Source organism: Saccopteryx leptura, chromosome 3 (assembly GCF_036850995.1).
Source record: "Saccopteryx leptura isolate mSacLep1 chromosome 3, mSacLep1_pri_phased_curated, whole genome shotgun sequence".
Lineage (NCBI taxonomy): Eukaryota > Metazoa > Chordata > Mammalia > Chiroptera > Emballonuridae > Saccopteryx > Saccopteryx leptura.
In genome coordinates, this window is record NC_089505.1 from 177,516,750 (window position 1) to 177,781,776 (window position 265,027).

The following is a 265,027-nucleotide window of genomic DNA, read 5'->3' on the forward strand; positions in this document are numbered from 1 at the left end:
CCGCGACCAGAGCCACTCTAGCGCCTGGGGCAGAGGCCAAGGAGCCATCCCCAGTGCCCGGGCCATCTTTGCTCCAATGGAGCCTTGGCTGCAGGAGGGGAAGAGAGAGACAGAGAGGAAGGGATGGGGGGGTGGAGAAGCAAATGGGCGCTTCTCCTATGTGCCCTGGCCAGGAATCGAACCCTGGTTCCCCGCACGCCAGGCCGACGCTCTACCGCTGAGCCAACCGGCCAGGGCCTCAAGGCTATTTCTTGAGATAAAGAGAGGAATGTTGTGGGTACCATAGAAGCAATAGCAGTTAATGCCTTTTGATATTGTATTGTTATTAAGCTATCATGCAGATGTATTCCATGTATCTTTAAGTAAAGGTTATGCTTGATGCAATGCCAATTTCTAAGTAAACAAGCTTTTTGTAATCTTGTGAATAAAAATAGGACACAGCACGAACTTGGCGCCATTTGCCTGAGCTAGCGGTGGTCCTTTGCCAGTCCATGATGATTTCATCTGCTGATTTCTCTCTCTGCACCCCCGACTCACAACAACAGTCAAGTAAGAGTGGTGAAAGGGGGGCATCCCTGCCTTGTTCTTGATCTTAAGGGGATGGCTTTTAATTTTTGCCATTGAGTATGATGTTGACTGTGGGTTTGTCATAGATGGCCTTTATTGTGTTGAGGTATGTTCCCTGTATTCCCACTTTGCTGACAGTTTTGATCATAAATGAGTGCTGGATTTTATCAAATGCTTTTTCTGCATCTACTGATATAATCATGTGATTTTTTTCCTTCCTTTTGTTTATGTGATGAATCAAATTGATTAATTTGCAAATATTGTACAATTCTTGCCTCCCCAGAATAAATCCCACTTGATCATGATGTATGATTTTTTTCATTGATAGTTGGATCCAGTTTGCTAATATTTTATTGAGAATTTTAGCATCTAAATTCACCAGGAATATTGGCCTATAGTTTTCTTTCTTTGTAGTGTCTTTGCCTGGTTTTGGAATCAGAATAATGCTCGCCTCATAAAAGGTGCTTGGAAGTTTTCCCTCCTCTTAAATTTTTTTAAATAGTTTGATAAGGATAGGAGTTAGTTCTTTGAGTATTTGGTAGAATTCGCCTGTGAAGCCATCTGGCCCAGAGCTTTTGTTTGTTGGGAATTTTTTGATAACTTCTTTGATCTCATTTGTTTTAATTGGTTTGTTTAGGTTTTCTGATTCTTCAAGATTGGTTTTTGAAAGATTATATGTTTCAAAAATTTTGTCCATTTCACCTAGATTTTCTAATATTTTGACATACAATTCTTCATAGTATTTTCTTAAAATCCTTTGTATTTCTGCCGGGTTGGTTGTTACTTCTTTGCTCTCATTTTTAATTTTATTTATTTGAGTCCTCTCTTTTTTTTTGGTGAGTCTGATTAATGGTTTATTGATCTTGTTTACCTTTTCAAAGGACTAGCTCTTGGTTTCATTGATCCTCTGTATTGTTTGGGTTTTTTTTAGACTCTATGTCATTTATTTCCTCTCTGATCTTTATTATTTCCTTCCTTCTACTTCCTTTGAGCTTTACTTGATATTCTTTTATTGGTTCTTTTGATGCAGAGTTAAATTGTTTATTGAGATTTTTCTAGCATCTTAAGGTATGCCTGTAATGCTATGAACTTTCCTCTCAGGACTGCTTTTGCTGTGTCCCATAAATTTTGAGTTGTTGTATGTTCATTTTCATTTGTTTCAAGGAAATTTTTTATATCTTCCTTGATCTCATTGTTAACCCATTCATTCTTTAATAACATATTATTTAGTTTCCAAGTGTTTGAGTGTTTTTCAGTTTCTTTATTGTAGTTGATTTCTAGTTTCATGCCACTGTGATCCGAGGAAATGCTTGATATGATTTCAATCTTCTTAAATTTGTTGAGACTGCTTTTGTGCCCTAACATGTAATCTATTCTAGAGAATGTACTGTGAGCACTTGAAAAGAATGTATATTCTGCTGCTTTAGGGTGAAAAGTTCTGAAGATATCTATTAAATTGAATTGATCTAGTGTGTCCTTTAAGTCTGCTCTCTCTTTGTTAATTTTCTTCTGGAGGACCTATTCAGTGCTGTTAGTGGGGTATTGAAATCCCCTAGTATTATAATATTGCTATTGATCTCATCCTTTACGTCCATCAAAATCTGCTTTATATATTTAGGTGCTCATATATTAGGTGCATATATATTTATAATGGTTATACCTTCCTGTTGGATTGCTCCTTTTAGCGTTATGTAGTGACCTTCCTTATCCTTTACTACAGCCTTTGTTTTAAAGTCTATTTTGTCAAATATAAGTATTGCTACCCCAACTTTTTTTTCATTTCCATTTGCATGAAATATTTTTTTTCATCTTTTTACTTTCAGTCTATGTGTATCTTTTATTTTGAAGTGGGTTTCTTGTAGATAGCATATGTATGGGTTCTGTTTTCTTATTTATGCAGCTATGCTATGTCTTTTGATTAGAGCATTTAATCCATTTCCACTTAAGGTTATTATTGATATGTAGTTGTTTATTGCCATTTTATTCTTTAAACCTACATTACTCTTTTACTAGACTTTCCCACCTTTGTTCTGTTTACAACAGGCCCCTTAACATTTCTTGCAGCATTGCTTTGGTTGTAATGAATTTCTTGAGTTTTGTTTTTTGTTTTTGTTTATTTTTGTGTTGTTGTGTGTTTTTTTTTTTTGTCTGGGAAGCTTTTTATTTCTCCTTCAATTTTAAATGATAGCCTTGCTGAATAAAAAAGTCTTCGTTGTAGGTTCTTGATCTGCATTACTTATAATATTTATTAGCATTTCCTTCTGGCCTCAAGTGTTTCTGTTGAGAAACCAGATTATCTTTATGGGGGCTCCTTTGTAGGTGATTGACTGCTTTTATCTTGCAGCTTTTAGTTTTTTTCTTTATCTCTTAGCCTTGGTATTTTAATTATGATGTGTCTTGGTGTATGTCTCTTTGGGTTCCATTTTAAGGGGATTTTCTGTACTTCTTGAACTCGTGTGACTTTACCCTGCATCAATTTAGGGAAGATTTCAGCTATGATTTCTTCAATTAGGTTTTCTATTTTGTTTTTTCTCTTCTCCTTCATGCATCCATGTTATGCAGATGTTGTTTCTCTTCATGTTTCCTCAGATTTTTGATCCTCTTTTCTTTTTGCTGTTCTGTTTCCATGCTTTCACTTATCTTGTCCTCTAAATCACTGATACTATCATTTGCTTTGTCCAGCCTGCTTTTAATTCCTTCTTGTGTAGTCTTCATTTCTGATATTGTGTTTGTCATTTCTGTCTGATTCCTTTTTATGATTTCAGTGTCCTTTTTTATGCCAGCTATCTCTTTATTTAGGGGCTCATTTTGTCCATCTATTGTTGCTCCAAGATCCTTGAGCATCCTAACAATCATTATTCTAAACTCTGCATCCAGTATCTTATTTCCATTTCATTGAGTTCTTTTTCTGGGGATTTCTCTTGTTGATTTATTTGAATTGCACTTCTCTATCTTTCCATTTTGTCTCTGTATAGACTAGATACCACTCTATTTATGGTTGTTAGGTCCTGAGCTGATGCTTTCTGTATCTGGCGTCTGGATATACCAGCCCTGGACATCCCTGGCTGGAACCTTGTGCAAACCATTGGGAGTCACTACTTTTGACTGGCCCTTAGCAACCTTCTTGGAGCTACAGGAGATCCAGAATTTGTGGCTGCCTCTGCTGGGCCCTGATGCCATTGTAACTATCTGCTGCACTCCTAGGATGGCCTTTATCTACTCTTGGCCAGTGTTTGTGGCCTCTCTATTCCTGATGTGAGGTCTTTTCACTGGCCCTCCTTTACCTCTGCCTCCTTAGACACTCAGGCATGAGCATGCACTCACAGGCCACAGCTTGGGCTGCTCCGCAGGCATGGGGGACTCCTTGCCTCACTGGCCTCCGCCCCTTGTGGGCACATGAGCTGCCTCTCCAGGCTTCTCCCCTGCTGTTGTGTGGATGCCTCCTTGGGCTCTACCCCTCTCCTCCTTGGGCTCTATCCTTTTGTGGGTGCATGGGCTGCTTCTCCGGGCACTGCCTCCCACAGGCACACAGGAAGTCTTTCCGGGCTCGGACCCTCGCTGTCTCCACATGAGCCATCTGGCTTCGCCCCTGTGGGTACACAGCACTTCTTGCTGGACTCCACCTCCTGCAGGTGAGCAGGATGCCTCACCCCACTGGAGTCTGCCCTGCGCTGGTGCAGGGGACGCCTTGCTTCACAGGGTTCTGCCCTCATGGGTGCGTGGGAGGCCTCTCTGCGTTCCGCCCCCCACCGCCGCCACGTAGACTTCCTCAGTAGGCTCTGCCCCAGACTGCCACATGGGCCAACTGCTACAGCCTCCACTGCAGCCAGGCCCTCCTGCCCTTCAGAGGGTACTCAGCAAGTTGGGGGGCCATGTAACCCAAACCTCAGCACTCAAATCCTGTGTCCCTGATGCACCCCCTGCTTCTATGTGTCTCTCTACTGACTTGACCAGAAGAGCCTCTGTTGGGTGGGGTAATTGCTTCCCTTTGCTGGCTTGGTTCTCCCAGGAAGAATGGCCACTTTAAGTTTGGGGAATGACCCAGTACAGGGGTCAGGGTGGCTATCTCCCACAGTCTCTCCCTATGCCCCCAAAACTACACTCTTCTCTCACAAGTCTAGTCCTCTTGGTGCTTCCCACTCCCAGAGCCCCAGGTAAGTGGCTGTGAGTGAGGTTTTCTGCATAGTCCCTTTAAGATGGAGCCTGGGTCTGAGAGTTCTGTCTCCCTCTTACAAACAGTAACCCAGCTCTTCTTTCAGGTAACTACTGTACATACACCTCCTCTAGTCTCTAGGGCTTCAAGCTGGTGCACCAGTCTTAGGGCTGAGGGTCCACAACAGTCCCAGAAACCCACTTTGCTGTGAGATACCCTCCTGGAAGTGGGGCAGCCCTTTCTGCATCTCCTCCTTTCCTACCAGCTCAGTGTGGTTTCTTCGGTGATGCTTGATTATAAATTCCTCTTAGTTTAGTCCAAAGTTGTTTTTTCAAGATGATTGTTCCTAAGTTAAGTTGTAATCCACTTTTTTCTGGGAGGTGGGAGTTGTAATGTCCACCTACTCCATTGCCATTTTTCCCTTTGAAATTCTTTATATATATAAAACTTGTAAACTAAGCAAGTGGGAACTAGCTTATTTGATCACTTTTAGAAAAGTCATTTCATTTAACTTCTCTCCTTATCCTAAGTTAAACATTTTGTAGCGACAGGGATGGGAATGTCTTTGCCAGGTATGTAAAACATTTATCACTATTGTGTTATCTTGTGGGGTTTTTGTTTGTTTGTTTGTTTGTTTGTTTGTATTTTTCTGAAGCTGGAAACAGGGAGAGACAGTCAGACAGACTCCCGCATGCGCCCAACTGGGATCCACCTGGCACACCCACCAAGGGGCAACGTTCTTCCCACCAGGGGGCGATGCTCTGCCCCTCTGGGGCGTCGCTCTGTTGTGACCAGAGCCACTCTAGCGCCTGGGGCAGAGGCCAAGGAGCCATCCCCAGCGCCTGGGCCATCTTTTGCTCCAATGGAGCCTCACTGCGGGAGGGGAAGAGAGAGACAGAGAGGAAGGAAAGGGGAAGGGGTGAAGAAGCAGATGGGCGCTTCTCCTGTGTGCCCTGACCAGGAATTGAACCCGGGACTTCTGCACGCCAGGCCAATGCTCTACCACTGAGCCAACCGGCCAGGGCCTATCTTTTGGTCTTGATTGTGGGAATGCTTTTTCCTTTTAATAGATCCTATAGATAAATGTTGTAAGCTTGTTAGTAATTGACTATTGTACCATGCTCCACCTCTTTACCACCCCAACCAGTACTTGATTTTGTATAAAAGAAGGCTCAGAACTGTATGAGAGCCTACATGATTTGGGACCATGCCCCATGTAGCTAGACGGATAATTAATAAACTCCTCAAAATTTCTTCTGTAACCTGCCTTAGTGTCTCTGTGTAACCCGTGGCTTGCAGTACTTTATAACAATCCTGCCATGTTTGGGGCTTATAACAACACAGACTGTAAAGAAGGCAGATATTTGACTTTGACACATTCCTAACTCTGTTGCATGCCTTTAAAAACATTTTAAAGCTCAAATCCTCTGCTTTTCCATCCAACAAGAGTCATCTTTTTTATTCTCCTCTCCCTCACATTTAAGTGACTCTGTGTTCTAGTCCACAGGGGTGCAATCATGCTGTAGAAAGATCATTGAATGAGGAATTTCTTTATTCATTGATTTACTCAACAAATATTTAAATACCTGTTGGGTGCTGGGCTCAAAGCTAGGCATTGTGGATGCAGTGTTAACCAAAACCGACATAACATCTGCTCCTATGTTGTAAAGAGACTGACATTAATCAAATAATTATAATAGGTTTGTGATTAAAACCACAATAATCATTGTACTATGAAGTAGAGGTGTTATCAAAGCATAGAATGGAGGTGTTAACCCTATTCAGGTGAGAAAAATGGGAAAAGTCAGGGAAAACTTCTCTTGTTCTGATGACACTTGAACTGAGGTAAGACAAAGAATAACTAAATAAATTGAAAGAGAAAAAAAAATAGTTCCACATAAGTAGGATTTGCCTGTGTCTTAGGGTATTACCAAAATATAGTATTTTTGGTGCTAAACTGAAGCAATTCCTTGTGAGCCTACATATAAGGACAAAGCTTGTACAAAGACCCCACTGCACATGAGATGGAGCATGCGGCATTTAAGGAATGGAAAGAAGGCTAGGGTTACTAGAAAAGATTGGCAGTATTTCACCTGAGATAAGATCCAATGAGAGAGACAGACAGGGGCCAAACCAATTAGACCTTAAAGATCATGTTAAAGTCTCTATCCTAAGAGCAATGAAACGTGATTTAAGCCAGTAAATAAAAGACAGCCCAAGCGGAGCTAACGCTAGCAACAGACCCTGGCAGAGGTGGGTGGGCAGTTGCCTACAGAGACTGATACCACAGCAGCTTTGAGCTTTGTTTACTGCCAGTCTCCCGGTCAGTGAGCGTGAGCAGTGTGTGAGTGGTTCCACCTGTGCTGCGGGAGTGGGTGCCCATGTTCCCAGATGGAGGAGAGGATTGGAGACTGTCAGCAGTGGCCTTCTGCGTGAGCTGTAGCCAGAGTATCTGTATAATCCCTGCTCCCTGACCAACAGCATGCAGAAAGTGTGCGAAAGCCAGCTTCCCTAAGCCTAGGCCTGTCTGGGTGTGGCACCTCGCCAACCATACAGGTTAGCAAAGCACATTCCCGTGGAAGAGAGCTGAGGAAGGGCTGAAGGGAAGGGCACTCAGGCAGCTTGCTCAAGCAGGCAGCCTCTAGAAAGCAGACCCACAGAACACTGAAAGGAGTTAACTCGCAGTTTGCTCACTGAACTGCAGGCTTACGCTGGTGGGTCTGGCTGACAAAGCCTTCTTTCCCAGGGCTGTGATTTAAATGGACCTGGAGGAGGGACCTGATAGTTCTTAGGGCCTCTTGTTCTGCAGGTAGTGGCTGGCGCAACTTCCTGCCAGCCAATATAGGTTAAAAAGCACAGTCCCATGGAACAGACATTGAAGAACACGGCAGAAGTTGGGCGGGAAGGGCTGTGGGCTTCCCAACAAGGGAGAAGCATGAGGAGAGCAGATCCGAGGAACACTGAGACAAATTTAACTACACATATTCAGGGAACCATAGAAAGGAGCACGTCCAGAAGTGAGCTCACTTCTCTGCCTGCTTAAGCAGGTGGCTCTGGTTGGCAAAGCTTTCATACCCAGGGCTGTGCTTTGAACAGACCTGGAGGAGGAACTTGTTGGCTTTTAGGAGCTCTTGCTCTGAAGGCAGTGACTGGGCATCTTCCTGCCAGCCGATACAGGTTATAAAATGCAAAAAACCTGGGGAGAGTAGACCCATGAAGCACTGAGGCATACTAGACATGCCCAGAGGTTCATAGAGACAAGTGAAGAGAAAATGGCTGCCAGCCATGCCTGATTACACTGGCGGCTCTGGCTGACAAAGCCTTACCCAGAACCCTGCTTTGAGCAGGGATAGAGGGAGGATTTGGCAGCTCTTAGAGCCTCTTGCTTTCCAGGCAGTGGCTGGGACAACTTCACAGCTGGGTCCCCAGGCTGCTGGTTCAGGAAGAAGAGATTTGGGGAGAGGCTCAGGAAAAATGGACTCTCCCATTGTCAGAGCCTGCAAATGCTAACAAGACCCACCTACCAACAAGACAAAGGCCTCGTTCATCTCATCACCGTAATGACACATCAACTGCAAATCTCTGCCTAAGAGTGCCACAGGGGCAGAACCTGAGGTATAGCACCACTTGCCAAAAAGAGAGAGAAGAAAAAAAGGAAGAAGATAACCTCTCAAAACCAAAAACCCATGAACTTTATAACTTTTTCAACTTTTTTGTTTCATTTTTTATCTTTTGATTCTTCTACCTTGGACATTTTATCCTCTTTCCATTTTATTCTCTTTTCATCTTTAACTTTAGTATCCATAGGTGTTACATTTTTTATTCTTTTTTTCTATGAGACTTACATTCAAAAAACCTTAACACTCTTTTTTTTCCTCTTTCTCTTTTTGTTTCTTCATTTCTCTCTCACTTTTCCTCTCATTCGATCCTTACTCACAAATTATTTTATTCTGGATTCAAATTTTTTCTTGGTGGCATTTTGCATGCTTTTCACTTTGCCTTTTACCTCATTAGCATTTCTGCCAACTCCAGCTCTACATTCTATGCAGTTTTTGTTCAACTTAATACAATAGAATTTATTTTTCACCATATTTTTTCTTTTTTATTCTTTTTCTTTTTTTCTTTTCTTTTACTATTTCTCTCATTTGACCATCATTTACAAATTATTTTATTTTTGATAGAAATTTTTTCCTTGTAGCATTTTGTGAGTTCTTACCTCGATTTTGGCCTCTTTGTCACTTCCCCCCAACTCAGGCCCTCTGTTCTATGCAGTTTTTGTCCCACTTAGCAGCATAATAGAATTTTCAAATTTTCACTGTATTTTCTCAAAAAATATTAAAAAAATTTTTTTCTAACAACTCTTATTAGTATTATTTAAAATACCACTCTCAAATGCCCTTAAGAAAAAAGAAACAAAATATCATGGATACAAAAAAACAGTTAAGTAGCACAGAAAGATGAGGTAAAATTTATAGAAAAAAAGTTCAAAGGCTTGGAAACCTTGAAGTTAAATGACAGAGAATTTAAAATTGAAGTCCTAAAAATACTCAAAAATATACAAGAAAGCACAGAAAGGCAATTTAGGGAGCTCAAAAAAACAATTCAAAGAACAGAAAAAATACATCACTAAGAAAATTAAAACTATGAAAACAAATCAAACAGAGATAAAAAACTCAATACATGAACTGAAAAGTGAGGTAACAAGCTTAGCTAATAGAACTGTCCAGATAGAGGAGAGAATTAGTGACATAGAAGACAGGCAACTAGAGGCACTACAGAAAGAAGAGGAGAGACTCACAAATTAAAAAAAATGAGAAAACCCTACAGGAATTGTCAGACTCCATCAGAAAGAGCAACATAAGAATAATGGGTATATCAGAAGGTAAAAGAGAAAATGAAATGGAGAACATATTCAAACAAATAATAGATGAGAATTTCCCAAGCTTGTGAAAAGAACTGAAGCCCAAATTCAAGAAGCAAATAGAATACTGAGTCATCTTAATCCTAACAAACCTACTCTAAGGCACATCATAATGAAATTAACACAAAGAAATGACAAAGAAAAAATTCTCAAGGCAGCCAGGGAAATGAAGAATACAACATATAAAGGAAGGCCCATTAGATTATGATCAGATTTTTCAGCAGAAACTCTACAAGCTAGAAGAGAGTGGACCCCAATATTTAAAGTTCTGAAAGAGAGGAATTTCCAGCCAAGAATACTATACCCATCAGAGCTATTCTTCAAATACAAAGGAGAAATAAAAACATTCACAGATACAGAAAAGATGAGGAAATTTATCTCCAGAAAAACCCCATTTCAGGAAATACTAAAGGGGATTTTCTGACCAGATACAAAGAACAAAACAAAACAAAACTACAATAAAAGCTCCATCAAGATCACAATAAAAACAAGACTAATCTGTGACAACAAAAACAAAAAAGGGGAGAGGACAAAGATTAACAGTAGCAAAGGAGGATGGAGTGCAGAAGCACTCATGAGACAATGTACTACAATGAACATGATATGTATCCTTTCCATTACTTAATGGTAACCAACCCTGAAAAAACCACCACAGAAGCACATGGCTTAAAAAAAGAAGTAACAGAGGAAAGAAGTACAAATTACAACCAAATAAAAACAAATGATAGAAAAACAAAAGGGAAGAACCAAACAAGGTACAAAACTATCAGAAAGCAATATATAAAATGGCAATAGGAAACCCTCAAGTGTCAATAATTATACTAAATGTAAATGGATTGAACTCACCAATAAAAAAAACACAGAGTAGCAGAATGGATTAAAAAAGAAAATCCAACTGTATGCTGCCTACAAAAAACACATCTAAGCTACACGAAAAAAAAACAAATTCAAAGTGAAAGGTTGAAAATTGATTCTCCAAGCAAATAACATCCAAAACAAAGCAGATGTAGCAATACTCATATCTAACAATGCTGACTACAAGACAGCTAAGGTAATCAGAAACAAAAATGGTCATTTCATAATGATAAAGAAGACATTGAAAAAAGAAGACATAACACTTCTTAATATATATGCGCCAAACCAAGGAGCACCAAAATATATAAGACAGCTATTGACTGACCTAAAAACAAAAATCGACAAAAATACAATCATACTTGGAGACCTCAATACACCGCTGAAGGATTTAGATCACTTATCCAAACAGAAAATCAATAAAGAAATATTGGCCTTAAATAAAACACTAGAACAATTGGATATGATAGATATTTACAGGACATTTTATCCCAAAGTGCCAGAATATACATTTTTCTCTAGTGTACCAAGAATTGACCATATGTTGGCCACAAAAATAACATCAACAAATTCAGAAATAGTAAAATTATACCAAGCATATTCTCTGATCATAAAGCCTTGAAACTAGAATTAAACTGCAAAAAATGAGGTAAACAAACCCACAAAATTGTGGAAACTAAATATCATACTTATAAAAAAAAAAGTGTGTCAAAGAAGAAGTAAAAGCAGAGATCAAACGAAACATACAGACAAATGAAATAACAATACAATATATGAAAATCACTAGATGCAGCAAAAAGCAGTAATAAGAAACCCAAACGCCCTAGGCAGCAGTGGCAGAGGGGGTGGCAGGCCTGCAAACAGACAACACCTAGGGAACTCAGACGCCACACCCATTGGACTCCAGTGGCCAAAACCTTCTAATACATAGACAAAATGGGAAGGCAGAGAAATACAACACAAATGAATCAAGAGAAATCCCCAGAAAAGGACCAGAATGAGTCATATATAACCAAATTACCAGATGCATAGTTTAAAATAACGATTGTTAAGATGCTGAAAGATCTTAGAACAATAGATGGCCATTATGAACACCTAAATAAAGACATAGAAAATATAAAAAAGGACATTGAAATAATAAAAAAGAATTAGTCAGAAATGGCGAAAGCTGAGGTCGCCAGTTCGAAACCCTGGGCTTGCCTGGTCAAGGCACATATGGGAGTTGATGCTTCCAGCTCTTCCCCCCTTCTCTCTCTCTGTCTCTCTCTCCTCTGTCTCTCTCCTTTTTAAAAAAAAGAAATGGCGAATACAATATCAAAAATTAAGGCCACAATGGAAGGAATTAAAAGCAGAATGGATGAAGCTGAGGATCGAATCAGCAAGTTAGAAGACAAGATAAATGAAGGCATTTAAGTAGAGCAGAAAAGAGAAGAGACTCAAAAAGTCTGAGAAAACTCTAAGAGAGCTCTGTGACAACATGAAGAGAAATAACATTCGCATCATAGGGGTTTCTGAAGAAGAAGAGAAAAACAAGAGATAGAAACTTTGTTCAAACATATCATAGCTGAAAACTTCCTTAGTTTAATTAAAAAAAACTCTCACAAGTTCAAGAAGCACAGAGAACTTCATTAAAGATATAAACACCCAAAGGTATATACACCAAGACACATCGTAATTAAAATAACAAAGCTAAGTAATAAAGAGAAAATATTAAAACTTGCTAGAGAAAAAAAGTCTATAGCCTACAAAGGAGCCCTCATAAGGATGACATCTGACTTCTCAACAGAAACACTTGAGGCCAGAAGGGAATGGCAAGAAATATTCAAAGTAATGCAGAACAAGAGCCTACAATCAAGACTACTTTATCCAGCAAGGTTATCATTTAAAATTGAAGGAGAAATAAAAAGCTTTCCAGACCAAAAAAACCCTCAAGAAATTCACAACAACAAAACCAATGCTAAGGGGTCTGTTGTAAACAGATCAAAGGTGAAAAAGAATATAGCAAAAGAGGAATACAGCTTTAAAGAATAAAATGGCAATAAACAACTACATATCAATAATAACCTTAAATGTAAATAGATTAAATGATTCAATCAAAAGACATAGGGTAGCTGTGTGAATAAGAAAACAGGACCCATACATATGCTGTCTACAAGAGACATACCTTAAAACAAAAGATGTACATAGACTGAAGGTAAAAAGGATGAAAAAAATATTTTATGCAAATGGAAATGAAAAAAAAAAAGCTGGGTTAGCAATACTTATATCAGACAAAATGGACTTTAAAACAAAGGCTATAGTAAGAGATAAAGAAAGTCACTACATAATGATAAAGGGAGCAATCCAACAGGAAAATATAACCATTATAAATATCTATGCACCTAATATAGAAGCACCTCAATATATAAGCAGACTTTGATGGATATAAAAGGCAAGATCAATAGCAATACTATAGTAGTAGAAGATTTTAATACTCCACTAACATAACTAGATATATCCTCAAGAGAAAAAATTAACAGCAGACATAAAGGACACACTAGATCAACTGGATTTAATAAAAATCTTCAGAACCTTTCACCCTAAAGCAGCAGAATATACATTCTTTTCAAGTACTCGTGGTACATTCTCTAAAATAGACTACATGTTAGGGCAAAAAAGCCATCTCAACAACTTTAAGAAGTTTGAAATCATATAAAGAATTTTCTCTGATAACAATGGCATGAAACTAGAAATCAACCACAACAAAAAAACTGAAAAATACTCGAACACTTGGAAACAAAATAGCATGTTATTAAATAACAAATGGGTTAACAATGAGATCAAAGAAGAAATTTTAAAATCCTAGAAACGACTGATAATGAGCATATATCAACTCAAAATTTATGAGACACAGCAAAAGCAGTCCTGAGAGGGAAGTTCATAGCATTACAGGCATACCTTAAGAAGCTAGAAAAAGCTCAAATAAACAACTTGATCCTGCATTTAAAAGAACTAGAAAAAGAATGGCAAGTAAAGCCTAGAGGTAGTAGAAGGAAGGAAATAATAAAGATCAGAGAGAAAATAACTGACATAGAGACTAAAGAAACAATACAGAGGATCAATTAAACCAGGAACTGGTTCTTTGAAAAGGTAAGCAAGATTGATGAACCTTTAAGCACACTTGACCAAGAATGAAAGAGAGAACACTCAAATAAATAAAATTTAAAAAGAGAGTGGAGAAATAGCAACTGAAACAACAGAAATACAAAATATTGTAACAAAATACTATGTAGAACTGTATGCCAAAAAACAAGACAACCTAGATGAAATGGACATATTCCTTGAAACATAATCTTCCAAAAATCAATCTGGAAGAATCAGAAAACCTAAACAGACCGATTATAACTTGATATCCGGAAGTGATACCTCCCTCTTTATTCTTCCATTTCAAGATTGCTGAGGCTATTCGTGTTCTTTTTTGGGTCCATATAAATTTTTGGAATATGTGTTGTATATCTTTGAAGTAAGTCATTGATATTTTAATTGGTATTGCATTGAATTTATAAATTGCTTTGGGTAATATAGACATTTTATGATGTTTATTCTTCCTAACCATGAGCATGGTATATGTTTCCACTTGTTTGTATCTTCCCTGATTTCTTTTATCAATGTTTTATAATTTTCCGAGTACAAGTCTTTAATCTCCCTGGTTAAATTTATTCCTAGGTACTTTATTTTTTTGGTTGCAATGTAAAGAGGATTGCTTTCTTAATTTCTCTTTCTGAGAGTTCATTGTTAGTGTATAAAAATGCCTCTGATTTCTGAGTATTGATTTTATATCCTGCCACCTTGCTGAATTCATTTATCAGGTCTAGTAGGTTTTTGACTGAGACTTTACGGTTTTCTATATACAATATCATATTATTTGCAAATAATGATAGTTTTACTTCTTCTTTTCCAATTTGGATGCCTTTTATTTCTTTTTCTTGTCTGATTGTTGTGGCTCGGACTTCCAGAACTATGTTGAATAAGAGTGGTGAAAGGGGACACCCCTGCCTTGTTCCTGATCTTAAGGGGATTGCTTTTTATTTTTGCCCATTGAGTATGATGTTGGTTGTGTGTTTGTCATAGATGGCCTTTATCATGTTGAGGTATGTTCCCTATATTCCCACTTTGCTGACAGTTTTGATCATGAAAGGGTGTTGGATTTTATCAAATGCTTTTTCTACATTTATTGAAATTATCATGTGGTTTTTCTCCTTTCTTTTGTTTATGTGATGAATCACATTGATTGATGTGCAAATATTGTACCAGCCTTGACTCCCAAGAATAAATCCCACTTGATCATGGTGTATGATTTCTTTCATATATTGCTGGATCTGGTTTGCTAATATTTTATTGAGGATTTTAGCATCTAAATTCATCAGCAATATTGGCCTATAATATTCTTTCTTTGTGTTGTCTTTGCCTGGTTTTGGAATCAGAATTATACTCACCTCATAAAAGGAGCTTGGAAGTCTTCCTTCCTCTTGAATTTTTTGAAATAGCTTGAGAAGGATAGGAGTTAGTTCTTTGAATAGTTGGTAGAATTCACTTGTGAAGCCATCAGGCCCAGGACTTTTCTTTTTTGGGAGTTTTTTGATAGTTGTTTCAATCTCATTTGTTGTAATTGATCTGTTTAGGTTTTCTGATTTTTCTAGATTGATTTTTGTAAGATTAAGTGTTTCAAGGAATTTGTCCATTTCATCTAGGTTGTCTTGTTTTTTTGGCATACAGTTTTTCATAGTATTTTCTTACAATATTTTGTATTTCTGTTGTGTCAGTTGTTATTTCTGCACTCTCATTTCTAATTTTATTTATTTAAGTCCACTCTCTTTTTTTCTTGGTCAGTCTGGTTAAAGGTTTATCTATCTTGTTTACCTTTTTAAAGAACCAGCTCCTGGTTTCATTGATCTTCTGTATTGTTTTTTTAGCCTCTATGTTATTTTTTTCAGCTTTGATCTTATTATTTCCTTCCTTCTACTACCTCTGGGTTTTACTTGCTGTTCTTTTTCTAGTTCTTTTAGATGCAGGGTCGAGTTGTTTATTTGAGTTTTTTCTAGCTTTTTAAGGTATTCCTGTAATGTTATGAACTTCCCTCTCAGGACTGCTTTTGTTGTGTCCCATAAATTTTGAGTTGATGTATGCTTGTTATCGTTTTTTTCTAGGAATTTTTAATTTCTTCTTTGAACTTATTGTTAACCCATTCATTATTTAATAACATGCTATTTAGTTTCCAAGTGTTTGAGTATTTTTGAGCTTTTCTGTTGTGATTGATTTCTAGTTTCATGCTATTGTGATCAGAGAAAGTGCTCGATATGATTTCAATCTTCTTAAATTTGTTGATACCGCTTTTGTGCCCTAACATGTGGTCTATCCTAGAGAATGTACCATGAGCACTTGAAAAGAATGTATATTTTGCTGCTTTAGGGTGAAAGGTTCTAAAGATATTTCTTAAATCGAGTTGATCTAGTGTATCCTTTAAGTCTGCTCTTTCTTTGTTAATTTTCTTTCTTGAGGATCTATCTAGTGATGTCAGTGGAGTACTGAAATCCCCTACTATTATAGTATTGCTGTTGATCTCGCTCTTTAAATCCATCAAAGTCTGCTTTATATATTTAGGTGCTCCTATATTAGGTGCGTAGATATTTATAATGGTTATATCTTCCTATTGGATGCTCCCTTTATCATTATGTAGTGACTTTCTTTATCTCTTACTATAGCCTTTGTTTTAAGGTCCATTTTGTCTAATATAAGTAAATATTGCTACCCCAGCTTTTTTTCATTCCATTTGCGTGAAATATTTTTTTCCATCCTTTTATCTTCAGTCTGTGTGCATCTTTTGATTTAAGGTATGTCTCTTGTAGACAGCATATGTATGGGTCCTGTTTTCTTATCCACGCAGCTACCCTATGCCTTTTGATCGGATCATTTAACCCATTTACATTTAAGGTTATTATTGATATGTAGTTGTTTATTGCCATTTTATTCTTTAAAGCTGTATTCCTCTTTTGCTATATTCTTTTTCCCCTTTGATCTGTTTACAACAGGCCCCTTAGCATTTCTTGCAGCATTGGTTTGGTTGTAGTAAATTCCTTGAGTTTTTTTGTCTTGAAAGCTTTTTATTTCTCTTTCAATTTTAAACAATAGCCTTGCTGGATAAAGTAGTCTTGGTTGTCATCCTTATGAGGGCTCCTTTGTAGGTGATAGCCTTTTTTTTTCTATCAGCTTTTAATATTTTCTTTTTATCACTTAGCTTTGGTATTTTAATTATAATACATGAGTTATTTTTATTAAAAGTATAGTGTTCAATTTTCAAGTATTTGGGGGTTTTCCATTTATTTTTCTTTTCCTGACTTTTAATTTATTTTCACTGTGAAGAAGCATATTTTGTTTATGTCTATTGTCTAATATTTGTTAAAGAGTACTTCAGGGCCCAGTATGGGGTCTATCTTGATGATTATTGCTTTTTAAAAAATTTTGTAATGTAACTAGTAACAAGTTCTATTGGTTTATATTTCATATGAAATACAAAAGAATGTGTATTCTGTTATTGTTGGGTGGATTCTCTATTATGTTAATTAATTCAAGGTGATTGATAATACTGTTTATTTCATCTATTTTTTACTAGTTTTTTGCCTATTTGATCAATTGTTGACAGAAGACTGTTAAAATCTTCAACTATAATAATTGCTTTTTCTCTTTCTTTCTATAAGCTCTGCCATTTGCCTCATGTATTTTGATATACTGTTGTTAGGTGCATGAATATTTAGGATTGTTATATCTTCTTGGAGAATTGACCCTTTTATCATTATGTAGTGCTCCTCCTTTTTTGTGATAACATTTCTTGTTCTGAAGTCTCCTTTGTATGAAATTAATATAGTTTTTTTTCAATTAGTGTTAGCATGATATTTTTTCTCCCTTTCTCTACTTTTTACCTACTTTATATTTAAAGTGGGTTCTTATAAACAACATATATTGGGTCTTATTTTTTTAGCCATCTGACAATTTTCATTTTAAATTGTTGTATTTAGATCATTCATATTTAAAAGTGATTATTGATATAATCAAAGCAATATCTGGCACGCTTGTAACTATACTTATTACATTTGTATTATGGTTTTTCCCCCAGAAGGAGACAGGAACATTGGAGGACTTTTGAAGGAGAAGCAAGGCTTTGGCATATCATTTCTCTTGGAAATTAAGCTTTTGTTCTGGAGAAGACTCTGGGCACACTTGTACAGGATAGCTTCTGCCCCTCCCCACGCCAGAGCAGTGAGCAGATCTTCGGGGATCTTCATCTTGAAAAACTGGTGGGATTCTTAGAGATAAAGTACATGAAAGTGTGGTAGCCAACCTAAGACTGTGACCTCCCAGGAGATTCTCACTTTTATGCTAGTTAATACTCAGTCTCAGTAATTCATTACTGCTTAAGTGTTTCTGCTAGTTGATGGCTCCTGCAGTTGTTGCTCTGGTCAGCAGAGCTTGGCTGTGTCTCTCCAGATGTGCTTATCTCTCCAGTATTTGGGGTCTCCAAACTTTGCCTGTCTCTCCAGGTTTGGGGTGGTATTTTATCCAAACCTCAGTTCTCTGATGGATCTGAGGAACGTGGCTGATCTTCTGTCTGTTCAGCTTTTTTCTTGATGTAATTGTGGGAATTTTATCTTCTAAGGTTTTTACGTGTTAGAGCTGAAACTGAAAATTCTAACTCTTTTTATTTGTTTAATCAAACTTTTTATTTTGGGATTTGTACACAGTTGTAAGAAATAATACAGATATCCCATACACCTTTTGCTTAGTTTCCTCCAATGGTAACATCTTGCAAAACTATGCAGTGTGATATTGCAACCAGAATATTGACACTGATAATATTGAACACAGAACATTTCCATCTCTACAATGCACTTTCTTGTTATTCTGTCAGAGCCACACCCACTTCTTTTGTTTTACCCAGATTGACTTGACAAATAGCAATCTATCTGTTCAACACTTCTATTTCCTTGTTATGGCAAGAATCTTATATGATACAATTCTATATATTATGTAACATTTTGAGGTTAGATTTTTATTACTCACTGTAATTCTCTGGAGCTTTAACCAGTTATTGCATGTATCAATAATTGTTTGGGGGATTTTTAAATTTTTATTTATTTTATTTATTTATTTATTTGCATTTTTCCGAAGCTGGAAACGGGGAGGCAGTCAGACAGACTCCCGCATGCACCCGATCGGGATCCACCCGGCATGCCCACCAGGGGGCGATGCTCTGCCCCTCTGGGGCGTCGCTCTGTTGCATCCAGAGCCATCCTAGTGCCTGAGGCAGAGGCCACAGAGCCATCCTCAGCACCTGGGCCATTTTTGCTCCAATGGAGCCTTGGCTGCAGGAGGGGAAGAGAGAGACAGAGAGGAAGGAGAGGGGGAGGGGTGGAGAAGCAGATGGGCACTTCTCCTGTGTGCCCTGACCAGGAATCGAACCCGGGACTCCTGCACGCCAGGCCGATGCTCTACCACTGAGCCAACCGGCCAGGGCCTGGGGGATTTTTTTAAATTGTTGAGTAATATTCCATGGCATGGATGTACAACAGTTTATTTAACAAATCACCCTTTAAGGACATCTGGGTTGTTTCCAGTTTGAAATTATTATAAATAAAGCCATAATGAACATTTATGTATAAGTTTTTATGCAAATGTGAGGTTTCATTTCTCTTAGATAAATTCTCAGGATTGCAATTGCTATGTTAGATGGTAGTTGCATGTATGGTTTAAGAAACTACCAAACTTTACCAGATTGTTCGTATAATTTTGTATTATCACCAGCAATGAATGAGTAACTCAGCTTCTCAGCATTCTCACAGGATTTGGTGTTGTCACTGTTTTTTACATTAGCCATTCTGCTAGATATGTGGTGATGTCTCTTGGTTTTAATTTTCATTTCTTTAATGACTAATGATGTTGCCTATCTTTTCCATGAGCATATTTGCCTCTTCGGTGAAATGTCTGTTTACTGCTTTTGTCCATTTGTTCCTTGGATGGTTTATTTATTTTTTTAACGGTTGAGATTTGAGAGTGCTACAGATGCCAGCTCTTTGTCAGATATGCAGCTTTCAAATAGAGTCTCCCTGTCTGTAGCCTGTCTTCTCCTTCTCTAAAGAGGGCTTTCATAGGCAGAAACGTTTAGTTCTGATGAAGTCCACTTTACCATATCTGCTTTTATGGATTACGCTTTCAGCATCACATCTAAGAGCTCTTGGCCTCGCCCTAGCTATTAAATAATTTTCTTAGTTTTTCTAAAAGTGTATAGCTTTATATATACATTTTAAGATTTTATTTACTCATTTTAGAAAGAAGAAAGAGAGAGAGAAGGGGAGAAGAACAGGAAGCATCAACTTCCAGATGTGCCTTGACCAGGCAAACCCAAGGTTTCAAACCAGTGACTTCAGCATTCTAGGTCTATGCTTTATTCATTTTGTCATTGAATAGTTCTTTCACCTTTCTTGAAAAATCAGTTGGAAACCTATATAATTTTATTAACCAATGTCATCCAAAAAATTTTAATAAAAAATAACAAAAAGTAAAAGATAAAAATAGTGTACTGAGAATGAAAATTATCCTAAATGGGCTCACGCTCATTCTTTCAAGATTCTGGTGCCTTTTTTAATTTAGGTAGGTGGGGTTGTCCTTTTTAAACATTACTTTTATTAGAAAAAGCAAAATTGAAAACTTAAGTTGCCAATAGGTTTATAGTGGACGTGTTTTAGTTGTAAATTGGTCAATTAGGGACTTTGTGAAATAATAGCTATTCAGAAATTCTATTGCAAATATGGTAAACATGTGTTGTAAATTTCAGCAATGTAGAATATGATTCATGATCAAGCCAAAGACTAAAAGGGCATTAAGCAAATAAGTTGCAGAATGCATATTGATAGTGATGATGACAAATATGTTTAATTTAAAATTTTAATTTTTAATTTATTGTGTTGATGTGGTTTCACATATCCCACTCAATATAACACCCTCAACACACCACATCGTGCCCCCATGCCCCATGCAAAGTCTCTTTCAACCCCTGTTTCACTTCCTTTGCTCCCCTTCCCCCTACCTCCTCCCTCTTTTCCCTCTGGCTATTGCTTTTCTGTTCTCTATATTTATGTGTTATGTATATGTAATTTGACTAGTCCCTTCACCTTCTTTGATCCCATCTCCTCTTTCCTCTTCCCTCTCACAGCCATCTGTTCCCTGTGACCCTGCCTCTGTTTCCACTTTGTTCCTCAGTTTACTGTGCTCATTAGATTCCACATATAAGTGAAATCATGTAGTATTTGTCTTTCTCTGACTGGCTTATTTCACTTAGCATAATCATCTCCAGGTCTATCCACATCATCGCAAAAGATAAGATTTCCTTCTTTTTCATGGCCATGTAGTATTTCATTGTGTATGTGTACCACACCTTGTTAATACACTCATCCACTAATGGACACCTGGGCTATTTCCAAATATTGGCTATTGCAAACAATGCTGCCATGAACATGGGGGTGCATTTCTTCTTTTAAATTAGTGTTTTGGGATTTTTAGGATATTTTCCTAGAAGTGGGATAGCTGGGTCACAAGGCCTTCTCATTTTTAATTTTTTAAAGAAACACCATACTGTTTTCCACAGTGGCTGCACAAGTCTGCACTCCCACCAGCAGTGCAAGAGGGTTCCATTTTCTCCACACCCTCACCAGCACTTATTGTGTGTTGATTTGTAAATGACAGCCATTCTGGCAGGTGTGAGGGGATGTATCATTTTGGTTTTAATTTGCATTTTTCTAATGATTAGTGACATTGAGCATTTTTTCTTATGTGTATTGGCCATCAGTATGTCCTCTTTGGAGAAGTGTCTACTCAGGTCCTTTTCCTTTTTTTAGTTGTATTGTTTATCTTCCTGGTGTTGAGTTTTAAATGTTCTTTATAAATTTTGGTTATTAACCCCTTATCAGATATTTTAGTGAATTATGTTATGAGACTCTGAGTCTTATTTAAACCTTCTACTTTACCAAACTTTCTGCGACACTGCTATGACAGGGAAAAGGAGAGGGACACTACCTCATTTTATTACTGATGGTGGAACTAGAAGTCCAGTTTCTCCATTGAATGTCTACAGACATTGTGGGAGGTTAAGATGAGGGTTCCTTACCCTCCAGCACGGGTGGAAGTTCCAGCTATCCACTCAGGCTTCTCTGACACTACCTTGTAGGGGTTTGGGCTCATTACAGCATGGCAGGGTGAAAGACTGTGCTCTCCATTAGGCCTTTGCTTGGACTGGTGAGGTCAAAGTTTTTCTGTAGTTGGAGTAGAGTTATTGGCTTTTAGGCAATAACCACTTTCTGTTTGGTTAAGCTGCCCTTTTCCTGGTCCTTTGGCATGGAAGGCAGACTTGTGTTGGGGTGTTGTTTTTTTTTCTGTACCTGTTGATTTTTCTGAGTTGTTGTCCTCTGTAGAGCAAGTCTGGGATAGATGAGGCAAAAAGAAAATCAAGAAACTCACTGTTATGTTACCCCTTTGTCTGCGTGCCCACAACTGGCCTAACTTCTCTCCATCTTTCAAAGTACTTTTGTGTTTGTTTTATATATAACATCCAAGATTTTTAGCTGGACTTTTCAAATAGAATAAGAAAAAAAGTATGTTACTCCCATTTTCCAAAGCAGAAGTTCTACTTAGTTTTCTTTTATTATTTTTTTTCTGAGTGTAAAAGATGTGCATGTTCATTGGAGAAAATTCAGAAATTGTGGATATTAAAAAAAAATCACCTGTGATTTCTGATATGTTAATGAATATTTTCTTTTATTTTCAGGTTTTTTTAAGTTCACATATAAATTATAGATCCCTTTTTCTAAAAACAAGCACTACTGTAAATTCCTTTTTATATCTTATATTTAATACAACATACTATGAGTACTTCATTTTCCTTATATTCTCTGAAAATATAGTTGTTAGTAACTGCATAATATTACTAATATGGCTGGATTTAACCACTACCTTATTTCAGACATTTACTTGTTTCTAATTCTCTGCTTCTCTAAATAAAGATATGATAAATATAATCAAAATAATTAACCAATATTATTAATAATTATACCTAAAGTTAAAGTAAGTGTACTTATATCTTGTCTCCTTTTAGATTATTTTCCTGGGATTAAGTCTTAGAAGGTATAAAGATATGTGCCATTTTAAAATTTCTTTATACACATGGCCAAGCTGATCTAGAAAGGTCATATGCATGTGCAGTCTGTGAGGGCCACTGCCACCATTGCCAGCTTTGAGTGTTCTCACACTTAATGTCTGCCATGAGTGACTTCCACAAGGAGACTGAGGCCCACGTGGCTTTCCTGTAGTAATACTGGGTGAAAGTTGAGGAGAACAGTAGAGCTCAGCCAGTGGATGACAGTCCTTTTACAGATGAGAAAATGGTAACCAGAGAGGTGCATGTGGAGGAAGGCTTCTTCCCACCTGGAACCACATCTGCTTTTTGAGCTGCAGCCCATGCCTACAGGCCTAGGAGTGTTGTCTGCAACCTGGTTTCACACAGGTTTAGAAATCTGCTAGCTATTCAGTGTCTGCTCATAACCTGGCAGGGAGGAGTCACAACACTGAGAAATCTGAAGTTCTGTTTCCATGATGCAACTGTAACATCTGACAACTTGTCAACTTCCCTTACTGATCCTTTTAAGAAACAAGTTGAGAGAGACAAGATGGCACTGGAGTAGGCGGACATACCAACATCTACCTCCCAAAACCAAAGTGGATTACAAACTAATTTTAAGAACTATCATCTGGAAAAACCAACTTTGGACTAAACTAAGAGGACTCTTCAAACAAGGAACACTGAAGAAGCCACACCGAGACTGGTAGGAAAAGAGGAAACACGGAGAGGGCTGCCCAGCTCCCCAGAGCGAACGGCAGCAGGGAGAGACTCGTGTGGCGGGAAGTGAGTTTAGCAGAGGGGGAAGGGTCCTGAGCCCCAGGAACAAAGCCCCAGCCTGCAGCCCCAGAGCCCAGAAGAGGCGTAAGGAGAGTATTTAGCTGGAAACAAGTCAGGATACTGTTTGTGAGAAAGTCCGATTTCTCAGACCCAGGATCCTTCTTAAAGGAACCGCGCAGAACATCTCTCTCACAACCACTCAACTGGGGCTCCTGGGGATGGGGAGAGAGGAGAGGACCAGAGTAACAGGAAGAGAGTGTAATCTAGGAGGCATAGGGAGAAACATTTTGGGAGATAACCACCCTAACCCCTGGGACGAGTCACTCCCCAAAGCTGAAGTGAATATTTCCCCCGGAAACAGCAATACCAGCAAAGGGAAGCAGGAGAGCAGCCAAACAAGATCCCTCACAGCACTCAGAGCAGAGTCACATAGAAGGAGGGAACTTTTGAGTCTACAGTAGTGAGTCTTAGGGTCTGAGCTGCAACGCCCCCACCCAAGTGGCTGAAGGCTCACTGGAGGGCGGGTGGCAGCAGGAGACAAAAGCGCGGTTCTGCTGGTAGGGGCGGAAGCCAGCTGGCCACCACTGGGCTCAGGTGTGAGCTCAATCTTGCACAGCTGGGGAGAAGGGGGCGTGCAAAAGCAGTCAAGCTCAGCTGCCGCCAGCCTGTAATCCAGCCTGCAGGAGAAGGACAGAAAACCCGGAAAGGGTGGAGACCAGCCCCTGAGCAAGGGCACAGGAGCACAGCCTTGCCCCGTCCATACAATCCAGGCTTTCTGTCTGACTTGGTAGCTGGCTCCTCCTGCGGGGGTGGAGCCAAAAGCCCAGAAGAGGCGGAGTTCCGTTACTGAGCTGAACTTGGGCATGCAGTCCTGCCCGGCGGTAGAGCCAAGGTTAGCAGCCGTTCCTCGAGTGGGATCCTCCTGCAAGGGCAGGGCAAAAGCCCGGAAACAGGCAGAGACCCGCAGCTGAGCAAAGGTGCTCGTCAGTGCCCTCAGGACTGAGCATAATGTCACACATGGGGGTGGGGCAAAGGCCAAGGCCACCAATGCTTGTGCACCTGAGTGCGTGATCACAGCCACTCCCATGAAGAGAAAATGTGGAGGCAGAGAAATACAACACAAATAAACCAAGAGAAATCCCCAGAAAAGGACCTAAGTGAATCAGATATAACCAAATTCCAGATGCAGAGTTTAAAATAATGATTGTTAGGATGCTCAAAGATATTAGAACAACCATAGATGGCCATTATAAAAACCTAAATAAAGAGATAACAAATATAAAAAAGGACATTGAAATAATAAAAAAGAATCAGTCAGAAATGACAAATACAATATCTGAAATAAAGAATACAATGGAAGGAATTTAAAGCAGGATGGATGAAGCAGAGAATCGAATCAGCGAGTTAGAGGACATGGTAAATAAAGGCACGGAAGTAGAGCAGAAAAAAGAAAAGAGACTCAAAAAGTCTGAGGAAACTCTAAGAGAGCTCTGTGTCAACATGAAGAGAAATAACATCCTCATCATATGGGTTCCGGAAGAAGAAGAGAAAGAACAAGGGATAGAGACTTTGTTCAAACATATCATAGTGGAAAACTTCCCCCAATTAAGGCAGGAAAACATTTCACATGTTCAGGAAGCACAGAGAACTTCATTAAGGAGAAACCCAAAGAAACCAACAACAAGACACATCATAATTAAACAATCAAACAACACCAAGACACATCATAATTAAAATACCAAAGCTAAATGATAAAGAGAAAATATTAAAAGCTGCTAGAGAAAAAAAGACTATCACCTACAAAGGAGCCCCCAGAAGGATGACTTCTGACTTCTCAACAGAAACACTTAAGGCCAGAAGGGAATGGCAAGAAATATTCAAAGTAATGCAGAACAAGAACCTACAACCAAGACTACTTTATCCAGCAAGGCTATCATTTAAAATTGAGGGAGAAATAAAAAGCTTTACAGACAAAAAAACCTCAAGGAATTCACTGCAACCAAACCAAGGCTGCAAGAAATGCTAAGGGACCTGTTGTAAACAGATCAACGGAAAAAAAAGAATATAGCAAAAGAGGAATACAGTTTTAAGAAAAAAATGGCAATAAACAATTACATATCAGTAATAAAAATATTTCATGCAAATGGAAATGAAAAAAAAGCTGGGGTAGCAATACTTATATCAGACAAAATGGACTTTAAAACAAAGAACATAGTTAGAGATAAAGAAAGTCACTACATAATGATAAAGGGAGCATCCAATAGGAAGATATAACCATTATAAATATCTACGCACCTAATATAGGAGCACCTAAATATATGAAACAGACTTTGATGGACTTAAAGGGCGAGATCAACAGCAATACTATAATAGTTGGGGATTTCAATACCCCATTAACATCATTAGATAGATCCTCAAGAAAGAAAATTAACAAAGAAACAGCAGACTTAAAGGATATATTAGATCAACTCGATTTAATAGATATCTTCAGAACCTTTCACCCTAAAACAGCAGAATATACATTCTTTTCAAGTGCTCATGGTACATTCTCTAGGATAGACCACATGTTAGGGCACAAAAGCAGTCTCAACAAATTTAAGAAGATTGAAATCATATCAAGCACTTTCTCTGATCACAATGGCATTAAATTAGAAATCAACCACAATAGAAAAATTGAGGTGAGTGACGTGACGGAAATGGCGCCGTGAGCAGCGTGTCCGACAGATCTCCCCAAAATCACAACAAATTTATCAACTAGAAACAGGAAAATTTATCTTCGGAGCATTACGGAGTTCCACACAAACTGAAAGCAAAAGGACTGTTATCACTTGAATCTGAGAGACGAGGGTGTGGAGGAAGCTACCGCAGGGACGTTCATTCAAGCCACGAGGAAGTGCGCCTGTGGTAAGTCATCCCGCACTCGGGAGCCACGAGCAGCAGCCTCGAGCCGCCGCCGCCAGCCGCCGCTGCGAGCCGCCGCCGCGAGCCGCCGTGAGCAGCGCCCGGGTCGGTTGCAGAGCGAGCACCGCCCACACTCTGGAGCGGCGAGCAGCCCCTGGCGCGCGCCCGGTCTGGTTGCAGACCGAGCATTGCAGACCGAGCACCGCTAACGTTCCCAGCGGCCCGCGCACGGGGAGCGGGAGAGGCCCCAGGGCGGTATTCCCTACTTGGGAGATTCTCTCCGCGGGCGGGGCACCTCACCCAGCCATTCAAGCTAACAATCAAGCGTTGGGGGAGGGGCGCGCGCAGGCAACCTGAAATACCTTCGGGAGCACAGCTGCGACCCAATTACTAAAATTAACTTAACCCGTGAAATCTGCGCACCCTCGGTTCTAATTGATAAGATCTCTCTCAGTTCACCGACCCAAGACAAGAGGCGTGATATTTTTTAGTGCCTCTCGCTAAAGGGGCGGGGGCAACTTCTGATTGATAGAGCCTCCATATTCAGGGATAAACGCTAACAAGAAGGACTTGGCAGATAATAAGATCTATACCACACTAGTCGCAAGCAGAGACTAGTGCCTCTTCTTACCAGCCAAAACAGGCTACAAAGTGGGGAAAGCCTGGGTTGAGAGGTCCAACTGAATGCTAGGCGCTGAACAGTCACCTTGACAACAATTGACTCCCACCCCCGCCTGATTACACTGGAGGCCCTGACTGCCAGAGCCCTTCCCAAAGTCTTGCACTGAGTGGGGATAGAGTGGGGATTTCCCAGCTCTTTGAGCCTCTTACTCCCCAGGCAGAAGCAGTGGCAGCCTTATAGCTGGATCACCAGGCTGCTAATTCAAGAAGGGGGGACTAGGAGAGAGAATCCACGAAAGCAAACTCTCTCATCGTTGGACCCTGCAAACGCCAACAAGCCTTGACTACCAGCAAGACTAAAGCCAATTATATGACATTGCCATAGAATCCCATCAACTGCAAATCCCTACCTAAATGTGACACAGGGGCAGAGCCTGGGGTACAGAGTCACCGACCAGGAAGAGGGAGAGAAAAGAAAAAGGAAGAAGTTAACATCTCAAAATCAAGAAAAATCCACAGACTTTACAACTTGTTCCACTAATTTTTTGTTGTTGTTGTTGTTGTTTGTTTCTTCTATCTTATTGCCTTTATTTCCTCCACCTCGGTCCTTCTATTCTCTGCCCATCTTATGCTTCCCTTTTCTTGAACTACACTACCCATAAGTGTTACATTTTATTTCTCTTCTTCATCCTCACCCTCCTTTGGGGTTATACTCCAGGACACTTAACTCTCACTCTCTCCTCTTTTGTTTTTTTTTTGTTGTTTTTTTTTTGCTTTATTTTGTTTTTTTCTCTTCCTTTTTTATTTCTTCCTTCGTTTTTCTCTTTTTCTTATTCTTTCCTTTCTATTCGTTTTTTCTTTTCTCGTTTTACTTTCCTCCCATTTAATCCTCAATCACGAACAAATTAGTTAATTTGGGACTCAAGGTTTTTTTTTGGCTTTATTTTTCTTTTTCGCTTTTGTTTTTGTTTTTTTCTTGTAAGTTTATTTTTGTGGCATTTTGGGTCCTCCCAACCCAAGGTCTCCATTGTATTTGGTCTTCGCTCCACTTAATACAACAGATTTTTACTTATTATTTTTAATATTTCTTCTTTATTATTCCTTTTTTTGTCCTTTTTTCTGGTTCCCTCTTATTCCTCTCATTATATCTCTTAGTTGACCATCACCCGCAGGCAGATCAACTTATGCTTGTCTAAGATTTTCTTCCTTTTTTTTTTTTTTTTTTTTTTTGCATTTAGTAGGTCCCTACTCCCCTTTTTTTTTGCCCCTTGAACTCTTCACCGCAAACCAGGCCCTCCATTATAGGCACGATATTTCCCTGAGGAGGGGAGAGGAGGGAAGGAGAAGAAAGAAAAAAAAAGGGGGAAATAATAAATTATTACTCCTTTTTTTTGTGGGGTGTTTTACCCTTTGGTTTTTTTTTTTTTTTTTTTTTTTTTTACTTTTTACTCTTTATTAATTCTAATTAGTGCTATCAACAAGACCACCCTCAGATGCCAATAAGAAAGAGGAAATCGAATATTATGGATACAAAAGAAAGAGAGGTAACACAAATAGATGTGGAAAAAGCTATGGAGAAAAGACTTAACATATTGGAAGCCTTGGAGCTAAATGACAGAGAATTTAAAATAGAAATCTTAAAAATACTCAGAGATATACAAGAAAACAGAGAAAGGCAATATAGGGAGATCAGAAAACAACTCAATGAACACAAAGAATATATTACCAAGGAAATTGAAACTATAAAAACAAATCAAACAGAAATGAAAAACTCAATTCACGAGCTGAAAAATGAGGTAACAAGCTTAGCTAGCAGAACAACCCAGATTGAAGATAGGATTAGTGAAATAGAAGACAAACAACTTGAGGCACAACAGAGAGAAGAAGAAAGAGACTCAAAAATAATAAAAAACAAGAAAGCAATACAGGAATTATCTGACTCCATCAGAAAGAATAACATAAGAATAATAGGTATATCAGAGGGAGAAGAGAAAGAAAATGGAATGGAGAATATACTCAAACAAATAATAGACGAGAACTTCCCAAGCCTGTGGAAAGAACTAAAGCATCAAATTCAAGAAGCAAACAGAACACCGAGTTTTCTTAACCCCAACAAACCCACTCCAAGGCACATCATAATAAAGATGACACAAACCAATGACAAAGAAAAAATTCTCAAGGCAGCCAGGGAAAAGAAGAGTACAACATATAAAGGAAGGCCTATTAGATTATCATCAGATTTCTCAGCAGAAACTCTACAAGCTAGAAGAGAGTGGACCCCAATATTTAAAGCCCTGAAAGAGAGGAACTTTCAGCCAAGAATACTATACCCATCAAAGCTATCCTTCAAGTATGAAGGAGATATAAAAACATTCACAAATACAGAAAAGATGAGAGAATTTATCACGAGAAAACCCCCACTCCAGGAAATACTAAAGGGGGTTTTCCAACCAGATTCAAAGAACAAAAGAAAACAACACCACAAGTAACAGCTCCACCAAGAACACAATAAAACCAAACTTAAACTGTGACAACAAAGGAAAAAAAGGGGGGGAGAGAATGGAGATTAACAGTAGCAAAGGACGATGAAGTGCAGAAATACTCATAAGATAGGGTACTACAATGAATATGGTAGGTACCCTTTTCATTACTTAATGGTAACCACCCTAGAAAAAACCACCACAAAAACACATGACTTAAAAAAGGTAGCAACAGAGGAAAGAAGTATGGAACACAAACAAACAGAAACAAATGATAGAAAAACAAAAGAGAAGAATCAAACTAGATACAAAACTAACAGAAAGCAATTTATAAAATGGCAGTAGGGAACCCACAAGTGTCAATAATTACACTAAATGTAAATGGATTAAACTTACCAATAAAAAGACACAGAGTAGCAGAATGGATTAAAAAAGAAAATCCAACTATATGCTGCCTACAAGAAACACACCTAAGCAACAAGGATAAAAACAAATTCAAAGTGAAAGGCTGGAAAACAATACTCCAAGCAAACAACACCCAAAAAAAAAAGCAGGTGTAGCAATACTCATATCTGATAATGCTGACTACAAGACAGAAAAAGTACTCAGAGACAAAAGTGGTCACTTCATAATGATTAAGGAGACACTGAATCAAGAAGACATAACAATCCTTAATATATATGCACCAAACCAAGGAGCACCAAAATATATAAGACAGCTACTTATTGACCTTAACACAAAAACTAACAAAAATACAATCATACTTGGAGACCTCAATACTCCGCTGACGACTCTAGATCGGTCATCCAAACAGAGAATCAATAAAGATATAGTGGCCATAAATGAAATACTAGAACACCTGGATATGATAGACATCTACAGGACACTTCATCCCAAAGCGACAGAGTATACATTTTTCTCTAGTGTACATGGAACATTCTCAAGAATTGACCATATGTTGGGCCACAAAGACAATATCAGCAAATTTAGAAAAATTGAAATTGTACCAAGCATATTTTCTGATCATAAAGCCTTGAAACTAGAATTCAACTGCAAAAAAGAGGGGGAAAAACCCACAAAAATGTGGAAACTAAACAACATACTTCTAAAGAATGAATGGGTCAAAGAAGAAATAAGCGCAGAGATCAAAAGATACATACAGACAAATGAAAATGAAAATACGACATATCAGAATCTCTGGGATGCAGCAAAAGCAGTAGTAAGAGGAAAGTTCATATCACTTCAGGCCTATATGAACAAACAAGAGAGAGCCGAAGTAAACCACTTAACTTCACACCTTAAGGAACTAGAAAAAGAAGAACAAAGACAACCCAAAACCAGCCGAAGAAAGGAGATAATAAAAATCAGAGCAGAAATAAATGAAATAGAGAACAGAAAAACTATAGAAAAAATCAATAAAACAAGGAGCTGGTTCTTTGAAAAGATCAACAAAATTGACAAACCCTTGGCAAGACTCACCAAGGAAAAAAGGCACAGGACTCAAATAAATAAAATCCAAAATGAAAGAGGAGAGATCACCACAGACATCATAGATATACAAAGAATTATGGTAGAATACTATGAAAAATTATATGCCACCAAATACAACAATCTAGAAGAAATGGATAAATTCCTAGAACAATACAACCTTCCTAGACTGAGTCATGAAGAAGCAGAAAGCCTAAACAGACCAATCAGCAGGGAGGAAATAGAAAAAACTATTAAAAACCTCCCCAAAAATAAAAGTCCAGGCCCAGACGGTTATACTAGTGAATTCTATCAAACATTCAAAGAAGACTTGGTTCCTATTCTACTCAAAGTCTTCCAAAAAATTGAAGAAGAAGCAATACTTCCAAACACATTTTATGAGGCCAACATAACCCTCATACCAAAACCTGGCAAGGATGGCACAAAGAAAGAAAACTACAGACCAATATCTCTAATGAATACAGATGCTAAAATACTAAACAAAATATTGGCAAACTGAATACAACAACATATTAAAAAAATAATACATCATGATCAAGTGGGATTCATCCCAGAATCTCAAGGATGGTTCAACATACGCAAAACGGTTAACGTAATACACCATATCAACAAAACAAAAAACAAAAACCACATGATCTTATCAATAGATGCAGAAAAGGCTTTTGATAAAATACAACACAATTTTATGTTTAAGACTCTCAACAAAATGGGTATAGAAGGAAAATATCTCAACATGATAAAGGCCATATATGATAAACCATCAGCCAACATCATTTTAAACGGCATAAAACTGAGGACTTTCTACCTTAAATCAGGAACAAGACAGGGTTGTCCACTCTCTCCACTCTTATTTAACGTGGTGCTAGAAGTTCTGGCCAGAGCAATCAGACAAGACAAAGAAATAAAAGGCATCCATATTGGAAAAGAAGAAGTAAAGGTATCACTTTTTGCTGATGATATGATCCTATACATCGAAAACCCGAAGGACTCCACAAAAAGATTATTAGAAACAATAAACCAATACAGTAAGGTCGCAGGATACAAAATTAACATACAGAAGTCCATAGCCTTTCTCTATGCCAACAATGAAATATTAGAAAACGAACTCAAAAAAATAATCCCCTTCACGATTGCAACAAAAAAAATAAAATACCTAGGAATAAACATAACAAAGAATGTAAAGGACCTATATAATGAAAATTACAAAGCATTGTTAAGGGAAATCGAAAAAGATACAATGAGATGGAAAAATATTCCTTGTTCTTGGATAGGAAGAATAAATATAATTAAAATGGCCATATTACCCAAAGCAATATACAAATTTAGTGCAATTCCCATCAAAATCCCTATGAGATTTTTTAAAGAAATGGAACAAAAAATCATCAGATTTATATGGAACTATAAAAAACCCCGAATAGCCAAAACAATCCTAAGGAAAAAGAATGAAGCTGGGGGCATTACAATACCTGACTTTAAACTATATTATATGGCCACAATAATCAAAACAGCATGGTATTGGCAGAAAAATAGACACTCAGACCAATGGAACAGAATAGAAAGCCCAGAAATAAAACCACATATATATGGTCAAATAATCTTTGATAAAGGGGCCAACAACACACAATGGAGAAAAGAAAGCCTCTTCAACAAATGGTGTTGGGAAAACTGGAAAGCCACATGCAAAAGAATGAAACTCGACTACAGCCTGTCCCCGTGTACTAAAATTAATTCAAAATGGATCAAAGACCTAAATATAAGACCTGAAACAATAAAGTACATAGAAGAAGACATAGGTACTAAACTCATGGACCTGGGTTTTAAAGAACATTTTATGAACTTGACTCCAATGGCAAGAGAAGTGAAGGCAAAGATAAATGAATGGGACTACATCAGAATAAAAAGTTTTTGCTCAGCAAGAGAAACTGATATAAAAATAAACAGACAGCCAACTAAATGGGAAATGATATTTTCAAACAACAGCTCAGATAAGGGCCTAATTTCCAAAATTTACAAAGAACTCATAAAACTCAACAACAAACAAACAAACAATCCAATAAAAAAATGGGAAGAAGACATGAATAGACACTTCTCCCAGGAAGAGATACAAATGGCCAACAGATATATGAAAAGATGCTCAGCTTCATTAGTTATTAGGGAAATGCAAATCAAAACTACAATGAGATACCACCTCACCCCTGTTAGATTAGCTATTATCAACAAGACGGGTAATAGCAAATGTTGGAGAGGCTGTGGAGAAAAAGGAACCCTCATTCACTGTTGGTGGGACTGTAAAGTAGTACAACCATTATGGAGGAAAGTATGGTGGTTCCTCAAAAAACTGCAAATAGAACTACCTTATGACCCAGCAATCCCTCTACTGGGTATATACCCCAAAACCTCAGAAACATTGATACGTGAAGACACATGTAGCCCCATGTTCATTGCAGCACTGTTCACAGTGGCCAAGACATGGAAACAACCAAAAAGCCCTTCAATAGAAGACTGGATAAAGAAGATGTGGCACATATACACTATGGAATACTACTCAGCCATAAGAAATGATGACATCAGATCATTTACAGCAAAATGGTGGGATCTTGATAACATTATAAGGAGTGAAATAAGTAAATCAGAAAAAAACAAGAACTACATGATTCCATACATTGGTGGAACATAAAAATGAGACTAAGAGACATGGACAAGTGTGTGGTGGTTACCAGGGGTGGGGGGAGGGAGGACAGGGGGAGAGTTAGGGGAGGGGGAGGGGCACAGAGAACTAGATAGAGGGTGGCAAAGGACAATCTGACTTTGGGCGAGGGGTATGCAACATAATTTAATGACAAGGTAACCTAGACATGTTTTCTTTGAATATATGTACCCTGATTTATTAATGTCATCCCATTACCATTAATAAAAATTTATTTAAAAAAAAAAAAGAAAAATTGAAAAACATTTAAACACTTGGAAACTATTAATAAATAGCATGTTATTAAATAATGAATGGGTTAACATTGAGATCAAAGAAGAAATTTAAAAATTCCTAGAAACAAATGATAATGAGCATTCATCAACTCAAAATTTATGGGACACAGCAAAAGCAGTCCTGAGAGGGAAATTTATAGCATTACAAGCATACCTCAAGAAGCTAGAAAAGGCTCAAATAAACAACTGAACCCTGCATCTAAAAGAACTAGAAAAAGAACAGCAAGTAAAGCCCAGAGCTAGTAGAAGGAAGGAAATAATAAAGATCAGAGCAGAAGTAAATGATATAGAGGCTAAAGAAACAATACTGAGGATCTATGAAACCAGGAGCTGGTTCTTTGAAAAGGTAAACAATATCGAGGAACCTTTAATGAGACTCACCAAGAAAAAAAGAGAGAGGACTCAAATAAATAAAATTAGAAACGAGAGTGGAGAAATAACAACTGACACAACAGAAATACAAAATATTGTAAGAAAATACTATGAAGAACTGTACGCCAAAAAACTAGACAACCTAGATGAAATGGACAAATTCCTTGAATCATATAATCTTCCAAAAATCAATCTGGAAGAATCAGAAAACCTAAACCAGGGGTCTCAAACTCGCGGCCCATGGGCCGCATGCGGCCCGCCCACCAATTTTGTGCGGCCCGCAGACTAATCAAACTTCGTGGATTAGTCTGCGGGCCAGTCTGCGGGCTGCACAAAATTGGTGGGCGGGCCGCATGAGGCCTCTGGGCCCAAGTTTGAGACCCCTGACCTAAACAGACCAATTACAACAAATGAGATTGAAACAGCTATCAAAAAACTCCCAAAAAAGAAAAGTCCTGGGCCTGATGGCTTCACAAGTGAATTCTACCAAATATTCAAAGAAGAACTAACTCCTATCCTTCTCAAGCTATTTTTAAAAATTCAAGAGGAAGGAAGACTTCCAAACTCCTTTTATGAGGCGAGCATAATTCTGATTCCAAAACCAGGCAAAGACAACACAAAGAAAGAAAATTATAGGCCAATATCCCTGATGAACTTAGATGCAAAAATCCTCAACAAAATATTAGCAAACCGGATCCAGCAATATATGAAAAAAATCATACACCATGATCAAGTGGGATTTATTCTTTGGAGGCAAGGTTGGTACAATATTCGCAAATCAATCGATGTGATTCATCACATAAACAAAAGAAAGGAGAAAAACCACATGATAATTTCAATAAATGTAGAAAAAGCATTTGATAAAATCCATCACCCGTTCATGACCAGAACTCTCAGCAAAGTGGGAATACAGGGAACATACCTCAACATGATAAAGGCCATCTATGACAAACCCACAGCCAACATCATACTCAATGGGCAAAAATTAAAAGCAATCCCCTTAAGATCAGGAACAAGGCAGGGGTGCCCCCTTTCACCACTCTTATTCATCATAGTTCTGGAAGTCCTAGCCACAGAAATCAGACAAGAAAAAGAAATAAAAGGCATCCAAATTGGAAAAGAAGAAGTAAAACTATCATTATTTGCAGATGATATGATATTGTATATAGAAAACCCTAAAGTCTCAGTCAAAAAACTACTAGACCTGATAAATGAATTTGGCAAGGTGGCAGGATATAAAATCAATACTCAGAAATCAGAAGCATTTTTATACACTAATAATGCACTGTCAGAAAGAGAAATCAAGGAATCAATCCCCTTTACCATTGCAACCAAAAGAAACAAGTTGAAAAGATGGTTGGGGTAGTATAAATAATTTCAGAAACTTTAGTCAGAGTTCTCACTTCTACTTCTCCTTGGCGAATTTTCAAAACTGCTCTGGGCTATAAGTTTTACCTTTTGAACCAAGAAGACGGTCTAAAAACACTGCCTCCACTGTCAGTGTTTTTCTGTCCCTGTGCTTAGAAGCCAGCAGCTGGCATACCGACCACTGTGCTCCAAGCAGCCCACTCTGCCTTGGTGTGCAAGGCATCACCCACAGAGTCCTCACTTACCTTCCTTTCAACACCCACTCACCCCATAAAAACCACCATGCTTCCTAATCATTCTCAGAGGAGACTTCCAGGCCTTGCTCAGCCAGAGAGGACAAAAGCGACCGTGGTGCACAGGGTACAGTTATTCATGGAGCTCAGATTCTGAGCACAGGGTAAAGTGCAGAGGAGGGCTGTGGCCTTTCAGAGCCCTTCCAGCTTTGACGGGCTTGTAGAATGGATGAAGTGTGTGTCACAGAACCCACATTCCCGTCAGCATGCTCACAGTTCCCCCTGCCTCAGGGACTGGCCCGGCCGCCAGCCAGCGTGGGCCTGGAGCAGAACATTGCTGTCGTGTTTTGGGAGTGAGTTCAGTGGGCCTGACAGGACCCATGTTTCCAGGTAGCAGTCGGCCATGCACAAAGTTACCTGCGAGTGGGAACTGTCACCATCTATTTCTGCTCAGTTTTGGCAGCTGCCCCACAGGACGGTGCCTTGGGCAGACCTACATCTAAGGTCAGGTTTCCTCTGTGCACATGGCAGTGTTGGGACAGGCCGTCTGTGGAGAGCCACTTCTCCAAAGCAAAAAGGCAGTCTGTAGCTACCAGGAGGGACTTTGGCAAGGCCTCAGCAGCATGTCCCTGTGGGTGGGCGACAGTTTCCCCAGCTTGTGGTGGAGACAAGGCTGCGTCCACAGGGCGAGAAGTGTGATAGGACTGGAAGTGCCTGAATGGCTCTGAAATAATATGGCAGCCATACTTAACAAGAAAAACAAATAAACAAACAAGATGTGGGTGTGGCAGTATAGAACTTCTTGGAAATGAAGGGAAAGGAAATGTCCAGTATCCTCAGCATTGACCTGTGTCCTGGCTGCCAACTGGATAGCTTCAGTAGCTTTTCTGATGTTACCTCAAATTCAAATGATCCAAAACTGAAGTCATCCTTCCCCACACTGGCTCCTCTTTCTAATTCTGTCAGTAAAATCACACTCTAGACAGCCAGAGGAGGGCCTCTGGGAGCTTTTGATTTTCATTTTCTTCATATTGAATCTGTTCTCAACCCTGCTGGTGATCATCTGTCTCCGGATGTCTCCTTCTGACCTCTCTGAGTTTATGATTTCAAAGTTATTGCTCACAAAAGTGAGCAAATGTACAGTTATCATAGAAGAAAAGAAATTTCAGAAATCTAAACCAAAAAAAATGGAATATACCAGAGGATTTCCCATTGCTTCATTTTGTAGGCACCCGCCATGCCCAGAATGACACCACGTGGCTCCCGTGGCCTCCTGAGCCTGTCCTTGTCACATGGAGCCAATGTCTTAAACATCCTTCTGTACCCATACCTGGCCTGACCTTTCTTTATATTTTCTATTCCTGTTAAAAAACATGCTCACCCACCCTCCTTTCTACCTCCTGAAATGCCCTTTCTTTGCCCTCTGCACTCTCAGTATCTTTCAAAGCCCAGCTCACCTAGGCAATCTTTGCCTTGTATGGGTTCTTTTGATTTTTACTTGCTCTGCAATTCTATTGTGCCTCCAACAAGGACATGGGAGTGGTTTGAAGCTTAAATCCCAGGACCACACATCACTGAGAGGTAGTAGCTGTGCCAACTGGGCCAAGTTACTTAATAGTTAGAGTCTTTATTGTCTTACCTGTAAAATGAGAATAAGGATAATACCTAATGTCTAAGGTTGCAGAGACAATTAGATACGATATCAGAAACAATGTGCTTATTATAGTGTCTGGCAATTTATTAATCACTCAACAAGTTCTTGTTGTCATTACTCAGATTCTTTGTATTCTTCCATTGTACTGTTTCCTTGTGTGTTTGTTTTCATGTGGCCATCTTGTCTACCCCATTAAATTGTAAGTTTTTGAAAGACAAGACAATATCTTTCTATTATATTTTTCTCTGGCTGTCACCTGGGCACAACCAAGACGCGCGCGCACACACACACACACACACACACACACACTGGATGCTGATGGACTATCATGGATTGACAGACCTGTGCACTGGCAGGTGAGGGTACTGGAGCCCTCATTATCTATAGTGATGAAACATAAGCCTTCAGGGAAAAAGGAAGGGCTGCCACCAGGAGACTAGTGAGGGAGTTTTCCTCAGAAGTACAGTTATTTAATCAAATGTTACCTCAAGGAAGAATAGAATAATGTGGTTTGATTTTAAGGAATTTATAAAATAGTACAAAGGACAACTGATAGGGAAATGACAGCTCTTAGATTTAATATTTTAGACAACATCTGAGATGGAACTACAAGAAACAAGAATAAAAGAGAGTAGCAGAAAACATTCCCACTATAGCACTTGGCAATAGCCCTTTGATGACCTTATTTGATGCAGAAACAAAATACTCCAAGGACACGTTTATCGCAGAATCATAATTCTAAAACCATATGTCATAAAATAAAACTGAACTAAAGGTAGAGTTAAAGGAGAAACCAACAAGTTGAATTGAAGACCAAAAAAATGAACCCAAATGCTGACTCTTTTATCATGTCATGTCTTAAAATGAAAGAAAGACAAGCCACAATACCCTGAGAGCCCTCACTGATTTGTCAGTCTGGGGCTTTCCCAAAAGTTAGAGTTCCTGCTTGTCCTGTTGTTGTTAATCAAGACCTGGGGCACTGATATTATCTCCCAGATTTATTCATTTGTTCCTTATTTGTTTTCCTGTATCTAATATACACCATTGTGTAGAATCTGGGCATGGCTACAAAGATTACCCCACGATTCTCAGCATGTCAGCACTATTCACTAACCCAGAGCTCCCTCTCCCCTACTCTCCAACTCAGGTCCTCCTCACCAGTCACCATTGCCAGCCCCTTCCATAGTGTAGTAAAAAGCAATTAGAAAGGCATATTTGGGGTATAAAGACCAATGATTTTGGCTTCCATCAAGGAAGCAGAAGGAAAGGATCCTTCAGGGAAAAATTCTCTCTACTAAAATGCAAAGAAAAATTAAACAAAATAAACAAAAGTGATAGAATAATTATTCACTCAATAGTATAGAAGTTTGTTTTTTAGCTAAACTCAAGTTTTGTAAAAGAAGGAGGTAGGAGTGCTTGCATTTTGGCCCATGATATCTGTACCTATTTCTAGTCAGACTGAGCCTATTAACAGTGAAAAGAAATATGAATGTCCCAGGGTAAACCTCTCAGTCATACTTACCTTTAAAAAGGTCAGTTTTCAAAATCATGTTTGGTGCCACTGTAATGCGAACTTGGTGATGGGTAGGGGCCACTGCCTCATACCATTGTGCAGAAAGAAAGAAAGAAAGAAAGAAAGAAAGAAAGAAAGAAAGAAAGAAAGAAAGAAAGAAAGAAAGAAAGAAAGAAGAAAAAGAAGAAAGAAAGAAAGAAGAAAAAGAAGAAAAGGAAGAAAAGAAAGAAAAGAAAAAAGAACCATAGGGAGAAATTTACTGTAGCCCAGTGTTTTTTCAACCACCAGTCTGCAGACCCATCTGCCAGAAATTTCATGCCTATTTGTGAAAGAGTTAACCATCCTGATGTTGTATGAAGATTATAGACCCAGTGATCTTAGTTGAATTTGCTTTTGCTCAGGATGGTTTCTGCCTTGGTGGTCCCTGAAATAATTCTCCTATTTTCACTGGTCCCCAAGTGTAAAAGTGTTGAAAACCACTGCTGGAGCCTATCCCAGGGGGAAATGGTGTCATTGTCAACTCTTTATGTAATCCTAGACTACACCCCAATTTTAAAAGTTTTAAAAGATTTACTATTTGGCACACCTGAAAAACATATTTGTTAAGTTTGAGACCTGGGCACATCTGTGGACTTAAAATAAAATAATCTTTTCTTTGTCCCAAAGAACTAAGCCCCAAAATTAAACAGACAAGTCTTAGTTTATCAGGACAGTTATTTGCTCTTTCTCTAACATTAGTTTTGGGCTAGCTTTGGGCCATTCACTCCATCTTCAGCCAGAGACCACCAGAGAACAAGTCCAACTCTATAATTCATCTAAGCAAAATATAACTGACATGGCAAATCTGTTAAAACACAAAAATTCAAACAGCTCAAAACAGGAATCTATTGCTCTACACACACACACACACACACACACACACACACGCGCGCGCGCACACACACACACACTGCCTTGTAGAGCCAAACAGCAATGCCTTTTAAATAATGTGCTTTATTCCCACACATGCTAAGTCCTGTCAATATACTGTGTCAAAATTAGTCTCCAGGTCATTGCCAATGACTGTAAATTTCTGCCTTTCCCTGGATGTGAGGAAAACATGTGCTTGGTATCTTGCCAGACATTCATTGTGCTGCCAACGCTAAAGCCAACAAGGGTGTCTAAAACTGTGCAAAAGTGTGTTCTTACCGACTGCTGGGTACAGACTTTGCTTAAGGTGAGGGATCTAGAAATTTTCCAAAATCCAATCACCAAGTTAATAGAAACTGAAAGAATAGTTTCTGATTTTTTTTTTTTGACTCTGCCAAGGTTAAATGGAGTCATGGTCCCTCTACCTCCAACTCAAGCACATCCTTGATCCTAAGATTTTGAAGAGGTCTGCTTCTAAATAATGAACCAATGTAATGTAACATGTTAGATATATATTACAATAATATAAGAATATTGTACATTAACATAGGAATATAACTATCAATTATATATTACCAATTAGTAATGTACTTATATTAATTGTGTATTATTATAAGAGTAATATATAAGTATAATATACAGATATCATATTTTATGAATACTCTAGTACACTCATAAAAGTCGATACAAGCAGCAGTAGATGCTGTGTGTAGCCATCCAGATAGTACTGGCTGATGGCACTACTAACTGCTGGAGCTTGACTGTAAACCCTTTCCAGAAATGGTTCTTGGCAGAAGACAGTGACATTACTCAAGGTTCCTATTCTCTTTGTGTGGACAGCCTGCATCCAAAAGACTGATGTGATAATATTAAGGCTTTATCCCTTTATCCCAAATTGGGACTACTCTGCAGGACAAAGCGTTTCCTGTGTGGAAGGCTGATACCTCTTCCTCTTCCCAGTCCTGCATTCTTCTCTCCTTCACAGTTGTTATGCCTGAGAGCACTTCTTAATAATATTCCAGCATACTAATTTTCACTTCTGAGTCTGCTCCCTGAGGAAGCCAATTTGCAGCTATTTGTTCCAGGAGTTGTCTGAGCCAGCAGGTGTTCAATGAATGGGTTTCTAGGGCTGTATCCCCCTAGATGCTGGCAGTGAGAAACCCGTCACCAGTGGTGGGTGGAACTCTGATGGCCTCTGAAGCAAGGTGACAGGGGTAAAACTTATATTGGGGGTGTCTGGGATGCCATAGCAGTAGAAAGAAGTGTACTAGAGGATTCAAGTATAGAAAGAAGTGTACTAGAGGGTTCAAGTGTTTGATAAATATGGAGGAAATAGCAGTATAGTGGCAATGCAATTGAAGGCTGTTTCTAGAGGGAGCAGATTCTTTGGAAATGAAAAATAGTATATTCTTTGGAAAGACTAAAAGGAATCCTTAAGCAATTAAAGACTGGGTATGAGAGCAAGAAGGCCTCTTTGGAAAAATATAAAGAGACTCTTAGGTCCTGTAGCTGAGCAGAAGTAGTGAATACCAGGTTCAGGATTAAATGTAAGAATAACTACAGATAACAGTATGGTGGTTACCAGAAGGAAGGGGATTAGTATAAAGTAAAAGTAGCCAAATATATTGTGACAGTAAATGTTATGACTTTGAGTTGTGGGCACATAGTATAATATATAGATTATAAATCATAGAATTGTACACTTAAAAACTATATAATCTTATTAACCAATGTCACCCCAATAAATTTAATAAAAAATAAATAAAATTAAGTTAGTCAGTATTGCTATTAGTCTTTAATTTTATCTAAAAGAAGGTATTGGACTAGATCAAACTGATTTTAATATACTTCCATAGTCCCAGACTAAAGAATGTCATTAGTGAAATCATAGCAATGACAACAACAAAAATTACAAGAGAAACTGTATAGTTTATATCACATATTTTATTATACTTATACAATTTATATTGATATATAAATTTACATATATACAGTTATTAATTTTATAACAATTATAAAATATTTACATAAAAAGAATAACCAAAGAAAGTTGAATTCTCAACTAAGGCTGGTCTGCTAAGCCACAAACTATGTAGCTTGAAACGATAGATATATAGAAAGATCCAAGATGGCAGTAGATTAGGTAAAAGCTACACTCACCTCCTCCCAGGACCAAACTGGGATTACAACTAAAATATAAAATAATTAACGTGAATAATCAACTGTAGACTAGCTGAACAGAAGTCTTACAGACAAGGATTCACAGAAGAAGCCACATTGAGACTGGTAAGATGGGTGGAGACACCAAAAGGACTGGCCCTGCTCAGACAGAGGGTGGATGAAATCCAGGAGGGTTATCTCAGCTGCAAATATCCCCCCTGATGAGTATGAGGTCTCAACCCCATACTGGGTTCACTAGCCCAGAGCTCCAGAGACAGCTGGCTGTGAAAATCAGCAGAAATTCTATTTACCAGAGATAGACCAGAGTCTGTCAGAGACACAGGAATCCTCTTAAAGGGCCAACACACAAAAGAGTTTGCAGTTATTCACACTGGGCTCTGGCAGAAGGAGGGCAGAGCACACTAAAGTTATGTGAAGAGAGACTGGTGTTTGTGGCTTTGGGGAACAAACTGAAGGAACAGCTGCCAGGATCTCTACAATGAGTCCCTCTCTCACACCATAGAAGCCCCTGGGTAGAGCATATTCTTCTTAGGGCATCAGCTTTGAGGAATGCAATAGCCTCACCCTCTGGACTTTCTTGTTATCCCACCTTGTGGAGCTTGTGTCCTGCTGAGGAGTTAGCTGCCTAGGCAGGGGTCTAGTGGTCTGAGCAAGCTCATGAGGTGTCAGTAGCTAAGTTGTGTGGCTCTGGGGTAGGGACAGCTATTTCTTCCTTCCCCCAAGCCTGACCGGTGTTCCCTATCATAAGAGATCTACTAGCCCCACTCTCCAGACAACAGGCAGCCTCACCCAGTTGACCTCAGGCTCCCAGCAAGATCTGGGACAGATTGAATTGTATAGCTATAGAAGAGGGGTTATTTTTTCCTTGCATGCCTAAGCAGTGCAGAGCTCTTTCCTTGTGGCCAGATCTTGGTCTGTTTGGGCCTGATGGACTCTGCTGGCATCACCACTACAAACTCCTGAGATCTCACCCCAACAAGAAGATCTGCATATACCCGACAGAGGGCAGCCAGACTTGGTATATCCTGGTCCTTTGCTGAGTGGCTTCAAAGTCAACACTGACACCAAGATTAAAACTGTATTAATCTGATGAAAACCAAACATCCCTACCTGGAGACTCACTGAGAACGTTCCTCATATCATCAGAGGTTATTTCAGTGACTGAGCCTAACAAACAGCCAGCAGGCAGAGGCAAGCAGATGTAAATCTTAGGAGTGCCTTGGGCCATTTGCTGACCTGCCTGCAAGCTCAGTGCTAGTTGAAACTGACCTTGGTCTATAGTTTGGTCCTTCCCACATCACACACCCAGGCCCAGTAGAGGCAGCCACAAAATGTAGATCATTTGTAGCCACAAACAAGTTGCCAGGGCAAATCACAGGCAGTGTCTGACATTGACCTTCACTGGAGTACCTCTCAAAAGGCTCCAGAACAAACAGACCTAGAGACCAGCTTTAGACAATAACAGAGCAGGACTCATTAGCTTCACAAATGGCATAACCAAAGGAAGATTTGACAGGCACCAGAACTTGCTGAAGTGATTTCTACTAAGTGTGGTTAGTATCTACAAAGCATCTTGTACATACACTGTGCAAGGTCAATCCTCATAGTCAGCCAATATGAGGGTTGATCCCATGCACAAATGGACCAATAGCAATCAAGACTCAGTTACAACAAGAGAGCCACATAACCCACAAAAGGGACATTCCTGGAACACCCAGCACAGGTGATCAAAGAGACTCCGCCACTGGATCCCACAAGACACCTACTACATAAGGCCAGCCTACTAAAAGTAGGAGACATAGCAGATCTACCAAATAGATAAAAATAAACAAAAAAAAATCAGCCAAAATGAGGAGACCAAGAAACATGTCCCAAATTAAATTACAGGAGAAATCTTCAGAAAAAAAAGAGCTAAGTAAAATAGAGTCAAGCAATTTATTTGATATATAGTTTTAAAAAATGGTTATAAGTATGCTCAACGAAATCAGTAAGAAGTACAACAACCTGAAAAAGGACATAGAAACCATAAAGAAAACCAGTCAGAAATGAAGAATACAATGTATGAAATGAAAAATACACTAGAAATAATAAACAGTTGGTTTGATAAAGCAGAGGAGGATCGAATCCACAATTTGGAAGACAGCATGTCAAAAAATACCCAATCACAGCAGCAAAAAGAAAGTGAATTTTTAAAAAATGAAGATAGTGTAAGGGACCTTTGGGACAACATGAAGCATAACAACCACAAGATAGGGAGGGGTACAAGAAAGAGAAGAGAGACAGAGCAAGAGATTGAGAACACATTTGAAGAAATAATGACCAAAAAGTTCCCAAACCTGGTAAGGAAAGAGACACACAAATCCAGAAAGTGCAAAGAGCCCCAAACAAGATGACCTAAAAGATAAGATACTGTTACAGAGAACCCTAAAGATTTCACCTAAACACTACTAGAACTGGTTAATGAATTCCATAAAGTAGCAGGATACAAAATAAATACCCATAAATAAGTTGCATATTTATACATCAATAATAAACTATCAGAAAGGGTAACCAAGAAAACAATTGCATGAAAAAATACCTCTGAATAACTTTAACCAAGGATGTGAAAGACTTGAACTCAGAAAAAGACACTAGCCTGAATGGTGTGGTTTAGTGGATTGATCATCGGCTCAGGATGCTAAGGGCTCTAGTTTGAAACCCCAAGGTTGCCAGCTGGAGCCTGGGCTCTTCAACTTGAGCGTGAGATTATCAACACAATTCTGAGGTCACTGGTTTGAGCCCAAAGGTTACAGGCTTGAAGCCTAGGGTCACTGGCTTGAGACAAAGATGCTGGCTTGAGTAAGGGGTCACTGTCTTGGATTGAACCCCTTCTGGTCAAGGCACGTATGAGAAGCAATCAATGAACAACTAAAGTGATGCAAGTGTGAGTGGATCGTATAAAATTTAATTAACCAATGTCACCCCAGTAGGTTCAGTTTAAAAAGGAAACAACAGGTATGTATTCTCTCGCAGTTCTGGAGGTCAAAATTTCAACTCAAGATGTCCATAGGACATGCTCTCTCTGAAAGCCTCAGGAGAGAGTTCTTTCTTCCAGCTTCTGGGGGCTGCAGGCATTCCCTGCCTTATGACAGCATCACTCCAATCTCTGTCCTCACATGACCATCTTCCAGTATAGCTATCTCTTTGAGTCTCAAATCTCCCTCTCCCTTCTTTGAGAAGAACACTAGTCATTGGGTTTAGGGCCTACCCTAAATCAAGGAAGAACTTGTGCATAGATCCTTAATTTAATTACAGATATAAAGACCCCTTTTCCAAGTGAGCCAACATTCATAGTTACCATGGGGGTAGAAGTTAAGCCATATTTTGGGGGACCACAATTCAATCTGCCACACTAATGGCTGTCAGCTTTGAGGGGAGTGTAGAGCAGGATGTAGTGCAAGGACTGGCACTGCCACGTGGCCATGCAGCCTTGCTTACTCTCATAGGAGAGGTGCTTGTGTGAGAAAAGGTGCTGTGTAGAGGGTATAGCAGGTTCCAATAAGAGAATTACAACATAGTCCCTAATGATTTCAGATCAGGTCTATGCCATCCAAAGAGGAGAGTTATTCACTTTGTAGACAATAGATCCTGTGAGCTATTTGACTCTAAGCCATGCCAGAGTGCCCGAATTGTGTCACCAAGGGAACATAAAGCCAGAACTGCCCATCACAAGCTGTGTTCCATCAAGTCCACCAAATCATAAAGTTTGATGGGCCCAGCCAAGATGCCAACCATCATAGAATGAAAGTGGGATCAGGCATGAGGAAGGCTAGCAGGCACAGGGGAGCTGCATGAGCAGGTGGCCCAGGACCCACCTCAGCCCCAGTGTCACAGCCATGCCTTTCCTTCCACCACCACACCTGTAGCCTTCTTGGAGAGTCCCTCATGGGCAGTTGATGAAGGAGGGGAAATGCTAAGGTTTGTTCACAGAGGGTGGGCTCATTTTGTGGGAGTGAGCTGCACTGCAGCCCCCTCAGGGCTGGTGTTGAGAGACAGTGCCTCTAGAATAGCAACCAAGACCAGCAGAGGCACACTGACTGTTCGGGAAGTCTAGAATGGAAAGCATCCATTCTCACCTCCAGAGCTATAGTTTGTCCCACTACCTTCTTCTCTTGAGTGTCCCACTGGGCTCATGGAAGGGAAAGTGAGCCCCAGACATGCAAGGCTGCTTCCCCAGAGGCCCCGCCCAGACTGCAGGGCACACTCTCCAGCTATGAGAGTACTGCCAGCACACAGCCCAGCCGCCAGCTTCTCTAAGACTTGCATTAGGCCAGGGTTACTCAGCCTGACAACCCCAAATGTCCTCTGAGGGGGAAACATCACCCTGACTGAGAACCATGGCACCAGGCTAAAGACAGCCACCTTGCTTAGATCTTGTCTCCTGCCTAGGCTAGCCTTCATCTAATAATAAAACTAGCAGCTGGCCCTAACTTGGGACAACCATGAAGAATTATTCCAGCCTCAGAGCACCCCATGGTTTGGCCAAGGCACTTCTCTAATGACTGCTACTTAGCCCAACCTTTCCCTCAGCCACGCTTGCCTCCTTCTCCAGATTCTAATCCTGGAGGGTCCCTAATGATTCCACACAAAAATCCACACCTCAGAGTCTCCAGAATCTTCCCAGAGACTCTGGCCAGAAGCAGCAGTAACCTACCATTTCTCCAGAATACACCTTCATTAAAATAATAAATCATGCAATTTGTCTTTGCTATACCACTTTCTTGATGAAAACATCAATGTGTCCCAACTCATCTTCATGAGTTTATTCAATAACAACATTCAACAATTACAGTGTAGTGACACTACCAGTGTTGAACTTGGCATTCCTCAAAGGACATAAATTAGGTCCAGGGATGGCTACATATCTTACAGAGTACCTTGTTCAGAAATTGTTAAGAATTGCAAGATAATAAGAGCAGAGCATTAATCAAATACAGTTTCTTCTCTACGCAGGACCCCATGTGGCTGCGTGGGTGGCTCACCCTGGAAGCCAGCCCTGCAGAGGTCGGGTTTTCATGAGACTACTGCCTGATCAGGGAGATGAGAATTAAACATTGCACAATCAATTATTTCATTGCTATTTGAGAAGCATTATGTTAGAGAAGAACAGGGCTTTCTATACAACCTTATAATAAGGAAATAATCAGACCCTTCTGGGTGGGGGAAGTTGCAGGAAACAGAAAGATTAGGGAAGACCCTGTGAGAACCATAGTTTTCGCCCTGATTCCTCCGTGCACTGTGAGCTACTCGCCTGACAATTGGCAGCAATAGTTTCTTATTTCAGATCACCCTCATAGTCAAAGAAAATGCGCCACAGATATATGGCTTCCTCCAAATGCCACACTACACTTCCTTCACATAGAAATAGCTTCAGGGAAAAAAAATCATTAAAATAAAAAAACTGTTATTAAAATAAAATGAATGGAAACATAAGGAGGTTCTTCACTGGCTTAAGAAAATAAACCAAAATCCAAAATATTCTGAGACACACATTAGGGAATTAAAAGGGATCAAAAAGTCCACAATAGGGCCAGTTATGTGTCAGGTTTGAAAACTGATTTAATTCTATGCTAACAGCAAGAAGACCTCAGTTCTATTCCCAGCACTCTATAATTCTGAGAAAATCACTTCAATTTTCTGTTCTTTGTCTGAATAATGAAAAAAAGTTGGTCTGTCATTTTGGATTTCATGATGTCATTTTGGATTTCATGAGTATTATTAGGATGATGATTTTAGGATACTTTGAGCTAGCTCTTCTAGAAACACAAACACCATACTTACTCAAAGGCAAAGCAACTTAAGGTTATAGTGTACACCACCAGGCTACACACAACTGTGGTGGATTCAGACTCTCCCCAACTCCCACTGTGACCTTCATAAGTATCCATGCCCCCCCATTTGACAGGCCCTGTAGAATGTCTTATCTTCTCCCTTGAACTTGCTTCTATAAAGTCAACCATGTCCTCTATGAACAAAGACACAGATGTAAGTTTCCACATTTTGAAAACAGGCACAAGGGTATGTAATTATTTAGTATATGATAAATGTAGTAGTTCATATGAGTAGTGAAAAGATAAGTTATTAAATGTACTGGGAAAACTACTTACCTATCTGGAAAAAATTAGTAAGCTTTTTTACCTTACTCCAAATATCAAAATAAATTCCAGCTGGATTAAAGAGACAAAATGTTAAAAATGAAAACTTATTAGTAGTAGAAAAAATTATATAAATATTTATATATAATTTGGGTGTTTGAAAGGCCCTTTTTAAGAATAACACCAAAAATAGAGATTGTAAAATAATAAATCATCAGTAGCTCCAACTATATGTAATAAATTCCATAAATCTCATGAGCAAAATTAAATGTCATTCAACAAAGCAGGAAAGTGTTTCCCATATATATTGCAGATAAAGGACCAATATTCTTTATATATAAAGAGTTCTAATAAGTCAGTATGTAAAAGACAAATTCTTTGGCTACCAGTTCTACTCCCTGAAATTCATCATTAGAAAATAAGCCTGTAAGTGATTTTCACAGAGTGGGCCTTTTAAACTCCCCATGGAGTCAGTTGGTCAGGGATCCACTACTTAGAAGAAAGTGAAGAAGCTCTATACAACTCTAGCAGCCTGGCCAGTGGTCAACTGGGTGTGATGATGTGAGGACAACACTACATGAATTACTGATTCCTGGAGAAAGGAGGTTCTAGGGAACTGAAAGAGGGCATTAAAGACATCAGTGCCACATCAGGAGGGGTGTCCAGACCTAAAATCAAAGAACTCCCTCTTTGGGGACTCAATAAGAAATCATAATACTCAGTTGAGTAGAAATCATCCTCTAAGACCCTAGTCAGGGTTAGATTTACCTCTTTTTATTTTTCAGGAGAATAAAGCTGAGAAAGGTTCAGTTACCCAAGCTTTCATTCTCAGAAAGAGGAAACGGATTGACTCTTTTGTGTTCAAGTTCTTTGCTCTTTAAGTCCGCATTGGTTTTTTTTTTATTACATTTATCGGAGTGACAGTGGTTAATAGGATAATACAGGTTTCAAGTGTACATTTCTATAATATATCATCTGTATAGTGCATTGTGTGCTTACCACCCAAAGTCAAACCATCTTCTGTCACCATATATTTGCCCCCCTTGACCCCACACTAACCCCACACCACCTTTTCTCTGTTAACCACCATATCAGTCTGTACTGTTTCTTATACCTTAACAAATATTGTTGTTTTGTGATTTTTTTTTTATAGGACAATAGTAGAAGAGGGTTTTTTTGTGGGAAACATTGGTGTGATAACCAGCAAACCAAACTTGGTAAGGACAGAGTTTCATTTTGTGTGTCTGTGACAGAGACAGAGAGAGGGACAGATAGGGACAGACAGGAAGAGAGAAAGATGAGAAGCATCAGTTCTTCATTGCGGCATCTTAGTTGTTTGTTGATTGTTTGTTCATTGATTGCTTTCTCATATGTGCCTTGACCAAGGAGCTACAGCAGAGTGAGTGACCCCTTGCTCGAGCCAGTGACCCTGGGCTCAAGCGAGTGACCCTGGGCTCAAGCCAGTGACCTTGGGCTTCAAGCCAGTGACCTCTAGCCACCATGGGGTTATGCCTATGATCCCACGCTCAAACCAGCAACCCCATGCTCAAGCTAGATGAGTCTGAGCTCAAGCCTGCAACTTCAGGGTTTTGAACCGGGGCGCTCCAGCTTCCCAGTTCGATGCTCGATCCACTGCACCACCACCCGGTCAGACAAGGGCAGAGTTTCTTATGGAAGCATTTCCCAGTTTTATGGGCCTCTGGACTGTGTCCACTATTTCCTGTTTCCAGAAGCATACCTGAGAGGTCTGGAAAGTCTGAAAGGGGAATTCTGTGTGTTCAAGATCGGATTTCACGTCTCAGTTGTGTAGCTTCATGCACAGTTTGGTTTTCCTTTAATAAATTACAGGTTCTGCAACTAAGCTGCAAAGGGAGACCAGCAGCAGGTGATTTAGAGGAGTACAGAGGCCTCCCCAATACTTGAAAAATCTGTTTCTTTTTGTTTGTTCGTTTTTATGGGTAGGTGGCAAATAGGGCTTTGAGAACCTTGAGTGTCTCAGCAGAGGTTGTCACAGACCCATGGTGATAGGGATTGAGTTATCCGAACTGAGATTACAAAGGTGAAGGTAGAGTTTGCTTCTTCAGTCCCTGATTTTCTCTGATTGTTCCATTTGACAGTTTGGATAGATCACTATTCAATCACAGCAAACACATTTTGTGCCCCTCCTTCCCAGCCAATAATCAAAAGAAATTTTTCTGTAAAGGGCTAGATAATAAATACCCTAGGCTTATCTCTGTCACAACTCTTCAACCCTGCCATCTGAAAGTGACCACAGACAATCCTTAAACACATGGGTGTGGCTGTACTCCAATAAAACTTTATTTAGAGCCCTGGCCGGTTGGCTCAGTGGTAGAGCGCCGTCCTGGCGTGCAGAATTCCCGGGTTCGATTCCCGGCCAGGGCACACAGGAGAGGCGCCCATCTGCTTCTCCACCCCTCCCCCTCTCCTTCCTCTCTGTCTCTCTCTTCCCCTCCCGCAGCCGAGGCTTCATTGGAGCAAAGATGGCCCGGGCGCTGGGGATGGCTCCTTGGCCTCTGGCTCGGGCGCTAGAGTGGCTCTGGTCATGGCAGAGCGAAGCCCCGGAGGGGCAGAGCATCGCCCCCTGGTGCACGTGCGGGGTGGATCCCGGTCGAGCGCATGCGGGAGTCTGTCTCTCCCCGTTTCTAGCTTCGGAAAAATACCAAAAAAAAAACCAAAAAACTTTATTTACAAAAACAGCTTTTGGCCCACAAGCCATGGTTATTTGACCCTTGTTCTCGTCAAAACTGCTGAACTTCACATTCTGTTTTTTTCACTTATTCCATCTATTTTTATTGTTTCTTTCAAGTTTTATGTAACTCTATAATGTTACCAGCACACCGACAAAAAAAAAATGCAAAAATTAGTACTCTGCGAATTTGAAAATGCAGCTTCCTCTGGGCTGCTTTTCCCAAGGCAGGTACTAGAGTGGTTTCTTTAAACCTCCACGCTGCATTTCTCAGTCTGGTATGAAATGACCAGTGGCAGCTGGGACAGGGCCAGCTACCCGTGGTATTAATTTTGCAAGCCATCATAGCTTGAGTGGAATTTTCTTTGCAATCAATTATTAAGAGCATTTACATTCACAGCTTTTAGCTACAATTTGCAATAAGTACAATTGCATATAGTGCAAGTACTAGGAGAAAACAATTCTAATTCTGTGATCCCCTGAATGTCTATAAACATTGCTGCTCACAAATATTGCTATAACCCTAATATAACGCAGCACTTACAGTATCGGATTGAATAATAGTTCCTTTTATTGAAATCCTTTTATTGAATTCTACTAAGTGTGGAGTACCCCTCAAGCTACTCTGATTTTTTATCATGTTGTATAATCATACCAAGAACTCTGGTAACCCACTTACCAAAGAAGAAAACAGACTCTGAGAGGCTGACTTCATTGCCCAGTGTACTGCAAAGATGGCACCTGGGTGTGTCTGGCTCCCAGAACAGGACCTTAATTGTCATACAATCATAATTATTCATTTGCCCATTTATTCTTTCTTTATGTTTTTAATTTGTGTTTATATAGATTTAAGTGTCCTACTGAATATATCTCCCCCGCACCCCCTTATTCCCCCTCAGCCCCGCATGCCCCCTCCCACGCAATGCTGTCCCTCCATCCCTCCAGGATTTGCTGTCCTGTTCTCTATAATGCTGTGTTATGTATATATAATTTCACTAATCTCTTTCCCTTCTCTGATTCCGTCCTCTCCTCCCCTTTCCGTCTGACTGCTTTCCCTCTGGTCCCTTTGTCCCACCTCTGCCTCTGTTCCATTTCTAAGTTCACATTGTTCATTGGATTTCTCAAATGAGTGAGGTCATATGGTATTTTTCTTTCTCTGCCTGGCTTATTTAACTTAGCATAATAGTTTACAGGTTCATCCGTGTTGTTGCGAAAGGTAAGATTTTCTTCTTTTTCATGACCCCATAGTATTCCATTATGTATATGTACCACCGCTTTTTAATCCACTCGTCCACTGATGGACACTTGGGCTGTTTCCAGATCTTGGCTATTGTGAACAATGCTGCCATAAACATGGGAGTGCATTTCTTCTTTTGAATTAGTGATTTGGTGTTCTTGGGATATATTCCAAAAAGTGGTATAGCTGGGTCAAAAGGCAGTTCAATTTTTAATTTTTTGAGGAATCTCCATACTGTTTTCCACAGTGGCTGCACCAGTCTGCATTCCCACCAGCAGTGCAGGAGGGTTCCCCTTTCTCCACATCCTTGCCAGCACTTATTCTGTGTTGTTTTGTTAATGAGCGCCATTCTGACTGGTGTGAGGTGATATCTCATTGTGGTTTTAATTTGCATTTCTCCAATGATTAGTGATGTTGAGCACTTTTTCATCTGCCTATTGGCCATCTGTATGTCCTCTTTGGAGAAGTGTCTATTCATTTCTTTAGCCCATTTTTGATTGGATTGTTTATCTTCCTGGTGTTGAGTTTTATAAGTTCTTTATAAATTTTGGTTATTAACCCCTTATCAGACATTGGCAAATATATTCTCCCATTGTGTGGGTTGTCTTTTTATTTTGTTAATGGTGTCTTTTGCTGTGCAAAAGCTTTTTAGTTTCATATAGTCCCATTTGTTCATCCTGTCCCGTGGAGATAAATCAGCAAACATATTGGTACGAGAGATATCGGAGAGTTTACTGCCTGTGTTTTCTTCCAAGATGTTTATGGTTTCACAACTTACATTTAAGTTTTTTATCCATTTTGAGTTTACTTTTGTGAATAGTGTAAGTTGGTGATCCAGTTTCATTTTTTTGCAAGTACCTGTCCAATTTTCCCAACACCATTTGTTAAAGAGGCTGTCTTTACTCCATTGTGTGCTCTTACCTCCTTTGTCAAATATCAATTGTCCATATAGGTATGGGTTTATTTCTGGGTTCTTTGTTCTGTTCCATTGATCTGTATGCCTGTTCTTATGCCAGTACCAAGCTGTTTTGAGTATGATGGACTTGTAGTATAACTTGATATCAGGAAGTATGATAACCCTCACTTTATTCTTTTTTTTTTCATACCCATTTATTCTTACAGTCATCTGCCAAATTCTTTTTAGCTTTTCCTGAGTCAGGCACTGGGGATACAGCAACGAACAAGTAGACATGGTCCAGTCTGATAGCGGTTCTCAGATACTTACTCATATTTTCCCAAACCACACAGTCACAATTTTGGCATGGGTTGCAAAGGAAAACTCAGAGAGTCACGTGGGTATGTGAGAGAGTGACCTAATCACATTAACTCACCTCCTATCATGGTTGTAAATTTATTCAAGGGCAGAAATTGTCCTTATATTATCTGTTACTTTACCTAACTGCCCCATTGAGACAAATAGTTCTGATTTCACCATCTTCTCTATCCAAGTATGCACACGTGAGTAATGGTGAAGACTGGTGTGGTCCATGTACTCTTCTGTAAAGCAACCAGAAATAAAGAGATGGACACACAGCATGGTGTTCAGTGGAGAAAGTAATAAAAAGAATGCAATTCATTTCATGATACCATTTATGGAAGTTAGAGCACACACATGCACAAACTAACCCAATTTATTTTATATAAAGAACACATGATTATTTTAGGATATATATATCCTAAATACCTTACACTTGGCAGGGTTGGAGTGGAGAAATAGTTGAGAAATTGGGGATAAAGGGAAAAAATAAACAAGAAAGGAGCCCTGTACAGACTCTACTGAGAAATATGATTGAATCTCTGCCTGTGAGGTCCCCAGAAAAAACAACAAAAGCAAACAACAACAACCGAAAAATCATTTCACAAAACAAGTAGCATCAATGTTTGATTAGACAGAGGATGACAATCTTTCAATGCTGGAACTTAGCCTCAGGTGGAGAGGTTTCATGATGGGAAATGGGGTAGAACAGGGAGAGACAAAAAGAATTCTGTTTTAAGGGAAGAAAGCAAAAAAGAATAGCTCTCTTGGAACAGTGGCGAATGTGCCTGTGTTTACATTAACATTTTTACTTGAGGTGACTGATCCCCTTACAGACAAGGCCATATTCTCAGTTCTTAATATAAAATCTCTCTGCACTAACAGAGATGCAATAGCCAGCAGAGTATAAAGAATTTGGTGTTCCCGAATTATTGACAGAATGACAGCAGTCATGTCAATGTGGACTACTCATACTGGATTATCCTTTATGAAGTGCATTTGGCTTATGAAGCAGTAGCTAAAAGCCAGTGTTGGTAGTCTCAGTAAGTTATGGGGTCATGGGCAAAACCTGAGGGAAAGAGAGGTGACTGTGACCTCACAGAGCATTTGAAAGCATCTGGTCTCTGCCCCCTGAGCAGACTGTTCCAAACAGAGCGCTGTCATTTCGGTTATTTGCAGCTAACAAAACCACAGCATTTGTTTGCAGACACCATCTATATCTTCCCACATTCCCCACCTCCCACCCTATCCAAGGTAATGAATATCAAACTTGGAAAGGAAAGGAATGAAGGCTGCCTCCTCCCAGCAGTTTAAGGGCCAAAAAAATTAGATCAAGTCCTTTCTTATGCCTCCAAATAAAATCTTGAACAAGACAGCAATTGCATTTAGAGGGGACACTGGAGCAGTTTTTAGTTGCCAGTGCTCCGTTTGGGGAGCTGATTTTAGGTTAAAATATGCAATGTATGAAAGAAGGAGTCATTTGTTTCTTGACTGACCTAGGGCCTTGATTTATCTCAAAACCAAGAGAATTTTCCTCTAGGTAAAAGAGCTAATTTTTACAGTAAGTCCTTGAAAGCTCCTGCCATCCAAAACAATCCGTATGCTGAAAGCACAGAAAAGCTCTGATTTTAGTAAGAAGGGGAAGAACTGTGAGAAGAAAAGAAAGCCTGGAAAATCTGGTTTGGTGGGGGGTGATGGTTAGCCAATCATGCACATTTCAGGATAGAAAAGAAAGCAAAGCATTTGAGGAAGACTAATGTCACCCTTGCCACCATGGCATGTGAGCTTATTTCTCTTTCACTGACCACTGTCAGGCAGTCTCAGTGTGGTGGTAGCCTCAACTGGCTGGCTGACTTTCTCCTGACTCCACAGGGGAAGAAATAGTAAGGCTCTGTGTCTATCTTGCCAGGCTTTCCTGTGACCCGCCAGAGACCTCTCCCCCTTTCCCACAGCCCTCCCCCAAAGCTTGCTGGAGCTTTTGGTTTATTTGTTCAGGTGAGTAAACTCTGTATCAAATACTGGTTTCACAGTTGCTTTTAATTAGGCTTCTGGGCTCCACTCTTTCATCTTGGTGAAATCTGCGTCACTTTTTTCCACCTATTTTTGGTTCTAAAGCTACGGTTTGCTTTCATTAGGTTAATTTAAGACAAACAGGAAGGGAGAAAGCGAATAATCCCAATCATTCAACATTTCTTAGGGTTCTGATAAACCACACTTTTTTTTGTGGCAGAAAAATTGTTTTCAAAATGTTAACTCTGCAACCTCTTCCCCCAGGGGATGGAGCACCTCCTCATGAAGGCTCCAAGGTTAACGTGATGTGGGCTTTTCTGTCTCTGAATTCCAAGTGAGAGGTGGGAGAACAGCTGAAGTGTCATGATGTGACCAAATAGCCCATTCATAATTGTCCCTTTCTTGTGGAGCTCAAGCTCTTCAGCTCTGACTGAGACTGCCACTTGGAGCATTGCTGTGAATGATAGGTTCACACAACTCTGGAGGAGGGCTCAGCCAGACACCTTCTGTTAACGTCAGAAAATGGAGTTGATGGTGATGTGTTCTAAAATGTCCCATGAAATGATAAGCCAGCAGTCTGGTGTTTGTTTAATCCCAGAAAAGGCAGTGTGTGTGTGTGTGTGTGTGTGTGTGTGTGTGTGTGTATTTCAGTAAAATTTTATTAAGTCTTAATATAAGATCCTGTTTTTGTATTTTGAACCAAAAGATGCTATAAAAACTATATTCATGAGGTTATCTGTAATTTGTTGTTTTTACCAGGGTTACCTAATAAGTAAACATTAGATATTACTAGAGAAAAAAAAAAAGGTTTTACATAGAGTAAAATATTTAAATTTATCACTGTTATTCTATTTTTGTAATTGGTATATAGAATTACAGGTGTTCCATAAAGCTTCAAAATGGGGGTGGAGGGGACATACTTACTCATTAATGAAAGAGTTAAAACCATATTTACATTTCTATCTCAATATATTATTGTCCTCCAAGTTCATTCCAGGAAACAAAATAGCACAAATTACCAACTAATTCTAATTTTAAAAGTAAAGTACTTTAAATGGATCCAAAGCAGAGTCAATTGATAGCAAGTCCAAATTCCATGTTAAAGTAGTCTTCATAAGACAACAACTGGGAAAAAAATTGTAATTCATAGGTCAAAGAGATGATATGCCTGATACCTAAATATCTCATGAAAGCCAATAAGAAAAAGACCAACTACCCGGGACAAAGCGGTAAAAAGGACATTTTACAGACAACATCACAGAAATTTATGTATGAGCAGATGCTCAATACACTCATAATAAGCAAAATGCAAATTAAACTGCACTGAGATTTCATTTTTTCAACTCCCAGTTTGTTTTAAAATATAAGGATAACACGCTATAGTTGTAAGGGTGTAGGGGAAACGTCCCTGATGAGCTGAGGGGAATATATATTGCATTCAAGTCATCTGGGGGATTTGGCAATATCTGTTAAAATTATAAACGCATATGCTTTTTGACCCTGTTATTTTTTCTAAGAATTCATTCTATGAATGTATTCACGTAGGGAAAAATAAACTATGCACAAGGTTATTCTCTGTGGCATTGGCTGCAAAAGCAAAAGATTAGTAAGAAAAAAAACCCCAAAATTCCATCAATAAGGGGTGGGTTAAATAATGTTATAACCCTATAATGGACTACTACACAGCTACAATAAACAAAGACTCTATATATTAATATTAAATAATCTTTATTACATATTACTATGTGAAAAACCTGTTTATAATACATTATCATAGTATATAATATAACATATCATTAATAACAGGAAAGATATAGATGGATGGATAGATGGATGGATAAATAGAGAGATAGGTAGATAGTGGTAGTGACAAGGACCAAAAGCAGAGATAGACAGTGTCCAGCACCCATTGGATTTTGCTTGTTTGTAATAATATAGAATATCTCTGGAAGTATATACAGTGTGTCCGTAAAGTCATGGTGCACTTTTGACCAGTCACAGGAAAGCAACAAAAGATGATAGAAATGTGAAATCTGCACCAAATAAAAAAAAAACCCTCCCAGTTTCTGTAGGATGAGTGGCAGCATGTGCGCATGCCCAGATGATGACGTAACACCGTGTATATAGCAGAGCAGCCCACAACCATGCCAGTCGAGATGTGGACGGTACAGAGGAAAGTTCAGTGTGTTCTGTGGCTCGCTAAATTCGAATCCATGACCAAAGTGCAACGTGAATATCGGCATGTTTATAACGAATTGCCATGACATTAATCACTTAAAACAGAGAATCACAGATGTTATTCACTCTGTTATACCAGATGTCCTTACCTGTGTGTGGCAAGAACTTCACTATCATTTGGATGTGTGTAGGGCAACAAATGGAGCCCACATCGAACTGTATTGAATAGGTATGAAACTGAGAGAGTTTTCCTTTTATTTGGTGCAGATTTCACATTTCTGTCGTCTTTTCTTACTTTCCTGTGACCGGTCAAAAATGCACCATGACTTTATGGACACACTATATAAAAAAATGTAGGTGCCTGTCACAGAATTAGGTGTGCTAGATTAGAAGAATTTTCATCACACATGCTGTTATAGGTTGAATTGTGTCCTAACCCTTGGTACCTGTGAATATAATTTTATTTGGAAATAGAATCATTGCAGATGTAATCAAGTTAAGTTGAAGGTGAGGTCCTAATTCAATATAACTGTTTTCCTCATTAAAAGAAAAAGAAAAGACCCAAACAGGCCGGACAGCCATGTAAAGATGAAGGCAGATATTGGAGTGATGCATCAACAAGCTAAGGAACACCAAAGATGGCCAGCAGACCACCGGAATCAAGAACAGATTCTCTCTCACAGCCCTCAGAAGGAACCAATTCAAATATCACTTTGATTTTGACTATGGGCCTCCAGAACTGTTAGAGACTAAATATTGGCCCTGGCTGGTTGGCTCAGTGGTAGAACATTGCCCTGGCATGTGGATGTTTCAGGTTCTATTCCCAGTCAGGGCACACAGGAGAAGTGACCATTTGCTTCTCCAACCATTCCCCTTCCCATACTCTCTCTCTCTCTCTCTCTCTCTCTCTTCCCTTCCTACAGCCATGGCTTGATTGGTTAAAGTGCATTGGTCTGGACACTGAGGATGGTTCCACGGAACCTCCACCTCAAGCACTAAAAATAGCTTGGTTGCAAGCATGGCCCCAAATTGGCAAAGCATTGGCTCCGGATGGGGGTTGCCACGTGGATCCCAGTCAGGGTGCATGCAGGAGTCTGTCTCACTATCTCCCCTCCTCTCACTTAGAAAAGAAAAAAAAACAAGAGAGAGAGAGAGAGACTAAATATCTACTGTTTTAGACCACCCAGTTTGAGATCCTTGATCACAGCTGCCCTAGGAAATTAATGCAAACCATTTTATAATTTTTGAATTTTGAACCCTGTGAATATAATATCTAATCAAAAACATAAGTAGATTGAAAAAAATTTTTGAAACTAAGAGACATTGATAAGAGTGTGGTGGTTATGGGGGGGAGGGGGGAGAGGGAGAGGGAAAGGGGGAGGGGGAGGGGCACAAAGAAAACTAGATAGAAGGTGACAGAGGACAATCTGACTTTGGGTGATGAGTATGCAACATAATTGAACGACAAGATAACCTGGACTTGTTATCTTTGAATATATTTATCCTGATCTATTGATGTTGCCCCATTAAAAAAATAAAATTATTAAAAAAAAAAAAATTGAAAAAACTTTTAGCCAAAAGTAAGAAGAAATAAAGTAGATCTTATTATAACATGGCTCTGATAAACTTTCTAAAACCATAAGCAATTTCATGAGATACATAGGTAATTTTTTTCAGAAGAGCCAACCATACTTAGGCTAATAGTTTGGAAATAGAAGAAATAAACATAAAAACCCAGTGGAAACTGGAGTCCAGCTCTCTTGACTTCTGTTCCTGAACACGTACTTGGCGGCCTAAGGCTGAGACTCAGCTATGGGTGGAATTACTCCTTTCTCATCTTTTTTTTTTTTTTTTTTTTCGTTTTTTCTGATTTACTTAGTTCACTCCATATAATGTTATCAAGATCCCACCATTTTGTTGTAAATGATCCGATGTCATCATTTCTTATGGCTGAGTAGCATACCCTAGTGTATATGTGCCATAAAGGATATCTTCTTTATCCAATCTTCTATTTTTTTTTTACAGTGATTAAAGCCTTTAAGCAAACTCTTGGCCAATACAACAACAATCCATAAAAGAGTAGTGTCCTTAACATGTTCACCAAGTCCAAGTTGGCACCAACACCATTCCAGATCCCTGCAAATGCAACCCAACCCCAGTTCAGTCCGTTAGGAGCTGTCACAAGGAGCAGGAGTCCAGGAAAAGTCCACATCCAGGAAAAGTCCGCATGGCACTGGAATTGTTGTCACAATTCTATACTTTGCAGCTCACGTCCAAGTCCCAATGACCTCTGCTTCTAGCTGGTAATGATTCAGGTAGACTGGAAAAGCCATCTGCAGCATGTGTGGAGATGGAGCTTCTGTTCTCCTCTGCCTGGAGAGATGAGACCAGGGTGCTTTTCCCTGGAGCTCTGCGACCGTGGCGTGGTAAAGAGTACCTTGGGATACACTAAGCTGAGTGGCAAAGGTAAATTCATAATAGAAGTTGGCAAAATTGCCCTCTTATTTGATAAGCATGAAATATGCCTGAGCCAACTGAAATGAGCCACTTAGAGCTTTTACAAGACTCCAGTCTTGAGGGCTTTTGGCCACTGTCTGTATTCACAATCAATATTGGAGAGTAAGAAAGTTAACAAGCTGGCCCTGCAAATGCAGCAGTGTTAACTCCATTGACTTGGGGGGTTCTTTCTCTACTTACAAAGTGAGACTGTGACTTCTTGCAAACTGGGAAGGCTTAGTTCTGAAACTGAAAAAGTTGTTGTGATCATAGTGCTGCAACCAAAGACATTAAATATCCGATCACTCAGTACATTCAAACAAAACCAGATTTTGATATTAGATGCTCAGCTGAGGTTTTCTTTAAAAGAAAGTTATTTTTAATAGAACAGTTTTAGCTTTACCAAAAAATTCTTATTATCAACTTACATTGTCATAACCAATGAACCAATATTGATACATTTTTATCATTTGAATTTCACAGTTCACTCAGATCTTCTTAGTGTTTGCCTAATGTCCTCCTTCTGTTCCAGGATATCCTCCAGGATGACTCACCACATTTGTCTTAACTCAGACTCCTCTTGGCTGTGATAATCTCTCAAGCTTTCTTGTATTCGATGACTTTGAAAGTTTTGAGGAGTGCTGGTCATGCATTTTGTAAAATGTCCTTCAATTGGGATTGGTAAGATATATTTTTTCCCCATGATTAGACTTGGATTATGGCTTTTGGGAGGATAACCACAGAGGCAAAGTGACATTCTCATTATTACATCATATCAAGGGTATACACCATCAGCAGGGCACTTCAATCAACATTGATCTCATTGCCTGGCGGAGATAGTGTCGGTCAGGCTTCTCCACGTGCAGTTGCTCTGTCTCCCCTCCTTCCCCCCACTGTTCTCTTAGGAAGTAAATCACCAGGCGTATCACACAGTTGAAGGGTCAGGGATTTGGCTCCATCTCCTAAAGGACAGAATACCTACATAAACTATCTGGAGTTTTCTGCATAGAAAATTTGTCTTCTTCCATTTATTTATTTATTTAGTCATATCAGAATCGGCTCATGAATATTTATTTCACACTTTAGGTTACAACTTGATGCTACTTTATTTACTTAGGTGACTTTTTTTTTATTAGATAGAATGATTGTGTTAGCATCATGTACATATGATCTTAGGACCCAAAGCCCACCACAAGGTGACCATATTTCTATCAAATCATTTATACAAGTATGTACTATGTGCACTCACTGAGCTATGTGCTGGGTGCACAGTAGTGAGTGAAATAGAGCACATACCTGCCCACATGAGTTGTCACTCTACTGTTTGCCTTATTTATTTGTACATAGCACAGCATTAGAAGATGTGGGACAACAACTGAGGCATAAGTAATTCCTGTCCTGAAGGAGCTCTAGCAGTCATTTGGGCACGATGTGTACCCAAACTCACAGAAGACTAGAGAGGAATGTAAGGACAGAATAATCGTAGACCAAAATATGTCTGCTTTGCTATAGGATGAAGTTAATTAAGGATGGTTTTCTCGAGATGGCACAGGAATAGATTATGTTGGAAAAGTTTTGTTTAAATAAAAAGGAACTGCGGATATGAGACAATTGTTGGAAGGGACAGTGGTGTCAAATGTAGATTTTTCTGAGCTAGGATTTTTGAAGATGGAAAGATGGACTAAACACAGGGAAGGAGACTGTGCTGAGGCTCATGACTGTGGAAGAGGGGTCGCCTGCCAGAACAGAAGCTTCAAAGCACAAAACAGGTGGAGGGTTTGTTTTAGAGAAAGGATGGTGATGGGTAGATGTTATACCCCCTGAGAATGTGGTAAAGAATAAAACACTTGCATTCATTTTCAACCTATTTAACACTTGGGGACCAATGACCTGGACAGCTGGAAATGTAAATGAATAAAGTTTTATCTCTCCATGCATAACAGAGCAACAAGGCACAAGCTAGTACTTGGTTTCCAAATTCCACATATACGATGCACTAACTACTACGTAAGTTTGTCCGAATACTTTTTGTCTATTGCACGTTATTTGTAAATGCTCTGCATGCTGCAAAAAGTTGTTGGAACAAGCATACACATTCCAAAGATATCTAAGACATCCTTGATAGTATTTTCATCAATGATGCAAGCAGATAAGTAGCAATCACCCTGAGCATAAACGAATTTGATTAAGATTATTGGGTCTCTAATCTTCATACAACATTAGGGTGGTAAACTCTTTTGCTAACCAGCATGAAATTTCTGGCAGAGCAGCAGTTGAAAAACACCAATCTATATTATTAGGCTCCATAAAGTGGTGATGCAAAGGGTAGAAGGTGTACCTTCTCTGGGAAGTGAAACAGTTTGTGAATTCTTCTTTTCCCCAGCTTTACTGAAGTATGATTGACAGATAAAATTGCAAGATATTTAAAATTTTTGAAAAGAAAAAAATTCTGAGATATTTAAAATGTACAATGTGATGATGGCATAGGATTACCCCACTGAGTTAATTTACACATCCATCGCCTCACATGATGTGATGGTTGTTGTATTGAGAAAAAAAATGCCTTTGACCATATATTACTAACCATCCTCTTGCCATTGCCCCCAAGAGACCTGATATGTTTAACTCTTTTTTTTTTTTTCCTGGAGTGAGAAGCGGGGAGGCAGAGACAGACTCCCGCATGCGCCCGACCAGGATCCACCCGGCAAGCTCACTAGGGGGCAGTGCTCTACCCATCTGGGGTGTTGCTCCATTGCAACCAGAGCCATTTTAGGGCCTGAAGTGAAAGCCATGAAGCCATCCTCAGTGCCTGGGCCAACTTTGCTTCAGTGGAGCTCTGGCTGCAGGAGACGAAAAGAGTGATAAACAGAAAGGAGAGAGGGAAGGGTGGAGAAGTAGATGGGTGCTTCTCCTGTGTGCCCTGGTCAGGAATTGAACCCAGGACCTCCACAGGCCAGGCCAATGCTCTACCACTGAGCCAACTGGCCAGGGCCTGTTTAACACTTAATATGATTAAAACATGTCTGAGTATTGAAAGGAAAACACTGACATTAAAAATATCAAAATAATGGTAGTGTGGTGTAAGTGTTCTTCGTGCACTGTAGCTCCTAACAGCGGTTTCTTACATGCCAAACCTGTACAGCACTCTGCACAAGCAAATACACTAACTAGGGTGTGCTTTTAAAAAAACTTGAAGAGATGGATGATTTCGTTTTAGTCCGATACTTTAAATGAATTTAGTACTTGACTGTTTTATTATTTTTTAAAATATGGTATCTATCTCTCTTCACCCAAGTCTAAGTCCTTGGTTTCTTTCCATTTTCCCTACGACCATTTTTCTCATGCTTCTCTTCCCATAGATTTTACCAAACAGATGCTGGATAGAAGATTACAAAGAAATAGACATGTCACTTAAAGTTTTGCAAATATTTGTAAATTATCATCATAGAGCTTCTGAACAAACCACTCCAGCAATCTCCTGTCAGAAAGTTTTATGTGGCAACAGGTCCAGTCATAAAAATATCCCAGCATCCTTGCTGCAGACTCTGGCCGCCAAGTGAATGATCACTGTTGTGTTTTCATAGTTTCCCTTCCTCCTGAGGAGTGTCTGAAATCTGCTGATATCCTGTAAATTGTCCCATGTTACCCCTGTTCTCAATCTAGCTGACCTCTCATGTGGACCAGTCAAGGGACATTGGAGAACAGAGGATGCTGGGCTCCATTCCTGTTGTCATTTTGTTTTTGAGGTGTTGGAAGTCAATAGAAGTCTATTTAAAAAATATCCTCCTAAAAAAGTTTATCGATTATCTTGAGATTTGCTTCCTCCTGTTTGTTAGGCGGCACCAGTACATTTATTAGATTCAGTACGTGGAATATAAATTTGTATTTTTTCAATGACGATGGACAAGCTCTTATACCAGTAACTAATGTGCAATGGCAATAATGACTGATTAAGAGGAATAATAGTAACAATTAAACATTTCTGTCACTCTTTAGAACATACTCCATACTTTCACATAAGTCTTTTCATCTTGTGTTTGTAACACTTTCTTTATAAACTTTATCATTGGTGTCAGATTGCCTGTAATGATCATAGATAACATTTATAGAGCTCCTGTTGTGTTTCAAATTCTGTTCTATGACTTGTATGTGTACTAACTTATTTCACTCTTACAGAGAGTATCATCTCTTTTTAGATGAGACAATTATAGCACGACACCTTACCATAACTGAGCAGACCTGGGTGATCTGGTTCCCCAGCCTGCAGTCTTACCTGCTCTGCTGCTGTGTCTGGATTCAGGTTCCAACCTTGTGATTACATTATTCTCACTCAGATAATCCAAGAGAATCTGCCCCATCTCAAGAACCTGAACTAAAGTATGCCTGCAAAGTCCCTTGTGCCATGGAAGGTAAAATCTTCCCAGGTTTCAAGAGTTTAAACATGAATATCTTTGGGGGCTATTCTTCTACCTACAACAAATGGTAAACCAGACACAGCCCCTGATGTAATGAGGTTCACTTATGATCCCATTTCCAGCTGAGGAAGGTTAAAAACCGAAGATGAGGCCCTGGCTAGTTGGCTCAGCGGTAGAGCGTCGGCCTGGCATGCTGGGGACCTGGGTTCAATTCCTGGCCAGGGCACATAGGAGAAGCGCCCATTTGCTTCTCCACCCCCCCCCCTTCCTCTCTGTCTCTCTCTTCCCTTCCCGCAGCCGAGGCTCCATTGGAGCAAAGATGGCCCGGGCGCTGGGGATGGCTCCTTGGCCTCTGTCCCAGGCGCTAGAGTGGCTCTGGTCACAGCAGAGCGACGCCCCGGAGGGGCAGAGCATCACCCCCTGATGGGCAGAGCATCGCCCCTGGTGGGCGTGCTGGGTGGATCCCAGTTGGGCGCATGCAGGAGTCTGACTGTCTCTCCCCGTTTCCAGCTTCAGAAAAATACAAAAACAAAAAAAAAAACAAAAAAACAAAAAAACGAAGATGAAATGGTTTACAGAGGCCATGGGAAAGGTCATGGTGCTGAGCCTTATCCAACCATTTTATGATTTGGGAAAACTGAGATTTTTTCAAAACTCTTATGGTTCATCTCTTAAAAAAAACAACCCACACAATAATATATCAGATTAAAAAGAAAGAAATCAATGCTGTTAACAATGTCTATTGTGATGTTATAATTACTTAATTTTTTTGTCTCCATAATACTTAAGATGTAGAATTAATATGTTACTGATACATAAATGCTTCTAATGTATTTTAGTGTTATTTAAAAATATAACAAAAATTCTAAATGTGAAGAAATTTTTGTAGCTATTTTGTTTTGTTGCTATAATTAATCAGATTTAGTCTCACAATATACATATATATTCTACTTCGGAATAGTCAAAGCCAACTACAAACCTTTGGTTGTGCCATTGTTAGAGACTCCAAATAAATGCAGATTCACCCCCACTAGAACCAGTGGTTTTCATATCACACAGCACCTGCAGAAAAACCTTTCTTGTCATAGAAGTCTTTCTTTAGTGTGTGATATCAGAGCCTGGGCACCAGAACTTTGAAATATGAGAGTGCCTATAAAAAATAATATTTTATAGGCTGATGATTAATAACTCTTAGAGCCTAATGGGGTTTTAAAAAGTAAATAAATTTTCAAAAGTGAGAGTCCACCAACAGCATTGTACTTTGTAATTACTATTGTAGCCCTTCCACTGTTATTGAAAATCTTCTCTGAAAAGCAAGAATCATTTAGCACTGCTTGTATATGCTCCATATAACTCCCTGTTTGTCTATTAATGTTTTTTTAAAAAGCGTTCTTGGCCTTGGCTGGGTAGTTTAATTGGCTAGCTCATTGTCCCGACACACTGTGGTTGCAGGTTTGATCCTTGCAGGGCACATAGAAGAATCCACCAATAATGGCATGAATAAATGGTGCAACAAATCTCTCTCTCTCTCTCTCTCTCCCCCTCCCTTCCTACCTCTCAAAAAATTAATAAATAAAAATTTCACATAAATAAATAAAAGCATCCTTGCTAAAAAAAAATGGATCACACAATACACAGTTCACAGTACACTCAAGGCATGTTTAATGGATGCATAAATACATAAAAGTCTTTCAATTTATCTTGAGGCAAGAAAAAAATTATCTTAGTTGAACAAGTAGTCCTTTCAAAGGACACGACTACCGAAGGTGGAGTGGCCTTTAACAGCATCATGCTGGGCTTACCCTGTGGAGTAGGAGCCTTCAGGAAGCCTAGTTCAGGCCCCGAGCATTTCTAAATGAAGAAGAAGATCTGTGTGTAGACTTTCCGGTGTCTTATTCTTTTTAGCCCTTACACCTCATTGTGTGCACATGCCACAGAAACACACTAGAATGGGAAAGTTTGGAGCATGTCAACCTATCAAGGGGCGGAAACATGTTAGAACTCCATAGCAAGACAAAAGATAGAATTTCTAGAGAAATTACACATACTGAAGACCTACCCAAGTTCAGGAATTTCTTCACTTCTGCTCATGGATATGCAACACAATATTTTCTGTACACAGTCAATAAGAAACTACAGAGTTAAGTGCATAGACTCTGGAGGCAGACCAACCTGGGTTCAAATCCCACAATACCATCTCCTGAATATGTGACCTTTGATATGCAACTTCTCTAAACCTCTATTTTTTTCCCTCTTTGAGACATGTGGTTGTTGTGAATATTGAGTATTGAGAAAATATAGGCAAGACATTAAGCATGGTTCCTGGCATATTGGAAGTGATTCAAATGTTAAAAGCAGTAATAGACATCAAGTTCAATTTTTCTACTTCCAGTAACTTGTTGGCTTAAAACATCTTCCAAATCACTGTTCCATGCAGACCATGACCTGTGCATAACCAATACTGCTGCAATGTCAAGAAAATCATTCTCTTCTTCTAGGTTATGATTAATTTGCCTCAGTTCACAGATTTGTGTGTGTAGAATCCATTTTATCAGCCAAGTAACTAGCATGCTAGTTTTTCTGATATGTCAAGTGTTTGGGTTATCTGTTGCTACATAAAAATACTGCCCTCAAACCTCAAATGCATTTTCCTAAGTGAGAGAAGCTATCTTGAAAAAGCTGCAAACTGTATAATCCCACCTATGTGACCTTCTGAAAAGGGCAAAACCACAGAGATAGCAAAAAGATGAGTGGTTGCCAGGCCTGGGGGTAGAGGGAGGCAGGGGTGATGAGTGGGTGAAGTACTGAGGATTTTTAAGTCAGTACAACTATTCTGTATGAGACTGTGATGATGCATCCATGCATGACATTACACATTTATCCAAGTCCACAGAATGTACACCACCAAGGATTAAGCTTAATGTACACTAGAGACCTTAGTTAGTAATGTAGGATATTGCTCCATCAAATGTAACAAATGTTGCACACTAGCGTAAGATGTAAATAATAGAAGAAACTTATGCAGGGGATAATGGGTGCTTGAGATCTCTCTCCCCATCAATATTTTTTTGGAAAGCTAAAACTGGACCCTTCAAATAAAGTATATTAATGTTAAAAACTGGCTCTGACCTGATTGGGAGTCCAAATTCTACAAGATAGCAAATAGCTTCCTCTTCTCAATATAAGGGGTTGCAGGGAGTGCATGGCCATCTTTAATTGACTACAGCAGGTTGGTTAGGTTGGTTCATGTCTTTAGCAAGTAAAATGACTCTATTTGAGAAGAAGGTGAAAAGATAGAGTTGCTATTCTCAAGTGTGAATGAACCAGCTCTCCAAGGATGCTTTAGTAAAAGTCTAAAGTAACTTTTAAGAATCCCAGCTATAGAGATGACATAAGAGTAATGGCGCGGTAGGAAGCGATACCAATAAATCTCCCCCAAAACTCAACAAGATTTTCAACCAGAAACAGAAAAACCTATCCTTGGAGCCTCCAGATGTTTTGCAATACACCTGAAGGTATGGTCGAGCGAAAAATTGGCTAAATATATAATCAAACCCCGAATGAAATAGGAAGTAAGAAATGCTCTGTCTTCCTCACTAACCTAAACAGGGTGGCTTTCACTGGGAACTGAGAATATAGAAACTGAGGCGGGCAAAGGGGGTGAATAGATCCAGGCCGTGGCACAAACGGCTGAACCAGGCTGTGGCACAGAGATCCAGGCCGAGGAAAAACTGTTCCTGTGGCAACCCGGGCAATACAAGCTAACACTCGCACCAAACCCAGACAAAGAAAGACAAGTGGGGCAGCCATTTTCCCCAATCTCCTGGTCAGCACGTGCAGATAGTGGGCGAGAGATTCCTTCCAAAGCCCCGAGAGTGTGCGCCCGTGTTGTCCCACAGAGAGGCAGAGTCAGAGGCCTTTGTGTGGGCCGAAAGCAGAATCTCTGGGCTGCCCCAGCACCCTGGGAAAGCCGTGCATGGAGAGGGAGTGAGAACTAATTCCAACGCTGGAACTTTTCTGTGCGGGAGGGGGATTCACTCAGAGGGTGAGGCGGCTGGCCTGATATCCTGGTCAGCGCGCACGGAGAGTGAGCGAGAGATTCCGCCCAGCACCTCAGGAGTGGGCACCCGTGTTACCCCACAGAGGGGCAGAGTCAGAGGCCTCTGTGTGGGCTGAAAGAGGAATCTCCGGGCCACCCCAGTGCCCTGGGAAAGCCGTGCACGGGGACGGAGCAAGAGCCAATTCCAATGCTGGAACTTTTCCGTGCGGGGGGGGGGGGGTTCACTCAGGTGAGACTGCTGGCCTGATATCCTGGTCTGCACACACAGATAGTGAGCGAGAGATTCCTCCGAGTGCCTCAGCAGTGCCCTCCCGTGTTATCCCACAGAGGGGCAGAGTCAGGGGCCTTTGTGTGGGCCAAAAAGTGGAATCTTGGGCCGCCCCAGCGCCTTGAAAAAGCCACGCCCGGGGACGGAATGAGAGCCAATTCCAACACTGGAACTTTTCTGTGCAGGTGGGGGTTTCACTCAGAGTGTGAGACTGCTGGTCCGATACCCTGATCTGTGCGCGCAGATAGTGGGTGAGAGATTCCTCCAAGTACCTCAGCAGTGCACGCCCGTGTTATCCCACAGAGTGGCAGAGCAAGAGGTCTTCGAGTGGGCAGAAGCCCCGCCTGATTATGCTAGCAGCTCTGACTGACTGAGCCTTACCCAGAGCCCTGTGCTGAGGGGGAATAGAATGGGGAGTTGCCAGCTCTTTGAGCCTCTTACTATCCAGGCAGAGGCAGCAGCAACCCCATAGCTGGATTATCAGGCTACTAATTGAGGAAGGAAAGACTAGGAGAAAGGCTCCAAGAACACAGACTCTCTCACTGGCGGAGCCTATAAATGCTAATGAGCCTTGACTGCCAACGAGACTGAAGCACAATACACGACATCGCCATAGAGACTTATCAACTGCAAACCTCTACCTGAGTGTGCCAAAGGGGCAGAACCCGAGGTACAGAGTCACCGACCAGGAAGAAGGAGAGAAAAGAAAAAGCAAGAAGATAACCTCTCAAAATCAAGAATAATACGCAGACTTTATAGCTTATCCCATTTTATTATATTTGTTTGTTTGTTTCTCTTATCTTCATTCTAGATATTTTTTATTCCTCCTCCAATTTGGTCATTTCACTCTCTGCTGGTCTTACTCTTTCCTCTCCTTGAACTACACTACCCATGAGTGTTACATCTCCCATTATCTTTTCTTTCCTCTTCCTTTCTCTCTAGTAAGATTTTATTTATTTATTTATTTATTTATTTTACAGAGACAGAGAGTGAGTCAGAGAGAGGGATAGACAGGGACAGACAGACAGAAATGGAGAGAGATGAGAAGCATCAATCATTAGTTTTTCATTGCGCATTGAAACACCTTAGTTGTTCATTGATTGCTTTCTCATATGTGCCTTGACCGCGGGCCTTCAGCAGACCGAGTAACCCCTTGCTTGAGCCAGTGACCTTGGGTCCAAGCTGGTGAGCTTTGCTCAAACCAGATGAGTCTGCACTGAGGCTGGCGACCTCAGGGTCTTGAACCTGGGTCCTTCCGCATCCCAGTCCAACGCTCTATCCACTGCGCCACCTCCTGGTCAGGCTCTTCCTTACTCTCTATGAGGGTTGCACTCCAAAATCCTTAACTCTCTCTCTCTCTCTCTCTCTCTCCTCTTTTTTCTTTTTTCTTCTTTTAGTGGTTCCCTCTTTTTTTTCTCTCTCTCTCTTTCTTTTCTACCTCTATATTAGTTTCTTCCTTTCTCCTTTACGTCTCCTCTCATTCAAACCTCAATAACGAACAATATCTTATCTGGGACTCAAACTTATGTTTGTGGCATTTTGGGGGTTTTTTACTTCACCTTTTTAACACACTAGCAGTGCTTCCATCCCTGGCTCTCCATTTTATCTAGTTCTTGTTCCACTAAATACAATAGTAATTTTTTAATTTGTCCCCCCATTTTCCTGTTTCCCTCTTATTCCTCTCATCATAACTCTTAGTCAACCAACACCTAAAAGAAAATCATTTTATTCTTGACCCAATTTTTTTTCTTATTTGCTTTTTGTGGGTCCATACCCCCTTCTTTTTTCTTTCTTTTTTTTTTTTTTTTTTGCCCCTTTATTACTTCTCCCCAATTCAGGCCCTCCATTATATGTATTGTTTGTTCTATTTAGTACAATATAATTCACAGTTCACCACAAGATTTTCTCAAGAAAGAGGGGAGAAGAGAGGAGAGGAAAAAAGAAGGGGGGGGAATAATTTCCTTTTTTTAAAATTTTTATTTTATTTTATTTTTCTTTATTTCATTATTAATTTTTTTTAAAAAAAAACAACTCTTTTCGATTTTTTATTTTTTTAACTTTTTATTCTTTATTAAATCTCATTAATACTATCAACAAAACCACTCTCATATGCCATTAAGGAAGAGAAAATCGAATATCATGGATACAAAAGAAAAAGAGGTAACACAACTAGATGAGGAAAAATCTATGGAGAAAAAATTTAATATATTGGAAACCTTGGAGCTAAATGACAGAATTTAAGATAGAAATCCTAAAAATACTCAGAGATATACAAGAAAACACAGAAAGGCAATTTAGGGAGCTCAGAAAACAACTCAACGAACACAAAGAATATATTTCCAAGGAAATTGAAACTATAAAAACAAATCAAACAGAGATGAAAAACTCAATTTACGAGCTGAAAAATGAGGTAACAAGCTTAGCTAATAGAACAGGCCAGATAGAAGGTAGTATTAGTGAAATAGAAGACAAGCAACTTGAGGCACAACACAGAGAAGAAGAAAGAGACTCAAAAATTAAAAAAATGAGATAGCCCTACAAGAATTATCTGACTCCATCAAAAATAATAACATAAGAATAATAGGTATATCAGAGGGAGAAGAGAGAAAAAATGGAATGGAGAACATACTCAAAAAATTATAGATGAGAACTTCCCAAGCCTGTGGAAAGAACTAAAGCCTCAAATTCAAGAAGCAAACAGAACTCCGAGTTTTCTTAACCCCAACAAACCTACTCCAAGGCATATCATAATGAAATTGGCACAAACCAACAGCAAAGAAAAAATTCTCAAGGCAGCCAGGGAAAAGAAGAACACAACATATAAAGGAAGGCCCATTAGATTATCATCAGATTTCTCAGCAGAAACTCTACAAGCTAGAAGACAGTGTACCCCAATATTTAAAGTCCTGAAAAAGAGGAACTTCCAGATACGAATACTATACCCATCAAAGCTATCCTTCAAATATGAAGGAGAAATAAAAACATTCACAGATACAGAAAAGATGAGGGAATATATCATCAAAAAAACCCCACTCCAGGAATTACTAAAGGGGGTTCTCCAATCAGATACAAAGAACAAAAAAAAAAAAAAAAACAAAGCCACAAGTAAAAGCTCCAAGAAGAACCAAATTTAAACTATGACAACAACAAAAAGAAAGGGGGGGAGAAGATGGAGATTAACAGCAGCAAAAGACGATGAAGTACAAAAGTACTCACAAAATAGTTCGCTACAATGAACAGGGTAGGGACCCTTTTCATTACTCAAAGGTAACCACCATTGAAAAAACCACCACAGAAGCACATGAGATAAAAAAGATAGCAACAGAGGAAAGATGTATGGAATACAACCAAATAAAAACAAAAGATAGAAAAACGAAAGAGAAGGATCAAACAAGACACAAAACTAACGGAAAGCAAGATATAAAATGGCAATAGGGAACTCACAAGTGTCAATAATTACACTAAATGTAAAAGGATTAAACTCACCAATAAAAAGGCACAGAGTAGCAGAATGGATTAAAAAAGAAAATCCAACTGTATGCTGCCTACAGGAAACTCATCTAAGTAACAAGGATAAAAACAAATTCAAAGTGAAAGGCTGGAAAACAATACTCCAAGCAAATAACATCCAAAAAAAAGCAGGCGTAGCAATACTCATATCTGATAATGCTGACTACAGATAGCAAAAGTACTCAGAGACAAAAATGGCCGTTTCATAATGGCTAAGGGGACACTGAATCAAGAAGACATAACACTTCTTAATATATATGCACCAAACCGAGGAGCACCAAAATATATAAGACAGCTACTTATTGACCTTAAAACAAAAACTGACAAAAATACAATCATACTTGGAGACCTCAATACACCGCTGATGGCTCTAGATCGGTCATCCAAACAGAGAATCAACAAAGATATAGTGGCCTTAAACAAAACACTAGAGCACCTGGATATGATAGACATTTACAGGACATTTCATCCCAAAGTGACTGAATATACATTTTTTTCCAGTGTACATGGATCATTCTCAAGAATTGACCATATGTTGGGCCACAAAAACAACATCAGCAAATTCAGAAAAATTGAAGTTGTACCAAGCATATTTTCTGATCATAAAGCCTTGAAACTAGAATTCAACTGCAAAAAAGAGGGAAAAAATCCCACAAAAATGTGGAAACTAAACAACATACTTTTAAAAAATGAATGGGTCAAAGAAGAAATAAGTGCAGAGATCAAAAGATAAATAAAGACTAATGAAAATGACAATACGACATATCAGAATCTATGGGATGCAGCAAAAGCAGTGATAAGAGGGAAGTTTATATCACTTCAGGCATATATGAACAAACAAGAGAGAGCCCAACTGAACCACTTAACTTCACACCTTAAGGAACTAGAAAAAGAAGAACAAAGACAACCCAAAACCAGCTGAAGAAAGGAGATAATAAAAATCAGAGCAGAAATAAATGAATTAGAGAACAGAAAAACTATAGAAAAAATCAATAAAACAAGGAGCTGGTTCTTTGAAAAGATCAACAAAGTTGACAAACCCTTGGCAAGACTTACCAAGGAAAAAAGAGAAAGAACTCATATAAACAAAATCCAAAATGAAAGAGGAGAAATCACCACAGACACCGTAGATATACAAAGAATTATTGTAGAATACTATGAAAAACTTTATGCCACTAAATTCAAACAACCTAGAAGAAATGGATAAATTCCTAGAATAATACAACCTTCCTAGACTGAGTCAAGAAGAAGCAGAAAGCCTAAACAGGCCTATTAGTAGAGAAGAAATAGAAAAAAACATTAAAAACCTCCCCAAAAATAAAAGTGCAGGCCCTGATATCTATACCAGCGAATTTTATCAAACATTCAAAGAAGACTTGGTTCCTATTCTACTGAAAGTCTTCCAAAAAATGGAAGAAGAAGCAATACTTCCAAACACATTTTAAGAGGCCAACATAACCCTCATACCAAAACCAGGCAAGGACTGCACAAAAAAAGAAAACTGCAGACCAATATCTCTAATGAATACAGATGCTAAAATACTAAACAAAATACTAGCAAATCAAATACAACAACATATTAAAAAGATAATACATCATGATCAAGTGGGATTCATCCCAGAATCTCAAGGATGGTTCAACATACGTAAAACAGTTAACGTAATACACCATATCAACAAAACAAAGAACAAAAACCACATGATCTTATCAATAGACGCAGAAAAGGCTTTCGATAAAATACAACACAATTTTATGTTTAAGACTCTCAACAAAATGGGTATATTATTATTTTTTATTATTATTATTATTTTTTGTATTTTTCTGAAGCTGGAAACGGGGAGAGACAGTCAGACAGACTCCCACATGTGCCCGACGGGGATCCACCCGGCACGCCCACCAGGGGCGACGCTCTGCCCACCATGGGGCGATGCTCTGCCCCTCCGGGGCGTCGCTCTGCCGCGACCAGAGCCACTCTAGCGCCTGGGGCAGAGGCCAAGGAGCGATCCCCAGCACCCGGCCATCTTTGCTCCAATGGAGCCTTGGCTGCGGGAGGGGAAGAGAGAGACAGAGAGGAAGGAGGGGGGGTGGAGGAGCAAATGGGCACTTCTCCTATGTGCCCTGGCCAAAATCGAACCCCGGGTCCCCCCGCATACCAGGCCGATGCTCTACCGCTGAGCCAACCGGCCAGGGCTCAACAAAATGGGTATAGAAGGAAAATATCTCAACATGATAAAGGCCATATATGATAAACCATCAGCTAACATCATATTAAATGGCACTAAACTGAAGTTTTTCCCCCTTAAATCAGGAACAAGACAGGGTTGTCCATTCTCTCCACTCTTATTTAATGTGGTACTAGAGGTTCTAGCCAGACCAATCAGACAAGACAAAGAAATAAAAGGTATCCATATTGGAAAAGAAGAAGTAAAGGTATCACTTTTTGCAGATGATATGATCCTATACATCGAAAATCCCAAAGAATCCACAAAAAGACTACTAGAAACAATAAGCTAATACAGTAAGGTCGCAGGATACAAAATTAACATACAGAAGTCAATAGCCTTTCTATATGCCAACAATGAAACATTTGAGAACGAACTCAAAAGAACAATCCCCTTCACGATTGCAACAAAAAAATAAAATACTTAGGAATAAACATAACAAAGAATGTAAAGGACTTATATAATGAAAACTATAAACCATTGTTAAGGGAAATCGAAAAAGATATAATGAGATGGAAGAATATACCTTGTTCTTGGTTAGGAAGAATAAATATAATCAAGATGGCCATATTACCCAAAGGAATATACAAATTTAATGCAATTCCCATAAAAATTCCAATGACATTTTTTAAAGAAATGGAGCAAAAAATCATCAGATTTATATGGAACTATAAAAAACCCTGAATAGCCAAAGCAATCCTAAAGAAAAAGAATGAAGCTGGGGGCATTACAATACCTGACTTCAAACTATATTATAGGGCCACGACAATCAAAACAGCATGGTATTGGCAGAAAAATAGACACTCAGACCAATGGAATAGAATAGAAAACCCAGAAATAATACCACATATATATATTCAAGTAATTTTTGATAAAGGGGCCAAGATCACACAATGGAGAAAAGAAAACCTCTTCAATAAATGGTGCTGGGAAAACTGGAAAGCTACATGCAAAAGAATGAAACTGGACTACAGTCTGTCCCACTCTATTAAAATTAACTCAAAATGGATCAAAGATCTAAACATAAGACCTGAAACAATTAAGTACATAGAAGAAGACATAGGTACTCAACTCATGGACCTGGGTTTTAAAGAGCATTTTATGAATTTGACTCCAATGGCAAGAGAAGTGAAGGCAAAAATTAATGAATGGGACTACATCAGACTAAGAAGTTTTTGCTCAGCAAGAGAAACTGATAACAAAATAAACAGAAAGCCAACTAAATGGGAAATGATATTTTCAAACAACAGCTCAGATAAGGGCCTAATGTCCAAAATATACAAAGAACTCATAAAACTCTACAACAAACAAACAAACAATCCAATAAAAAAATGGGAAGAGGACATGAACAGACACTTCTCCCAGGAAGAAATACAAATGACCAACACATATATGAAAAGATGCTCATCTTCTTTAGTTATTGGAGAAATGCAAATCAAAACTGCAATGAGATACCACCTCACACCTGTTAGATTAGCTATTATTAACAAGACAGGAAATAACAAATGTTGGAGAGGCTGTGGAGAAAAAGGAACCCTCATACACTGTTGGTGGGAATGTAAAGTAGTACAACCATTATGGAAGAAAGTATGGTGGTTCCTCAAAAAACTGAAAATAGAATTACCTTATGACCCAGCAATCCCTCTATTGGGTATATACCCCAATAACTCAGAAACATTGATACGTAAAGACACATGCAGCCTCATGTTCATTGCAGCATTATTCACAGTGGCCAGGACATGGAAACAACCAAAAAGCCCGTCAATAGATGACTGGATAAAGAAGATGTGGCACATATACACTATGGAATACTACTCAGCCATAAGAAATGATGACATCAGATCATTTACAGCAAAATGGTGGGATCTTGATAACATTATACGAAGTGAAATAAGTAAATCAGAAAAAAACGAGGAACTGCATTATTCTATATGTAGGTGGGACATAAAAGTGAAACTAAGAGACATTGATAAGAGTGTGATGGTTACGGGGGATGGGGGAAGAAGGAAAGGGAAAGGGGGAGGGGGAGGGGCACAAAGAAAACTAGATAGAAGGTGACAGAGGACAATCTGACTTTGAGTGATGGGTATGCAACATAAGTGAACGACAAGATAACCTGGAGTTGTTTTCTTTGAATATATGTATCCTGATTTATTGATGTCACCCCATTAAAAATAAAATTATTAAATAAATAAATAAATAAATAAATAAATAAAGAATCCCAGCTATAACACTCATACACAATGTGCAAAAGGAAGGTTGATCAATGTGCTCAGAAAATTCTGTCACCAGAAAACTAGATGAAATTGGCATTGTTTCCAAATAGTTAATAGTAAAGATGACTTAAATTAATTAAAATTTTGAATTATAGTCTCATAAAAATGCAATATTTTTACTTTCAAATAAAAGCAGACATTAGACACAGGTTAATAGTATTTCTGAGTCTTTATGTATACAACAAACATTTGTTCCATAAAAACTACTGAGAAGGGATTGAGGGTCCCTCTCATGGCCTGCAGGACTGGTGAGTGATTACAGTTCTTCTTATTGAGATACTGATGGCTTCAAGACCCAAGTGTCTCATTCTACTCTGGAGTCTTACCATCTCTCTGGTGGGTATCCTGGAAAGACTGTTTACTGCCCTCCCTCCACAGAGAGTCTCTCCTCCAGTCTTACCCTCCTGCTCATGGCCAGCACATTTGCCAGTCTCCTAAATCTGTTCTTCTCTAATGATTTACACTTTTGGTGTACAAAAAGCCAGCAGTGTTCCTGGATCACTGTCCTTTCTCATCGGGCATTGCCTCCTCCAAGGCAATGAAAAAACCCAGACGGGTATCTGTCAGAGTTAAAGGCAAACAGAAAGGCCAGAGGGGAGAAACCTGCCTATAGGTCAAGGGTGTCATGCAGGTCTGTAGGGAGGAAGCCACCGTGAGCCAGGACTCTGCCATGGCCATATCGAAGCCCTTACTTCAAATTCTAGGACTATTCTGTTAGGGAGGTTTGATGGAGTGGCCAAATTAGAAAGGATGGCTATGCTACAGCTCTTTTCCTAACTGTATACCAACAGAGTGATAAAGACCTGGAGTGGAGTTTTAGAGAAACTTGAAATGTCTAGTAAAATTCAATGTCGTAAAAGGAAGATAAGCAGGATGAACTGGGGCCAAGAAAAATCCATGGACTAAAGAAATGAAGGCCTTGGCCGGTTTGCTCAGTGCTAGAGCATCAGCCTGGCATGTGGAAGTCCCGGGTTTGATTCCTGGCCAGGACACACAGGAGAAGCGCCCACCTTCTTCTCCACCCTTCTTCCTCTCCTTTCTCTCTGTCTCTGTCTCTTCCCTCCCACAGCCAAGGCTCCATTGGAGCAAAGTTGGCCCAGGCGCTGAGAATGGCTCCGTGGCCTCTGCCTCAGGCACTAGAATGACTCTGGTTGCAACCAGAGCAACGCCCCAGATGGGCAGAGCATTGCCCCTTGGTGGGCATACCGGTGGATCCTGGTCAGGCGCATGAAGGGGTCTGTCTCTCTGCCTCCCCACTTCGAAAGAAAGGAAGGAAGGAAGGAAGGAAGGGAGGAAGGGAGGGAGGGAGGGAGGGAGGGAGGGAGGGAGGGAGGGAGGGAGGGAGGGAAGAAAGAAAGAAATGAAATGAAATGAAATGAAATGAAATCACAGGGCTAGGGGAGAGCGAGACTGTTTTATAATAAAGCAGGGCTTATTTTATAATAAAGCAGGGCTTATTTTAGCAGTGACAAGTGTGCTGAGGGACTATCAAGGGGTGGATGGGGCAAAGGGGATGTCGCAGGACAGAGGAGATGAAAACAGAAGAGAAGAGAAAGGAGGACAAGGAGGCAAGGAGAAGGAAGAAGAAGACAGCAAGATAGCTAAATTTTATGGGTAGAAGTTGGTGGAATTTGGGCAAATATTTTGACTCAAGAATAAGCAGTTTGAAAAAAGGCTCAGTCCAAAAAAAAAAAAAAAAAAGCCTCTTATTTTTGGATTATAAGGGCCAGGAGTCCATAGGGAACCATGATGAAAAGGCCAAAACTTTAGTGGCTTGTTCACAGCAAGAGTTAACTGGAAGGTAAGTGGCAGGACTGAGCTCAGCTGTGTTTGCTAAGTTACATAAGAGCAAGTTTCGTGCACATCAAGTACTTGAGATTTGCACCTGCTGTGGCTCCCTGCCTGTGTAACAACAGACTCAGTACAGTAAGAGTCACTGACATTGCGGACAGGAGAGGCAGGACTGCAAATCCAGCCCTAGCCCCTGCTCTGGACAGGAAGCCTTTCCTAATCCTTTTCCTGGATGGCAGCAGCCAATTTTATCCAAAATAAATCATCCAGGAGTCAAGTACGATGAGTTAGTTCCCTTTCTTGGTACCTAAGTAAGTTAGGGAACCATAAGACCAGGGGTCCCCAAACTACCTCCCGCGGGCTGCATGCGGCCCCCTGAGGCCATTTATCCGGCCCCCGCCACACTTCTGGAAGGGGCACCTCTTTCATTGGTGGTCAGTGAGAGGAGCATAGTTCCCATTGAAATACTGGTCAGTTTGTTGATTTAAATTTTCTTGTTCTTTATTTTAAATATTGTATTTATTTCAGTTTTGTCTTTTTACTTTAAAATAAGATATGTGCAGTGTGCATAGGGATTTGTTCATAGTTTTTTTTATAGTCCGGCCCTCCAATGGTCTGAGGCACAGTGAACTGGCCCCCTGTGAAAAAAGTTTGGGGACCCCTGCATAAGACCTTACCTAATAAGTAAAAAATTTATACATAGTACATGAATCGCCTAGAAATACCTTTTGTGTGTTTTATTGCTATAAGTAGACAAAATATTCTACTACAGTCATACTATTAACATAGCCTTTTTTCTTAGAGAAAACAAAACTAAAGTCTAGTTAATGCTCTGAACCCAAATTTGGTAACCTACATGCTTTTCTTTCTCTTTGTAGTATTTCTATTAGGATTATATGGCCCTATGACCTGCATCGCATACCAATAATCACTAAAGTCACCAAGATGTACTATCTGCTTCGAGGAGATGGGGTATTGATGCCCAATGGTATTTGCAAACAGCTAGTACGGGTTTTGCCTCTAGAGCACAGTAACTCAAGTTCTGAAAATCATTTTTATCTGAGGAAGGTTTGGGGCCTAATTTGACAGGAAGGGATAGGGTCAGCCAGTACTCTGATCTCCAGAAAAATTGCCACAGTTATCACCCATGCTGGTGGTCTTGACCCAGGTGCAGAGAAAGAGTTCACTTCTCTTGTTCTTGCTCTTGGAGGCCTGGTTATGGCCACCCCAGGCTCCCCAATGTTGGCAGAGCATGAAAGGCATGCTATCTTCATGTGCAGGGGGAGCACAGGACTTAAAGATTCAAAAGTCATTCATTCACCTCATTACAGCTAAATACGTGGTACAACTTTTGGCTGGTAAAACCACTAATCTACCTGATCAAGTTAAAAAGTAATGAATATTGAAGATTCTGCTGGAAGAAAAGTTGTATGTATCATGACTTTTTTTTTTAAAGGGAGAACAGCATTGCACAAATTATATACTGCCTAACTTCACCTCAACCTCTGGGAATGTTTGAGAGAAAATTACTAAAGGATTGCTAGTAAGCTTATAGAAGAACAGAAGGTAATTGTCATAACCCATGATAGAGTCAATAAAAATCAGTATGACTTCTTTTTTTTTTTAATGTGTATTTTTATTTATTTATTTATTTATTTTTAACAGAGAGAGGGATATATAGAGACAGACAGACAGGAATGGAGAGAGAGATGAGAAGCATCAATCATCAGTTTTTCGTGGCCACACCTTACTTGTTCATTGATTGCTTTCTCATATGTACCTTGACCACAGGCCTTCAGCAGACTGAGTAACCCCTTGCTCAAACCAGCAACCTTGGGCACAAGCTGGTGAGCTTTGCTCAAACCAGATGAGCCCACGCTCAAGCTGGCAACCTTGGGGTCTTGAACCTGGGTCCTTCCACATCCCAGTCCGACGCTCTATCCACTGCACCACTGCCTGGTCAGGCCAGTATGACTTCTTAAAGATATTTTCTGATTGTTATTCTCATCTTAGATCTGTGATTAAATTATTTCAGCACATAGTCTCCCTAGTACAATATTATATAAATGAATCTTTTTTTTTTAAGCCATTCACCTAAAAGCCCTAATACATTTAAAAGGCTACTATAGTAGGCAATATTCTCGGATGGCCCAAGATTTTTATCCCCCAGGATTAAAAACACATCTTCCCAGTCATTCCATTAAAGACTAACCAAGGTACTGCTGGCAAGTTTTACAAATGTCATGAAGGTCCCAAATCAGCTGACTTTAGAATAGAGATCCAGTAGGCCTGACCTATTAACACAAGCCCTTTAAATCTACATGCTTTTCTTTCTCTTTGTAGTATTTCTACTAAAAAGATACGCCCCTATGGCCTGCATCACTCACTAATCATCACTAATGTCACTAAGACGTACCATCTGCTTTGAAGAGGTGAGGGAATTGGTGCCAAATGGTATGTACAACCAGCTAGCACGGTTCTGCCTCAAGAGGAGGAATTGATGCACCCTTGCTGACCTGAAGATGAAGGAGACACGTGACAAGGGATGCAGGTGACCTATAATAGTTGAGAGCTGCCTCCAGCTGACTGCTAGCAGGGAAACTGGGACCTCAGTCCTCCAACCCCAAAAAGCTGAATTCTGCTAACAGTGAGAATTAGTTGGAAACAGATTTTTTTTGGTCTACAGAATTTCCAAGCACTGAGGTGGGCCAACATCTTGATGTAAGCCTTTAGCTGACCAGGGAACCCAGCAGCCATGCTGAATTTATGATCTGCAGAAACTGTGAGATAATAAATGTGTGTCACTTTAAGCCACTCAGATTGCATAAATTTGTTATCCTGCAATGAAAACACAGAGCCACCTTTGCATCTTTCTGTGTTTATCTTTCTCCTTCTGTTTCACTTGCTCTCACTCTCTCTGATAAACATTTTAAAAAAGAAAAATAGGTAAGCCAGACAAGTGAGAATAATTTTATATGTCTAGGTCTAAAAGTGAATATTTCCAAAACAAGATTTTGGCATTTAAGATTGTGCATCTTCAAGAAAAAACAAAACAAACAGTTGTTTACTGCCTGAACTGTGGAGAAGTCTTTCCTAGTGATGTATACAGTTGTCCACCAAGACTCCTGGCTGCCTTCAGCTTCTCAGTCAGGAAAGCCCGAGGGGATGGGGTGAGATGGGGAGGCACTCCTCTCAGGCATAGGACTTAAGGGGTGTGAAATAACCATTAAGATAAATCATACGTTTAATTGTGGTGAAGCACACATAACATAAAATCATTTTAACCATTGTTAAGTGTGCAGCAAAGCACACTCAGTGTAATGCAGTCAAACCACCTTCCCCTTTTCATCTTGTGAAACTGCAACTGTACCCATTAAACAATAACTTCTCAGATAAATAACCTTCAATGTAATATTTTTATTAGACTTTATTTCCTTAACAAAAATGCCCTATTATATTTATTAGACTCTAAAATAGCCGTTTTAAGTTCACCGCAAAATTGAGAAGCTGGTACAGAGACTTTTCACGTGTGGCCCGCCCCCCGCCCCATGCGTGGGCACAGCCTTTAACGTTATCAACACCCCTGCCAATGGTGGAGTTGTAATCAGTGAGCCTACATTGACACATCACCACCCCAAGTTCATAGTTTACATTACGGTCCACTCAGTGTTGCACAGCCTATGGGTTTGGACAAACACGTGACGACATGTACCCAGCACAGTGGTAGGGTACCGAGTAGTCTCACTGCCCTAAAAGGCCTCTGTGCTCTGCCTGTCCATCCCTCCCTCCCCTCTAACCTCTGGCAACTGCCTATGTTTTCACCGTCTCCATAGTCCTGCCTTTTTTAGGATGCCATGCAGTTGGAATCATACAGTAATATTCATTAAGTAGTCTAATGTAATATTTTTCAAAGATCAAAATTAATGCAAAAAAAATCCAGGATAAACAAAATGTCAGAATTTAAAGACCAGATCAGTATTTTAGTAGCCACACCAACCATCCTGACTCTTTAACTCACTTGTCTGCATTCTGGTCAGGTAACAGAGTTTGTCCTCAGATAAAATTAGAACATTTTCCTTTGACCGTTTGCTGCCAGAATTGTTGCTTCTTGTAAAGCAGATTGTGCAGGTGAGTTATCAGCTCAGCCACTGGCAGACCAGATAGAGAGCCTGGGGCTGCGCAGGCTGCCCAGAGTCCTGGTGTCCTCCCTTGCAGGACCTCTCTGAGAAGTGGGTGGTGTAGATCACAGCTGAAAAATTAGTTCAGATCAGGCCAATGAATAAGAGGAATGGAATTCTACTTGGCTATAAAAATGAAAATCTTACCTTTTGTGGCAGCACAGATGGACCTGGAGATTATTATGCTAAGAGAAATAAGGCAGTCAGAGAAAGACAAGTACCATATGATTTCACTGATATGTAAAATCTAATGAACAAAATAAACTAATAAACAAGATAGAAACAGACCCATAAATACAGAGAGCAGACTGGCAGGTGTCAGAGGGGATGGGGGTTAGGAGGCTGCATGAAAAAGATGAGGGAATTAAGCAAAGAAAAAAAATTATAGACAGACAACAGTGTGGGGATTCCAGGAGAGAAAGGATTGTGGGGGATGGTGGATTGAGGGTGGATGGTATGGAAGGAGACTTAATTTGGAGTGGTGAACACAATGCAAGATACAGATGATATATGGTAAAATTGTGTGCCTGAAACCTGTATAATTTTATTAACCAATGTCACCACAATAAATTCAATAAAAATTTTTAGAAAGGAAGAGTAATGGTCAGCACAGCATGTATGTCCTCAGCTTCCAGCACCAGCTGCCATCGCTGTTTCCCCGAGCTTGTACTGGCATGACTTCAAAATTACTTCTTCCTGAATTTCAGCAATGACAGAGTTACTTTGTGATTGGGGGAAAGCAAGCTCCTGTTCTTTCATAAGCTCATTCCTCTTCCCAGCCCTCTCCCCACCCAGAGGGTGCTGTGAGCTTGGGCTGGAGTGGCTGCAGGCCAGCAAGGTGCTCATCCCTTTTTTAATGAGGGGTCTGGGTGATCCTCCCCACCCTCTCCAGGGGAGGCAGTCATAAGCCCAGGATGCTGAGGGGTGTGTGAGTCACTGAAACAACAACACAGTGGTAAGAAAAGACAAAATTCCTTTTGAGCCTGGTTCAGAGGGAGATCAGAATGTGCCATTTCTGGTGTCCCTCAAGTGGGAAATGCCTCTAGGTTTCTCAGATGCCAGGGGGTGACTTCACCACTGTTGCTTTCTGAGGGTGTGGGATCTGGGGGTGAAGGAGAAAGTGCCCCAGGCCTGACAGCAATTGCAGTGGAGACGGAGAAGGAGCTTAGGGTGGGGTAGGTCAGCAAGGGAAAGGGGACCAGCTACCTGAACACTCTTCTGGACATAGCTCCCTTCCCAGGGCTGCCAGGTTTTTCCCTCCTCAAGAGACAGAAATGCTCCCCATCCTGCTCCCAGGAAAGAAGGGGAGGTTCCAGAATAGGTCAGGGAAAAGCGAGGGGCTCCTAGGAAAGAGTCTATTAGGAATGTGCCAGTTTGAAAAGGAATATAGAGACTTTTCATTGTTACTCTCCTGGAAATAGGTCTTAGCTTCTAGAGCAGAATTGATTTTAAATTTCAAGGATCTATAAACATAACCACTAAAAACCTTGCTTCCCTTCCCAACTGTTGTAAGCCTTGCTGCTAGGAGCACAAACGCCATATCCTTCAGAAGAGCTGTAACTACCTCAGTGGCAACTTCCTGTGGAAAAGCAGAGAAGACTGAGGGCCTAATCCCTGTGCCCAGCATTACCACATGGGGGCTTGACATCGCCCACACACCTGCTGAGCGGAAAAGATTCCTCTGGAGTTTTTCTGCTGAGGAAATAAGCTGTCAGACTTTCCAAGTCAAACCCCTGCCCTGGCCCTGGCCGGTTGGCTCAGGGGTAGAGCGTCCGCCTAGCGTGCGGAGGACCCGGGTTCGATTCCCGGCCAGGGCACACAGGAGAAGCGCCCATTTGCTTCTCCACCCCTCCGCCGCGCTTTCCTCTCTGTCTCTCTCTTCCCCTCCCACAGCCAAGGCTCCATTGGAGCAAAGATGGCCCGGGCGCTGGGGATGGCTCTGTGGCCACTGCCTCAGGCGCTAGAGTGGCTCTGGTCGCAACATGGCGACGCCCAGGATGGGCAGAGCATCGCCCCCTGGTGGGCAGAGCGTCGCCCCATGGTGGGTGTGCCGGGTGGATCCCGGTCGGGCGCATGCGGGAGTCTGTCTGACTGTCTCTCCCTGTTTCCAGCTTCAGAAAAATGAAAAAAAAACAAACAAACAAACAAAAAAAAACCTGCCCTGCTCTCTGTGCCCACTGCCCCAGAGGCCTGCATTCCCAAGAACTGAGGGTGGCATGTACAGGGGGGATTTTAGGGCAGAAAGAGTGAGGAAATCAGGCAGACAGCACTCCTCCTCAGGAGTCTAAGACTTTTTTTTAAGAAATTGAATATCTTGTTATGCATTTTTGCTAGCCTATATGGGATAAAGTTAAAAGTGAAAACTGGGCTTTCTTGTTATTTTCTCAGGTGTGGCCATCCTGTGATTCTCAGGACACACCCAACAGCCCCTTCCTTGAAAGAGAGTGAAGGCCTCAGGGGCCCATGGTGGCTGATGCGGCCACCCCCCACCATGAAGCTCCAGGTGGCTCCCAGGGCACCACAGGTGTAGCCCACATCCCTGCCTGCTCACTGAGCTTCCTCTATGCTGTCAGAGCTTCGAGACAGGGGACAATGCATCCCCTTTGATGTATGTGCAAAGTGATATTCAGAGAGGTTCTGAGAGGGCTCCTTGTAGTGGGACTTTAGCCCATAGCCCCTACTAGCAGGTTTCCACGCCAGGGAATGGTGCAGTAAGAACGGTCAACCTGTCATCTCCTGTGACCATGAGGGGCTTGTTGAGTGAGGGACCTGGGACGCCATGGCCTCTGTCCAGTGCCTGGAATAGGCAGAGTCTTCTTTTCTGCTCCTCTGATTTCTGCCAGATGGCTTAGGGCTGGGACAGAGGTCCAAAGGAGCTGGAAGTGAGGCCACTCTGACAACGTGGATATGTCATATTCACAATTTCTCAAGCTGAAAGCACACTCTGGAGCCTCCCGGAGGGAAGCTAGGATGGTCTTCCTCCTGCAAATCCTTCCCATATCTAAGCACATCACGCACTGGATATGATTCTGCACTGCCTTTTTTGTTTAAAACAAAAAGAGCAAAAAACAAATTTCAGCTCATAACCATCTGTTTCATTAACAGAGAACTTCTCTGCAACAATCTCCAAACAGCATACCACTCCTCACTGCCAAGACTATCCCTGTTCCTGACTGAGTTACAAAGAAAAGGAGCAAATAAAAGAAGAAAAGGGGAAACATTTCAGACTGCACAGGTGTGCTTTCCGTTCATCCAGTTTAATAGGGAAGTTCATATGAAAATAAACCAAACAAAGTGCAAATAAAAATGCAGGCTCCAGTGTTGCATAGTCACCCTACATTTATCATGATTTGCCTTCACGTTTGATATGTCTGTGCTACATCCTGAGCCTTAATTGTGATTTCTTTTCTCCTGTTAGATTATCTGTTCTTTTGGAAGTTAAAAAATAACAGTGGTTTCTTTCAAACATTTTTGGGTGAGACATTTTTTTTTTTAATAAGAGTCATAGCAGGAAGAGGCCATCAGTTTATCTTGTTCACTTCCTGAAACAAGTTCTCAGAAGACCAGTCACACCTTATTTATTCAGAGAGTGTCTCTGCGAGTGGACAGGAGATTTCAGAACCATTTTGGCTTTATTGAAAACTTTTAAAACTGATTTGAAAAGCCTCCAAATATTTTGAGAAATAACTCAGAAAGTCTGAGACTAAAAGTCGTGTGGTTATTTCCCTTTAAGGAAATGATTCAGAGAAACCCTTTCTTTCTTTCCTCAGAAAATTCCATCCCCATTGGCCTCCCATAGCTCCAAATTCTTAAACTCTTGTCCTGATTCTGTTGACCTATTGAGTGGAGGATGTCTGCCTAGTCTTGTAGCTTCTTAGTCCTGACTGAAAAACAGATTCCGAGATTTGCATGTGATGAAAATGAGTGTTGAATGAATACACTTGCCCTCATCAAATAATAGCTATTAAAAGACTTTTATAGAACACTAAGGTTCTCACTATGCGAAAACAAAAATTCCAATGCAAACTTCTCATCTCATTTTTCCAAAAATGGTTTGAAGCTTTTTCTGCCTTAAAAGAAAGTTAGTTACAGGGACAGCCAGAGATCAGTACAAATCAACTAAGTTTCCAAACACAGCACCATCTTTTGGTAAACAGTCTATTCCCCTCTTTTCAAGATTCCTCCCATTTTAATGTGGAAAAGCAGAAACATCAAGTAAAATGTACTGCTAAAGACCAGCCAGCAGAAAACAGGCAATGGCCGACCTTCTCGCTTGACATGACAAGGCTCCTTACAATGTACGTGGCGTGGTCTCGGGAATACAATAGATGGTGTGGTTTGTGTGGGTGAGCTCCTTCTGGCACTACCATTAAAGCTACAGTTAACTCTAAATGGTCATGTCCAAATGAAAATCTCTGTTACTCCCAGAGGCCTGCAAGGGTTGCAAGCATTCAATGCTTGCCACCAGGAATCTGTTCGTTGTTATCAATGCAGACAGAAAGTGCATTCACCCATCAGCCCTGGCTGCACAAGTGGAAGCCTCATGCCAACACTCATTGAGGAGTCAGGCTGGGCTCAGGCAGGGGAGTGAGAACCCAGCCTGAGAAGGTGGGGTGTTTTATTTATTTATTTATTTATTTATTTATTTATTTATTTATTTATTTATTTTTAAGTTTCATTATCTCACTGCAAGATTTGTAGTCATATTTAATTGTCAGAGTTAAAAACGAAAGCCAAGCCCTGGCCTGTTGGCTCAGTGGTAGAGCATCGGCCTGGCGTGCAGAGGTCCCGGGTTCGATTCCCGGCCAGGGCACACAGGAGAGGCGCCCATCTGCTTCTCCACCCCTCCCCCTCTCCTTCCTCTCTGTCTCTCTCTTCCCTTCCCGCAGCCAAGGCTCCATTGGAGCAGGGATGGCTCCTTGGCCTCTGCCCCAGGCACTAGAGTGGCTCTGGTCGTGACAGAGCGATGCCCCGGAGGGGCAGAGCGTCACCCCCTGGTGGGCGTGCTGGGTGGATCCCGGTCGGGCGCATGCGGAAGTCTGTCTGACTGTCTCTCCCCGTTTCCAGCTTCAGAAAAATACAAAAAAAAAAAAATGAAAGCCAGTCCTCGAAAATTCCAGCATCCAATTCTTCCCATTAGAATGTGATGACTTGCTATTTTTGAGCTAATTCTGGTGACATCATAGCGGAGCAAACTTCTTTGGTAAAGGAGAGACTACTCATGAGCAAATCATCAAGAGAGCTATTGCTTATTCTTTTAAGCAGAGCATTTTCATCTTTAATCTTAACCGTTTTGGTTACAATTTTTTTCCAGAAATATATTACAACCTTCCCAGCCCTCTTAATAACTGACTTTTTTAAATTGTGGTAAAATATACACATCATAAAATTTACCATACAAATCATTTTTAACTGTCAGTATTCAAATGGCATTAGATATATTCATATTACTGTGCAACCATCATACCAGAACCAATTGATTTTCACATTCTGAAAATGGCTCAGTGTCATTATTATAAACATATCAACGAAGTGTTTACGGCTGTTCACTCTACGTATTAGACAGCATCAGACTGCTGAGGCTTCGAGGTCTTGAGTTAGCGATTTTATTGTTCTTGTTTTGTTGTTGTTTGTCTTCTCCCATCAGAGTGTAAACAATCTTCTTTCTCAGCTGTCAGTATACTTGCCGGTGACATTCCTCTTTCTTCATCTGCAGGGAAAACCAGTAATCAAACTTATTAACATGTGCTAAACTACAAGTCCAGACACTGAGAAAGATTTTCTGTAAGTAAGAGTAGAAAATATTCTCTGAGTGGACCTCATGATATGCATTTTCTGTGCTTTGGAAAACACTTGTATCTTTTAGGTCCTTAACTTTGGCTTGGGTGGTAGTGATTGGCATATATCTATCTGCCTAGTACACAGGGGTAGACTCTAGCTCTTTTGAATCTTGGTTGCCTGAAGCTCTCCTTAACATCAAAAGGCAAAATGCAATATCTGGTAACCTAGTCCGGACTGTGAAAGCAAAAGAGGAAATTCAATTAAGAAGACAGAAAATTTAAGCAAAAATCTTTTTTTAGGTTACTCTTATTTCCTGCCATAGAAATAAAAGACAGATTCTATATTTGCTCTCAATTTGTCTTGAGTAAAATTATTCCTTCTAAATATAGCAGGAAGAGGGCCTGACCTGTGGTGGCGCAGTGGATAAAGCATCGACCTGGAAATGCTGAGGTCACTGGTTCAAAACCCTGGGCTTGCCTGGTCAAGGCACATATGGGAGTTGATGCTTCCAGCTCCTCCCCCCTTCTCTCTGTCTCTCTCTCTCCTCTCTAAAAATGAATAAATAAAATTAAATATAGCAGGAAGATAAACCCTGGCCAGAATCTAAAAATATAGAGCAACTAGAAAAAAAGGCAATGTCAGTATGGTTAAGTGAGATGATGATGAGATGGTGTTTCTAAACACCTATCTCCTTTCTGCTTCAGTGCTTGCTGGGTGAATGAGTAAGTCTTTACTCTGAGAATATCTGCAACTGGTATTTTATTCTGATGTTTTAAGTCAGTGGTTCTCAACTTGGAATGATTTTACCTGCATGGAACATTTGGCAAAGTATGAAGGTCATTTTTATTTTCACAACAGAGGAGGGGATGTTAAGTGGCATCTAATAGGTAGAGGCCAAGGATGCTGCTAAACATCTTTTAATGCACAGGAAGCTCCTATCCCCAGTGTAGATTATACAGCCTCAACATCAATAATGTTGAGGTTGAGCAAGCCTGAATTATCCAGTCCGATGGATAACAGAAAAGAGATGGGTGCTATAGAGAGGGGCAGAGAGAAACGTGGTAATCATAAGTAGGTCAATAAATGCTGCATGTTTTTTGAAATATTTGTGATTGAGTTTGATCCTACAAAATGTGGATGATCCTGTTAAGGCACTGAGGGTGCAAGGATAAACTGACCTCAGCACTCTGAAAATTGGTATAAATGTGTCTGCTCCTAAGGGGGAGGGGACAGAAGTTGTCTTGGGTCTAGGAAAAGAGCCTAACTCTAGCTGAATCTATGTGATTTTTAAAAGAAACCCAATTGGTCAATAGTAATTGAAGAAAGGCTCAAGTTTCTCACAATCAGGGAAAAGCAAGTTAAGAAAATATAGTGCCCCTTTTCACCGTACAAATTTTAAAAGTATGGCAATATCAACTCTTTCTACTTGCACTTCTGTATTGCTTTGAATATTTCACAAAGAGTGTGTACTTATTTATTTTTGTATATCAAAAACCATCATAATTATAATTTAAAAATCAAATTGATTTTCCAAATATACAATGCCAGTCAGGCCTGACCAGGCAGTGGCACAGTGGATGGAGCGTCAAACTGGGTCATGGAGGACCCAGGTCTGAGACTCCAAGGTCACTGGCTTGAGCGTGGGCACACCAGCTTGAGCATGGGGTCGCTGGCTTGAGCTTAGGATCACAGACATGACCTCATGGTCTCCAGCTTGAGCCCAAGGTCACTGGCTTGAGTAAGGGGTCACTCGCTCTACTGTAGCTCCTGGTCAACTCACATATGAGAAAGCAAACAGTGAACAACTAAGATGGAGCAATGAAGAATTGATGCTTCTCATCTCTCTCCCTTCCAGTCTGTCCCTATCTGTCTCTCTCTGTGTGTGTGTGTCTCTCTCTCTCTGTCAAAAAAAAAAAAAAAGCCAATCAGGACCCATTTTGTGATCCCTTAATGTCCCTGACCATTGGTCTGAAAACCACTCTCCTAGAGGAAGTTACACAAGGAAACTCGTATGAGAATGTGATTCAAAAATCAGTTTGTGTGATTGTTAATATTATGTGTCAACTTGGCTAGGCCACAGTATACAGATATTTTATCAAACACTACACTAGATGTTTCTGGAAAGGTAATTTTTGGATGGTAGACTTTGAGTAAAGCAGATTACCCTCCATAATGTGGGTGGGCCTTATCTAATCAGCTGAAGGCCTTATGAAAAATACTGACCTCCTCTGAGAAATAGGGAACCCTGCCATCCTTTGGACTCAAACTACAATTTTTTCTGGGTCTCCAGACTACTAGCCTACCTGCCAATTTTGGACTTGCCAGCCTCCATAATCATGTAAGTCAATTCCTTATAATTTTTTCTAGATAAATAGATAGATGATAGAGAGATAGATGATAGACATTACTCTATATATTTATACATATCTATATCTATATTTAGATATAAATAGAAAGATATAGAATTACTTTATATATACACACACACATACACATCCTATTGGTTCTGTTTCTCTGGAGAACCCTGACACTAACTAGTTCATAAGAAAAAAAAAGACATTTTTATTTGCCAACATTACTGGAGCCAATAAATAAAAAGAACATATTCATAGAATAAAAATATTTGTTAAGATGTATAATTGAGTTTATGTCTTTCCAGTTGAACAGCTCTGAAAAACAAAATGTTGAATATAAAAAATAGTCTTAAACAATGGATCAATAAGATGCCACTTTAAACACAACATTTATTTAAAACAATGCTATAATTTCATTATGAAAAATATAAGTGTAGTAAAGATATAAAAACACAAAGTGAAGGATACACATCAAATTAATCAGTGTAGGCTTTTAGGAGGTAGAGGATGAATAAAAGCACAGAGTATGGAGAAGAAATGAGACCAAGAAAAGGGGAGAAGACTTCCATTTTTTAGTAATATCTGTTAATTTTTTTAAAGATTTTATTTATTGATTTTACAGAGAGAGGAAAAAGGGGTGAGGAGCGAGAAGTATCAACTCACAGCTTCACTTTAGTTGTTTATTGTTTGCTTGTTGCTTCCTGTATGTGCCTTGACCAGGCAAGCCCAGGGTTTCAAACCGGCGACCTCAGCATTCCAGGTTGATGCTCCATCCACTGTGAAAAAGTGTTAACATCTGTTCCTCCTAGATTGTGGTTATAATGGGTTGAATTGTGACTCTCCCCAAATATATCCACAAAGAACCCAAGAATGTGGCATTATTTGGAAAGATAGTCTTTGCAGATATAATTGAGTTAAGGATCTCAAGGTGAGATCATCCTGGATTAGGGTAAGCTCTACCCTATACCCATTTACAAGTCTTTGTTATCACAGACTTGAATTCTGCTTCAAAAATTCTAGAGCTATTTAATTATCTCAAAATATCTTGATATATCTGAGAGAGAATGAAGATATCATGCAAAAAAATGCAAAGATGAGCTCTGACTTGCACCATGGCACTAACTAGTTGTCCTACCTGGAGTGGTATGGAAACAAAACCTCTAATTTTGGCATTAGAATATGTTCTTGAAAGCTTCTCACCTGCTTTCTGGAAATTCTCGTTCTCCCCTTGGCAGTAGTAGAAGCCATGTGCTCCAGATGGCAGAGCCACAGGACAGAAGTGGCCTGGGTCCCTGCTCACCTCTGAGAAGATAGCTGCCCTGACTGCTGGCTGACCTGGGTTTTGATAAGTAAGAACTTATATTGAGTTACTGAGACCTTGGGATTTCTTTGTTTCTGCAGCACAACCCACTTTTACTGACTAATACAAGCCCCAGAAGCAGCTGTTTCATTATTTAATCACCTGAACTCCTTGAACATCAGCATTTACAGAGCATGCCATGAAAATTCTTCATTAATTATTATGGCCCAGTCAGTTCTCCTTAGGATTATTAAACCATTAGTAAACATGCATTAAAATCAACTTACAGTTCCTTCCACTGAGATTTCACAAGTACCATTTCATAGCCAAATAGTTTACCTCTCTCATCTGACTCAGAAAAGCATATTGAAATTAGAACTTTTTTTTTGGCACAATAATAAAAACAAAATAGTTTTTCACAGATTGTTCTGGAGACCAAATGTGGTTAAGCTGCTCAACTTTGAGTTCTGAGCAGCACAGGTTCATGTGCACACACTTCAGAATGCAGGGTGTTAGTCCCATGCTGCTACAGGGTGTGCACGTGTGCCTGTGTTTGTACTAAGTAAGCCTTGCTGAGTCTTAATTCTTCCTGTCCAAACATGGGAATCTTTCTATAGACATCTCTCCCAGAAACCATCTCACATGTTATGGAGATGTGACTTAAGAAAGGAGAGAAGAGCTGTAATGCAGAACAAACACAGGCTTTGAAGTTTGGGAGACCTGGATTCAGATCCTGATACCGACTGTGTATGCTTGAACAACTTACTGAACTTTTTTATTTCCTCTTAGAAAAAATGGGCTAATAAGATTGGCTCAAAGCATTTGTCATCAGTATTGAACATCCTTAACGGAAAGCTTGGCTAGTCTTAAGCCCAGGTTGAGTGGTAGCTTTTACTTGTAGTCAGCTAGCCAGAGGGAGATTCTCAAAGTTCTGTTTCCCCACAAATCAAGGAAGCATGAAGATGAATATGGTTACCATCTCCTCAACCACATCCTTGGAATCTTGCCCTCTAGAGACAGAAAGTGTAATATTTCTCATTTTTGCTACTAATGGGAATGAGATATTGTAGAGAAGGGATAATAAAAATAAGGCTCTTCCTGGATGTAAAGAAATTAGAAACAAGCCTTATCCAAAGTGGAAAGGTAGACAGTAGGGGCGGGCTGAGGAAACTGCAGCCAGGAAGGCACTCACCTTCACAGAAACGCAAGGGCCACCCTGTAAGGTAAATCTAAAGACCAAACTATGAAATGCTTCAGCTCAATTAAATGTGTTATTGACTGTAAAGCCAGTAGGCATGGCCACCATCACAGCCGCCCAGCCCATGCAGGTTCACATTGGATTCAGACAGATGGTAATGAAACAATGGAGCCACAAACTGGTGGGCCATTAGCTTTAATCCTAGCTTGCACCCGGTGGGCAAGTAAAACACACACTAGGCTCCAAGACCCACTCATTCAGTGCTCACAAAGCTACTGACTTATCTGAGTTTCCTAGAATCAGAGGTTTCTAGCTCACCAGATTTATTCACCTCTGTTCCCCATCTCCTTCTTTCTGCACAAACTCTGCACAAACTGGTTTCTCACTCAACACTCCGCCATCTTGGCTGCTTCTCCTGGCCTCCTTCACGTGACCTTTCTCTGCTCTCCTCTCTGATGTCTCCTCTAATGTTAATCTCAGGAACCGAGAGAGCAAGCTCCCATTCTGCCCCCATTTTATAGTGTAGAAATCAAAACCTTTAATCCAATATACAAAATATGAAAATCTCTAATACAAAGTCACTTATCTGAGGCATGATGGGATTGTACCACCCCACATCAAAAAGGGTGGGAAAGGCTTAGTCCTACAACCAAGCCCCAGACTACAAGGATCCTGCCTGCCCACAGCCCACCCCCAACACATATTTATATCACCTGGGGGACGGGCTTCCATGTGGGCAGCACCATATTTAACAAAGTGAGCATAATATATTTTATCTGCCCAACAATCCACCCCTATGCTCACTTTACTACCCACAATCTATACCCCCGGCATCCCTGTGCAAGGAAATTAGGCACATTACACAAATTACAACAGCACAAATCATACAGTTTCAACAATCACAAAGGTACACTTAACCAGTCTCTGAGCACTTTGCCCAAAGCGCAAAATGTTCTCGGCCTTCTTTCTAGCCATGGGAAAAGCTTCCTGGGGCAGGGGAGTGCTTCCAGCAAAGCCGCCCCTCATCAGGGTATTTCACACTGTCCAAAATCCGTAAGTCCATCCAACAAAGGAGCCAGTGCCCACTTCAGTTGTAGTCCAGGAAATCAGTCCATGCACATGGGGCGTCAGCCACCCCCCTCATTCCTGCCATCCTGGCAGGACTTACACTGTCCCAAAGAGGGGCACATGGCAATGGCAGTCAGCATTTCCATTTCTGTTCCAGGGAGCATGATGGCGTTCACCCTTATGTCCCCAAATCGCAGACCTACCAGGGCCGTAGTAGGTGCTCCTTCCAGCTGGGCTCTCATCTTTTGGAGACTGCGGATCGCAACTCCAGCCTGATTCTCCTCATCCTCCAAAGAGGAACTGAAAACACCAGCTCCCGCTGCCGGGCTCGAGTCCCGGGCTGCTGCCTCCTTCTGCTCCGCAGACCTTGCAGTTCCAGCTTCGGTCTCAGCCCCGGCCTCCCGCCGCTGCTGGCTCTCCACAATGTCCAGGGCAAACTGCAACTCACAAACCTGTGATTCCTCCTCCAGCAGCTGCTGTATTTCCAATTGAATCTCACAAACCTGGTTGGCCTCCTTCTCAGTGCTTCCTCCAGCTCCAGGGTCGGCTACTCTTTCTCCCACGTTTGCTCCAGCTCCTTCCACTGCTCGGCCTGCTAGTCCTGGGCAGCCTCTTCCACAGAGCTCTCAGTTTCCTCACACATGGCTGTAAAAGTCAGCCAGCTTATGGCCCCCAAAAGGACAGCCATGGGGACCATAACAGTAGCCAGTCCTCTCTCCACCGCTCAAAGGTGGTGGTGGCTCCTTGCCGACCTGTATCAAATCCTGCCACAGACTACGCCAAATGTAAAGCAAGTAGCCACGGCCACCATCACAGCCGCCTGGCCCATGCAGGTTCACACTGGATTCGGACAGAAGGTAATGAAACAACAGAGCCACAAACTGGTGGGCCATTAGCTTTCATCCTTGCTTGTACCTGGTGGGCAAGTAAAACACACACTAGGCTCCAAGACCCACTCATTCAATGCTCACAAAGCTACTGACTTATCTGTGTTTCCTAGAATCAAAGGTTTCTAGCTCACCAGACTTACTCACCTCTGTTCCCCATCTCCTTCCTTCTCCCTGCACAAACTCTGCACAAACTGGCTTCTCACTCAGCACTCCACCATCTTGGCTGCTTCTCCTGGCCTCCATGTAGCCCCTCTCTGCTCTCTGCTCTAATGTTAATCTCAGGAACTGAGGGAGAGCAAGCTCTGGTCTGCCCCACTTTATAGTGCAGAAATCAAAACCTTTAATCCAATATACAAAATAGGGAAGTCTCTAATACAAAGTCACTTATCTGAGGCATGATGGGATTGCACCACCCCATATCAAAAAGGGTGGGAAAGGCTTAGTCCTAAAACCAAGCCCCAGGCTACAAGGATCCTGCCTGCCCACAGCCTGCCCCCAACACACATTAATATCACCTGGGCGACAGGGCTTCCACATGGACAACGCCGTCTTTAACAAAGTGAGCATAATATATTTTATCTGCCCAACAGGCTGTAATCCGTTCTGGGCTCATTCACAACTTCATCAGCAAGTCTTTCTAGATCCCCCTCCCAGCCTTCCTTCCTCTACTCCTAGCTGAGAACCCCACCTTGCTACTCTGGGGAATAAGGGGATCCTGCCCACCTCCATTTTCCCATCACCCTTCTCCTGAGGTACAATCTTTCTCTCCTTGTTTTGATAGTATTGTCCACATAAGAAGCCTCCAAACCTGAAAAGAATTTTTATGAGAGTTTGAGTCAAACTGAAGACCTATGTCAGGGGACAAGATCTCAGATGCTCCCGAGAATAACAGTTTGCAGTTTCCTTTATGCATTTGCAGTTAAGGAGGGAACATAGGAACATTAAATGGAGGTGGGAGAAGGCAAGGTAGGGATTAATTACAAGATAGTTAAGATTATTTGCTGTCTTGAGGGCTATTAGTTTTTAGAAAGAAGAGTCTGAAAAGAGGCATGTCAAAGGTGTGTTAACCTAGACCCACAGAAACAATGGACAGAGCTTGCTTAAGTCAAAGATAAGCCTTTTTACTTAGTAAAACGTTATATGCCTGGAGTGTGACTACTCATCTTGACCTCTCCAGTTAGGAACTTATGACCAGATCATTCTGTAAGTTACTTTCCATGGAACCTCTTTTTCTATCCACACTCCGGTCACCATTTCACAACTACATGAACATGTAGTTGTTTTACTGTAACATAAACCATTCTTGGAGACTTTTCCCAGGGCTTGCAATTTTGTAGCAGACAGAGATTTTTCTATCTAAATCAGAATGATAGTCTTGCTTTTAAAAATAAAATAACTAAAGAATAAAAGGACTCTAAAAGGTTCCAAGCCAGTTGTGTCCAGTGCAGTGTTTTTCTCATGTATAGTTTGCCTTGATTCTTTCACCACATGTGCATGCTGCTGTGGTTTTGGCGACAATGGTTGTGGCCTTCCTCCAGGCCCTGTGCCAAAAGGCTCCTGAAGGTGCTCTCCAGCAAGGTCTCTCCCTGCCCCTCTGGGCTGCGGCTTCTCAGCCCTCCCTTGCCTTTTTCAGACAAACAGGAGCTTCTTGGTCCAATCTCTTCACAGCGACCTGGGGACACCGACTGGGAACACTACACACTCCAGTCCAGACAGAGTGCAGACAGGCCACCCCGTTCTGGACTCGTCTCCTCCCAGCGGACAGAACACAGCCGGGGTAAAGGCGTGCATCCTCCTGGGCCTCCATGCAGAGGTGCACGCGCACATCTCTCTCTGGGTGCTTATCCATCCACATTGCCTTGGGAAGCCAGCACAGTACAGCAAAGGGGCCTCTTGTCTTAGAGCCACAGGGCTTTGCTTCAGTTCTTGTATTCATCTCATCAGCCATGGAATCCTGAACATCGGACCTTCAGTCTCTTCATCTGTAAAATGCTGAAGACAATGCCTACTTTGCTAGATGGTCGGGAAACTTGCTGAACATCAACTAGGAGCTATGGCAGCATGTTTGATAAAACAGGAGACTTAGAACAAAGTGAGCAGGCGCACAGGCTGTGCTGGAGGTGGGCACAGCGCCAGTTGTCCGGTAGGAACCTGCCAATTCCCAGCTTCCCTTGGACTCCAAGGGCTGTCATTTTTATCAAGCTTCTTGACTTTTATTATTCTGCCATCAACATACTCCCCTCTGATCTGCCCCCATTAATGACTTAACCCTCTTTCCATGTTGTAGCATATCGTGTTTATAATTTCTTTCAGCTGTCCATAAAAAGGCTCCATCTGTAACCTCCGCCCTGTTCCCAGCGCCATCCCGGGGCTGAGTAGTTCCCAGCATCCATCCCCACCTCTGCTCAGGGCTGCCGGGTTTGCACCGGTTCCCTAAACAGTGAGGGGCCTGTCCTGCTCCCTGCGGGCTGAGCAGGCCTTTCCGGGGCCAGTCCCAGGGCTGGACTGAAACAATGATTGAGCTGGGCCCAGCAGGTCTCAGATGGGAATGTTTAGACTGCTAACGTCAGAGCTGGTCTTTCTTGTGTCTTTCGCGGGAGCGCATTCCCGTCTGCGCCCCAGGGGCCGAGGTGGCTGTCCTGCTGGTTGCAGACACGTATACTCCTGCGGCGGACCCGCCCCAGCTCGGGGATCCCTCTGTCCGCAGGTTTCAGTACAGATGTCTGCCTGCATTCTCCCATCAGACCCCCTTACACTTTGTTGGGCTGCTCGCCTTGCTTGCGAGTGCTTCTGCTCGCTTTCTCTGAAACAAACAGCTGAGGGGTGGGGAGCCCTAAGGAGGAATGACGCTTTATAAATCAAAAAATAATAATCAGAATGTAGTGTACTCTTACAGTCTGTCATCTCCACAGGCTAGTGAATGACAACACTACCCTCTGGTGGCCAACCTGGGCTAGAACCGGAACAGTGGAGAACTGCGCCAGCAGCTTTGGGTTTCCCCACTAATTACATAGAAACCATAACCAAGCGATGAAAATCTTTCCCCAGAAGGCATTTGGGCCAAGAAGAAGTATAATAGAAAAATCTCATGTTTTTAGCGTTTGAAATTTTTTTTTTGCCCCCAGACTGTGAACGGAATTTTTCAGTAGTTTAGAGCTTACTCAAGAAGTGCAGACCTTTAAGAACACTTTATAATGTTGCTTTTTATAAGCAGAATGTTTAAGCCATTGCTACCTTTGTTAGTGAGTTGACTGAAAATGCCTGTGAGATTCTCTAAAAGGAATGAAAGTTTGTGCTTATTTTGCATTAAGTTAAAAAAAAATGCCAGTTTTTATGTTTACTTGTTCAGACTGTGAAAAATACATATATAGTCAGAACTTAAGTTTTCTGTGAACCAGAAACCTGGCTTCTGCACTCATCCACTTATTCCATGAGAACAATGTGCCTGGAGTTGAAAATGTAATCCAACTTGGGTTAAGTATGTCTTTAACGGGGCATTTCATTAAAGTTTCAACCACTCGTTGTAAATATCTCCAGTCTCTAGACTAAGGAAAAAGTTGTAGCATACTTGGAAGAGGGGGTGGAGTGTTGCGGTCCAAGAAGACATATTCCTTCTGGTATTTTCCACTCCCTGACTGCATAATCTCTCTATTTATTCATAATTTGAAGAATCCTAGTGTTTCCCATCCTACTCCATGACCGTGTGAGAAAATTAATAAGATAGATTTTTATAGTGCACTTTAAGCTTCATTCAAGGGAACAGCTTTACAAAAGTTACCTTTAGACATATGTGTACATATGATACTCCAAAGTAAGAAGTGCTCTGAACATTACAGATTAAGCATAGCCCAAATAAACTGATACAAGCCTCCAGGAAGCATGGTGGCCTTGGACATTCACTTCATGATGCTGAAGCGCCCGACGGAGAGAAACTCTGGTTCTGGTGGAGTTAGAGTGTCATGGTTTGGAAAAGCACTGCCAACCCTTCAGCAACATGGGCTTGCATTGAGTCTGTCTGCTTGTATGCAGAGTCTTTTCAATTACTGCTGTAAATGTATTTTCTCTTCTTTATGATTTTCTTAATAAGATTTTCTTTTCTCTAGCTTACTTTGTTGTAAGAAGACAGTATAGGTGTATAACATAAACTATGTGTAAATGAATTGTTTATGTTATCAGTGAAGCTTCCAGTCAGTAATAGGCTATTAGTAAGTCAGCTTTTGAAATGTCAAAAATTATACACAGGTTTTGACCTGAGTAAGGGGTCAGTACCCCAACCCCTATATTGTTCACAAGCCAATTGTAAAAACCTGAATAAATAAATGCAAGAAGAAATATGCAAAGGTCCAGACTGTGCTGCGCAAACTGAATGCTATTCCCACCTTAGATCCTGCAGAATGCTGACGACAGGACCCACTACGTGAAGAGAAAGACAACTTGTGATGAAAGGTTGGAGTGACCCATGAAATGTGTGCACTTAATAACAGGGGCCCCCCACCCAGAGTGAAGAGAGAAATGATTCCTCCACAATGAGAGCTCATATTTCACTGATATGAGAGCTGCCTTCCTTTTTTGAAAATTGTGGAAAAATATATCAGCCTAAAATTTAACGTCTTAACCATTTGTAAGTGTGCAGTTTGAGAGTCCATGTCATTAAGTACCTTCACATTGTTATGCAACCATCATCATCTCCCTCCACAAATGCTCTTCGTCTTGCAAAGCTGAAACCCTGTCCCCATTAAATACTAACTCCTCATTCTCCCCTTTGTTCCCCCTAACCCCTGGCAGTCACCATTCTTTCTGTCTCTATGAATTTGACTACTCTAAGTACCTCATATAAGCAGAAGTACACAGTATTTGTCGCTTTGTGACTGGCTTATCTCACTGAGCATAACATCCTCAAGACTCCCCCGTGTGGTAGCAGGTGTCAGAGTTCCCTTCCTCATTAAGGCTGGATCATATTCCATTGTATGTGTGTACTGTGTTTTGTTTATCTATTCTTCTGCTGGTGGAAACTTGGGCTGCTTCCACCTCTTGGCTATGAATATAGGTGTATAATTCTGCTATGAATATAGGTGTATAAATATCTCTGAGTTCTTGCTTTCAAATCTTTGGGATCACATGGTAATTCTGCATTTCTTTTTTTTTTTAGAACTGTCACACTGTGTTCCATAAAAACTGCACCATTTTACATTCCCTCCAACAGTGCACAAGGGTTCCAATTTTTCCACATTCTAGCCAACACTTGTCATTTGTTGTTTCTTTTATAGACTTTTTTATTTTTTAAAAGGTAATGTTTTCCATGGCATCTCAGAAAAGAAAGTAACTTAGGGGATATAGTTAGTCAAAGTCTACTCAGTGTGGACTTGTGGTGGGGCCCACCTTCCCCAGGGTATTGCCATTTCTCCTGCCTACTCCTCCTCCACCTCCTCAGACCTCCCAACCTAAAAGTGCATTGGAATTGGTAGAGGAATGACACCCAAGACTTTTGGGAACCTTGAAGTCCATGTGACCCAATGCATGTAACATCCAGAAGGAAACAGCAGCCAGCCTAGACCACAATCACCTTAACATCTCTGATACCCTAAACTCATCAGTCTTGAGGTCCAGGCTGCAGTGGCTGCCTGGTTATGTGGGGCCATGGGCTGATATGCATCCACACAGTGGTTTTCGAAGGAGCCTGGGAAAAGGGAGTCACCTCAGATTATAAAGAAACAAGTCCTTGATAGCCAAAACTGACCAAATAGAAAGCCACTGCGGCCCTGACCAGGTCTGGAAATGAGTTGGGATGGGAAGTCATCCATAGCCTGTTTATAGCCAATAATGTGACTTTCTCAGGTACTGTTTGTATAAAAGTTTTTGAGTACAGCACAATGGTGCAAAACCAATCATTTTCATCCTGGCTTTTAATTTTCAATTGAAATTATTTTATTATAGGTAGCAGAGAGTTATAACTTTTGCTGTGGTTAGTAGATATGCACAGCTTCCCATGAAAACTTTATCTACCAGTTTTGATGTTTGAATATTTAAAACAAGATAAAAATGATCTGAAGGAATCACCTCTTTTTTCACATCTCAACACTCATTTCCCTGAAAAGTCTGTACTCATGCAAAGAGTTGCAAACATAAACCTCAGTTATGAGGCCTGTTTTGAAGTGCTGTAAAGGGGAATGCTGGGAGGTCCATCCCTTGTCACGGGAATTACCTTCTTAGGGACAGTGTGGAATTCCAACTGTGGTTAGGGCTTCGCATTTGAACACTAGAAGAGTGAGCTAAGCAAAAAATACACCTGAGTAATTAACCAAGTAATGCTACTCAAGGAAAAATAAACCCCAAATTGCCATCTTTCTCATCATTCGAGTCATTTCCTTGGGTTCTGTGATCCTGCGACTGCTGTTTTTATACCCATTTCTTCTCCCAATGAGTGTCCCCAACCTTGCTGTATATGTGAATCACCTGAGACGATTTCTAAGAGCCCAGGACCCAGGCTGCTTCCCAGAGGAGTGTCAGGGGCAGACCTGTGACACAGTTGTGAAAGCTCCCTCAATGACTCTCAGCGGCTGCCACAGCCTGGCAGACAGATGGCATGTGGAACTGCAGGCTAACCTGATGGTGCAAGTGGGAAGGACAGCAACAAGTTATAGACATTTTATAGGAATAATGTATCAAAGATTCTTTGATTTGGGGCAATGAGCCATGGACTTTTGAGAGAGACTGTGACTTTATCTGCAGTTTGAAAGGAAAGCAAAGCACAATGCACATTAACAAAGATGTGAAACCAGAGTTTTGTGAACCCCCTTTTTACCCAAAACTCTTTCTTGTCCTCACTAAACATGGTTTCAATGTATGAATTAATTAATTCACTCCAAGGAGTAAATGACCACAGAGAACCAAAGTGATGCCCTTCCTTGGAGAACTCGAACTTGAACCCTCCCTCCCTCAATTCCCAACACATATCTGTTCACACATACAAACATACAGCATGCACACATACACATGTTTACACACACGCACACAGTTGCACACACGTGACCAGTCACCATTGTATGAATCTCCATCTTCCCTCAAGTTGTAGATTAGTTTTCTTTTTGCCTTACAGGCCTTTTCCTCTTTACCTAAGATTATCCATTTCCCAGGGCCCTTCTCCTACAGTTTTAAAATTAAATGTGTTTGTTTGATTTTAGAGATTTTCACTTTTAAAAAAATATGAAAAATAGACAAAAGTCATAAAAAATAACAAGCACAGGAGGTAACAGAGAATCAAGCAATATAGAAAATTCTGAAACCGTGGCTCCAACAGTCTTTTTTTATTTTATTTTTTGTATTTTTCTGAAGTGAGAAGCAGGGAGGCAGAGAGATAGATTCCCACATGCACTCAACCGGGATCCACCAGCCATACCACCAGGGGGCGATGCTCTACCCATCTGAGGCATTGCTCCATTGCAACCAGAGCCATCCTAGCGCCTAAGGTGGAGGCCATGGAGCCATCCTCAGTGCCCAGGCCAACTTTGCTCCAATGGAGCCTCGGCTGCGGGAGGGGAAGAGAGAGACAGAGAGAAAGGAGAGGGGGAAGGGTGGAGAAGCAGATGGGCGCTTCTCCTGTGTGCCCTGACTGGGAATCGAACCCAGGACATCCACATGCCAGGCCAATGCTCTACCATTGAGCCAACCAGCCAGGGTCTCCAACAGTCTTAATTGCTTTTTTTGATAGTTTGGAACATTATTCTATCTCTGGCTGCCTTTGTGTTTCCCAGCGGCTGGCCCAGGAAGCCTGAAATGTTCGGCTTTTTGCTCTTACTCTTGAGAGTAAAAACCACACTTCACCTGACTCTGTCTTCCCCCAACACTCATCCCTAAGTCCTACAGGACTCTGATGTCACTGGGCTCCTTTTTAGTATCTCTGTATACTAGGCATTTACTTCCACAACATGCTAAGCCTTAAGATCGAAGTCAAGCACTGACTCTACTAAGGCAGAAAGCATTTTGTGCATCACTGAACAGGGGAGGGAGTAGTGAGTGACACGAGGTCTTTCCACCTGCTCCCCAGGATGTGAACGATAAGTGCTAGGCTTCCTCCCTGCAAACCCCAAGTGGGCCAACATGTGGAAGGTATACTGCACAGTACAATAACTTCCAGTACTTATTAATGAAACATGTGACAATGCCATTTATTAAATCTGGTAGAAATGGTTAGAGGTTCAATGGCTTAAAAGAACAAAATACTTGGCCATGTTGAATGACTGACTAATTTTGACATTACTATCAAAATATGTCAAGCGTGCCACCAGCCTGTCACAGTATCAATTCACTAATATATATCCGCAAAGCCCTTGAAAAGCAGTTGTTCCAAGCACTTGAGAGCATGTGGCCCTAGTGAAAAACACACTGTTGTAGAATGCCTCAATCTTCTCCATTCTGCCCTAGTAACTGAGGTCAGTCATTTAGCCACTACTGGCCTTCGATCTTCATCTGTAAATGAATAGTAAGAACATCTACCTTAGGTTCAGGGCATTCTCTGAGAATATTTTAGCATATTGTTTAGGAGCAATTGTATCTGAACAGTGAGCACATAAAAAGGTGCTCGGCATTATTAGTCATCACAGAAATGCAAACATAAACCGCACTGAAAAATACTGCGCTCCCTCTAGAATGGGTGAAGTCAGCAAGTAATGGGTGAACTATACCCGAACTACACCCCAGGTCAGTGAGGGTGGGGAGGAGTTAGAACTCTTACATAGGACCAGGGGGAATGCAGGGTGGTCTAACCATGTGGCGGAATGGTACCACATGAACTCACACAGGGCCCAGCAACCCCACAGCGAGGCATTTACCCAAGGGAGAAGAATCACATGTCCATGGAAACACTCAAACACCAACGTTTTAGGGCAGTATTATTCAGATAACCCAGAACTGGGACAACTCAAGTGCCCCTCAGATATGAAATGAATAAACGAAGTCTGGAGTACCCTGTGGATAAAAACCACAGAGCACTAGAAAGGAGCAAAATGTTAACACAGCAGCAACGTGGATGGAGCTGAGGAATTACACACTGCTTAATTCTATTTTGTAGAAGTCCAGAAGAGACAACACTATAGGGACATAAAGGTAACCCATAGTTGTTATGGGTCAGAGGGCAAGAGGCGATCAATTACAAAGGGACACAATGACATTGTTAGGGTGCTGAAAGTGTTCCATGTCTTGATGAGTGGGGATGACTGCTATATAAAATCACCAACATTCATTACACAGTGTGTATACAGTGTACAGGGTGTACACTTAAAATGCCTTAATTTTATATGGAAATAATGCCTCAGTAAAGCTAAGAATCATTTAAAGCCCCCATGTAACATCCATTTTAACACCATTATTATGACATCCTCTCTGGGGAAGGCAGTATTTGCTGAGTCCCACTCATGGCCAGCATGGCCCAATTATGTGGCACTTGACCAAGTTCATGGCTCAGCCTCCACTTAGCTCCATCACCTCCATGCCTTCTACAGAGGGTGGCTCTTTCTCTCACTGGCCAGATGAACAACAACAATGGTTCCAGCAGGAGAACCAAACAGCTGTAGGAGCAATGGGCTCCCCAAATTGCTCTTTGGGACAGAACCCAAGGAACAGAGGCTAGTGACAGAGAGGCTTTCCAGTGGCCTTTGCTATTCTCAGGGATCCCTGACCACTAGCTGGGGGATGGAGCCTCCTAGAGAGAGGTGGTATAGGCTGAGCAGAAGAGGCAGGTCTTGAGTAAGAAAGAGTCCTGGGTGAGGTTTGAACCCCAGTGTGGTAACACACAACATTTGCAGGAAGCAGCATTCGTACTCCCATGGCATTGGAAAGAAATACAGGGCCATCCATTCATTCATATAGGCAGGTAAGTTGTGTAATCAAATAAATTGACCTGCCTCTCCCTTTATCAAATGAGGGAGAATTAGTTGACATGACCTAGCAATGGTCATTGCGTTTGCTTCAGATCCAACCTCAAGGACATTGGGATGTTGTCTTAGTTTGAGGTATTTTGAAAGCAACACCTGAGATACAAGTTTAGATGCAGATAGTTTTGAGGAGAGGACTCTCAGGAGGCAGAGTGAGGGACAAAGAGAGGGAGACCAAAAGGGAAGAAAGACCCAGCAAGTCTTATTGGTCCGGCTCCCCCAGTGGGCAGCTGGGCTCAACTCCTCCAGGACCTCCTGTGGGACTGGGAAGGACATGACTCGCCATCCTCAACCCAGTGGACAGAAAGCTGACATTCCTCACTGAGTACCAACTCCCCTGAGTTGAGGGTCCCCAAGGGTGTTTGCTCCAGAGCTGTGCACCTGAACAAAGCTGTCCTCTGGGTCTTGGGAAGAAGTCCTGCAGATGAAAGGCAGGGAGCTGCTGGGCACACATTTGCACGGGCTTGAAACTGCCCATTGCAGCTGCACTGCACTCAGGTGGATTGCAAGGTGTGGCACCAGCTGCAAGTCTGGGCCCAAGGAGGGCAGCTGACAGTGACAATCCTTCTGGCCAAAAAAAGAACACAAACTCACGATCCCTTAAGAGGCTAATGGGTGGAGCAGACCTTTCCCTTCTGCGAGATGGTAGTGGTGCCCCCTCAGTGTTGCTCAGAGGCAGGCGGTAAACTTGGAGGGCTTCCCAAGTTGCCATTGGCCCTCTGATCACATGAGTTTCTGATGGTGTAGATCTCCCTGGCTCTGGAAAAAGTGGAGGGAAAAGACTGTTACCACGTGTCACTCATCCTAAGAATTAGACTAAGCCATTGCACAAGCAAACATGTGGAGGAGATTTCATGGTTTCTCTTTAATGGTATTTCAATTCCTTCAAGGCAAGCTGGGGGCACACTTCCTGCCCCATGCCTTACACCTGCAACCAAGGCCACATATCTAATTGGAAGACAAGGTGCTTTGGGGATAACATGATACCCAGCCTTTTATCTGGGGTCAGTGGATTGAATATGCATGTATGTAATTAGAGCTCCAGGGGTGACTAGACACTTGCTAAATGGCCTGAGGGATTATCTATGCTTTTTGAAGTGTTCTTTGGAGACAGGGGATGATCAGCAGGCTTCTGCCATTTTTGAAATATCAGCTGACTGTGCCCGGCCTGTTCTATGAAGGTCATTCCACCCTAGCACTTTAAGGAAATGGCTCTAATTCTCCAAGAAGCTCACATTCTGGAACAAAACTCTTACCCTCCCAAAGGAGAAGAACCAAACCCTCAAGCAGCTCATAGAGGGAAGTCAGAAGGCAAGAGGAGGGATTTCAGATAAGCTCTTAATAACAAAAACTTTTTATTAACAATAGTGTTTCTCTGTATCACAAATTTCCAAAACCTGGCCGAGTACTTTGGGTAACTGTGAGGCCAGTCTATCCCCAGAGTGTATTTGACACTCAATAAAAAAAGCCTACACTAATTTAAACAACTCCACAATTGCAGACAAATTTGAACAAAGGTTTAGACTAGACGTAAAAGAAATAAGTAATGGAGTGCTTTCATTTCAAGTGAACATAGCGATTTTAAGACAGAAATGGTAGATAACAGCCTCTAATAAGTCACTGTATGCAGACATGTTTACAATGAGTAATTATCTGGTAAACACGGACCTCGCCTAGGAAAGACTGGATATCGTATTACTCCAATTGTGCTGCCTTGTCTTTCACTGAGATCTGTGGCCTCCCAGGGCAGGTGCTGCAAGGCAGTGTACCAGGAACCTTACCTGCAAGGTGTGTATGTGAATTCATAGGTAATAGAAAACAGTAGCAGTGAACACAGGTACCAGGAGAGCTTCTTTAAGATGTAATCATAAGTGCCACATAGGTGCTGGCTACCTCTGTGACCACAGCTGCTGTCGCTGCAATCATATGTGCCAAAACAACATCTCCTCAGCAACTCTGAAGTCAAAGATGCATTTTTGCAAAATGGAGAGAATTTTGAGACTTCTCAGATGGACTCTCTCACATTGTTTCTCCGCTCCCTAGTGATTTGAAGCCATCTTCATCATACCAGCTCCCAAATAGCCAAGACATGCCTGCGAACCGATACTGGAGGCAGTGTGGAAGTGTATTTCATTGTGGCTTTTTGGTTAGGAAGACCTGAGAGTAAACTCCAACTTGGCCACATTGTACCTGAAGACCTTCAACACATTACCTGGCTTGTAGAAGACTCAGTTTATTTACAGGGAAAAATTATATTAGAGCAGGGCAAACCATTTCACAGATGACTGTGCAGATTAAATTAAATAATAACTCTCTTAATGCACAGCCAGGGTCAAAGTATTTGCTTAACTAATGGTGAGAACTGTGATCATTGTATCCCAGGTGACTATTCATGCACATAAGCACCAGTGCTTGAGTACCTATTCAATTTGTCTCCATCTTGGGGCTAGTCTTCTTTTTGGGCAACACACTGGAACCTTATTTCAATATGGTACTCGAAAGCATAAAAGTCAGTAACACTAACCTTCAATGGATTATATCCAGGGAGTATTGCCAGAAAAGAGCTAGTGCAGTTTTTCTTGGAAGGAGATCCAATGGAGTGGATGTCATATGCAGTGCTATTGGGAAACTGCTGGGTATATTGTTTTATGATGCAAGCTGGGTAGCTTCTCACTTGTATTACAGACATCCTTGGCTTTACAGCTAAAGCTGCACTTTGGGAAATTTTTAGCACTAAATGCCTACATTAGAAAAGAAATATTTCAAACCAATGACCAAAGCTTTTTCCTTAAGCAGTGAGAGGGGAAAACAGCAAACTAAAACCAGAGTAAAAGGAGATATAGATGGCTCGAGCAAGGGGTTGCTCGGTCTGCTGAAGGCCCACTAGTCAAGGCACATATGAGAAAGCAATCAATGAACAACTAAGGTGTCGCAACGAAAAACTGATGATTGATGCTTCTTATCTCTCTTTGTTCCTGTCTGTCTGTCCCTATCTATCCTTCTCTCTGACTCTGTCTCTGAAAAAAAAAGAGAGATAGAGGAAATAGTAAAGATAAAAACAGAAATTAATAAAATATAAAACAGAAAAATTAATTGAAAAAAGGGTGTTTTTTAGAGGATTAACAAAATTGATAAACTTCAAGTCAGATTGATTAGGAAAAAAAGAGACAAGATACAAATCAGGAATAAGAGAAGGGGCATCATCATAGATTCTACAGATAGTTAAAAGATCATAGGGAATATTATCAATAACTTTATACCAATAAACTTACATGAAATAGACAAATTTTTTAAAAGATACTATCTACCAACATTAACTACTTTATGTTCCCATTGTTTCAAAATAACACTTGTAAAACATAGGATAAGAGGTGATCTTATAACCAGGTGGTTATCCTATCCTCCTCTATTGTAATGACAATCACTGAGAATGGTGAGCAAGCAAGGACTGGCCTAAGAGTTTGGTTCTTTAGATCAAGTTTATGTTGCTTAGATGAGTTCCTATTTGATCTTAATTTATTTTTTCATTATTTTGACATAGACCACCTGCAGATGCAAAACAGGATAAATTGTTTTTAAAGTACCATATAGGCCTGTCTAAACCTAATATATTTTGTCTCCCTGTCACCTCTATAGTGTTTCCATAGAATAACCACCAATAACTTACAAAAATGCCTAAGTCACTATGCAGCAGAAGCTACTATATGAAAGCTAACGTGTTTTAAACATGGCTTACTGCTGACTGTGAGAAAAATGGAAATCTCATTTTGCCAACATGAACAAGATCTCCTCTTATACTGTTTTACAAAGGTTATTTTGAACATTACAAATCCCAATAGATTGTCACAACAGAATCAATTATTATCTGATTTGTTCTTTTTTATGTCCTAATGTTGTAAAGTGCCTTAAACATTTGGTGTTTTAATAGGCATTTGGATGTTAGTAAATAGCACAACCTACAGCAAAAGGAGTGCTGAGTCAGACAGAAGGGAAGTGGGGAACAGTGGCCAGAACTATGGGACCTGATTGAGGGGAAGTTAGCAGAAGGTGGGCTGGGCAGACAAACAAACCCAGGTTTTACCTTGGAAGGCTGTAAACTGCTACACGTGAGAAAAGCCGCTAATCATAGAATGATAAGATTTTAAACAAACAGGAAGATTTTCAATGAACAAATTTTTAAAAACTATTTTTGGAGCATTTATAGAAGCAGACCATATGTTGTCTTTTGAAACCTTAGGAAAATTTCATAATTTTTTGAAATTTAAACTTCAATTGTATTAAACATATGGGTAAGTTTGCAATTATTCAAAATATTTAAATTAATTTGAAAATAATTAAAATTTCAGAAAAACCTCATATGTGTGTCCAAGTTCTGGGCAATGTTAATATGGTATAAAATTGCTAAGGAAATTTACAGTGAACAGGTGTGTGATGTAATTGAAGGGGGAAAAGTTTGACATTAATTAGCAAGAATTATGAATATACTTGGATTGTTTCCTCTTAAGTTGACATCTTTTAAGCATATGGATAAGGGAAGTATTTTTAAAAGTATTAATACAAATGGAAAATAAAATCTCATTTATAATAGTCTTCACTTTTGCAATTAATCACTTAATGAGACATGGAAGGAAAACAAACAACAAAAAGGATCTCAACCAAAAAAAAAAAAGTATAATTGTAGTTTTGGAGGAAAGTTTATTGAAAAAGTATTGCTAATAGTGTTAAAATGTTTTCATTCCAAATCTAGAAAAATAACTATATATTTTTTTTTATTTTTTTTATTTTTTTTACAGAGACAGAGAAAGAGTCAGAGAGAGGGATAGATAGGGACAGACAGACAGGAATGAAGAGAGATGAGAAGCATCAATCATTAGGTTTTTTGTTTTGTTTTGTTTTTTTGTTTTTTTGTATTTTTCTGAAGCTGGAAACGGGGAGAGACAGTCAGACAGACTCCCGCATGCGCCCAACCGGGATCCACCTGGCACGCCCACCAGGGGTGACGCTCTGCCCACCAGGGGGAGATGCTCTGCCCCTCCGGGGTGTCGCTCTGCCGCAACCAGAGCCACTCTAGTGCCTGGAGCAGAGGCCAAGGAGCCATCCCCAGCGCCCGGGCCATCTTTGCTCCAATGGAGCCTTGGCTGCGGGAGGGGAAGAGAGAGACAGAGAGGAGGGGGGGTGGAGAAGCAAATGGGCGCTTCTCCTATGTGCCCTGGCCAGGAATCGAACCCGGGTCCCCCACACGCCAGGCCAACGCTCTACCGCTGAGCCAACTGGCCAGGGCCAATCATTAGTTTTTTGTTGCGACACCTTAGTTTTTTATTGATTGCTTTCTCATATGTGCCTTGACCGTGGGCCTTCAGCAGACGGAGTAAACCCTTGCTCGAGCCAGCGACCTTGGGTCCAAGCTGGTGAGCCTTGCTCAAACCAGATGAGCCCGCTTTCAAGCTGGTGACCTCAGGGTCTTGAACCTGGGTCCTCCGCATCCCAGTCCGACGCTCTATCCACTGCGCCTGGTCAGGCAAAATAAGTATATTTTCATGTCAAGGAGTATTTGTTTAACCTTAGAGAAAGAAGGATAATTATACCAAAAATAAGTCCCCAAGTCTCAAGTAACTTATAAGAGTAGAGAAGCCAGACACATACACACACACACACACACACACACACACACACACACACACACACACTAAGTTTAGAAAATAGAGTGACATCAGAGAAATGGTGCCGTGAGGGGTGCTCCCAAAACCTCTCCCTGAAATTTAAACAAATTCAACAACTATAGACATAAAAACAATCTCAGGAGTATCTGAAATATACACACACCAGCCAAAGGTACAATTGGGCGAAAAGGTGAATGAATATATTATATAATCCACTCTGAAGGAAATAAGATGGAGAACGGAGTATTCCACTTTCCTCATTGATCTGAGGAAGGGCTGCCTTCACCTGGAACTGAGAGAAAGGGAGGGCTGGGGGCACGGAAAGAGCTGAACTAGGGCAGAGATGTTCAAGCCGAGGAGAGAGTGTGCCCACAGCTCAGCCCATGCAGAGATAAGGCCAGCAGCAGACCCCAGCAGAGGTGGGCGGGCAGTTGCTTTGTTTGCTCTTGGTCTCCCAATCAGTGAGCGTGGGCAGTGTGCGAGTGGATTCACCTGGTGCCTCGGGCGTGGACACCTGTGTTCCCAGATGGAGGGGCTGGGTCAACGACTGTCAGTGGTAGCCCTCTATGTGGGCTGTGACCAGAGTTTCTGTGTGGTCCCAGTGCCCTGAGCGGCAGCATGAGGGAGGTGCACGGAGGGCCGACTTCCCTATGGGTGCAGTGCTTCCGCCAGCCATACAGGCGAACAAAGTACATTCCCAGGAAAGAGAACTTTGAAAGTGGGGGGGGGGGGGGGAGGAGGGCACGCAGACAGCCTCTGGAGAGCAGATCTGCTGAGTGCTGAATGGAGCCTAATCCACAATCTGCTCACTGCCTGGTGGGTTTACACTGGTGGCTCTGGCTGACAAGGCCTTCTTTCCCAGGCCTGCAATTTAAGGAGAACTGGAAGAGGGACTTGATAGTTCTCAGGCCTCTTGCTCTGCACACAGTGGCTGGGGCAACTTCCTGCCAGCCAATACAGGTTAAAAAGTACAGTCCCATGGAACAGACCTCAGAGAACACTGCAGAAGTTGGGCAGGCTGGGCTTTAGGCTTCCCAACAAGGGAGAAGCCTGTGGAGAGCAGACCCGTGGAGCGCTGAGGCAAATTTAACTAGAACCAGAAATCAGCTCATTCCCCTGCCTGCTTGAGCTGGTGGTTCTGGTCGACAAAGCTTTCATACACAGAGCTGTGTTTTGAACAAACCTGGAGGAGGGTCTTGGCAGCTTTTAGGACCTCTTGTGCTGCAGGCAGTGACTGGGGCAACTTCCTGACAGCTGATACAGATTACAAAGTACAAAAAGCCTGGGGAAAGTAGACCCACAAAGCGCTGAGGCATACTAGACATGCCGGAGGCTCATAGAAAGACACCTGAAAAGCAATCGGCTCCCAGCCCTGCTTGATTACACTGGCAGCTCTGGCTGGCAAAGCCTTACCCAGAACCCTGCTTCGAGCAGGGTTAGAGGGGGGATTTGGCAGCTCTTAGAGGCTCTCACTCTCCAGGCAGTGGCTGGGGAAACTTCACAGCTGGATCCCCAGGCTGCTAATTCAGGAAGGAGAGATTTAGGAAGAGGCTTAGGGGAAACAGATTCTCCCATTGTCGGAGCCTGCAAACTCTGACAAGCCCCGCCTACTAACGGGACAGAGGCCTAGTTTATGTCATCACCATAGCGACACATCAACTACAAATCTCTACCTAAGAGTGCCACAGGGGCAGAACCTGGGGTACAGCGCCACCAGCCAAACAGACAGAAAAGAAATAAAAGGGAAGAAGATAACCTCTCAAAACCAGAAAAAATCTACAGTCTTTATAACTTTGTCCATTTTTTTTCTTGTATTTTTTATCTTTTTTTTTTTCTTCCACCTTGGTCATTTTATTCTTCTTTTCATTTTAAACTTTACTACCCATAGGAGTTATATTTTTCTGTTCTTTTTTTTTTTAGTGTTACACTCCAAAAAACTCAATTTTTTTCTTTTCTCTCTCTCTCTCTCTCTCTCTTTGTCTCTTCTTTTCTCTTTCACTTTTTCTCTCCTTTGAATCTCACCCACAAAACAAATTATTTTATTCTGGATTCAAATTTTTTCTTTGTGGCATTTTGTGTGCTTTTTTTTTTTTTTTCTGAAGCTGGAAACGGGGAGAGACAGTCAGAAAGACTCCCGCATGCGCCCGACCGGGATCCACCCGGTACGCCCACCAGGGGCGATGCTCTGCCCACCAGGGGGCGATGCTCTGCCCCTCTGGGGCATCGCTCTGCTGTGACCAGAGCCACTCTAGTGCCTGGGGCAGAGGCCAAGGAGCCATCCCCAGCGCCCGGGCCATCTTTGCTCCAATGGAGCCTTGGCTGCGGGAGGGGAAGAGAGAGACAGAGAGGAAGGAGGGGGTGGGGGTGGAGAAGCAAATGGGCGCTTCTCCTATGTGCCCTGGCCGGGAATCGAACCCAGGTCCCCTGCACGCCAGGCCGACACTCTACCGCTGAGCCAACCGGCCAGGGCCTTGTGTGCTTTTTACTTCACTTTTTATCTCTTTAGCATTTCCCTCACTCTGGCTCTCCATTCTATGTAGTTTTCTTCCACTCAATACAATAGAATTTTCATTTTTCACTGTATTTTTTATTTTTCCTCTTTTTCTCTTCTCTTCTCTTACACTATTTCTCTCATTCAACTATCATTTACAAACAAATTATTTTATTCTTGATCCAAATTTTTCCTTGTGGCATTTTGTGGGTTCTGGCCTCGTTTCTTTCCTCTTTTCACCTCCCACCAATTCAGGCCCTCCATTCTATGTATTTTTGTTCCACTTAGCACAATTGAATTTTTAGTTTTTCACTGCATTTTTCTCAAATATTTTTTCTTTTTTTCTATCAACTCTTACTAGTGTTATTAGCAATACCACTCTCAAATGCCACTAAGGAAAAAGAAATCAAATATCATGGACACAAAAGACAGAGATGTACCTCAGATAGATGAGAAAAAATCTACAGAAAAAAGTTTCAATAGCTTGGAAACCTTGGAGTTAAATGACAGAGAATTTAAAATTGAAGTCCTAAAAATACTCAGGGATATACAAGAAAGCACAGAAAGGCAACTTAGGGAGCTCAAAAAACAACTCAATGAACAGAAAGAATACATCATCAAGGAAACTGAAACTATGAAAACAAATCAAACAGAGAAGAAAAACTCAATACATAAACTGAAAAACGAGGTAACAAGCTTAGCCAATAGAATAGGCCAGATAAGGAGAGAATTAGTGACATAGAAGATGGGCAACTAGAGGCACTACAGAGAGAAGAGGAGAGAGACTCATGAATTTAAAAAAAATGAGAAAGCCCTACAGGAATTGTCTGACTCCATCAGAAAGAGTAACATAAGAATAATGGGTATAACAGAAGGAGAAGAGAGAGAAAATGAAATAGAGAACATATTCAAACAAATAATAGATGAGAACTTCCCAAGCCTGTGGAAAGAACTAAAGCCTCAAATTCAGAACACCGAGTTATCTTAACCCGAAACCTAATCCAAGGCACATCATAATGAAATTGGCACAAACCAATGACAAAGAAAAAATTCTCAAGGCAGCCAGGGAAAAGAAGAATACAACATATAAAGGAAGGCCCATTAGATTATCAACAGATTTCTCAGCAGAAACTCTACAAGCTAGAAGAGAGTAGACTTCAATATTTAAAGTTCTGAAAGAGAAGAACTTACAGCCAAGAATACTATACTCATCAAAGCTATCCTTCAAATATGAAGGAGAAATAAAAACATTTACAGATACAGAAAAGATGAGGGAATTTATCACCAGGTAACCCCCACTTCAGGAAATACTAATGGGGGTTTTCCAACCAGATACAAAGAACAAAACAAAACAAAACTACAAGTAAAAGCTCCATCAAGATCACAATAAAAACAAGACTAATCTGTGACAACAAAAACAAAAAAGGGGAGATGACAAAGATTAACAGTAGCAAAGGAGGATGGAGTGCAGAAGCACTCATGAGATAATGTGCTACAATGAACATGATATGTATCCTTTCCATTATTTAATAGTAACCAACCCTGAAAAAACCACCACAGAAGCACATGGCTTGAAAAAAGAAGTAACAGAGGAAAGAAGTATGTATTACAACCAAACAAAAACAAATGATAGAAAAACAAAAGAGAAGAACCAAACAAGATACAAAACTATCAGAAAGCAATATATAAAATGGCAATAGGAAACCCTCAAGTGTCAATAATAACACTAAATGTAAATGAATTGAACTCACCAATAAAAAGACACAGAGTAGCAGAATGGACTAAAAAAGAAAATCCAACTGTATGCTGCCTACAAGAAACACATCTAAGCTACAAGGATAAAAACAAATTCAAAGTGAAAGGTTGAAAAACAATACTCCAAGAAAATAACATCCAAAAAAAAGCAGGTGTAGCAATACTCATACCTAAGAATGCTGACTACAAGATGGCTAAAGTAATCAGCGACAAAAATGGTCATTTCATAATGATAAAGGGGACATTGAATCAAGAAGACATAATACTTCTTAATATATATGCATCAAACCAAGGAGCACCAAAATATATAAGACAGCTACTGACTGACCTAAAAACAAAAACCTACAAAAATACAATCATACTTGGAGACCTAATTCACCGCTGACAGATTTAGATCATTCATCCAAACAGAAAATCAATAAAGAAATATTGGCCTTAAATAAAACACTAGAACAATTGGATATGATAGACATTTACAGGACATTTCCTCCCAAAGTGCCAGAGTATACATTTTTCTCTAGTGTACCAAGACTTGACCATATGTTGGCCACAAAAATAACATCAACAAATTCAGAAATACTGAAATTATATCAAGCATATTCTCTGATCATAAAGCCTTGAAACTAGAATTCAACTGCAAAAAAGAGGTAAACCCACAAAAATGTGGAAACTAAATATCATACTTTAAAAAAAATAGTGGGTCAAAAAAGAAATAAAAGCAGAGATCAAAAGACACATACAGACAAATAAAAATTACAATACGATATATCAGAATCTGTGGGATGCAGCAAAGACAGTAATAAGAGGGAAGTTCATATCACTACAGGCCTATATGAACAAACAAGAGAGACCCCAAGTAAACCACTTAATTTCACATCTTAAAGAACTAGAAAAAGAACAAAGACAACCCAAAACCAGCCAAAGAAAGGAAATAATAAAAGTCAGAGCAGAAATAAATGGAGAACAGAAAAACTATAGAAAAAATTAATAAAACAAGGAGCTGCTTCTTTGAAAACATCAACAAAATTGACAAACCCTTGGCAAGACTCACTAAGAAAAGAAAGGACTCATATAAACAAAATCCAAAATGATAGAGGAGAAATCACCACAAATAGTATAGATATATAAAGAATTATTATAGAATTCTATGAGAAACTATATGCCACCAAATTTAACAATCTAGAAGAAATGGATAAATTCTTAGAACAATGCAATCTTCCTAGACTGAGTCAGAAAGAAGCAGAAAGCCTAACCAGACCCATAAGCAGGGAGGAAATAGAAACAACTATCTAAAACCTCCCCAAAAATAAAAGTCCAGGGCCATACGGTTATACTAGTGAATTCTATGAAACATTCAAAGAAGACTTGGTTCCTATTCTACTCAGTCTTCCAAAAAACTGAGGAAGAAGCAATACTGCCAAACACATTTTATGAGGCCAACATAACCCTCATACCAAAACCTGGCAAGGACAACACAGAAAAAGAAAACTACAGACCAATATCTCTAATGAATACAGATGCTAAAATACTAAACAAAATACTATCAAATCGAATACAACATATTAAAAAAATAATTCATCATGATCAAGTGGGATTCATCCCAGAATCACAAGGATGGTTCAACATACGTAAAATGGTTAACGTAATAAACGATATCAATAAAATAAAGAACAAAAACCATATGATCCTATTAATAGATGCAGAAAAGGCATTCTATAAAATACAATGTCATTTTATGTTTAAAACACTCAACAAAATGGGTATAGAAGGAAAATATCTCAACATAATAAAGGCCATTTATGATAAACCATCAGCTAACATCATATTAAATGGCATAAAACTGAAGACTTATCCCCTAAAATCAGTAACAAGACAAGGTTGTCCACTCTCTCCACTCTTATTCAATGTAGTGCTGGAAGTTCTAGCCAAAGCAATCAGAAAAGAGAAAGAAATAAAAGGCATTCATATTGGGAAAGAAGAAGTAAAGGTTTCACTTTTTGCAGATGAGATGATTCTATACATCGAAAACCCCAAAGACTCCACAAAAAGACTACTAGAAACAATAAACCAATACAGTAAGGTCACAGGATACAAAATTAATATACAAAAGTCCGTTGCCTTCCTATATGCCAACAATGAAACATCAGAAAACGAGCTAAAAAAAAATAATGCCCTATATCAGGGGTCCCCAAACTACGGCCCGTGGGCCGCATGCGGCTCCCTGAGGCCATTTATCCAGCCCCCACCGCACTTCCGGAAGAAGCACCTCTTTCATTGGTGGTCATTGAGAGGAGCACATTGACCATCTCATTAGCCAAAAGCAAACCCATAGTTCCCATTGAAATACTGGTCAGTTTGTTGATTTAAATTTACTTGTTCTTTATTTTAAATATTGTATTTGTTCCCGTTTTGTTTTTTTACTTTAAAATAAGATATGTGCAGTGTGCATAGGGATTTGTTCATAGTTTTTTTTTTATAGTCCGGCCCTCCAATGGTCTGAGGGACAGTGAACTGGCCCCCTGTGTAAAAAGTTTGGGGACCCCTGCCCTATATGGTTGCAACAAATAAAATAAAATACCTAGGAATAAACATAACAAAGAATGTAAAGGACCTATATAATGAAAACTACAAAGTATTGTTAAGGGAAATAAAAAAAGATACAATGAAATGGAAAAATATTCCTTGTTCTTGGATAGGAAGGATAAATTTAGTCAAAATTACCATATTACCCAAAGCAATATACAAATGTAATGCAATTCCCATCAAAATTCCAATGTCATTTTTTAAAGAAATGGAACAAAAAATCATCAGGTTTATATGGAACTATAAAAAAACCATGAATAGCCAAAGCAATCCTAAGGAAAAAGAATGAAGCTGGGGGCATTACAATACCTGACTTCAAATTATATTCTAGAGTCATGATAATCAAAACAGCATGGTATTGGCAGAAAAATAGACACTCAGATCAATGGAACAGAATAGAAAGTCCAGAAATAAAACCACATGTATATGGTCAAATAATTTTTGATAAAGAGGCCAACAACACACAATGGAGAAAAGAAAGCCTCTTCAACAAATGGTGTTGGGAAAACTGGAAAGCCACATGCAAAAGAATGAAACTCAACTACAGTTTGTCCCCTTGTACTAAAATTAATTCAAAATGGATCAAAGACCTAAATATAAGACGCAAAACAATAAATTACATAGAAGAAAACAGGTACTAGACTCATGGACCTTGGTTATAAAGAACATTTTATGAATATGACCCCAAAGGCAAGGGAAGTGAAGGCAAAGATAAATGAATGGGACCACATCAGACTAAGAAGCTTTTGCACAGCAAGAGAAACTGACAACAAAATAAACAGACAGCCAACTGCCTGACCAGGTGGTGGCGCAGTGGATAGAGCGTCGGACTGGGATGCGGAAGGACCCAGGTTCGAGACCCCGAGGTCGCCAGCTTGAGCGCCAGCTCATCTGGCTTGAGCAAAGAGCTCACCAGCTTAGACCCAAGGTCGCTGGCTCCAGCAGGGGGTTACTTGGTCTGCTGAAGGCCCACGGTTAAGGCACATGTGAGAAAGCAATCAATGAACAACTAAGAAGTCGCAATGCGCAATGAGAAACTGATGATTGATGCTTCTCATCTCTCTCTGTTCCTGTCTGTCCCTGTCTATCTCTGCCTCTGTAAAAAAAAACAAACAAAAAAACCAAACAAACAAACAAACAAAAAAAACAGACAGCCAACTAAATGGGAGTTGATATTTTCAAACAACAGCACAGATAAGGACCTAATATCCAAAATATAAAAGAACTCATAAAACTCAACAACAAACAAGCAAACAATCCAATAAAAAAATGGGAAGAGGACATGAACAGACACTTCTCCCAGGAAGAAATACAAATGGCCAACAGATATATGAAAAGATGCTCATCTTCATTAGTTATTAGAGAAATGCAAATCAAAACTGCAATGAGATACCACCTCACACCTGTTAGATTAGCTATTATCAACAAGACAGGTAATAACAAGTGCTGGAGAGGCTGTAGAGAAAAAGGAATCCTCATCCACTGTTGGTGGGACTGTAAAGTAGTACAACCATTATGGAAGAAAGTATGGTGGTTCCTCAAAAAACTAAAAATAGAACTACCATATGACCCAGAAATCCCTCTACTGGGTATATACCCCCAAAACTCAAAAACATTAGTACGTAAAGACACATGCAGCCCCATGTTCATTGCAGCATTGTTCATAGTGGCCAAGACATGGAAACAACCAAAAAGTCCTTCAATAGATGATTGGATAAAGAAGTTATAGTACATATATACTATGGAATACTACTCAGCCATAAGAAATGATGACATCGGATCATTTACAACAACATGGATGGACCTTGATAACATTATACTGAGTGAAATAAGTAAATCAGAAAAAACTAAGTACTATATGATTCCATACATAGGTGGGACATAAAAATGAGACTCAGGGACATGGACAAGAGTGTGGTGGTGCCAGGTGCACCACAAACTTGCACCTAAATGGGTAGAGAGAGCACAGAGGGAGAGGGCTTCATGTTTTCAGACGTCTACTGTCAGAAAGTAGGCTGAGAAACCTGCACAGCTGCTTCCACGGAAAAGGAAGAATGACCCTGAAGCCAAAACCAAGAGCCTGGAGGTTGGAGCCAAGAGTCATGATGTATCAATCCTGAGAAGTAAGACTGAGTCCTTAACAGGAAACTTTTAACTTTTACCCTGCTGAATTTTATCATTGCTATGGACCAGTGACTGGTGCATGCTGTTCCTTTCCCCTCATTTTGAATAAGAATATTTTTAGTGGGTGTCTTATGCCTGTCCATCATCATATCTTTGGTGTGAATGTGTTAGGGGAAGGATAAAGTTTCTTTTCAGTTTACATGTCTTTGACCAAGAGGAATTGTACTTAAGGAGCTATACTTAAGGCATGTCAGTCAATGAGACTCAACCACAAATGGCCTTTATTTAGAAAATGAGATTTTTTACTTTGAGCTGATGTTGTAATAGGGGACTTTGATGGGCAGTTGAAATGGGTGAGCGTGTTGTTTGTGTGTAAGGGATATGTACCATTGGGGAGTCTTAGGATGGACAAGAATCGATCATCTTCAAAATAGTCCCTAATGATTCTTACCTCTTGTTATTCTTGCCTTGTGTAGTCTCTTCACACACTTTATAGGGCATCGTGGAAATTACGAAGTGTGACTGCTGCTGAGAATAAGTCATGAAAGTGATTGAGACTTCTATCTTACACTTTCTGCGACAACTTGCTCTGACAAGCCAGTTGTCACAGGAGCAGCCCTCAGGAGAGGTTCATCTGGCAAGAAACTGAGGTCTTTTGCCAAAAGTCAGCATCATTTTGCCAGTTAGGCAACCTAGCCATCTAGGAAGCGAGTGCTGCAGCCCCAGCCATGGTCTTTTCCAGCATTAGGCATCTATGTTAAAGAGAAATAATAGCACAAACAGCCTTAATCTGCTTAAATGCATTAAATGAAACATTTTAGCACCAGTGTTCAGAAAGATCCACATCTACAGGCCTGATTTGGTCAGAGATTCCATGTTATGACCTGCTGAGGCCTAGGAAATAATTCCTATGCCTTTAGAGTAGAGGGGATGGGGAAAATGTGGTGAATGATATTGAAAAATAAGGAAAACCATGCTCATATATAAGGATATTAAACATGCACTAAGGAGTTTCATTGTTTTGTTTTTTTAGGTTAAAAGTCTAAACTTTTAAACTTTTAAAGTGATGTAATTAGATTTGTGTTTTAAAAATTAAATTATCATCAACATGAAGGGTTAGAGGAGAGACTGGAGTCTGAGAGATCAATCAGGAACTCCAGGGAAGTCTATGAAGCATGAGGTGTGTAACAGCTAGCACTCACCAACACAAAATTGGGGGTGAGGGATGGAGAAGTGCAAGGCAGGTGGCTTTTTAGAAGGATATCCCCTCATCATGAGTTCAAGTCTCCACAGAAAATGACAGGATCTTAGTCTTAAGAAAGAATGTGAACACAGAAGGGCCACTGCGCTAGAAGGAATAAGTATGGCCCTAGAGTTCCCAAAAGCAGCAAGGGTCCTCTTAGCTGTTCCGTATCTGCTTTAGGGAGTTGCTTCCTTAGACTAGAAAGAGGGACAGAAAACACTCTTATTAATTTGCCTGTGATGATTCATAAGTGTTAGCTAACTCTCTAAGGCAGAGTCACTAAAGAGAGCAGGCAGAAATTCAGGAATTCAGACAGGCCTGATGGCTTTATGAAATGTGTAGTTTGGAGCACACAATTCTCACGGTAGAGAGGGAAGAGGAAGAGGATCTGTAGCCTACCCCCCTTCCCAGAAATCACCACACTGTTAATTGTTTGTGAGTTTTTTCTCTTTCTTCTCTTTTATTCAACCTCTCCACCCCACACAGCAATGCCCACTGACAGCTGTCCACCTGCTCTCTATGTATGAGTCTGTCTGTGTGCTTGTTAGTTTATTTTGTTCATTAGATTCCACACGTGAGTGAGTTCATATGCACTTGTCTTTCTCTGACTGGCTTATTTCACTTAGCATAATGCTTTCCAGGTCTATTGGTGCTGTCACAAAGATTAAGATATCTTTTCTTTTTATGGCCAAGTATATTCCACTGTATAAATGTACCATAAATTTTTTTAACCACTCATCAACTGGTGGACACTTGGACCACTTCCAAATCTTGACAACTGCAAATAACACTTTAATGAACATAGGAGTGCTTATATTCTTTCAAATTATTGTTTTAGGTTTCTTCAGATAAATTCCCATAAGTGAAATCACTAGATCATAAGGCAGTTCCATTTTTAATTTTTTGAGGAAACTCCATACTGTTTTCCACAATAGCTGCACTAATCTGCATTCCCACCAGCAGTGCAGGAGGGTTCGCTTTTCTCCACATCCTTGCCAACACTGGTTAATTTATTGACAGGTGTGAGGTGATATCTCATTGTGGTTTTAATTTGCATTTCTCTGATGATTATTGAGCATCTTTTCATATGTCTATTGTATCTGTATGTCCTCTTTGGAGAAGTGTCTATTTAGGTTCTTGGCCCATTATTAAATTGGATTGTGTATATTTTTGGTGGTGAGTTATATAAGTTCTTTAAATTTGGGATATTAACCCCCTACCAGTTGTATAGGTGAATATGTTCTCCCATTCAGTGGGCCATCTTTTTTAATTTTGTTTGATGGTTTCTTTCGCTATGCAAAAATCTTTTTTTATTAATATTAAGTGAAAGGTAGGGAGGCAGAGAGACAGACTGCTGCATGCGCCTCAATGGGGATCTACCTGACAAGCCCCCTATGGGCCAATGGATGGGGCTGTTGCTCCGTTGCTCAGCAACAGAGCTATTTTGGCGCCTGAGGTGAGGCCATGGTGCCATCCTCAGTGCCTGAGACCAACTTGCTCGAATGAGCCATGGCTGCAGGAGAGACAGAGAGAGAGAGAGAGATGAGGGAGGGACAAAGAAGCAGATGGTTGCTTCTCCTGTGTGCCCTGACCAGGAATTGAATCTGGGACTTCCACATACTGGTTCGATAGCCAACTGGCCCAGGCCACAAAAACATTTTAGTTTGATGTAGTCCCATTTGTTTATTTTTTTCTTTTGTTTCCCTTGCCTAAAGAGATATATAATAGAAAACTGGGGAAAACCCTGAGATTTCTACTGCCTATGTTTTCTTCTGGGATTTTTATAGTTTCAAGTCTAACATTCAAATTTTTAATCCATTTTGAGTTTATTCTTGTATATGGTGTAATAGGCGATCTGGTTTCTTTTTTTTTCTTTTTGCATGTGTCTGTCCATTTTTCCCATCACCATTTATTGAATAGACTGTTCTTACTCCATTGTATGTTTTTGACTCCTTTGTCAAATATTAATTGAACATTAGATATTAATATAATCAAGAATATATAATGCATGGTTTGGTAGGTAGCATCTAAAATTAGCAAAAGAAAGCTGGTTTGTTCAATCTCTTCTTCAATCTTTATGTCTATTTAACATCAGAATTTGGAATTGGCATAACAGATATTAGAAAATGATTTTTTAAACTGGTGAAATAAGTAAGTAGTGTGCAAAGTATATGGATTGGCTAGAAATGCTGTACAGACATTTCCACTTTTAAATCAAGAATGAGAATATAATATAACAATGGAATGATAATAATAATAGCGCAACAATTCTTACATAGTAGTATAAAAATCCAGCTAGCTCAGGAGCCTACACCTCTACACCTGAGAACTCCACTGGGTTTCTGTGTTCAGCCACTTATAGAGGATGCTGTAATCTCATCTAAATACACAGTTACCTGCATCTTGTAATCAGAATATCACCATATCTGCCTTGAGAAACACTTTTATGTAGAGGGCTTAAAAGGCCATACAGCTGGGGCTTCACTGGTCTCACTCAACAGTTGTTTGTGTCTTTACCTGCTGCTTGTCATTTAGCCAGAGCCTGGATTTCTTTGTACCATATTCTACCTAGTAGTCAGGTTATGGGGAGGAGACTATTGCTTTACTTATCTCTACCTACTGGAAACTGGTATTAGCTCACAAGAAGATCTTAATAGTTGAAATGACCCAGTTTTCTTCGTTCTGAGCATGAAAATGAGGTTGGCAAATGAGTGAGCTTCTCTGCACTTCTGTGCACATAGCCTTAGTGTGACAGGGATTCCAGGAGATACCACATCCCTGGTACAAGGGCTGGCCTCTTGAAGGAAGTCAGGAGGCGTGCCCTGAGCTGGGCCAGTTGTTGTTGGGGTACAATAGAGCAGCAGCAGTTGCTGCCCTGCCAAAAGAGGTCACTCTCCCTGCCACACTGGTTCCTAAACTTGTGTAAGATGATTTTAGAAGTCTCTAAAAATAGCCAGGTGAACTTTGAAGGGGTTGACTGAGAGAGCCAATCACTGCCGGGCTAAAATGTGAATGTTATCATGAACCTAGAGGTCATCTTCAGATACATAGGCAGGCCTTGGAGCTGAATGGTCACGGCAGCATTTCCAACCAAGACGCTGACTTCAGAAAGCAGTGCAGCAGCCGATGACTGGGCAGTCATTTCACATGAAGTGTTTTAGTAGGAGATTTTCTGAAGCAAATAGGGTCTGAGGAATATTCACTCAGGGATTAAATTGCTGCTAACTGCCTTAATAATTTATTAAATGCTGTTCTGACACTATACACTTTGCATATATCTCAATAAACCCTTTTGTAACAATAGTGGGGGGGAAAAAACCCTAAACTTGTGCTGGTACATCGTGTTCAAATAGAAATGTTGTTTACCCCCATGAGACTAGCCCATATTCCTGCAGATGGTTCTGGAGCTCTTATAAGTGTGACATTGCTCTTTTAAAGTATCTTAGGTTCTTAATGTCACAGGCTTTAACATGTCAGAATTTGTTGTAAAGGAGAGAGTTGTTTGTATTGCATTTGCCAACACCACTTCTTTGAATAAATAGCTCATTAACAAAAGGATAACTAAGGTCCATGTTTATTCTTCCACATAAGACATATATACGACTGTTCTACATCTTTATAAGACAATGAAATACAGCAGAATGAAATGATATTCAGAAATAAAGAAAATAGGTATGATATACACAGTCCCATTATAAATCTATTTTTATTTATTATCTATAGATATACCTCATCCAAAGGACTTACTGACATCTACCAGCTGAGACAACTACAAAACACATGTAAGTCAACATATGAACACTCAGGTATCCAATTTTTTGTGAATAAGTAGTAACTGAGTTATAAGCCTTTATGGAAGATGAAACTGCTTATATAAAGACCACTTATAAAAAACAACATCCAACTAAAATGGAACTAGGAGACATATATACAGAAGTTCTTGTATGAGTAACAGTAGACTTGCGCTATGCAAGGAAGTAATCGTTTTGTTTTTGTTTTTAGTGAGAGGAGGGGAGGCAGAGACAGACTCCTGTATGTGCCCTGACCAGGATCCACCCAGCAAGCCCAGTAGGGGGCTCTTGCTCCATTGCAACCAGGGCCATTTTTTAGCTCCTGAGGTGAGGCAGAAACCATGGAGCCATCCTCAGAACCAGGGCCAACTCAATCCAAATGAGCCATTGCTGCAGGAAGGAAAGAGAAGAAAGAGAGAGAGGAGAGAGAGAAGCAGGAGGGGGAGGGGTGGGGGAGCAGATGGGCACTTCTCCCGTGTGCCCTGACCAGAAATCAAACCTGGGACATCTACACGCCAAGCCGACACTCTACTACTGAGCCAACTGGCCAGGGCTAAAGGAAGTAATCTTAATCTAGGAATTGAACATCTACAGTGGTCGGCAAACTCAGTCAACAGAGCCAAATATCAACAGTACAATGATTGGAATTCCTTTTGAGAGCCAAATTTTTTAAACTTAAACTATATAGGTAGGTACATTGTTATTAACTTAATTAGGGTACTCCTAAACTGGCCTTTGCTAAAAACGTCCTCAATGTGATTGAGGTACGTTCGCTGAGGTTGACCCCTTCCAACTCTCCCATCCACACTTGTCTTGTGTACTTGTTTCATCTGTCTCCTTTTGTTCATCCTCTCTATATGTCCAAACCATCTCAACATACTTTTCTCAGTCTTCAACACTACATCTTCTTTCACTCCACAATGCTCCCTAAAATTAACTTAGTAAACTTTACTTAAAGTTTTAAGTCTTAGTTAAACTATAAGTACATTGAATAAAACTTGATATTATACTTAATAACGATATTATTTATTGATAAAATTAAATTGTAAGGTATCCATAAAATTAAATCATGACAATGACTGACAAACACTAATGTGAACAATGGCCTTGCATCTCCTTGGAAAGTTTGGGTAAGTCAGGTTTGTATGTTGTTTTTAATTTTAGGCACGATTCCAGGTTCTCATCAATAAGACAGTGGTTCTTCTCAATTTACTCTTGATAAGGTTCATGCTTGAAAATGAGTGTTCGCATGAATATGTAGACCTGAATAAGGAAAGAACAGCAAATGCTAGTTTTTTCAGCTGATTATTTGAGTTAGGAATACTATTCCAGGTGTTAAAAATCAACATATCTTCCTTCTCCAGGTCTTTCAAAGCAGACCACTTGTGCTGTGCACTAAGTTCACATTTGTTTTTCTCCTATATCTCTATATCAGCACAGAGACGTTCAAATTTCAAGCTCTATAATTCTTTGTTTTTAAATCCAGAAATTGCATTTCAAAGTTGCTAATGTCAATATTAAAGGGAGAAAAATTTAATTCTGTTACAGTAGCATTAAGAGGTTTTTTAACAAAGGCTAATGTCACTTGGCTGTTTCTGAATTTCTGAAACCTGGTGAGAAAAGCTTCCCTCATATTTAAAAGTGTTTGTTTGAAATAGCAAATGTCAATATCAGAATTATTTTCTTGGCCATGTTTCAACAGGCTTGGAAAGTGAGTCAAAATTCTCTTTCAAAATCTTGAGCAAAAAAAGATAATTTGTTTTCGAATAAAATAACTTTTTTAATATCGAAAAAATTGTGTTTCCTTTCCCCTGTAGTTTATGATTAAGCTGATTTAGATGAGATGTAACATCTACCATGAAATAAATTTTTTGGATCCACTGATCATTTGTGAGTTCTGGATAATGAACATCCTTCTCAAGGAGAAATGCTTTAATTTCTGTTTAATAAGGAAGCAAAACGTTTCAAAACGTTTCCTCTTGATAACCAACGTACCTTGTTATGCAGCAGAAGATCTGCATACTCACTCTCCATTTCAACTAAAAATTCTTTAAATTGGTGATGATTAAGAGCTTTAGATATAACGGAGTTGATCATCTTAATCACCAATTCCATAACTTTGCAAATTTTTTCTGGAAATGTCTGCACACAAAGCGCTTCTTGATGAATGATGCAATGGTATGTAAGTATCTCATGATTAATTTTTTCTTTCAAAATAGCAACAAACCCTTTTCTTACACTGGTCATACTTTTTGCCCCATCTGTTGAAATTAAGACAATTTTATTGAGTGGAATATGATGTTTTTCTATTCACTCAATTACAGCATTTGTTATATCCTTTCCACGTGTTTGACCTTTGAGTGGCAATAATCCTAAAAGTTCTTCTTTAGGACCTGTAGATGAAATAAATCGTACAAAAAGTGAAACTTGCACTGTATCATTTATGTCACAAGACTGGTCAACTGCTATCGATAAAGTTGGAACCAATTTAAGATCTTCGACTTGCTGGTTGGTTACATTCGAACATATTTTGACTGTTCTTTCACTGTTTTAGCAAACAATGGTAACTCTAATTTTTTTAGAATATCTGCTTCGTTCTTAAAATCCCGAAATAGCTCTTCGGATGCATTTATAAAACAACTTTTTATGTATTCACCGTCTGTATATGGTTTTCCTCTCTTAGCAATCTCTTGACTAACCACAAAACTTGCAATATTAACATTGTTGGAAGATTGCATTCAGTAATTAAATACTGTACAGAACTTGATTTTTCTTGAAGTTCCTCAACTGCTTTCTTCCTTGCATCACTGATAGGATATTTAGTACTAAATGAAACGTGTTTAGTTGTAAAGTGTCTCTCCAAATTTGATTTCTTGTTATGCGCCAATTTTTCCTGACAAATAAGACAGGTAGGAAGGCCATTTAAGTTTTAAATAAATGCAAAAGTCTCGGTCCATTCAACTTTAAATTCATGGTTTTCGTCTTCCGTTTTTCTTTACTTCTTCTTTGTAGCCATGTCAGACAGGGCACCTAAAAATGTTTTATTTTATAATAATAAAGCCACCAACACAAAATAATTACAATTCTTAAATTAATGACAAAAATACCTGTAGGATTTGCAGCTGGTTGGAAAAATACAGGTAACTTTATGATTCAATTAGGTACTTTTGTCACCTGCCCGCAATTTGCGAAGCCGATTAGTACTAACCACTGCACAGTGAGACTGCTGACTGGCTCACTCAACTCCTGCATGAATCATGTGCGCCTCCCCTGCGCTGCATATTCCACCGCCCACCTGTGCCGCGTCTCCAGTCCTCACCTACCAACACCCCACGCGTACCTGAGTGCCCACATGTGGTATTTTGTGGAAGAGCCACACTTAAGGGGCCAAAGAGCTGCACGTGGCTTATGAGCCTTGGTTTGCTAACCACTGATCTAATATGTCCAGCATCGAGTTTTCTTTAGGACACAAAGCAATTTGCCTGTTGGAAATATGGTTTTTATCCTAATAAATCTTTTAGGGAAGTATCATTTTGACTCTAACTTAAGAAAAAGAGAAAGAAATAAAATAAAATAGAGCAAAGCAAAGCTGGAGCATTGTGGCCGGGGGACTTGAGACACAGCAGAGATGCACCTTGACCAGATGGCCAGGGCACAGAAAATTGAACTGAGTGTATCGACCACAACCAGGGAGGTGCCCTTGGTCCCCCAGTCATGACACTTTCACAAATGAGTTTTCCAGATGAGGCTTCCTCAACTGACCTATTGGCAACTGAACAAGCACATGTGTGTCCACTGGTCCTCCTGCTTTAGGGCTGCGGTCAGGTAGTGGGACAGGACGAACAAAGAAGGGCTGAAATAAATAACAAGAGCCTCATTTCCCTAATATCAAATCCATATTTTGATTCTAAAACAAGAAAAAAATTTGTGTTATATTAACTTTCACAAACATGGTGAAAATATCACATATCTTTCAAAGCACATTCACATCAAAGTATGCCATGACAATGGCAGGATTCCAACTTACATTTTTTGAAGAAAGAAAACAAAATAATATTAAGTCCAACAAAAAAACAACTAAAAAGAAACCTATAGTACTCCACAAACATGAGAATCACCCCGTTTTAACCTAGAAACCTATGCCCCTCGGTAGTTTAGGTGAGAACCCAGGGCAGAGGTTCTTGTGCTACAAATTGGGGCCCAAACACTTTCTCCCTGATTTTTAAATAGCAACAGAGTCTGGGTAAGTGTTCCTATCTTATAAATTACAAATATGGGCATGCTTTTTCCTTAATAGTTTGTGAGGGTTATTTCTCTCTAGGCAGTGGGAAGTGCCACATCAGTGCTTCATTTCCTCCATTTACTAAAGGAATGGCAACTGCCTAATTCAAGTGAGCAAAGCCAGAGAACATCATTAAGAGGGTGGAGGAGAAATGGAGGCTCTCACATCCTAATGATTACTTGGAAAAATCGATTGCAATAAACCGAGTCTAGCCAGACCCAACTTCTACAGGCCCAAGCCGGTTGACTCCTCCACTGTGCGAAGCCTCCTTTCCTGTCAGAGTGGCCATCTACCAAGTTAGGGCCCTGGTTAGAGCATCCACCTATGGGCACAAAGGAAGGCAACAGGATGAACAGGAGACTGAAGTTCTCCCCTTCTACCTAACCCCGATGGTCATAATCAGCTCTGCAATGCAGACTACTCCTGAGCTCTCCTCCTCATCCAAATGTGGAAAGTTAACTACACATTCAAAGAAGATCCTATTTCAAAGTAGAGTCTCCTTTCTAAACCTTTTCTGAAAAAAGAAAAAAAATCACACCCACTAAATGCAGGGTCATCAGTGGATTAATTTGGCAAAGAAATAATTCCTTAATGTGGCCCAAGCTCTCCCACGCACAGTGAGGTGTGGGGAAGGTTTATTTGTCACCATGAGGTAAAATGGGAGATGGATGCAAACTGCACATCATGAGAAAGATGTCTGCTCTATCCAGGAGAGAAGGCACACCACAGGACAGGAAAACCTTCCACGCAGGCTTTCCAATCAAGCCCTTGTGTCTTATTTAGCAGTTGAGTAAATGCCAGCTCTCTGTGGTCTGAGTATTAATGCGTGTTACTGGCTTGTATTTTTCCAGACTCTATGAATACCATCAGCTAAAGATAGCACAGCAATATAACACTTCAGTCACAGGAACTTTTTTTCTTTAAGAAAACGAAATTAAACATTTTAAGAATAGTCACATTATAGAAACAGGAGAAACCAACCCTGGGTAAATGTATAGGCCAAGGAAAAAAAGAAATGCATCATAATGTGAGCACCAAAACTAGAAGAGTCAGTTTTATAGCTAGCATGACCACTAAATTGGCATGTAGCCTCAACTAAATTAAGCATTTTCTGCTTCCTCTATTTTCTCTTTACCTTACACGTGAAAATAAGGATACTGTTGAGATGGTTGCTCACAGGCATGCTACAAGGACACACTAGGCGGACAGGAGAAATAACAGAAAAGCGCCAATACAAGTTAAAACTAATACGGCCACCAAGGTCTTCTTATTCCTGCCATTGCTTTAGTGACAAGCAAGAGCCTAGAACAATTTACATTAAAAATAAAGACATTCTGTTTGCTGGCCTCAACAGAGCAGTTACTTGGAAATGGAAAGTGTGAGGGAAGTGTAAGCGGCTGCACAGCCCGCGTGGTGCTGGCTGCATAACCGGAGGCAAGGGTGGCTTTGCGTTGCTCTTACTCATACTGAAACCACACCATGCTCCATTCCTGATAGTCCCTGGGCCTTTCTGTGCCCCATACATGCAGGAGGATTCGTTTCCCTCATCAAATATCTGTAATGAAATGGTGCAGGGGCTCAGAAACAAGAAGAGCTTCCAACCAGACATCATTCTGTGCCCAAAAAGTGAGCAGAGGAATGCCCCTCAACTCTGGCTTCAGAACACTCTTTCTTCATGACCACTGAGCCCCGTGAGACTCAGCACAGGTGAGATCCTGAGGCTTCAAAACTGTGTGAGTGCTCAGGGACCATTTCCCACATCACTTCAGCATTGCAAGCCCAGCACTGTCCTGCAAAATGCATGGGGCATATCTTTTCTCGTTGACAAATGCAGCTTGAGCAAAGCTCTCGTCACTGCACAGGTTTTTAAAAACCAATCATAAACAGATGTCTCTTGCACCACCTCTCAAAACCAGTGTGTTTCACATGGGTAAATGTTCAGTCAGAAAAAAAGTGGGGAATGCATTATGAAAATGTATAAATGGAAGATAGAATTTGCTTTCATTGATGGAACTCAAAGAAAGCAAATTATTTATCAATTGGATTTGCCTGATTTCAAACCAAATCCAAATAATAAAGTCTGAAAACTATGTGTCAAGAGTACAGCAGACTTCAAATGTTTTTCTGGAGATTTGATCACCCCTTTGAAAGGCATGGTTTAATGGCTGGAAGCAGTTTTATCCCTCTGAATGCATCCTCCAGGTTTTAAATAAATCTCCAGTATGATTGTGCTAGTAAACCAAGAAATAACTGAAATAATGCACCCCTTGTCCTGTGACTAAAATCAAGAAATAAAAATTAAAAATTAAAAACTCAAGATGGCAGGAAAATATTTTTCCTTCCACTACTGTGGAGTGTGAGGAAGTGAGGAGGGGTGTGAGGAGGGCCTGTGCCCCCGGGACCAAAGCACAAAGTCCCCCTGGGATGGGGTGCTCAGAGTTCAAGTGTGGCAACCCGGTTTCCCCAAGGTCACAGTCATCATCGGGGTCATGGCACCAGAACTGCTGATTTTTACAAAAAAATCTGAAAGCAGCAGCAACCCCAGCAGTTTTCCTGTAAAGCAAACAAAATATGACTCTTGTTAATTCAACAGGGCTTTTAAAATTGTAATTAGTTGGTTGTGCCCTTAGGAAAACCACACATGATTTTTTTATAATGTATGTGTGTGTGTGAGTGAGAAAAAGAAACCCCTTGAAGGATTCTAAATGCTTACCAAAGTAGAATTGGGGTATTTTTCTTCTTTTTTCAGTTTATGCAAGATATTTTAGTACTGTTTGCCATTTTGAAGGACAAGGCCTCTTTGTTCCCTCTGAAACACAGCCCGCTCCCAGAGCTGTGGCCACCCGTCCACGCTGTCAGCTTGCCCCGGCATCGAAGGGAAACTGCAGGCCAGGAGTGGGGACACTCCCGTCGGCTTTAGGATCACATCAGACCCAGGGACCACACACCATTTCTGCCTGACATCATTCCTGGGTTCCAAGGAGATGCCCTAAATGTGTGTCTCACAGGTTACATGAAGCAAAATGTCACTGTGTTTACAGAGATTTTTAGACTATTTCCTCAATGCATCAGAAAACTTCTAACAAATTGCAGGAGATCTATATCCACAATTTACATTGTGGATTATGCCTTATTCACAGGGCCTAGAAGTCATGCTTTTTCCACAGAAATAATTTTCAACCACCAGATTTCTAAAATCAATATTATCTCAAAGTTAGTTTTTACTCATAATATATCTTGCCAAAAACCTCATCTTAGCCTGGCAGGAAATATTATGAAGAATGATCTATTAAAAAAAAATGAGGTTCCCCTCAGAGTTAATATCTCAAGTTTATGTTTTAATTTGGAAAATAAAGTAAGAATTAAACTAGGATGCATCCACATTGCGTGGACCTGAACAGTTCTCCCACCTGCGTGTGGTGGGACCAAGGTGAAGTTCGGTGGCCAGCTGGACCTGAGGGACCCAGGGGAGGAAGGCAGCCAGCCCCAGTGACTGTCAGGAGGCAGGCATGACCAAGGTCTGAAAGCGGTCTCACCAAGCTGCTCCTACAAAGATGGCACTGCCTAACGCTGCCAGCATGAGCAGCTCAAACACTTCGTGTTTCTTATAACTTTCACTGCTTGGGCTGCTGCTGTCTTCCACGGCATTGGATTCAAAGTGCCAACTCAGGCAAAGGACTTGACCACCTCTCGCCTGCCATTTCCTCCCATCTTCCCCAGTCAGACCTTGGTCACAGGCTTGCCTTGCAATGCAACCTCCTGTCACCCAGTGAATTCATTCCCACCAGGCCTCAAAAGTGACTTTGGCGGGAAGGTAGTTTGTGCCAAACCCTCAGGTCTGTGGCAGTTGGGGACAAAACTATAGTAGTTCTGAGGAAGGTGTGGAGGAGGAGGCAGAAGGAACAACACAGGTACACTGCCAGTGGTCTCTGGTGCTCACACCTCCTAGTGAGGGTCCAGGGCCAATGGCACCAATGTAAGTACTGCAACCGGGCCTAGCAGCACGGAGAGGCCTTTGTGACAACACACAAACTACCTCCTACTCTTCCCACAACTTTAATGTCCTTGCTATTTGTGAAAAGCAAGAATGGTCTTTGTGAGTTAAAAGCACAAACCTTCCTGCTGACCTTTCATAGATTTCTAGATAAATGATTGACTCATAAGTAAGTGACCCTTACACCAAAGGCCAAACGTGATTTTTATTATGACTTATTGATTTATTTCTACCCAATCTTATTCTATGAAAGATTCAAGGCAGCTTACAAGAATATACACAATCAAATAGACAAACAAAAACCTCAAGACCAAAAAAAAAAAATACAAACCAGAATAAAAGATTAAGTCTCAATAGGTCTCTTTGGACTGGAGCAGTTGCTGAGGCCCCAGAGGAGCTGGGCAGACCCTCGGCCACTTCGGAGCTCATGGAGATGCTGGGTCCCAAAACTCTAGAGACACCTGTGAGTCTGGTCATGGCCCCCGAGTTCCCACCCCCAGGCCACATCTGAGCCAGTGTCCAGTCCAGTGGCCAAGCCCAGGCCGCCTTCTGCACACTCCTGTGATTTGTTAATTGCTGTAAACCCCAAGGGTGGCCTCATTCAATTACAGAATAAAAGATTAAAATCGAAGGGCAGCAACAATGCAGGTTCACACATTTTAAGTCCTACATAGTTGTTAAAATTGAGTTGCAGAAAGGCAATGGACCTACTGCCTAAGATTAGGAAGCTGACTTGCTAGAGGGTAAATGGCCCCGCAGAAAGGACATAAATATTGGGATTTTAAAAGTCTTCTGTAATAAGTACATTTTCCTTGACTTCTCCTTTAGGTGATAAATTGGGCTAGCTTACTGATGTGATAGAAGATATTCATGTCTCTTAAGAATTCCAACAAAATTCTAAGCAGGGTAGAGTACTTGGTGTTGACACTTGAACCAAGACCAGGAGGCAGCTCAGGAGAGAAACAAAATGTGGGTTTTTAGATTCAGAGACCACTGGGAAGAGGATTATACTCTCTCATTGACTAGCAGGATGCCTTTGGTGAATTATTTAGTCTTTGAGTCTTTGAAGCTTGCTTTACCTATCTATGCAAAGAAAGAGATTACTTCCTCTGATCTAATGCAGTTGTTACAAGGACTGCCAGATTCAGTTTCTGTTCAGTTAATGGTATCTACTGAGCACCAACTATGCACCAGGCCCTGGTCTCAGGGCTCCATTTGTATTATCTCACCAGAACCACGCAAAAGCTTTGGAAGACTACCCTCAACCCCCAACCAGGAGACGGAGGTTTATCTGCTAGAAAAGGCAGCCAGGTTACAAACTCTGCAGTCTGACTTGGCCCCCACCCCACCTCAGCCAAAACACCGTCCTGCCCCCCAGGTAGCACAGCAAGCATTAATTTCTCTTTAGTTTCTCATAAACACCCCTTCAGGAAAAGACCCGAGACCAACCTTTCAGGCAGGCACCTTCTGTAGCCAACTCAGTCACAGGTCCTGAGCATCAGAACAGCAGTTCTTCTAGGAAAACCAGGAGACATTTTGGGAAGGATTAGAACTTTCTTCATCAGTTTCTGACTTAGGAAAGCACCAAAGTCAATAACTTGCTACTGAGTAGAAAATTCTCTTCAAGATAATTTATTGAAGCCTAATTGCTAATGATCCTCTGACAGACATGATGACTCGCATTAGGAGTCCAGCTCACATACATCCCCCAACTCTCCTCCAGTGCTCCTGTAGTCACTACCCTGCCCTCAAAGTCAGGGACAAAGAGCTCAGTACCTAACGACACTTAAAGTTCACACTGTAAGGTCGGTGGATAATGGGGGATGGTCATGTGGGGAACCCAGGCCCGTGAACTTTGGCTAGGACCACCCACAACCAAGCGCACCAAAAGAAGCTTCACAGGAACCCTTTGGAAAAAAGCGACCGTCTGCCAGCCAGTGAGATTTCACCACATCATATTAGCTCGACTTCCCTAGAGGGACCCTTTAAATATCTCCCACGCGGTTTAATCCTCGCAACTTCCCTGGCCTCCATCTTTCTTTCTTCGGGGCCAGGGAACATTGCCGGGCTGGATGCGCTCTGTACTCAATAAAGCCTTTTGTTATTCCACACTTTATGGCTCCGAGCCCCCTTCCTTCCTTCTCAGCAGGGAAAAATACCTTACATTTTGGTGCCAAAAACCCGGGAGGAGTTGAAGTCCACAAGGACCGCTCCTCTTCCTCATCCCCTCCGAGAAAGAACCAGGATCTCCAACCTTCCACCCACTTTGGCGCACAGTGCGGTAAGTCTCCTGCCTCCAGCCACCTTTGAGTTCTTTCGTCCGAGACTCCCTGTCCGAAACCATAGCTATGTCAGGGAAGTCTTTTTCATTCCAAGTGAGTGTGTGCTTGTTGCTTGTGGAGACGTCCGGAGCACATCCACTTTACCTTTACCATCTGTGGCTGGACCTTGAGTTTTAGGACACTAATACTCAAATCTGACCACTCCGAGGACTGAGGGTGGCTGTTGGGGCACAGGAATTTCCCTCCCTAAAGAAGAAGAAACTGTTCTTCTCTGCTGTGGCCAGGCCACAGAACCCACTAAATTAGCCACCTGAAGGGACTTTCAGTTTTAACCCCCTCACCAATTTAACTATCACCAAAAAAGCTGGGAACTGATTGGAGATCTCTTACATTCACAGCTTCTAATTATTTGTGCACCCATCCTTAATCTCTGTGCCGCCTGTTCCACCACGCAGGCCTTTTTCTGGCCAGAGAAACCTCACCTAAAACCTCCACTCTTAATCTTTCCTTCTCCATGGACTCCCAACCCTCTCTCCTTCCTGTCTGACCCCCAGGGGCACCCTTTTCTCGGGACTTTTCTCTGGTCCCTCTGCGGACCTCTTTTGTGCTTGGGTCTCTTCCCTCTGAGAGCCCCCTCCCCTCCCTTCACAAAATCCTGTTTCTTATTCATCACTACCATCTCTTTTTCCTCCCCTGCTGGCCAGGGGCCCCTCCCTTCACTGTGTTCTTAAACCCCTCCTCTGTCAGGCCATTCTCAGCCTGGCATTGACTCTTACACCGGTTTTCAGGATGTCCAACCCCAATTTTCTTGCAGGAAGTTCTGGCCCTGTCCTGCCTTTGGCTCCAGCATTTCCTGAAGGATCTGGGTGCCGGGCTCCACACGAGCCCCCCTCCTCCTTTTATTCTCAACCCCCAAACCCCTATCCGGGACCTGTAAACACGACATTTAAAGTTTTTAACAGTCCCAACTAGTAGAAACAGGCCAAGGCTGTTCGCCAGGCCTGCATGCAGCAGAAGGTAACACTCTAAACCCTGACTCTTGTGGCAGCCCTGAGACCAGCAGAACCACCAGCAGCTTGCCTTAAGTGTGGCAAGCAGGACGACTGGTCCCAGCAGGGCCCCTGCCCGAGGCTGCCCACTAAGCCCTGCCCTGACTGCAAGCAGCCCAGTCACTGGCGGAGTGATTACTCCTTTGGGCAACAGGCTTTTCCTCAGCGCCTCTACGTGGAGGACAAGCCTCCCAAATGGGAAGGCCAATCCAGCCAGGTGAGTGCATTGTTCGAACTCCTAGGACACGGCCTGGACTTGGAGAACCCAGGGTATGCTGCCACAAGTGGGTAAGTCCATCTCATTTCTTGTGGACACGGGGGCTGCCTTCTCTGTTTTGCCATCACACTCTGGACCTCTAGTTCCCTCACAGGTCTCGGTTATGGGAATGGATAGGACTCCTTCTCTTCCCCTTTATACGGCACTCCTGACATGCAGTTTTGCCTCAAGCTTGCCTCCTTACAGGACCACTGGCAGTTGGAACCACTGGACTCCATCCATCTCCAGCTCACCAAAAAGCTGGACCTGCAAATTCCCCTATTACTCCTCTTTTTTTTTAATCCTTACAGGACCACATCCTCAAAGTTTCTCAACTCACAGCCACACAGATGTTCCTCCTGACACCCCTCCAAGCCACCACCTTCCAATCTTTCCCTCCCTACGATGCCCCTATTCAGCAGGAAGTAGCCAAACGAATAAATGGTGCCCCTTTTTCTATTTAACACAAAAGGTCAGAATGTAAGGTCGGTGGATAATGGGGGATGGTCATGTGGGGAACCCAGGCCCGTGAACTTTGGCTAGGACCACCCACAACCAAGCGCGCCAAAAGAAGCTTCGCAGGAACCCTTTGGAAAAAAGCGACCGTCTGCCAGCCAGTGAGATTTCACCACATCATATTAGCTCGACTTCCCTAGAGGGACCCTTTAAATATCTCCCACGCGGTTTAATCCTCGCAACTTCCCTGGCCTCCATCTTTCCTCGGGGCCAGGGAACATTGCCGGGCTGGATGCGCTCTGTACTCAATAAAGCCTTTTGTTATTCCACACTTTGTGGCTCCGAGCCCCCTTCCTTCCTTCTCGGTGGGGAAAAGTACTTTACACACACGTGAGTGTTTTGTCAAAACTTCCTTCAATATACATTCACTTAGACAAGGCAGAAGTGTCCAGACTGAAGCTGGGCTGCCATGACTACAAAGACAAGTCAGACACAGAAACAGTTTCTTCCAAAAGTTTTCAAATCTTACAAAGTGCCACAAGAGAGGTTTAAAGAAGACAGAGAAAGCACCTCCCGTTTGAAGATTGAGAAGAACCATCTTAAAGGAGGTGGCATTTGAAAGAGGCTTTAGACAGTCATCATGATTTGGTCTGATCTGGAAGAAGTCATGGGGACAAGACTAAAACCCCGAGATCATGACGTATTGGTAGCCCAGGCTGGACTGCGGGCTGTGTCTGGTGTGGACAGTGGGCAACATTTGTAATATGATCAGAATTTGTAATTAAAAGAAATTTTGATTGGTCAACTAGAGAAATGACTCAATGGAAGCTGAACATTAGCTCATGAGTTATTAGTTCTCAATAAACTGAAAGAAGGTCATAAGCCAAGGGAGTAGCACTGGAAATGGAAATGGAAGGCAGAAGGCTTATTAGCTAGGGGAGAAAAGAAACCAGGTCTTATTTGTTCAGTTTTCCTTCCTTCGGCATTGTCTGTGGTAGGTGCTCACTGGGTTCTAACAGATGGGGATGCTTTATTCCAGCCCAACTAAAATCTGTTTCTGTTGGAGGGGTTATATATGGACAGTTGGGGTCACAAGAAAAGTTGAGAACCATTGCATGCCATCTTGGGCCTCGTACAGAAGGCAAAAACCTTCATGACCTTAACTTTAAAATATATATATATTTTTTAATTTAGTGACTGAATAGAAACATGCTGAGTGGTAAGTGCTTTTAAGCATGAAACAATTTAAACAGATAAATAAAAGTTTATAATTGGGTTTTAAAAATAGAATTAAGATTTAAATAGCACCCTGACCTGGCAGAGGTGCAGTTGATAGAGCATTGGCCTGGGTGCTGAAGACTCAAGTTCAAAACCCCAAGGTCGCTGGCTTGAGCATCGGCTCACCAGCTTGAGCACAGGGTTGCCTGCTTGGGTGTGGGATCATAGACATGACCCCATGGTCGCTGGCTTGAACCCAAGGTCACTGGGCTTAAGCAAGGGGTCATTGGCTCAGCTGGAGTCCCCCAGTCAAGGCACATATGAGAAAGCAATCAATGAACAACTAAGGTACCACAGCTATTAATTGATGCTTCCCATCTCTCTCTTCTGGAAAAACTTAGTCTCAGTATTTTATTGGAAAATAAAAGACATTAAGCTTGAATATTGGCTTTTAATAATACCAAAACTTTACAGTACCTGAATCGCTCTGGAAACATCATGAGGCCCCCTCACCCAATAGCCCATTACCCAGCAGAATAGCAGAGTGGGGACTCTGCCTGGACCCCAGGGCGCCCGCCTGCACTGGGGCTCTGGTTCTGTCACCCGCTCCTTGTAGGATCCCGTCCAAGCATTTAATCCCTGTCCTCAGTTTCCTCATCTACACACTGAGGATAATAACAGTGACTATTTCAGAGGACTGCTATGAGGATTAAATAAATTAACATTTGTATAGAAGTTAGAACAGTACCCACAACAATGCCATATAATTCTAATTTTCATAACTAACTAGATTTATACAATGGATTTTTTTTTTAAATCCTCGCCTTTCTTGAAATATTTACTTTAAGTACCAGCAGTTAGATCGAATAACAAAAAGGTGATTTTTGTTGTTGTTGTTGTTGTTACATGGTTTTAAAAATATTTTCGAACACTTTCTAAGCTGTATAATGTCATTAATTATCTGCTGTGGTTTCCATATTTTCCTGCTATGTCACAATATATTTAGATAAAAATAGATTGGTGGAAAATTGGCCTAAAATACATTGGTAACCCTAATAAGCAGTTTATGTCATCTGGATAAGGTACTGACTAGGTTATAAGTCTATTTTTACTTGACATCAGTACCAATTATCAAAGAAAGATATATTCAGACACAAATAAAATTTAGTCCTGATGCTGAATTTAGAAGCAAAGTTAATTTCAATAAAAAACTCAATGTGGAAGAAATGAGTCCTGAAACATAGTCATTCCAAGGTTGGCTGGTCAGTGGTAGAGCTCCACGTCACAGCCCCAGGGGATGGGGCGGAGGAGGAGCAGGAATGGACGAAATGACAGTGAGTCAAACGCTTGTCACTCTGGGGCGTGGTGGAGGGTCCTAACCAACGCTCCTGTCAGACATGCCCTCAGTGAACATGAAGGCATGGATTGCTATTGCCTTTGAATGTGTTCTTGCCCAGCTGAACATTCTAAATGTTTAGGAAAGTTACTTAAATGTTACACATCTGCTTCTGTGCCGTTTGTATAAACCACAGTGATTTGGATGGAGATGGTCTAGAGGAGGCTGTTGTGGTCATTTCAGGTGAGGGGTATCCTGAACCAGGATCACCATGGCAATAGAGAGGACAGACAGAATCCAGAAGTGCTCAGGGGAAATGATGTACAAAACTTAAACATGAGATGAGGGGATTGAGAGAGAAAGGGGGGGGAGATGTCCTGGGGTCTGATTTGGACCACTGAGTAGGGGTCATTCTGAAAGGATGGCTGAGGATGAGGTGAGGTGGGGAGATGAGTTCTGTTTAGAAGACACTCCAAGTGGAAATGTTCAGTACATGTACACAGGTGAATATATATACCTGAGGTTTAGGAAAGAAATCTGTGCTGAAGGGACAGATGGGGGAATTGGTATAAAAATGGTAATTAAGGCAATGAGAACAGGTAGAGAATTTATTATGAGAAGTCATTGCAGAATGTGGGTTTAACCATCCTCAACAAATTCTTTGGGCATCTTTATTTAGTCTCTGGTAATCATATCCTTCACATATACTTATATGAATATCTGCATCAAGCTGAGTATCATAGTTTCTGATGGCTAGAGCAGACTAAAACAGGTAAGCATCAAAATTAGAATTCTGAGTCCTGTTTTAAGGAGGTATAATGTACATTAGCATATAGTTTCCTAAACTTTATATGTTTATATAACCTAAGCTATATGTATGTTTGTTTGTTTAAGTATGAATGAATAGTATAGTTTATAATGGATACAGTGGTTTGATAATAAACAATAACATAATTAACATCTATATTTTAAAACACAAACTGTTCAACAAAAACATTTTAAGCAAATTAACACTAGCATGAGACTTGAAGACTGTGAGAAAAGGAGTTGGAAAGAACCTTTCTTAAGGTTAAAATGCTTTTAGCATCTGATCATCAAAAGGCTGAGCCCAACTAGAAGAAGAAATACAAAAAGCCCTGGTTACCTGTGTTCTGAGTCTGGCATGGAGCTTGTGGTCTGACAACCAAGGGTGCTTGAGAGCTTCACTTGCACTTATTCGCCAACTAAAGAAAATTTCAGAAGGTTATTAGTGTGAACACACTGAAGGAGGCCTGCATCTGCCACTCATCCTCAGCTCTGGACACTGCCTTGGTTTGTTTGATTGTAAGTCCTGCCATTTACTCAGGAGACCAGATGCCCAGTATTCAATTCACAGTCAAATTTTGACTCCTCTGGGATTGTTATCAGTGTTGTGAAGGTTACCACCTAATTCAACCAGGGTAACAACATGAGTAAGACAAAGCAGGACAAAGAATTCAAAATTCTGGTCAGTAATGGAACATCTACTTTCAAATATACCATAAGTACAAACTCTTGATGTAATGTCTAAGCTTCATGAATTGAACTTCTATTAGTCAAAGATAAATGCATGTTTACTACTGTAAGAACAAAATGCTACTATGGTTCTTGATGATTGCAAAAGCCATTTATGTATTAAAACTGTTGAATAATATGTATGACTAACTTTCTCATCAAGCAGCACTGCAGAGTTAAATAGAGACATAGGTAGAAAGTTTATGTAAGTACTGATAAAGAGTATTTTATATTCTGTAATAGTGATATTTGACAGTTGCTTTAGTTTCACCTAGTGTTAACTTGAACACTTAGCCAGTTGTCACTCCATCCAAATGCGTGTCTGTTACTCCATAGGCATTAATGAAGCTTTCAGACTAAGGGCGTGGGCAGGATGTGGAGCGGATGTTCAGCAGGCCTGGATCTGATGCCACCAAAGACCTGTGAGGCTGCTTCACTGCTCTCAGCCTGTGAAGCAGCGGTGATAACGTCCACACACCTCAGGGTACTCAGGTGACTAAATCAAGTAACACATAAAAATATACTGCAGGTCCTTGAATAATGTCACCTTGTTTGGTGTCATTTCCTTATAACACTGATGAGAAAACCATTTCTTTCAGCCAGGGCCATGGTCTATGAAGTATATTCACTCTCTCCCGACATCTCCCCCAGAGGTGTCCTCTGGGGACTTGGTCCCCTCCCACATCCCAGAGCTGTGCATGTGCATGAATTGGTGTGTCTGTGCTGTCCCAGCCTCAGTGTGTGTTGCGGGGCTGTGATACACACCGCAACGCAAGGCTGTCCTGTTCGGAGTGGGTCCTGCCTGTGCCCTGAGCTGCTGGATAGGCTCCAGCCACTTACGATCCTGAACTAGAATAAGTGGGGTGAAAAATCACTACTTTGTTTTTAATTCACTTTTCTTAATGTATGTATATATTACTTTTATTTTTGCTGTGTTCAGTCATTCCTTAGAAGTGTGTTGATGCTTTTGTGACCAACAATATGCCATAGGAACTTAACTCTTGTTTATATCCATTTACATATTGTAAAACTGGTTTAATTATATGTCGTTTCACTTAAAGGCAAGTTTCCAAGAACCTAAGGATGACATTAAGTGACTACTGACTGTATCTCTAAATAAGTTCTCAGTAAATGTATATTTCTTAACTACTAAAAATTTGATAGAGTTAGTATCTTAAAAACAACCTACTATAATATGTTTAAGGTACAAAAACCATTGAAAACAGTGCATCTTCCAGGTTAACAGCCATATCCTCCCCTGTCCGTACTTCTGAAATGCAAGCCCACTCTTCTTTAGCCATCAAATTTTAAATACATGTTGTATTAGCATGACAGGAAATAGAAGGTCATGTGACATGTAATAGTTAAGTGCATGGCCTTGGGGGAAGGTAGGCTTGTGTTTGATTGTAAGTCCTGCCATTTACTAGGCATATAATCTTGGGCAAACTACTGAGACTCATATCCATAAAATAATAACAATAATTTCCACCTTATGCAGTTGGGTGGGGGTTGAAAGAGATAATATCTATAAAGCACCTGGCATAGTCTGGCCCCTTGTGGTTCCCAAATGAAACATTCAGCTACACAGAGCTGTACACATGCTTTGTAGATGTGAAAAGTATCATGAAAATAAGTAATCACAAACCCTTCATGTTGAGGATGATTCTACTGAGGCCCAGCAAGCATTCCAAATTGCTAGAGCCTCACTGCAAAAGGCAAAAAGGGAAAGCATTTGCAGTTCCATTCAAGCCTCCTGACTAAAGCAGTCCCATAGGTCAGTAAACTGGGTCAAGAGCATCACACTCTTCCTATTTTACAGCTTTGCGCAGGCAGCAGAGATTTTACTCAGGGGTTCAGTAGTAGTCATCTGCTGCGAACTCTAATAAAACCCTGGTGGTGTACTGCTCCTCTATTATCCCAGCTTCTTCCAGAGCCCAGAATGAACTTGGGTTACCTCTTCTCCTTAATTAGAAGCTTGGAGATGAACTCCTTGGCCTCCTCCGAGATATTTTGAAATTCTTCCTCCTCCAAGTCCCACCTGCAGGCCAGGATGTTGTTCAGTGTCTCAGCATCGTTGTCTCCCAGGAAGGGGGACAAACCACTAAGCCTACAAGACACAGGATGCAGAGTGACTATTTTTTAAAACAGCTTCAAACCCTTTACAGAAAGGCTGCTTTTTTTATTTTTGGTTCTGTCATTTAAAACTCAAAAAACTTTTATAATATATTTTGCAATGAAAAGGAGGCTTGCCTCCCCCATCCCCATGCCTATTAAAGAAGTACAGCAATCCCAGCGGCAGCTGTACCTAAATGTGCATCTCACAGGTCAGCACGACTTCCTCCTAAAGCATTTACAGCTGAGAAAGCCTGTCATACATGCATATGGCAAACACCAGGACTGTGGCCTCTTGAAAGGAAGGCCAGCATTCATCATTTAGAAGATTAGGACACAAGGGTTGTTTTGTTTTGTTTTGTTTTCTTAATTATTTTTAAGGCATTGGGTGGTGTCCTAGGAGTTAAAGTGTTCAATGAAGAAGACACACATCGACTTTCTCAGATGATGTACAGGGAAAGAATTTACCCCTTTTACCCACAGGATTCAACAGAGCCTAGAAGGTAACTGGATATGGTTCAGTGTTACTTATTTTTAAAGACCTAATGATGTGGAGTTGTTTGTCCAAAATCTATGTACTCTTGTTGACCAATGTCACCCTGTTAAATTTAATTTTCTAAAAAAAATCTGAATTAGAACTTTTATTCAAAATAGCAAAACCTCACAGAATATGCATGGCGATTGAGAATAAGTGTCAGACGGATTAGAGACCTGCTTACAGCATATAGGCAATGACCCCCACGCTCCACATGTCAGTGGGAAAGGAAACAAAATCATAGTTCACAACTTCAGGGGCCAGAAATTCTGGGGTTCCAAAGTTCACCTTCAGCTTTTCTCTGGGTTTGTATCTGAAATTGAGGAGGTAAATGGAGGGATGGAGAGTGTCAGTCAAAGATCATGGAAATTGAAAAGATGCAGTCTCTAAAATAAAATAGTTTCAGCCATGCAGAAAATTTAGAATAAATAGACTTTAAAGGAAATCACGTAGTGTCAAAAACTTGTGAACTGGTTCTGAGAGGTTTAAGTCACAATTCGCACAGTGAAACCTTAATAACCTGAAATGGTTATAAGAAAAGCCACTCAGAGTAATTAGAGCTCTTGAGTTATAGAATATGACAAAAGAAAAACTTATATGACTCTTGACATGTAGATGAATAAATCTATTGGTGAATAAATGAAATGCAATAATTTACATCTATTTTATATTTGATGTTAATGTGATGAAATCCATGTAAATTCTTTGTTCCCTTAAGAATCTTAAGTGCACCAGAACTCTTTGTAATCCTGTTTACCATATTAATTTTTTAAAGTAAATCTCCTTACCAATAGAACAAATATAAAAGACTAAGACAAACTCTTACAAATTCTAAAATTAATGTTTTCAAATTTAATAACTTTATTGTATTAAGTTTTAATTTTTTCTTATTTTTCTTGCATGCACTGTAGAAATTTCTACACAGGCAAATTCCCAAATTAGTGAGGTCAAGCTGAAACATTCTATTAACTTAAATGTAAATGAGAGTATGAAACCAAGGGGCATGTCTATTAGATGTATGCTCCCTAACTCCATTCAGACACCTATATATATTCAAAGAGACATACCTTCTGGCCAATCCAAAATCAATAATTTTTATTTGCTTAGTATCCCGGTTCACACACAGGATATTCTCAGGCTGCCAGGAGAAAGAGACACATTAGCAATGAAAACAACCATCATTCACGCAAATTGTCCCTTGAACCACAACTAAAAATACAGCGATGCTCAGGAAAAACATATCAGGCCTTTCACTTTGGAGCTGGCTTGTCTGTGTGGGTATTTTCTCCTTTAATTATGTGGTAGACGAGGTTTTGGGTACCATGCCAAACTTGCATTACCCTGCTTATTTCTCTCCCAGTTCTGCAGTTTACCACGAGGTGTGGGTTCAGACAGAGGCCTCCCCAAGGAAAGACAGACAAGGAGGCTGCTCGAGTATTTCTAAATGCACCGGTGGGGACTGTCTCAGATTTGACATCTGCCCCCATAAAATTATTAAGTATGATTTCCCCTTCTTAGAGGAATATTTTACCCAAGGATTTATAGGTTCTAAGAGAAATGGCCTGATTCACTGAAACACCACACTGAATATGCAATATATTGTGGACACTCCTGTCCCCCGGACTCTCCTTTAAGCTGAGTCTAAAGTTCTGCTGAGTTGTTTGGTCTCAACACTGAAAACCTTGACTGAGTGTTCCCATGGAGTTTAGCTCAGTAGAGACTTTTCCCTGCCAATATGACAGTCTTGGGGTGGAGAGGGAGAAACATAGACAGTAGCACTGTCACTGAGCGTTTATAGAATGTCTTGCAAATGTACTTGTATTTGTTAGGACAGAAAAATCGAGTATGGGAAATAGAAGAGATTTGATTTAAAGTTAAGATTATCCATAAAAGAGAAAACTTTCAACAAAGTTCCTGGAATTCTCTAGCTCATAGCCATCCTGACTCTTCCCTCATTGCTGGGGTGGGTGGGGGCACTCACTGAGTCATTGAACCCCAGGACCCTATGTCCTACCCTTTAGGTAGAATCCTGGCTGCCCTCCCACCTGTCTGGGTGGAGAGGAGGTCCAAATGAGATCAGAAATTCAGAAAACACATTATGAAATAACATATTCCGTTCGGTTAGGTATAATGTCTTTGGAAGCTCTTTTCCAAAATATCTCTAAAACAGATGTCTATGAGTAAAAACTATTTATAGAGAAGTGGTTGCAATATAAGAGCATTTGGAATTATGCTTAAATAACTGATCAATCATGTATAAGCATTCCGGTTGTCAAAGACAATTATGACATTAAAAAAAATTTGCTTGTAGAATGTTAAAAAAAAAACAGCTTTGAGGCATACTTCAAAGAGTTAATTTTTTCTAATAATAAAAACATATTCATTGAATAAGATTTGTAAAATAGGGGAAAATAAAAGGAGACTATTTTTTAAGTCAGCTATAATCTCCTCTACATATGACAAGTACTCTTAATATTTTTGGCCCTTTCCTTCCAAAGATCTTTCTGAAAGGGAAGGCTGGTCCTCAATGAGCTGTCCAACTGTCATCTTTACTATTATCTTTACACACAAGCCATAACTAAAATGACTCATTGCAAGTCCTCAATAAACATTAAGAAGCCACATATGAAGTAGTTTGACTTAGGATAGGTCAGGTCCTAGTTGCAGTTGCCAATCAAATCCCTTTCGGGATATCTACTGAACATCCACTCTCAAATAAACTTAATGAAAACACACATTATCAAACTCAGTTCACAGCCAAAGGCTTTGCTAATGATTTTTAACCTCTGACTTCACCATTTTATACCTGCTCTGTGACTGAGACAGGCAATACACATAAATCAAGACAGTGAGGGAAGTTACGTTATAGGAAGAAAGGCCCATAGGAAACTATTTAAGGAAGTTAAACATACAATCCCTGAGGACTTGCCACAGAGGTCAGGTTGTGTAGAATACGCTGTATCTCGCTGCCATGCTGAGCAAACAGGGAAGTGAGAGCATGACTGAGCCACACAGAAGATACACATTGTGATGCTCAGCCCCAACATCAGAGCCAATGAGAGTTGCTGGCCCTGGGTCTTTCATCAGTTCTGACTAGGTACAGTTCAGTTTTAGGGACTTGGTAATGAAACAAAGAATATTACGTAAGAGAACTGAGGAAGGCATCTTGGTTGACCACTGCTCATGAAAGCTTTCCACCACTTCCAGTGTGGTGTCCTACTCCATTGCCACCAACCTGTTCTGCTTCTTACCATTTTATTGCTACTCTTCTGGCTGTCCTGTATCCCATTCTGCCTGAGGTTTTTCCACAGTGCTCCAGCATGCCCAGAGAAAAACAGATTCCTAAAGTCCAGAGCTTCCTGAATGAGTTCAGGAGTTGCTGGGGACTCTTGGAGAGTAGGACAGCTTGGCTACTACTAGGGTATTTTGAGTTAGTGAAATTTTCCCACCTACTTAACATGTAATGACAGGGACACAGCAAGGGAACCATGTTAGTGGTGGTGATGGTGTTTTTCCACTCTAAACTCTTAGGGAAATGGTATCCCCCATGGAATCCTTTAACACAGGGAAGTTACAAAGATCTGAATAGTGGTCTCTAAAGAAGGAGACATGCAGATATTAGAGGGTGACAGAAGTTGAAAATGAGGAGGTGAGGTTAAAAACATGGGTTTTTAGTCATTCCTGAGCATGTACCTAGCGACAGCATCAGTGTCTCGAGCTGGTGTCTAGTGTCTAACAGGGCTTCAGACCAGGAGGGGCCGGGGTAGGAAACACACCCCACCTTCAGTCCAGGAGGGGCCAGGGTACAAAATATACCCCACCTTCAGTCCAGGAGGGGCCGGAGTAGGAAACACGCCCCACCTTCAGTCCAGGAGGGGCCGGGGTAGGAAACACGCCCCACCTTCAGTCCAGGAGGGGCCGGGGTAGGAAACACGCCCCACCTTCAGGTCCAGGTGGAGAATGTACATCTGATGCATGTGTTGGATGCCCTCACAGATCTGCCTGACGAACAGGACAGTATCCAGCTCAGTCAGATTGTAGTTGTCGTCTATGATCCGATCAAAGAGCTCACCTCCATCCACACTGCAGAGGAAAGAGGAGTGAAGGCTTGAGTTCTGAGTCCTCCGTGGACACGTTTCCCTTGTAGCAGCCTGGTGTCCAAGCTTCTCTAACTCTTCCAACAGAGATAGACCCGTGGTTATTTCCCTACCTTCTTTTCTATCTCAGTTACATAGATGACTCTTAAGGTGGAGGCCCTTGTTTTACCTACAGTCAGTTTCACAGTCTCAAACTCCCTTTCATCCAGTGGCTACAGCTCCAGGCTGAGTCCCTGCAGGCCACCCTCTCACATGTACGGAAGGTAAAGAGGACTCTGAGAGGCGAGGAGGGAAATCCCAAACACCAACTGAGGCTTAGGGTCTCTTCAACCTAATTTCAGTGATAAAGTGTCTCTATGTGGCTGATGTTAAATACATAGTTAATATTCAAATTTCCTTATTAAACAATGATAAGAAAAACTCAAAATGAGGAAAAAATGAACTGAATTACAACACTGATTCACTGTTAGTTAGAAGCACTCACTAACTAAACACTTACTAAGTGTTTATAAAACTGATTTTAAATGGAAGTTTCTTGGTGCTAACTGTTAAGGGTTTGAGATAAATTTTGTATTGGTGATTAGGTTGAAAGTGAAATGTAATTCAAAAATCATTTCTCCCCAGATTCACCAGAAGAATATTTAAGCTGGATTTTTGACAGTATAGCTTCCATATAAAGTTAGATCTATGTTGTCATCCTACTTCTTAATAATAAAAGCATATATGAAGATACTTATCTCTTTAATAACTTCCTTTCTGAAACTAGCAAGATTATCTCATACACACAAGTCAGAATCAGTGGTGCTCCAAGCATGGATCTAGTAGCACCTGGGATAAGCCAGAGCTGGACCCCGCAATCATGGGTCTACAGGATTCTTGGGACCCATGTGCACAGCTTTTCAGGGGTGTGGGAGAGGGAGCAGGAGGGCGCACATACTATTCCATGACCAGGACAATGTCATTCTTAGACTCAAAGGCATCATAGAGCTGGATGAGGTTCACGTGGTCCAGCTGGTTCATGACAGCGATCTCGTTCTTCACTTCATCCTGAGAAGAGGAACGGGTGCTCAGTGAGGTGAAAACAACAGCGAGGGGGGTAACCCTCATCACATGGCTTTTACCTTGTCCTTCATGCCTCTGGTCTTGATGATCTTGGCGGCTAGCTTCAGACCTGTTGCTTTTTCTTCACACTTGTGAACCTGGCCAAAGCGTCCCCTGACAAAGAGGATTGGGTGCAGCGTGAGGCTCTGTCCCCAGTGAGATCTGGCTTTAGTCACTGACAAGCAGATGGGGCAGGAGGTGCCTCAGACATTTCTCTTTTTGAGTCAGAATGAGCAAACTTATTCGTGCATCTGCTATAGCCACAAACCCCCACAACAGGTCAGAGGTGTCATCTGTGGGCACAGAGACCAGTCTTCTGGGGGTAGGGATACATGTTTCTCAGCTCTACCCCAGACCTACTGAGACAGGAGTCTCAACCAGGTGGGGGGAGTGGGGAGGTCTGCATGTCACAATGTTTCTTAGGTATTCATATGCACAAAAAATTTGAGAACCTTTGTTATCAAAAAATTAGAATGGTCTGAATACATATGAATATAATAAGCTGGGTTTTGTGTAAAGATGGGAATAATGCAGGTTATGAACAAGTACATCAAATTATTTTTGGAAACTGCATATAAATAAGTAATAAATAATAATGTTATAGATAGATATTTTAGGCACATATATCAAAGATACATGTTGCATAATCATCTATGAGATTTATTGACACTTTAACTTGGATATAAATTGACAAATGCTTTGTAAGGCAGCTTCTTACCAATGTGATCCCAAAGAGGAAAGCATCCTCGTAAACAGTGTTTAAGTCTGCCTTGCCTGCTTTGATTCCTGATTTAGTGAAATAGGTCGAGTACAGGCACCCGCCTGTGCAGTGGGGCTGGCACAGATGGAACAGTGGGAGCTTCCCCAACCACATCATGACCCTAAGGCCACCGCACCCTCAGAGGGTGCACAGGTAAGGGCAACAACCAGCAGAGACCGAGTGATGACTACCGCCACAGCCCATTCAGCTCAGCTACACACCCTGGGCAGAAGCAGCTGGACCCAGAAACAGCCAGGTGAGGACACTGCGTCTTCACTGGCACACAGGAACACAGCCCAGGAGCCTCCAAGGTGGCTGCTAATTAAGAAAATGTTTTGTTTTGATTTTCCTTTGCTCTAGATTAGCGAAATCCCCCAGAACTGCGTGGCCCAGCAGAGCTGCCACATCACTGTCTAATCTCAGGACTGCCTCAATAGTTTCCTGTAATTTATTCTGCAAGTACCTGCAATAGTTAGGCCAGTATTCTTGCTGGCCCTTCATACTGATAAACTCACGCTAACTGAATATACTGCACTGGGATATCAATACCCTAGAGGCCACAGGTTGGGAGATGAACCCCAGGAAAAGTCAGGGGCCTGCTGCTGCAAGTAAGTGTTTTGAAATCCAGTGATCTGCCAAATGTGAAAAATAATCTGCATCTGGAACCTCTTGATACCGAAAAGAAGATACAGTAGGTGATGATATCTTTGCACTATAAGGCAACAATATGCATGTGATTGTGCTCCTCTAACTTATCAGCTGAGCGTGTTATGGCTGCCAGTTGTGAGGGGACCCAGAGTGGAGAGGACTACAGCGGGTCCAGACTGCAGTGAGACCAGGAAGACCCAATGCTGCCCGACGGGTAGAAAGGAACTTCCTAAGGAGCCACTGACAGCCTCCACCAGAAACACAGCACAAGCCCTGAGGATTGTCTCAAAGCCTCTTCTGCCAAATAATGACTCTCTTTTAGAAAAAACAGTTGGGCACAACCTGCAGTGGTGCAGTGGAGAGAATGTTGACCTGGAATGCTAAGGTAATGGGTTCAAAACCCTGGGCTGGCCCAGGTAAGGCACATACAAGAAGCAACTACTCTGAGTTGATGCTTCCCACTCCTCGCCACTTTCTCTCCCCCACCCTTGGTCCCAGCTCCCTAAAAACTAATAATAACAAAATAAAAAACAATTGCTAGCTTGCCACTAAAGTCCCTGGACACTCAAATAAGCTGCTACAGGCAGGAATACTTCAGCTTCCACCTATTCGTGTTTCAGAATTCCACTTCTCCTGCAGCCTGTCCTCTCAGTCTGAGGGGCGGGGGAGGAAGCCAGCTGAGGAGGAAGAGCATCAGGTGCTTCTGTGTGGCAGTAGGCCAAAGAAATATAGAATGGAGAGGGAAAGAAGGGACTTTACAAGTATCAACCATGCCCCATATGACCAGCCGCAGAAACATGCATTATAGTCTCTATGGATCTTTTCCAACGTGTTAAGTAAATTTTGTATATTTTTGTATAAATTTTCTCCTTTCATTTTTCTATTTTATAGAGATATGCTAATGGTAGTCAACTTTATAACAGGCTTTAAATGACAAGATATCATAGGAAGGTTGTGACTGAAGTAGGAGAGGAAAAACATTCCCAGTAAGGATGTCAACCTTTGGTGGACTTGACCGTTCCTTCAGTGGAGAGAACAGGATTCATTGAAATGGATACTGGTAATTAATACAATGATAACCTAAATGGAAAATCAACAACAATAATAAAAAAAGATTTAACACATACTGCAAGAAAGACAGTGTTCACTCATTTATGCATTTTGTTTCTCAGTTTTCAATCTATGGACAGCTTCTAAAAACCCCTGGTGACTGACAGTGGGTTTCTCCCACTTTCAGACATTGGAACATGGGACGTAAAGCAGATGGTAATGAAGCATTTAGTCCTGTCACCCATCAACCTTTCTGGCATCAGTGATGATTTTCAGAAATGGTTCAAGTCTCTTAACATGTTTGTTTATGATGTTTTCTGATTCTCAGGTAGTAATGGGCAAATATTTATGAAACCCTCAGGACTTGTCTCTTTGAAAGTTCTCTGCTTTTGTTGAAAGTGTATTAAAAAAATCAAGCATGGCTTACCCGCCTAAGATTTCTGTTCTGCTTACAGTATAGAAACTGTTGACTGCAGTTTGTTTAGCGATTACAATCCTGTGATGAAAGGGTGCAGGAGGAGCCGGGCTGTCATCTGGGAGGGGAGAAGAAAAGACGGGCCATCTGTTAAGCAGTCAGAACTCTTTATGGCACCGAACATTGGGCCTCAGAGTGAAACTTTGCTCATTTAATAATAAAATACAACAGGCCATCTGTTTTATTCCTAATGCTTCAGGGAGTATAAATTTTCATTTCATATTATGATCTGTGATTCATGAAGGTGACACCTGACATCTTTGAGAAAGAATGTCAGGGCTGCTAACCTATGGTTCATACCACTTCAGGACAACTTTTAGAAATGTCAAAATACTTGAAAATCTCCAACCCCAATACAGTCCATATAGGTTATACTTACAAGCCTGAGCCCATTTACATCCAAACATGAAATATTGTCTGTTCCAATTTTAAGCACCACAAATATAGTCCATTATTTTAATTAAAGCAGAGAGAGAAAAAAGTGTAAAGTGCCTCAATGTTATTGAAATGTTTGATATTATTACATATAACTTTCCAAAAATATTTTAGCCTTTATTTAAGACACATTTAAAGCACAAAAAAAATGAATTTCTTCTGGCTGGAAATAAAATGCCCAGTAAAACTTGCTAAGTATATATATTCCACAGCTCTCAAATTTCTCCCACTATCCTAAACTGTAGTTCACTTCAGGATCAGTGCTAAAATACAGAATTCTATTCTTCCAGTATTCTTTTTTACTTTTCCATGATGGCTGCTGTTAAAACTTGCTTGCCATGCCTGTACATTTCCCCACTCATTTATAATTAGCGTCGACTGCATGCACCTTTTTATGTGCATGCAAAAGTGGCAAAGGGAGGGAGACAGCTCATAACTTTGCTTTTAAAAACTTTCTTTTATTCCACAGCTAATTCTTGAACATTTATCTTGTGTTGGGCACTCTGCCAGGTGTTCTTGTTTTTTTAATTGAGATAATATAAACCCCTGGAAATCTGACTTGGTGCGGACATTCACCTTTCACACCATAAATGTGCAGAAAAATAAAGAAATCATGAGGGAACTCTCTTGGAGGCATTCACTCTTCGGACCAAAACAAGTGATGGAGCTCACAAATGGCATCAGTAAGGCATGAAGCCTCCTTCAGGCTGTTGGGCTAAGTGAAATTAGTTGGGAATGCTTGCTGAAAAGGTTAAGAAGCTTTAAAAGACTGAAACAAGAGCCATTTCCTACCCAATGGAGTCACCAGCTTGTGCTGCCTGGAGGTCTTAATTCCAGTGGACTCCAGGGGTTGGCCTGTGAGCGCCCCTGGCCTTGTCTGGCTTCCTGTGTCCATCTCAGTGTGAGGCCGCCTGCCCCCACTACATCTACTCTGCTCTTTCTGCAGTCCTTTTGGAGGAGGCGCTCCCTCCCACACACACACTCCCTGCTCACTATTGCCAGCATGCTTTTGTCCAGCATCCTGGAAAACGGATCCTCTTGCAGAATTTCCCAGGACTTGTGATGCGGAAGTGGCTTTTACATTGCTGACACCTGGAAAATAAAACTCAGCTGCAGTTCCCAAAGTTTTGGGGAGAAAACTGTTAGGTGGTCAAATTTCTTACAACTAAAGCATCCTCAAAATGGTGTTTTGGTATTGGAATCTAAGCTTCATGACAGACAGTTGGCTATGTCAGTGTCTAGGGATATAAAACAGAGCAGTGTGCTTCCCCACCAGATCTAAACAGCACAGTGGTGGGTGGCGGCAACTAGGATTCCAGAGAATGTCCCCAGTGACTTCACTGGGAAACCACGTTTTCTACTGACCCTTGACAAAAGCAGTCATTTCATGAGTACCTAACTAACTTGATCTTCATGTCTTTCCCTTTCTTCCATTATAAAAGAGGGAAATGACTAAATTAAAACATAGTAAAAAAAAATCTCTGAATATTAACAACAGTAAAAAAATTGACCCCACTTCAGTTTTGCAACAACTCCAGACCTTATAAAGCACATCTCTGCAGATGGACTTTCCTAGTAAGCATAAGTGATTATGTTTAATTCTTGGAAAATTAGACTTCTCCATGATTAAGTTTCAAATAATGTTAAAAATGAAATAAGAATTATATCTTAAATTCCTTTGAAAAAAAAAAGACCACAGATGTTTGGATACTTTCTGTTCCAAATAGTCTGTGGCTCATCATAGCATATAATAATTAATTAAAAGAATTAATTTTAATTGGCTACATAGTTACCGACATTTATATGTGAAACTTTACAGTTGAGGAGCAGTCATTCAATAATTCAGTTCTTGCTCAATCCTCACAATATTTGTGGGAAAATAGTCAGTTTATCATGTATAAAGAGGTAGCTAAGCCCTGGCCGGTTGGCTCAGTGGTAGAGCGTCGGCCTGGCGTGCGGGAGTCCCGGGTTCGATTCCTGGCCAGGGCACACAGGAGAAGCGCCCATCTGCTTCTCCACCCTGCCCCCTCCTTCCTCTCTGTCTCTCTCTTCCCCTCCCGCAGCCGAGGCTCCATTGGAGTAAAGATGGCCCGGGCACTGGGGATGGCTCCTTGGCCTCTGCCCCAGGCGCTAGAGTGGCTCTGGTCGCAACAGAGCGATGCCTCAGAGGGGCATAGCATCGCCCCCTGGTGGGCTGAGCGTCGCCCCCTGGTGGGCGTGCTGGGTGGATCCCGGTGGGTGCATGCAGGAGTCTGTCTCTCCCCGTTTCAAGCTTCAGAAAAATACAAAAAAAAAAGAGGTAGCTAAACTTTTTAAGAGTTACATTTTGACTTACAGATAAATCTGATCATTATTCAATTCTTGATCTTTGGAAGTATATGCTCTATATCACTAAAAATTAAAATTTTTTACTTGATCTTTAAATATGATAATTGATTGACGTAGGTACAAATAACCATTATCTTTCTCTTTCAGTTGGTGGGGGGCTTAGAAAACAATACAATGCATGAAAATGTCACAGTCATGAAGAAAAAATAATGGCAAGAAAACATGGCCAAAAAAATAATCTACACAGGTAAAAAGTGGTCTCTAAAACACAACTTTAAAAACTTGCTTTAGTTATCCTTTTAATATGGCCTTAAATTGCAATGGCACATAGCTCTACAAAAAATATCAGCTGTAGAAATCGAATGCTTTTACCCTTTCTTTTCACAGAACTGATCACCATTAGTTTTAATAACATTTTGCCTTTTATTTGAACACTTGTTCATCCTTGTTTCATTTGCAATTGATGACCCCCTTTATTCTCAGGCTCTCTTTCACTAGTATATTCCTTAGAATGAAGCTCATTTTACTTTCCTTTAAACACTGGACATTCATTTTTACCTACAGTGGCCTGCTGATCATTTCCAGCACTATTATTTTCTTGTCTATTCATTCTCTCTATGCATAAAATGTCTCTTCCATTTGTAGTTTCCCTTGGCCATATGGACTTTCTTAGAGCAAAATCTTCTACCTCATCTTGTGGTCTTTTTGTATGAAATGTGACAAAATTTCTCTGAACAAGAGAGGCATTGGTCTTCTCAACATTTTTCTTGTTGAGATTATTAACATTTTCTTGGTCAGAGGAAGGCTGGTTCTTTCGGGAAGATCTCTCTAAAAGCTACCATAAGACACAAAATATTTTAATGGAGGATGTCTATAATCAGTATGATTTTGTCTTCACAGAATGGCATCTCTATTAGCAGGTCTATCTTTATCAGCAGATACAAGCTTTTGAAAAGCAAAGTAGAAATGAGCTTGACCAATTGACAGATAATTGGGTTCCCAAAGGTTTTCTAGTTTTTAACTAGTAGGACCCAAAGCCAATCAAATACAGGTATTATGGGGCTTTATGAATGTGTAACATCCTCTAAATAAGAATAGCAACAGGACTTTTATAACAGAGCTTTCTTTATCTATAAATAGCTTGTCTTCCAAAGATGTTACCTGTGAGGGCTGATGTCCTTTTGCCATTGACAGGTGCGATCTCCTTCGGGTCTAGGCATGACCACACCTTCTCCTTAGCCTGTGGATACACAATTGAGCAATTAAGGTTATGTATCACATCAGGGTTACGCAACCCCAGCAGCACTGACACTTGGGGCTGGATAATTCTTTGTTGTGGGGAAGGTCATGGGCACTATAGGATGGTTAGCAGCATCTCGAGCTCTTACCCACCAGATGCCAATAGTACCTTCCCTCCCAGTTGTAACATTCAAAATGTCTTTAGAAATTGCTAAGTGTCCCCTGACGGTGAAATAACCCCAGATTGAGAACCATACATTATATGATTCAAACACAGAAAAAAATTAATAGCATTTAGCTGGCAGAACAGTCTGAGTTAATGAAACTACTTATAGATCACAGTATTAGAAGATGAAGGAACTCACTATTTTAAAAGAAATCCTGTAAAACCCTGGCATTGTTTATAGAAGAAAGCCAGTCTTTACAAATAGATTAGAAGATATTGATAATATTCAAGTCATCCTTGACCTCTGTTTATATTGTCTTGATGTGATTCATGTATAAATCAAATAAAAATGAAAGGACATATGTGATTGGATTTTATAAACCAGAAAGTAGAAGACATAAGTAGGCTTTTCTAAATGGAGTCTTTAAGTTGCTTAAAACAGATGGCCCTTTTCCTAAGCAGATAAACATCCTCCTCACAGTCTTGGCTTCTCTGAATTAGCTTAGCAAAGCTTTTTTAAACACAATATAAAGGTAAACCAATCCACCCAAATTATCATAAATTCTAAATCATGAAATCATACAGCCATACAAAGAATAAGGTTTTTTTTTTCTCCTTTGGAAAGATAGTGATATTTGTGACCTAAAAGCAAGAAATGCCATGTAAGTGCAGCTCATGTTAAGACAACTTGCAAATGTACTTTTAAACAATGCAAGGGGCAGTTCCACAGGCTTGGAGCATTCCCATTTTTCAGACAGGAACCTTGAAGCACAGAGGCATGTTAAAAAACAAAATTAGAGCCTGACTAGGCTGTGGCGCAGTGGATAGAGCGTCGAACTGGGATGCTGAGGACCCAGGTTCGAGACCCCAAGGTCACCAGTTTGAGCGCAGGCTCATCTGCTTTGAGCAAAAAGCTCACCAGCTTGGACCCGAGGTCTCTGGCTTGAGCAAGGGGTTACTTGGTCTGCTGAAGGCCCATGGTCAAGGCACATATAAGAAAGCAATCAATGAACAACTAAGGTGTCACACTGAAAAATTGATGCTTCTCATCTCTCTCCGTGCCTGTCTGTCCCTATCTATCTGACTCTGTCTCTGTAAAAAAAAAAAAAAAAAAAAAAATTAGAGATTACTGCTTCTCAGAGATTTTTTCTTTAAGGAAAATGCATGGATGCCATCTGCATATGCTTCCCTTTGTGAGGAGACATCCTCCAGCCTCCCGTCAAGTCCCCTGCTTCTCACCTGTGCCTGCATATCACTCAGCACATGCTCCCAAACCTAGTCTCTCCTGCAACATCTTATTAAATGTTTTTCACCTTTTTGCCTCAAATGGTCAAAAGGACTAGTTTATCTTTGAATTCCTGGTGTTTACCTCAGAGACTGAGACAGGGTGATAATGACGGTGGTGGTGACGAGGATGGTGGTGGAGGTGACTAGTACATACAAAGCACTGGCTACGGACCAGGCACTTTTCTACATTTATTATGTTATTAACTCAGTTGCTCCTCATAGTGACCCTTTGAAATAGATAGTACTTGAATTTGGGTAATTTCCCAGGTTACACAGTTCAGAAATGGTATCACCAGGATTCTAACTCCATTATTTACCTCAGTCTGTAACTACTACACTGTACCATCACTCTGAAAAATAAAAATTAAAGATTATAGCCAAGGAAGACATTGTTAATATTTATCAAATATTTACTACATATCCAGCATGGCTGGAGATTTTTTAAAATAAGGTTAGGAGAGAAGGGTGTAAAATGAAAACAAATTAGTAAAGTAAAGAAATAAATATTAATTGATCAAAAGATTTGAAATAACATGGAAGAGAGGCAAGAGAGAATTTTAGTCTAATTTTGAAAGCCTATGTCCAAATTACTGAAAGGAAAAAAAAGATTGTTTAACAAGTTACTTTTAAGCTACTTTACAACTTTGTCCCCCAGGGCTTCTCTTTTGAAATGAAAACTCCTGCCAGGTAAGGCATTGTGCTTCTGGGCTTATTCAGGATGGCATGACACAATGGTAAAAGCAAAAGTGGACTTCAGAATGAAAACTGGTGTGTTTCCACCCATTTCAACCCATTAATGTGTAAAACTAAGAATTTGATTGTGAGACTCTGGAGTGATGATTGATTCTTTTTGGCCTCTAAGGCCATCTGGAGTGCCAGTGGCAAATGTCCACAAGCTGGGCCAGCATTCTTTGGGTAAGGCTGTCTGACGTAAGCAACAGGAGAAGCTGTCGTCTGATCCTGAGGGATAGAAGAATGCAGCTTCCAAATGAAGCTGTTTTTTACTTCTTCGCTAATTATGTATCACATCTGTTTTACTACTTAAACAATGTAAGATCTTTCTTCATTGTCACAGGCTACTACTATATTTTCATTTCTCTGTGTAACACTGACATCTAGAGGAACTTTGAACTAACGAAGTTCCAAGAAACAGAAGTTGTATTTCTCCTTTCCTGATTCCTGACAGCAACTTCAACATGAAGAGTTTTCACTTTGTGTTTCCACGTTATATGTGGAAGTCGCTAAAATAAGAAGCACAAGTCCATGGATCTATTCTGTTAACTGTCAAAAACTGAACTTATTATCTATTGATTAAAGAGGACTGGACAGTGCTGTTAAGTATGATGCTCCTGTAAGGATTGCTATCACCTTCTGTTAATTGATAAAAATCATGTCAGACATTGTTTTCTCTGCTGAGTTTACACTGAAGACCCAGATCAGCAGGAAGGCCTCAGTTAACTAAATTCCCTCACTCCTCATTCACTTAGTAATTACAGATATGCTTACATATGGATTCCTTTTGTAAACACGCATTCCTTTTATAATACTATTATCAGTGCATTTGGAATGACATAGAAAGAGGACTTGGCCCAAATGCCCAAGTATTCAAAACACAGTTCTGTTCCTTGCCCTCTGTCCAGTTTTCTAGATTGGAGTCCTCAGTGGGGTGTGTGTTCCCACAGAGCATTCAGGGTCATCTCCGGGAGTGGGAAGGAAATGTGAGAACCCTCTCTTCACCTTTGCTCCCCCAGCACCAACAGTGGGGCAGGGTTCTGAAATGCTTGCTGGACCTACCTACAGAGAAGAGAAGAAGTGCTCTCAGGCCCGGTGCTCCCACTATGAGGGCATCTTTTCAACAACCACACAAGAAAGCAAGACTGCCCTGGGCACCACTGAAAATACAGCCCCTTCACTGACACTCAGATTCTTTGTATAACTTAACTGATGATAAGTGACATCCACATCTCTTCATTTTGGGATTATAGTTGCTATAGAAAATTGTTTTCTTAACTTCACAATGGGACGTGATTAGAATAACCACATACTCTGAGCCGAGGGCTTTTCATAATACTGCTTATGAAAATGCTAAGGTGAACATTGCGTGGTAATTTTAAAAACCGAATGATAACATTTTATAATGACCTTGTTAAACTTTGATTATGCTCTTCATGGAGGAGAGGAAACAGTAAAGCTTAAAACAATACAAAGAAATAAATTTTTATAAGTATTTCTTATTTTATAAATTTATATTTATAAAAGTACATTTCCTTTACCTGAGCATAGAAAATAATTTTGGAGGTCACCTATAAAATAAACCTATTCCTCTTCATCTTCAGGACACACTTAAATTCTATGTAAGTGAAAAAAACTCCCTAAAGTCCCCTGCTGATTAAAGCAATTCTCACAAAGTATAACCTGTTGCATGGCCTGTGGGGACTGCGTGGAAAATAAGAGGATGGGATTCAGCTGCCTGAATCCCAAAAAAGAGTGGAGAGTGTTAACCTTGACCCCTGAACTCAGTAAGTGAACCATCCCCAGGCTGCTGAAAACATCAAAAGCAACCAGTCACCTAGGTAGATAACGCTGTCAGGAAAATGAAAGTCCCTGATGCATCCACTATGACATGGACAGTACTTCTTGTAAGGTATTTTTCCCCACCGAGAAGGAAGGAAGGGGCCAGTGCCACAAAGGGTGGAATAATAAAAGACTTTATTGAGTACAGAGCGTGCATCCCGCCTGATGAGGTTCCCTGGCCCCGAGGAAAGATGGAGGCCAAGGAAGTCGCAAGTGGTGACCTGCGTGAGAGATATTGAAAGGGTCCCTAGGGTGGGCGAGCTAATATGACGTGGTGGCTGGCAGACAGTTGCTGTTTTCCAAAGGGTTCCTGTGAAGTTTCTTTTGGCACACTTGGTTGTGGGTGGTCCTAGCCAGAGTTTGCAGGTCTGGGTTCCCCACGTGACCATCCCCCATTATCCACCGACCTTACACTTCTTCATTCATAAATCAGATGAACAGGACTCCTCAAGATACATGCATATTAAGCCTGAAATTAAAGGTGCTAGCTCAGAAAAGCCTAGTTGGACCATCTGCCAAGTGAAGGTACATGGGTAATTTACTTTTATTCAATTATAAGATCTATTAAGCAGTAACATAGACCAAAAAAAAAAGTGTGCTACCACATTTAATAGCCTCCCTAGCTAAAACACAAAACAACAACTGATTAAATGGACTCTACAAGGTTATTTCTAATTGACTGCAGACTTTTCTTAAGTTAAATACATTTTCAGATCATCTTGTCCCGATAACCCCCTTGTCACAACCCAGACCGTGGGGGCCATATGCTTGGTCCTGAGGAGGTGTGTGAAGATCAAGGGCTAAGGGAGTGGCCAACTCCTAACATCTGCCCTGCCACCATCAGGGGACAGGCTATGGATCAGAAGTACAAATTATTTAAAATATTTGTTCTTCTCCATTCTTCTATCCAGCCTGTCTTTGTTGATTTTAAAATAGCAAATTAGAAGTAACTTGGAACAAATGAAGAATCTTCACCTAAACCTTTGTCACATTAGGTACGTTGATCCTATAGGTTTTATTTTATTTTTCTTATTTTTATGCCCATTGGATGAGCTTACTTCAAACATTTATTAATGGATTCATATATTTCTTATTTCCCTCTTGGCACCACTTTTCCTGTCCTCCCCAAATAGAAAATGTGGAGCCCTCTGACTGGTAACGTCTCAGTGTTTCCCCACAAACTGCCCACATGACTTTGCTTGGCCTGCCGGCCTGGGTGCCACCCCCCACCTTTTTGGCCCAGACTCTCCTTTGCTCTAACACAGGGTCCTCAACCACCTGGGAGGCAACTGAGAACTAGCAATGTCTGAGTCCTGCCCCTAAAGATAGGGTGGGACAGGACACTGGTATTTTTACTCCCTCCCCTCAACCTCCAGCCCCAACCCCCACACATCCAGTGACTCTAATGTACTGCAAGGTTTGGGAGCCACTGCCTCTGTCAACTCCAACTCCTGTCACTATTCTTTCTTGTCTTGAGTCTTTACCACCCAGGTTGCTCTGCTGGCCACAGTTCTGAGTGATAGTACTAATACTAGAGACGCGGTGTTTCTCTTCACCCCTGGTTCCTTCCCCCCATCAGCAACAGTCTTTCATCCTCTCCCAGACAGATCACCTAGCAAACCATTGCCTCTTCCTCTCCCTACCCAAGGACACATATGTAGAATCAGTGTAAGACGTACTTCCCCAAGACCACATACCTACCCTCCAAAAGTGACCTCCAGGGCATTCAGATAGAGTAGGCCATATGCAAGCCAAGGGTCCCAGCCAGACCTCTGGTCCTTAGCCTAAAATCCTCTGCCTTGCTTCCTGGTCAAAATCTAGTCATTCAAAGTGATTTTAATTCCTCTACCACAATGGAGGCAAGCAGATGAGGAGGGTAATACTCAGGCTGGAGTAAGAAGTGTCACCTCAGAAGGCACAGAGTTATTTACAGCACTTTACCCAAAAGTGTATCTGAAAATCATGAGATGTAGCAAGTGTTTATCACCAGAATATCACCTGAGGACTTCAAAAACTGTGCATCAAGGTTACTAAGAAAGTGCAATGGTGTGTGTATGAGAGTGTGCCACGTGCGCACACACACTCCTTAATAACCAATCTCATATGCAGGTATAAATAAGGTTAGAGCTGCTCCTTGATGTTCATTTGATTAACATAAGTCTTACTTAGTAAGTTCCTCTTTTATGCTGCACAAGACCAAACCTTGGAATGTTTTCACATGAACTTTACAGTGGTTTTCTTCACTTAATAAAACTGATTTCTTCCCGCCACAGGCAGGGTCATAAGCATTCATTTCACATGGTGTTCTCAGTGTGCTTTTTTTTTTTTTTTTTTTTTTTTTTGTATTTTTCTGAAGCTGGAAACGGGGAGAGACAGTCAGACAGACTCCCGCATGCGCCCGACCGGGATCCACCCGGCACGCCCACCAGGGGCGACACTCTGCCCACCAGGGGGCGATGCTCTGCCCCTCCGGGACGTCACTCTGCCGAGACCAGAGCCACTCTAGCGCCTGGGGCAGAGGCCAAGGAGCCATCCCCAGCGCCCGGGCCATCTTTGCTCCAATGGAGACTTGGCTGCGGGAGGGGAAGAGAGAGACAGAGAGGAAGGAGGGGGGGTGGAGAAGCAAATGGGCACTTCTTCTATGTGCCCTGGCCGGGAATCGAACCTGGGTCCCCCGCACGCCAGGCCGACGCTCTACCGCTGAGCCAACCAGCCAGGGCCTCAGTGTACTTTTTAATGTTTAGACCAGGTCCCCTTTACCCCTCCACCCCCTTTCTCCTGCTCCCAGTAACCAGTCAGCTCCCAGCTCAGCCACCCCCCCCCCCAACATGCAGGCTGGCTCACAAGGTGGCATGAGCTGGCTGAGGTTCACAGAGCGCCATGTTTCCCAAGGCGTGTTGCTGTATGATCTAGTGGGTTGTAAGGCAAGCTCAGAGATCTGAATTTAGACCCACTGAGCAATATACTTAACCTCCTAATGGTGTACATCTTACCTTATGCAACATATTTTGCAAGCACACTACCACATGGCTTTAAAAAGCTATCTCTAGAAAGCAATGAAAAGCTGCAAAACTCTTAAAAAGTCTCTGAATTTGGAGTGCATCATACAAACTTTTGTAGTTATAAAATAATCAGTTATGACTATCACCACATATAGCTGTCTCGTCCCTTCTACTCAGAGTAGGTCCTTGGTTAGAAACAGCACTTTTAGTCCCTCCACCACCCCACCACTTAACTACAATCTGAATCTGAGCTCTAACTAACCCATGGGGGTTCCCAAGCACATTAAATTTTGGAAAGCATTGGCTTTGATAACATAGTTAATGACTGGGTATGAAGAACTATTTCACAAGATATCTGTCACAGACTAGTATATTTATTTAAATCGTGCCTGCATCAACAAAGAGCTAATGTCATACTTGGGTGAGCTCAGAAGGAGAACAGTGTAGAAAGAAGGAAGGAGCCAAGACAATGAATGCACAACTGGTCTGGATGTTGGCTGGCTTTGAGAAGAGTAGCCAGTGCAAGTCTAGCATCATGATATCAGTGAGCTTCGAAGAATGTTTAGAGCCTTGTCAATGACCCAGGAGTCTTGGCAGGAACTCAGAAGAGAATGCAAGGCATGTTATCACATGCCAGAACTTCCTGCTAACCTCAGGTCTACAGAATGCCCAAACTGAGGCCTCAGAAAAGAGCAACATTAAGGTGTAAAGATTCTGTTCTGAACAAGAAGCAATCAATGAGTACACAACTTAATGGAACTAAGTGGAACAGCGAGTTGATGCTTCTCTGTCTCTCTCTCTCTCCTTCCTTTCCTCCCTTCTTCCTTCCCCCCTCAATCACTGAAAAAAAAATTGTTTAACGTTTCTGTTGTGAACTGAATGTTCATGTCCTTCCAGAATTTATATACTGAAATATATTTTTATATTGAAACCCTAACTCAGAGGCAGCACCAGTGATCCGGAGAAGGGCTGCATGCACCTCCAGATTCTTTTTCAGTTCCTGGTCTCAGGCAGCCATGGCAATGAACCCACCTCCCCGTTTAAGCAGGGAGCTTCATTTGCCAATTCAAATAAAAATCACAATCTCCAACATTATTCTCCAAGATAAGAGACTGCCATTCAATAGACAGAACCAAAAGGTAGTATTTTGGTGGTTGTTGATGTGGAAATCAGACATTAATCAATATCATCCATGCTGGCTGAAGACAGAATAAAAAAATACTTTAAAAATCAGCTTAGGTTTACCATAACAAATTAAAATAGATTTTAGAAAGAAGTTAATTATAAAAGAAGCTTGCTTTACAATCCAGTGGGTTAGATACATAAATTTTTTGTATTTCCAATTTCACAATTTACAACAAAAGAACGCAATATTCTGAAGGAAATAAGACAAAGAAATAGAATTCTTTCTAAATCATAAAATCTACTTTGAATTTGAAGAGACCTTAAAGAGCATGTAACCCAAAACAAATGAAGATCAGAAATGAAATTCTACTCAGTTTCACTTAATTACAGGAGATTTTTATAGTTTCTAAAATGTTTCTGCTAAAAGGGATGGCTCCCCCAAGTACTGGTTATTTTTTCCACAACACCTTCATCCTTGAAAATGTAATAAGACATTGTGATAGACAGTCTTGGTCTTTATTTTCTCTCATTAGACATCTACCCACCACAAGACATCTTTCAAATGTACACATAGTTCTCAACATGCCATTTCTTATTATACCTCAGTTCTCTATGATGTTTAGAAGTAGGTAAGTATAGATGAAGTTGTGTTGGGTATTGATGTAAACATTAGATCGCTACAGTAAAGACTACATAGCTAGGTCAAGTAAACTTTAAAGTGACAATATTTGTTAGGAGGGAAAAACCCTTCTCAAATCAGACACAATACTAGACAGGAATTAAGAAAGCCATTAGCACCTGCAGTAAGTATCTAAGTGGATCTGTAGACTTGGGATAGACAGGCTTGAGAACTTGGAGGGGCTGGCATACTTTCCTTGGCTTGTGGAGAGCCCCACTCGGAATTCTCTGCAGGAGGGGTAGAGGCGATACCATGCATGGCGTGTATTGATTTCCATAGGAAGCCAAAAATAGTGCATTCTGGCCCTTTTACCTTTCTGGAAACTGTTTGTTAGCTGACACCCTGAATAGCAGTAAGTAAAATGCTACAATGTCGGTATTCCAGGAACAGAACTAAAAATCTGTTTTCAGTTAAGAACCTCACATAAAACCATGCTCCACCTATGTTTACTGCATGTAGCTGCACCTCTCCCAAAGTACTTAACAAACTTTTGTGTGTGTGTGTACTCTGACTTGCTTGCAAATGTAGCAACCCTAAGTAAATATGTGAGCAAATTATTTGCATAAAACAACATGGACCAATATATGTTTGTTTTTTTCCCATTAACTGAAAGGTACTATGTACTTCATACTCACGGGCTAAGCTATTTCATCAAATTCCAAAAAATACATCTAAACTGTGAAATGAGAAACCGCTAAAATGAGGGAAAGAAATGGAGTAACATTTTCCAACTATTCTGGTCATATCTGATTATTTTCACGTGATAAGCTAAATATACTTGAATTTCATATTTAATGAGATCAGTTCAATTTGGCATTTAACAATCACTGTAAAAAATTTAATTTTGATTTAATTCAGTTATAAGCAATGTATTTTTCAAACTGACCTCATTATTAGCAAAGTACATTTACACAAGTATATAAATTACTGTAGCAACATCAGTCAAATCTGAACATGAAAATTTCTTTGGGCACTATTTCTTTGCAGTTCATTTTTATTGACTCCCACAAAATTACTCATATTGGCAACAACTTTTTCCATCTAATAGAGAAATAGTGTTATTTAAAAATTAGATAGAGTTTTCAGGTAGATGTTATAAAAAGTGTTAAGCACATTCTATGAATTCTACTTTTAGTTAGAATTACCTCAAAAATATTCTCTACTAAAGGTTGTTACAATAAATATCAAAGTCAAATACAGTTTTTCTTTTTAATTTTTAAAGAAAACTAACCAGACGAGGATTACTACAACTTCTATGAAAATCCATATTCTATAAAATGGGGCTCCAGATGCAAAAATAAAAAATTCCTCAACTAAAAATTCTAAAATCTGTATATTTCTTCAAGTGATTAAATAACCAAGACTAGTTTATTATATAATATAGATATATATTTTTGATGAAATAGCATGCCATTCATATACACTTTATAATCATCCAAATTTTTATTAAATATTGCTTCCATCAATACTGATTTAACCAATACATGTATGCAGAGTGTATATATTCTTTATCCCAGATGATCTAATATATTTATTAAAATTTAAAACTATGAATTTTTAGAATTCATCCCAACCTTATATCTAAACATACTTTTTCTAAACAATCTTTTATTTTTAATAATTAACTTATTGAAATATATTTCCTCACTAAATTCAAGTTCTAATCAAAAACACCAGCTCAGGGATTAAGAAATACAAATCACCAGTCTTAAAAATAGTCGCTGGGAGGTCCTGGCCAGTTAGCTCAGTCAGTTAATAGCATCGTCCCAAAACAACAAGGTTGCGGGTTCAATTCCTGGTCAGGGCACACTCGGGAAGCAACTAAAGAATGCATGACTGAGTGGAACAGCAAACGCTTCCCTTCCCCTTCTGCTCTCTCCCCCTTCTTCTCTCTGTCTTTCTAAAAATCAGTAAAATGGCCAGATAGCTTGGTTGGTTACAGCATCCTCCTGGAGTGCTGAGGCCCCATCAAGGTATATACAAGAGCAATTTGATGTTACTATCTCTCTCTCTCCCTGCGTCTCCCAAAAATTAATTAAATAAATAAATAAAACCAGTTATGGGGATGTAAAGTACAGCATGGGGAATATAGTCAATAATATTATAATAACTATGTATGGTGTCAAGTGGGTACTAGACTTATCAGAACGATCACTTCAAAAGGTATAGAAATGTCTAATCACTATGTTGTACACCTGAAACTAGTATAATGTGTGTAAATCAACTTAATTTTTAAAGCAAACTACTAGCTTAAAAATAAAAGTTGAACAATTGACAGTGAATCTATTAACATATCTGTGCTTAAAAATAATAAAAATGTGTGCTTGTATTCTTTGATGGAAACTCCATTTTTTAAAAAAGTTGCTTTAAGCATTATATTATGTTATGGTTTTGTGACTCATTTTTTGGAGGATATCAAAGAATGATCTTTACCTAATCAAGTTTAACTTCACAAATTTGCCATATAATGCAGTCATCATTGTCATGAATTTTGGCTATGGAAAAATAATATCATGGTTCACTTTCCTTTTTCTTCTGCTAACAAAAAAGAAGGAGTTGTCCAATCTAAAAATATATATATTTTGTTAATACTCAGGACTATATGTTCCAGTCCACTTAATCCTTTGGCTTATTACTTTATATTTCAACTCATAACTAAAAGTTATGTTCTCCTCCTGACATGGTTCCCTCAGTATAGAAGTCTTAAATTATAAGAAGGTCGGGGTTCATCTTCCGGCTTCTACACCTCAGTATATTTCCCAACACAGCTCATATCCTTAAAAACACTATCTGGTTGCTTTCTAAATGAGCAACTTAGATTTGGCCTCCTTTCATAAATCACATACCTATCAGATTTCATATGGTCCCTATTCTCTTAGAAGATCCTCTGATTCCTTCAACTTAGACCTTATCCCAATAGTGGTAATCATTATTTATCATAATCAGAAACTGATTACTGTTGACATTTCTTTCTACTTTGGCCATAATAACATTCTACCAGCTTTAGTGTGTTTATTAATGTGTTTGACATCTATGAACACTGAGCCAAGATTCATTCCTCTTGGAGAATTTACCGACCCTTTCAACTAAATTCTGTACTAAGGAACTAAAATTTCTGTCTTTATTCCCATAATTCCAATCATGACTAGATCTTAACATTCGGGCATGCTGTAAGAATTTTGAGCTTTACATATCTAAAATAGAACTTAACATCTTACTCCCCACATTGGCTTGCCTCTTTATTGTTCCAATTTTTGTCAATAGTACTGTGACACTTATCTTCCAGAAGCATAGGATTGCACTCAAAGCAAGAAAAGACCTGACCCGGGCCTTGCACTAGAGCTCCCCACCTTCCCACTGGGCACAGTTTACAAATGAAGCTCATCCACTTTAAGCCATGGCAAGTGACAGTGTTTATTTTAGACTGGTGTATGGCACCAGGAATCCATCGAATGTGTACAGCAGAACAAATGGAAATCCAGAGAAACACTGTTCTGAATTCCAATCAGGAAGACTACATTTTAAAAGGTCTGCCCATGGTTATTAAGGTCCTGCATACTGTGCTCGGGTCCAGGAATGTTGCTCCAGTCTCTAAGAGACAGTTACAACAAGTTTTAGGACTAGATTTAGTTCTCACACATGCAACCAAAGCTTGAAATGAGGACTAGCAGAGCCTCATTGTAATACCGGGACATCCCTGGGAGATGGGGTACTCTGGTGGGGGACTTAACCAGGAGACCCATTATGAGAATTCACAGCACCTTCAGAGATGAGCTACACATTTGTGAACTATGTTGATGTCTGGAGAAACTTGAGTTTCACACAATAGCTTGACATACCAAAAGGAAACCAGTATCTGTGCAGAGACACGTTATTTCCCCAAAGTTCTAATAGGTAAAAATTCCTAAAATAAAAGCTCCCCTTGTCTAAGAAAATACAGAGAGGTCACAGCTGCCTAGAAGTTCCTACTTTACACCAACCTGCAGGTCTACAACTCACTGAGGTTGGCCTGTGAAGAGCTAAAGCACAAGATGCCTTGGGAAGCAGATGAAGCATACACTTGGAAGTTATGAGAACAAGATTCAAAGTCAAAACACATATCATGAGACAGTAACGCTCAACCTTAGCTGTGTAATAGACTCACCTGGGGAATCACCCATTCCAGACTAATTACATCCAGATTTCTAGAGTGCAGCCCGTACTTGGTTAGTTCATAAAGTCATAGAGTTGTCATATTATCAAATGAAAACATAAGATGCCCAATTAAAGTTTTGAATAAACAACAAATAATTTTTAAGTATAAGTGACAGGCCCATATACAAAAAAGTCACTTATTATTTATCTCAAATTCCATTTTAATTGGTGCCTGTATATTTTCTCTGGCAATCTATGGGACTCTAATGTGTATGTAGACAAGGGTTGGGAACAGTTGCCCTAGGGTTAGCTGGCTAAGGTACTGTCCTTCTAATTTGCAGTTTGTCTTAAGCAGAAAGTGAATTCCATTGCCCCAGTCAAGATTCCTCTTTAAAAAAAATCAGTTAACTAAGGTTTAATCCACTGAACTTTAATAGTATGTGTTGAAGACACAATAGGATTTGACCACAGAGAAATAAATGAGATATTGTTCTTGCCCTCAAGAAACTAACAATCCAAAGGTAAAATAAAATAAAATCTTTAATATCTGAACATATATTTTATTAAAATAAGAAATAATTTATTTAAACTATTTATATAAATAGTAATTAATCATGTTGACATTTCTTTTTTTTAATTTTAATTTATTGTGTTTACATAGATTGAAGTGTCCCACTGAATACAACCCCCCTACCCCCGTGTTCCCCTCAACATCCCCCTTGCCCCTCTCCCCCAACATTCTCCCCCTTCCCTCCAGGATTTACTTTCCTGCTCTCTATAACACTGTGTTATATATATATAGTTTCACCAATCTCTTTCCCTTCTCTGATCCCATCCTCTCATCCCCTTTTCATGTTGACATTTCTGGTTTTAAAAAGGCCATTTGGAGCAAGACTTACAGAAATAAGATCCCTTTAAATTAAAATATCAAAAGTACATTCTTAAAAATTAACAACTTGTAAATGCTGATTTAACGCTTCCCTCATCTGCAGGTTTTCTAGCATGGGAAGGCACTCCAGTTTTGAATGGAGCCTTGCCCCTGCAAGCTGCTTCCAGCTCTGGTGTTAAATGTTCTTAAGTCATGTGGTTTCTTGGAAATTTTGAAGCACAGAGTTTAGTATTCCTTAAAGTTGGTATTTAAAATGTTGAACAGGATGAGACTGAAGAACAAAAAGCTGAATCACAGAATTATCTTATAGTATCACAAAATATTTGTTACTAACAATACCCAAAGTACAGAAATCTACAAGACTTTCATTTTCCAAATCAGAGTGGCAAGTCTATTTTCATAACGTTTCCTGCGCTAACTCATCTCCAGGAGTGGAGAGATGGAGCAGACTTGTGGCCAGGCTGTTGGACTGTGCAGAAGCCTGCATACAACCATACATACGAGTCTAGGATTAAAACACTCATTCTCCACGCATGCCACACAGAAAATAAGTTGAAACCTATGGCTCCACATTTATATAAATCCATTGATTAACACATATGGCTCTCTCATTAACCACAATTTGAATCCAGTTTACATGGCTCCAAAGTTCCCACAAAATATGGTAAGAAACTAATTATAGTAATTACTCTAAATCATAGCATCCCACATCAGCTAGTTTAGTAAGTAACCCAGGAGAAAAGGAAGCATGAGCGTAGCATGACATTTTCCTGACGAATGCAAGTTACAAATTTTTGTTAGTGTTTTCTATGTTTTAGCAGCCCCTTAACTTTACCCCAAGATGGTTCCATATACTAAAAATTCTTACCAGTTACTTCCATATTTTCTCATTAAATTTTCTTGCCTATGGCTTAGTAAAGATGAAATAAAATGAGGGGAAGATTCTCTTTTTATTTTTGAACTTTGTTTTAGTACAAAAGGAGAAGAGAACATTCTGGTTCTCCTGCATAGCTTTCCTGTGGGGCATCAGCCCCATGGAGTGAACATGACTTGAGGTGAACAGTTTTAACAGGGCAGGTTATCTGAGAAGCTATGATGTACAAAGATGGTTTGGAAGGGCAGCTGTGATGAGCATTGAATATGTAACACTATCCACTTTAGTAATGATAAAGTTGGAAATCTTTGGTTAGAAAAATAAGGCAAACTTTAAGACATATAATTTTAAACTAACTTTGAGGATTTCATTCCAAAGAGCGAATGATCATTGTTTTTCACAGTAACTAAAGCTCTTCTTTCCAATCATGGTATCCCTTAACAAAACGTGCTTCTGTAAAGATATAAATAATAAAAATAAAAGTTATACATGATACAGGTAAACATATACCAGAATACATATCAGAGTTGGCCATTCGAAGTAAGTTTTTCTTATCTTTTGTTTTAAAATAGAAGAGAGACTGCTGTTAACTGGTTTATTTACCGAAATCATTACCATGTTCCCTATAATACTCATTATAATCTAAAACCCTGAAGCATTGATACTGCTTTCCCTGTAACAACAGCTTCATCCCATTCTGGGGCTTACATTCAGCAGAGGCCATCTGAGCCACTGAATGATTTCTGTGGAGAGAAGCCATAATCTCAGCTGGTTCCTTTTTGTCTTTCAGTAGTGCTCACCTGCTGTATTCATGAATACCCATGTGCCCTCTCTGACATGCAGGCCTCAAATCAGCAAATTCCAGAAGATGGACCATTTATGCATAGCCTTGCATATTTGCAAATAGCCTGATAAGCTCTGCCTAGACCAGTGTGTCTACTTAGGCCATTTAAAATCTGGTTAAAAGCCATCAGTTATTCAAAGAACATCATCAGTGATATAAATTTTCAAGTGAACTCTGACTTGAGCTGAGGAGAGCAACATAAAACCACAGAAATATTTTTGGTCTTTGTCATTCATGTTTTGAGAAGTTGATTTAATTATCATAGAAATAACAAGCAGTGGTGTTTAAACTTAAGGTAAACAGAATGAACCAAATTAAATATCTAGGATTTTGAGGAGTACTCAGTAGTATCCACTGAGGTTAAGAAGGCCCAGCTGAGATTTGCCTGTCTTCACACAGCTGAGTTCCTACATGGGGCTTTGACCCCAAGACATTATAGAGAAAAAGACAAACATAAGTGAGCTACTCTCTGACACTGCTCAACAAAGTACCTTGCTTCAAGCCATGAAAAGTTCTGAAGAAAGCAGGCTATTGAAATCTATAAAATGTTAACTCCCAGAAGGAATCATCTCCATCAAAACCAATGATTGGTCTACATTTAGGATACTGGGTCTAGTCCCACTTCTGCTCACCAGTGTGCCCTTGGGAGGCATTTAATATCTCAAAGACTATGTTTCTCTCTGTTAAATGGGCTTACTTTCCACTAGTTCCAAAGACTGTAATAAGCTAAGATATGGTGACAAAGGAGAAAGTGTTTTGAAAAAATAAAAGCAACAAAACACTAACACAATTTAGTCTTCCTCAAACAAGCATTTTTAAGTGTCTGCATAATGTCTACTCTAAATCCTCTTCCTACTGACAGGAAAAAAGTTTTTCCGTGTCCTTTGTCAAGTCTATCACCACTGCTAAAATAGGACTGTATGACCCTGACACTTGCTAGAACACTCTCCCTTTTACTAAGAGTTGGCACAAAGCTGCCAGTGATATTATGTTAAATGGGGGCATTCCTCACCCTGGGAGTCAGGACAAGATTTACCATATTTCCCCATGTATAAGATATACCTTAATTTGGGGGCCTGAAATTTGAAAAAATGTATTATATAAAGTTATTGAACTCAAGTCTTATTCATCATAAAATTCATACAACTCCTCATCACTGTCAAAACTCCCATCCATTATCTTGCTCTCATCTGTGTCTGAAGATGAATCACTGTCTTCATATATTGTCTCATCCTCAGTTCCATCTATGGCATTTGAAATGCCACACTTCTTAAATGACTTGACAATGGTCTCAATCTTGATATTATCCCAGGATTTTTTCACCCAGGTAAAAGTTTTTCCTACAGTTGGTTTCTTCACTCTCCCTGCTGGTGTCAAATTGTCCCCAGAAGACTTCATCCATTGATTCCATTCGTCTCTCATGGCAGCTTTGAAGGGTTTGTTAATGCTGACATCAAGTGGTTGGAGCTGGGATGTCAAGCCTCCAAGTATGATGGCAAGTTTGTTTCTTTCACTGCAGTACTCTTCTTTGTGTTTTTTATTATGTGTGCCCTGACTGATCAAACACCAATAGGGCAGGTTTGTGTAAGAGCCCACCTGGTATCCTTCTCCAAACTTTCTCAAACCAGATCTTCATCCTATCCTGATCCATCCAACCCTTGTCATGAACATGAACAATCACTCCTCAAGAAATGTCTTCTTTTGGCATTGTTTTGCATTTGAAAATCAGCATAGGAGGCAGCTTGGTTCTGTCAGCACAAGCTAAAACAACTGTATAATGGCTCTTTTTATGTCCACTTGTCATCACAGTTATAGTTTCCACCCCCTTCTTATCAACAGTTCTGTTACTTGGGACATAAAATTGAAGGGAGTTTTGTCCATATTTGCAATCTGTCCCAACTGAAACTGATGTGTCTGCTGACAGTGAATGACAAAATGATGAAATTCAAGGACCTTCTGCTCATAGCTTTCAAGCATCTTTTGGGCAAGTCTGGTGCGTGTATGCATGCTTAGTCCATTCCGTTTCAAGAACCTGAGGCACCAATTGTGTCCTCCTTTGAAATCAGTAACTTTTTTTCATCAGCAATTCTTCTTGCCTCATGCTGAACCATCTTTGTGGACACAGAAATTCCAATTACTATTTGCTTCTCAATCCATATCTTCAGTTCCCTCTCTAAATCAGGCCACTTTGCTGACTTGCCTCTCATAGCCTTCCTCTGCCATGGCATTTTCAGATTGATTTCTTAGTGGGAGGAGGACCAAACTTATGTTCAGCAGCACGATTTCCATTCACTTTTGCAAACTGGATCATTTTTAACTTGAATTCAGCACTGTATGAAAATCTTTCCTGAGAAATTTCTGGGCAGAATGTGGCTAAATGTAACCTACCATAATATACTGGTAACAAGTATGAAACAATGGGCACAAATACAACAAGCGTGAAAAAGCAGGAAATGCAAGTAAAAAAAACCCTACAACCACTGTATAAGATGCACATAGCTTTTAGACCTCAAATTTTTCGAAAATGGGTAGGTCTTATATATGGGGAAATATGGTAATTGTCAGGAATCCCTTGGGGAGGTCACTAGGGATCAGCATGGTCAGGTGATGCACAATTTTCGGGCAGCACCTTTTAAAGGTTGTATCCCTTATTAGGCCCAACCCTAGGCTGGCAAATGAGCTCTAAGCAGAGAACTTTGCTTTTAATATATTCTCCTTTGAAGCACAAATAAGTCATGGCCACACTCAATCCCAGGATGAAGAATAAATTTTTTTTAGTGAAAAGTAATAAAAGCCAAAACCGCAATGAAATATCACATTACTCATCAGATGGCTACTATCAAAAAAATTAAAAAATAAAAAATAACAAGTGTTGGTAAGAATGTGGACTTTTGTGCTGTTGGTAGGATTGTAAAATGGTCCAGCCACTGTGGAAAGCAGTGTGGCAGTTCTCAAAAAATTAAACATAGAATTAACATATATGAATCCAGAAATTCAAAAGAAGTAAAAGCAAGACTTCCAGTCAAAACGGCAGCTTAGGTAAACATGGTACTCAGCTACTCCTACAACTACACTAAAATTACAGCTAAACTACAGAACAATCATCTGAAATCAAGCTGAATGGAATTCGATACCAACAAATAGGGGATAAAAATCAGGAGGGATATCTTGACTGCAAGGGCTCCTTAGGGTAGGGAGGCATCCCAGCCCCACACCAGGCCCCCAGTCCAGGGTTTTAGAACCAGGAAGAGAAGTCCCTATAACTTCTGGCTGTAAAAACCCACAGAAATTGAGGCTGAGAGAGACAGAGGAACTGCGGGGGTCCCAGACAGCTCCTCTTAAAGGACCTACACATGGACCAACTTGGATTCACTCCCTGTGAGCTCCAGTGCTGAGTCTATAGCTTGAAAGGCATCAGAGACATACAGAAAGGAACCGATTGTCCAGTATCAGGATGAAAGCTGGGTGGCAGCTTTCTCTTAAAGAGAAGTGCTGGCAGAGGTCACTGTTCCTTTGATGAGCCCTCCCACTACAGAGCTGGCAGGTGGGTGCTATAGTTGAGGCTCTGTCAACCTGGCTCACATTGTTTACTCCACCCTGGTGATTCCCTAAGCCCCCACCCCACCCAGCTTATGAGTTTATCCATGCTGCTGCCAGTGGCTTTTCCATAGGCATAACCTGTCCTGTCTCATGCTTAAGATTTTCCTAAAATCTCTCAAACAAGCAGTAGCATCTGACCTCAATGATCCCTGTATCTCTCACTAAATGGCCTAAAGCTTGACACTAGCAGCAACCAGCCTTGGTTCACAGCTTGGCCTCTCCTGGGCACCTACAAGTCCAGTAAAAGTAGCAGCTATCTGCATATCACTTTGTACCTCATGCCACGTAGCCCCAGATAGAACACAAGTGGTGGCTGACCTTGGCCTGCACCTCCCAGGAGGCCCCAGAGCCAGCACACCCAGTGGACAGCTTCAAAATACATTGAAGCCACACCATCTAAACACATCCACAAGTGATACATTCAAGGGGTCGACTCAGAGGACAGCAGATTTCTACTGAAGTAAGTTCTGCTCTATGGGGTTGGCCCCTGCACAGCTGATCCTCCACAGTGGTTAGAGGGCAGTGGTCAGTGGTCTCAACCAGTCCTTGCAGCTGATTGGCCTGGAGTAAATATCTCCCATTGATGTGCCAAAAGCAAGGCTTACCTACAAGAGGAGGATATACATAGCCCACATTGGGGGTACAGCTTGAGTGCCTAGCATGGGTGATCAGGGGAGTTCTGCCACTGAACCCTACAGAACACATACTATATTAAGCTACTCAACCAAGCCTGGGAGACTTACCAGCTCTACCTAATACAAAGAAACAAACACAGGGAAGGTACCAAAATGAGATAAAGAAACAAATCCTAAATGAAAGAACAGAACAAAACTCCAGAAAAATAACTTTGCAGTCCTGGCTGGTTGACTCAGCTATAGATCACTGGCCTGGTGTTGGCCTGGCGTGTGGAAGTCCTGGGTTCAATTCCCAGTCAGGGAACACAAGAGAAGTGACCATCTCCTTCTCCACCCTCTCTCTTCCTCTCTCCCCCCCTTTCTCTCTCTCTCTTCCCTTCCCACACCCATGGCTCGAATGAGCAAGTTGGCCCCGAGCTCTGAGAATGGCTCCATGGCCTCACCTCAGGCATTAAAATAGTTCAGTTGCTGAGCAACAAAGTAGTGGCCCCAGACAGGCAGAGCATCAGCCCCAGATGGGGGTTGCTGGGTGGATTCTGGTTGGGGCACATGTGGGAGTCTGTCTCTCTGCCTCCCTGCCTCTCACTTGATAAGAAAATGAAAAAAGAACTAAGCAATCTGGAGATGAGCAATCTACTAGATGCAGAATCCAAAACACACAAGGATGCTCAATGAACTTAGTGAGAACCTCAAGAGCATAAAAAAGGATCAGTCAGAAATGAAGGATACACTAACTGAAATGAGGAATAATTTATGGGGAATCAAGAGTAGAGTAAATGAAGCTGAGAATCAAAATAATTTGGAATATATGGAAGCAAAAACAGTCGATCAGAACAGCAAAAAGAAAAAAGAATCCAAACTAATGAGGCTAGTGTAAGGAGCCTCTGGGATAACTTCAAATGTACTAACATTTACATCATGAGGGTGCCAGAAGGAAAAGCGAGAGAGCAAGACATTGGAAACTTATTTGAAAAAATAACGACAGAAAACTTCCCTAACTTGGTAAAGAAAATAGACATACAAGTCCAGGAAGCACAGAGAGTCCCAAATAAGATAAATCCAAAGAAGCCCACAACAAGACATATTATAATTAAAATGCCAAAGTTTAAAGACAGAGACAATCTTAAAAGCAGCAAGAGAAAAGCTGTTGGTTACCTACAAAGGAGCTCCCATTAAAGTATCAGCTGACTTCTCAACAGAAACTTTGCAGACTAGAAAGGAGTGACAAGAAATATTCAAAGTGATAAAAAGCAAGGACTTACAACCAATATTACTCCACCTAGCAAAGCTATCATTTAGAATTAAAGGACAGATAAAGAGCTTCCCAGATAAGGAAAAGCTAAAAGATTTTACTACCACCAAACCAGTATAATATGAAATGTTAAAGAGTCTTCTTTAAGAGGAAGAAGAAGAAAGGAAAGATCAGAAATATGAACAATAAAATGGCAATATATACATGTCTATATATTGAATCTAAAAATAAATAAATGAACAAGCAAAACAGCAACAGACTCATAGATACAGAAAACATTTTGATGGTTGCCAGATGGGATGGAGTTAGGGGGTATAGGTGGAAATGGTGTAGGGATTAAGAAATACAAATTGATTATTACAGAATAGTCATGGCGATGTATATACAGCAAAGGGAGTATAGTCAATAATATCCCAGGAACTATCTATGGTGTCAGATAGGTGTGAGATTTATCGGGATGATCACCTAGTAAACTATGTAATGTCTAATCACTGGGAAATACACTTGAAACTAATAAAATAATGCATATCAACTGTAACTAAAATAAAAAAAAATGTTTAAAAAAATTAAAAGCAAGAACTCAAAGAGATATTTGTACACCCATGTCCACAGTAGCATTATTCACATAAGAAAAAGTGGGAGCAACCTAGATGTCCAGTGACAGTTGAACAGAAAAGCATACTCTGATGTATGCATACAATGAAATTATTCAGTGTTTAAAAGGAAGGAAAGTCTGACACATGCTACAATGTTGATGAACCTTGAGGACATTATTCTAAGTGAAAGAAGCCAGTCACAAAAGGACAAATATTATGATTTCAGTTATAGAAGGATAATAATAGTCAAATTCATGGAGGCACAAAGTAGAAGAATGGTTATCATGGGCTTGGGATAAGGGATGGGAGTTAGCGATTAACAGGCACAGAGTTTCAATTTGGGAAGATGAAAAAGTTCTATGGATAGATGGTAGTGATGTTCACACAACAATGTGAGTGTACTTAATACCAAAGAACTGTACACTTAAAATTTGTTGAGAAGCTAAATGTTATTTATGTATGTTTTAGCACAATTTTTTTAAAGTAATAAAAGCTAATTTCATATGTTTTGCTTTTTGGAAAGTTTCTGATGAAAAGGTATGCCGATCCAGACAATGGTGAGCAGAGGAAAGGGCTGTGCCAAGGTTCCCCTGCTGCCTTAAAGCCTAAGCACAGAGATTTTATTTACCAAGGGGAAAGGAGTATATGCCTAAAGAGCATGTGAATCAAAGCTTTCTGCTGACTTCAAAGAGAGCTAATCATGCTTCAAGTGTTTGGTTTGTGGGTGAAAATCAAAATCATGAACAAAGGTGTTCTTCTCAGGCTTGCTTTCGCAGAATTTCTCACTGTCTCTCTATTTCTGAGAGAAGTACGTATTTGTACCCCATGGAAAATGAAGGTGTTTTTATTTTCTGCCAGAAAAGGAGATGAAATATTTGCATAGTAGAAGAACTCAGCATATGTATGAAACTGAAGTCCCTTGGAAAATCCAAGACTTATGGAACCTTTTTCTGAACTAGCCAGGCGTCCCTGGTTTGTTACACACACCTACCACACAGGCGCCAAAGACTCTCACCACAATGGGTTTCAGAGCCTTCCGCTCTGCTCAAAGCTCTCTGCTCCCCAGCTCCTTTAAAAAAAAACAAAAACTTCAGTGAGAGTTTCTCTGTAAATGCAGAAGAGTAAGAGAAATAAAATGATTCTGAGCAATGCTAACACCTTGGTTAAGATAATTATCTTTTTTTTTTACTTCATTCTCTCTTCCACAAATAATTGAAGTTACTACCATATTGTTAGAACATTTTAAAAATTGGATTTAGGGGCTATTATCAGTAATTTTAAATGATTAACAATGTTAATGGACATAAAGTTAATGGAATTTTCAAAGTATCACAGTTAATCAAAATGAATCATTTTTCATTTTTTTATAAGTTGAAAACAGACTCACATGTACTAACAAGGAACAGAGTGTGTTTAAGTGTGATCTTGTTCGGACAAATCCTCTGAAGCATATACATATATGTGCATAAAACCTCCTAGAATAAACCACAAAAAAATGACCACTCTTTATGGTAGAGAGAGAAATATGAATTAGGACCATAGAGTCCTAATTTTCTTCATTTTAGAGTTTTCTGTAGTTTAAATTTGTTTCCTTATGCCAGTATATGTGTATAATCATTCATTCATTCATTCACTCATTCATTCAAGATAAAATTCTAGGTATACTCAGAGAAATAAGACCAAGCTGAGCCTGTGAAAGAAATTTTCTTATAATCTAGTAGAGGAAACTGATAAGTGCATTAATAAGATAATAATCCTGTATTTTCTGTAACTGTTTAAGAACTTGAGTTCAAATACTGATTTGGCCATTTTCTAGCTGTGTGATCTTGAGCTACCTGCTTAAAGTTTTTTTTTTTGCCTCAATTTTCATCTGTAAAATTAGGATGATAATAATAATTCTTACCTTATAGTGTTTTATGATCATTAAATCAATGAGTGTATTTAAAGCACTTAGAACAATGCCCAGAACATAGTAAGCTCTCAATAAACACTTGATGTTATTATAGTAAAGATATGAGAGGTATTATGCCAGGATAGGAAAAAGAGGGATTTGTTCTTCTGCCTGGGTCCTGAATTATCAAGGTTTTGAACGCGTGATGCTGCCTGAGCCAGGTCTTCAAAGATAGATAGGCTTTTGCCAGATGAATAGGAGGCAAAGGACATTACGGGGGAAAGGGAGCAGTGTGAGAAAAGGCAGGGGACGTGACTGCCTGGACCGCAGCCTGAAACAGGCACCATGAACTCCTGAACCTTCCTTCCAGGAGTGTCTCAAAAGGGAAAAAGAAAGAGCAACTCTGTACATTTTTAAAGTCCAGTATGTAATTTATGTAAAGTCTGACCCTTTGTACGGCATTTCAGTCTCACCTGTTAAATTGCCTTTTTACAGTCTTCTTTGTAGAAGTTCCCACCTGCTAAAACATCTGTAAATGAGCTAGCATAAGAAATGAAAATCCTGAAATATGAAGCAGATTGCCTACGCAGACCTCCAGAGCACAGACATGCAGTGTGGAGCAGGCCTTACACCTTTTGCAATCTGATTTACACATGCTTCTAGGGTCGAATTATGTACAATGCATCGTTTGGTTTTAGGAAATGACCTTATGACAGACCCATCAGCACCCACATGTCCCTGACTGTTCCCAAATTCGAGGTTAGACTGTGACCTTCAGTTCCTCAACTTAACATAATGGAGGAAGCACCTGTCTGAGACCTTGTACCAAGAGGCTTTTGCCAACCTCATCTCATCCAATTCTCACAAAAAAAACTATGGGTAAACATTATTTCTTTCTTGTAGGGGAAATTGAGATTCTGAGAAGTTAAGCAATTTGCCCAAGTTCAGGATTTGTACCATGTCTTCCAACTACACATGATACTCTCCTGGCGGCTGCATGCAGCCTCCTCTGAGAAATGTCTGAAACTCAGCACCCACGACATCAACATTGTAAAATCATACTGTGTTAGACATGTAAGAAATCCTGAACAGCTAGCCCTGGGGTCTCCAGACCACACACTGAGAACCCCCTCCTTGACCATGATTCCAAACAAACTCTCAGCCTTGTCTATGGACTGACCATGTCATAGACTGTCTATCCAGTATCCCTCTCCCACCTTCTCTTCTAACAGACACCTGGGTAATGCACTCTGCTGAAAAAACACATTCTTCAGCCTCCTTCACAGATGAGGTGGTAACTGAGACATAAATAAAAGAATAAAAAGCTTTCAAGGAAAATTCCTTGCCCTTCTGCTGCCTTTCCCTCTTCAAGCTGCAGGAAAAGCAGGTGTTGTGGCAGGAACTCCAGCAACCAAACTGGGACCATGGAGAAAATGTTGGAAAATCTCAGAGACCTTGGCTATGAATCACAAATCTGGATTTCTTTGTCTTAAATCTTTATGTATTTAATCCACCAGAGCTAGAGCTCTGTTTCATAAACAATTCCTAATTGATACACTGACTCACTGACTAAATATTAGCATTGACTACATTATGAGTATTATGTAAATGACTATTTATACTGGTATGGTTAGTAAAATTTAAACTTCCTTGAAAGAGTTGATGAGTAAAAATAGTTTTTAGTCACATTTTTCTCAACAGGAAATAACAGCAGCATAGTTGCTAATATGAGAGAATCTAAATTATTTTTACATTAATAAGGCTGAAAGTCACTAGTCTCATTTGTTCCTTAAAGTGACTTCTTTTTATTATTATTTATTCACTTTAGAGAGGGGAAAGAGAGAGGGCAAGGGGGAGGAGTAGGAAGCATCCACTCCCACATGTGCCTTGACCAGGCAAGCCCAGGGTTTTGAACTGGTGACCTCAGTGTTCCAGGTCAATGCTTTATCCACTGCACCACCACAGGTCAGGCCTAAAGTGACTTCTTAAGGTCAATTCCCTGGACTCATAGTGTAGTTCTCTTGCCACCATCACATTGACATCACTTTGGACTGCTATTGCAGACTGTACTGGCCAGGAGTGAGCAAAACTGGGAACTCTTCATAAGGAAAGTCAGCACTCTTCACACACACACACAAAATTCTTCCAAGCACAGGCTGTACAGCTAAATCTTGGAATACATCCTTGAGTCACAGCCAACCACACATTAGAGAAAACACTCCAGTCACCGTCATGTATAAAGTCCAGCGAGTGTTTATCCATCAGAAGAAAGGAAAAGACAGAAGGAAGGGAAAAAAAAGGAAGGAAGAAAGGAAGGAAAGAAGGAAAGAAGGAAGGAAGGAGGGAGGGAGGGAGGAAAAAAGGACAAGAACAATGGGTAGTAGTAAAAAGAAACAAACCGGAGATGACGTCAGAGTAATGGCGGGGTAGGAAGCGATACCGATAAATCTCCCCCAAAACTCAACAAGATCTTCAACCAGAAACAGAAAAACCTATCCTTGGAGCCTCCAGATGTTTCAGAATACACCCGAAGGTATGGTCGAGCGAAAAACTGGCTAAATATATAACCAAACCCCAAAGGAATTAGGGAGTAAGAAATGCTCTGCCGTCCTCACTAACCTAAACAGGGCGGCTTTCTCTGGGATCTGTGAATATAGAAACTGAGGCGGGCAAAGGGGGTGAATAGATCCAGGCCGCGGCACAAACAGCCGAACCAGGCTGTGGCACGGAGATCCAAGCCGAGGAAAAACTGTTCCTGTGGCAACCCGGGCAATACAAGCTAACACTCGCGCCAAACCCAGACAAAGAAAGACAAGCGGGGCAGCCATTTTACCCGATCTCCTGGTCGGCGCACGCAGATAGTGGGCGAGAGATTTCTTCCAAAGCCCCGGGAGTGGGTGCCCGTGTTACCCCACAGAGAGGCAGAGTCAGAGGCCTTTGAGTGGGCTGAAAGTGGAATCTCTGGGCAGCCCCAGCACCTTGGGAAAGCCGCGCATGGGAGGGAGCGAGAACTAATTCCAATGGTGGAACTTTTCCGTGCTGGTGGGGGTTTCACTCAGAGGGAAACGCGGCCAGTCTGATATCCTGGTCTGTGCACGCAGATAGTGAGAGATTCCTCCGAGTGCCTCAGCAGTGCGCACCCATGTTATCGCACAGAGGGGCAGAGTCAGGGGCCTTTGTGTGGGCCAAAGTGGAATCTCAGGCCGCCCCAGCGCCTTGCAAAAGCCGCACACAGGGACGGAGCGAGAGCCAATTCCAATGCTGGAACTTTTCCATGCGGCTGGGGGTTTCACTCAGAGCGTGAGACTGCCGGCCGGATATCCTGGTCTGCGCGCGCAGATAGTGAGCGAGAGTTTCCTCCAAGTGCCCCGGGAGTGGGTGCCCACCTGTGTTACCGGACAGAGTGGCAGAGACAGAGGTCTTTGAGTGGGCGGAAAGCCCGCCTGATTATGCTAGCAGCTCTGACTGACTGAGCCTTACCCAGAGCCCTGTGCTGAGTGGAAATAGAGTGAGGAATTGCCAGCTCTTTGAGCCTCTTACTATCTAGGCAGAGGCAGCAGCAACCCCATAGCTGGATTATCAGGCTACTAATTGAGGAAGGAAAGACTAGGAGAAAGGCTCCAGGAACACGGACTCTCTCACTGTTGGAGCCTATAAATGCTAATGAGCCTCGACTGCCAACGAGACTAAAGCACAATACATGACATCACCATAGAGACTTTTCAACTGCAAACCTCTACCTGAGTGTGCCAAAGGGGCAGAACCCGGGGTACAGAGTCACCGACCAGGAAGAGGGAGAGAAAAGAAAAAGCAAGAAGATAACCTCTCAAAATCAAGAATAATCTGCAGACTTTATAACCTATCCCATTTTATTATATTTTTTTGTTTGTTTCTCTTATCTTCATTCTTGATTTTTTTTTTCCTCCTCCAATTTGGCTGATTAACTCTCTGCCGGTCTTACTCTCTCCTCTCCTTGAACTACACTACCCATAAGTGTTACATCTCCCATTATCTTTTCTTTCCTCTTCCTTTCTCTCTATGAGGGTTGCACTCCAAAACCCTTAACTCTCTCTCTCTCTCTCTCTCTCTCTCTCTTCTTTTTTCTTTTTTCTTCTTTTAGTGGTTCCCTCTTTTTTTTCTCTCTCTCTCTTTCTATTCTCCCTCTATATTAGTTTCTTTCTTTCTCCTTTACATCTCCTCTCATTCAAACCTCAATAACAAACAAATTATCTTATCTGGGACTCAAACTTATGTTTGTGGCATTTTGGGGGGTTTTTACTTCACCTTTTTAACTCACTAGCAGTGCTCCCATCCCTGGCTCTCCATTTTATCTAGTTCTTGTTCCACTAAATACAATAGTAATTTTTTAATTTCTCCCCCCATTTTTCTGTTACCCTCTTATTCCTCTCATCATAACTCTTAGTCAACCAACACCTAAAAGCAAATCATTTTATTCTTGACCTAAATTTTTTCCTTATTTGCTTTTTGTGGGTCCATACCCCCTTCTTTTTTCTTTCTTTTTTTTTTTTTTTTTTTGCCCCTTTATTACTTTTCCCCAATTCAGGCCCTCCATTACAGGCATTGTTTGTTATAATTCACAGTTCACCACAAGATTTTCTCAAGAAAGAGGGGAGAGGGGAGTACATAGAAGAAGACATAGGTACTCAACTCATGGACCTGGGTTTTAAAGAGCATTTTATGAATTTGACTCCACAGGCAAGAGAAGTGAAGGCAAAAATTAATGAATGGGACTACATCAGACTAAGAAGTTTTTGCTCAGCAAGAGAAACTCATAACAAAATAAACAGAAAGCCAACTAAATGGGAAATGATATTTTCAAACAACAGCTCAGATAAGAGCCTAATATCCAAAATATACAAAGAACTCATAAAACTCAACAACAAACAAACAAACAATCCAATAAAAAAATGGCAAGAGGATATGAACAGACACTTCTCCCAGGAAGAAATACAAATGGCCAACACATATATGAAAAGATGCTCATCTTCTTTAGCTATTAGAGAAATGCAAATCAAAACTGCAATGAGATACCACCTCACACCTGTTCGATTAGCTATTATTAGCAAGACAGGTAATAGCAAATGTTGGAGAGGCTGTGGAGAAAAAGGAACCCTCATACACTGTTGGTGGGAATGTAAAGTAGTACAACCATTATGGAAGAAAGTATGGTGGTTCCTCAAAAAACTGAAAATAGAACTACCTTATGACCCAGCAATCCCTCTACTGGGTATATACCCCAAAAACTCAGAAACATTGATACGTAAAGACACATGCAGCCCCATGTTTATTGCAGCATTGTTCACAGTGGCCAGGACATGGAAACAACCAAAAATCCCGTCAATAGATGACTGGATAAAGAAGATGTGGCACATATACACTATGGAATACTACTCAGCCATAAGAAATGATGACATCGGATCATTTACAGCAAAATGGTGGGATCTTGATAACATGATACGAAGTCAAATAAGTAAATCAGAAAAAACCAGGAACTGCATTATTCCATACGTAGGTGGGACATAAAAGTGAAACTAAGAGACATTGATAAGAGTGTGGTGGTTACGGGGGGAGGAAGGAAAGGGAGAGGAAAAGGGGGAGGGGGAGGGGGACAAAGAAAACTAGATAGAAGGTGACAGAGGACAATCTGACTTTGGGTGATGGGTATGCAACATAATTGAACGACAAGATAACCTGGACTTGTTATCTTTGAATATATGTATACTGATTTATTGATGTTGCCCCATTAAAAAAATAAAATTATAAAAAAATAAAAAATAAATTAAAAAAAAAAAACCAACAACACTTCCATGAACTAGAAGGCTAAGCACGCCTTCCCCATGTTTATAATAGTCCCTGAGACTGAAAAGAGGACCATCATTTCACAGGTAAAATTATGAATTTGAAAGCAATTAAATACAGTAATTTCTCAACTACCTACAGAATTGAATGTGCCAAATAATTTAGTATTAACTGGCTTTGAAAACGCATGGCATTTTTAGGCCTTGAATTTCTTGGCTGTGTTTAATGATTAATTGTAAATGACATGTTATATTTCAGAGTTTGTCTTTTAATTGTATTATATTAAGCCCTCAACAATTCCAAGTTCAGGTAGATGAAAAGTCTGTAAAAAAAAAATATATGGAATTTTCTAAAAGAAGCACAAATTTTATTCCAGTTCTATTAATTCATTAACACAAATTAATAGCTAATAAAGTGTGGTTCGAGTGTGTATCATATCAGATTCACATAAACAAGCAGTGTTTGTAATCTGAAGTACTACTTCTAATAAAGGCTTGAATATTTTTCTCTCTTATCCAAGTTACCAATCTACAATCTTGTTTTTACTAATATTTCTAACTGACCTTCTCCCTGCCAAATAAAACAATGGTAAACCTTAGCTAGGTCCATTATCACTAACTACAATTTAGTAAACTAATTTTAAATTAATGAAGCTTAATTACATGAAGTTTTACTGTTTAACTGACTAGGTTGCTAGTGTTCTCATATTTAAACAAAATTTGAATTGTTTTTAAGCTATTAACTTTTTTAAAAAATAAATAGAATGTAGTCAAAATTATTTCTGGTATTTGTATCAATGTATAGGTCAATAGAATCATTCAAGTTCAAAATTCACCTCCTCGGAAGACAAGATGGCGATGGGGTAGGCGGACATACCAACTTCCACCTCCCAGGACCAAAGTGGATTACAAACTAATTTTAAGAACCATCATCTGGGCCCTGGCCGGTTGGCTCAGTGGTAGAGCGTCGGCCTGGCATGTAGAGGTCCCGGGTTTGATTCCCGGCCAGGGAAAACAGGAGAAGCGCCCACCTGCTTCTCCACCCCTCCCCCTCTCCTTCCTCTCTGTCTTTCTCTTCCCCTCCCACAACCGAGGCTCCATTGGAGCAAAGATGGCCCGGGCGCTGGGGATGGCTCCTTGGCCTCTGCCCCAGGCACTAGAGTGGCTCTGGTCATGGCAGAGTGACACCTCGGAGGGGCCGAGCGTCGCCCCGTGGTGGGCGTGCCGGGTGGATCCCGGTCGGGCGCATGCGGGAGTCTGTCTGACTGTCTCTCCCCTTTCCTAGCTTCAGAAAAATAAAAAAAAAAAAAAAAAAAAAAAAGAACCATCATCTGGAAAAACAAACTTTGGACTAAACTAAGAGGACTCTTCAACCAAGGAACACTAAGGAAGGCACACTGAGACTGGTAGAAAAAGCGGAAAGGCAAAGAAGGCTGCCCAGCTCCCCGGAGCAAATGGCAGCCGGGAGAGACTCGCATGGTGGGAAGTGAAGGGAGGGTCCTGAGTCCCAGAAACAAAGCCCCAGCCTGCAGTCCCAGAGCCTAGAAGAGGCATATGGACAGTATTTAGCTGGAAACAAGACAGGATACTGTTTGTGAGAAAGAGACTAATTTCTCAGACCCAGGATTCTTCTTAAAGGGACCGTGCAGAAAATCTCTCTCACAACCACTCACCTGGGGTTCCAGGGGACAGGGAGGGAAGAGATGACCAGAGTAGCAAGAAGAGAGTGTAATCTAGGCGGCACAGGGAGAAACATTTTGAGAGACAGCCACCCTAACCTCTGGGATGAGTCACTCCCCAAATCTGAAGTGAATATTTCCCCTGGAAACAGCAATGCCAGCAAAGGGAAGCAGGACACCAGCCAAACAAGCTCTCCTGTGGGACTCAGAGCAGAGTCACGTAGAAGGAGGGAGCTTTTGGAACTACAGTAGTGAGTGTTAGGGTCTGAGCTGCAGCGCCACCACCCACACAGCTGAGGGTGGTGGCGGGACATGGAAGCGTGGTTCTGTCAGCAAGGGTGGGAGCTGGCTGGCCACCACCGAGGCCCAGGTGTGAGCTCAGTCATGCCCAGCTGAAGAGGAGGGGACGTGCAAAAGTGGTCAAGCACAGCTACAGACCACCTGTAATCCAGCCTGCAGGGGAAGGGCAGGAGCCCTAGAAGGGGCAGAGACCCACTCTTGAGCAAGGGCACAGGAGCACAGCCTTCCCCATTCACGGAACTGAGGCTTGTAGCCTGACTTGGGAGCCAGCTCCTCCTGCGGGGGTGGAGCCAAAAGCCCAGAACTGGCAGAGCCCAGCTATTGAGCATGGGCATGCAGTCCTGCCAGACCTGTGGAGCCAAGGCTTGCAGCCGTCCCACGAGCGGGCTCCTCCTGCAAGGGCGGGGTGAAAGCCCGGAATCAGACGGAGGTACTCACCCCTGCCCTCAGGGCCGAGCATAACGCCACCCGTAGTGCCAGGCCAAGGCCAAGGCCACCAAGGCTGGTACACCTGAGAATGTATTCACAGCCACTCCCGTGAAGGAGAGGCGGAAACCACAGCAATAGCACCAGTGGGCAGGCACCAGCAACGTCCATACCTAAACGCCCTAGGCAGCAACAGCAGAGGGGGTGGCAGGCCTGCAGATAGACCATGCCTAGGGAACACAGAGGCCACAACCAGTGGACTCCAGTGGCCAAAACCTTCCTTTACACAGACAAATGAGAAGGCAGAGAAATGCAACAAAAATGAATCAAGAGAAATCCCCAGAAAAGGACCTGAATGAGTCAGATATAACCAAAATACCAGATGAGGAGTTTAAAATAGGATTTTTAGGATGCTCAAAGATATTAGAACAACCATAGATGGTCATTACGGACATCTAAATAAAGAGATAGCAAATATAAAAAAGGACATTGAAATAATAAAAAAGAATCAGTCAGAAATGACAAATACAATATCAGAAATGAAGAACACAATGAAAGGAATTAAAAGCAGGATGGATGAAGCTAAGAATCAAATCAGAGAGTTAGAGGACAAGAAAAATAAAGGCATGGAAGCAGAGTAGAAAAAAGAAAAAAGACTCAAAAAGTCTGAGGAAACTCTAAGAGAGCTCTGTGACAACATGAAGAGAAATAACATCTGCATCATAGGGGTTCCTGAAGAAGAAAAGATCAAGGGATAGAGACTTTGTTCAAACATATCATAGCTAAAAACTTCCCTCAATTAAGGCAGGAAAACATCTCACAAGTTCAAGAAGCACAGAGAACTCCATTAAAGAGAAGCCCAAAGAAATCTACACCAAGACACATCATAATTAAAATACCAAAGCTAAGTGATAAAGAGAAAATATTAAAAGCTGCTAGAGAAAAAAAGACTATCACCTACAAAGGAGCCCCCATAAGGTTGACTTCCGACTTCTCAACAGAAACACTTGAGGCCAGAAAGAAATGGCAAGAAATATTCAGAGTAATGCAGAACAAGAGCCTACAACCAAAACTCCTTTATCCAGCAAGGCTATCATTTAAAATTGAAGGAGAAATAAAAAGCTTTCCAGATAAAAAAAAAAAAAACTCATGGAATTCACTACAACCAAACCAAGGCTGCAAGAAATGCTAAGGGGCCTTTTGTAAACAGATCAAAGGAGAAAAAGAATACAGCAAAAGAGGAATATAGTTTTAAAGAATAAAATGGCAATAAACAATTACATATTAATAATAACCTTAAATGTAAATGGATTAAATGATCTGATCAAAAAACATAGGGTAGCTGCATGGATTAGAAAATAGGACCCATACATATGCTGTCTACAAGAGACACACCTTAAAACAAAAGATGCACATAGACGGAAGATAAAAGGATGGAAAAAAATAATTCACGCAAATAGAAATGAAAAAAAAGCTGGGGTAGCAACACTTTATATCAGACAAAATGGACTTTAAAACAAAGGCTACAGTAAGAGATAAAGAAAGTCACTACATAATGATAAAGGGAGCAATCCAACAGGAAGATATAACCATTATAAATATCTACGCACCTAATATAGGAGCACTTAAATATATAAAGCAGACTTTGATGAATTTAAAGGGCGAGATCAACAGCAATACTATAATAGTAGGGGATTTCAATACCCCACTAACATCACTACATAGATCCTCAAGAAAGAAAATTAACAAAGAAACAGCAGACTTAAAAGACATACTAGATTAACTCAAGTTAATAGATATCTTCAGAACCTTTCACCCTAAAGCAGCAAAATATACATTCTTTTCAAGTGCTCATGGTATATTCTCTAGGATAGACCACATGTTAGGGCACAAAAGCAGTCTCAACAAATTTAAGAAGATTGAAATCATATCGAGCACTTTCTCTGATCACAATGGCACGAAACTAGAAATCAACCACAACAGAAAAACTGAAAAATACTCAAACACTTGGAAACTAAATAGCATGTTATTAAATAACAAATGGGTTAACAATGAGATCAAAGAAGAAATTTAAAAATTCCTAGAAACAAACGATAACGAATATACATCAACCCAAAACTTATGGGACACAGCAAAAGCAGTCCTGAGAGGGAAGTTCATAGCATTACAAGCATACCTCAAGAAGCTAAAAAAAAGCTCAAATAAACAACTTGACCCTATATCTAAAATAACTAGAAAAAGAACAGCAAGTAAATCCCAGAGCTAGTAGAAGGAAGGAAATAATAAAGATCAGAGCAGAAATAAATGACATAGAGGCTAAAGAAACAATACAGAGGATCAATGAAATCAGGAGCCGGTTCTTTGAAAAGGTAAACAAGACCTATGAACCTTTAAAAAGATTCAAGAAGAAAAAAAGAGAGAGGACTCAAGTAAATAAAATTAAAAATGAGAGTGGAGAAATAACAACTGACACAACAGAAATACAAAATATTGTAAAAAAAATACTATGAAGAACTGTACACCAAAAATCTAGACAACCTAGATGAAGTGGACAAATTCCTTGAGACATATAATCTTCCAAAAATTAATCTGAAAGAATCAGAAAACCTAAACAGACCGATTACAACAAATGAGATTGAAACAGTTATCAAAAAACTCCCAAAAAAGAAAAGTCTGGGCCTGATGGCTTCACAAGTGAATTCTACCAAATATTTAAAGAAAAACTAACTTCTATCCTTTTCAAGCTATTTCAAAAAATTCAAGAGGAAGGAAGACTTCCAAGCTCCTTTTATGAGGCGAGCATAATTCTGATCCCAAAACCAGGCAAAGACAACACAAAGAAAAAAAAGTTATAGGCCAATATCCCTGATGAATTTAGATGCTAAAATCCTCAACAAAATATTAGCAAACCAGATCCAGCAATATATGGAAAAAATCATACACCATGATCAAGTGGGATTTATTCTTTGCAGGCAAGGCTGGTACAATATTCACAAATCAATCAATGTGATTCATCACATAAACAAAAGAAAGGAGAAAAACAACATGATAATTTCAATAAATGTAGAAAAAGCATTTGATAAAATCCAGCACCCATTCATGATCAAAACTGTCAGCAAAGTGGGAATATAGGGAACATACCTCAACGTGATAAAGGCCATCTATGATAAACACACAGCCAACATCATACTCAATGGGCAAAAATTAAAAGCAATCCCCTTAAGATCAGGAACAAGGCAGGGGTGTCCCCTTTCACCACTCTTATTCAACATAGTTCTGGAAGTCCAAGCCACAGCAATCAGACAAGAAAAAGAAATAAAAGGCATCCAAATTTGGAAAAGAAGAAGTAAAACTATCATTATTTGCAGATGATATGATATTGTATATAGAAAACCCTAAAGTCTCAGTCAAAAAACTACTTGACCTGATAAATGAATTCAGCAAGGTGGCAGGATATAAAATTAATAATCAGAAATCAGAGGCATTTTTATACACTAACAATGAACTGTCAGAAAGAGAAATTAAGAAAGCAATCCTCTTTACCATTGCAACCAAAAAAATAAAGTACCTAGGAATAAATTTAACCAGGGAAATTAAAGACTTGTACTAGGAAAATTATAAAACATTGATAAAAGAAATCAGGGAAGATACAAATAAGTGGAAGCATATAGCGTGCTTATGGTTAGGAAGAATAAACATCATTAAAATGTCTATATTACCCAAAGCAATTTATAAATTCAATGCAATACCGATTAAAATACCAATGACTTACTTCAAAGATATACAACACATATTCCAAAAATTTATATGGAACCAAAAGAGAACACGAATAGCCTCAGCAATCTTAAAAAGGAATAATAAAGTGGGAGGTATCACACTTCCAGATATCAAGTTATACTACAAGGCCATTGTACTAAAAACAGCCTGGTACTGGCATAAGAACAGCATATAGATCAATGGAACAGAACTGAGAACCCAGAAATAAACCCACACTTTTATGGACAACTGATATTTGACAAAGGAGGTAAGAGCATACATTGGAGTAAAGACAGCCTCTTCAACAAATGGTGTTGAAAAAATTGGACAGCTATCTGCAAAAAAATGAAACTAGACCACCAACTTACACCATTCACAAAAACCAACTCAAAATGGATAAAAGACTTAAATATAAGCCATAAAACCATAAGCATCTTAGAAGAAAACATAGGCAGTAAGCTCTCTGATATCTGTCGCAGCAATATATTTGCTGATTTATCTCCACGGGCAAGTGAAATAGAAGACATGATAAACAACTGGAACTATATCAAACTAAAAAGCTTCTGCACAGGTAAAAACAATAAGAACAGAATAAAAAGACAAACTACACAATGGGAGAATATATTTGACAATACATCTGATAAGGGGTTAATAACTAAAATTTATAAAGAACTTCTAAAACTCAATACCAAGGAGACAAACAATCCAATCAAAAAATGGGCAAAAGAAATGAATAGACACTTCTCCAAAGAGGACATACAGATGGCCAATACGCATATGAAAAAATGCTCAACATCACTAATCATTAGAGAAATGCAAATTAAAAACACAATGAGATATCACCTCACACCAGTCAGAATGGTGATCATCAACAAAACAACACAGAGTAAGTGCTGGCGAGGATGTGGAGAAAAGGGAACCCTCCTGCACTGCTGGTGGGAATACAGACTGGTGCAGCCACTGTGGAAAACAGTATGGAGATTTCTCAAGAAATTAAAAATCGTACTGCCTTTTGACCCAGCTATACCACTTTTAGGAATATACCCCAAGAACACCAGAGCACTGTTTGAAAAGAAGAAATGCACCCCCATGTTTATGGCAGCATTGTTCACAATAGCAAAGATCTGGAAACAGCCCAAGTGTCCATCAGTGGACGAGTGGATTAAAAAGCTTTGGTACATATATACTATGGAATACTACTCAGCCATAAGAAATGATGACATCGGATCATTTACAACAACATGGATGGACCTTGATAACACTATACTGAGCGAAAAAAGTAAATCAGACAAAACTAAGAACTATATGATTCCATACATAGGTGGGACATAAAAATGAGACTCAGAGACATGGACAAGAGTATGGGGGTTACGGGATGGGGGGGAGGAGAGGGAGGGTGTTGGGGAGGGGAGCGGCCCAAAGAAAACCAGTTAGAAGCTGATGGAAGACAATTGGACTTTGGGTGATGGGAATGCAGCATAATCAAATGTCAAAATAACCTAGAGATGTTTACTCTGAACATATGTACCCTGATTTATCAATGTCACCCCATTAAAATTAATTTAAAAAAAAAATTAAAATGATCTTCCCCAAGAAAAAAAAAGATTCACCTCCTCAAAGTATCCTTTCTAACCTACTCCACGTTATGCTTCTTTAAACCTCATTAAAATAACAGCAAAGGGACTTGTGAAACAACCAATACACACACAGAGAGTCAAAAAAGTCAAGAGAAGAGACAATAGTAACAGATTTTGGGGAGTTGGAGGCAGATTGGTAATCAATTAGAGAGAGCCAGAAAGGGTGACTGTTAAGACAACAGAGAATAACTCTGAGAAGCAATTTGAATTGTTCCACAAAACCCTCATAACTTCACCTGGAAAGCCTTTAAAAAAGAATACTGACCCCTATGTCCTACTCCCAGAGATTATGATTTAATTGGCTTGACATGTGGTGTGAACTTTAGAATTTTTAGATTTTCTAAGTGATTTTAATATGCAGGCAAGTTTTGGGACCCTTGCTGTAACATGAAAAACAGAGACTAGAACTAATGAAAGCAAGTTGGAGAAAATAGAGAAAAGGAAAATTTTTCTAACGCATTGATATTTTCAGAGAAATAGAAAATATATTAAACCTATGTATGTAACAGGAACAGGATTTATATAAAAGAAACTCTCAGAGAATAAAAATGATTTTGGAAATTAAGGTTATGATAGTAGACAAGAAAACTTAAAGAAAGCTTCTATAATAAAAATACAGAAGTCTCCCTAAAAACAGAGCAATCAGAAGTAGAAAAGAAAAACAGAAGCAAACAGATAAGAAATTTAGAAAATGAGACTGGGAGTTACAACATTCAAATAACAGGAGTTCCAGAACAAGAACAAGAGAAAATAAAATTGTCCAAGAGTTTCCCACACTAAAGGATATGAGAGCCCAGCATGTGTCCTGCACAATGGATGAAACATCCACACGAGGTCTATCACTGTGAAATTTCAGAATATCAAGGACAAATTGAGGGTCTCACAAGCTGCCAGAGAGAAAAATATATGCCACAAACAAAGGGTCAGGATTCTGAACTTATTTGGACCCCTCAAGAGCAACATGAAAACTAAAGGGCAATGAATGGTACAGTGCCTTCCAAATTCTAAAAAAATTATTTCCAACCTACAATTATACAGCCAGATAATAGCCATGTTATTATCTAAGTTCATGTGTGGAAAAAGACATTTTCAGACATGAAAGTTCTAAAAAATTCATCACTTCTCAGGAAACTTGGAAGATGTATTTCATTTAAACAAAGGAGTAAAACAAGAAAGAAAAACAAATGATATCCAACAGAGGATACCCATAATAGGAGACAGATCTCTCCAGACTGATGGGGAGGAGAAATCTCAGAATATCAACTGGGCTTCTGGCTTCATGGGCAACTGCTGTAGAGAAGAATAAAGTTCAGACTGATCAGAAGTCTTTGGGAGAAATTTCTCCAAAATGATAAAAATTGATAGGATACCTAATATATCTGAAGGCATGTAGAAAAGATTCAGACAACAAATAGTTGTGTTTCAATTTGAGTGTGTTTTTTTTTAACCAGAAAGTTTTTTTATATATATTATATAATCAAGGCAAACCAGTAACTCTAGAGAAAGGCTGAACCAGAAATAAAAATTCATAATAGTGCTCTACATTGCTCTCAAGCATGAGCAGAATTTCCAAAACCACAATAACTGAAACATTGGGGTTTTAGTTAACCAAAAATCATAATATAACTATCTGAGGCCTGACCTGTGGTGGTGCAGTGGCTAAAACGTCGACCTGGAATGCTGAGATCGCCAGTTGGAAACCCTGGGCTTGCCTGGTCAAGGCACATACGGGAATTGATGCTTTCTGCTCCTCCCTCCCATATCTCTCTCTCTCTCTCTCTCTCTCTCTCTCTCTCTCTCCTTTCTAAAATTAATAAATAAAATCTTTTAAAACAATAACTATTTGAGAAGAGGTGCTGGATGCAGGATATGAAACTCAAAATATTTAAAAAATCAGCTAAAACAAATGAAAATGTTTACCTCCTACAAGGAGGAAATGAGGACAAGATTAGTAGGGGCTGCTTTTCTCACCAAAAGCTCTGTAGAATTTTATGTTTCTTTACGTTATGCAAATATGTGTTTGTCTTGTTTGTTCATTGGTTGCTTTCAATTTTATATCCCACATATGGACAAAATCATGTGGTTCTTGACTTTTTCCATCAGATTTATTTCACTTAGCATGATATTCTCAAAATCCATCCATGTTGTCACAAACGTACCAAATCTTCTTTATCCAATCATCCATGGAAGGACCCTTTGGTTGTTTTCATATCTTGATTATTGCAAAGCACACTGCAATGAACATATTCTTTACAAATAAGTGTTTTCAAATTTTTCAAGGTGGATATGCAGAAAAAGAGTTGCTGGGTCAAATGATAATTCAAGTCTTAATTTTTGAGGAACTTTCATACTGTCTTCTATAATGGCTGTACCAGTTTACATCCCCACCAGAGGTGAATGAAATTTTCTTTTTTTCCACAACCTCTCTAGCACTTGTGATTACTTGCCTTGTGGATCATCGCCATTCCAACAGGTGTGAGGTGGTATCTCAGTATCATTTTGATTTGCATTTCCCTAATAGCTAGTGAAGTTGAGCATATTTTTCACTTATCTGTTGGCCTTTTTTTTTTTTTTTTTTTGTATTTTTCTGAAGCTGGAAACGGGGGAGAGACAGTCAAACAGACTCCCGCATGCGCCCAACCGGGATCCACCCAGCACGCCCACCAGGGGTGACACTCTGCCCACCAGGGGGCGATGCTCTGCCCCTCCGGGGCGTCGCTCTGTTGCGACCAGAGCCACTCTAGCACCTGGGGCAGAGGCCAAGGAGCCACCCCCAGCGCCGGGGCCATCTTTGCTCCAATGGAGCCTTGGCTGCGGGAGGGGAAGAGAGAGACAGAGAGGAAGGAGAGGGGGAGGGGTAGAGAAGCAGATGAGCGCTTCTCCTGCGTGCCCTGGCCGGGAATCGAACCCGGGACTTCTGCACGCCAGGCCGACGCTCTACCACTGAGCCAACTGGCCAGGGCCTCTGTTGGCCATTTTTATGTCTTCTTGGGAGAAGTGTCTGTTCAGGTCCTCTGCCCTTTTTTACTTGGATTGTTTTTTGTTGCTGAGATATATTAAGTTTGGATATTAACCCATTATCGAGGTATTGTTTGCAAATACCTTCTTCCTTTTGGTTGGTTGCTTTTTTATTTTATTGACGGTTTCTTTTGTTGTATAGAAGCTTTTTAGTGTGATGTAGTCCAATTTATTGATTTTTGCTTTTGTTTCCTTTGTCTTTGCTGTCACATTCATAAAATGCCCTCTAAGACCAAGATCCATAAGTTTAGTACCTATGTTTTCTTCTATGCTCCTAGACACAGACAACAGTAGTGGTTACCAGAATGGAAGGAGGATTGGGGAGAAGTAATAAATGATGGTGGATGATTTGACTTTGGGTGGTGAAAACACAATAAAATATACATATGATGTATTATAGAATCATACACTTGAAACCTATACAAGTTTACTAACTAATATCACCTCAATACATTTAAATAAATAAATACATAAATAATGTGAGTGTATGGTAAGTAAGACAAATTTATATAAAAATAAAAAGATATCTATGTAAAATAATTTACATATAAAGTATTTTAATTATGAGTTAATTTACTGCCCCAATTTTTTAGCATGCACTTTTGAGACCTTATTATATCACCTTAATAATTCACTTTCATACTTAATAATTCACATTTTCAGTGATAAACCTCATATTTTCACTTCTTTTTTTCCCTTTTTGTTGCATTTATTGAGGTGACACTGGTTAACAAAATTATACAGATTTCAGGTGCACAATTCTACAACTCATCATCTCTACATTTTATTGTGTGTTCTCCACCTCAATATTTTCAATTCTTTAATAAATAAAAGATATGTGAACTCTGATAATTATTAAGATGAAGTTTTAAATGTAACATTTCCCATCCTTGTGGAACATCAGAAAGTTTATTTTAAAGCTTAAAGTTGAGGCCCTGGCCGGTTGGCTCAGTGGTAGAGCAACGGTCTGGCGTGCAGGGGTCCCGGATTTGATTCCCGGCCAGGGCACACAGGAGGAGCACCCATCTGCTTCTCCACCCCTCCCCCTCTCCTTCCTCTCTGTCTCTCTCTTCCCCTCCCGCAGCGAGGCTCCATTGGAGCAAGGATGGCCCGGGCGCTGGGGATGGCTCCTTGGCCTCTGCCCCAGGCGCTAGAGTGGCTCTAGTCACGGCAGAGTGATGCCCCGGAGGGGCAGAGCATCGCCCCCTGGTGGGCGTGCCAGGTGGATCCCGGTCGGGCGCATGCGGGAGTCTGTCTGACTGTCTCTCCCTGTTTCCAGCTTCAGAAAAATACAACAACAACAAAAAAAAAAGCTTAAAGTTGAAACAAATTTGCTTAAGTAGTTTATCACTGAAATGTCTGGAAGTACAGAAGATCCAAAAATGTGTCAGAAACACCTATGTGACATTTTCATTCCAGGCTGTCTTGAGGCTCCTTAGACTTTACTGGCACCTCAGGGTTTGTATTTGCTCTCTCATTTAGAATCAATTTTCCCTATTTTCTCTTCACTTGTGTCCCAGTCAGAGCTCCTCATAAAGTTCTGGTTTTGACTTTTCACATCCTCAATAAGAGCTCAGGTGGAAGTAGTCAAACTGTGGGTAACTCAGGCTCTAGGCATCTTTGGCTAGAGAAGTTGTTAGTGCTTATAGGAGCTCACCATTTCTGGGCTCAGAGACAACTGGGTTGTCTTCTACACAGTTATTTTTGTCTGTTTCTGATCCCCTTCACACTGGTTCTATGAATGGTCATTCTTATGATGACCTTGTCCCTCTTCAGTCTCCCTGAAGCCAAACATGACCCAGCACCTGTTTGTATGAGCTAAACACATAAAGGACATTCCAGTGGCTGCTTAGTCATCTTCACCCACAGATCCTGATGTTCCTGCTTCTAAGGGTCCAGCAGGAATCTGTTCTGGACAGGGGTATACTAAGGAAACAAAACAACAGAAATCCCCTAGGGTTCAGATTCATAGGAGCTATAACAGGGTGGTCCAACTTTGATCCAGCTGAAGAGAAGCCATGCCTTCACTCAAGGCATCTAGAGGTCCTTCATCACCCTGCACTGAGGAATGAAAGTGCAAAGGGCCAGCAAGAGCTATGGGAAAGACAGTGAAGGAAAGACTAAAGCTTTTTTTAAATTTTTTCCAGGTAAAAATTATGCTATAAAAATTTATTCTTTAGACCAGGGGTAGTCAACCATTTTATACCTACAACCCACTTTTGTATCTCTGTTAGCAGTAAAATTTCCTAACTGCCCGCCCACCGGTTCCACAGTAATGGTGATTTATAAAATAGGGAAGTAACTTTACTTTATAAAAGTTATAAAGCAGAGTTACAGCAAGTTAAAGCATATAATAATAATTACTTACCAAGTACTTTATGTTGGATTTTTGCTAAGTTTGGCAGAAGAAATCTTTATAAAACAACTTACTATAGTTAAATCTATCTTTTTATTTATACTTTGGTTGCTCCACTACCACCCACCATGAAAGCTGGAATGCCCACTAGTAGGTGGTAGGGACCAGGTTGACTACCACTGCTTTAGACCTTTGTAGCAAGCTGCTAAATAGTCCAAAACATTTGAACCTACAGCTCATTATTTCCTAGATTTCTTGAGGGAATCTGTTTCATTAAGATAGAGTGAACACATATAGCACAATCTGGTTGGCCTAACTTTCTAAGCATGGTAGGTAGCACAGCACTGTACAATTGAAAAATTAGTAAATGTCTTTATAATGATAAAGAACATCTGACAGGGGATCCTTATATTCTATTAACTTAAGAAACATAATTTTCTAAATTAAAGCTCATAAGGCAAACAACTCAAACTCACTAAAACTATTTATAATTAAGAATATGTTGTACAGCTAAGTGAATGTTGGACACAGATAAAAAAGTAAAATGGTTACCAGGGGGAAGGGGAGTGATGTGGCAGAGGGGGTAGGGGGGAGGGGATGGGAAGAGGGGTGTAAAGAGGGACAAATATAAGGTGACAGAAAATGATTTGACTTTGGGTAATGGGTACACAAAATAATCAACAGTTCAAATGCTATAGAAATGTTTACCTGAAACCTATGTATTCTTATTAACCAATGTCACCGTGTTCAAGTTAATTTTCTAAAGAAAATTTTTTTAATTTTTTAAAATTTTTTAAAAATCTTTAAAATTAAATTTTGATATGCAGAGTATTTTTAAAATAACCTCATGGGTACTGGGGGATTATGCCTCATAATTCAACATATATCAAGATTCAATATATTTAAAAATTCAAGAAACCGCCTGACCAGGTGGTGGCGCAGTGGATAGAGCATTGGACTAGGATGCAGAGGACCCAGGTTCGAGACCCCGAGGTCGCCAGATTGAGCGCGGGCTCATCTGGTTTGAGCAAAAAGCCCACCAGCTTGAACCCAAGGTTGCTGGCTCCAGCAAGGGGTTACTCGTTCTGCTGAAGGCCCGCGGTCAAGGCACATATGAGAAAGCAATCAATGAACAACTAAAGTGTTGCAACGCGCAATGGAAAATCTAATGATTGATGCTTCTCATCTCTCTCCATTTCTGTCTGTCTGTCTGTCCCTGTCTATCCCTCTCTCTCTCTGAAAAAAAAAAAATTCAAGAAACCTACAGTTTGGAGGGACATATAAGCACATCTCCTTCGAACCTGTTTTATAATATCCCTGATAAATGGTTGTCCTGCCTTGAACTACGACTACAAGAGCCTTTTCCCACATAGAATGACCTTAGTGTTTGGAAGGTCTGTTCTTATTTACAAAGGTTAGTACTTCTGGTCTCTTATATTTAAGACACTGACTTGGAGGAGTTTGCCAAAGAGCAAGGATCAGCCAGTGGTGCTGAACCTTTCCTTCGCATGGCTGACTTCTCTCGTTCTCAGTTGTGCACATTACCAAATGTCTCACAGAATTAAGGGGCACTACGACATTTCTTAAAATGTTGGAAAATAATCAGCATCGCCAGTGTATTTAGGAAATGCATACTGCTTGCGAGTCTAAAAATGGTATGAGACTCCAAGACTGTTAATGGCAAAATTGCAAAAAAGAAAAGTAAAATGTTTCAAGTTACAGACTTACTCATGTAATAAAAAGCAAAGAAGATATAGTAGGTGAGAAGACGGAGGGAGGTCTGGGTACACAAAGCCTACTCATTCTTGAAGAAATGGTTTTACCTGTTTTGAGACTGGTGGTGAGTAGTTTGCATAACACCAGATCTCAATGTGAGGTATCTGCTCAAGGAAACCCCATCCTTGATGCGCTTTCCTCTTTGCCACCAAGAAAATTACCCGGCCCCAGCCCAGCAGAGACAAATGCCAAAAGCCCTTCTCAGAGTATCTGGGCCATATAAGAGATGAGAAAGTATGTGGAAAAGTAGGAGGGGCCCAAGGGAAACGCAAACCAACCAGCCCCCAAATTCTTGGCTTAGTCATTATGTAATTAACCAAAGGATAACTCAGGCTGAAACGAATTTCTGTGAAAATATCCTAAAATGGTATTATTACTTTACAGCAAGAAAGACCAATTTTGTGATACAGAATACTTTGAAACTATAAATGTGTCAGATCTCTTACCATTTAAAATGTGGTCCCAGTGAAGTCTGCTATGACAGTGGTCCCCAACCTTTTTTGGGCCACGGACCGGTTTAATATCAGAAAATATTTTCACAGACCGGCCTTTAGGGTGGGATGGATAAATGTATCATGTGATTGAGACAAGCGTCAAGAGTGAGTCTTAGACGGATGTAACAGAGGGAATCTGGTCATTTTTTTAAAATAAAACATCGTTCAGACTTAAATATAAATAAAATAGAAATAATGTAAGTTATTTATTCTTTCTCTGCAGACTGGTACCGGTACGCGACCCAGGGGTTGGGGACCGCTGTGCTATGTGGTTTCAAAGAGCATAGATGCTGGCAGATGAGTAGAACCCAAAGGGCATGGAGAAGTCGTTGTTGTTCTGATCTCTTTGTCAATCTCCAAGAATTTTAAAGAACTGGTTCCATTTACTAAAGCAAAGTCAAAGATTGCTACCCTATAAAACAAAATAGAACTCCTTCCCTGCCTCAAACACAAATGCTACTACCCTAAGATTACAGCCACAAGGAAGGAGCAAGACACTGGAAAGCCTCACAAGGCTTTCGCGATAACAGCAGACATTTAGAAGGGCGGGAGGCATGACAGGAGAATGGGGCTGCCCTGAAGCTGGAGAAGTGCCCACTAGCAAGCTCCTCCTATTCCCCCAGAGTCTCAGGGGCACTACTTCCCCCATAAGTGAACGAGAAGCCCCCCAAGAATGGTTGGCTTTTCAAAGAAAGCAAAAGTAAGTGTTTCCAAAACATCAGAAAGCCTAAGAATCAATGAGGGTTGTACTTAAACATGAGAGTTAGAAATTGATTTCATAGGACTGGAGGGACTCTCAGAAATCAAATAAATACTGGTAGTAACATGTTTGTTCATATCTATTGTTGTTGTTGTTGTTGTTATCATTAGTAGTAGTAGTAGCATTTACTGGGGACTTAAAATGGCCTGGCACTGCCCTTACTTAACTCACCTCAACCTTGGAAGTATTCATTTTCCCTCCATTCTACACACAAGTAAACCAAGGCATGGAAAGGTTCAGAAATGAGACCAGCCATGGCCGGTTTGCTCAGTAGATAGAGCATTGTCCTGGCGTATAAATGTCCTAGGTTCAATTCCTGGTCAGGGCACAAATGAGAAGCGACCATCTGCTTCTCTTCCCCTCTCTCTCCCCTTCTCTGGGTTGGTCCAAGCATCAGCATCAGGTGCTGAGGATAGTTCAGTTGATTTGAGCATTGGTCCCAGATAAGGGTTGCTGGGTGGATCCCAGTCAGGGTGCATGTGGAAGTCTGTCTATCTCCCCTGCTCTCACTCAAAAAATAAAATAAATTATAAATAATAAAAATTAAAATTAAAAAAGCAATGCATCCAAGGCCACTTGGGCAGTACGTAGCAGAGCTGATATCTCAATTTTTAAAGGTGACCCAGGTACCACAGTTTAAAAACAAAGTCCCAAAAAGTAACATCAGACACTGGGGTAGCAAAACAGGTGGTACAGTGAAACTTTCTGGATGGACCATTTTTATGTCTTTAGTTTAATGCAACAGATATTGTTTGAAGAGAGAACTTTTTTAAAAAAGTTTGATACTGCCCCACCTTCAGGAAATTCTAGCACTTTTATCAGGCTTATGGTGGCCTTGAGCCCACCTACCTTTCCATCCTCACCTTCTGCCACTTCCTGCTCTACCTCTCTGCCTGCTGGGTTGTGTTCACCAGTGTGCTTTCTTCTATCTGTAACTGTCCTCACTGCCCCCTCACCCTACTGGCCTCCTCTTTCCGTTGTGCCTGGTTGGACTGAGACTCCAGCTGAGGCTGAGGCTGGGTACCAACCGGGGGTCCTCAGAGTGCATTTCTCTTCTGTTGTGGTTATCACAGTGACCAAAGTCCTCTGTGCCACGCAAGCCTCTCTTCACAAATGTAGAAACACAGCAAATTTACACCTGCTTTTTCCTGATTTTTGAATGAATTCATCAAACCCTCATCTCCCAATAAGATTCTAGTTTTCTCCACCTGAGAAGAGGGAGCGGGAAAAAGCCCACGGTGCCATGGGTCTCAGGTCTCTGAGGTCTCTGAGGTCTCTGCCATTCTGCCCTCTGTTGCTTTCTCCCACTGGGCTATTGCAGTGCCCAAAACTAGTGATATCTGTGTAGGTCCCTATAGCTGTGCTGAAGCAACACGTCATGTGTGCCCCCATCCCTGCTGTGATACAGACCCACTGCGCTCCCAGCTCCAGGCTCTTTAGCTCACAGCCACCGCCACAAAACAGCTTGTGTGCAGAAACTCACAGGCCACACTCAATTTCTGTGCAAATAAAAATTCAAGATGCCAAATCAAATTTGAATTTCAGAGAAGCAATGAGTAACTTGCTGATGTAAATAGGTCTCAAGTATTACAGGGACTTAATTTCCAAAAAATGATACACTGTTTATCTGCAATTCAAATTCCACTGGGGGTCCTAAACTTTATTTGGCAATACTTCCCTTCTTCACCTTACTTGCAGCCCTGGACTGGACTCCCTAAGGACAGTCTCTCTGTAGGACTCTTGGGATAATTCAGTTCACTAATGTGTTTTAATAACTTTGAACTTCACCAGGGAGATGAAGGCCTCATTTTTTTTTTATCTTAAGAGGCTCCTTCTCGGGGGCATTTTTCAACATTTATACACCAAAATCATTGGCAAAAGAGTTTTTGACAAACTAGAAAAAAATCATCTTTAAAAAATATATCCTGGAAGCAGTGGTTTCTGTGATATTTTTCATTTACATGACTCAAAAGTATCAATCAAGCAATTTCTCTCAGCAGAAACACTGGCCCAAGACCACTTTTACCTTTGAGATGGAGGGCTGAGGAGGCGAGGGAGCTGGCAGCCAGCTTTGCTCCCTGGCCAGACTGGAGGAAGAAGGTCTTTTTCTTTTCCCATGACCACTGTCTGCTGGTCAAGATGTCAGCCCCCAGGGCATACAGAGAGTGTTCCCACAAATCCGAGGTACTTTGCCAGGTTGGAATGACCTTCTAATCCTAAGGGAATTGTAAGGGTAGGGGAAGAAAGTATGGGAAACCGTCGGTCGGAGTCAAGTCTCAAAAACCCAGTTTTCGTGAACGGTGGCATTGAACAAAGGCCTCTGAATAACCACCAGAGCAGGTCCCTATGTGGTTAAAGGCTCTGGTATTCACTTAAGAGGCTAATTTTCAGGCCACTTTCTCTTACTCAGCACTTTGAATGAAAATAATCAGGCCAGTGTGTAAGGAGGAAAAGGGAATGAATAGGGCAGTGTAAGAACCTCTTGCTGCTAATGGAATATTTAACAATCTGGGATAAAGATGTCCTGTACCGTTCAATACAGAGAAGACACTTACCATGGCTCTCCACACCTTGTTTTTTTTATATTTGCAAGAGGAAAAAAAATAGAATTTATGCACCTTAGAAAATAGAATGTGAAAAATTATTCATTAGCACAGTAAAGACTTATTTCCAGGAAACGGGTTTTAAAAGAAAATTCTTGACGTCCTGAGGTTAAAACCAGGAGGTGTCATGACTTTGAAGGAAAAGGATGAAAGAGCCACTGTGTCCAGGTGCAGGGCAGGCTCGCCTCGTTTCAGCTGCAAAGGGAGGCTGTTAAATCCCTGGTTGTGGTCCAAAAATATCCTGGCAGCTGACATCCTGCATTAAAATTTATAAGCCACGAAAGACTGTTTCTTACAGAAAAGTTAATTCAAGCTGGATAGCCTAGGGAAAAAAAAAAAACTATTTAAAAAGGGTAGTCATCAGAAGTGGTTATGTGGAAAACTAGAGGTAAGTAATGCTTTTTACTCTCCCAAAACATACTAAAAATATATCAATAGTAATTTCAGAAGGAAAGGATGTGGCACCACTTCTAAGAACTCCCAGGAATGAGTGTTGGAACTCCCAGAACTAACATTTAGGGGTGACAAAGTAAAGGTAAGAATATTAGCAAGACATCAGATTGGTCAAAGGGATGGACACAGGCTGCCCTTCTATATCTCCGCTCTGGGGCCAACTAAGAGGTGTCACCCTCTCTGGAGTGTCATGAGGTAGGTCTGGAAGGGTATTTGGCCTCGAAGCCACGGCCCCTGACAGCTCTTCCGTGTTTCCCTCTGCCTTGTCTCCTTCCTTCACTACTCCAGTGACTATATCTTACTGAGTGAGTGCTTCCTCTCTGCTGCTCTGGCTCTATTCCTGCTAACCCTTCATGTGCAAACTGAAGCACAACTTGTTCAAAGGGGTTTTTTTTTAATCCCTACACATTAGGTAATACCACTCTGCATCTGCTCTTTTCTTAACCTTTAGCACTCTTTTCGAATGCCTAACTTCTCTGTAAGATTGTGGGACTGGTGGTGGAGGGGGACTGTTTCTTTTACTAATCACTATATCCAACTTCTCCCACTCATCCATTAGGTGCTTAATGAATACTGGTGAAATGAATAAATATCTGACTCTGTAATTCCAGCTTTAGAGGCCCATTTTATCTTTTATTCCAGAAGGACTTGGAGATTTGACTCCAGAGTGAGAGTTATGAGGGGATTGGTGAAGAAGAGAAAGTGGCAGCAAGGAGAGAACAACAACACTAAAATAGATGGTCATAACATTACCTCTTCTACAAGGTTGTGAGGTTTATCCACAGGCACTCTGGCTGACTGCACATAGGGTGACTCCATTTCTGCATAAACCTACCTAAGAGCAGAGAATGCCCTAAACAGCATCCTCTGCAAGCCAGTACCTACAAGTCAGCCTGGAGCAGGCTGCTGGGAGCACTTAAAGAATTATCATATTTCCTGATGTATAAGACACAACCTTTTTGGAAAATTTTGGGGTCTAAAAACTTGGTGCATCTTATACAGTGGTTGTAAATTTTTTTTAACTTGCATTTACCACTTTTTTGTGCTTCATGAGCAGTTATATGAATTTTATGATAGATAAAACTTGAATTCAATAACTTTATGTAATACATTTTTTTTTATTTCAGGCCTCAAAATTAGGGTGTGCCTTATATATGAGGAAATACAGTATAGTCCACAAAATCCATACTGTCATTTTCCCAGTCATATAATCAGACATTTTCACCTTGATTGAATGTTTCTAGAGTAACAGTAGCAATGATTCAATAATAATGGTAGCTCTAGTTTATTGAGTGCTCCCTTTGTACCACACACAGTGCTAAGTGTTTTACATACAGTCTCTATGTATTCTGCATAGCAGCCCACCTAATAGCCATATTATTAATCCCATCTTTCAGATGCCTATTTAGCAAACTATAGGAATTGCTATAGGTCCAACCACTCATCATGATGGGCACCATCAATTCCATTTCTTTGGCCACCTCCGTAGATCCTAGCCAGACATCTGGGCACTCAGGAAACATTTAACCAATCTTTTCCCCCCAGTCTGAGCATAATGATATAAGTCCTTTCATTCCTGGTCACAGCGGTTCTCACCTTGGCCCACACATACAGCCTGAGTCATCTCAGCTGAACCTTGATCTTGACAGAATGACCTCAGGAATGCTGTGCTGTGCAGGCCATGCTGAGTAAACCCGAAAGCCACTGGAGTCTAGGGAGGGGGTGGGATGAGCGTTCTGGGCTTCTGATAATACCATAAAACTGAAACACGATAGGATTTTGCAAGAATGGCCAAAGGGACTGCTCTGGTGTTTCATTTCTGCTGAGGTTGACCTCACATTGCAGAAAGTTTGCGCTTCACTCCACCTACTCTTGGTTGTTTCCTCCCAAATATTCTTTCACATGCAACCTTCTTTAACCCTCTGTCCCTCATATATTTGTGGATATATTTAGGGCGAGTAACACCAAGATTAAATTTCATTCCATTTCAGAAGTAGATTCAATGAGGGTTTATTTTACTGTAATTATTCAGACAGATCCTTCTACCTGCTTGTATTTAGTGCAAAATGATTCTCAGCTCAATTCTTCTTTAAACCTTCTTCTTGTAAAATTATTTTAAGCTATTTGTTTTATCCTATATAAATTATCTTTGAATACCTCAACTATATATCATATCTCTTCTACTGAACTGTGAAAGAAGCTAGCCTCCTCTTTATGAAAGATTTCTCACTCCACTGAGTATGAAAGAACCAAATGTTTAATCTCACAAAGCATTTTTTGGTTTGGTCTTGATGCAACTGATGCAAAGATAGAAGAGTTATGGCAGAAGAAGAAGTATACACAGAAAACTATAGTTCCCACCATTTTCCATGAATTTATCATCCCTAGAGACCAAATGACCTCTAGCAATAGGAGGGACAAGAAATTCAATAATTCACATAGCATTGGCTCAGAACAAAGAATCAGCTAATATATGTGTATTGTTTTTAGCCTTATTCTATAAATAAAAAAATTCAAGTGTTAACAACACTAACTTAATTATGTGAAGTAGGAGTAATGAGTACTCATCCTCTAAAGGGAGCAAATATTCAAATTTTCTCATACTTTTTTATACTCTAACAAACCACCAGCACTGATACCTTCTAGTTGCCAATTTGCATCTCCTGATATGAGCAAATTTAGGGACAAAAGAAGGAAAATAAGCTGGATAGTAACCAAATGATTTTAGTAGGACAGTGCTAACCACAGTTCTGATGAGACTCCCTAGAACTTGCGGTCAAATGCCACAGTAGGTAACACTATGCTCAACTCCTCTCATAACCTGCCTGGACTCATAAAATTTCCTCAAAGGTTCACCAACCCCAAATAAGCAGCACCTGACCTTGGCATGCCCCATACCTCTTGCTAAGTGGCCCCAAGCCAGGCACTAGTGGCAGGCGGCCTGGGTTCCCAGTACGGTCTTTCTGATACCTCCAAGCCTAGCACAGGTAGCATCCATCTGAAGATCACTTTCTTGCTCTACCAAGTGGCTCCAGGCTGGAAAAATGCAGCAGCCTACCTTGTTAGGCTCCTAAAGTGCCTCCCAAGAAGCCCCAGAACTAACACAGCTGGTGACCAACTTCAGACTATACCAGAGCACCACCCCACTAGAACTACAAACAATATACCCAAAAGGTGGAATCAGCAAATACCAGAGTCCTGTAAAGGAAACCTTGCTAAGTGAGGCCAGCCCCTGCACAATAACTAACTCTCTGAAGTCATGGCCATTCCTTACAACCAGTCATCCTGAGAGTCAATTCCTCACGTGACATCACAACAAAAATCAAGGCTCACCATAACAGCATGGCACACACACTCCACACAAGGGACACAAGTGAGGGCCCAGCTCAGGTGATCAGGGAGACTGCACCTCTGGGCCCCATAGGTCACCTACTACATAGGTCACTCTGCCAAGACTAAGAGACATAGTGGACTTACATAATGCATAGAAACCAAAACAAGGAGGAAGCCAAAATGAAGAGACTAAGAAACATGTCCCAAAGAAAAAGCCAGGACAAAACTTGAGGAAAAAAATTAAACTAACTTGAGACAAACAAGTTACTAAAGGCAGAGTTCAAAACACTGGTCAAAAGGATGTTAAATAAACTTAGGGGAAAAGTAGATGAACTTCATGAGAACTTCAACAAAGAAGATAGAAAACATAAAAAAGTACCAGTCAGAAATGAGAAATACAATAATTGAAATGAAGAATACATGATATAAAATCAACATCAGATTAAGTGAAGCAGAGGATCTAATCAGTGATTTGGAAGATAAAGTAGCAGAACACACCCATTTAAAACAGCAAAAAGAAAAAAGAATTTTAAAAATGAGGATGGTTTTAGGGACCTCTGTGATAGCATCAAAGGTAACAACGTTTACATCATAAGGGTATCAGGAGGAAGAGAGAGAGAGCAAGGGATTGAAAACCTATTTGAAGAAATAATGACAGGAAATCTCCCTAATTTGCCAAAGAAATACACATAGAAGTCCAGGAAATGCAGAATTCCAAACAAGATGAATCCAAAAAGCCCACACCAAGACACATCATAATTAAAATGTCAAAAGTTAAAGACAAAGAGAGAATCTTAAAAGCAATAAGAGAAAAGCAGTTCCTTACCTACGACGGAGCTCCCATAAGACTGTCTGATGATTTTGCATTGGAAACTTTGCAGGCCAGAAGGGATTGGCATGGAATATACAAAGTGACGAAAAGCAAGGACCTACCACCTAGACTACTACCAGCAAGTCTATCATTTAGAATCAAAGAAGAGATAAAGAGATTCCCAAACAAGAAAAAGCTAAAGGATCATCACTACCAAACCAGTATTAAAGGAAATGTTAAAGAGACTTCTTTAAGAAGAAGGAAAAGTTCAAAAATGAATAAGAAAATATTACAAAGAAAAATATTCTCAGGCCCTGGCCGGTTGGCTCAGCGGTAGAGCGTCGGCCTAGCGTGCGGAGGACCCGGGTTCGATTCCCGGCCAGGGCACACAGGAGAAGCGCCCATTTGCTTCTCCACCCCTCCGCCGCGCTTTCCTCTCTGTCTCTCTCTTCCCCTCCCGCAGCCGAGGCTCCATTGGAGCAAAGATGGCCCGGGCGCTGGGGATGGCTCTGTGGCCTCTGCCCCAGGCGCTAGAGTGGCTCTGGTCGCAATATGGCGACGCCCAGGATGGGCAGAGCATCGCCCCCTGGTGGGCAGAGCGTCGCCCCCTGGTGGGCGTGCCGGGTGGATCCCGGTCGGGCGCATGCGGGAGTCTGTCTGACTGTCTCTCCCTGTTTCCAGCTTCAGAAAAATGGAAAAAGAAAAAAAAGAAAAAAAAAAAAAGAAAAATATTCTCATTGACAAAGGCAAACACAGAATGGAAGCAGTGGATCCACTAATACTATAACTATTACAAAGCTTAAAAGGCAAAAGTAGGAAGATCACGTGTAAATACAACAGTAAATTAAGATAAGTCTAGTGCCCATCCAAAACCATACATAGTACATAGTTAGTACAATATGGGGGGGGGGGGATAGGTTATTATTGTTTGTGTGGAAAATAATACACTAATTAATAAATAACAAAAATAAACTCAATGTTTTACATACTAGTAACTGTAAACCTAATTTTGCCCCACCCTGTATTATTATTTATATTCCCAATATCACACCAACCTGTCAAAATTGATTCTTCCCATCTAGAAATTATTACAGTTTCCTTCAAAACAGCCTTCTGGAAGTCCGGGAAAAAATGTCCAACACCAACATAACTCCAAATATAGTATTCTGTTATTTGGAGATTGGCCTTACACAATACTTTGTTTAAATACTTGAGATAAGTATGTATATTAATAATTATGCTCACTTCAAAGACTTAAAATATGGCATTGTTTCTAAAATGTGTTAGTAATAATCCGAACACAAATGAAATGGACTTTCACAACACAGTTGCTATGAAGGATACAAAGGAATACAGGGAATGGTCCCCCTAAAGCAGGGGTCCCCAAACTACGGCCCGCGGGCCGCATGCGGCCCCCTGAGGCCATTTATCCGGCCCCCGCTGCACTTCCGGAAGGGGCACCTCTTTCATTGGTGGTCAGTGAGAGGAGCATAGTTCCCATTGAAATACTGGTCAGTTTGTTGATTTAAATTTACTTGTTCTTTATTTTAAATATTGTATTTGTTCCTGTTTTGTTTTTTTACTTTAAAATAAGATATGTGCAGTGTGCATAGGGATTTGTTCATAGTTCTTTTTATAGTCCAGCCCTCCAACGGTCTGAGGGACAGTGAACTGGCCCCCTGTGTAAAAAGTTTGGGGACCCCTGCCCTAAAGGAAGGAACCCCAGCTTCTTAGAAGAGGAGGCCCAACCCATGAAATAAGAACACTGAAAACTATCCACGCAAACAGCACAGAGTATTTAAACAGGATGATGTAGTCAGTGCAACCTGTGAACTCACATTAGAGTCAACTGTGGTGGGGTCTGAAACTGGCCTTGAAGGACAGCAAGGGATCAGACAAGAGAGAGGATGAAAACAGGTGTGGTGAAAAGTTAAAACATAGAAACAGAAATTAAATGTGGGGTCACATCTCTGTGCCAGGCACCAAGCTACTTGCTTACAGATTAACTAATGCAAACTTCCCAATCATTCTGCAAGGTGGCATTATTACAACTATTTTAATGAAACCAGGACTAAGACTCAGGTTAAAGGACTAAGGTCACACAGCTGGTAAGGGGCCCCACAGTGATTTAAATCTGGGTCTATTTGATACCAAAGTCAATAACTGTTCCTCTGTAGAAGACTCAGCATTACCAAAGGTGCATCTTATAGCACCCTGAGGTGTGAATATGAGTCAGGAAACAGAAGAGTTCAGTAGTCAAATGAATTTTGAAAACTCTTATGATGAATACTAATGCTAATAATATTTCAAATATAAGTTCACATGTATTAAATGCTTCTCATATGCCTGGTTAAAAATGGTTTTGTTGTCATTATTTGAACAGGAGGATCTTGCAGAGTCTTTAATATCTTAATGTGCATTGAGAATATCCAATATTATATGTTTGATAATAATATTAATAATCTCACATAAGATAATGTTGATCGTGCAAACATAATATTAAAATAGAATAATTGGAAATAGATCATGACTTCTAGTGGACAAGCTTAAGAGTGAGACATTATGTGTGGTACTTTACATTCTTTCTTTTATCCCCAGGTAATTTTATTAAAATATACAGCTCTGTAAAAAATTGTGTGTGGCCTCTGAGCTTGGGACCAGGAATGGTTCTTGGGGAACAAGGTCAGAAAGTTAACAGGTAGAGAACGCAGCTTCACCTGTGGAACTCAGTAACAAGGGAAGTCAGATCTGACCATTCACCATTTGAAATATCGGACATCAGTAAAATTTCTCCTGCCTGCTTTGTCATAACAGTGATGGTAATTGTTGTAATGTGTGAATTTATAAATGTTTGTAAACTGTATCTACAATATATCAACTTTAACAAACTACTCATTACCCAGTTCCCATGGCATATTGGATAACATGTTCAATAAAATACGCCTCTGCCTTCTCTCAATGTCTATTAAGCTCATGTGGCTATATCCTCTGTATATTAAATAATATGATACCACCATTAAGCATTTGATTAATCTTTTCGTATTTAACATCACGTTCCCATTATGATCCTGTTGATAGTTGGGCGTCTCAAAAGAGAATCCACGCTGAACTGGATGAGGTGCCTTTTGCCCTTTTAAGAGAAGATAAGTCATCTGTACACATCCTGAGATGAAAGTGAGAGAAATTCTAACTTATTTTGCCATTATTCCAGTGGGAATGAAAAGGAGAGCTATAAGAAGACTTTCAGTAAACCACCTACAGACTTCAGTGTCTGATACTTGATAGGTTGTGACAGGAGCTGGGAAGAGCCAATAGTGCAGGACAGTGAGTTGTCAACACTGCTAAGGTTCCAACCTAGTGTCTGGAAACCTGGAAGGAAACTCAAGGTGAAAAGACATTAAAGGAGAGAAGTCCTCCAGAAAACTAGATCTGTGGGGCTCACAGCAGGAGAGAGACACAGCCACAGAAAAAATGCCCAGTGCCACAGAAAGCTCACAAGTTTGTTTCTGGAGCACCTTCTCCAAGCCAAGCACCATGTTAACTAATTTATACCAACAATCTTGTGGGATTGGTATTATTAATCCCAGGTGAGGAAAAGGGCTTTGAGGGGCTCAATAATGTGCTCAGTGTCATAAAGGTAGTAGGAGGCAGAAACGAAATGTAAGCTGTGGTCTTACACTAAATTATATCACACAGTAAAAAAGTCTCACTTTTAACTTCTCATTTTTAGGCAAACCATGTGTACACAAACCGCCAAAATGCCATGTGATAGTATAAAAAGTGAACAACAGAACCTCTGGATTACCCACCTTCTTGGTCTATCTTTGGTGAAAAGTCAATTCCATTTAACAGTCAAGACATAATGATTAATAAAGTACGGAAAGTAAATAAATTTATGCATTATATACAAAACAGTTCAGTATTTAGTTTATCATCTTCCAACCTTGTTATGTGTTTGAAATAATCATGAATTCCAATGTATTATTTCTGTGTTCATGAACCAAAGGCTGAGAGAATGTGCTGACTGCAGACACGTGACTCTGATTTCCATATTTGGAAAGCTTAGCCTGAGGTGCCAGGATTTCACTGCTGCTGCAATAACGTTCAAAGCTTCTGCCCACAGGAGGTCACTGTTACACCGCAGGTCCAGAGACGAGCCTCAATTTTCCTTGAAAAAGGAATTGGTTTGTGTGGTCTATCCAGTCTGGCTATTGGTGACAACTTTGTGCCTCGAGTATGTATTAATTTACTCAATAAAGAATTGGAACAAATAACCAAAACAATCATCAAATGTGAACTATAATTTAGAGAATGTGAAGATAATACAAATTACCTTTAGGAAATGCATGAAATGATTTGTTTTCAAATTTAATTTTAAAACATCTTATTTTATTTGTTTGTTTGTTTATTTATTTATTTATTTTTATTTACTTTTTAGGTGAGAAGAAGGGAGATAGTGAGGCATATACTCCACATGTGCCCAACCAGGATCCACCTGGCAACCCTATCTGGGGCAGATCCTGAAGTAGCCAGCTATTTTTAACACCTGAAGCTGATGTGCGCCAACCAAGCTATCCTCAGTGATTGGGGTCACGTTCAAACCAATTGAGCCACTGACTGCGGGAGGAAGAGAGAAAGAGAGAGAAGGAGAAAAGGGAGACGGAAAGAAACAAATGGTCGCTTCTCCTGTGTGCCCTGACTGGAAAACGAACCCAGGATATTTTTACGCCAGTCAACGTTCTGTCCACTGAGCCACCGGCCAGGGCCTAAAACATTTAATTCTGAAAAGTAAATTCCAGTTAAATTTTCTATAAATAAACTGAATTACCTGTGTTGTATGTTGGACAAGCTAATTTATTCAAAAATAAATACCATGGTACATAGCTGCATACCTTTGGGCGAACTCCTGACCTCACTAAGCATCAGTTTACTTATCTATAAAACAGGGGTGCCCTGGCCGGTTGGCTCAGCGGTAGAGCGTCGGCCAAGCGTGCGGAGGACCCGGGTTCGATTCCCGGCCAGGGCACACAGGAGAAGCGCCCATTTGCTTCTCCACCCCTCCGCCGCACTTTCCTCTCTGTCTCTCTCTTCCCCTCCCGCAGCCAAGGCTCCATTGGAGCAAAGATGGCCCGGGCGCTGGGGATGGCTCTGTGGCCTCTGCCCCAGGCGCTAGAGTGGCTCTGGTCGCAATATGGCGACACCCAGGATGGGCAGAGCATCGCCCCCTGGTGGGCAGAGCGTCGCCCCATGGTGGGTGTGCCGGGTGGATCCCGGTCGGGCGCATGCGGGAGTCTGTCTGACTGTCTCTCCCCGTTTCCAGCTTCAGAAAAATGAAAAGAAAAAAAAAAGATAAAACAGGGGTAATAATTATACCAAATTCATGAGGTGAGGATTAATTGAAGTGCTGTATGAAAAATGCTTATCACAGTGCCAGGAACTAAATAAATACAACATAAATGCTAGCAATTGTTATTATTATTATCCAAAGCAGGATGGTGCCCACAAGGTTTAAATGAGCCCATATTTGCAAAGTGCTTAGCACAGGGGCTAGCCCACACAACACAGTGAGGATGTGTTTGCTAAATAAGTAAACAGACTCAAATTTAAACCGTAAATAGGTAAAGTGCAAAAACAGCCTTAAGAAAGTAGGAATTTATTCATATCATAATATCATTCAGCATGCTCATTCTAGATGGTTGGGAAGAAATGAAACCTAACATTTGTAATTATCCATTCTTAAATTTCTAAATAACTATAAATTTCCAGTGGTCTTTCTTTAAACCACTTAACATAAAACACCTCACTATAAATGTGTTGAGTAGCAGATTGAAAGGAAAGAGGTGTTTGCAACCTAACTATGTAACCTCCATTTACCCTTTAAATGAATGAGCATATTTTATCAGAGTCTGTCTCTTTGGGGACTATCAGTGACCTTAGTAACTGAAACTTCTTGCATCTCTGAGGTCCAAGTGACTGCCATCCAAACCAGAGTCACATCTGGCAATAATTAGGGGAGACTCCCAGAGGCTCCAATGCTGTATCTTTCTTACAGTAGGGGGCTCGGTGATTCTTTATCCAGTAAATCTATATAGAATCTAGGCACCAAGATTTAAATGGATACTTAGACTTTGATATCGTCTACATTGAATACATTTATGTTCCCACTTCATCAAGTACATTCTTAAAGAAAACTGGCTCTTTAAAAACAAAATCTTGGAGTGTCTGGTGGCCAAAAAAAAAAATACTATGATTACTAGTACACTTTGTTGCCACCTCTTACTTTGTGCTGAGATGCCCCAGTTTTATCCACCAATGCCTGCTCTGCATGAGTGCAAATGTCAAAAATATTAGAATTATTTTGAAAATAATTTTGACCTTTCAGACATCAAAAAAAGTCTTGTATCTTACCCCCCAGGGAGTCCAGAGACCTCGCTTTGAGAACCACTGGTCTAGAGAACGATGTCCCAGGGATGGACAGTGCTAGACACTATAGATTTATCAGGTGTCCCCTGCCTGTTTCAGCCCCTCCTTCCTTGGGTAATTTGGGAAAATACCAAGAGCTGTTGGGAGCTTCTTTAGGGTTCAGGCTGGAGTAGGTGATGAGTGTTTTCTGAGGCCATACCCGTGAGACACTCTGAAGCTCTCTCCAGAAAAATGAGGGGGCTTGAGTGATTCAGGGGAGTGCTAAGGTCTTTGGCAGATTCTGGAAGATTTAGAATCTCCACATAAAATCTTCACCTCCTGCTGATTCCTCCTCTTCTACCCTCTACGTGTTCTAGGTAGCCCAAAACCCCTTTCAGAATCCGAAAGCATCCAGAAGACTAATATGTGCTAGACTCAAAGATGCCCAAGCTGCAGACGGGCCCACAGAAATGACAGGTGCTCTGAAACAGGCCCAGGCGCTTGTAACAATACTAATGGGAGGTCACTTATCCTGCCCTGTCAGTGCTCTGCAGTTAAAAAGCCCAGGCGTATACCTGCACCCTGGCATACCACAAACCGAGCAAAAACCCCACTTAAATTGCGTGGCTGGAAGTCAGAAAATGCTATTATAAAACAATTCTATTTTACAGAAAGTAGAGTACTTTCTCAAGGACACAGAAAAAAATACATTTTGAATTCAAAAAGATTTTGAATTCAAATACATTATGAATTCAACAAGATTCTTATAATTCATTTTTATACTTATCCCTTATCTTAATTTAGTTGAGATAAGCCCTAAATTGTATAAAAAGTCTAAGACAGGAAAATGTTACATCCTTGTTCACTGCTCACATTTGGAATGCAAATACTAGAAGCTAAAGGTCAACTAGACAAATCAGAGATTTGACTCACATACCCCTCATTTCATTGCCTTTTTTAAGTTTCCTGACACAGGGCCCCAGACAAGTGCATTAAACCTGAGCCTTGCCAGCTCCCAGACTGAGGCCTTGGGGAAACTGCTCTTAGAGGAGGAGCCTGGGGGCGTAGAAAAGTTAAGAGGCAGGATGCTCCTACCTAGAAAGATGTGGTGCTAAGGCAAGAGGCGAGCAGGCCTGGCTGATGGTAGCAATCCTGCAAGGCAGGCTGCTGCCCTGGTCATTGGTGTGCTGTGTCCCCATGGGAAAAGGCCAACGGGGAAACTTGACAGTGACCATGCACAGTGTTGCCCACCCCTTCTGTAAAGAAGGCTGGCTCTGATAAAGGAGAAGATGGAAAGAGCAACATAGAAAACGTGGTTGAAGACAATTCTGATTTTAAGAAAGGGTAGTCTCTCAGCATCACAAATGTTGGGTAAGTCCATTTACCTCTCTTGGACTTTGAGTTCCCCCTTCAAAGAAGGTTGGATGAGCTGACCTCCAAAGTCTCTCAAGGTTGTGCTTCTGCTGTTCCTAATCTTTGAGTCACAGCCTACATGCTAGAGCACAGAGCTTAGTATCTGTTTGATATGAAAATGTCCCAATAACCTGCACAAACAGAATCCCTGAGTGAATGAAGCCATGAGCCATGGATTAAATGCTAGCTTGTGCTGGTATCCATATGAGCACCTATTACTTCTACACAAGAAATGGACTAGCAAACCAAACACTTTTTCCTAAATAAAAGTAGTAAATGAGGTTGAGGTGCTGCCTGGGACCCTGGTGGGACCCAGAATTTATCCATAGGCAACTGAAAATTCCATGGGGTTAGTCAACCTATGGGACAGCCCTTGAGCAATGCGGGATGGCGCCCAGTGATGGATCAGAAACCTCCTCAGTCCTATGGTGAATAGTTCAGCAATGGTAGCATGGGAATGTGACCTTGTTGGGGCTTCTCTCCTTCCCCATTTCACACACCTGAGATCCCCATTCTTAATACTGGAAGTCAGTTCCCAAAATAAACCATCTGCATACATGCTCTTGTCTCAGCTCTGCTTTCTGATGAGACATCAAAAAAAATAATTTGGAGAACCCCAGTCCAGGCACATTAGAAGCACTAAATAAACTTGACCTGTTATCAATTTTCTATGTATCTGCTATCTAGAGAGAAGACTTTGAATCTCTCTGCTCTTCACTGCTGACTGACTGTCACCAGTTTCTCTGGTCTTTGTAACTGTCACTAGATGTGAGGTAGAAAGTCTAAAAATACCATGATGTTAGGTCAGATCTAAAGAGACATAATGTTTTATGATGTCTTATTTAAAAAAAAAAGTCTCTTCATATCTACTCATCTTTCCCCTATATCTTTTACTTTGTCCTCAAGTACAATAGATCAGGTGATAAACCATTCCAAGATTCGTTTCGGCAAGTCCTCTGAAAGTGAACCTAATGGTCCCAGGAATGCTCACTGTGTCAAAGTTATCTAGAAATGCTCAGGCATATTAGGAAAGCCGGGGCCCCAGGGCTCTCAGTCCTCTCAATACCAACACAATGCTGAGTTTGTGGTTTCTCATTGAATAAGGTATAAATAAGGCATTTATATACATATAGGCATTGGAATATATTGCCCCCAACTACCCCAGAGAAGTTGTTTTAAACTGTAAATTATGCATTTTCAATGGAAGTGACATCAAACCCAAGGAGTAAAAATTGATTCTTTAGGAAGAATAAAAAAATTCTTACTCTTTTTATGTATAAAGCACAGATATACTTTTAATACCTAAACAGTCTGTTCACAGTATTAGGATTTCATAGGAGGGGTTCAATTAGGCAGCAAAAAACAAAAAGTCTGTGGAAGTAAAATAGATGGTAATGGGGAACAGTTGAGGAACAGCACCGCAACCCACCCCCCAGAGCAGCAGTGACGCAGACCTTTTCTGTAGCACCTTCTAAACTATCCTACATTGTTTGAAAAGTACTCAATCTATGTTAATTGACAAAAAGAATTAACTTTCAGAATCTTACTATTTTCCTGGCTAAATTTCATTCCTGAAATAGCTATAGCATCAGGTGACAGGCTTCACCAGGCAAGGGTTCAAAGGAAAGCCACAGCAGGCTGTGTTAGACAGCCTTCCCAGGAGAGGTTATACCTCAAATACTGTTTCTGCCATCGACTTCTTAATAAGGGGAAAAGGAAGTTTTGCTTTTGTGTTATTTTCATAAGTAAGTCAGATAAATAGGAGAATAAAGAGATGTTGACATTATTTTTAGCTCTCGCACGCAAAAATAGATCACCGACTTGAATACACACCAGGAATGGCTGCTTTGGAAAATCATTGCAGGTGTCAGAAATGCTGAAAGGGACCATGTGCCTCTATTGTCATCAACCCTACCCTCCTGAGAGGCAGTCTTGGGCATGCATTCTCTCCCCTTTGGCAAGCACCACTCTCTGATTGGAAACATTCAAATAGAATAGTAAAATGAACCTTAGTTAAAAGTGATATTACTACCTGTGTGTCCTCAAGAGCAGGAGCCTCTCTGTGACCTCCCCGTGTCATCACGGACCGGAACACATACCAGAGTAAGGAAGATGAGATGAGGCACACACTACCTACAATCCAGATGTCTGTCCTTCTAAGTGGAAAGTCCATTTTCTGGGAGCAGCTATAGAAGAAGTCACTTGGCTTATAAGCTCCTTCCCTCCCCTGATCTAGCACAAGCACGTTTCCAAGCATTCGGTGGTGGCATGCCCTGTTCTAAACAGTAGTTGTTGCAGGATCACAGAGGGTTCTTGCAGGGTCCTGCAATAGATGTTTCCAGTTACACGACCCACAGATAAACTGCCTCTTTAAAAGGAAAAAGATGATGGTCTGTGTAACAGATCTGCAACAGGTGCAGGTCAGAGAGACGTATGGTGACAACTGACACCAACACGAAGGAGCTTGTTCCCGGTTCAAGGACTATTAGCTTGGCAGAAACTGGCATCTGTCTTAATGGCTGGGCCACCGCCAGTCAGCTTTCTCTAGCACCGAAGGGTGAGGTGCAAAGAAGTGGGGGTGGGGAAATGTAAGGTTAAAAGAATAGGAAATGTAAGGTTAAAAGAATTACAAAACCTCTACCCTTATCTATATTATTTTGAGATCTATAGTCTTTATGAATGCCATTGATGGTACATAGCAGTTAGTCAAGAAATGCCATCTGCTTTTAAAAGCACCAACTGCAATCCAAAAAGGCAGATCCATGTTTTGTTCCCACCCACTCTATCCTCTTCACATCCTGTCGGTCAGTGTCTTGTTTTGTTTGATCTTTGGAGTATTTGTACCAAGCATTTACGCATTTCAGGGGCTGTGAAGTCCTGCCTCTATTAGGATCATCCTTTTTTTCACTGCACAGCTTTGCGTTACTCCCTGGTTGGAACCATGCCTCTTAGATGGAAGATAAAGATGTATACCCATTATTCCTGGGTATACAGGAATGTGGGAAAACCAAAGAACATAGATCATTCTGGACATAAAATGTAAGGGTATGTATAGCAAACAGTGGAAGGCAGAGGGAAGCAGACAGAACCCAATGGGAGAATGAAACTCTGGTTGCCTAAAAAAATTTATCTGGCTCTTTTGCCTTTGATTAAGCAAATAGTTTGTATGTATGTGTTTGTATTAAACAATAAATTAGATCTGAGGGAAATGCAGAATGTGGGGCTGTTCGTAAAGGAAATAAACTGGTAACAAAAGGAGAAATCTACCCTGGCCAGATAGCTCGCTTGGGTAGAGCATCATCTGGAAATGCAGAGGTTGCCTTGCAATCCCCGGGCAGGACACACACAGAAACAGATTGATGTTTCTGTCTCTCTCACTCTTCCTTTCTCTAAAATCAATCAATCAATAAAATTTTAGGCCCCGGCCGGGGCTTAGTGAATAGAGTGTCAGTCCAATGTGTGGATATCCCAGGTTTGATCCCCAGTTACGGCACTCATGAAAAGCAAACAGCTGCTTCTCTTCCCCTCCCATTCCCCATCCTCTCTCCCTCTCTCTCTCCGCCTCCCCCAGCCAGTGGCTTGACTGGTTCAAGCGTCAGTCTCAGCTGCAAAGGATAGCCAAGTTGATTTGAGCACTGGCCCCAAACAGGGGTTGCGGGTAGATACTGGTCAGGGTGTATGCAGCAGTCTGTCTCTCTATCTCCTCTCCTCTCACTCAAAAAAAAATTTTAAGGCAAAATCTTGAATTTGATTGTATAAAAGTAATTTTAATTATAATTATGCATCATTTATCATCTATAAATTCATGGTATATCCACAGTAGCTATTAAGTACATCACTTATATGTGGCAGATGAATTTCTTTTCAATTTTGCTTGATTTCAACAACGTATTATGTGTGCTTAGATCTGGTTTATTATTGTATATCTGCTAAAGTTTTTACAATTTTACACCATTTATGTGATTTTTGAACACCCTTTAAATATAATTCAATGAGAAAAGCCATGAGAAAACAGGATATAAAGGAAAGTAAAAAAAATAAAATGAACAAAACATGCTAGAATATGCGATGTTTAATGAATTCAACAAAAATAGAGGAATTGGAGAAGATAGTTAAAAATAAATCCATTGGAGGAAAAATAAATGAAATAGAAAAACCTGGTTAAGAGCAGAAAAAGAGAAAGAATCTGAGCTTCACCAAACCATGGCAACAAACATACGTTGTTAAATTTTTATGTAATTTGCCCTTTTGGGACTAGAGAGCAAAGACTTTTCCAGAAAGAATTGCACTACAAGCCTTCAAAACAGCTCTCACATCACACAGCATCTGAAAGTCAGAGCAAATTCTTTCCAGGGCACCACCGTGAAGGTTTCTACTATGAGTAGAGGTGCTAATCTCTCAAAGAGAGAAGGAATAAAAGAGAGAGGAGACTAAGTGGAGAATATTGGGACAAATATTTTTGTTTTTGTTTTTAACTAATTCCCTGGAGAGAAAGTGCTCTTTACTGTGGCCCCAACAGAAGATGGAAACATGTCAATCTAGCTCTGCCTACATACCCACAAACATCTGAGCTGCTGGAATGCCCTTCTCTATCCACCCACTGCCAAGGCCCGCTGGCTACCCTGGCACCCACTGACTCAGCAAACAAGTGCCTACAGCACAGGAGCCTTGGAAGCCACAGAAAGAAGAGCTCTGTGTCTCACATCCATGTGCTCATCCGTCCTCCACAAGGCAAGAGATGAAAATTTATCACTGACCTCTCTGGGCCCTGTGCCATTTAACAAAGAAGAGATTGAATGGGGCGTATGGAGCTAGTAGCCATTCCTTCCCACTGTCTGCACAGCACTGACCACAAGACCAAAGCCAGCTGTCCCAGGTTGCACAAGAGACATCAGGTTAGTTGCAAAGGATGTCCTCTTAGGGTTTGTGAGGAACAGCCTTTTCAGTCTTTCCCTCAAAGATATCCTAAAATATTTGACTACCACAATCTTTGGTGTCTAATGTTCTTAAACAGTTCATCACACACACACACACACACACAAATTCTTCCTTAAAAATGTTCATGTTTCAGCTTAGCACCATCTCATTCTTTAAAGAGATGGCCTACTTATAAAATTATATGAGAATCTGTAAGAAAACAGTGCTAGAAAAATAATTGAATTTATATAAACTAAGATAATTGGTTATCCATGACAAATTATATATATATATGGTTTTTTTGTTTGGTTTGTTTTGTTTTTTTTTGTATTTTTCTGAGGTTGGAAACGGGGAGGCAGTCAGACAGACTCCTGCATGCGCCCCACCAGGATCCACCTGGCATGCCCACCAGGGGGTGATGCTCTGCCCATCTGGGGCATTGCTCTGTTGCAACCAGAGCCATTCTAGTGCCTGAGGCAGAGGCCATGGAGCCATGCTCAGCACCCGGGCCAACTTTGCTCCAATGGAGCCTTGGCTGTGGGAGGGGAAGAGAGAGACAGAGAGGAAGGAGAGGGGGAGGGATGGAGAAGCAAATGGGCACCTCTCCTGTGTGCCCTGGCCGGGAATCAAACCCAGGACTACTGCACACCAGGCCAACGCTCTACCACTGAGCCAACTGGCCAGGACCCATGACAAATATTTTGTCTTCTCTGTCCTACAGAAATTAATGAACAGGAAAAGAAATCCTGTCTGCACTGTAAACAGCCCTAATAAGAAAGTCCTTTGTATCCAACTGACATTTTTGCCCATGAAACTTTCTTCTTGGTGTATATTGAACAAGATATTAACTCATTAGAGATGTGGAGATCTAAAAAAAACAAAACAACCTGTTTTGACCTAACTCACTTCTCTCCAGTACATTTTATCATTTTTTATTCACTTACTATAAAGGCTCCCCTGCCCTTTACACCTAACAGCTCAGTTTTATTCGCCACTCGTTAGAAAGGCCCTTCCTATCTGAATAGTGTTTTTTCAGAAAGTAGCTGGATGAAGCTGTTTCCCACACCTGCTTAATAAGAATCAGTTGCTCTGATTATTAAAAACAGTGACTCCTAGCCCTCAACCTGAAGGCAGATTTCACTTAAATAGCTCTGTTCCTTCCATAAACTTTTTTTTTAATGCCTATTATGTGCCAGTAATTGGGAAAGCAACTGGGAATGCAAGGATGAGTAATCTGAGGTCTTGACCTTGAGGAGAGAAGCTAGATAACAGTGACACGTTCAAAGCAATTGCTTAGAAAGATTCCAAGATGGCAACAGAGTAGGCAGACGTTCCAACTGCCACCTCCAGGACCAAATTGGATTACAACTTAATTTAAGAACAGTCATCTTGAAAAGCCAACTTTGGACTAAACGAAGAGGAGTCTATAACCAAGGATCACAGAAGAAGCCACATCAAGACTGAGAAAGGGCTAAGATGCAGAAAGGGCTGCCCCGCTCCCAGGAGCGAGCAGGGTGGAGGGCCTGGAGGGACTCTCCTGCGGGGAGGGTTGCTCTGAGAGGGAAGGGTCCTCAGCCCCAAACCAGTGTCCCAGCCTAAAGCCCCAGAGCCTAGAAGAGATGACCACACAGTATCTGGTAGTGAAAAGAGTCGAGGTTTCTGTCTGCGAGAAAGAGCTCTCAGAGACGCAGGCTTCATCTTAAAGGGAAAATCTTGTTTACAGCCTGTATGGCCAGTATCCACGGCCACTATCACAGCCGCCCAGCCCATGCAGGTTCACATTGGATTCGGACAGATGGTAATAAAACAACAGAGCCAAAAACTGGTAGGCCATTATCTTTAATCCTAGCTTGCACCCAGCGGGCAAGTAAAAACACACACTGGGCTCCAAAACCCACTCATTCAGCACTCACAAAGCTACTGACTTATCCAAGTTTCCTAGAATCAAAAGTTTCCAGCTCACTAGCTCATTCTCCTTTGTTCCCCATCTCCTTCTCTCTACACAAACTCTGCATTAACTGGCTTCTCTTTCAGCACTCTGCCATCTTGGCTGCCTCTTCTCTCCTCCACGTGGCCTTACTGTGCTCTCCAACCTGCTCTCTGCTCTAATGCTAATCTCAGGAACCAAGAGAGAGCAAGCTCTCAGTCTTCCCCTCTTTATAGTGCAGAAATCCAAACCTTTAGTCCAATATACAAACAAGGAAGTCTCCGACACAAAGTCACTTATCTGAGGCATAATGGGATTCCTCATGAGACTGCACCACCCCACATCAAAAAGGGTGGGAAAGGCTTAGTCTTAAAACTAAGCCTTAGGCTATAAGAATCCTGCCTGCTTACAGCCTGTCCCCTACACCCAATGCAAACTATAAGCAAGCAAACATATATATCATATTTACAAACTTATTTGACCAACACAGCCACTACCCAGGGCTCCTGCAGAGGGAGGGCTGAGAGGACTAGAGTTGCATGAGGAGAGTGTGAAGTTGGTCCCAGGGAGAGATATCTTGGGGGATGGCCACCAGAAACCCTGTGCTGAGTCATTCTCCAATACCACAGTCACAGTTGCCATCCCTCTTGGGTGGAGCAATCCCCTCTGAGTGGCATCATTCTGGAGAAAAGCAACTGCCTCACTCGTGGGAGTCTCTCCTGCCCACCCCATGGAGACCTGGCTGTTCTGAGAAGTCAGCCAGGAAGCAGAGGTGCATCAGTGACTCAGTTTTCTAGCTTTGAGAGTGGAGCTTTCCTCCACATCCTCCCAAGTCTATGACTGGTGATTAGGCCTTACAGGAGACTCAGTAGAAACTGTCCAGAGAGTGGCAGATCACACCTCTGGGTCTCAAAGGCCACACTCACCAGACTCCTGGGGCCACACCTTACTGAAGTTTATGAAAAAAATCTGGACAGACTAACACCTGGGGTCGAGCCACACCCACAACTGTTCCTAATCCCTGAATTGCCACAGGCTCTAGACTCTAGCAGAGGCTTTTTTCAGTGGCCCAGCCCAACAAGCAGCCAGCAGTCAGAGGCTGCAGGAGGCAGGCTCAGGGAACCTTCGCCTTTTAAGCAGACTTTCCCCCAGGCCCAGGGTGGGTATAAACCAGCCTAGGTGTGCAGCTTTGTATTTCCATGTGCACCTGGGTTCAGCAGACACAGTCACAAACTCTGGATTGCTTGTAGGTCAAAGAAGGTTGCTGAGGGCCAGTCACAGGTAGTGTCTCCCATTGGTTAGTGCCAGGTTCCCTCCAGGGTGGCCCAGGGCTGACACATCCAGTGACCAGCTATGGAGAGCATCGGTTTGGGACCTAACAAAGCTAGCTAGAGGAAGAGTTTCTCACATCTGACCCAGCTGAGGCAAGTTCTGCTCTTTGTGACCAGCACTGGCACAGCAGCTCATGTGCTTTGGATAAGGTGGAACTTCAGAGCCAGCTGGCCCAGGTGCTGGATCTCCTGTACCTCTGGGCTAGATTCCATAGGGGGAAGGGAGAGATGCTTGAAGCACAGACATTTAAAGTGTGAGTCCCTGTGAGCCTGTTATTTGGTCTGATCAAGGGGCTTAGCCACTTGGGGGGGGCACAGTCAGCCCCAGGAGAGGAATCTCTCAGTCTTCCTCCATGAGACCAGGGTCCTACCAGCTGTAAGAACTTCTGCAGAGGGGATTGTTGGCCCCATTCGATCTGAATCTGCCACTCATATTGCTGGGGAGAAATAAAATTTGAGTATCCAGCAGTGGCTGAGGGATTAGATTCTGGAATAGGGGCCACTTTCCCTGTACTGAGGTCCTGACCAACAGAACCCTGAAGTAAGTGGTCCCTATAACATTGTATTCCCAACCTCAGCAGCCCTCACCCACCAAGATTTCAACCAGTAGAGGGGTTGGTTGAGTGAGGACAGTCTGAGCCTACACTACAGTCTTACTACAGAAGACTCTGTGGGAAGAGCAGGCAGCTGCAAGAGGAAGAGGATCAGCTGAAACATGGAGGCAAATCTTACAGAGCTTGGGGCTTTTACAGAGTTTCTGTCATCTCTAAGCAAGAGGAAGCTTATCCTTATACACATGTTGGCCCCTCTGTGCTATCCAGATACAGCAGACACAAACAGTGAACAGAGAAATAGCTCCAGACAGATAGCCCAAGGCAGGTTACAAACAATGGCTAACACCAACCCAAGAAGACCTAGAACTGACACAACCAGCAGTATGTGGAAAACAGCACCAACCCTAGACTTAGCTAATTACACAAGCACCATGCACAAAGGAGTCCAGCAGGCACCAAACACTGTGGAGAATAAATACACCCAACAGGACAGACATTACACAGTGTGTAATACACATGATCAAGGTTGACACTTCAGCCAGCCTGAAGGGATTAGAGCATCTACAAAAGGACCAACTGCATTCAATACACATATACAACAGGAGGGAAAATACTACCCTCAAGAAGCATCCTAGAGCAAGTGTGGGTCCAATAAGTTTGCAAATATGATATACATGTTTGCTTGCTTATAGTTTGCATTTGGTGTGGGGGACAGGCTGTAAGCAGGAAGAGTCATTAAAGCCTAAGGCTTAGTTTTAAGACTAAGCTTTACTCCATACCCTTGATTGTTGCATGATATGAGGTGGTGCAATCTCATGAGGAATCCCATTATGCCTCAGATAAGTGACTTTGTATCAGAGACTTCCTTGTTTGTATATTGGATTAAAGGTTTTGATTTCTACACTATAAAATGGGGCAGAGGAGCCCATGCTGGAGGAGAGCAGAGAAAGGCCATGTGGAGGAAAGGAGAAGCAGCCAAAATGGTGGAGTGCTGAAGGAGAAGCCAGTTTGTGCAGAGTTTGTGCAGAGAGGAGGAGATGGGCAACAGAGGTCAATAAGGTTGGTGAGGTAGAAACTTTGATTCTAGGAAACTCAGATAGGTCAGTGGCTTTGAGAGCCCTGAATGGAAAGGGAAGGGAAGTGTTTTCCCACTGTGTGTATTTCTTGCTCACCAGGAGCAAGTGAGGATTAAAGCTAATGGCCCACCAGTTCTTGGCTCTGTTGTTTCATTACCATCTGTCTGAATCAAATTCACACCTGCATGGGCCAGACGGCTGTGATGGTCGCCATGGCTACTGGCCTTACAGCAAGGAAAACAGGTGGGCTGGAAATCAGTACCACTGAGCCCATCTTCCTCATAAAGACACCACAACAAATTTCAAAGTCAGACAGCACTATGTAACACACAGACAAAATGGACAAAGAAATATGATGCAAATGAATCAACAAAAGAAATCCCCAGAAAAAGAACTAAATGAGATGGAAGTAACCAAACTACCAGACACAGAGTTTAAAATAATGATTTTTAGAATGTTCAAGGACCTTAGAGCAACAATGTATGGTCATAATGAGCACCTAAATAAAGAGATAGCAAGCATCAAAAAGGACACTGAAATAATGAAAAAGAACTAGTCAGAAATGATAAATACAATATCAGAAATGAAGTCTACACTAAAAGGAATCAACAGCAGGCTGGAAGAAGAAGAGGATCAATCAGCGATTTAGAGGACAAGATAAACGAAAGCACAGAAGCAGAGCAGCAAAAGGAAAAGAGGCTCAAAAAGACTGAGGAAACTCTAAGAGACCTCTGTGACAACATGAAGAGAAACAACATCCACATCATAGGGGTTCTTGAAGGAGAAGAGAATGAACAAGGGATAGAGAATGTGTTTGAAGAGATCACAGCTCAAAATTTCCCTAAATTGATGAAGGTAAAAGTCAGACAAGTACAAGAAGCACAGAGAGTCCCATTAGAGGAACCCAAGGAGGCCTACACCAAGACACATCATAATCAAAATGCCAAAGTTAAGAGATAAAGAAAGAATACTAAAAGCTGCAAGAGAAAAGTATTAAATTACCTACAAAGGAGTCCCATAAGAAGGACATCTGACTTCTCAACAGAAACATGTGAGGTCTGAAGTGATTGGCAAGAAATATTCAAAGTGATGCAAAACAAGAACCTACAGCCAAGACTACTTTATCCAGCAAGGATATCATTTAAAATTTAAGGAAAAATAAAAAGCTTCCCAGACAAAAAAGACTCAAGGAATTCATGACAACCAAACCAGTATTGCAAGAAATGTTAAAGGGCCTGCTGTAAAAAGAGCAAAGGAAAAAAGAAATAATGAAAAAGAAGATTGTATTCAAGAATAAAATGGCATTAAATAAGTACATATCAATAATAACCTTAAATGTAAATGGATTAAATACTCCAATCAAAAGACATGGGGTAGCTGCATGGATAAGAAAATAGGACCCATACATATGCTGTCTACAACAGACTCAGCTCAGAACAAAAGATACACATAGACTGAAAGTGAAGGGATGGAAAAAAGTATTTCATGCAAGTGGAAATGAAAAAAAAAGCTGGTGTATCAATATTTATATCTGACAAAATAGCCTTTAAAACAAAGGCTATAGTAAGAGATAAAAAAGGTCACTACATAATGATAAAGGGAGCACTCCAACTAGAGGTTATAACCATTGTAAAAATTTATGCACCTAATATAGGAGCACCTAAATATATAAAGCAGATTTTGATGGATATAAAGGCTGAGATTATCAGCAATGCTATAATAGTAGGAGATTGTAAGACCCCACTAACATCATTGGACAGATCCTCCAGACAGAAAATTAACAAAGAAACAGTGGCCTTAAACAACACACTAGATCAACTGGATTTAATTGATATCTTCAGAGCCATTTATCCCAAAGCAGTGAAATATACATTATTTTTAAGTGCTCATGGTACATTCTCTAGGATAGGCCACATGTTAGGACACAAAACAAGTCTCAATAAATTTAAGAAGACTGAAATCATATCAAGCATCTTTTCTGACCACAATGGAAAAAACCTAAAAATCAACTACAATAGAAAAACTGAAAAACATTAAAACACATGGAGGCTAAATAGCATTTATTAAATAGTGAATGGGTTAACAATGAGATCAAGGAAGAAATAAAAAATTTCCTTGAAACAAATAAAAATGATCATACAACAACTCAAAATCTATGGGACACAGCAAAAGCAGACCTAAGAAGGAAGTTCATAGCATTACAGGCATACCTTAAGAAGCAAGAAAAAGCTCAGATAAACAACTTAACCCTGCACCTAAGAGAACTAGAAAAGGAACAACAAATAAACTCCAGAGGAAGTTGAAGGAAGGAAATAATAAAGATCAGAGAGGAAATAAATGACATAAAGACTAAAAAAAAAATACAGCAGATCAATGAAACCAAGAGCTTGTTCTTTGGAAAGATAAACAAGATTGATGAAGCTTTAACCAGACTCATCAAAAAAATGAAGAGAGAGAGGACTCAAAAACATAAAATTAGAAATGAAAGAGGAGAAGTAACAACTGACATGGCAGAAATACAAAGAATTGTAAGAAAATACTACGAAGGTCTATATGCCAAAAAACTGGACAACCTAGATTAAATAGCTTAATTTCTAGAAATATATAATCTTCCAAAATTCAATCTGGAAAAATCAGAAAACCTACAGATCTATTACAACACATGAAATTGAAGCAGTTATCAAAAAACTCCCAGCAAACAAAAATCCTAGACCGAATGGCTTCACAGGCAAGTTTTACCAAACATTTAAAGAAGAACTAACACCTCTCCTTCTGAAGCTATTTCAAAACATTCAAGAGGAAGGCAAGCATTGTCCTCATTCTAAAACGAGATAAAGACACTACAAAAAAAGAAAACTATAGGCCAATATCCCTGATCAACATAAATGCTAAAATTCTCAATAAAATATTAGCAAACCAGGTCCAGTAATACATCAAAAAGAGCATACCTCATGATCAAGTGGGATTTATTCTGGGAGGCAAGGCTGGGACAGCATGCACAAATCAATAAATGTGATTCATCACATAAACAAAAGGAAAGATAAAAATCACATGATTATATCAAGATCTACAGAAAAAGCATTTGATAAAATCCAGCATCCATGCAAAGTGGGAATACAGGGAACATACCTCAACATGATAAAGGCCATCTATGACAAACCCACAGCCAACATCATACTCAATGGGCAAAAATTAAAAGCAATCCCCTTAGGATCAGGAACAAGCAGGAGTGCCTCCTTTCACCACTCTTATTCAACATAGTTCCGGAAGTCCTAGCCACAGCAATCAGACAAGAAGAAGAAATAAAAGGCATCCAAATTGGAAAAAAAAGAAGTAAAACTATCATTATTTGCTGATGATATGATACTGTACATAGAAAACCCTAAAGTCTCAGTCAAAAAACTACTAGATGTGATAAATGAATTCAGCAAGGTGGCAGAATATAAAATTAATGTTTAGAAATCAGTGACATTTTTATATACCAACAATAAATTGTCAGAGAAATATTAAGAAAACAACCCCCGGTCCTAGCCGGTTGGCTCAGCGGTAGAGCGTCGGCCTGGCTTGCGGAAGTCCCGGGTTCGATTCCCGGCCAGGGCACACAGGAGAGGCACCCATCTGCTTCTCCACCCCTCCCCCTCTCCTTCCTCTCTGTCTCTCTCTTCCCCTCCCGCAGCCGAGGCTCCATTGGAGCAAAAGATGTCCCAGGCACTGGGGATGGCTCCTTGGCCTCTGCCCCAGGCGCTAGAGTGGCTCTGGTCGCGACAGAGCGACGCCCCAGATGGGCAGAGCATCGCCCTCTGGTGGGCGTGCCGGGTGGATCCCGGTCGGGCACATGCGGGAGTCTGTCTGACTGCCTCCCGTTTCCAGCTTCGGAGAAATACAAAAAAAAAAAAAAAAGAAAAAAAAAAGAAAATAATCCCCTTCACTATTGCAACAAGAAAAATAAAGTACCTAAAAATAAATTTAACCAAGGAGGTAAGACTTGTACTCAGAAAATTATAAGATATTGAAAAAAGAAATCCAGGAAGATACAAACAAGTGGAAGCATATACCGTGTTCATGGATAGGAAGAATAAACATCATTAAAATATTTATACTACCCAAAGCAATCTATAAATTCAGTGCAATTCCTATTAAAATACCAATGGCATACTTTAAAGATATAAACAAATATTCCAAAACTTTATATGAAACTGAAAAAGAGCATGAATACCCTCAGCAATCTTGAAAATAAAGAATAAAGTGGGAGGTACCACACTTCCTGATATCAAGTTATACTACAAGGCCATTGTGATCAAAACAGCTTGGTACTGGTATAAGAAGAGGCATATAGATCAATGGAACAAAACAGAGAATCCAGAAATAAACCCACGCCTTTATGGTCATTTGATATTTGACAAAGGAGGTAAAAGCATACAATGGAATAAAGACAGTCTCTTTAATAAACGGTGTTGGAAAAATTGAACAGGTACATGCAAAAAAATGAAACTAGACAACCAATTTACACCATTCAAAAAATAAACTCAAAATAGATAAAAGACTTAAATGTAAGCCGTAAAACCATAAACATCTTGGAAGAAAACATAGGCAGTCAACTCCCCGATATCTTTCATAGCAATATTTTTGCTGATATATCTCCATAAGCAAGTGAAATAAAAGACAGGATAAACAAATGGGACTATATCAAACAAAAAAGCTTTTGCATAGCAAAAGACACTATGAACAAAATAAAAAGACAACCCACACAGTGGAAGAACATATTCGCCAACACGTCTGATAAGGGATTAATAACCCAAATTTATAAAGAACTTCTAAAACTCAACACCAGGAAGGTAGGAAGGTGTAAACAATCCAATTAAAAAATGGACAAAAGAACTGAATAGACACTTCTCCATAGAGGACATACAGATGGCGAATAGGCATATGAAAAAATGTTCAATGTCACTAATCATCAGAGAAATGCAAATTAATACCACAATAAGATACCACCTCACACCTGTCAGACTGGCACTAATTAACAAATCAATACAGAATAAGTGCTGGTGAGGATGTGGAGAAAAGGGAACCCTCCTGCACTGCTGGTGGAAATGCAGAATGGTGCAGCCGCTGTGGAAAACAGTATGGCATTTCCTCAAAAACTTAAAGATGGAACTGCCTTTTGACCCAGCTATCCTACTTTTAGGAATATATCCTAAGAATACCAAATCACTGATTCAAAAGAAGATATGCACCCCCATGTTTATTGCAGCATTGTTTACAATAGCCAAGATCTGGAAACAGCCCAAGTGTTCGTCAGTGGATGAGTGGATTAAAAAGCTGTGATACATGCCTGAGCAGGTGGTGGCACAGTGGTTGGAGCATCAGACTGGGACACGGAGGACCCAGGTTCGAAAGCCCAAGGTTGCCGGCTTGAGTGTGGGCTCATCTGGTTTGAGCACAGCTTGAACCCAAGATCACTGACTTGAGCAAGGGATCACTCAGTTTGCTGTAGCCCCCCGGTCAAGGCACATATGAGAAAGCAAACAATGAACAACTAAGGATCCGCAGCGAAGAATTGATGCTTTTCATCTCTCTCCCTTCCTGTCTGTCTGTCCCTCTCTCAGTCTCTTCACACACACACACACACACACAAAAAGCTGTGATACATATGCACAATGGAATAATAATACATGACCATGAAAAAGAAGGAAACCTTACCTTTTGCGATGGTATGAATGGACCTGGAGATTATTATGCTAAGTGAAATAAGCCAGGCAGAGAAAGACAAATATCATATGATCTTCTTTATATGTGGAATCTAATAAACAAGATGAACTGAGGAATAGAATAGAGGTAGAGATGGGGTCACAGGAAGCAGAGGGACAGCTGTCAGAAGGAAGGGGGGTGAGGGGATGGAATCAGAGAAGGTGAAGGGATTAGTAAAATTATATGTACATAACACACAGATACAGATCACAGGACAGCAAATCCCAGAAAAAAAAAGGGGGAGGGAGTCAGGGGGATGAGGGCAAACAGGGTGTAATGGGGGCACGTGGTTGGAGGGTGAGGGTGTTATATTGAGTGGGACACTTAAATCCAATGTTAACACAATAAATTAAAATTAATTTAAAAAGAAAGATAGGCCTGACCTGTGGTGGCGCAGTGGATAAAGCGTCGACCTGGAAATACTGAGGTCGCTGGTTCGAAACCCTGGGCTTGCCTGGTCAAGGCACATATGGGAGTTGATGCTTCCAGCCCCTCCCCCACTTCTCTCTCTCTGTCTCTCTCCTCTCTCTCTCTCTCTCTCTCTCTCTCTCTCTCTCTCTCCCTGTCCTCTCTAAAATGAAAAAAAAAGATGTTTAAAAAGAAAGATAAAAAGAAAAAAATTGCTTAGAATAAAGGCACAGACAAAACACTATGAAGCCTGTACTGGGCTGGGAACCACCCACCTATGGATGGATAAGAGGGAGCTGACTATGCTAAGATAGAGGAGTGACTGTTGCTGGCTAACGTTCATTAAATGCTTACCATAGTGACAGATACTATGCTAAGTGGTTTTTATACATTGTCACCCCTAATTTTCACAACAGCTATCATCCTATTATCCAGATGAGATTACCCCTTGGTTAAGTTTAGGCCAAAGATCAAGCAGCCATAACTGGGCTCAGGGCCCTTATACGGCACACATGAGGACACAAGAGTGCATCACACAAGTCTAGTTTATCCTTGGGTCTGACTGTCAGTGTCAACAGCCCTATACCAACCCTGAGAGGAGATTTAAGGTCTTGAGGAAATTTGAAACTTCTGCAAAGCATTTGTACCCCTCGCGGTATGCTTCTCAGAAGTACATCTTAAGAAATATGTGTTTCCATAAATGCACTTTCATAAATTTGAAGCCACTAATTACAATTTAGCCTGCAGGAAGAGGCATAATCAAAGGCCTTCTAAATTCTTACCAAACTCAACTGTATACTTTACAATGCATAATCCTCAGTGAAACAAAATTAAAGCTTACCTATTTATAGATATTCCCTAATTCTACACCCAAGTGACAAAGTAGAATGTGAAAGGTTCTGATAAATGGTTCTTTTTATTGAAATGTGTAGGAAAGATAAGGTGGAATCAATACTTTTTGGGAGACTAAATTAAGCACACAATTACCTCATTAATTCCAGATCCTGAACTCTGCTCACTAGGCCTTTCTTCCAGAAAACACTTCATCTTCTCAACCTTTTCCATGCACTGAAAAAAGGCCATTTTCTCCAGATGGTTACTGTGATAACACGTGGTGATTTCTTCCAACCTCTTCACTTTTAACATCTTGGTGGTCAGTCCAATGAAGTTACTACTGTCTGGAGTGCAGGCTTCCTCTCCAGTGGTCCCTGACTTGTAAATCAGGACACAATCATGACTTGGGGCTGCACTTTCCTCTTGACTGTAGAGTGGAGAAAGGAAACACAGTTCTCATCACTTACTCACATATTTCACTTTGAGGAAAATGACTGGCAAAATTTTGAAGTCTCTTCTGTTTAAACTAGAGAGAGGATCCAAACATAAGACAAGAAATGCTAATATTAATATTGAGTTTCAGTGATGGAACTTTAAAAGGGGGAAAGCTTCCTTTTACCCCCACCCACATTTTCCTACAAAAGGAAACAGTAAGAAGCAAACTTAAGTTTCACTGGGCAACATTATTTTCCTCACTGCATAAAATATTTATATCAAGTGGCCTGTTTAAATACAGAATATAAAGTTTCTTGGTATTTCATAGGGATTGAAGATTTTGCTTCTTCTTTTTCCAGTAGAAAGGGCTTCCTGTTGAAAGAGTCTACAGGCTTCTCCTGGGAATTTTGCCCTGCTCTGGGGAGTGGTCTCTACCAAATGAACCCTTCTCTGCCTACACTTTAACCTGTTTGATTTTTTTTGTTTTTTTTTTTATTTACAGAGACAGAGAGAGAATCAGAGAGAGGGACAAATAGGGACAGACAGAAACGGAGAGAAATGAGAGCATCAATCATTAGTTCTTTGTTGCGACACCTTAGTTGTTCATTGATTGCTTTCTCTTATGTGCCTTGACCGTGGGGCTACAGCAGACTGAGTAACCCCTTGCTCAAGCCAGCAACCTTGGGTCCAAGCTGGTGAGCTTTGCTCAAACCAGATGAGCCTGCGCTCAAGCTGGCAACCTCGGGGTCTCAAACCTGGGTCCACCACATCCCAGTTCGATGCTCTATCCACTGCGCCACTGCCTGGTCAGGCTGATGTTAATTTTTTTTTAAAGAAATTTGTCTCTGTATAGCCCTCTTATACCCAGATACTTTTCTTACCATCTTCGTTAATAGCACGGTGCCAAGAACTTCAAATGCTTGTGCTTTCCTTGAAATACTTCCCTTACAATTTGGTAATACACGTAATACTTTTTCAACACTAGAGATCTATGTGTATGTATGCATGCATGTGTCTACACATTCCTTGACTATATGGAGGAGGTAATTTGAATTTATGGGAGGTTCCCAACCCCAATTTCTGAGGCCCCCTGCTAGAGATTTTTCTGAAAATTTCTTCTTCCATCTTTTTCTCAATTTAAAATAGTCTGTATTTATTGCCACAAAACCTCATCTCATTTTCTCAATTCATTTAAACCTTGAGTTTTAAATCATTTAAAATTTAACTTAGCCACACAAAGATCTTATAGTCAAACACACTAAAATGTAAATAATTTCAACCAGAACTTTATAAGATACATTATAGACCACTATTAGAATTCTTTCAAATTGCCCTGAAAAATAAATTATTAAAATGAGGATAGAAATACATGATTATTCTAAAGCAAATTAAGACTAAAATATAATATGTAATTGCAAATGGTACTCAAGTTGAATCAAAAACACACAAAAAATAACATTAAAACAAAAGCTTAGGTCCAAGGTGTTATAATTTTGAAAAATAATTTAATGTTAATCTCTACTTGGAGTTTGGTACAAGTTGTTATTTAAGGAAACATGAAGATAAAGAGATTTTAAAGTTTATAACAACTTAAAAAAAATAGAGTAATTACCATTTATAGGAGGACATCCTAGGATTTTGGTGTAGAGTATCAGTCCTGACAGATAAAGGGAAGTTTTTCAGAGTTCAAAAAGACTACACAACTTTCTGGTATACATCTTCACTGCCAGTCAGTATAAATCTTCTGAAAAGACAAGTCTCCACTGTGAAAAGAAAAATCCTCGCTCTCAAATGCCACTTTGAGCCCCTGTTTAAACTAATACAGCCCTTGATCTCATGTTGCTCAGCTGTTGCCTCCTTCTTAGTCAGATGGGAAAGAATATTAATTTTAGACACTGGGCTTTTCAAGGCCAGTGGCTCCATTTCAGAGGTCAGGTAAGGAAAGGACAGACTGGGAGCAGTGGATGAAATATCACCTTTACCTTTAACTCTCCTCAGTGTGACAACCGCATTATGAAGGTGCATTTGTCTTTGGCGACCACGTGTCCAGATACTTGGCCCTTTACAGACTCTCAATTATGTAATTGCTGGTGCCCAGCCAGGAGGGTCCCAGGTGATGGACTCCCACACCACTTTATTTACTCATCCCGCACTTTGCACATGCCCAACTAGAATATGAGAGATCTCCTGAAAGCATTTAGCAAGTTTTAATTTTTTTTTAATCCTTAAAATCATATGTGACATCTCCAGCTGTTTATAGCTCTAGCGAAAAGGCAAAGTCGCAGGCATCCAGGGAGTTACAAAGAACTGGAACAAATTTTCATAAGGTCTCCTAACAGGCAATGGTGTGCCTTCCCCCACCCCTTGTTTTCCACCACAGGTCAAGAAAAGAAAATCTAGGCAAATAACCCACCTGCCTGATTCTAACAGTAGTGCATTCCTAGCTTTATTTAAGTGGCAGGAAACCCAGATTGCTTAGAAAATAAAACTAGTAGTACAGACGATCCTACAATTTTTCAAGGTCTGGACAATTTTCCCCCTTTCTTGGAGCCTTTGCTGACTTCTCTCCTCCCCACTCTAATACCATCCTTGAAGATCTCTTGCTTTTCAAAAAAAAAATTCTTATTTTTAATTCAGATCAATGACACATTCTATAGAAAATAAAAGACATGTTCCACTTGGATAACATATAAAGAATTATAGAAAAATCTTTAAAAAAGCAGAACTGCGAAATTTTTCTAAAATTAGAGAACTTTGTTCTTTAGGAAGAATGAGCAAAATAATGGTATTTGTTAGTGATAAATTATTAGACAAATTTGTTGGGAAAGACTGACTGTTGTGAGGTTACCAATTTTTCTTGGCATAATAAAGTGTGAAGTAGTGTTGACAAAGTGATCTCTCTGCAGAAAGAATACAAATCTGCTGATTGGACCACACCCTCTCCTCACACCATCCAAACAACAAATCAGATTCTCTACCCCTTCAGTTCAGCAAAACAGCCACAGGCTCCAGTGAACAAGAAAACAGCAGAATCTCTTCCTTTGAGCTACTTTTCTTAATAATTGTTTTTATTTTAGAGTAGTTTTAGATCTACAAAGAGGTAAAGGGTAAAAAGATAGTACAGTTTCCCTATGCTTACACCCAAATTTCCCTATTTTTGACAACTTATATTGATATTGTCACAATTAATGAAACAATGCTGATACATTATTAATCAAACTCCATACTGATAGATACGTGAATTCCAAACTGCCCTCTTGATGTTCCGCTTATCTGTCAGACCTCACCCTTACTGGACTATTGACCCTGAGACAGAGGAATTCCAAAAAGCTGACAACCCACCCCAAGGAGGGGCTCCGGACACACCAGGACTTTTGATTCAACACCCACATGCTCGAAGCCCCCCAAGGAGGAGCATTCCAGACATACCAGGACTTTTGCCTCAGTATCCCCTCAGGCTCTCCCAAACACTACATAACTCGCCCCTAGTCTGTAACCGGTGCTCTTCTCCCCCAGGAGGAGTGCCCGGCAGGGTTCCTTTCTTCCTTTCAATAAAGCCTGTTACTCTGGTCTTTCGGACTCCCATGGATTCCAACATTTGGTGCTGAAACCCGGGACAGGGTACTAACTGCCTGGACGATTCCCTCTTTGCCGTCCAAACTTACAACCAGGGAAGCAATGGGCAGCGGCAGCTCGTCCTAGGCTTACTTCCTGATTCTGTTTGGACGTGTAATTGTGGGTTGATTGGCCGGCAGTCTAACCCTGTCCTGAACCCCTGCTGGACCAGAAGGTAAGGAGTTTCTCCCTTCCCCTTCCTGGTTGGCCTCTAAATTTCTCTCTAAAAACACCCCTTTCTGGTCGGACGGTTTTCTCTGACACGCCTCACGTTTTGAGGGGTTTGACTGTCAGTCTCAGTGGACTGCACGGAAGACTAGGCGCCTAGCCAAACCTCTCCACTCTCTCGGACTTCTCGTCCTCAGAACTCCCTGACAGGTGGTGACAACCTCTATCAGGGACGACTCCCCCACACGGAGATTCTCTCCTCTTGAGACAGTGACAAAAGGCGGGGACGCCCCCTCTTGCTCACCTGTCTCCACTCTGGGCTCTTCAGGGTCTAAGCCTTCCGACCAGACCCCTCTAGGATGTCTCATAAAAATCCTCGCCAAATTCGATCTCTCAGACCTCAAACCAAAGAAATTAACCTTCTTCTATAACATGGCATGGCCTCAGTACAGACTAGACAATGACTCCCATTGGCCTGAAAACAGGACATTCGATTATAATATCCTAAGAGATCTTGACAATTTCTGCCACCGGACGGGGAGGGCATCAGAGATTCCTTACGTGCAGGCTTTCTTCTCCTTTCTCTCCTGTCCTTAATTTCTGTACTTTCTGTTCTACACGCAGGCCGGTTTTGGCCAAAGAAACCTCACCTAAAACCTCTGCTCCTAATCTTTCCTTCTCCGCGGACTCCCAAATTTTCTCCTCCTGCCTGACCCCCGGGGCATCCCTCTCTCGGGACCCCTCTCTAGTCTCTCAGCAAATCTTTTTTGCTGGAGTCTCTTCCCTCCAGAAAGCTCTTCCCTTCACTGAATCCTGTTTTCTCATTTCACCAGTCTCTTTCTCCTCCCCTGCTGGCCAGGGGCCTCTCCCTTCTCCACTGTGTTCTTCGTCCCCTCCCCCCTCCTTAGAAGCTGTGCCTGTCTCATCTCTGACCTCTCTTCCCTCCTTACAAACTGCAGTTCTGTCTGTCTCCTCTCCGACCCCTCCTCCTTCCTTACAAACTGTGACTGTGCCTCTTTCCTCCTTGCCCTCTCCTCTCTCCTCAGAGCTCTAAATCCTTTGGACTCCTCTGACCATGTGGCGCCACACCAATACTTTAACCTCCTTCTCTCCTCCTGCAGATTCTGACTTTCCTTCTTTCCATCCAGCTGCTCACACTGTCCATCCGTCTGCTTTCTCTCTTCCTCCCCTCTTTGCTGGCAACTCCCTGCCATCTCGAAAAACTTAAAAAACAGAATTGTATATTAAGCTATGTGAGTAAGTAATCTGTCTTGTCTCATTGTTTGTCAGAAAATATTTCTAGTGAATTGAAACAAGTAAAGCGCGCTCATTTAAATTTCTTAATTCATAACATGTGAAGTCTTTGTTTAATGTGTAACTGTGTCTGTTTCTAAGGCCTTAAACCAGTAATTACCCACCCCATAAACCAGGTTTACTCATCCCCATGGAATCTCCCTGCAATACCCCCATCTTTCCTGTTCGAAAACCTTCAGGAGCTTATCACCTCGTACAAGCCTTATACCTAATCAATGAGGCAGTAATTCCCCTCCATCCAGTAGTCCCTAATCTCTACAAGTTACTGTCACACATTTTCTCAAACACCACTCATTCACAATCCTAGCCCTCAAAAATGCCTTCTTTACCATTCCTCTACACCCTGACTTTTACTTTCTGTTTGCCTTTACCCAGACACTAATGCAGCCCAGCAATTTACCTGGATTATCTTACCCCAGAGGATCAGATACAGCCCACACCTGTTTTGGCAGGCACTAGCTCAGGATTTAGCAGCATGCAATCTCAAAACTACTAGTACTCTCTTACAATATGTAGATAACCTACTCCTCTGCAGCCCCTCCCTGCCTGCCTCAAGGAGACTCACCACCACCCTTCTTAACTTCCTCGCTATGAAGTGTTATCCTGTCTTCTCTGTTAAGGCTCAACTTTATTCTCAGTCCCTAGTCTATCTAGGCATTACTTTAACCCCCACCGCCTGAAGTCTCACCCTCCACAGTCTCCAACCACCTACCACCACAGATCAAATCTTTTCTTTCCTCGGTCTAATAGGCTTCTTTAAACACTGAATTCCCAATTTTGCTCTCTTAGTCAAACCCCTCAGTGAGATCTTCTGAGCATGGCTTTTAAGGTCTATAATGACCAAGGAAGTAACAGAAAATGCAAATAAGGCCCAAAAGAAGTCAGGAAATACCAGCTTTTGGCTCCAGCACCCTAAGGGGTTTCATAGCATTCCGTCAGTGCCCTACTCCAGAGTGGAAAGAAAGGTCATTGAACTGAAGCCTGCCAGGCTTCCCGGCCCCACCGGTGACACACTTGTGCTGTGGAAAGAGGGACATGAGAAGGTAAGCTGCCCCCTTTCTCCATGGAGGGAGGGTTCAGTCTCTTCTAGCCCTGCTCCAGCTACCTGTGACCTGACCTTGCCCAGCATGCTGGGAATTGCCACTGAAGGCCCAAGGACATCGTTCTCGAGCCTAAGGTATTTCTTCCAAATAGCAGATAAACTGATCTCATTTCTTGTAAACACAAGGGCCATCTACTATGCCTTGCCTGAATATTTAAGTTTTATTTATCCCTCAAAGATCTCTACTGTGGGTATTGACAGTCTGATTTTATTGCTTTATTTAATGTTTAGTATCTCCTTTGTTCCTCTTATCTCAATGTCCCATGCCTATTATGGGCTGGGACCTGCTGCTAATTCCAGCTAGAAGCAGTAGTCACTAGGACTTAAACTCTAACTGCAAAGTGTAGAAATGTAACACCCTTTCCCTAAGTACTTGCAGGTTTTATAGGTTACTCAGCAAATTGTTCAAACACTGTCCAAGAGCACTTCCAGCATTACATCACCCAAAGACTGACTTTCACATGGACAGGTCAACACACCATGATCCTGACAACTCCCACTGCTGCTAAAATAGAAAAACGGAATGCCTTACTCCAATCACAAACCTGAAGCTGGTTGGTCTACATATGGCAAATATATGAAAAAACTAAGGACTCTTTTATTCAGGCTTTGGGAAAAGAGAAACTAGGATAAAAAGAAAGTCAACTTAATTGTCACTAAAGGTTAAAGATTTTTAAATCAAGAGTTCTGACTAGAAAGGAATTGTATGGTTTTGATAATAGAAGGTATAAGGTATGGAAATACTTTTGAAAGAAAAAGGAAAAGCAAGTTGTTATGAAGGCCAGTTATTTCTGGATAAGAAAGTGCATGAAAGTTGAAGGTTTATGTAAGTTGTAGAAGGTTTGTGCAAGTTGTAGGAGATTTGTACCGAGAAAAAAGAATTTGTACAGTCAGAAAACTGGTTTTCAAAGAATGTTTAATCAGTCACCCTAGCTAACAATCCTCTACCCTCCCCACTTATTAGGACGACTCTTTCCTCCACCCTGACCATCTGGAGCTCAGAAACAGAGAAACAAAACCGACCCCTTGTCCTTCTATTCTCTATTCACCTCTCAGCCTGCCTCACCAAATCAGGAACTTTCTACTCATGTGGGACCAACACCTATCTGCGTCTCCATACTAATTAGACAAAAACCTGTACCCTAATCTATCTCACCCTAAATATCAACCTAATCCCACCCCATGAGCCTCTTCCAGTTCTTAATACACTATCCATCAATGTAAGGACCAAACAAGCTATACAGGTAATTTCTCTTCTTATTGCTTTAGAAATCTCTACAAAAGTAGATCTAGGGACAAGGGGACTAGCCACACTGCCCTGTCTTATTCCTATTTGCTCTCTCTCTCTCTCTCTCTCTGAAGCCCAGCGAATTCGTAAACATGGAATCAGTGGTTTCACACAAACTGGGCATCTTACTATTGCCTTTCATTAGTTCACTCACTCTCCTATTTACTTTTCTAACTTTTAAACCCTGCCTCTTATGTTTGTTCACTAGTTTCTTACAGAACTGCATGCAGACCTTCGCCAATCAGACAACTGGAAAAATCTACCTAACCCTACACACCAACCCTGAAACCTGCCCTCGCAAAACAGAAATATCTGAAACCCTATATCAGCAAACCTCCTAAATCCTATCTTTTAACCTCTACAGGTCCCCTAACCCTAAAGCTCTCCCATATTCCTGAAGAACTAAGAGAATAAATAGCAACACCTCTTAACGCTTCTCAGTCTTTTTCCCTTCACATAGTAAAAGGACAAGATCACTGGGTCTTCTTAGAGCCTACAAACAGGCATGAAACATTTCTTTTAGCTCAAGCTAACTACTCTCTCCAGGGCTGCCAGGAAAAAATATCTCTAACTTTACCATGGAAGAACTTTCACACACACACCCCTATACAACCCTCCTTATCTCTGCATTGCTAATCTCCAAATACCTGCCTCTTTCTTTATTAAATTCCTACAGGCTGGGATGAGAGAAATCTCTAGGATTACCCACAATCAAATGCTCCTACACTCCTATTCCCCAGTACCCCAAGGAGAACTTCATGAGGGAAATATCAAATAGGTAGGGATGACAGCAGGAAGAAGCCACTCCTCAGCCTGAAAAGTTCCCTCCTGAATGTTCTCCAAACCCTCTTCCTCTTTACCACACATATTCAATCTTTCTAAAAATCTTACACCAACAGGTTTCCTGTATTTTAAAATCTCCACATGTCCTCTCATTCGAGAGGAACCAGACCAGCATGTCTCATGAGGCTCATCCAGGAGACCATGCATCACCATGTCACTCTGTCCACTCGGCACTCGCAGCAAGCAACTGACAATTATTACCCCGTAAAATTTTTTTTTACTTCCTCACTCAGGTTTTCAGAGACATCACCTGGTTCAGACCTTACAGCATGGAAATTGACGACCTCCTTAACTAGATGAGGGACTTGGCTTGGCAAGGTTCCCTTCTCGAGTTCTCTCCAGAAGAAGCAATAATTTTCCAATTTTTTCTCCTCTTTCTCCTCATTACCCCTTACCATATATTATAAAGTTAATAACTGCCTTTCTTTTATATGTAACCACAGAGTCGAGAAATGATAGATACGTGAATTCCAAACTGCCCTCTTGATGTTCCGCTTATCTGTCAGACCTCACCCTTACTGGACTATTGACCCTGAGACAGAGGAATTCCAAAAAGTTGACAACCCACCCCAAGGAGGGGCTCCGGACACACCAGGACTTTTGATTCAACACCCACATGCTCGAAGCCCCCCAAGGAGGAGCATTCCGGACATACCAGGACTTTTGCCTCAATATCCCCTCAGGCTCTCCCAAACACTACATAACTCGCCCCTAGTCTGTAACCGGTGCTCTTCTCCCCCAGGAGGAGTGCCCGGCAGAGTTCCTTTCTTCCTTTCTTTTTTTTTAATTTTTATTAATGGTAATGGGATGACATTAATAAATCAGGGTACATATATTCAAAGAAAACATGTCTAGGTTATTTTGTCATTAAATTATGTTGCATACCCCTCACCCAAAGTCAGATTGTCCTCCGCCACCCTCTATCTAGTTCTCTGTGCCCCTCCCCCTCCCCCTAACTCTCTCCCTCCCTCCCTCCCATGTCCTCCCTCCCCCCACCCCTGGTAACCACCACACTCTTGTCCATGTCTCTTAGTCTCGTTTTTATGTTCCACCAATGTATGGAATCATATAGTTCTTGTTTTTTTCTGATTTACTTATTTCACTCCGTATAATGTTATCAAGTTCCCACCATTTTGCTGTAAATGCTCTGATGTCATCATTTCTTATGGCTGAGTAGTATTCCATAGTGTATATGTGCCACATCTTCTTTATCCAGTCTTCTATTGAAGGGCTTTTTGGTTGTTTCCATGTCTTGGCCACTGTGAACAGTGCTGCAATGAACATGGGGCTACATGTGTCTTCACGTATCAATGTTTCTGAGGTTTGGGGGTATATACCCAGTAGAGGGATGGCTGGGTCATAAGGTAGTTCTATTTGCAGTTTTTTGAGGAACCACCATACTTTCCTCCATAATGGTTGTACTACTTTACATTCCCACCAACAGTGTATGAGGGTTCCTTTTTCTCCACAGCCTCTCCAACATTTGCTATTACCCGTCTTGTTGATAATAGCTAATCTAACAGGGGTGAGGTGGTATCTCATTGTAGTTTTGATTTGCATTTCTCTAATAACTAATGAATCTGAGCATCTTTTCATAAATCTGTTGGCCATTTGTATCTCTTCCTGGGAGAAATGTCTGTTCATGTCCTCTTCCCAATTTTTTATTGGATTGTTTGTTTGTTTGTTGTTGAGTTTTATGAGTTCTTTGTAAATTTTGGATATTAGGCCCTTATCTGAGCTGTTGTTTGAAAATATCATTTCCCATTTAGTTGGCTGTCTGTTTATTTTGATATCAGTTTCTCTTGCTGAGCAAAAACTTTTTATTCTGATGTAGTCCCATTCATTTATCTTTGCCTTCACTTCTCTTGCCATTGGAGTCAAGTTCATAAAATGTTCTTTAAAACCCAGGTCCATGATTTTAGTACCTATGTCTTCTTCTATGTACTTTATTGTTTCAGGTCTTATATTTAAGTCTTTGATCCATTTTGAATTAATTTTAGTGCACGGGGACAGGCTGTAGTCGAGTTTCATTCTTTTGCATGTGGCTTTCCAGTTTTCCCAACACCATTTGTTGAAGAGGCTTTCTTTTCTCCATTGTGTGTTGTTGGCTCCTTTATCAAAGATTATTTGACCATATATATGTGGTTTTATTTCTGGGCTTTCTATTCTGTTCCATTGGTCTGAGTATCTATTTTTCTGCCAATACCATGCTGTTTTGATTATCGTGGCCCTATAATATAGTTTAAAGTCAAGTATTGTAATGCCCCCAGCTTCATTCTTTTTCCTTAGGATTGTTTTGGCTATTCGGGGTTTTTTATAGTTCCATATAAATCTGATGATTTTTTTGTTCCATTTCTTTAAAAAATCTCATAGGAATTTTGATGGGAATTGCATTAAATTTGTATATTGCTTTGGGTAATATGGCCATTTTGATTATATTTATTCTTCCTATCCAAGAACAAGGAATATTTTTCCATCTCACTGTATCTTTTTCGATTTCCCTTAACAATGCTTTGTAATTTTCATTATATAGGTCCTTTACATTCTTTGTTATGTTTATTCCTAGGTATTTTATTTTTTTTGTTGCAATCGTGAAGGGGATTATTTTTTTGAGTTCGTTTTCTAATATTTCATTGTTGGCATAGAGAAAGGCTATGGACTTTTGTATGTTAATTTTGTATCCTGCGACCTTACTGTATTGGTTTATTATTTCTAATAATCTTTTTGTGGAGTCCTTTGGGTTTTCGATGTATAGGATCATATCATCAGCAAAAAGTGATACCTTTACTTCTTCTTTTCTGATATGGATGCCTTTTATTTCTTTGTCTTCTCTGATTGCTCTGTCCAGAACTTCTAGCACCACGTTAAATAAGAGTGGAGAGAGTGGACAACCCTGTCTTGTTCCTGATTTAAGGTAGAAAGTCCTCAGTTTTATGCCGTTTAATATGATGTTGGCTGATGGTTTATCATATATGGCCTTTATCATGTTGAGATATTTTCCTTCTATACCCATTTTGTTGAGAGTCTTAAACATAAAATTGTGTTGTATTTTATCAAAAGCCTTTTCTGCATCTATTGATAAGATCATGTGGTTTTTGTTCTTTGTTTTGTTGATATGGTGTATTACGTTAACCGTTTTGCGTATGTTGAACCATCCTTGAGATTCTGGGATGAATCCCACTTGATCATGATGTATTATTTTTTTAATATGTTGTTGTATTCGGTTTGCCAGTATTTTGTTTAGTATTTTAGCATCTGTATTCATTAGAGATATTGGTCTGTAGTTTTCTTTCTTTGTGCCATCCTTGCCAGGTTTTGGTACGAGGGTTATGTTGGCCTCATAAAATGTGTTTGGAAGTATTGCTTCTTCTTCAATTTTTTGGAAGACTTTGAGTAGAATAGGAACCAAGTCTTCTTTGAATGTTTGATAGAATTCACTAGTATAACCGTCTGGGCCTGGACTTTTATTTTTGGGGAGGTTTTTAATAGTTTTTTCTATTTCCTCCCTGCTGATTGGTCTGTTTAGGCCTTCTGCTTCTTCATGACTCAGTCTAGGAAGGTTGTATTGTTCTAGGAATTTATCCATTTCTTCTAGATTGTTGTATTTGGTGGCATATAATTTTTCATAGTATTCTACAATAATTCTTTGTATATCTATGATGTCTGTGGTGATCTCTCCTCTTTCATTTTGGATTTTATTTATTTGAGTCCTGTGCCTTTTTTCCTTGGTGAGTCTTGCCAAGGGTTTGTCAATTTTGTTGATCTTTTAAAAGAACCAGTTCCTTGTTTTATTGATTTTTTCTATAGTTTTTCTGTTCTCTATTTCATTTATTTCTGCTCTGATTTTTATTATCTCCTTTCTTCGGCTGGTTTTGGGTTGTCTTTGTTCTTTTTCTAGTTCCTTAAGGTGTGAAGTTAAGTGGTTTACTTCGGCTCTCTCTTGTTTGTTCATATAGGCCTGAAGTGATATGAACTTTCCTCTTATTACTGCTTTTGCTGCATCCCAGAGATTCTGATATGTCGTATTTTCCTTTTCATTTGTTTGTATATATCTTTTGATCTCTGTGCTTATTTCTTCTTTGACCCATTCATTTTTTAGAAGTATGTTGTTTAGTTTCCACATTTTTGTGGGATTTTTTCCCTCTTTTTTGCAGTTGAATTCTAGTTTCAAGGCTTTATGATCAGAAAATATGCTTGGTATAATTTCAATTTTTCTAAATTTGCTGATATTGTCTTTGTGGCCCAACATATGGTCAATTCTTGAGAATGTTCCATGTATACTAGAGAAAAATGTATACTCTGTCACTTTGGGATGAAGTGTGCTGTAGATGTCTATCATATCCAGGTGTTCTAGTATTTCGTTTAAGGCCACTATATCTTTATTGATTCTCTGTTTGGATGACCGATCTAGAGCCGTCAGCGGTGTATTGAGGTCTCCAAGTATGATTGTATTTTTGTCAGTTTTTGTTTTAAGGTCAATAAGTAGCTGTCTTATATATTTTGGTGCTCCTTGGTTTGGTGCATATATATTAAGGATTGTTATGTCTTCTTGATTCAACTTCCCCTTAATCATTATGAAATGACCATTTTTGTCTCTGAGTACTTTTTCTGTCTTGTAGTCAGCATTATTAGATATGAGTATTGCTACACCTGCTTTTTTGGGGGTGTTGTTTGCTTGGAGCATTGTTTTCCAGCCTTTCACTTTGAATTTGTTTTTATCCTTGTTGCTTAGATGTGTTTCTTGTAGGCAGCATATAGTTGGATTTTCTTTTTTAATCCATTCTGCTACTCTGTGTCTTTTTATTGGTAAGTTTAATCCATTTACATTTAGTGTAGTTATTGACACTTGTGGGTTCCCTACTGCCATTTTATAAATTGCTTTCTGTTAGTTTTGTATCTTGTTTGATTCTTCTCTTTTGTTTTTCTATCATTTGTTTTTGTTTGTTTGTGTTCCATACTTCTTTCCTCTGTTGCTACCTTTTTTAAGTCAAGTGTTTTTGTGGTGGTTTTTTCAAGGGTGGTTACCATTAAGTAATGAAAAGGGTACCTACCATATTCATTGTAGTACCCTATCTTATGAGTATTTCTGCACTTCATCGTCCTTTGCTACTGTTAATCTCCATCCTCTCCCCCCTTTTTTTCCTTTGTTGTCACAGTTTAAGTTTGGTTTTATTGTGTTCTTGGTGGAGCTGTTACTTGTGGTGTTGTTTTCTTTTGTTCTTTGAATCTGTTTGGAAAACCCCCTTTAGTATTTCCTGGAGTGGGGGCTTTCGGCTGATAAATTCTCTCATCTTTTCTGTATTTGTGAATGTTTTTATATCTCCTTCGTACTTGAAGGATAGCTTTGATGGGTATAGTATTCTTGGCTGAAAGTTCCTCTCTTTCAGGGCTTTAAATATTGGAGTCCACTCTCTTCTAGCTTGTAGAGTTTCTGCTGAGAAATCTGATGATAATCTAATAGGCCTTCCTTTATATGTTGTACTCTTCTTTTCCCTGGCTGCCTTGAGAATTTTTTCTTTGTCATTGGTTTGTGTCATCTTTATTATGATGTGCCTTGGAGTGGGTTTGTTGGGGTTAAGAAAACTTGGTGTTCTGTTTGCTTCTTGAATTTGAGGCTTTAGTTCTTTCCACAGGCTTGGGAAGTTCTCGTCTATTATTTGTTTGAGTATATTCTCCATTCCATTTTCTTTCTCTTCTCCCTCTGATATACCTATTATTCTTATGTTATTCTTTCTGATGGAGTCAGACAATTCCTGTAGGGCTTTCTCGTTTTTTATTATTTTTAAGTCTCTTTCTTCTTCTCTCTGTTGTGCCTCAAGTTGTTTGTCTTCTATTTCACTAATCCTATCTTCAATCTGGGCTGTTCTGTTAGCTAAGCTTGTTACCTCGTTTTTCAGCTCGTGAATTGAGTTTTTCATTTCTGTTTGATTTGTTTTTATAGTTTCAATTTCCTTGGTAATATATTCTTTGTGTTCATTGAGTTGTTTTCTGATCTCCCTAAATTGCCTTTCTGTGTTTTCTTGTATATCTCTGAGTATTTTTAAGATTTCTATTTTAAATTCTCTGTCATTTAGCTCCAAGGCTTCCAATATGTTAAGTCTTTTCTCCATAGATTTTTCCACATCTATTTGTGTTACCTCTCTTTCTTTTGTATCCATAATATTCGATTTCCTCTTTCTTATTGGCATCTGAGGGTGGTCTTGTTGATAGTACTAATTATAATTAATAAAGAGTAAAAAGTAAAAAAAAAAAAAAGGTAAAACACCCCACAAAAAAAAAAAAACAGTAATAATTTATTATTTCCCCCTTTTTTCTTTCTTCTCTTTCCCTCCTCTCCCCTCCTCAGGGAAATATCGTGATGACCTGTGAATTATATTATGCTAAATGTAACAAAAACTGCCTATAATGGATGGCCTGATTTGGGGTGAAGAGTTCAAGGGGCAAAAAAAGGGAGTAGGGACCTACTAAATGCAAAAAAAAAAAAAAAAGAAGAAGAAAATCTTAGACAAGCATAAGATGATTTGCTTGTACGTGATGGTTGACTAAGAGATATAATGAGAGGGATAAGAGGGAACCAGAAAAAAGGAGGAAAAAAAAAAGAATAATAAAGAAGAAAAAAATAAAAATAATAAGTAAAAATCTGTTGTATTAAGTGGGGCGAAGACTAAATACAATGGAGACCTTGGGTTGGGAGGAATGCTAGTGCGTTAAAAAGCAACATAAAAAGTACCCAAAAATGCCACAAAAATAAACAAACAAGAAAAAAACAAAAACAAAAACAAAAGCGAAAAATAAAGCCAAAAAAACCCTTGAGTCCCAAGTTAACTAATTTGTTTGTGATTGAGGATTAAATGGGAGGAAAGTAAAACGAGAAAAGAAAAAACGAATAGAAAGGAAAAAATAAGAAAAAGAGAAAAACGAAGGAAGAAAAAAAAAAGGAAGAGAAAAAAACAAAATAAAGCAAAACAAAAAAAAACAAAAGAGGAGAGAGTGAGAGTTAAGTGTTTTGGAGTATAACCTTAAAGGAGGGTGAGGATGAAGAAGAGAAATAAAATGTAACACTCATGGGTAGTGTAGTTCAAGAAAAGGGAAGCATAAGATGGGCAGAGAATAGAAGGACCGAGGTGGAGGAAATAGAAATAATAATAATAAAGGCAATAAGATAGAAGAAACAAACAACAACAACAAAAAAATTAGTGGAACAAGTTGTAAAGTCTGTGGATTTTTCTTGATTTTGAGAGGTTAACTTCTGCCTTTTTCTTTTCTCTCCCTCTTCCTGGTCAGTGACTCTGTACCCCAGGCTCTGCCCCTGTGTCACACTTAGGTAGGGATTTGCAGTTGATGGGATTCTATGGCAATGTCATATAATTGGCTTTAGTCTTGCTGGTAGTCAAGGCTTGTTGGCGTTTGCAGGGTCCAACGATGAGAGAGTTTGCTTTCCTGGAGTCTCTCTCCTAGTCCCCCCTTCCTGAATTAGCAGCCTGGTGATCCAGCTATAAGGCTGCAACTGCTTCTGCCTGGGGAGTAAGAAGCTCAAAGAGCTGGGAAATCCCCACTCTATCCCCACTCAGCGCAAGGCTTTGGGAAAGGCTCTGGCAGTCAGAGCCTCCAGTGTAATCAGGCGGGGGTGGGAGTCAATTGTTGTCAAGGTGACTGTTCAGCGCCTATCATTCAGTTGGACCACTCAACCCAGGCTTTCCACACTTTGTAGCCTGTTTTGGCTGGGAAGAAGAGGCACTAGTCTCTGCTTGCGACTAGTGTAGTATAGATCTTATTATCTGCCAAGTCCCTCTTGTTAGCGTTTATCCCTGAATATGGAGGCTCTATCAATCAGAAGTTGCCCCCGTCCCTTTAGCGAGAGGCACTAAAAAATATCACACCTCTTGTCTTGGATCGCTGAACTGAGAGAGATCTTATCAATTAGAACCCGTGGGTGCGCAGATTTCATGGGTTAAGCTAATTTCAGTGATTGGGTCCGCAGCTTTGCTCCCGAAGGTATTTCAGGCTACCTGAGCGCCCCTCCCCCAACGCTTGATTGTTAGCTTGAATGGCTGGGTGAGGTGCCCCGCCCACGGAGAGAATCTCCCAAGTAGGGAAGACCGCCTTGGCGCCTCTCCTGCTCCCCCCGCTGCTGGCGGCTGGGGCACACCGGGCGCAGGATAATGGGGCACCCTGGGTGTGCGGGCCAGTAGGGCGCTCTGGGCGCATGGATTGCCCAGGGCACGCGCGCGAATGGGGTGCTCCAGGCACCGGTGGCTGGGTCTCTCACTCACAGTGCGCGGGCCGCTGGGAATGTTAGTGGTGCTCGCTCTGCAACCGGACCGGGCGCGCGCTGGCGGCTGCTCGCCGCTCCCGAGTGTGGGCCGACTCACCGCAGGTGCACTCCCTCCGCAGCTCCTGAGTGTGGGCGGTACTCGCTCTGCAACCCGACCGGGCGCGCGCCAGCGGCTGCTCGCCACTCCCGAGTGTGGGCTGACTCACCACCGGTGCACTCCCTCCGCAGCTTGAATGAACGTCCCTGCGGTAGCTTCCTCCACACCCTCGTTTCTCAGATTCAAGTGATAACAGTCCTTTCGCTTTCAGTTTGTGTGGAACTCCGGAATGCTCTGAGGATAAATTTTTCTGTTTCTAGTTGATAAATTTGTTGTGATTTTGGGGAGATCTGTCGGATGCGCTGCTCACGGTGCCATTTCCGTCCCCTTTCTTCCTTTCAATAAAGCCTGTTACTCTGGTCTTTTGGACTCCCATGGATTCCAACACATACTTTATTCAGACTTTATGTTTTTCCCTAATGCTCATTTTCTATTCCTGACTCCTATCCAGGATTTTATGTTCCATTTAAAACCAATAGGATTTGTAATGGATTGGAGATGTGATGTGAAAGAAAGATGGTAGACAAAGATGGCCTTCTGAATTTTTTCTTGAATCCTTGAAAGAAAGAGTTTACATTAACTGAGATGAAAAAGGCAATGGGAGGAGCAAATTTTGGGGGGTGGGTGAGCCAGGAGCTCAGTTTTTGACAAGTCCAGTAGACATTCAAGTTGGATAGGTTGTAGAGGGAGAAATCTGCACTTTGGGGTCAAGGTCAGGGTTGGAGATATAAATTCAAAAGTTGTCACATAAAGATAGTTCCATGTACAATATATACTCAATAAATATTTGTTGTGAAAGAGATTTGTCCTAAAAAGAAGAGTCAACTAAAAGAATCCACACTACTTATAAAATTAGAGAACAGTGGTCCAGCTCTGCTATTTCATACTATTTCTAGCTTTTGATGGCACAGAAGACAAGTAGCCTGGCACAATGCTTGACCACCAGAAGAACAAAAAAAGAAACACCCAGGTAATGCATGCTTACCCATTGTGGTCTACTCACCTGGCCTCAGCAACCTAAACTCCATACCCAGGAAATATTTTGAATATCTTAAAGATGTTCTTAAGCTTGAGAAGTTCACAGTGAGACTAAGAACAGGCCCAGTAATACTCTTAACCAGTTTCCACGGATATTTTGGAGTGGAAAACAGCATTCCACAGAACTATGAAAATTGGGATACTTTTCAAGGGACATTTCCATTAGTTAGCCAGAGATTTTGCTGTCAAAGGAGCCAAACCAAATTATGCATTGCCAATGATTCTATGTACTGTTGGCATTCAAACCAGTCTGGATAATGCTAATAGTTTCTATTCATATATAGAATTCTGAATTATTTCCAGAACAAGGCCTCACAAGTATCAAAATGCAAATGTAAGACATATCCTGTTATCCACATAACTATTGAATTTTCTTCCTTTCAAAAAGCACCACTGAGAATGACCCATAGAAGTGAAAATGAATAAATTGAACTTCATTTGCTGGGGTCCAGCCCTGGGGGGGATCCAGGGGACCCACAGGAGGAGACGGTGTCGGCGAAATCGAGTGAGAGAGCCGAATTCTTTTCTTTCTCTTTATTCTCTGGTTAGCATTTACTGCCAGGCATCTCTACCAATGGCTGGTCTAACTTTACTTTTTATGCACACACACTAAGTTACAATCACATGGTATTTTGAATACATCATTGTTTTAGTTTCACTATGGTTACATATTTCCAGATAACAGTTAATTCATATCTATAAGCTACAAGTCAGGTGGTAAGTTATTCAAAGTACAGTTATGCAATAACTTGAATAGTAATAACAATATTGGTACAAACTTCTAAAAGATTAGTACTAATTAATAACTCTTTTACTGTTGTTGTGAGTCAAGGGCGCAGAGAGAGATAGTAGACAAAATCATCAAGGACCACCGCTTGCTCAGGCAAATAGCCTTGAGTTCATGTAGTGTCCTAATTCTTTTTTCATAAAACTACAAAAGGCTTGCTATTTAAGAAACTAACATAGCATTAAGAGTAACTTTTACTTAAAGATACATAGAGTGCACCTGCAAGATAGCTAGTAGCAACATAATATCAGAAGGCATTAATTGCTATTGCTGCTATGAATCCCACCACATTCCTCTCCTTATTCTTGGAAAATACAAAAATCTCATGAGAATGTTTTACTGAGAAAAGACCCAGCAACTGCCTTCAGTGACAAAACAAGTCTTTTAACAAAACATTCTTTACTTGCCAGCTGCAGTCCCATCCAAGGCCACGCAACAGGCCACTCCACTCCACTTTACCTAAGATTCTAATGTCTAGTTAAACTTTATTCATTTACTATATTCATACACTAGTTAAGTTCTAACTTTATTCTTTCTAACATGATTAATAAGAAGAAATTCTCCTACAAACTTAACCCTTTATGAGGGATCTCATGGCCAGCCTCTTATGTTTATGAGCCCAGTTCAAGGGGCTTACAGGCTTTTCTGTGGAACTTACACCTTCTGTCTCATTTCCAAAGAAATTACTACAAATCTACAGGGAAAGCACGGTACTATTATCCCTGTGCCATAAATAATAGCACACACCCAGGAAAGGGGGGATATAAGGCCAGATTAATTCAAAAGATTAAAAGGGGAAGTATTATTGTGCCTTTCCTTTGCGGTGACTTTGTCAACCCGCAGCTGTTGGTTTTCACTGTGGTGACTCTATCAACCAGTAGCCATCGATCTTCTTTTGCTGTGACTTTGTCAACCAGCAGTTGTGGATCTTCTCCTGCTATGACCTAGTTAGCCAGCATTAGTGGATCGGCTCCCGACATTCATTGAAATTCAAAATACAGTGTGTTTGTAAAGTCATGGTGCACATTTGACCAGTCACAGGAACACAACAAAAGACAATAGGAATGTGAAATCTGCACCAAATTAAAGGAAAACTCTCCTAGTTTCATACCTATTCAGTGCAGTTTGATGTGGGTTTATGCACAGATTTTTTAAGGTTCCTTAGGTAGCTATCCTGCATAGCCTCTACAGACCGTCACTGACTGATGGCCTACCAGAACGGGGTTTCTCAACCAAACTGCCAGTTTCCTTCAACTGCTTATCCCACCGAGTAATGTTATTCCTATGTGGTGGTGCTTCATTATAAACGCGCCAATATTCACGTTGCACTTTGGCCACAGATTCGAATTTAGCGAGCCACAGAACACACTGAACTTTCCTCTGTACCATCCACATCTTGACTGGCATGGCCGTGGGCTGCTCCGCTGTATACACGGTGTTACGTCATCATCTGTGCATGCGCACATGCTGCCACATCATCCTACAGAAACTGGGAGGGTTTTCCTTTTATTTGGTGCAGATTTCACGTTTCTATCGTCTTTTGTTGCTTTCCTGTGACCAGTCAAAAGTGCACCATGACTTTACGGACACATTGTATTTTCTTTTCGAAAGTCACTATAGGAAAATAAAAAGATTTGGAAAAAATACCGTAAAATCCCATATTTAATAAAGGACTTGTATTCTGAATATACAATAAGCTCTAACAGATCAACAATATGATGACAACCCAATTTTAAAAAGGAAAAAATATTTGAAAGACATCTCATTAAAGAAGATAGACAAATTAATAAGCATATGAAAAAAATGCCCAAAATCAGACATTAGAGAGATGCAATTTAAAATCACAGTGAAATAGCATTTCATACCTATTAGAAGAGCTATAATGAAAAAGGCACAAGCAAATTTTGGTGAGGATTTGGAGTAACTGTAACCTTCCTCATCTCCTTAGTGGTGTGAATGTGAAAATGGCCCAACTGTTTTTGAAAAACAGTTTAGCAGTTTCTTTAAAAGTTATTTCTCTCATAACCTAGCAATTCTTCTCTTAGGTATCTACCCAAGAGAAATGAACTCATGTGAATACACAAAGCTTTGCACATGAATGTTGATAGCAGCATTATTCACAGTAGTCCAAAACTAGAAATAACCCAAATGTCCATCAGTTGGTTTGGTGAAAAAAAAAAAAGACAATATGAAATATTCACTCAAATGGAATACTACTCAAAAAAAAAAAAAAAAAAAAAAAGAAGCCCTGCTACAACTTGAGCAAAGAGAAACATGAATTAAGTGAAAAGAAACCAGAAACACGACCACATACCATAAATTGCATTTGCATGAAATGCCCAGAAAAGGCAACTCTATAGACACAGAAAGTAGATTAGTTGGTTGCCTGGTGCTCAGAGTAGGAACATAGATTAACTGTAAACAAAATCTTATTGGGGTTATGAAATGTTCAAAAACAGTACTGTGGTGACGATTGTTTAAGAGTCTCACTTTTCTTCTCCTAGTATGAACACCACATAATGTATATTTCTGTAATTAATAGAAAAAGTAATAGTCATTTAAAACTAACTTCTAGTTTTTATTTTCTACTGTGCAATACGATACTTTAAGCAAAGAGGGTTGTATTGTTACAAAATACCCAAATGTGTTCACAACCCAATTTGATATTAGACCTGTATGGCCAGTAACCGCAGCCGCCATCAAAGCCACCTAGTCAATGCAGGTTCAGGTTTGATTTGGACAGAAGGTAAGGAATCAACAGAGCCAAAAACTGGTGGTCCATTTTTCTTTATTCTAGACTTCAGCAAGAGAGTAAAAACACACACTGGGCTCCAAAACCCACTCATTCAGTACTCACAAAGCTACTGACTCATCCCAGTTTTCCTTGAATCAAAGGCTTCTACCTCACCAGTCTTTTTTTTTTTTTTTTCAGGGACAGAGAGAGAGTCAGAGAGAGGGATAGATAGGGACAGACAGACAGGAACTCAGAGAGATGAGAAGCATCAATCGTTAGTTTTTTGTTGCAACACCTTAGTTGTTCATTGATTGCTTTCTCTTATGTGCCTTGACCGTGGGGCTACAGCAGACTGAGTAATGCCTTGCTCAAGCCAGTGACCTTTGGTCCAAGCTAGTGAGCTTTGCTCAAACCAGATGAGCTTGCGCTCAAGCTGGCGACCTCGAGGTCTCAAACCTGGGTCCTCCACATCCCAGTTCAACGCTCTATCCACTGTGCCACCGCCTGATCAGGCTGATGTTAATTTTTTTTTTTTTAAGAAATTTGTCTCTGTATAGCCCTCTTACACCCAGATACTTTTCTTACCATCTTAATTAATAGCTCGGTGCCAAGGACTTCAAATCCCTGTGTTTTCCTTGAAATACTGCCCTTACAAATTTGTGAGCACTGAATGAGTGGGTTTTGGAGCCCAGTGTGTGTTTTTACTTGCCCACCGGGTGCAAGCTAGAATTAAAGCTAATGACCCAGCAGTTCTTGGCTCTGTTGTTTCATTACCATCTGTCTGAATCAAATGCGAACCTGCATTGGCCAGGTGGCTGTGATGGTGGCCGTGGCTACTGGCTTTACAGTAATGGTTTATCATAGGTTGTTAAGTTTTATCTTATAGTGTTGTAAGGGACCAAAAGTTACAGAGTTAATATTAATATTTTAGGAAGCTTACATTTTATTAATTTGGGCTAGGCACAGAGAGATTTGGGAAATGGGATTTCTATGCTTGTGTGATTAGCATAAAACCAAGATGGCCTATGGCATTGTGTTGTAAATGCAAAGGGGAAGGAGACTTGGATTCTCTGACCTTCCACCACACCTGTGGGGAAATGGGTGAATAGCTAGCCAGGTGCAGGCAGAGAAAGATTAAATTAAACCTTTTCTAGTATTGATGGGCCATTTACAAGCATTTGTCCCCATGGAAACTACCTCTCCCCTTCTGAAAGCATGTAGTTAATGCACATATCTCTAGACAAAGGAATAGCAAATGAACATTAGAAAATATAGGAATGTCTTTTAATATGTTCTTGGGCAGATAAAATGTATTATGCTCAGTTTGTAAAAGATAATGCTGCCCACGTGCAGGTGCCCAGGTGATATTAATGTGTGTTGGGGGCAGGCAGAATCGTTGTAGCCTGGGGCTTGGTTTTGGGATTAAGCCTTTCCCACCCTTTTTGATGTGGGGCGGCACAATCCAATCATGCCTCAGAAAAGTGACTTTAAATTTTGAATTTTTTTTTTTTTGTATTTTTCTGAAGCTGGAAATGGGGAGAGACAGCCAGACAGACTCCCGCATGCGCCTGACCGGGATCCACCCGGCATGCCCACCAGGGGCGACGCTCTGCCCACCAGGGGGTGATGCTCTGCCCCTCCGGGGCGTCGCTCTGCCGCGACCAGAGCCACTCTAGCGCCTGGGGCAGAGGCCAAGGAGCCACCCCCAGCACCCGTGCCATCTTTGCTCCAATGGAGCCTCGGCTGCGGGAGGGAAAGAGAGAGACAGAGAAGAAGGAGGGGGTGGGGGTGGAGAAGCAAATGGGCGCTTCTCCTATGTGCCCTGGCCAGGAATCAAACCCGGGTCCCCCGCATGCCAGGCCGACACTCTACCACTGAGCCAACCGGCCAGAGCCAGAGAAGTGACTTTGTATTAGAGACTTCCCTGTTTTGTATATTGGATTAAAGGTTTGGATTTGTACACTATAAAATGGGGACGGAGTGGGAGCTTGCGCTCTTGGTTCCTGGGATGATTAGCATGAGAGAGCAGAGGGAGCAGAGAGGAGAGCAGAAGGAGGCCACGTGGAGTAGGCCAGGAGAAGCAGCCAAGATGGCAGAGTGCTGAGTGAGATGCCAGTTTGTGCAGAGTTTGTATCTGGGATAAGGAAGGAGATGGGGAACTGAGGAGAATAAGTCTGATGAGCTAGAAACCTTTGATTCTAGGAAACTTGGATAAATCAGTAGCTTTGTGAGCACTGAATGTGAGTGGGTTTTGGAGCCCAGTGTGTGTTTTTACTTGCCCGCCGGGTGCAAGCTAGAATTAAAGATGACAGCCCATCAGTTTTTGGCTTCATTGTTTCTTTACCGACTGTCCAAATCCAATGCGAACCTGCATGGGCTGGGCTGCTCTGATGGTGGCCCTGGCCATGGCTGCTAGCTTTACATATGTAAAGTGACATTTTTACTATTGTGTTACCTTGTAAGTTTTAATGTGTAGAAATCTTTTTTATGAATCCTATAGACAGATGTTATAAACTTGGTAATGAATTGTGTCCCACCTCCCTCCTTCATCTTTTTCCCAAACCTGTGTAGGTAAAGACAAAGGTATAAGCTTATGCCATGATGTCAGGCTTTTCCTCCGCCCATGTATAATTAAAGGTATATAACCAGCTCCTAGAATATTATAGAGGCACATGATTTGGGACTGCCCTGTGTAAGTGAGGAGCCACTGAGCCATTTCACCTGCAAATGTTGTAAAGTACCAAAAGGCTACAGAATTAATATTAATATTTTAGGAGGGTTGGAGAACATTTTATTAATTTGGGTTAAGGTGTGCAGAGAAATTGTGAGAATAGTCTCTGTACTGTGTGATTGGCATAACCAGGATGGCTCTTGCCATTGTATTGTAAATGAAAAGGGAAGAAAAGCATAGATTCCCTGACATTCCACCACACCTGTGGGGAAAGGAGTGAATGGCTAGCCAGGTACAGGGAGAGAAAAGCCAAAATAAACCTTTTCTTATAACTATGAGCCATTTGCGGGCATTTGTCCCCACTGAAACTACCTCTCTTATGTAAATGCATGTGGTTAATACGTCTGACTCTGGACAGAGAGATGGCGGATGAACACTAGAAAATATAGGAAGGCCTTTTAATATGTAAAGAGATATCTTTCTACCATTGTGTTGACTTATAAATTTTGTTTTCTCCAAAATGATGTATGGTTTGCAAATTGAACGTGGTCCTATCATGTTAAAAGACATATGACTATAACCAATAGCGGTAAGGGGCTCCTAATTGCAATTTTTGCTTCTGTACTTCCCACTTACAAAACTATAAAAACTAAGTAGAACAAAGGGCCAGCGCGCTCTCCGTCAGATTTCTGTCGGAGTTCCCGCCGCTTGGCCAAGCTAGACAATAAAGCTTTAATGTGCAAACGACGGACCTTGCTCCTGTCTTCCATATTTCGGGTCCCTCCGAATTTGGATTAACATAAGCTATATGCAGCTGGCATATTTAAAAAATTTCCTCCTTTAATAAAACTCTTCAAAAACTCATTTGGATTTGGTGTCTCTACGAAAACCCACGGAATTGTGGATTGGGTACTTTATAACAATAGGTTCAAAATTATTGAATCTGGGTTATCAAATGGACCATGGTAGCTGGTATGATGGTCAAATGACATAAGTCCCAGCTTTTACATGGGCAACATTTTCCAGTTTAATGAAGCCCAGGAGAGCATAAGGTGATGGGCACTTTAATATACTTCTGGTTGGAATGTAAATTGCTCTAGTCATTATGGTGTGATAAGGTGCCAAAGAACTATAAAAGTTAGTATTGGCAATGCCATTTTAAAGAGGAAAAGTCAGGCTTCTTGCCCCCTCCTTTCTGTGGAAGAGAATGGAGGGAGAAGAATGTGGGAGCTTCCTGGCTTACAAGGACGTACTATGCACTGAGATAAGAAACCCCCTTTTACTAAAAGGCTTAAACGTCATTTTATGATTTAGGCCAAGCGTTCTGAGAGATTTTGTAAATATGATTTTTATACTTGTGTGTGATTCACACCAGCTCAAGATGGCCAATTGCATTCCTGCTTAGGAAGGGCTATTATATTGTCAATGAGAGGTTTTTGTACTGGGTTCTGAATGGAAGGAGAAAGGAGACTTGGACCCCTCCCTTCCCCACACCTGTGATGAAGAAGGTAAACAGCCAGGAATGGGGGTGAGAAGAGAGATTTGAGTAGCCCTTTCCTCTCTCCTTTCTTTCTCCTTACTGGGCGATTCACAAATGCTTATCCTTTTTTTTTTTTTTTTTAATTCTATTTATTCATTTTTAGAGAGGAGAGAGAGAGGGAGAGAGAAAAACAGAGAGAGAGAGAAGGGGGAGGAGCTGGAAGCATCAACTCCCATATGTGCCTTGACCGGGCAAGCCCAGGGTTTCAAACCGGCGACCTCAGCATTTCCAGGTCGACACTTTATCCACTGCGCCACCACAGGTCAGGCCAAATGCTTATCCTTTGGCATCATATAAACCCATTCCCATCCTCAAATCATGTAATTGATGTATGTACCTCTAGACAAAGGGATCGCGAGACCACTCCCCCTTGCTTGAAAAACCTGCATTCTGTAACATTTTATATGCTTTCTAATAATCATCCCTCTTGAAATCCTTTATGTGTATAAAAACTTGTAAACTAAACAAGACAGGAACTAGCTTGTTAGGTTTCCAAGGGTATTTTCATTTGGCCTTTCTCTTTATTCTAAGCTAACCATTTTGCTGTGGCGACAGGGATGGGGGTAGACACTAGATTTGGGAATGTCTTTTGATATGTAAAATAACATTTTTCGTTATTGTGTTACCTTGTAAGTTTTAATATGTAGAAATGTTTTTTCCTTTCAATAGATCCTATAGATGAATGTGGCAAACTTGTTAGTAATTAACTATTGTGTCATGCTCTCCCAACCTGTATGTGATCATGTCTATATAACTAGCCTCAGAGCTATATTCAAAGTTGCATGATTTGGATTAGCTATACCCTGTGTAAGTCATATGTTTCCGGCTTATTAATAAATCTCCTCCTAAAAACTCCTGTATCCTGCCTTGGTGTCTCTACGTAACCCACGGAATTAAGGTACACTACTCTATAACAATGGAAGGCAATTTGGTCATGCCCTTTGACCTCCAAATTTCAGTTCTAAGAATTTTGCCCCCCCAAATAGTTGTATGCAATATATTATCTTCTAAGATATCCATAACATTATTTATTATATTTAAAACATTGAAATAGAATCTAAATACAAGTTGGTAAGTACAATAGATACAGTATAATAGATATAGTAGAATAGATGTTATAACAGATAAGAAAAAATATTATGCTTCCATTAAGTCATGTGTAGAATATTTAACAATACAAGGAAAAAATAAACATCATGGGGGGAAAGGGTAGATAACAGAACAGAATATGTAGTAAGATTTTAATTTTGACTAAAAAAGACATTATTAATGTATAGATGAATGATAATATAGATAGATATCTAGTTAGAAAAATATCAATAGATAGGATTGCTACACCAAATACTACTAATGGTTATCTATAGGGTAGGAATAGCAATTATGGTTTGTGCTTTTCCATTTTCTAAAACAAACACATATTTCCTTAATCTGAAAAAAATGTCATTAAAATAAATTTATAAATGCCATAATAAAGAGACTAGTCCAGTGGACAAAGCATGAGCATTAGAGACACGTAGCACAGGCTTTCATTTGGGATTGACTAGCTCTGCAACACTTGCTGTCTTGTTGAGCCTTCGTGTTTCTTAGCAGCCTATAACATTTACCTTATCGGGTCATTGAGATATAAGACATGAGGTTTCAATGGCTGACGTATAAGAGAAACTTAATAAATGGCAGTTTTTATGGTTACCGTTATTAATATCATTGTTATTCATGTTATCAAATATCATTTGAAAAGCTAAAGATTATCCACTGGAAAATTTAGAGCCTAAATTCTATGAAGGAAAAACACTCCCCAGCATCTCAGGTTTCACAGATTTCATCAGCCAAAACGCATGATCACTTACTGTTACTGTATGTCAGGGCCTCTCCAACCTATGACTGCAAAATAAAATCACACTAGTTTAAAATATTTTTATTGCCTGACCTGTGGTGGCGCAGTGGATAAAGCGTTGACCTGGAAATGCTGAGGTTGCCGGTTTGAAACCCTGGGCTTGCCTGGTCGAGGCACATATGGGAGTTGATGCTTCCAGCTCCTCCCCCCTTCTCTCTCTCTGTCTCTCCCTCTCCTCTCTAAAATGAATAAATAAATAAATTAATTTAAAAATATATATTTTTATTTATTTCCTTCCATTGAAATATATACAAATAAAAAGTACATGAAACTATAAGTACAGCTTAAGAAATCATTATGAGCCTGACATGTGGTGGCGCAGTGGATAAGGTGTCGACCTGGAACACTGAGGTCGCCGGTTCGAAACCTGGACTTGCCTGGTCAGGGCACATATGGGAGTTGATGCTTCCTGCTCCTCCTTCCTTCTCTCTCTCTCTCTCTCTCTCTCTCTCTCTCTCCCTCTTTCCCTTTCTCTCTCTCTCTCTCCTCTCTGAAAATTGAATAAAATATTTAAAAAAAAAAAAAAAAAAAAAGAAATCATTATGAAGTACACGCCCATTAAACCACCACCAGGTCAAAAATTAGAATATTGCCAGCATGCCCAAATCCTCATTCCTTTGTCCTCCCCTTTGAATTAACCACTAATGTGAATTTGTTAATATTAATTTTCTTGCTTTTCTTTGTAGTTTTACCACTTATATGTGCTCTCCAAATAAATGGATGATATCATATTATTTGTATTATTTTGTATTTTTAGTCACAATTGTCTGATTCATTGTATTATTATAAATAGAGGTCTTTGTTGGTTTTCACTATTATAGTATTACATTATATGTAAATATTACAAAATTTATGCTTGTGTTATACCACTGATGGACATTATTTTGCCTGTTTTCAGTTTGGGTCTTCACTGAACATTATTGTGAATGCACAAGGTGCCTTTCAATGCATATACCAATATAGACTCCTGTTGGCACCATAAGAAAGTTTCTGTTGCTTTATGTCAGGGGTCGGGAAACTTTTCGGCTGAGAGAGCCATGAACGCCACATATTTTAAAATGTAATTCCATGAGAGCCATACAACGACCCGTGTACGTTAGGCATGATCCAATAAAAATTTTGGTGTTGTCCCAGAGGACAGCTATGATTGGCTCCAGCCATCTGCAACCATGAACATGAACGGTAGGAAGTGAATGGAGAGTAATACATGAGAATGTTTTATATTTTAACGTTATTTTTTTTTATTAAAGATTTGTCTGCAAGCCAGATGCAGCCATCAAAAGAGCCACATCTGGCTTGGGAGCCATAGGTTCCCGACCCCTGCTCTATGTCTTTAACAACACTTTAAGTTTTGCTAATCTAGTGGTGTGTAATAACATATCATGCTTCATTTAAATTGCATTTCTCTGAGTATACTAAAGGGTTAGGAGTTTTTCATATACAATATATGTCATTCAGTCTTTATCTTTATTAAAGACATATTTATTTCCTCATTTTTATTACATTTTCTATAATTTTTCTTCTTGCCATGTAAGATTTTAAAATATATTTTATTTGCATTAACTTTAACTAATTTTAGAAATAAAAATATCTTAATATATTCTAAAGACTGTGCTTAACAATCATGTTTATTGCAGATGCCTTCTACCTCTCTGTGTCTTGTATTTTTATTTTTTGAGATGTTTCCTAATAAATATATAAAAAAATTTTATTTTTTTGTTTGTATTAAGATGTCTTAATCTCTTCTGTCATGGTAAGTGTTTTCTGTGTCTTATTTTAAAAACCTTTACCCTCTTCCTCATCCTGGGACCATAAAAAGTTCTAGCATATTAATTTTTAAAACTTTATAGTTTGTCTTTCATTTTTAGGAGATGATTTTATTTATTATAGCATAAAGTAGGTCCAATTTTATTTTTAACAGATTGTAACAGCATCAGTTAGTGAAAAGTCAATTCTTTTCTAATTTTCAGAAATATTTCTGCCATGTTTCAAATATCCATGTTTCTAAGCTGTCTATTCTGCTCCGAAGCCTGTTTACTTGTACATTGATATCATATGGTCTAGATTTCTATTGTCTTTATACTGTCTTCCTATGTAGTACAATAAGTCTTTTCATCTGTTCTTCTTCAGAAGTGTCTTTGCTCTTCTTGACACACTAAAAAAAAATTTTTAATCAACTTGTCAAGTTACATACACACCACCTGTGGGATATAGAATGAAATGACATTAAATCTATAAATGGATATGGAAAGAATTTATATCTTTATTCTATTGAGTATTCTGATCTTTACCTTCTCTCACTAAGATTTTATAATTTTTGTTCACTGTAGAGATCTTTCACAATTTGTATTAGATTTAGTCTATGTACGTCATATTTTTGATGCTATTATTGTTTTCTTTAAAAATTTTTTAAAATATTTTTTATTTATTCATTTTAGAGAGGAGAGACAGACAGACAGACAGACAGAAAGGAGGAGCAGGAAGCATCAACTCCCATATGTGCCTTGACCAGGCAAGCCCAGGGTTTTGAACCGGTGACCTCAGTGTTTCCAGGTTGACACTTTATCCACTGCGCCACCACAGGTTAGGCTCTTCTTTTAAAATTTTATTTTGCCTTTTCCTACTCAAAATAATATTGACTTTTTAAATTGTGCATGCAGAAAACTTGCTAAACTGTTATCAGTTCAAAAGTTTATCTGTGCATAACTTTTATTTTCTGAATATACAATTGTATAATCTACAAGCAAAGATAGCTTTTATCTTTCTTTCCAAACTTTCTCCCTTTAATTTCTCTTTCTTACCTTATAGGGCTTCCAGTACAGAAATGATAATAGCCTGAATCCTGTTTTAGTTTCTAGTTTCAGAAGAAGGAAAACTATTACTATTTCACTACTAAGATTAATATTTGCTCAAAAATTTTTCATGGATACTCATATTAAGAAAGTTCCAGAGAGATCCAAATGGTGGTGGAGTAGGTGGATATTACACTCACCTCCAGGACCACACCAGAGTTATAACTAAATTTAAGAACAGTCATCTTGAATAAACAACTCAAGACTAAATAAAGAGAACTCTTATAACCAAAGATTCACAGGAAACCACATCAAGACTGGTAGAAAGGGTGGAGACACGAAAAGGGCTGGTCCTGATCCTAATGAGTGGTAGCCAAGGTTCCAGAGGTTATTTCAGCTGCAGGAAGGTTAACCCTGGGAAGGTGGGACCCAAAGCCCAAGACAGATTCTCCAGCCCAGAGCACCAGAGCTGGGAAGAGGTGCCCATAGCATTCAGCTGTGAAAAGCAGAGAGGTTTCTGTCTGCCAGAAAGAGTCAAGAGTCTGCAGAAACTCAGGCACCCTTTTAAAGGGCCAACACAAAAATCTAGTTCACAGCCATTTATCCTGGGCTTTGGCAAAGGGTGGTCTGGGCAGACTAGAGTTGTGTGAAGAGAGTCTGCAGTTTGTGATTCTGGGGAGACACAGGTTGACAGCCCCCAAAACCTATGTACTGAGTCATTTTTCCATACCACAGTCATCATCATTCTTGGGCGGAGCACTCCCCTCCATGTGGCATCTGTCTGGGGTAAAG

At 40.5% G+C, this 265,027-nt stretch overlaps 2 protein-coding genes across 7 annotated transcripts in view; one reads left to right on the top strand and one right to left on the bottom strand.

Annotated features, from left to right (window-relative positions):
* LOC136398373 (uncharacterized) overlaps positions 1–3,826 on the top strand; it is a 10,805-nt gene extending 6,979 nt beyond the window's left edge. Inside the window, exon 3 of the mRNA XM_066372676.1 lies at positions 3,573–3,826. Coding sequence (XP_066228773.1) covers positions 3,573–3,826 — 254 coding nt within the window. The remainder of the gene's footprint in view (positions 1–3,572) is intronic.
* An 84,509-nt stretch (positions 3,827–88,335) lies between these two features.
* Positions 88,336–235,801, bottom strand: MYLK4 (myosin light chain kinase family member 4). Of its 6 annotated transcripts, none has more exons than XM_066376929.1 (14): positions 235,690–235,801; positions 233,796–234,069; positions 156,186–156,264; positions 153,690–153,788; positions 152,214–152,319; positions 149,349–149,442; positions 149,165–149,274; positions 148,072–148,213; positions 145,198–145,268; positions 144,315–144,443; positions 143,438–143,590; positions 141,095–141,173; positions 134,803–134,868; positions 88,336–88,620 (listed from the first exon to the last, which is right to left on the bottom strand). In XM_066376929.1, exons 1-13 carry the CDS (start codon positions 235,704–235,706, stop codon positions 134,836–134,838), a joined length of 1,386 nt encoding a protein of 461 aa, XP_066233026.1. In that variant the 5' UTR covers positions 235,707–235,801; the 3' UTR covers positions 88,336–88,620; positions 134,803–134,835. The 6 variants fall into 6 exon arrangements, with proteins under 6 accessions (XP_066233026.1, XP_066233030.1, XP_066233031.1 ...); XM_066376930.1 differs by lacking the exon at positions 88,336–88,620 and adding an exon at positions 131,783–131,912; XM_066376933.1 differs by lacking the exon at positions 153,690–153,788.
* Positions 235,802–265,027: the final 29,226 nt, after the last annotated feature.

What these genes read in the sequence shown, in the direction of transcription:
- MYLK4 (XM_066376929.1), bottom strand. An exon ending in CCAGAGGCATGAAGGACAAG is followed by an intron (nt 149,275 to 149,348) that starts GTAAAAGCCATG and finishes TCCTCTTCTCAG; the next exon opens with GATGAAGTGAAGAACGAGAT. An exon ending in GATTTTGGATTGGCCAGAAG is followed by an intron (nt 144,444 to 145,197) that starts GTATGTCTCTTT and finishes CCTCAATTTCAG; the next exon opens with ATACAAACCCAGAGAAAAGC.